Source organism: Lissotriton vulgaris, chromosome 7 (assembly GCF_964263255.1).
Source record: "Lissotriton vulgaris chromosome 7, aLisVul1.2, whole genome shotgun sequence".
Taxonomy (NCBI): Eukaryota; Metazoa; Chordata; class Amphibia; order Caudata; family Salamandridae; genus Lissotriton; species Lissotriton vulgaris.
The window spans coordinates 900367311-900626710 of NC_141695.1; the positions used below are offsets into that span (position 1 = coordinate 900367311).

The 259400-nt window shown below is 47.5% G+C and overlaps 1 protein-coding gene across 2 annotated transcripts; it reads left to right on the forward strand.

Moving 5' to 3' along the window:
• The first annotated feature begins 4616 nt into the window (after positions 1-4616).
• On the forward strand, positions 4617-234333 carry MRNIP (MRN complex interacting protein). 2 transcript variants are annotated; one of them, XM_086931337.1, is made up of 7 exons: positions 4617-4755; positions 22974-23033; positions 28847-28944; positions 83837-83903; positions 108323-108477; positions 158163-158268; positions 229841-234333. In XM_086931337.1, exons 1-7 carry the CDS (start codon positions 4696-4698, stop codon positions 230471-230473), a joined length of 1179 nt encoding a protein of 392 aa, XP_086787463.1. In that variant the 5' UTR covers positions 4617-4695; the 3' UTR covers positions 230474-234333. The 2 variants fall into 2 exon arrangements, with proteins under 2 accessions (XP_086787463.1, XP_086787464.1); XM_086931338.1 differs by lacking the exons at positions 28847-28944; positions 83837-83903 and having other exon boundaries at positions 229841-232000.
• The last annotated feature ends 25067 nt before the right edge of the window (positions 234334-259400 follow it).

Genomic DNA, 259400 nt, shown 5'->3' on the forward strand with positions numbered 1-259400 from the left:
CACGGACCCCCTCCCTGCTAACGCTGTCAAAGGCTTCACCCCGTTGCTCCTTCCACTTTGGACTAAAATTATCAACAGCTCACTCCAACAAGGAACCATCCCTGACTCCCTCAAAGTCGGACAAGTCACACCTTTACTAAAGAAACCTACAGCCGACCCATCTGATCTAAACAATTACCGTCCCATTACCAATACTCCCACTCTCGCCAAACTCCTGGAAAAATGCGCACAACTACAATTGACCAAACACATTGACCAGTTTGATCTCCTCAACTCTCATCAATCAGGCTTCCGAGCAGGACACAGTACAGAAACTGCCATGACTCACATAATTGACGACGCACTTCAAATCCTAGATCAAAATGATACCTGCCTCCTCATCCTTCTTGATCTCTCCTCAGCATTCGACACCGTTAAACATGAGAATTTACTCAAACTATTAAACACAAGAATGGGTCTATCTGGGACTGTCCTCAAGTGGTTCACTTCCTTTCTACACAACTGGTCGCAGAAATTCAAGTGCAACAACCTTATGTCCTCGCCAATACCTGTATCGTTAGGCGTCCCCCAAGGATCCTCCCTATCCCCAACTTTGTTCAACCTAGTTATGGAACCTCTCACCACCTTGTTACAGGCATCCAATGTACTCTTTCACATGTACGCCGATGACACCCAACTATATCTCAAATTACAATCCCCCAAAGACATTGTACTCCTGAACTCAACGATCAGAAGCACCCAATCCAGGCTTGCCGATAATCATCTCAAACTCAATGCTCTGCAAACAGAGTTCCTTCTGATCTCACCTCCCGTGAAGATCTCTACCACTCAAGCTTGGCTTAAACACCTAACTGCACTCAATGTCCAACCAACCATCGTGGACTCAGCAAAATCTTTGGGCATAACACTCGACACCAATCTCAACATGCAGCAACACATCAGCAAGGCAACTAAAGGTGCGAACTACCAAATCAATACCCTGAAGAAACTTAAACCCTTCCTCCCAGCCAAAGACTTCCAAACTGCAGTACAAGCACTAGTCATCCCTTGAATAGAATACAGCAGCATCGCCCTCTGCGGTCTCCCGCTAACTACTACTGCACCCCTAAGAGCTTCTCTAAACGCTGCAGCGAGACTCATCACTGGGTCAAAAAAACACTTGCATATCTCCCCTGACTTGAAATCCCTGAACTGGCTGCCTTTTGAAGCCAGAATACATCTGAAAATCGCCTGCATGACACACAAGGCTGTACACCTGAGCTCACCCGGTTACCTCACCCAGAAGCTGACAATCTCTGGCGGCTCTAGAAACACTAGAGGCACAAACAATCTTCTGCTAAAACCTCGAAGATTCCGGAAGGAAAAAACTTATAAACACTCCTTCTCAGGAATGGCACCCAGGATCTGGAACTCACTCCCTCCTGAAACCAGACTCATCTCCTCCATCACACTTTTTAAGAAAGAAGTAAAAGCTATCCTCATGGCTAAATACACTTGATCTATTAACGTGGATTTTTAAAGTCTCTGCACCGATCTGTATTATTTGTACGATCCCTTCGATTATTCGTATTACTTGTATTATTGACTTACCAGACTGTCTATGCTCACACCTATTTGTACTATCTGCATTATTGATGTACCTGTTTTACTATGCTCCCTCATGTACATACCCCACCCCACTTTTGCCTACAACTACGCTGTACCAAATGGCCTGCTATTCACTCTCCTGGTGTTATTCTATGCTTTGTAAAGCGCTCTGATATCTGCAAAGATCTTGTTCGCGCTATATAAAACTTTCAAAATAAATAAAAATTGTCATCCCAGGGAAGAAAGGACAGGGCCCACTCCTCGACCTATGTGCTCTTAGACATCTGCATGGCATCCACTGGGAGAGCCAATATAAGTAACAGGCATAACCGTTGATGTGGTATTGGGGGAGACCGGAGGCCTTCAATATATGGTGGGTTTAAGGCCCCGGAGCACTACACCCAAAAGGATTTTGGTGGGTCTGCCTGAGACAGTGTCCCTTGTAAGTCCTGCACAACCGGTATGTCATCTGGAGTAAATACAGACCCCGCAGGGTGTGGCTAACTCACCAGCAGTATAACCTTAAGGGAGCCAAAGTGGGCCTGCATAGTCAAATTCGCTTGACACAGAGCCCTTAGGGAGTGGAATATTTATTTAGAATGATAAGGCCCCGTTAAGGGTGCAGTAATGTACTAAGATACGCACCCTGCACTGGGGCGTTTGTCTCCAGGCTGAGAGGAAAGTCTTTGTGTGACTCCCGCACAACGCCCCTCTCAATCCCTAAGGGAAAACAAGAGACGTGCGTTGCCTAGCTGAAGGGGGCTGCTTGTGTCACCTAATAGTTGGGAGACTGCACCACAGCCGCGTAAGGAGGACAGGAGAGCTCCCACGGCTGAAAATACAATGAAATGAGAACCTGCAAGGCAAAATTTAATTATAGAGCGAAAGAGCTACAACTGCAGGCAAAACACATGCCGCACATAGAGGCAAACATAAGAATATATTTAGTAAACACCCAAAAGTAAAGGATAAGGGAGTAACACTTATCCGTGGCAGTTGAGCAGCGAAGAAAAGAGGCAGAAAGAACATTGAGAATGGACTATATTGCGACTGCCTTGATAGGATTGGTTGTGATATCCCAAGGACTTTTGGGAATGGTAGTTTTTTTTATATAAGCTAATGTTAAGTTGGCTGCTGTTCCAATTTATAATCAGCAAAGTAAAGATTATAAACAGAATCCTCGCCTCTGGTCCTTAATAGAATTAAGGACAAATCCTAACTTTTGATGTCAGAGGTAATTATTGGCAGGAGATTGCAGTGTGTGACATGCATCAACAAATTAATTTTGACAGTTTTACTAACTCTGAATGGGGTTTCTGCATGCAGGAATCTGGAGGCGGGAGACTATAGCCTTGAAATTGGTAGTAGTGGGGATGCTTGAGCACTCTGAATACAACTAACCATTACACAGATCGCAGTAGTGCTTAATTTAGTCTAATATTTTCACTATTGAAACATTTTCAATTCTAATTATTCACAAAAAAAATCATTATTACTCCTTCAGCTGATACTGTTAATACACATTGGCAATGACAATAGGTCTGGATCGTTTTAGGTTTATGTTTACTGTTGTGATATATGTCCGGACACAATAACAGAAAGTAACAGAGAGGCACCAAGGTCATTGCTTTGATTTACTCACATGAAAGTGTCACACGTTTGGTTGTAGAATGTCACTCATAAACACATTGAAACCATAGACATGTCACAGATAGGCATTCTGAAAACTTGGCAGCTATTACCATGCATACATGCCAATAGACCCGATTTAGGTGGGAAACTCCCCATTTCGGAAGCCAAAAATGATTTTATTGTGGTTGTCTTCCGCCTGAAATTGCCCTTGCTTTAATAATAGTCAATGGGAGAAATGCATTCTCTTGATTCTTTTATTTCCACTCTCCAACTTTCCTGTTCTAAAATGCTGGGATTTGTGTACGGTGTACCTATGTGTATATATGCATATAGAGATAACTCTAATCACTAGTATATGCAGTAGACCTTTGTACTCTCTACCATTCCTATGTGACTCTTAGAGCATATCCATTTGTATCCCTTCCTAATGTATATAGAGATAATTCTAATCACTAGTATATGCAGTAGACTTTTGTACTCTCTACCATTCCTATGTGACTGTTAAGAGTATATCCATTCGTATCCCTTCCTTGTGTATATAGAGATAACTCTAATCACTAGTATATGCAGTAGACCTTTGTACTCATTACCATTCTTTGTGACTCCTAAAGAGTATATCCATTTGTATCTCTTCCTTGAGTGACTTTACTATTTGTACGTTTGCAATTTTTCTTTCTGTTTGTATATCTTCCTTGTGTGACTTTACATCTGCAATTTTTTCTGTGTGTATCTTTTATGTAACGCATGTAATCCTAAATCCTTATGTTTTGCAGCTGTTTCTTATGTAAAGCGCTCTGACACCTTCGGGTGAAGTTCGCGCTATATAAAATCGCATTACATAAATAAAAAAATACAAAAAATATATAATGACCACTTCAGGTAGTGAGCAACAAGTCCCCTAGCTGCCAGTATTTGTTCAATTATTTTACGCTGCATTTGGCATAAACAGCCTTTGGAGGCTTCCTCTATCCGCTTCCCTACCCACCAACTTCAAACGCAACACGTTGACAGGCTGCCTTGTGTTTTCACATTCTCGCCGGTTGACCTAAGGCGTTGCATTCCAGGGTCTTTTATATGAGAAATTCGGACAGTATTTCCCTCTTCAAGATGGCACCCATTATAACCTGTGTTGTCGGGGCGCTTCAAGCGACACTTCAGCTTTAACATGTCTTCGTGTGTACTAGCGGACCATCAGCCCTTCAAGATCACTCCCTACGTCTAAAGAGCGAGTGAGAAACGAACACCATATCGCTTTCAGGAGAAACTTTCAGATTCTAAGATGTCCCGACGTTGGTATCTCTATCCTGTTCCATGATGGCAGCTGAGCAACTAGAACTAAACGTCGTTGGCGCCTGCGTACATCACACGTAGGCGGGCATAAATAAAAGAGCGGGAAATCGGAATTGAAAGCAAAGCAGCGGTACGAGCAGTTGCTAATTTGGACTAGCATTAGTTTTACTAATTTATGTTCACAGAATGCCTCAAACTTTCCAAGTACTGCGCTGCGTGTCTTGTCGGAGCTTCCAGGTACAGCAGGTGAGGTATAGATGGCTGAGGTGAATCGTGTCACTGCAGAGCTGATAGAGCCTCACGCTTATTCTGAGCACGCGCGATACACCGCTGTAGGAATACCACTGAACAGTCTTTTCACGCATGGTTCCTAGTCGATTGACTCAGAAAACTTAGAGTGTTAAACTTTTGTATGGTTTATTTGCCCACAGATAATGAGAATAGTCTTCAGATGCCTGTATTTATCATTAATGCAAATGTCTTTATCTACCTAAAATGAGCAAGCGAAAGAACCATTGTAACAGTTGCAGTTTTGTCAAATGATTTGAAATTTTAGTAAGAGTAATTTGAGTAAGATGCCTAATGACTCATGGTACAAGTGGCTAGAAAAGTTTTTTTAAAAAGAGAAAGGACTGACAATGTCCACCCAGATCTGACCTGCTGATTGCGTCAACTTATAACTTGTAGCTCCGAATAAGAGAAACACATCTTTCAACTTTACAATTAAGTAAAAAAGCATAAGATACTTGATATATTTTTGTAACTAGCGCATGCATATTAATTCTCCAGTTCTTGCAAGGTAATTAACATTGAATGTTAAGGTTAGGGAGGGCTAAGGATGCGGGTACTTCTGGGAAACACCGTCTTGGCACTGTTTAGATTATGCTATAGGCTGACAATTATCTGATTCCCTTTAGGTATTCTTAGAGATTTCCAGTTTATTAACTAATAATTATGAAGTCATTTATAAGACAATTCTGGAATGTTAACTTGTTATAGTCTCTTCAAGTCTGGCACTGAAGAGGCCCTCTGCCAACCTTGAACGCAAGCCACGCTATGATCTTGTTCCTCACTCCATCTTTGCTGACATTTTTGCTTAATCACAGTGTTACTCTTCAAACTTTTTACCTTTAAGAGCTGGAAAGAATGGTAAAATATTTGGAATGGTCTCCCATAAGGGCTGATGGAGGCCAAAATGTAATAGTATTGTCCTAGTCCTATAACAGACAGATGGGATAATTTTAATGTGAGGGCAAAAGAAGAGCAGGGTTCTATTAATATCTTCTAGAGTGCTTCCCAAACTTTTTAGAAACACACCCAATTTTTAGAACAACACATTTTCGCGACCCATCTATTTTTAATATACATGAGGTGGGCCATTATTTAATGTAACTAAAGCATTATGTGGTTGTTGGAATTAGGTAGCCTGGCCTAGGGCAAGACTAGAATAACAGAGGCACAGTGTAAAGGTTGCAGACCACCCAAAAGTAATTCCACGCAATAGCACACAAAAACAACACTACACCAACTTGTTAGAAAAATATGAGCTGTTTTATAAAAATAATATCTTTGCTCTTTGTTTCAGAATTCTCAATTGAAAGCACTGCAGAATATCAGATCATAAATCACAGTACTGTTGAAGTTGTTAAATCAAATCAATACTCAGCATTAACTGTATTTTACATTAATTCATCACTTTGAAGATGTGGTCTTCTCTGTCACACCTAAACCTTAACCCTCTCCACACCTTAGGTCATGGAAGGATGCACTAGCCTCCTTCTGCTTTAACTTCTTGCAGTAGAACAATGCATTAAAGACATGTGAATTAAAATGATAGTTTACATTTGAATAACCATTACACTTTTAATGTCATAACTTTCACTGTATGTTGCCAGGACCAAAGGGTCGCTCCCTAGCACCAGCCTGGTCCTAGTTCAGTCAACCGGCAGTCTCTGCCCTTAAGAGGGACCCCTCCTAGCCTCTCCTTCCCCTGCTTAATCCTCCTTACTTGTATTTCACCTCACTTGAGGCAGGGCAAAGGAGCTGAACGTTGAGGAGACCCACCGCTCTTCAGAGCCCCTCAGCTTCCCCCTTCCGATTTAAACCAGCTCTCTCTCAGGGGCGCGGGAGCAGAACAGAGGAGACTCCACACTCGCTCTTCCCCGCCGAGGGGATTCAGACGCTTCTCCTCCGCTCCACCGCCGAGGGGATTCAGAGGCTTCCCCTCACTCGGGGCTTACGCGCGCACACTTCTGGGCATGCGCGGGGAGTTCAGACGCTACTCCTCTCTTCCAGACCCGCCTCCGCTCCCGCCTACCTCCGCGCTGGCTCCGCTGGCGAGACGCTACACCTTCCGGCCTTCCCGGCCCTCGACCCCTCCTACATCAAGGAAGTGGGAACGCCTGGGGCATGCGCGGTAGCGCTGACGGCCTTGCAACCTTGAGTCACTGCACAATGCCGCGACCGGTGCCCCCGGGGGCCCCGCAGACGGCGATTTCCGTGCCGCTTCAGGGAACCGGTACCCTTCAACTTCCAAGCGCCTCCTCAGTCACGATGCGGCGCCGATCTCTCCCGGCCACTGCTCCCTCAGCGCCCACTTCACGGCAGGTGAGAGATGACTCACTTGGGGGAGATTGGACGAGGAGACAGTCGCTGAGACCAGGGCAGGATGATTTGAAGAGTTAAATAAAAGGATGGGGCCACAAGAATTAACCCTTCACTGCTAGAGGGAATCACAGCAGAATTCCTTTCACTGGGCAGAGGACTGCGCACCACAGCGCCGCAGTCTCTTTCTCCTGAAGCTGTCCCTGTATGATTTTAGACAAGGGGTCAGCTAGGCGCCCAGGGTCTCCAGGAACTTCCCACAGCGGGGCCAAGACAAGTAACCAACAGGGGATTAGTGGGTTGGACTTATAAGGTAGCTTCCCAGTCCAGGAGGTCAATCCTAAATCCAACCTCCTCCCACCCTCAGCTACAGCCTGTCCTCCAGCTGACTCTCACAGGTAGACAAAATGGCTGCCCCGCATTCCGCCTTTTATAGGCTGCCCTTCAGTGGTCCAGAATGGACCAGAAGGTTCTGGAATGCCCTATGTTGTGCTATGGCCAGGTTCTGTTGGTGACAGTTGGGGCAGTTGGTGGCCACCATTTTAGGTGGTGCCAACTTTCCTGTCAGAACAGGCCTCTGGGCCTAAGGTAAAAGATTATGAGGGGGGGAGAAAACACCTATCCCCCTGACCAACTCCTACAAAAAGTCAGTAGACACAAAAATTAACAAGGGTATGAGGGGCCAAAAAGGGGACAAAATAAATAAAAATTAGGAGGGACTTCGCCAAAAAGTCAGACAGGTCTAACACGCGTCCCCCCCAGCTGAAAGTGGGGAGAACTACCCAACCCCTTGGGAGTCCTCATCACTAAGGCGGAAATACCTGGAGAGACCGTCTGCATTGGCGTGGTCCACTCCAGGCCGATGTTCCACCCGGAAGTCCATTCCCTGTAGGGAGATGGACCACCTCAACAACTTGGGATTTTCCCCCTTCATTTGCATCAGCCAACGAAGGGGTCGGTGGTCGGTCTGAACCAGGAAGTGCGAGCCAAAGAGGTATGGCCGCAGCTTCTTCAGAGCCCACACCACCGCAAAAGCTTCCCTCTCAATGGCACTCCACTTCTGTTCCCGGGGAAGCAGCCTCCTGGATAAGAAGACTACAGGTTGATCCAGGCCCTCTTCATTGAGTTGCGATAGCACCGCCCCAATGCCATGCTCCGATGCATCCGTTTGGACAATGAACTCCTTGGAGAAGTCTGGGGCCCTCAGGACCGGTGCCGCACACATTGCCTGTTTCAATTTTTCAAAGGCTTGCTGACAAGCCTTTGTCCAAACTACCCGTCGAGGTTGTTTCTTGGAGGTGAGCTCTGTGAGGGGCGCTACAATAGTGCCATACCCCTTCACAAAGCGACGGTAGTATCCTGTGAGGCCCAGGAAAGCTCGGACCTCAGTCTGTGTCTTGGGGGGTTCCCAGGCCATGATTGCCTCAATCTTCGCCTGCAGGGGCTGCACAGTCCCCCTACCCACCAAGTGTCCAAGGTACACAACCGTCCCCTGCCCAATCTGGCATTTGCTGGCTTTGATGGTCAATCCAGCTTGTCTCAGGGCCTGGAGAACGGCCTGCAAATGCTGCAGATGGTCCTCCCAGCTGCTACTGAAGACAGCAATGTCATCCAAGTAGGCAGCAGAGAAACTCTCCAATCCAGAGAGGACCTGGTTCACCAGCCGCTGAAATGTGGCAGGGGCGTTCTTGAGCCCAAAGGGCATCACACAGAACTGGTAGTGTCCCTCAGGCGTGGAGAAGGCTGACCTTTCCCTTGCTCCATCTGTCAAGGAGATCTGCCAGTACCCTGAAGTGAGGTCAAAGGTACTTAGATATTGGGCAGCTCCTAGCCGGTCAATCAATTCATCCGCCCTAGGGATCGGATGAGCATCAGTCCTTGTCACTGAATTCAGTCCTCGGTAATCCACACAGAACCTCAGTTCAGGTGTGGTGCCTGGTGGTGCGGCTTTTGGCACGAGCACCACCGGACTGGACCAAGGGCTGTTGGAAGGTTCAATTACTCCCAGCTCTAGCATCTTGGCAACTTCTCCATGTATGCTAGCCTTCACCTTGTCAGACAGCCGGTAGGTCTTGGACTTCACTGGTGGGCTGTCTCCTGTGTCCACATCATGGGTACACAGGTGGGTCCTTCCCGGGACAAGGGAGAACAAAGAAGAGTACTGCTCCAGTATCTGGCGGCAGTCCTCCCGTTGCTCAGGAGTGAGAGTAGGAGAGAGATTCACTCCCTCCACTGACCCATCCTTCTCTTGGGATGAAAAGAGATCTGGGAGAGGTTCACTTTCCGCTTCCTCTCCCCCGTCAGTCACCATCATCAGCATGACTTCGGGCCTCTCATGGTGGGGCTTGAGTCTGTTGGCGTGTAGCACCCGTAGGGGCTGTCGAGGGGTCTTAAGGTCCACCAGGTATGTGGCCTTACCCTTCTTTTCCAACACCTCAAAGGGGCCTGTCCAGCGATCCTGGAGGGCGCTAAGCTCTCCAGGTTCCATCACCCACACTTTCTGTCCAGGCTCCAGTTCCACCGGGTGAGCGTTGTGGTCGTACCACTCTTTCATGACTGCCTGGCTGGCCTCCAAGTTGTCAGAAGCTTGCTTCCACAACTTCGCCATTTGGCTCCTGAAGGCCAGCATGTAGCTCACCACATCCTGGGGGGGTTTCCTGGGAGATTTCTCCCAACCATCCTTCACCAGGCTGAGAGGACCGCGTACAGGGTGCCCATACAGAAGCTCAAAGGGGCTGAAGCCCACTCCCTTCTGGGGCACTTCCCTGTAGGAAAAAAGTAAACAGGGTAGGAGGACATCCCATTTCCTCCGCAGGCTCTCGGGCAGACTTCTGATCATGCCCTTCAAGGTCTTATTGAACCTCTCAACCAGTCCATTCGACTGGGGGTGGTAAGGAGTGGTGAACCGGTAGGTCACTCCACACTCCTTCCACATTGCCCGCATGTAAGCTGACAGGAAGTTGGTCCCCCTGTCGGACACAACTTCCTTGGGAAATCCCACTCGGGTAAAGATTCCCATTAGGGCTCTTGCCACTACAGGTGCAGTGACTGTCCTCAGAGGTATTGCCTCTGGGTACCGTGTGGCATGATCCACCAGTACCAGGATAAACCTGTGACCAGCTGCTGTCGGTGGATCCAAAGGCCCTACAATGTCGATGCCCACCCTCTCAAAGGGTGTGCTAACGACTGGAAGTGGTTCCAGGGGAGCCTTTAGCTTCACCCCTGTTTTCCCACTGGCCTGGCAGGTTACACATGTCCTACAGTATGTGTCGGACGCCACTTTCATTCGAGGCCAGTAAAAGTGGAGGACAAGCCGGGCAAAGGTCTTGTCCTGACCTAAGTGTCCTGCCAGGGGTATGGCATGAGCCAGTTCCAAAAGAAAGGCTCGGTACTGTTGCGGGACTACCAAGGCCCTCGATGAACCAGGCGAGGGTACCTTGGGTTCACTGTAGAGGAGTCCATCCTCCCAGTAAATATGGTAATGTCCCGTAACATCACCTGCTGCTTGGGCTTCAGCCTGTCGCCTCAGTCCCTCAAGGGTGGGGCACTCCCTCTGCCCCTTACAGAATTCCTCTCTGGTAGGACCTCCCTCCACATGCCACTCCGCAGGGATGGGCAAATCCTCCAGAGAGTCTACTTCCCCCTCCACGGACTCCTGGTCCACCACCGCAGGTGGCCGATCTGTCTCATGGGGTGTGGAAGCCGGAGCAGGCTTTCTCTGTCTCCGGGTCTGTCCCTTCTTAGCAGCGGGTTGGGCCATTGTTCCAGGCTCCAACCCAGGCGAACTCCCTCTCCGGGCAGTCGCAGACCGTGTGCTGACACAGGCCCAGTCAGGTGTACCCAGCATCGCAGAATGCGTCCGGTATTCCACCTCTCTCCAAGTATTGTGTTCCATGTCATTCCCCAACAGACAATCGACTGGCACGGCAGGGCTTACGGCAACTCGAAGTGAACCTGCAACCCCCTCCCACTCAAAGGGAACCTCAGCCACTGGATAGTGGCCCATTCTGCCGTCAGCCATCGCGGCGGGGTGGAGTACATTAGGAACAACCTGCTCTGGGGACACCAGCTGACTTCTCACCATAGTCATGCTGGCTCCTGTATCCCTCAGAGCCTCCCCTCTCTGGCCATTGATGGTAACCCATTGCCCATACTTTGTAGTATTTGGGGGCACCTGGATCTTTGGCACCATCTCCCGCTCTCCCAGGGACACTAAGGTGACACCCGCCCACTCACCCCCCTTATCTAAGGGCAACTCCTCCCCGAGCGCTACACTAGCTACTCCCGGTGACTTTCCTCCGGTGGGAGGGGGTGGTCTCTTTGGGCATCTGACATCTCCCTTATAATGTCCAACGCCACCGCATTCAAAACAGTGGAGAACCCTGGGCTGCTGGCTCTGGCCAGGATGAGGGTTCCGGGGCGGGTTTGCCCTAGGGGTGAAACCTGCTCCCTTCCCTTGGAAGTTATTTTGGGGACCTTTAGAGAACTCTTTCTTTTTCTCCCCCCCCTCTTTCTTCTGGGGGGCGCCCTGTCCGGCTTTTTGAGATTCCCCTCCAGTCCCCTTGGTGGACACCCGGGTACTTGTCCAGATGTCCGCCTCCTCTGCAAGCTTCCGGGGATTGGTCAGCTTGCTGTCTACCAGGTGTTGGCGCAGCTCGGGAAAACATTTCTCGAGGAGGTGTTCTCTCAAAAACAGATCATACAGCCCCTCATAATCTTCTACCTCACTGCCCTTGACCCAACCCTCTAAAGCCTTTCTGGCGTAATCAAGGAAGTCCACCCAGTTCTGAGTTCCCATCTTGTGGCTCCCCCTAAACTTCTGTCGGTACCTTTCTGGGGTGAGCCCGAACTTCCTCAATAACGCCAGCTTCATGGTGGGGTAGTTTGTCTGTTCCTCTGGCTCCAGGGCCAACAAGGTGTCCCGCCCAGCAGGAGGCATGTACTTGTACAAACTACCCCCCCAGTGCTTCTCCTGCACTCCATGAACCTTCAAAGAAACCTCATAAGCGGCCAGCCACTTAGCAACATCATCCCCCTGACTGAAGCTCGCTATCAGGTCCTTTGGGATATAGGGTTTGGTCTCCCTGGCTGACTCTTTCGGTTCGCTGCCACCATTCCTAACAGGAGAGGACCCCCGCTGTAGACTTTGGAGCTCCAGTTCCTTCAGCCTAAACTCGTGGACCATCCTCCTCTCCTCTTTCTCCTGTTCCAACTTAGCCAGCTCCCACTTTAGCTGTCTTTTCTCCCTCCTGTCGGTGAGCTCAGCTTCTGTTAGGCTTCTCCCAGAAATGCTACTGCCCTTTCTGGAATAGGACACTGGTCCGGTGAGCAAGTTTTCCCCCTCATGGTGGAATAACTCCTCCACCCCCCCTTCTGTGCCCTGGTCAACCTCTTCAACCTCCTCCTTTGTCTCTTGGTGTGCCTCCACCCAGGCCCTAAGGCTAGTCTGGAGCTCCCCCTTCCTTGCACCATGTTTGAAGAAGACCCCCATCTGCTGGCAGAACATTCTCAATTGGGGCACAGAATAGGCTTCCAGGTTTTCCACCGCAAACTCCATGGTGAATCTGGCAAACCTGGATACACACCAGAAATTTCAGAAGGGTGAGGGTAACCTAAAACCAACTCCACCCACCACCAGGAATAAATTTAGAAAAAACAAAAAGACTAATTGGGAGGGCCGCAAGGAGAAAACTCCTGGTGTAGGTTGGGTGTATTACGCCAAATTACTAGTAAGTAGCTGCAACCAAGTCCGCAATCCCACCGCTAGGCACCAATATGTTGGAATTAGGTAGCCTGGCCTAGGGCAAGACTAGAATAACAGAGGCACAGTGTAAAGGTTGCAGACCACCCAAAAGTAATTCCACGCAATAGCACACAAAAACAACACTACACCAACTTGTTAGAAAAATATGAGCTGTTTTATAAAAATAATATCTTTGCTCTTTGTTTCAGAATTCTCAATTGAAAGCACTGCAGAATATCAGATCATAAATCACAGTACTGTTGAAGTTGTTAAATCAAATCAATACTCAGCATTAACTGTATTTTACATTAATTCATCACTTTGAAGATGTGGTCTTCTCTGTCACACCTAAACCTTAACCCTCTCCACACCTTAGGTCATGGAAGGATGCACTAGCCTCCTTCTGCTTTAACTTCTTGCAGTAGAACAATGCATTAAAGACATGTGAATTAAAATGATAGTTTACATTTGAATAACCATTACACTTTTAATGTCATAACTTTCACTGTATGTTGCCAGGACCAAAGGGTCGCTCCCTAGCACCAGCCTGGTCCTAGTTCAGTCAACCGGCAGTCTCTGCCCTTAAGAGGGACCCCTCCTAGCCTCTCCTTCCCCTGCTTAATCCTCCTTACTTGTATTTCACCTCACTTGAGGCAGGGCAAAGGAGCTGAACGTTGAGGAGACCCACCGCTCTTCAGAGCCCCTCAGCTTCCCCCTTCCGATTTAAACCAGCTCTCTCTCAGGGGCGCGGGAGCAGAACAGAGGAGACTCCACACTCGCTCTTCCCCGCCGAGGGGATTCAGACGCTTCTCCTCCGCTCCACCGCCGAGGGGATTCAGAGGCTTCCCCTCACTCGGGGCTTACGCGCGCACACTTCTGGGCATGCGCGGGGAGTTCAGACGCTACTCCTCTCTTCCAGACCCGCCTCCGCTCCCGCCTACCTCCGCGCTGGCTCCGCTGGCGAGACGCTACACCTTCCGGCCTTCCCGGCCCTCGACCCCTCCTACATCAAGGAAGTGGGAACGCCTGGGGCATGCGCGGTAGCGCTGACGGCCTTGCAACCTTGAGTCACTGCACAATGCCGCGACCGGTGCCCCCGGGGGCCCCGCAGACGGCGATTTCCGTGCCGCTTCAGGGAACCGGTACCCTTCAACTTCCAAGCGCCTCCTCAGTCACGATGCGGCGCCGATCTCTCCCGGCCACTGCTCCCTCAGCGCCCACTTCACGGCAGGTGAGAGATGACTCACTTGGGGGAGATTGGACGAGGAGACAGTCGCTGAGACCAGGGCAGGATGATTTGAAGAGTTAAATAAAAGGATGGGGCCACAAGAATTAACCCTTCACTGCTAGAGGGAATCACAGCAGAATTCCTTTCACTGGGCAGAGGACTGCGCACCACAGCGCCGCAGTCTCCTTCTCCTGAAGCTGTCCCTGTATGATTTTAGACAAGGGGTCAGCTAGGCGCCCAGGGTCTCCAGGAACTTCCCACAGCGGGGCCAAGACAAGTAACCAACAGGGGATTAGTGGGTTGGACTTATAAGGTAGCTTCCCAGTCCAGGAGGTCAATCCTAAATCCAACCTCCTCCCACCCTCAGCTACAGCCTGTCCTCCAGCTGACTCTCACAGGTAGACAAAATGGCTGCCCCGCATTCCGCCTTTTATAGGCTGCCCTTCAGTGGTCCAGAATGGACCAGAAGGTTCTGGAATGCCCTATGTTGTGCTATGGCCAGGTTCTGTTGGTGACAGTTGGGGCAGTTGGTGGCCACCATTTTAGGTGGTGCCAACTTTCCTGTCAGAACAGGCCTCTGGGCCTAAGGTAAAAGATTATGAGGGGGGGAGAAAACACCTATCCCCCTGACCAACTCCTACAAAAAGTCAGTAGACACAAAAATTAACAAGGGTATGAGGGGCCAAAAAGGGGACAAAATAAATAAAAATTAGGAGGGACTTCGCCAAAAAGTCAGACAGGTCTAACAGTGGTAGAGCAGTGTCATTTACAGACAATACATTTTCCATTGGAATGGCCACTGGTTTTGCACAGGTGTACAGTTTTACTGATAAAACCATATTGCACACAAATCATAATGTTTGGAAATTGGGTTTTAGTGAATATTTGTTATTTGTGCATCACCAAGTAAAGTGTTGTGATCCTATTTAATCTTTGTGTCCATCAACACTTTAGTATTACAAAAAAATATTTCAGTTTTGCTTTCCTAACTACTGAATGTGTACATTTCATTAACGGGCATTTTCATTTTGTTGTGTGTGGAAAAGAAATGACTTCTACAGCCTTTCGTTTCACACACCCAGTACCCCAGCAAGATTGTTACATAATTCACTTTGCTATTCTTTCTCTGACTGCACAGTGACACCGGTTTCTAAACACCAATTCCCATGTTTAAACAAGCCTTGGCAAAGCAAATAGGTCTTACTTATGCCAAGGCTATTGTCTTTTAGCCATGTGGTACAGCAGCATGTCTAAAAGTTGGAAAATTAAAGTGCTATGACTTGACAAGCACTTTATTTTCCTGTGTACACATAACCCAACTACACAAATGAATCCAGTGTGGTGATAAGATACCATTAGCAGCACTAAAATACTTTTTTTTAAAATATTTATTTTTATTGAAAAAACAAAGCAAGGCATGTACAAAACATAGGAATGTAAGGACTCTACGAGGGTTGAGCATCATATCACCAAACATTACAATAAACAATGTATTGACGGGGGCGGAGGAGAAGAGAACACAGAAATCCTACGAAAATTATCAGTAACAATAAGGGGTCAGGGGGAAAGCGGGACATCAAGGACCGCAGCCATCAGTGGTACACAGATGTCCCCTCTATATCGATTCCAAGGACCCCACACTCTATGCCATTTCCGTGGGCGACCCCGAGTCAACGTACACCGTTTTCTCCCGGAACATGCACCAATCCATGCTTTCTACCCACAGCTCAAGAGTGGGAGGCCTCGGGGACCCCCACAACTGTGCGCTGTTATGTTTGGCAATCATGGCCCCTAAAGTCACCCATTGAGTCTGTGCCACATTATGATCAGTGGGCTCCCAAACATTCAACAGACAGCGTCTGGCCTCCGGTAAGAGAGCTGCACCCGTAACCTCCTGCATCACCTCATGGACCCTACTCCAATAGTCAAACACTTTCCGACATTCCCAGATAATATGGAAGAACGTCCCCAACTGACTGCAACCCCGCGAACACAGACCCTCCTCCGAAAAACCCATCCTGACCAGACGGGGACCCGTGACATAGACCCTATGTAGTATTTTGAGCTGGACTAGTCCCAGTCGTGCTGGTATCGTGACCTCCTTCGGTGAGGAGATCGCGGACTGCTAGTCTTCATCGTCAAGCTCAAGGCCGTCACGGGTCCACTGATCACGCAGTTGCGGTAGAAGGTCCACCCTGTGATTGATCAGTTTCTTGTACACCAGGGAAATGGTACTATCAGGCATATGGCCATCCAAGATACAATCATCTAACGGGGTAGATTCCGGTATCAGCTCCCCTTCCGGGAAAACGGACATTTGTGCATGCCGGACCTGAGCATGACGGAAGTATTCCGTCCCTCCCAATTCAAACTCGGTCTGCAAGGCCGCAAACAATTTCACCTGTCCCTTCACCCATAGGTCTCCCACCTTGGAGATGCCAATGAGATCCCACTTGTCGAACCCTTTAGTGTTCCACAGTTTACCAAACTTATCAGAGCCGAAAAGCGGGGTAGCCAAAGTCAGACGGCCCTTCCACCCTAATAAACTGGTAGCGTCGCGCCAAATCCACACAGCTGTCTTGCTTGGCCCCGTCAAAGTCTTCTCCACAGATTTAGTGTACAACGCTCTATAATAATTGCCCCCAGGAAGTAGCCACCTATCCTTGGCGAAACCAGGGTTTAACTCCGGGCCGTACATACCGTGATTGATGGCTCCCAACTGCGAAGCCCAATAATATCTCTTAATATCAGGGAGAGCAATGCCCCATCATACCAAGGGAGCGTTAATTTAGCCAGCGCAATCCGCGGTCTTCCATCCCACAACAGTTTCCTTTGTAGACCCTCCACCACACGAAAATAACTAGCTGGGACGATATCAAGCGTGTTCTGAAGGGCATACAGAAAACGAGGAAGTGACATCATTTTGAAAAGGGCCGCCAGCCCAAGCATCGACAACGGGAGTTTCCGCCAGCCCGCAACATCTCGCTTTAGCCGAGTCAAAGGAGGGAGAAGATTCCTTTCGTATCGAACCATGGGGGTCCATCGAAACATCAATTCCGAGATACTTGAACCCCTCTTGTGCTATTTGGATAGGACAGTTACGTGGTAGGATCGGTATCTCGCCACTAAGAACGTACAGATAGGATTTCTCCCAGCTAATGACCAAGCCAGAGTTTCTACCGAAGGAGGTCAGAACATCACAGAGTACTATCAAAGATTTCCTGGGGGAGGTCAAATACAGCAAGATGTCGTCTGCATATAATGAAATACGATCTTCAAATTGTGGAGACCAATTAATACCCTTCATCGAGGGCTCCCAACGGATCCAAGCCGTGAGAGGCTCGAGGGCCAACGCGAATAAAAGCGGAGACGGCGGGCAACCCTGGCGAGTGCCCCGCCCAAGACAAAATGGCTCCGAGCCGTGACCATTAACCAGTATCTGGGCAAGAGGGTCTGCATAAAGAAGACGGACCCAGCTAATGAAATCCGAACCAAAACCAAATTTAGCTAGCACTGCCCACAGATACGGCCATTCAATAGTATCAAACGTCATTGTGGCATCTAATGACGACAAAATGGCCGACTCACGCAGCGTCGAGGCCCTCACAAGAGCCCCTTGCAGTCGTCTAAGGTTCAACGCCGTATTTCATGTGTGGGATAAAGCGAGATTGATCCGGGTGAACCAGATCACTAATAACCTTGGTTAGTCTATTAGCCAACAACTTAGCAAGAATCTTAGGTTCAGAGTTTAACAATGAGATCGGCCGATACGAAGCACACCTATTCCTCAGTTTCCCTTCCTTATGAATTACCACAATCGACGCCAATCTCTGATCACGGGGGAGGAGACCACGATCCCGGGATTCCAGGAACATCTCTCTCAAATACGGAGCAATCCTATCCGGGCGAAGCTTGTAAAGCTCAATCGGGAGATCGTTGGGACCCATCGCCTTACCAGAGTTCAGGGAGCGCATTGCTAACGCTACCTCATCTGCAGTGATCTTACCGTCCATAAGGTTCCGGTCAGCCTCAGACAGGCACTGGAGCGCAATATCTCGTAACAACAAGCATGAGGCCTCCTCGGGTCTATCCGACACGTAAGAGTACACAGAGCGAAAGTGATCCGCGAAGCATGCCCTATCTCCTGCGGGTCACTGACCAGAACCCCACTCTCTGTCTCAATTTCCGGTACAACACGACCAGCTCTGTCTTTTCTGTCCAACCATGCTATTAATTTGCCGGCCTTGTCTCCAACGTCATAGAGACGCCCCTGTTGTTCCAGACTAAGGGCCTTCGCACCATCTGTTACCAAAGTTCTATATTCCAGCTGCTTCAATTGCAGGACATGCAATCTAGAGTGGGTAATCTCTTGCTTCAATTCCAATTCCAAATCTGCTATCTCCGTCTCTATCCTCACCACGTCCTCTTGCTTCTGTTTTTTAACACCAGCAATTAAAGAGAGAGCTTGACCCCTTAGTACTGTCTTGAAAGCCTCCCACAGCGATATCGAGGAAGAAACAGAACCCTCATTTTCCCAGAATTAATGTTCCAATGCCTTTACAAGTGCACTGCGAGTCTTGGGAATACGAAGATACCAAGGGTTAATAGGAGCTATCCTTCCCTCAGAGCCCGGCGCCAGTTCAAACCGAATCCAAAGCGGAGAGTGATCGGAAATACCCCGAGCCATATGTCTGACCTCCACAACATAGGATGCCTGTGCAGCCAGCCTTAACACATAATCTATCCTGGAGAGACTACAGTGGGCGCCCAAAAGAAAGGTATACTGTTGCTGAGTAGTGTGGAGCAACCTCCAGCAGTCCACCATTCCCATCGTGTCAATGAAATCAGGCAGCCAGCCATGAGCCCCCCGAGATCTCTAGGTGGATGCCTATCCAACACACCAGATACCACTGCATTAAAATCGCCACCCAGTATCAGAAACCTCCCAGGGAGATAGAGTAGAACCCGTCCCAGGTCAGCAAAGGTAGTAGACTGCAGGCCAGGAGGAACATAAACAGACACCAGTGAAAGCGTGCGACCCTCCCACCGTCCCGATACAGCCACATAGCGCCCTCTCTCATCGAGGACCGTTGACTCCACCTCGAACGGAAGAGAATTCTTAATGAGGATTCCAACCCCCCGGGACCCACATGAGAACCCAGCATGAGCCACCAAACGATATCCCTTTCTATTCATGGCATGGCATGTATTACCAACTAAGTGGGTTTCTTGAAGTAAAACCACGTCCTGAGAGTGCCGTTTCAGGAGTTGCAACACCACCCCACGTTTAATCTTGTCCCCCAACCCATTAACAATCCAGCGCTCATCAACCTCAACCCCCTACCCCCATCATAAAACAGAAAGAAGACCCACCCCCCCATCCGAGTCCAGCACACCAATACAAGTGTCTTGCAATATAAGGCCTTGCTGAAAAAACGAAACTGAAACCCAACACCCCCCCACCCAAACAGCCCGTTACAATACCCCCCACCCTGCACCCCTGCTTCCGACTATAGGGCCACCCCAACTCGCAGTGTGCCTGTCGCCCCCACATCTAAAATAAACTACAAAAAGTTAGGCTGAGGAGGAGAGAGACCCCCCGATAGCCCAGTAACCCCCCATACCATCTGCGTGAAAATGCACATATAGACTAGAACCACCACAATATGAAATACCCTAGCGTCTCCAGGAACCAGACAAATTATGCTCATTCCTGCTCCATTGTTCCTCCCTCAGTCTCATCAGGATGACTCTCCGGATCTTGCTGGGCCCGCAAAGTATCCAACCAATCGGTCACCACTTCGGGCTTGTCAAAGAAATAGGTCCGCTCGTCATGCTTAATCCTCAACTTGGCCGGGAAAAGCATGGCATATTTGAGACCCAGGTCACGAAGTCTCCTCTTCACCCCCAGAAAACTGAGTCTTTGTTTTTGGACCGCTTGAGTGAAGTCCGGATAAAAGCTGATAGTTGAGTTCTCGAACTTCAAGGGCCCACCCGCTCGAGAGGCCTGGAGGATAGCGTCCCTGTCTCGAAAGTTAAAGATCCGCACTATAATAGGCCTCAGAGGGGCGCCCACTTTCGGTCTTCCACCAGGGACCCTGTGGGGGCGCTCTACAGTAAAGAACTTGCTCAGTCCCTTGGGCTTTAGCTGGTTGATAATAAGGTCTTCCACAAAAAGGTCGGCCGCCTGACCCTTTGTCTTTTCCGGAACTCCAATTATACGGACATTATTCCTTCGGGCCCTCCCTTCAAAGTCCTCAAGGCGACGGATAACAATGTCATTCGAGGCCCTCAGGTTTCGGACCTCGGTCTGCAACTCGACAACGTCATCCGTTAAACTCGATGTCTTTATATCTAACGATTTGACCTTCTCATTTGTCTTTGTAAGGTCCGTGCGAATCAGATTCACATCAATAGCCACGGTGTCTAACTTGTGTGCCAAGGTCTCCATTTGCTTCCCGAGGGATGACCTAATGCCGTCAATGGCGGTCATAACGTCCTGCAATGTCAGTTCGGTTGCTGGGGCCGAGGAATCTTTCGCCTCCTCCAGCAACCTACCCGGTCCAGTGGGCGACCCTTTAACTTGGGCATATCGATCCATGACATTGGATTGGGTATATCCACCCCTTCTGGTGGTTTTCAACGTCTCGCCATTTCCGGACAATCTCAAGTCGATGCCCAGCTCAGGAAAAGGGGGAACAAGTCTCCGGTCTAGCAAGCCATGGATAGGATCAATCTTCCAGGATATTCGCCCAGTGTCTCGTTTCCGCTCCGAAGTAGAAAAGCGAAAGCACAAAACGGCCCTACGCACTTGAATTAGCCCAAACAAAGGACGGCGTGCCCCAAGGCTAAAGTCCGACACCTTGTTTATTGTCTGAAACGCTCAGGCACCAACAGGAATACGAGCCACCGCAATGAGGCATCTCCCGAGTCAAAACCACTCCAAGTGCCAAAACCAAAAGTGAAACTGAGACTGCACCGGTCGCCTCCGCGAACCTGTGCCGATGTTGTTCAATTACACCTCGGGCACCATGCCAACTCAAGCGCCGGGCATCCAGGAGGTGCAGGCCGCAGACTTCTCCACACCTCAACTCCGGCCCCCAGGGTCCGATCGGGACGCAGTTTTCAGCTTTCACTTCTCCCGTGGTTCATCTACTCGGACACTCAACCGCAAACAGGATCAGTGACAGGATATATGCGGGAGGGTACGAGGGTCTCGGGAGCCCTTAGCTCACGCGGCCATCTTGGATGTGTGCGAAGCTCCTCCTCAGCAGCACTAACATTTGTGACATTTTAATCTCCAGAGTTTGCAAATCATTAGTCTTCTGACCATGTTGACTAAGAGGTGATTTTTATTCACAGGTTCAGTGCTGCATAATTACACAGGGAAAAAAACGTTCTGGCATGTTTGGGATTATATATAATTTGCATATTCATCTCGTTTGACCCTAGTGAAGGAATTCTTTGGGATGGCGTTATTTAAGAAATTTAAAATTTCTGTCTGCCTTCAACAGGCTAAATCCATTAAACATTAGAACTTTCTGCGTAGAGATGGATATTAATTCCAGCCCAAACATCTGGTGCCACCACAATGCAAAGGTTTCAAAAAATTAATCTGAAGATTTTTTTATATAGTTGTGACAGAATTTGTTACACCGGGCAACTGCATCTAGCTTTCCTCTGCTTAGCAAAACAATGTATAGTTTGTTACAATATTTTCTCACTAAAACAATAGAAACCATAAGGAAAGTTTGAAGTTAAATGGACAAAAGCTGAAACTGTACTAAGAATAGCATGCATACATCATTTATTTGTATTTTGAAGTAAATAAAAAAAGTACATTTCAAAATAACAAGAGGTTTTCTCTCTCTGGGTCATTTACTTTCCTTCCAGGTATGTGAATGTCTGCAAATGAGGTTGGCTGAAGGAACGGCCATCACAAAACCAGGTTATGTAGGTCAATTTGGAGAGCTGTCGAACTGCCACAATATGGTCTCTGGCTAAACATGCAGTCACTCTGATGTGGTCAAACAATGAAAAACAATTTTAGCTAGCCCGTCACTCGAAGAGAAAAATAAACAGGCCGATGGGATACAGTCAGCAGTGCCATGGTTTCTACAGATGCAGCATCGTAAGGGGCTGCTGTCATAAGTACAATGTACGACTTGTTTCAAAGCCTTATGTTCAGAGCATTGTGTTGGTGTCGCAGATTAATGGCTCTATGCGTGCTTGTCTGGATAACAATATGCTTTAATATACACAATTTACAAATGTCTTTTAGCCATGTTGCACAGAAGCATGGCTGTACAGCTTGGCTACAAATAATAAAACAAGAATAAAGCGCAATCGCTATGTAGGGAGCAGGGTGAGTGGAGGGAGTTAGACATAGTACCACAATTATGTCAGGAGCAGCGGACAGGCACGGATTTACTTGAATCAAAATGTGCTTAGTCCCTGCTCCACAGAAATTATCGGAAATTACGTTTCACATGCACGAGCCCATTGAAGAGGCTGCAAAGAACAGTGACATGAAGCCATCGTGAAGGAATAGGATGCTTCCAAGCCCTTTTTGCATACAATAGTGTTTCATGAGCAAGATGCATGCTCTCATAGTCTTGCCCTAAAAATAAGCAGCAGTTTGGAGACATAGCCTGACAATTGACCTCTGTCTTTGAAACTCAGTAAAAGTGAAAAGATAAATGCTGAATTTCTAGGCAGCCTTTTTTTTTGTTGCTTAAACTTTTGTGATCCACATAAAAATCTGCTGGCAACCAACCATTAGGTTCCGACCCATGGTTTGGGAAACACTGGTGTTGTAGTTCCGCAAGCAGAGAAATTAAATAAGAGCAAAGTTACATGCCAATAAAAGCCCATTTCTTGTTCCTTTAGGTAAAGAAGAGTAACAAATGGATGTGCAAAATGTGTGGAGAAAAGCAGTCGCTCCTGAAGGTGAGGGGTATTGTGTGCATTTATGCATTCTTTCTCAGACTTGAAGTACGATTTACTTACCTTCGGAAACAATGTATCTGTTAGAGACATAGTCTAGCCACAGACTCCTTAACGTCTAGCCGCAGATTCCTTAACTTAGAATATCACCAGGCGTCAGACTGGATCCGGGGATTTTCTAAGTTAAGGAATCTGCGGCTAGATGTCTCTATCAGATGTGGGTATTACTTCCATTGTGGTTCCTCTACATGTGCTTACTTATGTGGGGTCATGGCCATTTGGTAAAGGAGCCCTCCAGAGGGTGGGGAGGGCGTGGATCTGGCCCAGTCTTGTGCAGCAAAGATTGTGCTTCCAGAGTTCAAGATCATGCCCTCTGTTGCCTAGATGGCTTTCCTGGTGATGTGCTCTTGACTTCGCAGATGCTTGAGAAAGCATTTCAGACATAAGGAGGATACAGGCCACAGATTCATGCTTATTTGGGGGCCGGGATTTTCAAATACTTAAGCAGTAGCATGAAAACGATTTTATATAGCCTGCATCTGACGACTAGTGAGTTGGTGATATGTTTGTGGGAGAGACTGTGAGAAATGTTGCTCTTGCGAAACATACCTCCATCACAAAAATATTTACACACACAGGGCTGCTTAACTATGATTCATTCCCCATCATTAGGTCTCGCCTGTCGATGCGCATGCGCATCGAGCAAGCGAGACTATAGGGGCTCATCGACTCTTTATCTAACTTGCAAGGAATCGTGGCGATTCCTTGCAGTGCCCGTGACTTTTAAGGTCAATGCGCATGCGCATTAAGCTCATGCGCATTGACCTTAAAAGTCACGGGCGCGTGCATGTGTCTTTGTTTACCCGCTCCCCAGCTCCGCCCCCTCACTACTTGATTGCACGGCCGCTAGGCCGTGCCTCCCCTACTCTCCTCCCCCCTCCTCCTCTCCTCCCCTGCCTGCCTGCCGCTAGTTTCCATTCGCTGCTCCTTTCTCGTCTCCCTGGCCCCACCGCCCTTCGATGTGAAAGTCCCCGCCCCCCGTCCCTCGCTGCTCCTTTCTCGTCTCCCTGGCCCCACCGCCCTTCGATGTGAAAGTCCCCGCCCCCCGTCCCCTCCTCGCTCACCCTCATCTCCACCTTGGTGCTTACTTTCCCTTTTCTTCCAATCCTTCTCTCATTCACTTGCAGTCTCCCCTCCTCCTCTCCTAGCACCCCCAGCCCGAGGCAGCTTCCCCTGCACAGACCCGCTCCGCCCCCTCCCCTTCCCGCCGTCTCGCATTTCCCCTGTCGCACTTCTCCTCCCCCCTCCTCCTCTCCTCCCCTGCCTGCCTGGATCGCCTCGCCCCCGGACATCATGGGCCAGCCTTGCTCTGCACAAATGTTTCCCAGCACCAGTCCCAGCATCTCTCAGCAGCTCCGCTCTTCCTGCACTGCTAGAACGCCGTGCCTCCCCTACTCTCCTCCCCCCTCCTCCTCTCCTAGCACCCCCAGCCCGAGGCAGCTTCCCCTGCACAGACCCGCTCCGCCCCCTCCCCTTCCCGCCGTCTCGCATTTCCCCTGTCGCACTTCTCCTCCCCCCTCCTCCTCTCCTCCCCTGCCTGCCTGGATCGCCTCGCCCCCGGACATCATGGGCCAGCCTTGCTCTGCACAAATGTTTCCCAGCACCAGTCCCAGCATCTCTCAGCAGCTCCGCTCTTCCTGCACTGCTAGAACGCCGTGCCTCCCCTACTCTCCTCCCCCCTCCTCCTCTCCTAGCACCCCCAGCCCGAGGCAGCTTCCCCTGCACAGACCCGCTCCGCCCCCTCCCCTTCCCGCCGTCTCGCATTTCCCCTGTCGCACTTCTCCTCTCCCCTCTCCGCCCCCTCCCCTGCCCGCCGTGTTACGGTGAAAGGCTTGTTTTTTATTTTACCCGCCGTGTCTCTGCTGCTTCCCCCTGTCCTGTCTCTCCTCCTCTCCCTCTCTATACCCTCCCCCTCCCCCCCACCACTCCCAGAGGGGGCTGAGGTTAATTTGCTTTCTCAGGCGTCATGCATCACCCAGCTCGGTGACACTTTAGCGGGGGACGGGGTCTCCTGGAGGGGTCGGCCTCCTCACAGCTGTTCAAGCCCGCCAGACAGAGCTCAGTGTTGGGAATGGAGGAAAGGAGGGGGCTTTAAACCCGAACACGTGTTCTTGCAAGTGGGTTCCATGACATGTGACGTCAGTTTATTTTCTTTTTGTAATTTATTTCATCGTACATGTTGTAGTTCTTTTTCCCTGGCCATTTCGGCTCCTTGCTTTCCCCCTCCCCCATCTGCAGCGCTGCCTTCTCAGCCCCGTTTCCTTCTTCTATTCCCTCCCGTGTCTCTCTCCAGTTTCATCCTGTCCCCATATAGTCGCTTCCATCCCTATCTATATATCTCTAGTCTTTCCAGTGTTCTCATTTCATCCACTCCACCCTATATCGCTCTCCTCGTCATCCCGTGTATCCAATGTTTACATCTCCTGCTTTGCCCCCCGTTTTCAACGTCACCCCGTGTTCTCTCCATCCACCTCTTTACCTCCCTCGTCCTTCCTCTCTGTTCATGCTCACCCTTCTCTCGCTCTCTTTCGCTTGTCCACTCTCCTATCTCAACTACTATCTCTTTCTTTTCGTCTCTGTGCCCTCCACAGCTCATACCCTCTTGATGTTCCCATCTTTCATTCACAAACCGGCTTAGCTGACGCCTACACACTCATTTATATGTGCACGAAAATTGCGCGCACCCAGTGGCTTAGCCCGTGTGCCCTGGTGTCTAGTTCAGGGACGGACACTGGCCCCTAGCTGCTGTTTTAACTGTGAATTAACAGCAATAACCAGGGTTCAGTGGAGCCTTCCGGGCCCCGGTGCCACTGCACCTGCTGCACCAACGGAAGCTGCGCCCCTGCACGCACCCGAGAACCTGCAGCTCAGTAACATTCCTAGCTATTCTTGCTCTGCAGCTCAGCTCCCACCTATGCGTTATCGTGGCGCCGCAGAGCCCATCGCTCTACTGCGTATAGAAGCCTGGCTCAGGGCCAGTAAAACCACCAGCACACGAGTGCCCCCCTCCTCCTCCGGGCCGTGCAAACAGGCTCGGCCACAAATTACAAGTGTATCAGTACAGGCCTTGCCAGTCCGGGTCTAAACTATTAATATACATAGGCCTAGCCCTATAGAACCCGTCATGACTGGCCTCAAGGGCGTGACGCAGACCACCGAGGCGGGAAGGACTTTGAAGACTTTGAAGACTTTTAGGAACCAATTCTATTTTGAATGCACACCGCATAAAAATTATTGGCACATAAGAAATGTGATACTGCATTTAATCACTGTATACCGACACAAAATGCAACATTTAAGTATTCCTCTCGATGACAGGTGGTCAGGCACCCTCAACCCCTCACCCTCACTCACCCTCAACCCCTCACCCACACTCACCCACACTCACCCACACTCACCCTCACTCACACTCACTCACCCTCACTCACTCTCACTCACCCTCACTCACCCTCACCCCCTCACTCACCCTCACCCCCTCACTCACCCTCAACCCCTCACTCACCCTCAACCCCTCACCCTCACTCACCCTGAACCCCTCACCCTCAACCCCTCAGCCTCACCCTCACTCACCCTCAACCCCTCAGCCTCACCCTCACTCACCCTCAACCCCTCAGCCTCACCCTCACTCACCCTCAACCCCTCAGCCTCACCCTCACTCACCCTCAACCCCTCACCCTCACTCACCCTCAACCTCATGCTAAAGATTTACAAAAAATACCATTAACAATTCTAAAAGCACTAACTCTAATGCTGCGAGACCTATTGCATTTCTAATGCTTGTTCAGCTTGGATCTCATACCTTCTATTAGGACATCTTGATGTCTTTGGTGGTAGAACATTCTCCTAGGTCTGCATCATTGGGCAGTCTCTTGAGCTTTGAACCCTTAGTGCATTGGCAAAAACAGGAATTTGTGTAGAATGAATAATTGGTGTCCTGCCCAAAAAACTGTGGTGGGGACTTTGAGGCGGATGGGAGTCGAGCTGGAAGTGATGGCTGAGTTAGGCCCCTCAGGATATTGTGGCTTGGATTAGGAAACTTAGTGGCCCCAAAATGGAAAGTTTGTGGCACACATTTGTATTTTCTAGTAATAATTTTTTTTTAGCATGTTATTGTAATGATTTTTTCAACAGCGGCTCCTTTGCCATGGCGGAAGAGCTTTGCGCCCTGATCCCAATCCCCCCGCCAGCACCCTCAAAAACGTGAAATATATAACTAGTTTGATTTTTCTATTGACTGTATGCCGAGTTTTGGGGGTGGGACCAGGGGTGACAGTATGGGAGGGGGATTGGTGGGCACAGTGTACTATTATTAGTGTGCGTGACTGTAGACAGACATCTCAGGCCGGCCAAACCGTCATGTGCAGTTGAACTCTCTCCTACCCGAACTGTGTTGCCGGTTTGGAGAGAGCAGTTACAGGCTCCCAGTCTATCTGGGGGTGCAAATTCATTCTCTGGCCAATCCTGAAGCTGCTGTCATGGAGGAGAGCAGCTTCAGGATTCGCATGTTCTGTCAGCTGGAGATTCTCGCCAGACGAGCCAGTAGTACCCAAAAATAGGTCGCCCTGATAACATCTGACTCGCCATTGCAAGTGGGCGATTCTGAGGCATGTCCTAAAGTTAAAGCTTTCCAAGGTGTACAGCTTCCCCTTTGCAAATGGGTTAACACCTCATTTGAGGAGACTGTAATTCTTCAATTGTGTGCATTTGCAGTTACAAACCGCTGATACATTTCATTGTGAATTCTAAATTAAATTGGATGCTAATTTCATGTCCCCTCCTATTTATGATTTGGAATGAGTCGGTAAACCCATTTTGTGTTACAAAAGAACCTTATTGAATCGCAAAATGGGTGTAGTACATGACTGATCACTATTTTCCAGTGCAAAACCTCTGACTTTGTGACACGTATGGTTTGCTACTGCAAACTTGGAAAACCTCTGGCCCTAGAGGTTCTCCGAGTTAGTATTCCTTAACTTGGTACTTAAGGAACTGTGTAATATAAGTGCATTACGTAATACTTCTAAATCCTAGAGATACAAGTAGAATCATTGTAGTTTAAGGGTGCTCTGTGCGGGCATGGTGGTAGCCAAATGTAATGTAGTGCCACTTTGGGGGGCGATATCCGCCCCTACCCTAGGGGTTGGAAGAGCGATTTGGATCAATGCATGGAAGCCGAAAGAGCAGTATACCCAAGTAGAGGATGCCCTCAAAAGTGGGAGAAGGTCTGGGGAAAATGGAACCTATATACAGGAAGCTTGTGTACTCTTCCCCCTCCCACCCCATCCCCCCCGAGATACTCCTCAAAACTCAGTATCGAGAGAGAATACATTGTGATTCAAGCACTTGGTAATACAAGTTGCTATTCCATCCACCTGTTTATGTAAGGAGAGTGACACAGATCGTTGAATTCCAGACTAATACCCACCAACTGTAATACAATGTAATATCTGTAATGTGATGACTGATTTGTTGTTAATAAAACAGAAAAATAAGTGCTCTGTGCATTGAGCTTCACAGTGTGCCTCTCGCTTTCACACCAGTCTTTAAAGTGGCAGGTCGAGTCCCTGCATGCAGTCCAGTGCGTATAATCACAAATCACAGAGCTTCGCAAACCAAAGTCTGCTTTTTTTTTTTTTAAATGATGGCCTTGACACCAGTTTGAAAAGTAGGTTAGTCTAGCCTGAGTAAAAATATTGTGATGTTGTGGATCTTGACTGCTCTACAAGTTCCTGTTCCTTTGTTTTATTTCCCTGTAGACTTACGGTCAGGGCTCTGGAGCAGATTGCAGATGCCATGTGCAAAGATTAAATATGCTGCAGGGTGAGATGGCACTAGCTTCTGAGATGATGGCTGAGTGAGTATCCTTCAGATTAGTGTTCTGGATAATTCATAACTTTGAAAATGGACCACATATATATATATTCCCACCTAACAGTCTTGTACGACCTCAATTCCTGTAACCCAATCATGGTATACTTATAATATCATTGATGTCTTATTATTATATAGCAAAGATTTGAAATTTTATAGTAGTTTCTTTTATTGCTGTTGAATTCACTGGTACATATAAGAAGTCCAAGCATTTGAAGAAATGCTTGAAATGTTCTGTGATGACCAGATGGTTTGTGTCACAGTGAAACAACACTCAGGACCTTCACTTTCCTTTATCTACCTGGGAGTTAGTCTTGATTCACATACAATGACCTGTTTTACCATATTATAGAAATTACAAACCCTAAATGCAGCTATTCCCTCTTATTGCTAGCATTGCCACTCCAGCAATGTGAGTAGCGTGCTAACCTGGCTATAGAACTCGAGCAATTGTGTGCTTCCTTTAGCAGTATGTTGTCTTTGCTATAGGAATCCAGCAGTGTGAGCTTACTATTGGAGAGCTCCACGCCCTATATAGGACTCTTAACAGTGCCCTGTCCAAGCTCAATTGCTCCTCCTTTGTGAAAGTCCTCCAGTAGTGTAAGCAGACTTACTGTCTATACATAAAACAGTGGGGACTTAAAAAAATAACAGAAACTTGCCACTGCTCTAGCACTCCAGTTCTCTTCCAGGGGATTCTCATCAATAGTCATAAGCACTGAAAATACCGGCTCATGCACAGGATCTTAGAGTACTTCACAAAATCTATAATTGTTTTATGTATGTACAACTGAGCAGTATTCTGTAGGAAGGAGTTTCATATTAATGAAAATAATTATGTTTGTAGCCTATAAAAGGCTAAGAAAATGGCAACATTTCATTTTCATATTAAAGCATCTAGTGTAATAAAATAGTCGCCTATTATATCAAAGTGAGTACAGAAAATCCTTCACAAACCTGTTTTTTTGTTGAGGAAATGGAATGAAGGGCAATGTTAGTTGATATACTGCAATGTAAAAGCATACAACAGCTATCACTGTGCCTTTTAGGACCGGACTGTTCGCTCTGTGTCCCATCATGCCCCACAGGTAGGTCAGATAAGTTTTCATGGTTCCTTGTAATAGGATCCTGTGGCAATGAGCTCTGCCTTTTTGGCGTGGTTTCGATTGGAGATCTTTCTAAACCATGTCCTTTTTTTTATTACCTCAATGTCTTTTTTTAAAATCTTTATTATAACAAAAGACAAGCAATACAATCGACCAAAAGAAGGGAAGGCACAGTATTTCTCCAATAACATTGCAGTATCTATCAATAAAATGTCCACCATATTCTATAGGCCTTACAGCATGTCACATATATCCAGCGTGATTTGAACCCCCCCCCCCCAACAAAATAGCTATAAGACAAAACAAAATATGAAAATTAAATAAAAAGAATAACAACAATCATCTTTTGTATGGCACAATCCAGGACTGTACAGTCATGTCTCAATAATGAGTAATGTTCTGCTCATTATGCGTCTCGCCCCATCGAACCCTCTCCGAATATCATATCAATCACTCTTAGTCAGTAAAGAATTTCGCAATGGTTCCCAAATGTCTCTGGGCCTCAAAATCATCTGTAGCTCTTCCGCATAGTTTTCCAAGTTATCTCTGCAGTACACCAGATCTTTTATCCATAGATCAATTTTCGGTTGACGCCTGCCCCCCATGAAATCGCCACTCTTCTTGCCGCTAACAATAAAGCCAGGCGCAAAAACTTGCCTCTTAATCCCTTGATCTGAGGCACACAGCAGAGCAGGCATATAAGAGGGGTACACTGAAGCTCCACACCCACCATTACTTTTAAATGATCCACCACCGCTTTCCAAAACTCAGACACGCTCCAACATCCCCACGACAAGTGTATAAAATCTGCATTCCCTTGCCCACAACGCACACAATGATCAGATGCACACAAGCCATATCTATGCAACCGTGTGGGAGTGTAATACACTTGGTGTATGTATTTAAAATGTATAATGCGCAAGTTCCCATTCATATTGAGAGTCCCTGTTAATCCACATATGTATTTCCAATCCGCTTCCGAGATCGGATCGGGCAAACACTCATTCCATCTTTCCCAGCTCTCATCGAACGCACCCACACTTTCGTCTTTAATCATCCTATATAGTTTGGAAATTAGCTGCTTGTTAGTAGGAGTGGTGAGTGCAAACTGCAGTGATAAAAGAGCGGGGTGTTCGTTTGGATAGGTGGTATAATGCACCTTGGCCGCCTGTCGCAAGCGATGCATTTAAAACACTGCATTGTATTGCGTTTTAATCCACTGGCCACTCACCCCTGGGCACTTTTCTCCTGAAAACTTTGCTGGAATTTCCACCGTACAGCGGATCTTAGCGCTGCTACGGGTAGGGCAAACATCGCCGCCATCGCGCGCCAAACCCCCTGGACACGCCCACTTCTTGAAGCCATGCCCACTCTACCCCAGGCTTCTTAAGTCGCGCTGAGTTACTAGTCGCGCCATAGATACCTAATCTCTCCTGAGGCGGAAGCGGGGAGAACTTGCTCGTATTTACTTTTAAAACACTGCATTGTATTGCGTTTTAATCCACTGGCCACTCACCCCTGGGCACCTTTCTCCTGAAAACTTTGCTGGAATTTCCACCGTACAGCGGATCTTAGCTCTGCTACGGGTAGGGACAAACATCGCCGCCATCGCGCGCCAAACCCCCTGGCCACGCCCACTTGAGGCCACGCCCACTCTACCCCAGGCTTCTTAAGTCGCGCTGAGTAACTAGTCGCGCCATAGATACCTAATCTCTCCTGAGGCGGAAGCCGGGAGAACTTGCTCGTATTTACTTTTAAAACACTGCATTGTATTGCTTTTTAATCCACTGGCCACTAACCCCTGGGCACTTTTCTCCTGGAAACTTTGCTGGAATTTCCACCGTACAGCGGACCTTAGAGCTGCTACGGGTAGGGACAAACATCGCCGCCATCGCGCGCCAAACCCCCTGGCCACGCCCAAATCGTGAGGCCACGCCCACTCTACCCCAGGCTTCTTAAGTCGCGCTGAGTTACTAGTCGCGCCATAGATACCTAATCTCTCCTGAGGCGGAAGCCGGGAGAACTTGCTCGTATTTACTTTTAAAACACTGCATTGTATTGCGTTTTAATCCACTGGCCACTCACCCCAGGGCACTTTTCTCCTGAAAACTTTGCTGGAATTTCCACTGTACAGCGGATCTTAGCGCTGCTACGGGTAGGGACAAACATCGCCGCCATTGCGCGCCAAACCCCCTGGCCACGCCCACTTCTTTAGGCCACGCCTCCCACCTCCCTATATCAATGTGCATTCCCTGGACGCGCAGTGGGCGCGCCGCCAGCGCGCCAAAGGTAAGCCCGTCTGGGCCCGTCCGCGCCAGGCCGGGCCCTGGGCCCCACACCCCTGGAGAAAACGCTCCACCATTGCGGGTCTACTCATCTGACATGCTACGCTCCTTGCGACTCCCCGCCAAACACAACTGTAAGATCCTACAGAATGACAGGCTGAGTTCCATCTCGTGTCCCTCCTGCAACTTCCAGCTTGAGGTCCCCCAGCTTTGCCGACACCTTTCCACAGGTTGCCAGCCGATATACAGGCGGCTTCTTGGTAGCCTAAATTGCCGGTCTCTCAGCAAACACAAAAGAAACATCTACGACCTTCTGTCTGAAGACACACTGGACGCGTTGTTTCTCACAGAGATGTGGTTACATGACAGTGCGGGCCCTGATATTGCAGAAGCCTTACCGTCTAACTATGCGATTATCAGAAAAGATCTAGCAACAGGAGTGGGGGGAGGCATAGCAGTCATTCTAAAAAAAATCATTTCAATGTACCTTGGAACCGGTCTTCTAAATGCCTGCGAGATGGCCCTTTTTAAACTCCAACTACACCCGAATTTCACCTTCACTGGTCTTTTGATCTACAGACCACCAGGTCCCGCTCAATCCTGGGCGACCCAATTTGTGGACTGGACTGCTTCGGTTCGGATTAACTATAGCAACCTGTCCATCATAGGAGACCTGAATATACACCTTGATGACCTACTGAATAAACTAGGCAGTAATTTAATCCATGACCTTGCTGCCATGAACCTTACGCTGTGGAACTCGGGAGCAAAACACAAAGGTGGTCATCTCTTGGACCCTATTTTTTCCAGCATTTCCCTGTCACACTGCCCTCCAGCCCTGCCCCTACACTGGTCAGACCACTTCCTAATCAAATTTAGCGTGCCCAATCCAATGGCTATTAGGCCTTCCAGCTCGCCACTACAGCCCCGTAACAGGAATTGGAAGAAGCTGGATATAAATCACTTCATCTCTGTCTTAGACTCTGCACCCCTGGGCGAGATATTTGACACGGAGGACATGGAGGTAGTAGCCACTAAGATTAACAATTGGCTTTTAGGAGCCTTAGACACATGTCTGCCTCTGGCTCACGAAAAAAAATATAAATCCCACAATCCTCCAGTGCCATGGTACAATGAATCACTGAAGGCTGTAAAATCCAAGTGTAAACGCCTGGAAAGTCTCTGGAGGAAAGACTATTCCCCTGCAGCTGGCTCGACTTACAGAAATGAACTCAAGCTTTATCACAAAGACTGCACCACAGCCAGAGCCAGTTACGTGGCAAAGACTATTGCTGAGGCCACAAACAAATCTAAAGTACTGTTCAATCTAGTAAAGGATTTCGCGAGCTCTAACAACACAGCCAAACCTCTTCCGTTGAATGATGTTCAATGTGAAGAACTGGCACAGTTTTTCACAAACCAGATTGAGACCATCTATCAGGATATCGTCAGACAACATCAGACACATGCCGCAATGAACCCAGATCTCAACCCGAGGGAGGAGAACACCTCCTGTTCGCCAGACCTGTCCTATGAGCCACTGACATCCTGGCCTGAGCTAAACGTTCAGGGCCTTCAAGTTATCTTAGGGAAACTGAAATCGGGCTCTCAAATCGACCCCCTCCCAATCTCTGTACTAAGACTTTTGGACACTCCACAACTTTCTGTAATTTGCCAGACTCTGAATCTATCCCTCTCCACCGCAAAGGTTCCATCTATGTGGAAACATGCCATGGTCTCACCACTGCTAAAGAAACCATTGGCAGACCCCAAAATCCTGTCCAACTTTCGTCCTATATCCCTACTACCTGCGTTCTCCAAAGTTTTGGAGAAACACGTCCGCGGTCACCTTGCTAGGTACACGGAGGTAAATGACATACTTCACCCTTCCCAATCGGGCTTTCGCCCTAGCTTTTCGACAGAGACGACATTGCTCGGGGTGATGGAAAATCTTCGCCTCCTGGTCGACAGAGGGGATTCTGCTGCGCTGATTCTTCTTGACCTCAGCGCAGCATTTGACACCATCTCCCATAACATTCTGTTAAAATCACTCTCTGCCATGGGCATCAGGGGCAATGCATTGGACTGGATTTCATCATTCCTGAGACTTGGGACATTTCAGATCGCTTCCAACACCTCGGCCTCAAAGTCCATCTATCCTCCTCTGGGGTCCCCCAGGGCTCAGTGTTGAGTCCTCTGCTTTTTAACCTATATGTAACCCCTCTCGCCCAGATCGCCGAAGCAGAAGGTTTAAACATGTTCACCTATGCGGATGATTCTCAGATTGTTTTTTCACTCTCCAATGGTGATCAGGACTCCTCCTCTGGCCTGCAGATAGGCCTTAGGAAAATTGCAACTTGGATGAGTGATAATTTACTCAAACTGAATGGTAATAAAACGGATGTTTTAATACTGGGCCCAAATCACAATCTTTGGAACCCAAGACACTGGCCCTCAGAAATGGGTTCATTATCCACCCCATCGCACCAAGTACGCAATCTGGGCATTATCATTGATAATGGCCTAACCATGGAGCCCCAAGTTACCAACTTAACATCTACCTGTTTCACCATTCTGAGGTGGCTCAGGAAAATCATCTGGATGCTGCCTGACGACACAAAGAAGTCTGTGGTCAACGCACTGATCACCTCCCGTTTAGATTACGGAAATGTCCTCTACTTGGGGTCATCACAGGCAGTCATGAGACGCCTTCAACTTGTTCAAAATGCCGCTGCAAGACTACTCTGCAAGTGTCACAGAATGGAACGAATGTCTGGACATCTTAAGGCACTCCACTGGCTGAGAATCGACAACAGAGTCAAATTTAGGACATTGAGCCTCATGCACTGAATTAAATGGGGAAATGCCCCCAGATACCTACAAACCCTCGTGCAGTCCTACACGCCGGCTCGCTGCCTGAGATCTTCATCTCAAGGCCTCTTTTGTGTGCCCAAAGTGCGCCGAGCGAGGATTGGAGGACGATCATTCTTCCTGTTGGGCCCCAAACTCTGGAATGCTCTCCCACTGAACTTAGGTTTGGAAACCCGCTACATCTACTTCCGCAGAGCCATAAAAACATGGCTTTTTAATCAGTAAGTTGCTCCAGCCCCTCCTCAGAGCTTTATAATCTGCTCACTGATATAGTACCTTTTTAGCGCCGGGAAACCCTTCTTGGGTAGCTGTCGCGCTTTAGAAGCCAAATAAATAAATAAATCAATTGCAAATCTAAAGAGCAGTGACTGGTTACTGACATATTGGAGATCGGTTTGTGTAAGGAAAGAGCCATCTTGATAAATATCAAGCTTGCGTTGAAGGCCGGTCTCGTGAAGCAACCCCATGAATGGCGCCTCTATTGTGACAGACATGGCTGCATGGTGCTCTAGGTACATATTTGGCTCTTATAATGGTAATTTCCGCGCCAGCTGTCCTATCTTTTGCCAGTCGGAAATAGTAACATCCACGAGTTTATTTCTGTTCACTGGGTGCCTCGCGCCTGATGGGTGAGAATGCTATGTAACGAAACCGGCGCCGCGTCTCCCTCCTCCACCGCAACATGAGAAGTGTACTCATGCGGCCTGTACCAATAAAACACATACTGGGCCTGAGCGCTCAAATAATACTCATAAATGTCCGGTGCCCCGAACCCACCACTTTCGTACCTCCTAGTAAGGACCGACCATTTAACACAGGCGTGTTTGCCCCCCTTCCCCCCCCTCTCTGCCCCCCCCCCCCCCCCCAAACCAACCTGAGCAGCTGTCTGCGGAGGTTTCTGAAGAACCCCATCGTTAGTGCTACTGGGATATTAAGAAAAAGGTACAGGAACCGCTGTAATACTACCATCTTGAGAAGCGCAATGCGATCTGCAAGAGATAGCGGCAATGAAATTCATACATCCACCTGACTCTCCAACTTCGTATACGCCCTCCCAAAATTCTCCCTGATCACCGTACTCGGATCCCGATGAATCCAGACACCCAGGTATTTCACTGGGTCCATGGACCACACAAGTGGGAATTCCAAATCTGGCTGTACCGTGGCAGTCGTTAGCGGGATAATAATAGATTTGTCCCAATTAATACAAAGGACAGACAGGTGGCCGAAACGAACATATTCACGAAGTAGCAGTGTCAGATACCTGGAGGGTTCCTGCACAAACAGCACCATGTCGTCAGCATAAAGCGAAACGGCGACTGTTCGATAATTGAAATTAAGCACAGTCTCCCGGGGCCGCTGGTAAATGATGCAAGCCAAGGGTTCCAATACCATCGCGAACAGTAGTGGTGAGATAGGGCACCCCTGACGCGTGCCCCTCTCTATGGAAAATGGTTCAGTGGCCAGCCCCCAAACTCATACTCTAGCTGTTGGATCTGCATAAAGTACAGCTATCCACTGTAAAAAATAACGGCGGGAACCCCATACGACGCAGAGTATAATACATATACAACCATTCCACTGAATCAAACGCTTTGGCAGCGTCTAATAATACTGCCACCGCTGACATAGTTGGTTCAAGAACATGAAACATGGAGAAAACAGTTCGTAAGTTGTGTGAGGTTGATCTTTTGGGTATGAAACCCGACTGATCGGTCAAAACTAGACACTGCATCAGGGGTTGTAGTCTGATCGCCAAGATCTTACCCAGTATCTTGGCGTCAATGTTAATCCGCGACAATGGACGATAAGAGTCACACCTGTCCGGGGGCTTGTCTTTTTTAAGCAACGTGATGATCAATGCCTGCCTGAGGGACGGTGGTAACTTCCCTGAGTCATGCGCTTCCACGTACATCTCAAAAAAATGCGGCGCAAGGAGATCAACATATTTCTTATAGATCTCTACCGTTAGGCCATCAGGACCAGGTGCCTTACCATTTGTTAACGCCGAAATTGCTGTTTTAATATCCTGCTCGTCTATTGGTACACATAAATACTTTCTATGCACATCAGAAAGCCATGCACATTCTCATTCTCAAGATACGACTCCAATTCAGCATCCGAGGCAGCTCCCCTCGACTTATATAAATCGGTATAAAAATCCCAAAACTGCTCCGCAATGGTATCAGGGCGAGTATGTTCCCTACCATGTTTGTCTACAATCCTATCAATGTGCGTCTGCTCAAGTCGCTCTTTAATTTTAAACGCCAGCGTGCGTCCAGGTCATCCTCTCTCCCCATAGCGCTTGGCGGTGTGTCTACGCGTCAAATATTTGATCTCAGTTTCGGCCAACTCATCCTAATCCTTAAGTAATTCCTGTATGTGTGCTAATTTTCCCACCGCAGGTGCCTCCGGGTACTCTCGTTCCATTTCTCATAGTTTGTCTTCAGTGTTTTGCAATTGTATCCTCAAATCCCTCAGTATGCCCGCCAAAGTGCTGATACATAGCCCTCGGATCGTGACCTTATTGGCCTCCCAGAGTGTCGAGTCCTTATCTACAGTACCCTTATTAAGAGTAAAATATTGTTCTATGGCTGCTCGTACTGTTGTGTCATAAATTGGGTCAAGTAGAGCCTCGGACCTCAGCCGCCATGTAAAGGGGCGTCGGATAGCTGCCGGGATCACTATATCCATTTGTCCTGGCCAAGTTCCTTATGTCCTCCACCCAATCCATAATCTCTACCCCAATCAGCCAGTAGTCCAATCGCGACCAGCTCCCATGCGATGGTATCGCGTGCATGCCCTCTCTCACCAGCGAATTCCGCACTCGCCAAGCATCACACAGTCCAAACTCTTCCATAGCACCACCAATATTTCTAGCGACCTTAGGAGTGCGTTGAGAAATGGGGCTAGATTTGTCCAGCTCGGTGTTCAGGTATGTGTTTAGATTCCCCCCCCCCACCCCCCCCCCCCCATATGATAGGGGCCTCCGGCCAGTCTCTTATCATACCATACATTCTTCCGTGTCCTCCAATCCAGACACTCCAGTCGTGTCATCTTGTGCCTTACGCCGAGGCCCGCCCTTGCAAATGTGTTTCGTAAATTTCAAAGCAGATTTCGCATCAGTGAAAAAGTGTGCTTGTTCCTCATTTTTTGATTTTTAATTTGGCCGGATGTATCATGGCGTAAGGTACCAATGCGGCCCTCAGCAGTTTCTTTACTGGCACAAACTCCCTTCTCGCCGCTTGGACCGTCGGAGTGTAATCCGGAAAAAAGGACAGCGTGTCGCCTTTATATACAACTGGGTCCTTGGCTCTAGCCTCTCTCAGCACTGCATCTCTGTCAGCATAGTTCAATAGGCGTGCAATAATCAGGCGGGCGGTGCACTGGGCTTAGGCCTAGGTCCCAGCGAGCGATGTGCACGTTCCATAATCATCACCGCGGAGAGTGCAGGTCCGAATAGCTCACGCAGCAATCCATCTATGAACGTCTCCATCTTTGAGACTGGTGTGGACTCTGATAATCCAATAATACGTATGTTGTTACGCCTTGATCGCGCTTCTAAATCTTTGTTCTTTGTGCTAATCACTTCCAGTATCTTTTCCATCCGTAAGAGCTGCGTACGAGATTCAGCTTGTGCATCCTGCGCGTCCGACATGCGATTTTCTAAAACATCCAGTCTGTTCTCATGTTTCTCGACTTCTTTACCATGTCCAGCCCAGTTGCCAGTGCATCAATTTTGCTGTTTATCTTTCTCATGCCGGCCCTTACATCAAGCAAAATGGTCCTGGTGTCATCCCCCGCACTCTCCGCAAGTCCCGACGCCTCACGCATCTCCACCTGGTCTCCCATCCCATCAGTGGCACGAGTGCTGTGTTTGTTCTTAAACTGTAATTTAGCCTGTTTGGGGTCCGTTTTGCCCATATTGAGGATGTTTCTCTGGATGTCGCACGCCACCTAGTTCCACAGCCCCGCCGGTGTTGTGCCACGACCGCCTCAGCGTGTGAGGAGGTATGTCCTCACTTCAGCGCCACCCGCACCCTGCACACACAGCAAAGTCCAGATTGGCAATTCCCTTATGTGATAGTTAACTGTAGCCGCTAGTGTTCATCAGGGATTTTCAGAGCTGGTCAACTGACCAAAGGTGCCACGCTAGCCAGCGACCAAGCTCCAGTGTCAATCAGACCGTGGTCCGTTTTAGGGCACCTGTACGAACCAGAATCCACAGCAGTCTCTCTTGCAGGTTGTAGAGCTCAGGTGGCTCTGCCGTGCCCCCCCAAGCAGCCGTCCCCCCATGCAGCCAAGTAGCTCCCCGCAAGGCCCTGGTCCCTCCAGCCCACTAAGTCAGCCAGCAGAAGTCCGGTAGCGTCCCCAGCCACAGAGGAGCAGGCAGCACGCACCCAGGGCACACAGCAAGCAGCGCCGCGACCCTGCACCCACAGCGGCCCAGGCCCCCACCGGCCCCACCCCGTGTATGCGGCAGCGCCCATAGAGGACCGCCCAGCCGGCCCAGGCCCAGCCCGCACCAGCGCCGCACTCACAGTACCGCTCTACTCCCACTCTGTCCTTCAGCTTCCTCTGGCCAGTCCCCTTCTGCCGTTCGTCGCAACATCCACAGGTCTCTGCACCGGGCGTCTCTCGGCCCAGGCCACCTCTCCACGCAGAACAGTCCGCTCGCCTCGGGGAAAGCTGCTCGCCGCAGCCCTTCCGCAAATTCCACTGGTGCAGTCCGCCCCAGCAGTCCACGCAGTCTTCCATGTTAGGAGCCCAGAGCGGCTGCCATCAATCTCAGACCTGGTAGCATATGGTCCGGCACCCCTCGACTGCAAGCAACCTCGGCACAGCAACCTCGGCACAGCAGCCTCCACCTATCGGGACCAAAGACTTCCTTCAGAGCGGCACCATTTTCTCGCCCGGCCCGCCTGGAGATCGGCAGTTCCGTGGTGGGCACGCCGACACCTACCACACCAATTTGTGCCTCGTACCCCAGGCGACGTCCCAGGGGGGTTTGCAGCACATAGAGGGGGCATTAAAGGATGGGATTTATCAAGTGGAATGTCCGGCGCGCGGAGCTCCCTCACCAGGCAGCCATTCCGGTCCTCGCCGAAACCACGCCCCGCCCCCCCAACTCAATGTCTTATAAGAGTATGATTAAATATTTTTCTGACTGTGGAGTGCCTTGCTTGGGTTAAGCGGGTGGGAGTTGGCTTAGTTAGACTCTCATAGAGTATGTATTGTATGCTTGCCAGAATCTCATTGTTCCAAAAAGTGCGACCACTGTCATTATTTCTCTTGGAGATCCCTGAAGGATATGCAGAAAATCCAGCTGTAAGCCTACATGAAAGGCATCCAAATGCAGCTGTTGGAACATATGAGGGCTATGGAAAGGTCCCCCTTCACTCGGAGTTTCTCTTCCTGCTCCAGGGACTATTCTAGGGTTAGATCCAAGGATACTCCTCTTCAAAGGAAGAGGAGCCACTCCCACTCAATGTCAAGTGGGGCATCATTCCAACACGCTCGCTGTCGACAGGTATGCTGTTGAGGCAACGCATGACGTCAATTTAGTCTGGGTGGTCGAAGCCTCCATCAACGATAATACAACCTGTGGCATGGGCACCCAGTACTTGCATGATGTTAAAGCCATGTTCGACATCAAGGCCACTATCCGCATTAGGGGCAAGTCACATTAATGTGCAAAAAACATCCTCTAAACAATTGCTTTTATCTGCTGATTGGCTTTGAGAACTAAGGTAAAGAAAGTACCTCTAATTTTGAGAATTCTCAAACCTATTACCTATCTAGAAAAGTCACTGGAGTTTTTCTTTCCTGCACACCTTTGCCAAGGGGTTCAAAATCTCCACACTTCTCTCCAAGCACTCCTACTTCTCCTATGCCTTTGTTTGCCTCCAGCGCTTCCACAGCTGATTCCTCCCTCTGCTCAAAAAAGACCTGCAAGTAAAAGGAATCCCCACACGTTCACATTCCAGTCTTGTAAGGCATCTGAAGAAGTCTGGGGTCTTGGTCTACAATATCTTCCAGAGAGAGGGCCAAAATAACTTCTATAGAGATCAACCTCACACCCCAGGCATTCGGGACATTCTGGAAAATTCCTTACTTGCGAGCGTAAATGTTTTCTATCCTGTTCTTATTCCTCATGTTGCTCTTGTATCAAAGACTAATCCCCAACACTGATTAAACTCTTGCAAGAGTATCGCCTTTAGATTACCTGACTACTTTCAGTGAAGTACTAGTTAGAGAGGCAGCAAAGCTAAATATATCTATGCCAACTCCAGCTACTAATACTACTACTTCTGTGCTATTGGAGAGACATTAGCGAACAGCACCTAAGCTTCTTCTAATGTTGGCTCCTGGATTGCCTGACCCTGCTATGCAGTTAATCCTCTCCCGGGCTCCGTGATAGTATATGCTGCAAAGAAGGCTCATACAGTCACTCCTTCTTCTGTTCCACATAACAAGTAACAAGTAGATGGATTAGGTGTGAAGAAAAATGATCGGAACTTCAGAAACCGCAATGAAGTCTGCAAGTGCCACTGATCTTTTGGATAGATACAATAGATTACTTTGGGACGCTCTCGAAATGGTTGCAGAAAAATTGTAAACTGAAGACAGGCAAGATTTTTAAGAAATCCTTAATCGGGATATACTTGTCTCAACCAAATAATTTGTGTGGCAGCAGACACATTAGCTCAACAATGTATATTCAATCTGCCATTTTCAGGAAACTCCTTTGACACCCATGCAGATGATGAGATGAAAACCGAGTTGGAGACATTAAAAGCAATTGATCTTGAGGGGGAAAAAAGGATTTAGGAAGTGCAATAGGTAAAGTGGCAGATTTTTCTTTCTGCAGAGGTTTCAAGCCCTTTAACAGTCACACCAACCCCATCAGAAAAAGTCAAATCAACCTTGAAAGCCTTTCAGGGGAAGAGGAGGACAACAACCATCTCCGGCCGCCCCTACCAAACGATGACTTCTCCATTCCCTCCTCCAGTTAGTCACTTCTTGGTTGGGGATGGGTATAGTCGGGCATCTTCAAGAGTGGCTCTTGTTAGCAACAGACAGATTGGTCTTAAATATTGTTCAGAATTGATATTCCCCTCTATTTAAACCCATCCTCCCATCAAAAAAAACTTCTAATTGTAATCTGGTTCAAAAGAAAGGGCACAAAAGAAGAATTCAGACCTATTCTCAGAATAACACAAATGTACATACTGAGAGAGAAATTCAGAATGCTGGCATTACACCAAAATTACCATCAATTACACCAAGCTGACTGTATGTGTGCAATAGACAGGATGCCTACTTCCACATCCCCAGAATAAGGAAGCCTTGTTGTAAGCAGCAACCCTTTCCAGTATAAAGTTCTACAACTTGGATTAAAGTCAGTTCCTCTAACATTCTCAAAGTGTAAGGCTGTCATTGCAGCACATCTCAAGAGATAATATTTGTCTAAGCTAATAACGGCAGCATCATCAGAAGAAAGTCTAAAACGTTTTCAAGTCACTTCGGAACATAGGAAGGAATATGCAATCTGGATGCAGTATTGGATTCTATCCTATATCTCTCTAGAATCTCAATCTATTACAAACTCCTCAAATGCTGGCAAGACAGAGTTCATTCCTCATAGGATACATCGCTTCCTGCATTTTTCTGGTTGCTCATTCAAGACTTTATATGAGTGTACTGAAGAGACAGTGGTTCATGTGGACAATGTACAGGATACTTAATATTATTGATGCGCAATTGCAGTTACCATTGCTATAGCGATGCTGAAAAAGACCAATCACACAGAATGCAATACACAGGACAATAATTGTGCAAATAATATATAGGGAAAAATTGGTAAAATGCCATAAAATACATAGTTAGAAACTAGAATGTCATTCAATACAGCAAAATCATTTAAAAAATGGCTAAGGAAAATCAAAGTCCCTAAGGCAAATGGGAAAATTCTTTCTAAATTCTAATAGTAACACAAACATCTCTAGAGGAAAAGGAAAAGTCTCATAGCTCACTCCCATAATGAGGGGATTTATGCACATTTTTACTTAGCTAATGAGAAGTTTCTTGACATGGTCCAAGACAATGTGACATTAACCAATTACAAACATGTCATAAAATGAAATGAAATACATTTCACCCTTTTCTTCTTGTGAGGCTCTTGTTGCTGTCTGGAAATGTACCATACATTATGTTTAATTTACTAGCCAATAAGCATTTTCAACTATGCAGCTTCAACAAACCATAGCCAGAAGAACCAACCACCAGAAATGACTATTTGACAATACTCAGAGAAGTTTTTTTCCCAGTACATTAGCTTGAGGAAAGTTATCAATTTGTCACAGTGACCTGTCTGCAGAAACCAGGAGTAGAGAAGACATTCAGGGAGGCCTGGTTGGCAGGGGAAATGAGCAGAATCAGTTGTGCGCAGTACATCAGAAACAACATCCATTTAGCTAAAATAGTGTTGAAATAAAAAAAAGTTTCACAACTAAAACATTAAATACACTTCTATATAATTAAGAAATATCATTCAAAGTGCACAAGTGCAAAATATATTCTTTGGTTAGTATTATAATTCAGCATAAAAATCATTAGCGTCAAAAATAATTTCTCAGAAAATTGCACATGGAAACCTTTTACACCCCCCTCCCCCTCGATTTCCTCATAATCACAAAACCACATTAATAAATCTTTATTAATCAGCCATTAGCTTGAAGTCATCATCTTAGCTATTTTCGAGATGTTATTCTGCCATTTTCATCTCCATCAAACATTCTAGCTCCATTCCCATGGAATCTTTTCTCTTCTTCAACCTACTACCTTAACTTCATTTAATTACACACTTAATAAAATTATTCGAAAGAAATAGAATTAGGTCACAAATCATTATTTTTGTAGGGATTAATATAATTTTAAGTGTTACCTCCCACATCACTCAACCATTCACCCACTAGATTTTTCAGAGCGTTAATAAATTATTGAATCAAGAACCTACACTTTCCCATAAACCAGGTTCCACAAGTGAGTTTATCACATTAGAAATAGTCATATAAAACTCAATTACTCCCGTGTTATGTGGCACATATACACAATTCTTCACCAGGATAATATCTAATGCTAAATGATTCTGCATATTTATTGGCCTCTTTGCACGCATTTCTTCATTAACGTTTCTAAAAGCTCCTGATGTATATCTGCTGCCTTTCTATCTACTAAAGTTGGAAGATGGCTAATTTTGAAATCGTTTATAGCAACTCCTACTTAAGGAATAATAGCTCCTGATGAATCTAAAACTACTGAACCAAAACTCATTTATTGTTCTACTAAAGCAAATTGCATCATCAGTCTCTTCCACATGATTAATCCTGGAAACACTAAAGCTATATAGAAAGCATCATTCCAATTTTTATGTTTAAAGTATTTTATTCGGCACAACATGCTGGGACAAACACACATCTTCAAAAAGCGATATGACAGGGCGAAAAAGCCCAAATCTCAGGGGCACCATCAGCAAATATCGTCTTTATGGGCTACGCCCTCACAGTGATATATGGCATGCGTTGTCGCAGCATGAAATGACATTTCCCGTGCAGCCCTCCCCCCCCCCCCCCCCAAACCCCAACAACCCAACTCCCCATACCCAAACCCCTCCCCCCACCCCCACCCCACGTCCAGTGCACAGTCCCTAACCAAAATATACATCAAAGCCACGTTCCTCAGGGAGAAGAAGTCTAGTAACAGTTCACTGGGCAGACTCTACTGGGTTCGGAAGCCGCAGGAGGCGGAGGTACTTGGGGCAGGTGAGTTCCCTAAATTCCGTGAGCAATAAGGAATGAAACGGTTGCCAGAGCTCCCTAAACTGCCCTACATCCCCCGCCACCGTAAGGGACATTCTCTCCATACCCAACACATGCCACAGCCTATGGAGCCAACCTGTGATGGAAGGTATCGTAGCGGTGTGCCAACGTATTAAAATGTTTTGGACTGCGGAGCCTAGAGCTATCGCTATCTGTCTGCCCCTACGGGATCTGAGGGGGTACATCAGTCCGTTCGGAAGCCCCAACAAGATATAAGCAGGAAAGCGTGGCAGTTCAATGCTGAAGTGAGAGTCAATTTCATCCAATACTTCCTTCCAGTAAGGCTCCAGGAACGGGCAATCCCATAGAATATGTGTGAGTGTACCCCGGTGTCCGCACCCCCGCCAACATGTAAATGTAAATGTATTGCGATTTATATAGCGCACGTATCACCCGAAGGCATCAAGGCGCTTGCCTTGGGAACCCGTCCTGGTATTCCCCCGTGAGATAACCCCAGCAGGGTATCCACAAGGTGAAAGCCAGGCATCCCGCCGCGAGGGGCTGTAGTGGAGATTAAGCAAGCTATTGCCCAGAGTCGCAGAGTGTGAACCCGTGAGTCAAGTAGGCACCGGAACGAGAATTATCGAGTCCATGGAATTTTGAGCCCAAGACCCGCCGAGGCGGGGAATTGAACCCTGGTCCAGGACCGATCTCAGCTTCCGGGTCTGCCGCCTCTAACCCCTGAGCCACACTGTGTCCTCCTTGCTGTGATCAAACTCGTGGACTCGTTCAGGTGTGCAGTACCAATAGGTGGAAACCTTGGTCAGTGTATCAGTGAGCCCCATGTGGTATGCTGAGTGCCTTGCCCTATAAGATATGTGCTCCCATTCCTTAGGACTCAGTGTCCTCCCCAACTCCCTTTCCCAGCGCTCCCTCCCGGGATGATAAATGTGTGTCGCAGGTGGTTGCAGCAGCTTGTAAAGATCTGTAATCAATTTGGAATCCGATGTCCGCGACAGGAGCCACTTTTCGTAAGGAAGAAAAAGCCGGTCGGCTGTCTCCCTCACTTGCGGCTGAAGGGCCCAATGGCGAGCCTGCATATAGCGGTGTCGTTCGATCTCCGGGAGAGAAAACTCCTGACGGAGTTGTAGGAAGGGGATCACCCCCTCAGGGCCATATAAGTGACACAGGGCTCGACACCCCGCCTGCCTCCACTGTGTTAACGGTCCTCTCTCCATCCCCGGAGTAAAGTCTGGATTGTCCACCAGCGGTGTGAGCGGTGACGGGAACGTGGTGAGGCCGTATGGGATGTTAATAGCATCCCACACCCGTAGGGGCACCCTCGTAATAAAGGAGGCGTAGAGGTTCTTGGGCCAATGAGGACGACGCAGGAAAGGGATCTCCTGCAAAGGTCTCCCTGCCAACGCCTGGTCTTGGAAGAGCCAATGCTTATCGGACTCCCAGCTACTCCATTCCACAAGATAACGTAACTGCGCCGCCTGGAAGTACTTGCGGAAATCGGGTATTCCTAAACCGCCCGCTTCAGGGGCCAGTAGCGAGAGGGCTCTGCGCATTCTAGGTTTCTTACCCTGCCAGACAAAGCGCGAAACGTCTGCCTGTAGTTGTGATACCCACCCGACCGGCGGTTGGAGCGGCAGGGCCCGAAAGAGATAAAGCACTTGGGGCAAGACCGTCATTTTGATAGCAGCTATCCTGCCCAGCCAGGAGAGGGTTCCACGGCTCCACCGTCCCAGTTCCTCTCTAATCTTTGCACTTAGGGCTTGATAGTTGGCCGACACCATAGCTGACAAAGTGGGAGCAATCTGGATCCCCAGGTAAGGTACCGCACCCGATGACCAAAGCCTGGGAAACCTGTGTTGCAAATAGGTCCTAGTAGCCGGCTCGAGGGAGATATCTAAAGCCACAGACTTCCCCATATTCATTTTGAACAGCGCGACCGCGCCAAAGGAGTCTAGCTCCTCTATACACGCCGGGAGAGCCGTCCGGGATCCGTCAATGGACAGGATGACATCGTCAGCGTAAAGGCTGATAGTGTGCGTAAAACCTCCCATCCGAATTCCGGTTACTGCTGGATTGTCACGCACCCGTTGGGCGAACGGCTCCATATAAAGAGCAAAGAGCAGGGGCGAGAGCGGGCAACCCTGCCTGGTGCCGCGTTCGATGTCAAAGGTCGCAGAGGCAAACCCGTTAACACGGACCACTGCTGATGGCTGTTTGTAACAGTTAAGAATCATGGATCGGAACTTTTCCCCTATCCCCGCTTTCACTAGAACCTGCTCAAGATAAGGCCAGTGCACTCGGTCAAATGCCTTCTCCGCGTCCACCGCCAGCATCATTCACTCTCCCGGGATCCGGGAAGCCTTCTCCAAAAGGTGGACAATCCGTTTCGTATTGTCCACTGTCTGTCTCCCTGGGACAAAACCCGCTTGGCCAGGATCGATGAGACCGGGCGGCTAAAATCCCCGTATACAACTTCAAATCAATATTTAAAAGAGAGATTGGCCTGTAAGACCCACAGTGCTTCGGGTCCTTACCAGGCTTAGGGATAACCGTGATAGAGGCCCGGAGAAGATCAGGTGGGATGGCTCCGGGGTCAGCAAAGGAATTGAAGAGGTGCGTAAGCATAGGGGCTAATGTCGTGCAAAATGTTTTATAATAGAGTGCAGTGAATCCATCCGGGCCAGGCGCTTTGCCATGTTTAAGTCTGGCAATAGCAGAAACCACCTCTTCTATCCAAATGTCTCTATCTAAATGTTCCGCCTGCAAAGGATCCAGTGAAGGCAGGGCAACCGAATCCAAGTAAGCAGCCAGAGCCACCCCGTCCGGGGGCTCCCCCGTTTAAAGGTCCTTGTAAAAGCCACGGAAGACGGCCGCTATATGAGCGTCCTCCGTCTCCACTGTCCCCGCCTGGTCGGAGATTTCCTTAACTAGTTGGTTCTGACGTGTCACCCGGAGTCTGTGGGCTAGCAGTTTGCCGCAGTGCAGCATACTCTGCCCGGTCGAGATCTAGGGCTGCCAGGAGCTTCCTCGCTTCCTTGAGCTGCCTCCAAATCCTAGGAGCCCCCGTCCTACGATGTATCTGCTCAAGTTCTCTAACCCGATCCGTAAGTTCATCTCTCTTGGCCTGCCGCTCCTTATTGTCAGCCGAGGAGATCGCTAAAAATTCCCCTCGAATAACCGCCTTCAGTGCTGCCCACTGCATGGCCCGGCTAGTGTCAGCGTTATCATTATGGGATTGATATTCCCGAATCGCCTTCTCGATGCGGACCACTCCCTCTTTCCTATGTAACAGCGTGTCGCGGAGGCGCCACGTCCTGGGCCGAGGAACCGCCGGAGGCATACACAACGTGGCCTCACCTGGGGCATGGTCCGAAAGGGAGATCACACCTATCTCCGACCCTGAGGTCAGCGCCCTAACCGGGGAGGTAACTAAAAGGTGGTCCAGCCTCGCATATGTCTTGTGCGCGTGGGAATAGTACGAGTAGTCCTTGTCCGCGGGGTGCATATGTCGCCACAGATCAAGGAGGTCTACCTCCTCCAACTGAGCCCTACGGTCAGCGGAGAATTCCCCGACCTGCGGGGAGCGTTGCGCCGACCTATCCAGTGCGGAATTAAAGACCATGTTGAAGTCACCCCCGAGTATGATGTGTCTGTCCTGGGAAGAATTAATGTCCTCAATAGCAGCCTGCAAGAAACGATCTTGCCGTTCATTAGGGCTATATAGGGACCCGATCATAAATAGAAGACCCCCTATCTTGAACCGATATGATAGCAGCCTGCCTTTCTGTTCGGTGAATTTGTGGAGGATTTCTACCCTAAAGTGTTGGGCCACCAGTATCGCCACCCCGGCTGTTTTAGTAGTACAGGAGGAGAAGAACTGTGACGGGAACTTATGAGAACGGAGTCTATGCGTGTCCTGCGACAGTAAATGCGTTTCCTGGAGAAGACAGATGTCTGCCTGGGTGTTCTCCAGAAGTGAGAGCACAGCCGTCTCTTGACCGGATTATTTAGACCCCGGACATTCAGGGTCACGACTTTGCAAGTTTCAGGGGGCATGTGAAAAGGTGTAGCAGAAAGCATCGGGCCCCACAACAATAGGGCGAAAAGGGCAGACATGCTGCATTGTAGTAGAGGCAACAAAGCAATGAACAAAGCGCAATCATGTGTGGGGCAAATATGTCCAGGCAAACTAAGAAGCCTGCCCAGTGTCTGGAAAGCTAGGGACCACAATGCGTACTGGACAACCCTTCCCTCCAGCAAATCAAAGAGAAACTCAAAGCTGTAATTGCAGCAGTCAAGTCCGAGCAAGCCAAAAAGCACATACATTGCCTGAATAACTAGGAACCCCATTGTGCACTGGACGACCTTCCCCCTTCCCCACCAACTCCCGGATCCCCCCCCCCCTGCCCATCCCACCCCCTTCCCGGTCCCCCAAAAACTGCCCCCTACCCCCCCAACTGCCCAACTGACCCCAGTCCCCACCCACAACTGGGACTGGCTCAACAACACCCCCCCCCCCCCCTTGGTCCCCCAACAAACCCCCAGAACCCATTGTCCCAGCCCAGTCCGCAACGGAAAAGTCTGTGGAAAGTCAGAAAAGTGGACGTCCAGCCACCGCGCACTTCCCCGGACCCTCAAACCTGCATTACAGTTATGGCGATGTCGATCTCCCGCCGGAGTTCATTCAAGCTGTCAGCGCCACTTCACTCGCTGCTGTGACATTGGCCCCATCTCGCGCTGCATCGTCCAAGTCCGCAGTTACAGTAGGCGAATCTGGCCGCGTTGAGGAAGCAGAAGACTGCCGGCCAGGGATTGTCTGCCAACCATCTCTAGTGATGCGGCGCCGGCGAGGCGTGTGTGTCCTGTCGTCTGTAGCAGTGATCCCCAGCACCCCACACGTATCCTGAAGGGAACGCAGCTGATGTAGAGTCCCATTCCACCGGAAAATGAGACGGAAAGGATGTTCCCAGGAGTATTGAGTGCCATAATCCCGAAGAAAGTCAGTTGCGATTTTAAAGGCCTTGCGTTTCTGCAGGGTGGATGCTGCCAGATCCTGGTAAAGAGCCACCCGGTGACCCCGAAATTCCAAGGATGTCCTCCGTGCCTCGCGAAGTATTCGCTCCTTCAGGGGATAGTCCGGCAAGAAGGCCAGAATGTCGGGAGGAGGCTCCGAGGACCGGCGCTGCAGGCCCACTCTGTGTGCTCTATCGATCTGGATGGGGAATTCGGCAGATTCACCCAGGACCTCTCTGAATAAATCCCCTAGGTACGCAGCCACGTCTTCCCCTGACACGGATGTTGTTCCTCCGGGAGCGGTTTTCAAGGTCCTCGGCGTGCGACTGAAGATCAAGATGCTGGTCCCGGAGCCGGATAACTTCCTGCTGTAATTGAGTGATCTCTTCGTCCCTGGCATGGCCAGCGTTCTCCACCGTGGTCACTCTATCGCCCAGGCCATTAACCTCCCTTCGTATCTCTCGGACCTCACCTGCAACTTCCTGCTTGAGCGTTTGGAAATCTTCCCGCAATGAACTGAAGAGGGATTCAAGGAAGGATCTCGTGACCGGTGGCTCCCCTCCACTCGCTCCCTGGGAGCCACCCGAGTGGCTTGGAGATGGCTGTCCCTTATCCTGTCTCGCGTTGCTCCTGCCTAACATGTCTGGCAAGGTGCGCTCCCCTTTCTTAGACCCTTTGTTGTTCACCATTGTGTCTGCTAGGGTGCCGTCTCGAACGTTCGATGGGGCTCCGTTCCAGCCACTGGTATACGCCTCAAGCCAAGCCGCCGCTTGCCTGCACCTCACCACCAATAAACCAGTGGGGTAGCCCGCACTACCAGCAAGCCTCCTCCGATGAGCTATGGAGCGGGCTGTGAACTGTTCACTCCGGGGACTGGCTTCCGACCCGGGTCTCCAGGCCCGACCGGCCTAGCCCTGCTCCCTCTTCTACCACGGCCGGCACCACAGGCGCGATCTCCAGGTCTCCCGCTCCTTAGGGGGGGCCCTCCTCGAACCGGCCCGGTATAGCCTTCCCCGGTATATCAGCGGGGGGGACCGTGCCTACCGTCCAGCGTGCCACCGCACCACCGCCAAGTCTGTGTGGGCTGCACCACACCAAGCGCCTCGCTCCCGGCCTCTCCGAGGCGATGCTGGCCAAGGGGTCGGTGCCGGAGGAAGGGCCGGCCTCAGGATTACACAGGCAGCCGAGCCCCTCCGCAGCCAGCAGCTAGATCACCCAACCTCTGCTCCTCTGGGACTCCAGGAGAGGTAGGCCGCAGCCCCGGCTTCACGTGGGGATCTCCCTGAGCGGCGACGCCGAGCTCCTCGACCCCCCGCTGGGCACCCGCAGATCTGGGGGTGCAGCCTCGCACCCAGGGGGCCCCGCCGACGGGCCGTCGGGTAATCCCCACTCTTTGCGACTTCTAGTGTCTCCAAGGTCCGGGGGCACAGGCCCAAGCCACGGCCTTGCAAAGTGTCCGGCCCCGAGGCTCGCTCCTCCGATGCCCCGCCTCCGGGGACCAAGCGACTCAGGCCCTCGGGGCTCGCTGCCGGGTGAGGTGAGGTGAGAATGTCCGGGGTCGGGGGTCAAAAACGGCAGCCCCGCTGTGGTCATCAATGCGGACGGCCGGCTCCACCTCCGTTCCGAGCCCCGGGCCTCCCCTGTTCCCAGCGATGGGTCCGGGACCGTTCAGCCTCCGATTCAGGCGGTCGCTTCCCCCTTAGCAGCCACACCGGCGTCCTGCTCCGTTGTCTCGCAGAGTGCAGCGTCCCGGGGGGGGAAGATCAGTGCGATACTGGTAGGTTAAGGGCCCAGGGCCGGCGGAGCTCACAGCGAGTGCGACCACTCAGCCCGCCATCTTGGCCACGCCCCCCTCATTCCAATTTTTAGTCAAATTAAAATAAGCATTCTTCTCACACACAATAAATTGCCCTCAAAATTTGCTCTCCACCTAATAAAATATCACCCTTCATTTTATAATTTAGTGGACGATTATGATGACGTTGGGACCGCTACCGAAAGCCCGTCGTGCAGGGATAAGTCAGGTGTCCCCTTCTTGCATGGAGGTGTGTGCTGCACCCAGCAACACCCACCACAATGCAAAGGATAGGCATTGCCACTGCCAGGGTGGCAGTTGCATCCTCATGGCTTTTGCGGGGGCCACCGACTCTGTCGGGCGGTTCCGTTTCCGATAGGGTGCGTCTGCCTGCCATCCTTATCAGCCCCTTAGTTCACACACACTCCTACTTATTCTACTTTAGCTCTACTTTCCCCTCTTCGTATCAAACACTCCTCACCTCTTCTATCTAGTTCATTCTCAATTAGAATGTAAATTTGACTATCTAAATTCTTCCTCTTCCCTCATTTGTTTATCTACAATTTTCCCTTCCTCGCCATTTCTCTCAATGAAAATGTTTCATTATATTAACTAATGACTTCAATCCATCCATGTTAAGTCTACACACATACTCCCCATTATTCTTGATAGTTGCTTGCTTAATTTGTACCATCCTTCTAATGTACTTACCTTGTAGAACACCAGGTCTCTCAATCAATTGGAACGAATTCAATAGAAACATTAAAATCAGTCAGGTAAGGAAAGTTAATCATATTAGTTAAATATAGCTTTAAACACCCTACAGGACAGATAATAAGATAAAGGCTGTTACACCTTCCCCATACCCTTCCCTGCACCTTTCTCTGTTTCGCCTAAATGTTTCGTAATTTGTTTTTGTTTTGACCTATGTGTTTAAATTGTCACCTTTTCACCATTGTCACACCTTCTATGTATTGTTTTGGATACAGGACTGTATCCTACTGGATATTACGACTGTCTCTAGACAGGAAATATAATCATTTATAATAAAAAATGTTACCCGGCTGGGTAGCCTATATAGATTCCATTATGTTCTATATGCATTACTTAGATTTAATCCTTTCTTTTACAAGGACCACTGTTCAATATAATGCGTATCACTACCAGCATGCCCTGAACCAGGAATAAACAAAGCAATGCGTCACGCTACAATCCTGTACGGTGCAATGAAGAAATAATGCACTGCGCCACATTATAATCCGATACTGTGCACTGAAGAAATAATGTAATGCACCATGTTACAATCCGTTGCTCTGCAAGGGAAAAACGCAATTCGTAGCGCACCAAGCATGTAGTTCGTCAAGCACAAATGAGGTCAGGCGTCATAGGACAGTTCGATAGTTCGTTAGCAGCAATAATGCTAAGTGCAATACAACAGTTTTATGTGCTCCATTAACAGTGTCCCCTTTGTGAATCAAATGACACAAAAGTACTGCTTCCCACTAGTGCCCCTCCTTGGGTCAGCAAGGGCCAAGATCTGAGCCGAAGCAACAGGCTTATGCAGCTGACGGAAGCGAGAGGCCGAGAGAGTGTCCCTCCGGGCCCCCACCCCACCCCAGGTGGTGATCCACGTTACCTGGGGGGGTGGGGAGGGGGTGGGGGGGGGGAGCGCAACCCCATTCTCCTCTCCGACTTCAGCGACTTGGGCCTTGATAAAGAACTCCGTCACGAGGTGCGGCAAACTCGGCCCGGCAGTTCTGCTCCTCCAGGGCTGCCGGTACGGGCCGCTGCTGGTCTACTCCAAGGGCCCAATGACTTGGCCTTCCTTCCGGCGGTCTCAACACTGAGATCCGCCCTCAGCACTGTGGAGGCTTTATTTCCAATTCAGTGCACACTCTCCCCAGGCACTCCTCACCAGCGCCTCAGGTAGCACCTCGACACAAACACTGCGCGTCCGAGACTCTCCTCTCTGGTGCTCATGATGACCTGGCGCTCTTCACCAACGCCTTGCTTGCACCTCGACACGCACCCTGCGCATCCACGTCTCTCCTCTTCTCCCGGTGCACACGATGTCCAGGCGCTCCTCACCAGGGCCCTGGCTGCACCACGACATGCATGCTGCGTGTCTGAGACTCACTGCTTCTTTGGCTGCACACAACGACCAGGTGCTCCTCACCAACGCCTTGGCCTGCAACACAAGCACCCAGCGCCTCGGACTCTGCTCACTCCTGGTGCCCACGTTTACAAGGCACAACTTCTGAGGGTCTCACTCTGCAAAAGCATGTGCACACTGCGTTGCTTGGGATTTCTCCAGAAACTTTTATGATCCTGTACTTCCAAACAGGGAGCCGACTCACCGCCGGCTCTTGGGGTTACAAGACACAACACAAAGCACAGTCTTCTTCAAGCAGGGGACCCAGCACCTCCAAACACAGTCCCAGCAGGCTCTCCCTTAGTTAGAACAGCCCCGGATCACGAAGCAAGGATTGGTCTGTCCACACCGATCTCTTCAGTTGCTCCTTCTTTAGCAGAGGGGGTCCAAGCCTTTTCAGTCTCAATCCATATCGGTTTCATTCCAATGTTCAGGGGTTTCAGCTCTCATAGTTATACCCCTTACTGTCTTTGAAGTTTGTTTGAACTCAGGGGTCCTTGACCCCTCCCTAAATCAGTTCTGGGTGTCTCCCTCCCAGTGTCACCTCTCTCCCTTTGATACTGCGGGTCTGGATCCTTAATCACTCAGCAGGAGATGGGTCAATTGGTTTATAGCACCAGCCCGGGCCTTTTCACCTCCCGTGCTTCTCCTCCCCCTACTCCCCAGAAGCAGGGCAACCTGGTGGCATCTCAACCCCTCCCTGGGTCAAGACTTCTACCATCTCCTCTCACCTTCCAGATCCAGACAGACAATCCACGTTTCAGCAGAGACACACAGAAATGCTTAGAGCACAAAACTCAGTCACTTTCTAAAATAGTGGTTTCTGAACACACTGTGACAAAACCACCTTCACAGAAAGATGTGTTTTGACACTATGAGTTATACATTCTAAACTTCACCTCTCCACCATAAACGGACAGGAAACGAGGCTAACCAACATAACACGCAGCCTCCCCATTCTGTCCCGTGGGCAGGATGGCCTTTCAGCAGTGAAAAACGAAATGGAATGTTTTTTACTGTCAGGAAGGACATCACACCTTAGTATATTTCCTGCCTTTTACCTACACTGCACTCTGCCCAGGGATTACCAGGGACCTACCACAGGCATGCCCTGTGTATATGTAAAAGGGAGTCACACCTGACAAATGGTTGTACTTAGCAAAACCAAAGGGGATAATGGACGGAGTGTTGAACATTGCAAGCACTCACCCCCAGTCAACTGATCTGGGTTTAATCCATCATCATTCTTTAGCTCACTCCGCCACCCCAGTTCAGACATGGCCATATGCAAATCAGTCTGACCCTGTGCCTCATGGGAACAGTCCAGCCCTAACTGCCAAGCCATGTCTTTCCTAGACCGGAAACCAGCATCCTGGGACCGGTTTCTGGCTAATCAGCCGTCATCAGCCAGGCTAGCTTGAATCCAGTGGCAAAGTGAGCAAGGGACCCACGTCTGGTCATACCCTGCCAACTTAGGGCGAACAAAGCAAAACCAAAGGGGAGGATGGACGGAGTGTTGAACATTGCAAGCACTCACCCCAAGTTGGCAGGGTATGCCAAAACGTAGGTCCCTTGCTCACTTTGCCACTGGATTCAAGCTATCCTGGCTGATTAGCCATAAACCGGTCCCAGGATGCTTGTTTCCGGTCCAGGGAAGACATGGCTTGGCAGTTAGGGCTTATATTTAGAAGGTACACATGCAGCAACATCCAATTGGTAATACAAATGCTCAACTATTATATGCTCCCACATGTCCTCTTTTAAAAATGGTATCACACTTGTGTAGGTAGGCGTCCTGCCTGTGCCAGGAAATGGGACAAAACGCAGCTTGTATGCATCACATTGTTTCACAGAAAATTGACCCTTGTTGTTTTTGCAATGTGGTTAGCTGTAGATTCATCGGGCAACCTAGGGAAACCCAGAAAACCTGCACATTTTTTAAAACTAGACAATCGGTATGTTACAGGCTTGGCTGTCACTAAGTAATTTTGCACACACGCCCTTGCAAACCTCAAAGTTCAGCTAAAAGCACACATTTTCCTAATATTTGTGATGGAAAGTTCTGGAATGAGATTTCCTACCACCCCGAGTTTCCATGCATCTCCCGATAAGAACAGTAATGTACTTGTGTGGGTGGACCAAGAGACCACAACACAAAAGGCTGTAAAGTTATAAGTTCAGAGATATGCAATAGTGATAGCTGTGGTATTTGGGGCTGTGCTGCAGCGCTACCCATGCAAACCTCCAAACCACAGAGCTTGTCTGAAAACTAGACACATAGGGGATTCCAGGATGGTGTGCCTTGTGTGGATCTCACAAGGTTTTCTTACTGAATCCACAGTGCCCTGCAAACCTTAAACTTTGCCTGAAATCACAAATTTTCCTAACATTTCTGGGATGGAAACTTCCAGAATCTATAGGAATCCACAAAATTCCTAGCACCCTGCATTAACCTACCTGTGCCAATAAAAACGCTGCCCCATTTGTGTGGCTGGGCCTAGTGCCTACTGCAGGAAATGGTCAAACCAAGGTCATGGGGAACCAGGGGACTTTCATTGACCTCCGTTTGATCCATTCCCGTTACGGGGACTAGGCCTAGTCACACAAGTGGGGCATCATTGATCATTTGGGCCGTGGGAGGGATGTAACCATGCCAGATTTACATGCCATGGTTATACTAGTGGTTTGTCCTCCTATAAATAGGGTTGGCAGACTATTGCCCTTACTGCCACAGATAAACATCTGGTACTAATTTGTTAAATGAATCCACCAGTTACACTGGCTGGTTTTAGAACCTCCAGAAATACCAGCTTCAGTGCTTAATTTGTAAAATATGAAGTGCAGGTGCTCAAATGTTTGTCGGAGGCCACACCCACTTTTCTCTGGCTCCACCCACTTACTCCACTGGCTCCACCCACTTATGATATTAGCTCCACCCACATCTACCACTGGCAATGCTGAAAGTCTGAAAAAGCACAAATTCAGAATTTAAAATATAACTGCATTGTTAGGGGCTCTCTCAAATAAAAATTGATTTGTATCCAAATGAACCCTTTTTGCAAGATTAGGATAATGAAAGATTGGGCAAAAAAAACATATAGCTCTAATATCTAAGTTGTAGTTTCCTTGCAGGTCTTTGATAACCGCACCTAGTTAATAGGTTGCGGTTTTATGTTAAGATTTTAATTTACAAACTGCAAGTAACAAAAGGATCTCTCTGACAGGAGCAGTAACACACTGACCTATTTTACATTATATGCACTTTTCGATCTGCATGGTAAACGTTCTTTGCTGCAGGCACATTAACCCTCTGTACTACCTTACAAGCAGTCAAAACTTCCCCTAGACAAAACTCCTGTCTCTCTCCAGGAAGACGATTAATCACCAGAGTTATATTGGCATTTTAATTGATGCCTGATATTACTGGAGGCCAGGAACTCGTCAGCAGGTGCATTTACAACAAGAATATACTGGCAAACTGAGGTCCCCACAGTGTTACATGGAAGAATGAAACCGAGATTGAAAGAGTGAAACAGAGCTTGGGTGAGGGATCTGTATTACAAGGAAGAGTAAAACAAAGGTTAAGCATGGGATCTTTGTTACAAGGAAGACTGAAACAGAACTTGGGTGAGGGATTTGTCTTACATGGAAGATTGAAAAGAGATTGGGTGAGAGAGGTCTGTGTTACGTGGAGTAAAGCAAAATTGACAGATTTGTAAATAATTTAATAGAGAAAAAGCATGGCTCTGGAATAAAGGCTTTTGGAAATACATAATGGTGCAAAAAGAAAGGCGAGGACTTGGGGACCTGGACACACGTTGTATGATGAACCAATAGCCATCTGTAGTAAAAAAGAAGTTGTGTGCACTTGTTGGCCCAGAAGCAGTGGAGGCAGAGTGTACCCTTGTTCGAACCTGGAACATGGTATTATGAATGGAAGCACTGGTGTCTTATTCATGGACAGAACAAGTAATCCGGTATCACTGCAAAGGGTCAGAGGTGCAGGTGGAACATTGCACAGATTCCTGAATAAATATTGGTATATATGACCATGAGAATATTGGCATGTACAGAACATTATGAGAAAGTGCTCAGTGTGTGCACCCAACAAAGAGCCACGTTAGTTGGTTTGGCAAGCAATTGGCATGGGCCATGTCACTGCCACCCACGGGCAGCAACGGCATGATCATGGTGGCAACGCTACAGTACTGTACTGCAGCTGCTACTGTTACAGTAACAGAGTGATCAGTGCAATCACAAGTTACCTTTCGGGCTGGGCGGCCGGCCCGGGACACACACTGACTAAGTACACAGTCTGCAGCCTTAGTTACTTGCGCAGTAATTTATTTCTGCCACTTTGTGCACCCTTGGCCAACAGCTGCTGGCCTTATTAGCCCTAATTCCTGCCCATGACAAAGAAAAATCTTCGTGAATGAACTCAGTGCCGTGAAAGCAGTGTCCTTCCCCGGCCTAGAACCTCACCCCAAAGCAGCCTGCGCAGCTTTATTTCAACTGATTAGGCCTGCTGCCAGGCCCTGCCTCACCTGGTGGCTGGTGCTGTTACTGGCAGCACTGGCCATAACTTACTGCTGGCATCGGCTATGGGCTACTCCTCAGAGCCGATCAACCACGCTAAACAACCAATGCACACTAGTTGCACCGCAACAACTTTGTCCGACTGGTTGGTGACGATCGCGCTTTCCGACTTTCACACCTAATTACTTTCACTTACATAGTGAACGCTGCCTGCCTGCTGATCGGTTTTGAACTACTACTGAACGGCCGTTGATGACTCAGTTTTGGGGCCGTGCAGGTATGCTGGGGTGGCAATGCAGCGAATGCGCTCGCATTGCAATCTAAAAAGTCTGGTGGTCACGCTGCCTACCGCGCACAGCCCTAACCTCCCCAGATTTGTACAGGCTGGAACCAAAATCCAGCCTGGGTCGGCCCGCAACATCAAACTAAGGGCACCCGCGCGCGGCCGCCATGCAATCATCATCAATCAGCATATCAACTGGTAATCATAATGTCAGACAGATATTGAGATTTAATCATTCATTCTTTTAATCTCTCCAACACACTGTTTCTCTTCTTGACTGTGGGACCAGGGACCCGGAACACGGGACCAGTAGGTTGAGTGGGATTGTAGGAGTCTGACTCTCTCGGACACTGCTCTGTGCACTGCCCTAGGCTGCTGCGCAGATTCATTAACTGATTAGGCCGCGGCGCCTGACAGGCCCTGCCTCACCTGGTACTGCTTAGGTTGCTGCGCAGGCGCTTTATTTTTTTTAACCGATGTTGATTAGGCCTAGTGCCATGTTTTACCTCACCTGTTTACTCCTCAAGACTCGCCTCAATGCGGCCAATGTCGTCCAGATCGCCGCCACGCTGTCAGAGACTCTGAACGGCGGCGGCCATAATTGAAATTTGGGGTAATGAAATTTGGGTTTTCTATAGCGCATGGCTGCCCGTGAGCGTCCCAGCGCTTGAAGATTGCAGAACCTCTGGGGGGGAAGGCCGGTGGTAGGGAGGAAAGTTATAGAGGAAACAGATGCGTTTTAAGAAGCTTCCTGAATTTCATGAGATTAGTTTCAGAACGAAGATAAGATGGCAGAGCATTCCAGATGGTAGCCGCTGTGACCGAGAAGCGGCGTCCTCCCGTTCTGGCTTTTTTGATTCTGTGGACCGTGGCCAAATGGTGTTGGGCTGAGCGTAGGGGCCTGTTGGGTGTATATGGGAAGATCATTGCTTTCAGCATTGAAGGCCCTTGGTTTTGCATAGCTTTGTGAGTGGTACACAGGGCCTTAAACTTGACCCTTTCGCGGATCGGCAGCCAATGTAGTGCTTTGAGGGCAGGTTTGGCTGAAGCTCTACGGGAGGTCCCCGTGAGAATTCTGGCCGCAGCATTCTGTGTTCTTTGAAGGATGTTAATCGTAGATTCTGGGGCCGCCAAAAAGAGGGCATTGCAATAGTCCAGTCTTGATAAGACCAGACCTTGTATTAGCAATTTCTGTGAGGGACCTGGAAGTAATGGGAGGATCTTTCTGGTGGAACGCAGTAATCCCACACATGTGCCAGCTGTCTTTTTTGCTTGTGTTTTCAGGGATAGGTCTTGTTCAAGCCAAAAACCCAGACTTTTTAATTCAGTCTTGGGTTGTGGGATAGGGCCCAAACAGGCTGGCCACATGGCAGAGGGAAGGGATGAAATTTTGTTTCCCAGCAACATGAGCTCAGTTTTCGAGCCGTTGAGTTTGAGCCTTGAGGTGGTCATCCAAGCGTGAATTCCTTCTAGACAGTCATGTAGATTTTTGAGCTTATCCTCTTCAAGTGAGAATGATACGATCATTTGGGTGTCGTCAGCATATGTGACGGCTTTTATCCCAAAAGGGGAGACCACATCTTCCAGGGGGGCCATGTATGTGTTGAAAAGTGTAGGGCTCAATGAAGAGCCCTGGGGTACCCCACACTGGAGAGGGAGAGTGTCGGATCGCACATTCCCTTCGCAAACCTGGAATGTTCTGTCTTGTAAGAACGATGAAAGCCAGTTAAGGGCTGTGCCCCTCACTCCTAGACTGGAGAGGCGCTTGATCAGAGTTTTGTGATCAACCGTGTCAAATGCAGCGCTTAGATCCAGGAGGATCAGTAACACCGATCCCCCTGAATCCAAGATGCATCTGGCCTCCTCAACCACTTTAAGAAGGGCTGTCTCGGTTCCTTGACCAGGACGGAAGCCTGTCTGTGTGGGTCGGAGAAGGTTGTTGGTTTCAAGGAAGGCAGACAGTTGTTGGTTGACTACCTTCTCCGCAATCTTACTTAAGCCTGGTAGGAGGGAAATTGGGCGGAGGTTAGTGAGGTCTGAAGGGTCCATACCTGGTTTTTTTTGTAAAGCCTTTACAATGGCATGTTTCCATTTTGGGGGGACTACTCCTTGGTTAAGGGAGGCATTGATAAGGTTGGTAGCCAGATGCGAGATTGTAGGTCCGACTTGTTTAAGAATGCGAATGGGAGCTGGGTCGTTGGGGGAGCCACTTTTCAAGTTGGAGAGAGCTTTCAAAAAGTCGTCATTAGACAGTTGGGTGAAGCTGTCTAGAATTGGGCTAGTGATGAGAACTGGTGGAACGGCTTGGGGGGTGTGATCAATTAAAGGAGGAAGTGACTGTAGGATATTGGTAATTTTGTTTTGAAAAAAACAAGCTACTAGATTGCATCTGGCAACTGTGGGTTGTTGATTTGAGGGGGGATTGGGTATTTTGAGGAGGTCTTTAACTATTTTATAAGTCTCGCGAGACGAGCTGGAGGCAGCTCTGATTTTTTTCTCAAAGAAAGAGGCTTGTGCTGCTTTTCGCGCAGCTTTGTATGTCCTCATTGCTAATTTATATTCTGCCTTGATGGTAGGGTCCCATTTTTTTCTCCATTTGCGTTCGTGAGTTTTGCAGATTCGCCTAAGGTTCTTGAGTTCTTGTGTGTACCAAGGTGATTTGAAGGTGGTACTCTTGTTCTTAAGGTCTGTCTTGGGGGCTACTATGTCCAGGGAGGAAGTGAGCCAATTGGTAAAGTTGTCGTTGGCTCTCACTGGGTCAGGGTCTGGTAAAGGAGTGGAGCGTATTAACTCCTGAGTCCAGCTTTCCAAGGATATTCTGGACCATAGTCTGTCACGTTCTTTTGGAATTGGCTTGTGGCTAGTGTTTGTGGTGGTTTGCCATATAAAAGGGATGAGAAAGTGATCAGTCCAAGGGAGGGGGAGTGATTGAATCACGATAGGTGCCGGTACTGGGTGAGGTGCGGCCGTGCAGGTATGCTGGGGCGTGACAAGGCAGAAAATGCGCGCGCAATCTGAAAAACTCTGCGCCTGCTGCCTCGCACAGCCCCAACCCCCAGAGAAGTACAAAACACAGCTCTGCCCCGCCCAACTCAGCGTCCCGCCCACTGGGTCGGCAACCCTGAGCCGCGGCCGCTGCGCCGCCAGTGCCACTGCACTGAACAACAAGATTCACTCACTGAGAAAGTAAGAACTTGAACCAAATCGGAGTGAGAAACAACTAACAACACAACAGTACGTAAACACTGCTCTGTAACAGTAACCACAGCACTTAATGGTAGGGCAGAACTCACTCTGTTCCTCTAATTACTATCCAATCAATTAGGTCCACTAAATACTTGTAGACCCGGCCCTGATAACTAAGTGCCGGTGCTAAGCACCGGCACAAATTAAGCACTGACTAGCTTCAAAGAACAAATACTTATCACAGTATCTGAATACTGAAACCAAAACTACTTCTAAAGCCACGTCAAGGAACCAAACACTTTATGGTCTATTGACGCACCGCAAAATACTTTCATAGCGCCATCAACAGGCCCAATCCAACAGATCAGTGCACTCACATCAACATGCCGCCGCCATTCAAGGGCGCATCACATTCATACGCCACAGGACAAAATCCCCAATCCAAACAACCTCTGAACCAAACACCAAGCAACTCATGTCCGGACATGTTGAGGCTGGGTGCCCCCACAATCTTCTCAAAGAAATAACATTTTGGCTACATTTTCACTACCTGTAAAGTATCCGCCTCCATCGACATTCAGAACATTACCAAACGTGTGTCTAGTGAACCTTTACTAACGGCTCCCATGACAGCCACGTGAGCTTCAGGAAAACGTGTCTGTTTGCCTTTATTGCACTCATTGTGCTAAATCCAACTCCTTCCAGTTTGTGGATGCAAATTAGCGGTGTCCGGGACTGCCTTGCAAGGCATGCTTTCCTCAAAGTGAATGAGCATATCTACTTTTGAAACTAAGTTAAACATGCTGGGGAAGACTGCCTAATTTCTCTAAAGATCACTTCAAAAAGTATTAAATACTTTACATTTTTGCCACACAGGTGACAACAACGTGGCTTATGTTCCATCCACCGTGATGTGCAGTGTGGTGACTATATGCCCTTTTCATTCTGCAAATAGAACAACGTGGCTTATGTTCCGTCCAACGTGATGTGCAGTGTGGTGACTATATGCACTTTTCATTCTGCAAACAGAACACCTACAATGTTCTGATGGCATCCAGGAAGAGGCACAGACTCTGCCCTCCTTCCCATCTGGGATGACCTGAAGAACACAGTTAACCGCATCTGGGTTGCTGCGCTACTTCTGTTGGACTTCTTGGATGCATTTGACCCAGTTGACCATGACACGCTGATACAAAGACTATGAAGCTGGCATAGAGGGGACAGCTCTACACTAGATAATATCCTACCTTCACAACAGAACTAATGTCATCCATAACTCCCCATTCTCGTCCAAACCGTACTTCACAAAAGCAGTGGACAAATTACTGTCATATTTTACTATACTTGTTCACCACTAATATATCATGGGTTGAGGAGTAGAGTGTGTCTAGATTTCTAGATTTAGGGATAATAGTACCTAAAAGGCTTCTAACTAAGCTGTGGAATGCGGCGGATGCACGAGCCTGGCGCCACTCGTTGTTGGCATGGGCCAAAACTGAAAGCGTCTTCATCAGGCCTGAGGAAACGTTAGGACTGCGTCGGGAGAACCCATAGCACCATGTTGGGACAGCCTCTTAAAAGAAGTACACCAGCTAGACGGCGGCGAGGGGTAGAGAACCGGGCACATCGCTAAAAGGAGCACCACTGTATTCCACAGACACATATCGATTATATAGCAATGTGAACAAGCTTGGACACCACACATGCGAGATGTTGAGTAATGCGGCAGCAAGGAAGGGGGAACATTACACCGATACACGCAAAGAAGGAGAGGGGAAGACAACATGGGCAGGTCATTGTTTTTGTTGAAATTGTTGTTTTGTTCATACTTGATTCATCTGTGCATAAGATCACTGTGTTGAAACAGAAAGAACGTTTGTAGAGCACTACATCTGTACTATTTATCATCCGTTACAACCTGCCATAGCTCTATACAACACATGGAGATAACTGAAAACCTGGCAATATGTGTCTCTTTTCTGTTGAAAGAACAGCATGGTAGGACTCAATGGATAGTCTGTCATGCACTGTGTAAATGCCATCTGATATGTTGCAGAGATAAGTAATACACTCACATGTGCTGATATGGCTATATTGAATGTATGTAAGAACCATAAATAACTGTTTCCGTGTACATTCTTACATCAAAATCAATAAAACAGATTTAAACACAAAAAATGGGTTCAGAAGTAGCGTGCTACTCGCTGAAAAAGCGCTTTTGCGCCTCGTCGGGGGTAGTGAGCGCTATATAAATGCAATTACAATACAATTATGCAGCACATGTTTTTGATAATATTACTTGATTATTTTATGATTTTTACCCGCTAAATCTGTATGGGCAAATATATCACCTCATTAGTACCTGGTTAGCAACCAAAGGCAGAAATAAGCAACTGAAAGATGACAAGTTAACATTTGCTCAGGGCCTTCCACTACCTGCAAACACATGTCGCCATAGTTTTAGTAACTTTTTATCCATTTTCTCAAAAAACAAACTCTTTACCATCTGCAGATTATGCAGCAGATGATAGATTGAGGCATATGCAGTGTACTTTAAAAAAAATAAATGCATGTTTTCCCCGAGTAGAGGGTCAATCTGGCCCCCAGGAGAAAAAGCCCATTTGAAAAAAAAAATATTTGTGGGCCCCAAAGGGGTTCGACCTCCCTGCCTGCATTTCTTTACATAGTTTTTTTGCAAATGTGTGGTTTTTGACCTGTGGTCTGTAGCTAATGGCAAAATGTATATGGCGAATGTGAGAAAAGGCACAGGAGACCACAATACATCCGCCCGGAAATATTGTGAAAGGCCTTTTAGATATGTGGCCACTGTCCTCTATGGAACATAGCTACTCAACCCCTGCAGAGCTCTTTTTACAAATGCCAAAGCCTGGTGATGGCCTGTTGAATCTAAACTGTACCCATGCTTCGGTTCAAAAAAGGCATTGCTTGCAACCAAAATTCAGGCTTATGCTACCAAATTAGGTCGATATTGTCAGTTCAAAAACCTGTGTCAATAAATAGTTTTAGCCTTTTAGACTCCATAACTAATTTGAATGTTCAGATAAGTGCCCTTTGCCTTCTAGTCTTTAAGCATAGCTGGTGCATTGCTAATATTACTTCTTTAAAGTCTAATGCTTATGCACACAAATCTCTATCCATTTAAATCGCCTAATGCATTTTGTTTTAAGTTTATGTATTCTAATGAAAGCCCCACTTGTAGGGCTGAAACATGTTGACGGTCTTGGAAAATGGTTTAAATGATTATTAGAAACCTGCTTATAGACTTTTTTTTTAATATAATAACATTTTAGTTTGCAAAGTTTTCTCAGGCACCTTCTCACTCAATTATCCCTGCCACCCTGCAAGAAATCCAGTTCACTCTCATCCAAGCATTTTTGCAGAACGTCTAGTATTTTCTCATTTATCTTTGGGTGCAGGAAAGTAGCTACTCCGTCCCTATGAGTGCAGGTAAGTGGAGCCTTCCTTATTGCTGGATTCTCCAAGAATCCTATTTGAGGAAGCAGGATTAAGAGACCCAGCGCCCTTGAGCACACATGCAGACGCCTACCCACATGATCGCAACACCTCCAGTATGGTAGCCAGGCACGTCCTACATCACAGGATCTCAGCTGCCTTTGTCGTGCACACTCAAACCCCTTCTTAACTGAAGTACTACGGTGATAACCTATGTACAAATGACCCATAGAACTGTCCAACCCCTGTCCTGTAAATGGTCTCGTTGTAGTCATGCTAGCACTATATAATAAACCAGGATAGTTACATTGAGGGAGAAAGATATGCTTTGTGTTGCCCAGTTCAACCCAATACCTGACTCTGTTGGTAAATGGTAATTGTCTATGTCTCTCTGTGGTTGACTTAGGGTCTGGTAGGCTATGAGAAAAAGGAACGGATTCCCTGTGTTTGCAGCTCTCCGAAATGTCACATAACCATCACCTTGTCCATATGTTGTAATGGTTTTGGTCATGGAAAAGAGAAATTGGATGAACAGAGTGGGCAATGATACCTTCTAGAAGTAGCACCAATAAATGGGGTTATTTTCAAGCTCAATCGGCTCCATTCTGATCATATACTTAACAAGCATTTACAATGCAATGGTTTTGCCTTTGTTAAAGTTAGATATGAATGAATAAGGGTGTTGCACTCAGGTTCTCCAGTATTGGGGTGTCTTTCATAGATTCACATGCTTGAATATTCCCCGTCGTCGGAGTGGGAGTCCCACGGTAAATAAAATAGCAATAAATGCTAAATATATAATAATATACAATAAATATATATATACATAATAAGGAAAAACCCAAAAAATGCATACAATAACCATCTGGTACCTAACCAAGAGTTTCCACATAGGAATGCATGGGGAAAAAGAAGTTCCAATGCAGCCTATCCTTGTCATTATGTTAGTCCAAACTGCAGCCAATCAGGCGCCAGCAGCCCTCTAGAACCTTCTCCTCAGAGCTCAAGCCCTCAGATTTTCTACCGCACGTCGTGTGTAAGGGAGTCTCCCTGAGCTCTGCTCAGTTTCTTCTTCAAGTGTTCCAGTTTCTTCCAAAATGTCTTGAAGTAAGAAGTCTCTCTTCAGAGCTTGTTCCTCATGTGGAAAGCTGAGATTATTTCATGATGACCCACACAGTAAGTGTATTTACTGCCTTTACCCGGACCATGAAGTGGGTACCTGTAAACTCTGTAGAAAATTCTCAGAGAAAACTCAAAAGGACAGAGAAGGCCGTTTACTTGTCTGGCTTCAGAGGCTTAAAGACAAAGATAATGTAATTTCTGACGCTGAAAGTCTTGGGTCAGGCCGTTCTCAAGCAGCTTCTAAACGTGGTAGTGTGCAGGAGGTGCCTTCACCATTTCTTAAAAAGAGGAAAGTTTCCCTCACAATGACCCCTGCGGTGTCTTCACCTTTGCCTACCACGTCTGGGCCCACGAGACAAAGCTCTCAGGCTCCTTCTGCTTCAAAATCCAGTTTTTCTGTGAGGAAAACGGATTTGCCGTCGACGACGGGAGTTTCTACTCCGTCGACGAGAATGGCTGTCTCTGGTTCCAGATCGACGACAGTCACAACGACGATGGCCTCTGGATCGTCGTCGGCTTTAGCGTCGACGTCTTCATCGTCGATGAGAGTGGTTCTCAGCTCTAAGACTGTGTCTTCTGTGATTCCTATTTCATCTTCATCGACGAAAAATGCTCACTCGTCGATGACCCGGTCGTCGTCGACTAGAGGTGTGAAGGCTTTGACTCCGTCTACGCTCTTGTCGACGAGCGCACCGTCGACGGCTATCCCGTCGACGAGGGGACCTGTTCCATCTGCTCCGTCGACGACCGTTCCGTCGACGACCGTTCCGTCGACGACCGCTCCGTCGACGATGACTCCGTCGACGATGACTCCGTCGACGATGACTCCGTCGACGAAGACATTGAAGGTGAAAGTGAAGGTTCCGTCGACGATGACTCCATCGATACCGTTGAAGACTGCTCCGTCGACGGTCTCCTCGTCGACGATGGCATCCAAGTCGATCCCATCGCAGAAGTCAATTGATGTCATGCCGTCGACGCATGCGCAGGACGCTATTTCGACGCCGGCCTCTTCTTTTGCTACAATGCCTCTTTTGCCCTTACAGTCCAGCAAACCACAGTTCGAGACTCTTACAGAGCAAGAGATGATTGATCCTCCATCTCCGCTGTTTGCGACTGATTCTGATCAAGAGTCTGATGGCCAAGCTCACAGTCTTTCGGATCTAAATATTAAGTGCCAAGACTTCAGTAACGACGAGGAAGATGTTTATGGCCAACATCAAACAACTCACACTCAGATTCCAACTGCTATGTTGCCTATCTCCATGATATCAAACCTCCAAAGTATGTTGGAAGACTACAATCGGCGTTTCCCACCAACGCCACAGGTTACAACGGTCCCATCAGTAATAAATCCAGTTTCTAACCCGGTTCTGGCTCCTCCTCAACCAGCGTCGCCTGTAACTGTTCACCGAACTACATCAGTTCGTGTTCACACTACCATCTATCCAGAGGATGATGATGTCGAGAATCCTCCAGAGCGTGAAGATGGTGAAGTTTCTGAAGTAGATGAGGATGGTGAGGAACATTTGGCGGAGTGGGATGACTATCGTGCTCAAACACCATCTCCTTCTCAGGTGCCTGCAGCGGATTCTCCTCCAGTAGACATCGCGGGCTTCCACCAGTTAATGGATAGGGCAGCACAGCGATTCAAATTGCCACGTGCACACCGAGAGGAAGATTGTTTCCTATACAATTTAAAAAACCAGCCCTTGAAACAGATCCACACAGTCCCGATTATAGATTTCATCTGGTCTGAAGGGGAGAAAATAATGAAGACGCCAAACTCTTTACCAGCACAGCTGCCAAGGTTAGAAAAGAAATACAAAGCTCCTATAGGATCTCCAGCATGCCTTACAGGTCAACCTAAGCCCGACTCTGTCGTCACGCAGGCAGCTCAACGGGGTTCAAAGAATCCGGCGTCTACAATCACTGCTCCTCCGGACCGTGAGGGCCGTCGCCTGGATGCTATTGGGCGAAAATTTTCCTCCATGTCCTCTACAACAGTTCGAGTAGCTAACGCAATGGCCATTTTAGGCCGTTATGATCGTCAGGCTTGGGCTGACATGGCCGCCTACATAGCGTTACTCCCAGATGCTTCCAAGGCAGAAGCACAGAAAATTCTGCAAGAAGGAGAGAGGACGGCAGAAGAACTTATAGATTGTGCAGTGGATGTAGCCTGCACCGGTTTTCGCCAGCTCGCTGGAGCGGCCGTTCTGCGTCGCCAGGGTTGTTTACGCTCGACTTCGTTTCGGCAAGAAGTTCAGGCACGAATCCTAGATATGCCATATGACGGCGAGTCATTATTTGGAGCGCATATTGATGAAGCGCTACAATCCATTAAAAAGGACACGGACACTGCACGTGCTTTGGGTACCCTTCAGTTTAAAAAGCAGCCCTTTCGGGGTGCTCGAGGACGTGGCACTACGTCCACTTTTCGTGGAGGAAGCAGTCAATACCGGTCCTTCAACCAAGGTAACCAGCGTTACACCGGTAACCGCCAGCAGTCTTCCCGTCAGCAGCCTGCCAGAACTTACAGAGGAAAGTCTAATTTCAGAGGTCAATCCAACAAACGTCAATGACTCCTCTGTCGAACGGAGAATTGGAGGTCAAATCTCTCTGTTTGGTTCTCAATGGTCCTCCATTACTACGGACCGGTGGGCACTCGACATTGTGAAGAGAGGCCATGCATTGGAATTTGTCGAGGTACCTCCTCCAACGCCACCTTCCGGACCACCACCTCCGCACCTCAAAGAACTTTTTCATCAGGTTCGCCTTCTCCTTCAAAAGGCTGCGGTGGAAGTTGTGCCAAAGTCGCAGAGAGGGAAGGGGTTTTATTCCCGTTTTTTCCTCGTCATCAAAAAGAACGGAGAATGGAGACCAATACTGGACTTGAGAGCACTCAATCATTATCTCAAGGACCAGACCTTCCGTATGCTCACGCTTACAGAGATCTTGCGTTTGCTCTCAGTCGGAGATTTCATGACTACCATCGATCTCCGGGACGCCTACTTCCATGTCCCAATTCTAGCGGCTCATCGCAAGTTCCTGCGCTTCAAGGTGGGGCACCTTCATTTCCAATTCAGGGTCCTTCCATTTGGCCTCCGTTCAGCCCCCCGAGTCTTTACAAAAATGTTGGCTCCGGTCATGGCTTTTCTTCGTCTTCAAGGCATCCAGATATTCCCATATCTCGACGACTGCCTTCTGAAATCACAATCCCGCGCACAACTTCTACATCATACTGCAGTCTGCCAGACAGTATTCCGTTCCTTGGGTCTGTCCATCAATCTGGAAAAATCTCAATTGCAGCCAACAACTTGCAAAGATTTCCTAGGAGCAACGTTGGACACCAACCTAGCCAAAGCATTTGTCTCCCGGGAACGTCAACAGAGGATCCTCCGGCTAGTTTCGCTACTTCTCGCAAAGAAGTGCGTTTCAGTCCGCTTGTTGAAGTCTTTTTTGGGGATGGCTTCGTCATGCATCGCTCTTGTCCCTCATTGCCGACTACGAGCACGACCTATCCAACAGGCTCTGGACAAGCAGTGGCGTCAGGTCACCAGTTCCTTCAACGATCAGGTCTCCATCACCATTCCCATGAAGAAGGTGCTCAGATGGTGGACACAACCACACCAGCTAGCAGCAGGCACGTCTTTTCTGTCCAACACCCCAGATCTAACGCTGACGACGGATGCCTCCCTGGAGGGCTGGGGAGCTCACCTCCAAGACCTGTCCGTGAAAGGGAAATGGACTTTCCATCAAAAGACCTGGCACATCAACAAGTTGGAGCTAATGGCTATCTTTCTGGCCCTGAAATCATTTCAACCAGTGCTGCAGGGAGAGTCAGTTCTCATACAAACGGACAACACGACCTGCATGCATTATATAAACAAGCAGGGCGGAACGAAGTCTCCGGTGTTATCCCGCCTGGCAGAGGCGATTTGGGACTGGTCCATCAATCATCAAATCCAAATCACTGCAGTACATCTTCCGGGGTTGTCCAACCTCCTGGCGGATTCCCTAAGCAGATCCCGATCATCCAACCACGAGTGGGAACTCCACCAGCCAACACTCGATATGGTCTTCCACCGTTGGGGATTCCCTGCAATCGACCTCTTTGCGACTCCAGAGAACCGCAAATGCCCCTCTTACGCAAGCTGGCATCCCCACAAAGGGTCCCAAGGCAATGCCCTTCTGATGGATTGGTCGAATCTCTTCGCCTACGCCTTTCCTCCGATCCCTCTAGTGCCTCGCGTGCTTTGGAAGATGCGGAGAGAGCCTTGCCGCATCCTTCTGATTGCTCCCAGGTGGCCACGACAGGCGTGGTTCTCAGAGCTGCTACTCCTGTCTCAATGCAAACCCATTCTTCTTCATCCTCGAATGGATCTTCTCTCCATGAACAGGGGTCAAATCTACCATCCGGACCCCTCTTCCCTGAGCTTGTCAGCCTGGAACCTGAGCACTGTGAATTTGCACATCTAAGCATCCCTCAGGAGTGTCGTAACATCCTCGCTCAGGCCAGGGCTCCATCAACTATAAAAACCTATAAGTTGAAGTGGAAACGCTTTTGCCACTGGTGTGCAGACGCCGGAGTACATCCTTTGCGTGCCACGCCCGCTGAGCTCCTCCCTTTCTTTCTCCATCTGGCTCAGTCGGGTTTGTCACATGCAACTTTAAGAGTTTTTCTGGCGGCAATCTCACGCTTCTGCCATGATGGCTCCGCCTCCTTATGCTCATCCAGATTGATACGTCAATTCTTCAAAGGACTTCTTCGGACTTTTCCTCCAGTTCGGCGTCCTCCTCCAGAGTGGCGCCTCAACATTGTCCTGTCACAATTAATGACTGCTCCGTTTGAACCAATCCATAGCGCAGATCTCAAGTATGTCACCTGGAAGGTTGCGCTTTTACTTGCACTGACGTCCTCACGTCGAGTGAGTGATATGCATGCTTTCACGATTAAACAACCATTTCTACAGTTCAAACCGGATTCTGTGCTTTTACGCACTAACCCTACTTTCCTTCCAAAAGTGCCGTCAGACTTCCATATTAATGAACCTGTTATACTGAAGTCTTTCTTTGCCAATCCGCAATCACCTGCGGAACAACGCCTGCACTCTTTGGACATTAAAAGATGTTTAAAGTTCTACATCAACAGAACGGCCCAGTTCCGAAAATCAGATCAGCTCTTCGTGGCCTATGGCCGTTTTCAAAAAGGGCGACCAGTCACCAAACCTACAGTAGCCCGCTGGGTGGCTTCGGCGATTGCTTTCTGCCATCAGAAAGCGGGAAAGCCTTTACAGTCTACAGTGAGAGCCCACTCTACCAGGTCTGTGGCCTCTTCGACTGCACTCTTTGCCGGAGTTCCATTGCATCAGATTTGCAGAGCTGCCACGTGGTCCAGCAGGCACACGTTCACGAAGCACTACAATCTGGGTGCCATGGCCGAAGGGGATACCGCAGTGGGACAAGCTGTGCTCCGTAATCTTTTTCAATAAGGTGAGCCTCTGTTCTACCCTCCTCCTGTGGTTTCCAGTCTTATGCATGTCTTTTCTATGTATACATATAGTTTTTTAACTTCTATGACATGGTTTACACCTGTTGATTCCAACCTTTTGTGTATACATTGCATCCTGGAAACTTTATGTTCGGATACGGACTGCTTACTATTCTATATTCAAGCATGTGAATCTATGAAAGACACCCAAATACTGGAGAAGAACAATTGTTACTTACCTGTAAACAGGTGGTTCTCCAGTATTGGTGTCTTTCATAGATTCACATGCGACCCTCCCATCCTCCCCTCAGAGGCTCGCTTCTCCTCATAGACTCTGTGGTCACTCTTGTGCTACGAAAATCTGAGGGCTTGAGCTCTGAGGAGAAGGTTCTAGAGGGCTGCTGGCGCCTGATTGGCTGCAGTTTGGACTAACATAATGACAAGGATAGGCTGCATTGGAACTTCTTTTTCCCCATGCATTCCTATGTGGAAACTCTTGGTTAGGTACCAGATGGTTATTGTATGCATTTTTTGGGTTTTTCCTTATTATGTATATATATATTTATTGTATATTATTATATATTTAGCATATATTGCTATTTTATTTACCGTGGGACTCCCACTCCGACGACGGGGAATATTCAAGCATGTGAATCTATGAAAGACACCAATACTGGAGAACCACCTGTTTACAGGTAAGTAACAATTGTTCTTTTCCAATATTAACAATGTTATCACGGTATGTGTGCTGTGTCAGATCAGTGCCTGCCCACTCAATAAACAATGCATATGGCCTAGTGCGCGAAATCACTAGGACTCTGACATGCACTACAAATGAACAGTTTACCTTTTGAGCATTTACATTTATTTAAGTCAAAGTTTTTAAACAAAAGAGTTTTATGTTGCGCATTAATACATTTACATTTTTTCAAGTGAAAATCAATACCAAAGTTCACAACAAATAATTTCAGTTAGCGTCAAAAGTAACAATGTGTCATCAACCACTGTGAGAAGAGAATGAAAAAACCCAATGCATTTCGGGGCATATATTGCCCCTTCGTCAGGGGTCTAAAAGAAAAAGGAAAGATACAAACAAGGAGGGCATTATTCAGTTATTCTATATAGCTCATGATCATTATCATGTACATATTTATGTTTGTTATGGCTTACCTAAAAAAATGCAAGTTGATGTACGATTTGTGAACAGGTATATTTAACCAATATTTTCTAGGAAAACAAAACATAAAACGCCATACTTAGTTGCGTATTTATAAGAAAAACGCGGAAAAGGGGGTGAAAGGGAGGGGGGGGGGGAGGCTTGCGTATTGTCTTACTGCTGTTACCTGTTGTTTAGACACAAAATCGCATCTGCAAAGCAAAAGGATATAACAGACTTAGCTACTTTCCAAACTAATGCCTCTAATATAATGGTCCGCCGTGTATAGATAATTATGAGGGCTCACCTGTGCTTTACGGTTTCACAGATATAACAGGGACCTATCGTGAAATAAATGACTTTGATTAATATCCTGAACCCCTTCGAAACCTCATAGTTTGGGTAATATAGAAAAAACGCCCGTTTACCTGCGAGCCTAGTAGAGCCAACATCGGTCTCGCCGAAGTGTCCTTAAACGGTGCTAAAACAAAGAAACGGCGGCTGTCAAAACTGCCAGTCAGTCTCAACGGAATATTTTAACGGAAAAAACATACGTTCGGCTTACCTTAGACTAATTCGCGTTCTACATGAATCAGGGTGCTCGCCATATCCTTCGTCAAACGAGGGCCATAGTGGGTGTGATAGTCCTATGCCTATTTTCACTAGCCTGTGGTGGTAAAAGGACAGCGACGACGGACTAATCGTATGCTGTTGTTGTGGTTTTTTTTTAAAGGATTTGTTGAACTTTATTTGCCTCATATATTCAATCGAGGTAGTTATGTGTTTGCACAGAAAATATTTGTAAATCCCGAAACCTGAGCCTTTAAATGTTTCGTAACAATAAAAATGTATGTCAAAGACTGGAGTCTTTATGTATCAATTTTCAAATCTCTCAAACGAATGAGTTTAACTCAAAACATATGCCACCTGAATAACAGTGACACTAAGATATTGCTATCTGACTGCGCGTTCAGTTCCGTGCATTTTCTGAAACTGTGTATAATTATGGGGTGTCAATGAAAGGTTTTTAATAACGCTTATAGGTGTAATTCAGCCCTGAGCTTATAACAATTACTGTTTTGAAAATTCGGAAAACATTATTTTGTGAAAAAATACCTAAGTTCGAACGGGTAGAGGAATCTCTGTCTTAATTGCAAAGTTCAAAAAATCTAAATAGATTACTAGTCTGGTAGTGACTCTGTCTATATACAATCTGCAACAAATACCTTATGCAGTAATGTAACCCTGCCTATATACAATCTAAACAAATTCCAAAGCTGGTACTGTGAGTGACCCTGCCTATATACAATTTGTAGCAGACATTCCAACCAAATCATGAATGAACTAGAGTTACATCTCACTCACGTTTATGAATAGTTAGACCCAAAAGCCCTTGGTGATGTATGCACATATGGACATAATGTATGGATCCCTAGTGAGAGTCGTGAATATCTTACAAAAAACATGCCATTTCTAACTTATCATTTAATCCGAATGGAATCATCGTCTGCAATTTCCGGATCCAATAGGTTTCTCTTTGAAGTAATATTTTTGCATTATCCATTCCAAGCCTCTGTGGCACTAGTTCTATGACTTGAAAGCGAACCTGAGCTACGTTATGATTTTTCTCTATCCAGTGTTGTGCCAAAGGCGATGTTAAGCTCTTATTGCGTATACGACTCTTATGCTCGGAAAGTCTGATTTTTAATTTCCTGTCAGTCTTGCCTATATATAAAAGGCCACATGGGCACTTTATTGAGTAGACAACGTGTTCCGAATCACAGTTCGTAGTATGCCTCAATGTTATTTTTTCTCCAGTACGCGGATGCTGTACTATGTTCCCAGTAATCACATTATTGCAATTCTTGCAGTTGTAGCACTTCATAGTGCCTTTAAAAATTTGTTCTTGCTGTGATAGTGTAGATTTACAAAGCAACTCTTTGAGATTTTGAGCTCTCTTGTATGCAAACAGCGGTCGTTCATTGAAAAGTATACCAAAGTCTTTTTCTGCCAATAAAATCTCCCATCTTTTAAGTATTGTCCTTTTTATATCTCTGGATGCAGTCGAGTATTTGGACACGAAGACCATTCTAGTATTGGGAGTTTTTGGTACTTTAGTGAGGAGATCAGTTCTCGAATAGTTTTGATTTTTTCTAGATGTGCTTCTAACAATTTCTTAGGATATCCTCGATCAAGATATCTTTGTTTCTGCTCATCGAGACTTTTGTCACACTGCTCTATGTCAGACGATATACGCTTAATCCTCATGGAGGATCTGTTGAGCAACAACTCAAACAACTTGAATATCTGACTAGACGTGAACTGAACCAACGCTTACATGCAACAACTTTAATACAATATCATCGAGTTAGAAGGATTCCTAGGGGCCTTAGGCTAGCAATCAGACCCATGCTATACAGACTCAACAACAACCCGAAGTTCATGGAAAAATGGTTTGAAATTCTCAATAAGTGTTCCCTTGACTTAATCTTGCTATTGGTAGAGGAACTTGCCAAAACAATAAAGGACTTAGAGGAAGAAATATATAACATCAAACAAGAATTATCGGAGAGACTGGAAGAATCACAATGGGCAAGAAATTTAGAAGACATTAACACACGTCTTGACAGATATGGAAAAGAACTGCAAGAGACCAAGCTACGCAAGAATTGCAATAATGTGATTACTGGGAACATAGTACAGCATCCGCGTACTGGAGAAAAAATAACATTGAGGCATACTACGAACTGTGATTCGGAACACGTTGTCTACTCAATAAAGTGCCCATGTGGCCTTTTATATATAGGCAAGACTGACAGGAAATTAAAAATCAGACTTTCCGAGCATAAGAGTCGTATACGCAATAAGAGCTTAACATCGCCTTTGGCACAACACTGGATAGAGAAAAATCATAACGTAGCTCAGGTTCGCTTTCAAGTCATAGAACTAGTGCCACAGAGGCTTGGAATGGATAATGCAAAAATATTACTTCAAAGAGAAACCTATTGGATCCGGAAATTGCAGACGATGATTCCATTCGGATTAAATGATAAGTTAGAAATGGCATGTTTTTTGTAAGATATTCACGACTCTCACTAGGGATCCATACATTATGTCCATATGTGCATACATCACCAAGGGCTTTTGGGTCTAACTATTCATAAACGTGAGTGAGATGTAACTCTAGTTCATTCATGATTTGGTTGGAATGTCTGCTACAAATTGTATATAGGCAGGGTCACTCACAGTACCAGCTTTGTAATTTGTTTAGATTGTATATAGGCAGGGTTACATTACTGCATAAGGTATTTGTTGCAGATTGTATATAGACCGAGTCACTACCAGACTAGTAATCTATTTAGATTTTTTGAACTTTGCAATTAAGACAGAGATTCCTCTACCCGTTCGAACTTAGGTATTTTTTCACAAAATAATGTTTTCCGAATTTTCAAAACAGTAATTGTTATAAGCTCAGGGCTGAATTACACCTATAAGCGTTATTAAAAACCTTTCATTGACACCCCATAATTATACAGTTTCAGAAAATGCACGGAACTGAACGCGCAGTCAGATAGCAATATCTTAGTGTCACTGTTATTCAGGTGGCATATGTTTTGAGTTAAACTCATTCGTTTGAGAGATTTGAATAATGATACATAAAGACTCCAGTCTTTGACATACATTTTTATTGTTACGAAACATTTAAAGGCTCAGGTTTCGGGATTTACAAATATTATTTTCTGTGCAAACACATAACTACCTCGATTGAATATATGAGGCAAATAAAGTTCATCAAATCCTTTAAAAAAAAACCACAACAACAGCATACGATTAGTCCGTCGTCGCTGTCCTTTTACCACCACAGGCTAGTGAAAATAGGCATAGGACTATCACAACCACTATGGCCCTCGTTTGACGAAGGATATGGCGAGCACCCTGATTCATGTAGAACGCGAATTAGTCTAAGGTAAGCCGAACGTATGTTTTTTCCGTTAAAATATTCCGTTGAGACTGACTGGCAGTTTTGACAGCCGCCGTTTCTTTGTTTTAGCACCGTTTAAGGACACTTCGGCGAGACCGATGTTGGCTCTACTAGGCTCGCAGGTAAACGGGCGTTTTTTCTATATTACCCAAACTATGAGGTTTCGAAGGGGTTCAGGATATTAATCAAAGTCGTTTATTTCACGATAGGTCCCTGTTATATCTGTGAAACCGTAAAGCACAGGTGAGCCCTCATAATTATCTATACACGGCGGACCATTATATTAGAGGCATAAGTTTGGAAAGTAGCTAAGTCTGTTATATCCTTTTGCTTTGCAGATGCGATTTTGTGTCTAAACAACAGGTAACAGCAGTAAGACAATACGCAAGCCTCCCCCCCCCCCTCCCTTTCACCCCCTTTTCCGCGTTTTTCTTATAAATACGCAACTAAGTATGGCGTTTTATGTTTTGTTTTCCTAGAAAATATTGGTTAAGTATACCTGTTCACAAATCGTACATCAACTTGCATTTTTTTAGGTAAGCCATAACAAACATAAATATGTACATGATAATAATCATGAGCTATATAGAATAACTGAATAATGCCCTCCTTGTTTGTATCTTTCCTTTTTCTTTTAGACCCCTGACGAAGGGGCAATATATGCCCCGAAATGCATTGGGTTTTTTCATTCTCTTCTCACAGTGGTTGATGACACATTGTTACTTTTGACGCTAACTGAAATTATTTGTTGTGAACTTTGGTATTGATTTTCACTTGAAAAAATGTAAATGTATCAATGCGCAATATAAAACTCTTTTGTTTAAAAACTTTGACTTAAATAAATGTAAATGCTCAAAAGGTAAACTGTTCATTTGTAGTGCATGTCAGAGTCCTAGTGATTTCGCGCACTAGGCCATATGCATTTGTTAAAGTTAGAGCTATTGGCATTGCTCTTGACATTATTTTTATTTGTTTTTTTTTTAACATAAATAAATGGCATTATCATTTACAATGCCATTAGCTTGTGTGGAGAAGTGTGGCTCACTGGTTAGAGCAGGCAGACCCTGAAGCAGAGGTCAGACCCGGGACCAAGGTTCAATTCCCGACGCGGCAGGGTCTTGAGCTCAAATGTCCATGGACTCGATAATTCTCGCTTCGGTGCCTGACCTAATCATGGGTTCACACTCTGCAACTCTGGGCATTAAGCTTGCTTAATCTCCACAACGGCCCCCGCGGCGGGATGCCTGGCTTTCACCTTGGGGATGCCCTGTAGGGGCTATCTCACAGGGAAAAGCCAGGACGGGTTCCCAAGGCAAGCACGGAGATACCCCTTCGGGGGTCGATTCTGGCGCTATATAAGAAAGATAATAATAATAATAATAATCTCTCGCAAATGCCACACACAAACACTCACAGAGAGCCCCCCACACACACAGAGCCCCTCCCCACACACCCACACAGAGCCCCCACACACACAGCCACACAGAGCCCCCCACACAGAGCCCCCCTACCCACACCCACACAGAGCCCCCCACACAGAGACCCCCACACACTGCAAGCCCCACACACTGTGAGCCCCCCACACACACTGCGAGCCCCACACTGCATGTTTTATCAGCTGTAAATTCTGTCAATCTCTGCGTATTAGGTGAATGGCCACCGGTACATGATCAATGCTCTTCTTCCCTGCCCCATGATGTTTGTTGGATGGCAACAGCTGAAACAGGGAAAATAGCATCGACTCTGGATCTGCACACACAAAAAAGTGAGTCTGTGTGTGTGCATGGGCACATGGTTTGTGTATCTAGCATGGGGAGGGCATGATCTGCGGATACAGCCTGGGAAGAATATTAGCTGTGGCAGTACGGGTAGAGCAAGTCAATTGTGCTTGGGGGAGCACAACTGTGGATGTGTACACTAGACCAGGAAGGGGGGTGGCTGTGCACGTGTGTCAAATTCTCCCTGAGACTGTAGAGTTATTTGCTGAGCCAGCATAGACAGGGTAGGGCATAGAGAACAGGGTAGGGCATAAAGAACAGGGACTGTGCATATGCACGCAGCAATAGGAGATTGTGCGCTGTGTGTGTGTGCACACAGAGTCTGCAGATGCAGAGACTGTGGTTGTGAACACAAACCTGTCAGAGGACATGAACTGCAGATGTTCTCACTGAGCCCGCAGATGGCACTTACATGTGGGTGTATGTGCACACGTAGGCTGGGGAGGCACAGACTGGGTTATGCACTCATCTTTCACAGAACATACACTTTGAGCGCGCATAAAATCTGCAGTAATTACAAAAATGTGGGGGGAGGGGGGTACATATAAAGTCAAGAACATAGATTGTTACTCGGCAGTGTGCGCATCGGAGCTTCCCGGAGTTGGGCTGAGACTGCACACACACTGAGGATGGGGTCCGACTATAGAGCCAAAGAGAGTATGGGGAGAGGACGGGCATTGGAAGGCAAAGACTGTTATTAAGTAAATGATTATGGGAGAGTACATGGGCTCTGTATGTAGTTACAGAGATTTGGGTCATTGGGTGGGCTGAGCTGCTCTCTTAAGCGACTAGAGGGTTATGTGAACAGAGCCTTGTCGGGCAGGCGGCATACGGACGCGCACCTAAGAAACGCAGGGATTATTGATGTGCCCATAAAGCCGGGTGCACAGAACGTGGATAGCCAGCTATGACATACCCAGGGAAGGACATGGGATCTCAACACAGAGTCTGGAAGGCATCAGCCGTTGAACGCGCGCCTAATAAGTGCATGGAGTGCAGATGTCCCCATGGAGCCGGTTGGCACAGACTGTGGATGGGCTACTAGAACCAGTGAAGGCATGCCTAGGGAAGGACATGGGCTCTCCACACAGAGCTCAGCTGTGATTCGGAATTGGAAATAAACTGGGATCTTTTGTCCTCCGTGTTACCACATGACCATATTCCTTCTTTTGCATTCTGGGAGTTACATTCACATGCACGCCAATTAATCAAAAATGGACTAACAAACCTGAAAACAAATATGTGTAAAGGAAACGCCTAATTGCCCAGAACCCCCACACGGCCTGCATTCCCACTGTTGGCGGGTTAGTACCATCTTTCACGAGGCGGCCGGACACAGAGCCACCCACACACACACAGAGCCACCCACACACACAGAGCCACCCACACACACACAGAGCCACCCACACATAGAGCCACCTAAAAAAAAAAGCTAGCCAGACAGACACAGTGTAGGTCTCAACTTCAAGCAGCACAACATATTGATCCTCAAAAATATTTAGCAGAAACTCAAGCCAGTTTTTCCTTATTTGAAGATGTGATAGGGTACCCTGCAACATTCCAAGTGGAAGTTTCTTTGGAAGAGCAGTGTTTGCAGGTCTGTTTTGAATGAAAGTGCCTAATACGGGGGCCCTGAGCCTCAGACTAGGTCTACTCCCGGTTGGTCTTTCTAAGAGGAATGAGTGTGCTCTTGAAAGGGATCGTGAGATATATGAGGTGATCAGCTTGCTAGATAGACAGCGGAGCCCTCACGCATAGGTGCATCTGAATGCAATCTACTTTGATTAACGCATGTTCCTATGTTGTTCTTAGGGTGTTCTAATATACGCTTGTTATTACTATGTACAACAGTTCTTGGAGAAACAGTCAATCAAAATATACATACAGATACACAAATGGCAACTTATGCCTACATGGCCCCGACAGGGGCAAATGTCTGGATGGGGCAGGTCAGAATCAAGCCCCAAGGAAGCAGTGGGGGGGGGGGGGGGGGGGTAGGGTAGCGGAAGCAGTGGCTAAACAGAAGAGGGTAGCGGAAGCAGTGGCTAATTAGAAAAGGGGGCAGGTAGGGTAACGGAAGCAGTGGCTAATCAGAAGAGGGGGCAGGTAGGGTAACGGAAGCAGTGGCTAATTAGAAGAGGGGGCAGGAAGGGCAGCGGAAGCAGTGGCTAAACAAAGAGGGGTAGAGAGGGTAGCGGAAGCAGTAGCTAACAGAAGAGGGGCATGTCATGCTGGAGCACCCAGATCGTCGTATGTTAAAGCAACCAGTTCTCCAGATACTGTCATATATTGTGGGAGCACCCAGATGGGCAAACGTCTTGAAATCTTTACTTCCCCTGCCAGTCAGAGTATGTTGTCAATCGTTAGTGGCAGTGGCGTAACACAAAATGAACCCCTCCCCTTCCAAAATGCAATGAGGGGCACATGAGTCGCCCATGTCTCTTTTATTTGATTTATTTAGAGATAGCGCTGACAAGACCCGAGGGTATCAGAGTGCTGTACACAGGTAAATAAGAAAGATGTGTTCTTTGGCGTTGGGCTGAATGGGGGCACCTGGAAGCCCCCTAGTCTGCAGAGGCTTGCCCTACGCCCCTGGTCAGATGTTCTCACTTACGTCATCACGGGTGGCCTTCCTGTTCCCGAGACACCAGGCTTCTTGCATGTTTTACATGCGCCACAAACGATTTCCTGACAAATCACATGAACCCTAACATCATCTCTTGGGGTTGTGCCCTTTTGAGGGAAACGGACAAAGCAATATTTCTGAGAGGTTCAACTCCCACCATCGTTACACAAGGACAAACATTCATTTTGTTACGCACGGGGAAATTAAGTGATTTGCCCAGAATCACAGGAGGTTTGGCGACATTACCGAGACTCGAACCGGGTTTCCGAGGTCGAGCGTCCTAGCCGGTAGGCCAACTCCTCTGTCAGTTACTTCAACGATTCAACAGTAAAACCGTGGTCTACTCACTAACTTTCGTGCAAAATGCCGCTATAAATGCAGTTGTGTGCCTGTAAATTTTCTTTTTTAAGCCGCAACATTTTCAAATGAATGCCACAATATCCTGGGGGTGCCTGCCAATTATGATTGTAAGCACGCAGTAACAGAGTAAAACTGTACTACTATTGGGCCTGCCATCCAATTCAGGAGAGAGCTCTGCAGGCTATGCTTAGGCAGCCGATCGCGAGGGGGCGCCGCTCCCTTTCCGCTTCAGGGCAACCAGGTTTTCGTTGTGGGGCACAGATGACCTGCTTTGGAAGGTACCAGGTTAGGGGGGAGGGAGGGGGGGGGGTTCTTGTGGTCATTAGTTCAGTTTGGTTCCCGACGAGCGTCCTCGGTTGGCGGCCATTACAGGGCCAGGCAGCAGGGGCTCCATGAGTGCTGCTTCTCCGGGCTCCTCTCCCGTTTCGGGACAGCCACGCACACGTCGCGGGTCACAGATGACCCGCCCTGTCCTGTTCAGCCGGCCACTGGCCACCGGGAGTCCTCCGGTGGCCCGATGCTCAACGGTTCCTGCTATGCACGAACACTCGTCGGCCATCACGGGGACAGGCGATGATGCCGCGGCCGATGGCGGAGACTTCGTCAAGACCTCCCGATGAAGCACAAGACCCGGCTGCAGAGAGTCCATGGATCCGCGGGAGCTCCCCGTCTAGCCCAGCAGGTCCCGAAATGGAGGACTCCGGTGTTGGAGGAGCTCCGTGAACCGCAGGGTGCAAATGTCCGCAGAGGCACAGCACAACAGTGCAGAGGCGAAGGACCCCCGCCGCAGAATCGAGCATCCCTCCTTTCAAGTTGGTGAGCTAGTCCGGCGACCGTCGCTTCGGGGGGGGGGGGGCTGGAGGGGATTAGTCCAGTTGGGATATACACTATTTACCTATAGTGCTCCCGGCGCCCGGAGCTCACTCCTGCACGGGCCAACCTGTCACCAGGGAGAGGAGGAGGGCGGGGACAGGAGGGCCACCAGGGGAGGGGGCGAGAGAGAAGCAGCGAGAGAGGGAAGGAGGGAGAATCAGCGGGAGGGAACGGACACACAGAGAGCGGGAGGGGTGCGGGGGCGGGAACGGACACACGGAGAGCGGGAGGGGGGTTGCGGGGGCGGGAACGGACACACGGGTAGCGGGAGGGAGCCTCCCCTAGCCCCAGCACGGAGGGTAAACAAACAAACCTGGACTTCGTCGTCACAGAATGACGAAAACAAACGCACAGCTTCCTTCTTCTGTGGCCACGCCAATCCTTCTTCTGTGGCCACGCCCACGGAAGAAAACACAGGAACGCCTCCCAATCTGGTCCGCGTTGACGGACAGCACTAGTGTTAATGGATTAGCAGGAAGCAGGCAGGCGAGGCGATTCGGGGGCGTGTTTGGCCAGAATGACGTGCAACAAAGTCGATCCCACATAAGATAACCACGCCCATGGAAAAAATCTCGGGAACGCCCCCGAATCTGGTCCGGCCTTGACGGACAGATCTCTGTTCCAATGGCTAGCCTCCATTTATGGAGCTAGCCAATGGAACAGAGGGCGTATTCAAGTGTCCCTTACTAAAAACTACAGATTTCTCCTGGGGCGGAGCTAAAGCCCCGTGCCCCAGGCAAAACCTAAAAATGAAATTTGGTATGTTGTCAATAAAAACCAGCCCCATTGTCCTGTTATTTCATTTTATATATAGTTATTTGGCGTACGCTCTGATTTCGTGGGGTTTGTTTGTATCCACCACATCCCCCCCCTCCCCAGGAGCTAGTTTTGCTTATGTTCCCCCGAGATGGCAGGTTTCAAATTGAACGTCTTTATAATTACAGGACATCTGAAGGTCTCGCAGAATCCATTCATGAACAGGTTGAACAGAAGGAGAATTGGAATCTGCAGGTATGACACTACCCATGCGTGTTTTTCTTTGTGTGTGTGTTCTCAATATGGCCAACAATTTATCTTAATGTATTTTTTAAACAGACTGAAAACATAGGATCTAACTCTGCAATACTGTTTAAAACCTCTATACTTGACCACACATTAACTTTTGCTGGTAAACCGCAAAATATTACATCTGGGAAAGATCTAAAATATTTGTATTTTTTAAAAAAAGCTCTGAAGTGGATCTGGTAAATGTACAAAGAAAAGATACTTTGTAGCAACTGCGAAGGACAAGAATGCTTTTTCGGAAATAGGTCCCCTATCAGATTTGCTTTAAACCAGATCCTGCTAGCTGGAGTATGAGCTATAATTGTTAAGGAGGCAAAAAAATGATGGATGTAAATTTGTGAATCAGTGTGATCCGCTGGGATTGTTTCCGCATTTATCGAATGCATCCAAAGCAAATACCAATGGTACCAAATGATTCATGAAAACTAGATTAATCAATTTTGGCAATGGGGGTAAAGCCCTGAAATCTATACACTCGTTTCTAATGAAAAGTTATGAGACATTATTTTGGACTGTTTCAATCTGACATGTTTTCTTTTGGGTGAGAGTCCCTCACATCTTGTAATTGAGCCCAGCACTTTTAAACATTCTCATGTTGGCAGTCCCCGCCCCACCCTTGCAGGCCTAGATATATGTTTTGGTCTCAAGTTAATATACGCAGCTGTTAACCAGATTTGTCCTAACTGTTTCAGAGAATCCTTATGAGCTCAAAAGCTTCCTTTTAAAACTGCATGAAGGTTGTACCAATCTGAATGCACAATAAAGGCCTTATGCTTAACGGTGATAAGAGGACGATTTTAGTTTTTGGTAAACAACTTGACATCTGATGGTGGCTGGATAAACTGGGTTCTCTTCCAGGGGATACTCTTCAATAGTCAGAAGCACTGAATTGTCCTGCCCACGTGTGGCGACCCCGGAGCACATATCAAATACATTACATATGTATGCTCAAACCCTTAAAAAGTACGAATAACTCTAAAACATACACATACATGTATAAGCCATATATAAATACATGCAGTCTACCTAAAAATTGGGTAACATGCCAAAATTGCATCGAATGTTTCATTTAAAATAATCATACACATTTCTACTACATTGAACATGAACACCTCAGATTTCAGAAAAAAGCCTTTATTTGACAGGAAAAAGACAAGGAAATAAAAGGCATTAGTCAGTAGGCTGCATTGAAAAACATAACCGAGCAAACTGGGGCCGTGCCTTTAAGACCTCCCAAGATTTCACCAATCCCATCATGCCTCACAAGTGACAGGTTGTGTCTTATTTCCTGCTCCTTCTGTGAGGATCTGGAGCACTGAGCTCTTCATTTTGTTATTACTGTCAACGTTTCTATCCAGAAACCAAATATTTTGCTGTCACTAGATGGTTGTTAGTACCTGCTGTATGTTTAACATACTTTCTGAGTAAATGTGAAACTTTTTCAGTCAGAAAATTGCATCTTTATTCAACAAATGCACTTTGTGTGTCAAAAAGATGGCAAAATCCAATCCGCTGCTTGCCATCTTTTCATCACCGAGAGACTTGCTACTACAGAAGAACATAGCGTGACAGAGAGAAGATTTGACTGCATGCTCTGCAAGAGAAAGAAAAGGTGTGGCCTTGGAAGGTCTCAAACCCCTGGAGAATTGAGAAAAGACACCCAAAATGCCGTTCTCCATTGCCGTTGACAGGTAGAAGGTCAACGTCTCAGGAAATCCCTGTGTGCTCATCTGCATCATAGGCGACGTTGGAGCGGCCATCAAATCATCCAGCGACTTCGAGGAACCCAACGGTGGAGCGATTGCTGTCAAGGCATTCAGCGTCGGCTCCATTGACCCAGAGAAAGTTGACGTCTAGGCCACATACACCGGCGTCCAGGTCAGAGATGGAGTACACTGCATCACACCCCTCAATGGGGCATAAGAGATTGACATTGAAGCAACCCTTGGCGCATGGCTTGACGGCAAGACCCTCGCCATGCCGGTTGACAGCAGTACAACAGAGCTCTGGCTCTCTGTCAAAGGACAGGTGGTGTCACTTGACATCAAGACCCTCACCGCGCGCACACCTGGTTGATACCGATACAGTAAATGTCTGGATCGCCCACAAAGGACAGACGACGTTGGTCGAGACCTTCCTCAACCTCTAACTGTGCAACCTGTTCTGGGAGAGTCTTAAGAGGCATAGATCGACGTCGTAACCCAGACGAGCAACGTCTAGGGATCAGAATTGTACAGGTTTCAGCGGAAGGATCTCCAACCCCGGAGAAGGAGGATGCACCTGTCAACCTTTCGCCACGGTGGCTCCAGAGTGTGAAGGAATGGAGATGGCACATCAGAGTCCACGTTCGGACTACTCGCAGACCTACTCACCAACTATATATACCTTCCATGTACTTGTGTATCTATATATTTATTACTTTTCTTCTATTTCAGCATATCCAGTGCACTACCCTATTTTTCACCCTATACTGCTCTCAATATATCCTCTACCTCAACTCTGACTCATCTCAAACCTCATTCTACTACTCTTTCCAATGCACTACCCTAATTCTCACCCTATACCTCTATCAATATATCCTCTACTACACTCTCATTCATCCCAAACCCCATACTACTACTATGACCCACCCCCCCAAATATCCCTTTCTAGACTCTTCCCTCCTTACATCATCTCATACCTCCTTTACTATTCAGATCTCCCAAGCAAGCATTTCTAAACCTTTCCCTCTGGCCCTTCCTCCTCCATCTCCCCTTTACTCATCCCAAACCCCCTATTACTGCTATGAACTCTCCCAAAAAACAAAAATGTAGACCCTGCCCTCTTCTATTCATCCTTCCCTCTTCTATCCGTCCCCTATTCCTTTTCAATCCAAACAGACTAACATGTCCATCCCTAAAGTTAATTGCTTATTTCCCTGTGCTAAATTCCCACTAATCCTGTTGGGGTTCCAGAGTAGCGTGCTACTCACCAAAAAGCGCTTAAACAGCTTATCAGGGGTAGCAAGCGCTATATAAATGCAAACCTTTCCCCTCTCCGATCTAGTGTATCAGCTGGTACTCCTCAATACTATTACAAGATCTCCACGAAGGCCACAATTCTCTCCTTCAAGCAGATCACAATCTAGAACACCTCTCAGGCATACACCATCTCGATCTCGTCGCTCACACTCATCGAGATCTCACAGACGCAGGCATTGATCTCCCCATGGTCCACTGACACCTCTCGTTCCTCTGTGCAAGACTATTCTCCAAATCTCTCAGCTACGCCTCCTGCAAGGGTCTCACTGGTGGACGACCTCATCACTGAAATAAAATATTGAAATGTCTGCTTCAGTCATATTGACTTCTGTGATATTTGAAACATAGCATCAAAGGGCTCGATCCAGGCAGATGCTACCACTGGTTACTTGTCTTTTAAAACCATCTCGGCAAACTTTCCTAACACCGGCATCAATTAGTACTGCACCTTCACACATCGTGAAGAAATATAAGGCACCTATTTATTTATTTAAAGCGTTTTATATAGCGCTGGCTAGACCAGAAGGTATCAGAACGCTTTACATGAGAATCAACAATGTAACCGAAAGAGATCAACAATTACACAATACATCAAAAAATAGGGAATACATTAGGAGAAGAAGAAAAGAGAGAGAAAAGTAATGGAGGGGGCAGGGGAGGAGAGAAAGGGAGGATAAATGAAGAGACAACAAGGAGAGACGAAAGGAAGTCTGTCTAAAGACCGACCGGGTAGGTGACGACCAAGGAGCGAATCCACGGGCCATCTCTCCTATAGCTAAACCAGGTAGCTCCATCGGGCATCAGACAAAATAGTTCAGTCTCAATACATAGAGAGAGGAGAGACGGAGCGACTTAAATAGAGAGAGGGTGCGGGAAGAGACGACAGGAGAGACGAAAGGAAGTCTGTCTAAAGACCGACTAGATAGGTGACGTCCAAGGAGGGAATCCCTGACCTGTCTCCCCTATAGCTAAACCATGTAGCTCCATCGGGCATCAGACAAAATAGCTAGATCTCAATTGACTAGGGAAAGTTCACAAAAACTCGCTTGGAAAGAAAATGTGCAACACTTCCGCATTCTACATGAAGGTCGCCAGTGCCTCAGCACTGTTGGGGGGGTACGACAGAGCGCTATGGGACTCCCTGCCAGAGGAGGATAGACAAGGTTTTTAGGAAATCCTCCAAGAGGGTGGCCTGGTGGCTAAGCACAGCCGCTGATGCACCTGATCTAGCAGCCCACGACTATTCCCATGTAATCTGTGCATGATGCTCCTCTTTCCTGAGACTTCGGAGGCTTAAACCTGAGGCCCAGCATAGAATTCTAAATCTGCCATTTAATGTAAATTCATTGTTCGGCACTCATGCAAACGATGAAATGGCGAAGATGAAGTCCAAGCTAGATATCCTCAAAGCAGTTGGGCTTGAAGCACAAGGAATTCCGGTGTAGATTCGGCCCCTTCAATCGTTTCCCTTACCGGCAGAGGGTTCCAATCCTTCCCTGGGCGAAAAAGCCAGGCCATGTCACACTACCATCCATGCAGAAGGCCCGATGAAGGGGAGCCCCTCGTCCCTCAGCCTCCTCTGCCAAAACTCCCATTGAAGCAATGAACAGCCACTTCATACTACCGGAGTGAGGATCGGAGAAGGGGGAAGTATAGTCTCACACCTGGACGAGTGGCGTAAGATGACAAATGGGTGCTCAATATTCAGAATGGGTTCTCCATCCGGTTCAACTGTTCTACATCTGCTGTTCCACCTCGGAGAAATTCTTGTTACCAACAAGACCTTTTACAAGCAGAAGTAGCCAGTCTGCTCTAAAAAGAAGGCCATCAAAGGTTCCTGCCTCTCAACTAGGCCTAGTAATCTACTACTGCGATCTCCTGGTACAGAAGGAGAGTCCAAATTGGGAGTATTAACCCATTCTAGACTTAAGACTCTTCAATAAGTTCATCTGCAAGGAGTTGTTGATGATGCTTGCCCTTCACCAGATCTACCCCCAACTCAATCATGGGAATTGGTTGTGCGCCATCGATCTACAGGATGCCTACTTCAACATTCCAATTATCAGAAAACACAGGAAGTTCTTGTCGCTCAAAGTGGCATCCAAGCACTACCAATACAAGGTCCCGCCCTCCGGGCTGAAGTCAGCACCTCACATGTTCTCCAAGTGCATGGCGGTCTTAGATGCGGAGAAGGACGTTTTTTGTCTACCCGTACTTAGAAGACTGGCTAATCAAAAGCTCCTCGCCTTTCCTCACTCAGTACACCTTCAGACCTGCATACAAGTGCTGCAACAGTTGGGAATACACCTGGAAGAAATCCTAGACACCAAAAACGCAAGAATGTATCCTTCGGAGGAGAGGTTATCCTCAATCAACTAGTGTCTGACTCTCCTCCACTCTCCTTCTCGGTGAGCCAGACTGGTGGCCTCTCTGCTGGGATTCATGGCATCGTGCATCTATATTGTTCCCAATGGCAGACTTCACATGCAACCTCTCCTTTAACAAACCTCTAAATATCTGATTAACATTTCTACCATCACGTTCTGCTGACTAGGTAGGAAGGTACATCTTTCTCCTACCTTGCAGCCAAATTATGTAACTCTCCCTTTAGCCGTGCGATCTCAACATGATCATATGCTCTTCCATAAAAAATCTTTAAACATGGCTTTTCTCCCATCAGTAACTCTAGTACTAATCCTAGTGCAGGATGTCTTTAGTTAGCTTTGCGCTTTATAAATTCACATTCAGCATATATGGTTATTCCCAGTAAGCGATTCACAAAAGAGGCCTAGACTCGAGGTACCGTACTAATCATACAGTAGGGAATAATACAAGGAATGGTTTCCTGTTCAAGGGGAAACAGCCTCTTGGGTCCCCTTAGGTGGATGTAATCCACTGACTTTTACAATAAAGAGATCAGCACTCACTATCTATTATTCTTTAGACAGTATATATTTCACTCAAGATAGATTTAGTCAAGTCCACTACTGAGTTTGAGGATTATTGAGTTGTAATAGTTAGCGCTCAAAGAGCACAAGTTCATTCAAATTCGCTCAGACATGTTGCATGTTGATAATTCTTAATTTGAAATATACAAAATTTTCACACCAGTGTAGCCAACGCGTTTCTTCCCTTTCTTGAGACTTCTTCAGGGCTTAATCATGATACAGGAGCATTTTACAAGTCATCTATTCACATTGGGCTTTTGAGAAGACATATAAACCTTAGTTAATGTACTTAGAGATCTTGGTTTTTTACAGGATTGGCTGTATTCAGCAAAGTTATAATCTTAGCCCACGTCTGCAGTTAAACTGTTTCAGTTGATCCAGACATTCAAAGTACACAACCATTACCTATTATAAAATGTATCTTGAGGGAAATGTATACTGTCAAAAGAGTAAAAGATCTCTTTATTGTAACGTTTATTCTCGGTGCCTTTTGTATTTAAAGCCTCCCATTGTCATGAGGGAATGTAGTTGCACCTCCCTGATAAGGCTCAACAAGACCAAAACACGTTTGAGTTTGCATGTGTTCGATTTCAAAGTAGACATGGCCTTGGAGTTTGGGCTTGACTTGTCCCTTTCGAGGTGGTTGGTCCCAGCCTCTGTTGGTACAAATAAAGTACAAAAAAAGTGCAATCCTCCCTGAGAAGTAGTTCAGATTGATTAAAGCCTTTCATTTCAGCATTTTTATTCTGCCCAAAGTGAATTGGAAGGTGGTCTTCCAAACGTGCAGCTATTGGTGAGGTGAATGACCAGCAAATCTAAAGGAACAACATCCTGACCCACCTCCATTATAATAAGCAGGGCTTGCTCAATCCCTTTAATTAGGCACATGTTGATTGTTTGGTTTTGAAGGCTGCTACCATGCATGTTCTTCTACCGATACTGACACTACGGCTAAAGCACTGGAAAAGGAAAGGGGGTGGAGAAATAAAACCTCTTAAAGAAAATAGGTAGGGGTTTACTCATTTATCCGAAGACAAGATGGTTGAAGCAATAAGGAGATGGAGGGAATTCCAAAGCTCAGCTGTGAGCCCTGAAAAAGCTTGGGTCTAGAGCCTGTGGTTTGCAACTTTGGCTAATACAATAATATATACTTTGCTCTGATGGTGTCCTACCCAAATAGAATTACATGTTTGCAATACCTTTCAACATAATTTAGTGAAAACAATTTGTTTCCAGCTAAAATATTCTTGGTTACCAAGAAATCCCGTCGGCTGTTATAGATTGCAAGGAAGAGGCAAAGATCAAAAGTCATTGCATCTCAAACACACTCAAATGGCCATAACCTCCTTATAATAGAATAATGTTTTAGTGGCATGGTTAATTAGAAGTATTGCCAGCGCTCATTTGTGTATGGTATTTTCTTATGGAAAAAATGTTAGCAATTGAAGCATCCAGGGTGGCTAGAAAGACTCCAGAGTGGGGCACTACCAATACAGAGAGAGCATAGGGCCTGATTTAGAGCGCGGTGGAAGAATATATTCCACTGGCATGGTGGCGTACTTCACGACCATCATGCTGAGAGTGCTCCTGCCGTATTTAGAGATGTCTGCCGGTGCAACGGACATCTTATATTGAAAGTGATATATATTTTTTTTTCTCAAAAAGAAAATCCCAAACAGGATTATCTTTTTGGAAAATAAAAAAACAATGATCCCTCGCCATGGTAATTTTTTCCCCGGGCGTGGGGGGTCATTAAAGTGCTTTTACTTAACTTGGTGTTTTGGATGGCGGTTTGAACGTGAAAACATGCCGTTTGTTTGCCACTCTAAGTATGTCGGGCGAACAACTGGCAAAACCATATATGGCCCTTACTACATCCTAGGTGTATGTCAGAGATGAGTGGTCTCTGTGACTGACCTACTTAAGGTCCACCTGACTAAATGAGGCGCGCTGACCTTCAGTAGAGCAGAAAGTATAATCCGCTGCTACGGAGTAACCATTACGCTGCTCTCTAAATCTGGCTCATAGTTCTGGTATTGGATTACTACAATAAAAACTGTATCATGACTATATGTGCTACCCAGAAAACACAATATGATTTGCTAAAATGTATAGTATTTCATGTTCTATCTAGACCGAGACTTAGTAGTCCAGGTAAGACAAACCTAAGCAGTGAATGCCTTGCAAGAAAGTGGTGGACAGACAGTGGTGGACAGCTTTGCAGCCTCCTTTCACAAGATGTTTTGTCCACTGTTAGTTGACTCGCTCATCAAATTATTGAAGTTCTTTCAAAACGGTGGTGCAGTCTTCATTGATGTAATGGAATCAAGATTTACCTTGTTATTGCAGCGTAAAAGGAGCTAAAACAATGTTTTTCATCCCACTCGATTGATTTGTTAAGTGCAAGATATACCTGAAGTACTTAGTGCCCAACTTAGTATGTTCAAAACACCTCTCCCATTTTCATTTGAGCTTCATAACTTAAAAGCAAGCAGCAAATGAATCCCGATTGGCACTTAGCACAGCAAACTGGGCCAGTGTAGCAATGCTCAAATCTTGCTCTGTGCAGAGGTGACCTTAAAGAGGTTGGACTGAGGATTCCCCCAGAAGTCACTACAAAATAAACAGGCTTGGCCCCAAAATCTAACTTTCATGCAGGCCAACTTTATATCGCTGTCATTGAAAGTCAAGTTAAATTCTCATCTGTTATAGATGGTTGCATCCAGATGAGGTTGACCAACCCTCGTCTTTTATTTGCCTTCTCAAATAAGCTCCTGGTGCAGAAGTTCCACACAAATGCATATATTAAAGGTACATACATTGAGCGTCCTGGTAGAACCGAACTAATATCCCCCAGGCCTGTAGACCAGCTGAAGCACTTTAAAGATGTGTTGAGTCTCCAAATAAATTACGAAAATTCTAAAGGCATGAGCATTTTAAATTCGCCAAACAGCAGTTGATCATTTCCTATTGATTTATGTGGTATAGAGACAGGATATTCTATTTATGGATACATACGCCAGCGATCTTCAAGGACCTTTACAAGCTAGAGGTGTCTTTATTCAACAGAATGTATCTTCAGTTCTTTGTACTCTGCCAATTAGGATTCCACTGATACCCTTAAAGCTCACCAGTACAGTTTTCTTGGTCCATTGATTTCCCAGGATTCACTAGGCTAGCCCTTTCGGTATAGAATAACATGATTTATGCAAGCAGTGGTCTTGCTCTTAAAATTTCTCAAGGACTTTGTCTGCTTTGACTCCAATAAAACTGGCCATAAAAGACTATCCAGCCATTTCTGCTGGGCATCTGAGAAGAACTTTAATGTGAGGGAAGCCAAACAAGCCTGCTAGTAGTTGCTAACCAATCGATGCAGCAGATCAGGCGGAAGATCAGGAAGATTAGGAGATTACTCACTCGGGAAGCCTTAATCTAGGTGATCCTCGCCATGGTGATATGTCACCTGGATTATGCCAATTTCCTTTATTTTGGCATTCCGCTCTACCTTACAAAAAAACTGCAGATGGTTCAGAATCAGGCAGCAAGGCTGTCAACAACCTAGATGGGAACACATCACTCCCACTATGAAAGAGCTTCACTGGCTCCCCATTCTGCAAAGATGTGCGTTTAAAGTTGGCTGCCTTATATTCAAAGCTCTGCATGGTGCAAGCCCAAAATTCATTTCCAGCCATGTCCAAAAATACTCACCTGCACAGAGCGTACACTCTGCTCACAAGAATCTTCTAATCATTCCTTCCTATAAACGGAAACTAATAGGTGGTTGCAGGTTTGCAGTATTGATCCCTTGTTTCTGGGACGCTCTTCCGTCAGACATTAGAACCTGTACGGAATTTATGAGATTCCGTAGACTTCTTAAGACCTGGCTATTTATCCAAGCCTATAATTAGACTTGTTGACAACTAATTAAATGAGGCCTCAGCAAATTGCTATTTCTATGTTCAGCGCCAAGAAACTAATCGGTGAACGAGCGCTTTATAAGAAATTTTAACATAACCCAAACTGCAGTTTCCTGTGTGGTTCACGTACCTTCTTACTTCTCTCATGACCTAGGTTAGAAAGTCCCAGCGTTATCCAGCCCTAGGTCTACAGACTTGCCTACCTGATCCAAAAAAAGCATTGGAGTAGCAAGCATGATAACAGGCTGTCTACGGGGGACAAACCCTTGCATCAAATTGTCCTTTTTTCAGCTGTAAGGAAGGCAAAGCAACCTATTTCAGCTATGGTGTTGATTATTTGAACTATGCTCGTTTGTTGGATTTTCATTAATGAAGGGTGAATCTATTTGGGATTTATCCCAGTGGCAGTAGATTTGAATTATTTTAGGCAAGGGTCACTGAAAGACTAATATAGTTAACATTGAAAATAAAGTGGCTCCAAGATGTTGCTAAGCTTTAGGGAGATAAAGTGAATGGAAAACCAGTTGGATGTCCAGTGCTTGATGTATATTTTAAAAGGAAAAGGTAGAGTGAGATCGTTAAATGGCATGGGAGATTGTGTTGTAGTTGCTGTGGCACTAGATTGCATTTATTTTACAAATGGAGTACACCACCTCTCCCAGCCGCAGAAGTTTTCAATTTGGATCTCTTCTTTTTGACCCGACTCCAGTTCAGAAACTGGGTTTTCCAAGCCCTTTCATATCTTAGTCAGTTGAAGCAGGCACATTTAAAGATATTGTGTGCAGTTCCTCATTACTTATATTATAGGAGCATACCTTTTACATTACAATTGGATTTGCCATGAGATTTTTAAGATTTTCTGCCCTACTTTTGAGGGTCCAGAACATGGAAAGCCTCACCCAGGTCATATGTTACACTGCTCAGGCCTTGCATAGAATTGCCATGCCCCTTCGGATTAAGGATATCGTGATTTGCCATCTACCATCTGCACAGGAAGACGCGTCATTGATTTTCCATCATCTATCTGCAAAGGAAGTAACATCGCTGGTTTCCCATCAAAACTGTCTTTAAAAGAAGAAGCCAGGCAAGAGGACTCACTTTCATACCAAAAGCAAGCCTGGCTACTCCCCAATTGGCACCAGAACCCCTGGTCCTCTCCCTGCCTACCTCCACCCCAATTCCCTGCCAACTCCCTAGTCTTCCCTTCCTTATTGAGGCCCTCCTTGCCCTGACAGTCGCATCCCTCAGCGTTGCTGCCATACCTTGCTGCCCAACACTAAAGGTGAATTCTCCTGCCCCACCTGCCATTTTATATGCACTCCCTCCACCGCTATTTCACTCCCCCTGCACCACACACCCAACCCACTCAACACACCCAACCATACACACCAGATCCCCATTACATCGCACCCCTTCCTGTTCTGTATAATCCTCAACCCTCACTCTTTCTCTAAACAAGTCACAAAGCAGAACAGAACCAACAGACAAAGGGTGGAATTGCTGTCCTCTTCAAATAATCCATCCAATGCCTCACTACTTCAGAAAGCACCACCAGGAACTTGGAAGACTTGACCTCCTCGTTACTGCCAACCACACCCTAAGATTCACCCTCATCTACAGCCCCCGCATACTACGTGCCAACTTCGGCAGCACCATCGAGGACTTTGTTGCCCCCCCACACACACACCTTGTCCCCTCGTACCCCATCCCGAAATTATAAACCTTTTTGAAGAATTGTACAACCTGTCACCCAGTGAGTTGACTGCCCCACACGCTGCCGGGCACTTACTAGACCCCATCTTTACCAGCTTCAGTGACATCACAGTAAACACGCCCACACAAATCAACTGGTCTGATCATGCCCTCTTCAACTTCAGCATACCCACCCCACACCACCTCAGAAACCCAATCGCCATATCATGATACTGGGATTGGAACAATATCTCAGAAGCATCCTGCTCTTGCAAATTCTTACGACATCGCCCTCGATAAAACAACCACCTCCCTGAATTCATCACCAACTTCAATGCGTGGATCACTACCTGCGAAGACACCCTGGCTCCCCTCAAAGCCAAAAAAGCCACGAGATCTATACGCCAAGCAACCTGGTATATGGAAGTGGTCAGTCTCACCAAACGCTATTGCAAGCAACTTGAACGCAGATGGAGACAAAGTCAAGATGACACCGAGTGCCTACAAATCCGCACTCATATGCCATCCATCCATCCACCCATCTCAACTACCACTACCTCCTTACCCCTACTCAATCCTGATTCAAGCCCAACCACAGTACAGAGACAGCCTTCCTCGCCACCACGGACGATATCTGGACGGAGGTCACACTGCAGCCTTTATCCTACTGAACCTTTCCACAGCCTTCAACACGGTCTCCCACCCCATTCTTATCCAACAACTGCATGAAGATGGCATCCGGGTCAGACTGATTTGCATATGGCCAAGTCTCAACTGCGGTGGTGTGGAGTTCAAAAAAACTATGGATTTAGGCCCAGATCTCTGTACTGGGGTGAATGTATGACATTGTTCTGCATTCTGTCCATCAACTGTGGTTTTTGCATTTGTCACCCCGAGTGGGATGGGTATGCTCAGACGTGAGTCCCATGCTCTCCACACCACTGGATTCAAGCAAGCCGGGCTGAAGACGGCTTGAATGCCAGAAACCGGTCCTCGGAAGCTTGTTTCCGGTCCAGGGAAGGCATGGCTTGGCAGTTCGGGCTGGACTGTTCCCATGAGGCACAGGGTCAGACTGATTTGCATATGGCCATGTCTGAACTGGGCTAGTGTGGAGTGCAAAAAAACGATGGATTTAGGCCCAGATCTCTGTACTGGGGTGAATGTATGACATTGTTCTGCATTCTGTCCATCAACTGTGGTTTTTGCACACTGCAGCCTTTATCCTACTGAACCTTTCCACTGCCTTCAACACGGTCTCCCACCCCATTCTTATCCAACAACTGCATGAAGATGGCATCCAGGAAACCACACTTTGCTAGATTTGCTCTTTCCTTAATGGTCGTGCCCAGACGGTCAGCCTGCTTCCCTTCAGCTCAGACGCCGTCAATCTCATATGCGGAGTTCCACATGCATCCTCACATAGTCCCACCCTGTTCAACACCTCCTTGACCCCACTCGCCAGCCTCACCCATGCATACAAAATCCACTTCATATATCGTAAGCTGACGGCACCCAGCTCATACTTTTGCTTCTCGAGCAAGGCGCGAAACACCTGACCCAATTTCTCTGCCTGCATGACTGAAGTTGCCAGATGGATGCAAACCAATTGTCTCAAGATCAAAACAGATGCGACTGAAGTAGTAATCTTTAGCCTGCTGAACTTGGACCTAGACTCCTCCCAGCAATCCACGCAAAAACCCTTGGAATAATAACCTGCAACCAACTCACCATGACGGTTAACGCAGTCTCCATCTCCTGCTTCCACACATACACTAGATGATCAAGAAGATCTTCAAATGGATCCCCACCAACACAACCAAGCCCAGCATGTTGGACTACGGCAACTCACACAATGCCGGAATCAACCGGTAGACTTCAGACCAAACAAAACTCAGCAGCCATGCTCAACCTCCATGTGGAGTCACTTCACCTTGCCCCTCAAAGAGCTCCACTGGCACACAATTCACAAAGATCACTCTTCAAACTCTTCATGCACACAAAATTGGCCCCATGTTCTTCAACAGCTGCTTAAATTTCCACAACCCTACCAGACACCAGCTCAGCTGGCCTCCTACAAGCACCCCTCTGCAAGAAATTGAAGACCTGACTTCACCTACCCATGGCCCTGGCTCGGCGCATACAGCTGCTGCTTCAGCTCCAGGATACTCTCTCAGTTAAATTGTGCGCTGTACAAATGCACATACCAGAATGACCTAAAGCTTCTTCATTTCCTTTTTTCGACTCTGGAAGGTTTTGTTACTTCTTGAAATAACTCTGTGTAGCCTTACCCAAACTCTACCTTATTAATTTCAAGAGGGACGAGGAGCTATTGTAATTTTAGTAAACTATCTTACACCATAGCTCAGGTTCAGAGCGTACAGATGTTAGACTGGTCCTTCATCACGTGCGCACTGAAAGCTTGCAGTAGAACTTTAATTTCCCACTCTTCTATAGGTTAGGATTAAATCATTCCAGATTCACTGCTCTTGGAGCTCCCACTTTCCTGGACCTAGTGCTTCAAGTATTATACCAGTGATTAGCGTACTCCACAACGGCATGAGAAGTACCTTACTCCAGTATTGGAACTTTCATAGATTCACATGCCTGAATCATTCCCTGTCGTCGAGACGGGAGTCTCCGGTGTGAGAAGTTGGCCTGATATATAGTGCTCACTATTCTAGTGATCACTGTGTATCATACCAAACGACCCTTATTGATGATTGGTTGTAAGTCAACCTTCTAGACCAGCTATCCTAGTAGCATGGACAAGAGCAGTCTTTAGGCTAAACTCTAGAGGGCGTGTTAAGCCAGCTGTTATACCATCACATATACCCCTTGAACACCAAGTGAAAGGACACCACAAAAGTTGTTATGAAAATAAAAGGATATTTATTTATAACAAGTCTACCCTGAACTCTTTATGAGTCAGGGAGCTAAGCAAACAACAAAACTCTTACGAAAATACTTTAAGTTGCACAATTTACACAAATGCCCGAAGGGCACGAAAAACCATATACTACAAAAGTGGAATGCGAAATACTAGCAGGTAAGTAACAAGATCCAGAGGCTTCAGGATCGCTAGGACTACACTACAGAACCCTAAGGTTAGGAGCAGGAGGCCTAGGGAGATCGGGTGCAGAGTGTGCACTCTCACGCGGGATGCGGGTCAAAGTCTATGGATGCTGGTATTCGTAAAGTTACTGTTATCGGACGAATCCGACTAGCTAGACTGAAAACGTCAAAGGATCTGGACACTTGGATAGTGAACCTATGTTGGAGCACCGAAATGCTCAGGTTACCTAGCCCAGGGGCTGCGGCTGCATAGGGTTCAAAAGACATCGGGAATCCTCGTTGAAGTCTATGGAGCCTGAAAGAAGAAGTTGCTGGCAGGCGACCAGTGAAGATATTTGGAGGGATCCAAGCCTGGATCGATGATGGAGACGACCTGAAAGCAGAGGGGACTCAGTTCCTAATCACTAGCCAGTGATTAGGTGGGCACCAGGATGGCACCGGATGAAGTCACCTCGACCAGGTGAGTGGGCGACGCTGGACTCTGCTGTCCATCGGACCAGGAGGCGTTGTCGGCGACCAGGGTGGAGGTGCGAGCTGTCCCACGAAGGTGTCTGCTGTCGGCGATGCTGGACCCAGGATTGGGGCAACAAACCTTGGCAAAGGCAAGCCCACGCGGTGGACTCAAGATGGCGTCTGGAGTGGACCAGGAGGGCCCGGGGTGCTCCTCTCTTGGAAGGGAGCAAGGGCCAGTCTGGAGCAACCAGCCCAGCGGTGTAATCGTCGTGGTTCGTCGTCAGGAGGGCCACTAGCCAGCAGGCAAGTGACCGGACAACGCGGTGAGCAGCAAAGAGCAGAAGGGCCCCACGCAGATCTCGTGGATGCTGGGGGGCTGGACTTCGGTGCTGGAGCTGCTCAGGGTTAGGGCTTCTCAAACCCCAAAGCACTCACTCGAGGATCCCTCGGCGGTCGTGCTGGATAAGTGTCGTGCAGTTTTGAAGATGGCCGGTCCCTTCAGGTCTCGTCACACCCACGAATCTCAGCTGGGCTGATGATGCAGGTAGAGGTCAGAGATGCCAGGGAATTCGGGTCTCGTCGAGCTGGGCAGTCTTGATCCGTAGGATGGACTTACAGCAAACCGCAAGCGCTTAGATGGTGCCCGCAGGTGCAGGGTGGCTACTCCTTAGCCACAAGGGAGAGTCTTCAGAAATGTTCAAGAGTTCTTTCGTGGACAATAGTCCAGATTCAGAATTATCTAATTTGGGAAGGGGGCCCGCTCCTACCTTTATACTAAAGAAAGGGGTTGGCACGCGACTAGGTCCTGCCCATGGGTGGGACCAGGAGGGGGGTGGTTACACCCCTCTCCCTTGTCCGGACTTTGCCCAGCTCAGGGGCTGGTGTGCCCCTGGAACTGGTTCAAGCCGGCATATGCACAGTGAGCACCGGGGTGCCACTTGCAGTCACCTTCCTCTCAGCCCTGCCTACCTGTGATACACAAAACCCTGTCTGGGATGGTGCTAGCACCGCCCCTGACAGGAAACCCTTTGTCCAAGCTCTCCTCGCTGGAAGGACTCCCAGCAGCAGGAGGTCAGACTTGTGTCTGTGGTGGGAGCATCCATTTTGTGGAGCTGAGGCTGTGTTAAGCTTTAACCGGGGTTCACAGTTGCATACATGTCGTGTCCCTCTAGAAGGGTGGAATGCTAACCCCGTCACCAGAATTGGCGAGGGGTTAGTATTCCAATTCGTATGACACCTTACTCGACATGTTTTGATAAAGCGATACCAAAGTTGGCAAATAACCGCGAGGATTATAAGGCACTTAAGAGTATATGGTATGCGTTATCATGGAACAGCTATTAGGACTTGGTTCCGCAAGCTGCAAACTGGCTCGGCTCATGCCAGAGCACCATCTCGCATAATTCCAAGCACTCTGCCTTCAGGATTGTTAAGGCCTGCCATAGGAGTGACTGATAGGAATACATGTGTCCATTTTGGGGTTAGATATTACTATATCTAAAGCAAAGGGTGTTTACACCACCTTGCCCCACCTGTCGTGCAGCCAGTTGTGTCAGATTTAGATGGCCAGCCAGGTGTGGCATAATACATGCTGCAGCCCCTGGTAGGCCCTGGGTACACCTATGCCCTGGATACAGGGACTGATAAGGTGGCCCAGTACCAATTGGTAAATGCACCTAAGGTACACGTGTCAATTTAGAGAGAGAACAGCTAGGCTGTGGGTCTGATTAGCAGGCCCACAGCCAGGGAAAGTCGTAAACCAGTGAAGCAAAAAGCAAAAATCTGGGGTGATCATAGGATTGCAGACCCTACTCTCCTACATCCGGTATATAAAAAAGCAATGCTTAGTAGTGTAGCAAACTGAAAAGAGGCCTAGGCCCATTTCCCGTTTTGCAACCCATAGCCTTTGTTATGTAAAAAAGGCCAAACTTTTCTCTGAACCAATCAGAGCTCCTCACCCTCTAGAACACTCCTGAGAACCTTCTGCCCCTCAGATTTTTTTATATCGCACGTTGTGCTAGGGAGTCTCCTTTGAGCTCTGCTCAAACTCTTCACTTCAACAGTATTTTGACTGAGATTTGAGGTCTCATCTTCTACTTTCTTCTTATTTGAATTCCTTATTCATCTACCATGTCTGAGAAGGAAAAAAAGGGATTATTTAGAGCTTGTGCCACCTGCTCTAAGAAAAGGCTTTACACAGATGACCCTGATAAGGATTGCATATACTGCACCTATCCAGACCATAAGGCAGACGATTGTAAGGTATGTCGAACCTTTTCAAATAAAACCTTGAAGGATCGTGAGGGAAGACTGCTGATTTGACTCCAAAAGGTTAAAGCCAGAAAAAAAATCCTCTCAAGTGAGAGTGAGGAGGAGTCTGTTTAGTCTAAGAGATCTCAAAAAAGAAGTATATCTCCTCAGACACATACCTCAGGGGAGAGACCTGAGAAGGCCCCAAAAAAGACCACCCCAGGGTCTTCAGGGCGCAGTCCCTCAAAATCTCCTTCAGGCAAGCCTAAGGGGAAGAAGGGTTCTGCTTCTGAGGTAAAACAGGGAAAGTCCACCTCAGAACCTCCAAAATCGCCTCAGAGTCAGGATTACCATCAAGAAAGTTTCCTCTACGCCTTCTGAGGAGAAAGGAAAGGTTTCAGCGCTGTCGACCGAATCGTCGACGAAAAAGATGTAATCGTCGACGACAAAACCATTTACATCGTCGACGAGAAAGGAGGAGGTAAAGGCTATTGAGAAGACGCCGTCGACGGCGAAATCGTCAACGAGTGAATCGTTGACTAGCATAGCTGTACCGGCATCGTCGACGGGAGCGTTGACGAGGACAGCGTCGACAATAACTACAACGTCGACGACGATAATTTGGTCGACGACGGGCTCGTCGACGTGGGAAAAAACACCAGAAAAAAGATTGGTACTCTGGAAAAAAACGATTACGCCAGAGGTTACGTCTCCAAGCAAGATGTCTCCATTGGTCCCTTCTCACCTGCTGTAGGAGGAAGACTCTGAGGACGAGGAGGACGATGGTTCTTATGGTTTTGCGAGTAGTCCTTCGCAATTACAAGTCAAGTACCAGGATGACTAATCTGAAGAAGAATATGGGGGTTTCCAAGATGAAAGATAATGATGGTCTGATACTGTCGACTTTCCTTTTGTAACTAAACTGTATACCAATTGCTACCTCTTGTCAAAACTAATTCATACAACTATCTCACATCCTGAAACTATATAACCGCTACCTCATAGGTATGACAAAAAGGACAAATGACATAACCTCATGTTGTAAAGTTAATTCGTATTATAATCGACGAACCTGAGTGGAATGTAGTTACTTAAGCACTCACTATAGCCATATAACTATCTACCTCATATCTATCTGTTTGTTTAATGGTTATCTTCTTGTTAATATTTAAACTACTTTTATGTGAAGCGCTCTGATACCCACGGGTCTTGTTCGCGCTATATAAAACTTTAAATAAATAAATAAATAGCAGCTATATCGCCAACAGCAGCATGAGGGCATGACAAGTGTGCCAACCTCTTTATTGTGGAGAGGTGTGGCTCACTGGTTAGAGGCGGCAGACCCGAGTGCAGAGAACGGCCCGGGACCAGGGTTCGATTCCCGACGCGGCAGGGTCTTGGACCAGGATCAGCGGACTGATAATTCTCGCATCGGTGCCTACTCCGACCAGGGAGCACACTCGGCAACTCTGGGCATTAGCTTGCCTCATCTCCACAACGGCCCCACACAAACGCCGGGGATGCCTGGTTTCACCTTGGAGACCCCCAGGAGGGACTATCTCACAGGGAAAGCCAGGACGGGTTCCCCAGCGGTCTATAGCGCTACGAGGCCTCCGGGTAGCAGTGCGCTTTACAAGACACAACAATTTACAATTTACAATTTATTGACAGACCTCCAGAACATGTTGGAGGATTATAGAAAAAGGTATCCGACGACTCAACCCACTCAGAACGTTCCGGAGGCAACTCCTCGTCCACGGTCTGTACCAGGTACGCCAGTGCGTAGGAGAGACATTTTACCGGAGCCCAATAGGTCTCCACCACCAGCATCGCATCGCGATCCAGACACCTCGGACGATGATCACGAGGATGGAGAGCTTGGGGAACCCACTGGAGAATGGGACGACTATCTCATCTCCTCACTTTCAACTCCTACGCCAAAACCAGTAGATTCTCCACCTGAGGATATTGGTGGTTTTCATAATTTAATGGAAAGAGCCACTAAGAGATTTGCTCTTACCATGACGGAAGATAAAGCAGAATGCTTTCTATATGACTTCAAGGAATCCTATTGCAAGTCTGTTTGGTCCTTGCCTATCGCAAGTCATATTTGGGAGGAAGGACTTGCGGTGACGCCGGTTCTGGCCAGACTGGACAAAAAATATAAGGCACCTTCAGATGCTCCATCATGTCTTTTGGGTCATCCCAAACCGGATTCGGTGATTACTCAGGCGGTGCAGCAGAAGTCAAGGAATCCGTCTGCTCCAATCAGGGCACCTCCGGACAGGGAAGGCAGAAGACTGGATAATGCAGGAAAAAGGTTTTCCTTAATGTCGAGAAGGCAGAAGACTGGATAATGCAGGAAAAAGGTTTTCCTTAATGTCGGCGCTACTGGTTAGAGCTGCTAATGCCCTCGCTATTTTGGGAAGGTACGACAGGCAAATGTGGTGTGACCTGTCTCCATACATTAACCAGGTGCCGGAACCGGAGAAGCAGGAAGCCAAAAAGATTATCCTGAAAGGGGAAAGGACTTCGGCGGAAGTCATAGACTGCGCTATGGATATAGCGACAACGGCCTTTACATCTTTGGGAGGAGCAGCAGTTCTGCGCAGGCAAGGATGGCTAAGAGCCACAGCTTTTAGGCCGGCGGTTCAAAACAAGATCCTAGACCTCCCATTCAATGGAGAAGATCTTTTTGGGAAGCACATTGATGACTCTGCAGAGTATCAAAAAGGATACCGATACTGCGAAGGCTTTGGGAACTTTGCAGTACAGAAAGGTCCCTTTTCGTGGCTCTAGAGGAGGAGGGCAGTCATCTTATAGAGGAGGATATCAGCAAGGGAGATATTCCTCTTATTCTGCCTCATCGCAGACCTACTGCCAACAGTAAAATCCGCGTCATTCAGTAGGATATATGAAATCAACTCCAAGAGGAAGGGGAGGCCGTCGGGGGAAGGACAACACCCGACGGCAATGACAACCGTAGTCTTCTGGCTACGTCAACATTCCAGAGATCAGGTGCTCCCCTGGGTGGAAAGATTGCTCACCATCTTCTAAATTCGCGAAAAATAATGACTGACCAATGGGTCCTCAACATTATTCATTCGGCCACACCCTAGAATTTCTACAAACCCCCCCTTGTACGCCACTGATGCATCAGAGAACCAGCCATCGGCACCAACTCCAGGAGATTCAGACAATGTTCCGAAAGGGAGCAATAGAACTGGTACCGAATGCCCAAGAGAACAAGGGGTTTTACTCCTGTTTTTTTCTTGTCAAGAAAAACAAGCTCCAATGGCATCCCATTCTGGATCTCAGATCCCTAAACACCTATAAAAAGCAATCTTTCAGGATGGTGTCTCTACAGAACATCCTTTCGTTATTGAACCCAGATCATATGACTACTTTAGACCTACAGGACTCGTATTTCCACGTGCTGATCCATCCCGCAGACAGACAGTACCTTCGGTTCTTGGTAGCCGGAAGACCTTATCAATTCAAGGTACAGCCATTCGACCTAAAGTCAGCACCGCGAGTGTTCAAAAAAAATGCCTGGCTCCAGTGGCGGCTGTGTTAAGGAAGCAAAAACATCAAATACCAGTAGCGGCTGTGTTAAGGAAGCAAAAACATCAAATATTTCCTTACCTCGACGACTGGTTAGTCAAAGCACCATCGAGAGCACAAGCCAGGGTGTCAACACAGGCCTGCATAGATTTGTTTGCCAAACTGGGTTTGACTCTGCACAAAGGGAAATCAGACCTTCAACCAACAAGGGTGATCACATTCCTGGGAGCAATACTAGACACGGACTGCAACAAGGCGTTTCCCTACGAAGAAAGGCAACTGAAGATCGTGTCTCTCTTCCAAGACGTTGTAAAAAGAAGGTCTCTTTCAGTCCGCAGGTACAAATCCTTGCTGGGCATGATGTCATCTTGCATTCCCCTCGTGCCTCACTGCAGATTAAGGATGCGCCCATGGCAAGAACAGATCGATCTTCAGTGGCGTCAAGCAGAGGGATCCTTCGACGACACACTCCGAGTGACGCCAGTTATGGTTCAGGCAGCGGCATGGTGGACACAAAAAGAAAATGTATCTCAGGGTCTAACTTTTCTTTCACGAGCGGCTCCTTTAGGGGTGACAGATGCGTCCCTAGAGGGATGGGGAGCTTTCCTTCAGGACCTTCAAGTCAGCAGTCGTTGGAAGGTACACGAACAGCGTCTACACATAAATCTACTGGAACTCAGGGCGATCCGCCTAGCATTACAAGCCTTCCTACTAAGAATACGAGATTCGCTGGTGTTGGTAAGAACAGACAACACTACGGCGATGCACGATTTAAACAAGCAGGGAGGAACCAGATCTCTCTTCCTATCTCAGGAGGCCCAGGAGATGTGGGGATGGGCTCTTCGACAAGGAATGTCATTGTCAGCAGAAAATCTCCCAGGAGATCAGAATGTCAAGGTGGATACTCTCAGCAGGCTCAAATCGTCCGGCCACGAATGGGAGCTGGACCAGGAGACCCTGGACAGCATTTTTTAAAGGTGGGGGACACCAATAGTGGACCTCTTTGCCACAAGAGAGAACCGGAAATGCTGGTGCTTCCGAAGCTGGCTTCCCCAGAAGGGATCTTGGGGGAATGCGTTTTCGATAGCATGGTCCGGGGTCTTTGCTTACGGTTTTCCTACAATTCCTCTTTTCCCCCGCGTACTAGTGAAGATCAAGAGGGAGCCGTGCAGGCTGATCCTGATAGCCCCGTGGTGGCCCAGGCAACACTGGTTCACGGAACTCCTGCTGCTGTCGGAGGACCGTCCAGTTAAGCTTCAGCCACTTCCATCGCTTCTGACAATGTCCAGGGGTCAGGTACTCCATTCGGACCCGAAATCCTTGCGATTAGAGGCTTTTTTCCTGAACACTGTGAGTTTAGTCATTTAAATATCTCACACGAATGTAGGAGGATCCTGTCCAAAGCTAGAGCAGATAGTACCAACAAAGCCTACAGGATGAAATGGAAGAGGTTTTGTCTGTGGTGTAAGAGGCATAGCATTCACCCTCTTACTGCTGCGCCTCATCAAATTACCCCCTACATTCTGCTGTTAGCAAAGTCCGGATTGGCTCACGCTTCCATCAAGGTGCATTTGGCTGCGTTATCCCGCTACAGGAGGTCTTCCTCAGGCCCTTCCTCAGGCCCTTCCTCAGGCCCTTCCTCAGGCCCTTCCTCAGGCCCTTCCTTATGGTTATCATGGATCATCAAGCAGTTTATGAAGGGGTTGGTCAGGGTCTTTCCTCCAGTAAAGCCTCCACCACCACTATGGAATCTCAATGTAGTACTGTCGCAATTGATGAAACCACCGTTTGAGCCTATACACAGAGCGGACCTTAAGTTCTTGTCCTGGAAGGTGGCTCTTCTCATTGCACTAGCTAAAGCGAGAAGAGTAGGGGAACGGCAAGCGCTCCCGATTGAGGAGCCTTTTCTACAGTTTCAGGAAGACAGAATGATTCTGAGGACTAATCCAAAATTAATTCCTAAAGTGCCAACTGATTTTCATCTGAATGAGCCGTTGGTGTTGAAACTTTTCTTTCCTCGCCCATCAACCGCAGCAGAGAGAGTGTTGCACTCGCTAGTCGTTCAAAGATGTCTCAAGTTTTACCTAAGGGACACTAAGAGCTTTCGTAATTCTTCTCAGCTCTTCGTCGCTTTCAGCGCACCCAGGAAGTGTTTCCCTTTATCAAAAAGGGGAATTGCCAGATGGATTTCCAGTGCAATTGTCTACTGTCATCAAGCGGCTGGAAAACCTCTACATGTACAAGTTCGTGCTCATTCCACGAGGGCAGTGGCCACATCCACTGCACTATTTGGAGGAGTGCCAATCCAGGACATCTGCAGAGCAGCGACCTGGGCATCTGTGCACACCTTCACCAGGCACTACTGCTTGGAGGCGGCCGCAGAGTCGGATGCGGCGGTGGGAGAAGCGGTACTGCGGAATATCATCCAGTAACGGTGAGCCTTCTTTCCATCCCTCCATCCTTTATTTCTCTTGTTTTACAAAGTCACATTATATATTTATGGATGTATTGTATTATGCTTGATTTTCAAGATGTATTACATGATTATGAAATGTATCGGAGGAATGTGCTTTGTAATCTCACTTCTCGCTATTCTGATTCAGGCATGTGAATCTATGAAAGTTCCAATACTGGAGTAAGAAAACAAGTTACTTACCTGGAACTGTAGTTCTCCAGTATTGGAAGCTTTCATAGATTCACATGCACCCACCCTCCTCCCCTGAGAGGCTCACCTCGGATTTAGCACAAAAAGTGTTTTATATGCACAAGTGCGTGAAAAATCTGAGGGGCAGAAGGTTCTCTCAGGAGTGTTCTGATTGGTTCAGGGAAAAGTTTGGGCCTTTTTTACATAACAAAGGCTATGGGTTGCAAAAGGGAAATGGAACTAGGCCTCTTTTCAGTTTGCTATACTACTAAGCATTGCTTTTTTATATACCGGAGACTCCCGTCTCGACGACAAGGAATGATTCAGGGATGTGAATCTATGAAAGCTTCCAATACTGGAGAACTACAGTTACAGGTAAGTAACTTGTTTTCCTAATCCCCTAGGTTTGAAAAACGTTTCAAGAAAAACACTTTCTCCTTTATAAATGTGTTTAAAAACCCAGTGCATCTGTGTGTTTCAACCAGAAAGGAGCATGTTTAGTTTGTCTGCTTGTAGGAGTTACCAGATGGAGAACCATCAGTTCAGATGACCCCAACTGCACCTGTCGCTACTCTGTCATCTTGGGAGCCCAGTTGCTGTGAAGTATTAGTCTTAATCTTGTGCTGCAGGTAGTTAAAGATGCAATAAATGTGCAAGGGTGAATTGTCCAGCAGACATGAGTGTCAACTTGCATGCATCACTTATTGTCATTTACTAAACATCAGACCAAAGTTTCGGCTAAACAAAGTGTGCCTGAAAGTGTAACCATGAATTGACCATCCATGTATGTTTTCATGTACTTTAGGATGAGATAAATCCCTCTGTCAACCGTTGGGAGAGGTATTTGCAGGAAAGCACTGAAGGATTATATACAGCAGAGGACGAGGGAGAAGAAAGTGCATATACCACGGACCGGAAGCAATTGTGTGAATTCAGGAGGAAGGCAGTCCGAGCTCGCAGGTAGACAATAAGAAACAGACCTACTCATTCAGCATCTGGCTTGGATAAGTTCTTATTGTCTCTGGATATGTTTTTCTCGTCTTGTTTCTTCAGGTCACCTAGCACTGTTTACAGAATTTCTGGGATATCTTAGGACCAGGTGTGGTAAGCTGCAGGGGGATGTCATATTTATATAAAGGTGAGGCAATGTTTTCTTGTGAAAACCAAAGGTTAAAGAGGGTAGCAATTTGTGCTTTATCGAATGCTTTCATTAGCCTCACCTAGATACCCAGATCATCATTGTAGCAAGCACTCCAGCAGCATAGGGTCCGGATTAGAGAGCTGTCGGCTTATACTTTATGATATCCTGGAATCTGAATGAAAAACAGTTATGGGTGGAATGCTTGATTTAATTTCGGCCATTATCTGTTACTCTAGGCTGCATTCCAATTCATTATTTTAGCCTTCATTGTAGCCAGATGCTAGTCATATGCAAATAGACTTAGTCCTTCTCCTGTAGGAACAGTGAACTTGAACTGACATCCCAGGTACCCGCAAACAGGACGGGAAACCTGGCAGAGTGGAAGAAAAATGATTGATTGGATTGCGACCCAATCAATTGCCATTGGCTAAGTTTAATTTTGGTACTCCTTCCATTGCTCTGTTCGTTGAATTAAGACACACCAACTCTAATATGTGCAGATTTAGATCCACCTCTGTGTGCCGCAGGACTCAAACTGGGCTCATGGATGTGGTCCATGTATGCCAAAACCTGTGTGAGATTGCATGCTTTCCTGTGTTGGGAGGACCGGTCCTAGCAATCTGATAGAAACTTCTAGCTCCAGATTGCTTACCGTAAAATAATCCCCAGGTGTCAGACTGGATCCAGAAGATTTTCTGAAAGATATGGTTACCTAACGCGACAGTAGGTGGTGTAGTTGCGCGCCTCGTGGCATTGTCCACACCGGAAGTGATGTGCATGGTACTCATTTAGCTGCCACCTCAACGCAATGACGCCAGTTCTTTCCTTTCCGTGCCAGATAGCACTGATCCAGTATTACCTATCACTAAGTCACTTTTTGACTGGCTTTTTTTTACGTTATGTCAACCTTGTTTGAGATTTTTCAGCTGGTGTGAGGATATTGCACCCAAGAAACCGTCTGGTTTCAAACCATGTGGGGCTTGTCAGAGGCACATGTTGTTGACAGATCCCCACTTGGTGTGCTTATGGTGCGTAGAGCTAGACCACGGCTCCAAGATCTGCGAGGATTCTGCGCCATGCATAATATGGCACTAAGGAAACTGTCCCTCAAGCTCCTCGGCGTGTCTACTCCACAATGCATGGGGTCCCATTTGTGCCGAATGTCTGAGACTGTTCGTGGAGCACGTATTGCCGTTCGTCGTCGAATTCCAAGTCATTCGGGAAGTCTGGTAAGTTCCACAGGCATAAAGTCAAACAAGTTGAAGGGGTCTTTTACTTCGCTGCGTCCATCAAAGTCTTCTGATGAGACGTGGAGAACGTCGACACTCCAGGCTGACAGTTTTCCGGAACCTGAACCTAGGTCTGCTCTGCGCTGCCCTGTATTTTCGGGAGTGACCCTTGCCCAGCTCAGAGTTTTGTGGCCATGTGCCTCATATTTGGGCAGTTGTTCCTCTCTGGAGTGCCTTCGGGCCTCATGGGCTCTGGAGGAGCCCCCAATGAATCCATGCATCCGGGTTCGTCCTCTGCACCAGTGGGGCCCCACTGATCCCTTGCTGGATCCGTACCGGAGCGGTCGATGACATTGAGACCATCCTCGTCACTTTCTCCAGTGCGGACTGTTCCGGCACTGCTAACGCCCCCTAGGCGGTACTGTCTCTATCGTTATTCCCGACTACCACATGGAGCGATGGTGCTCAACTCCGGTGCCGACCGGGTCAATGTTCCCAGGGGGAGCCAGTGCCTTTATTTGACAGACCTGGAGAAGGAGACAAAAGAGAGGGGTCTATGGACTCTTATGATTACCTGCTCCCTAAAGAAGAACAGGACAACTGGCATGAGGAACTGGCAGAGGACAGAGGGTTAGATACCTCACCCGACACTGGCCAGTCGTGGCCTCCGTGGCTACGGAGGAGGGTGCCTCTTTTGCGATGGTGGTACGTAGGGCGGCTGAAGTCTTGGACCTTCAGTTGCCCACTGTGGCAGTCAAAATGAACTTCTTGATTGAGGTGCTTCAGCCAGAAGTCTCCTCTTCTGAACCCATTCTCCCCTTCATTGAAGCCCTTACAGATGTCCTACTTGGTGCCTCGTCCAAGCCCAGCACAATGGCTCCTGTAACTAGGACGATTTTCTCCCTGGGATCCCTGTTTCCACAACCAGCACCCTATCCTGGAGAGCTTGGTGGATCCGGTCTCGACCACCAGGATTAACCCTGGTGTGTTCCCTACCACTCTACTGGATAGGGAATCCAAGAGGCTGGGCAACTTGGGTTAGAGAATGTTCTCTACCACCAGCCTAACACTGCGGTTGGTGCTGTTATTCTCATGTGATACGGGGTTCTGTTGCACAAGTGTTGCCCATGGTCTCGGAGGAGGCTTGAACCATACTCTCTCACGTTATTGATGATGGGTGAGATGCAGCAGAGTACACCATACGGCGTGGACTCCACAAGAACCAACTCACTGGGCAGAGCGCTTTCTGTCGTAGGGGATCTCTGTGTATATTCATAATCTGTGAAGGGCATTTCCTGTATGCAGTTAATGCTGCGAGGTGAACCTTAATAGAATTGAAATTAAGGCCAGATTGAGCTAAATGCAGTAGATATGGAAGTATGACATCTTCCTTGCAGGAGGTAGGGTCAGTATTCTTGGACGTGCACCAAATGTAGAACAGTTTCCATTTGTAAGCATAGGAGGTCCTGGTGGATGGTCTCTTAGCCTCCTTCAGTATTTCCATGCAGTTGTCAGGCAAGTTCAAGTGTCCATATTGAACTATCTCAGGAGCCATGCCGCCAAACTCAACGGCGAATGGTTGGGGTGCACCATCTGCCCCCGAACTTCGTGAGAAGGTCCGACCGACATGGAAGCCGCAGATGGGGTTGGAGAGACAGGTGGAGCAGGTGTGTGAACCACCACTGTCGAGGCCATTCCGGAACAATGAGGATCATTCACGCTCTGGATTGAGACAGCTTGATGAGCACTGCCGGAATCAGGGGAATGGGCGGAAAAGCGTACAGAAAGCTGTCCGACCAGCTGATCCATAGTGCATTCCCCAGAGTCCCCGGTTGGTAAAACCTGGAGGTGAAGTCTTGGCATTTGCTGTTTTCGGCGGTGGCGAACAGATCTATTATCGAGTATTATGGGTGTCTTTCATAGATTCACATGCCTGAATCATTCCCCGTCGTCGAGATGGGAGTCCCGGTAAATAGGAAAGTAATGTCCTATAGACATACATAGAGAAAAGTAGGCCTAAGGGCCTTACCTTAGTAGCCTATCTATGTCCTTTTGTAAAAAGGACTAAACTCTAGAAGGTAGCCAATCAGCTACCACCTCCCTCTAGAACCTTCCTGCCAGGAGCCTCAGTCTCTCAGATTTTCTACCGCATGTTGTGCTAGGGAGTCTCCACCTGAGTTCTCCTCAGGATTTCAAGAATTACTTCTTTTCCTCACAGAAATTGAATATTTTCTTCTACTAACAACAATGTCTACTCAGCAGAAGAAAGGACTTTTCAGAGCCTGTTCATCCTGCGGTAAGAAAAGACTGCATGTTGATGACAAACATGAAACTTGCCTCTACTGTCTTTACCCTGACCATTCGGTGAAAGAATGTAGAATATTTTCTACTAAGACTCTTAAAGACAGAGAAGGAAGACTGCTACTCTGGTTAAGCAGACTTAAAAACAGAGATGAAGCAGTATCTTCAGAAGAAGGAGAAATGGCTTCGGTGTCATCCAAGCTGTCCTTGAAGAGGTCTAGGGTGAGTTCCCCTGGCCCTACGGACGTTCCTCCAAAAAAGGCTTCTGAGGTAAAATCTGTCACGTCTGAAAAGGAAGTTAACACCTTCAGAAAGCCTTCTCAATCATCGACGACGCATTCTTCACTAAAGACAACATATGTTTCCACATCGACGACCACGGTCTCAACGACGATGGCATCAGCCTCCTCATCGACGACATCTATAACTCAATCGCCGACGGCGGGCAAGCCTCTGTCGTCAATTATACTTATAAATAAGCAATCGACGTTACTTAAAGTTCCGTCGATGGCATCGACGACGACGAAACATACACTGTCGACGCCAGCACCGACGACTAAGACACCATTGACTTCAGGTGCTTCGTCGACGAAGACATCGATGACGGTAAGAGCAACGTCGTCGACGAAAGTATCGGCGTCGAGCGCGCCGTCCACAAAGGCACCGTCGACGACTACCGCGTCGTCAAAGACACTGTCGAGGACTTCATCGTCGACGACGAAGGTACCGTCGACTAGTACACACTCGACGACGAAGGAATCGTCGACGAAGGAATCGTCGACGAAGGAACAGTCGACTACCTCGTCGTCGACACATGAAAAACAATCGGCGTCTGCACCGTCGACGAAATCGACGACATCGTCCGCCGTGGAAAAAAGCTGATTTAATTCCTCAAACGGAATGAAAAGATTCAGATTACACCTGAAATAACATCACCAAGTAGAGTACAAGGATTACTTCCATCTTGCCTACTACAAAGTGATGAATCTGAGGATGACCACTATGAACAAGCTACTAGTCCTTCAGATCTTATTGTGAAGTGCCAGAGCACAGACGAAGATGATGTAATTATTACAGAAGAGACCGTTCATACACAACAGGTCACTCCTATGGTTTGCCTTCCAGTTTCAATTGTCTCAGATCTCCAATTCTTGATCGCAGACTACAAGAAACGTTTTCCGGAATCACCTGCGGAACCTCCAAAAGAGAAATCTTCATTATCTTCCAAGAAGCATTCATCTCCAAAAACAAGGCCACCACCTCTAGATCTTTCTCAAGAGAGAGAACCAGTTCATAATGTTCAGTCATCGGATGACGATGAAGAGGAACCAGAAGAAGGGGAGGTACGGGATGACCTCTCTTCTCACAGGGAGGATGAGGAGTATATAGCTCATTCTCCAGCCTCACCTGAACCTCAGACTTCAGATTTCCCCCCCAGTGGATATTGGAGGTTTCCACAACTTGGTGGAAAGAGCAGCCACAAGATTTCACATGGCTATAGAGTCACAAGAAACAGACTGTTTTCTTTATGATTTTAAAGATCTGATCAAGAAGACAACTAGATCTATTCCCATAATAGAACACATATGGGAGCAAGGTCAGCAATTGATGCAAACGCCAGCATCGGTCTCTATAGTAGTGCCCAGACTGGATAAAAAGTACAAAGCGCCATCAACAGCAGCTACCTGCCTTAATGCACACCCCAAACCAGATTCTGTAGTCACACAAGCGGCTCAAAAGAATTCTAGAAATCCATCCTCGCCACTGTCAGCACCACCAGACAAGGAGGGCAGGAAATTGGACAGCATAGGCAAACGCTTCTCAACTACGTCCGCCATGACTGTCAAAATAGCGAACGCAATTGCGCTAATAGGCAGATACAACAGACAATTATGGGAAGATATCGTCCCATACCTGAAAGAAATACCAGAAGACTTGAAGGAGGAAGTCCAATCCCTCCTGAAGGAAGGACAAATGTCAGCATCAGAAATAATCGATTGCGCAGTAGATGTCGCAATGACAGGCTTCAGGCAACTGGCAGGTGCAGCAGTATTAAGGAGGCAAGGATGGCTCAAGGCAACATCCTTCAGACAAGAAATTCAAACTAAGGTACTGGATATGCCCTATAACGGACAACATCTATTTGGGGACAAAATTGATGAAGCCCTACAGGCAATCCAAAAAAGACACGGATACTGCACAAGCTCTAGGCACCTTACAGTTCAGAAACCAGTCCTTTCGAGGACACAGAGGCAGAGGTCAGCCCTCTTACAGAGGATCATACCAGGGAAAATCCTCCTACGCATATAATCAAGGTAGATCGCAATACCAACAGTGACAGCAGCAACAAGGTCGCCAGACCTCCTACGGGAAAACAAATTTCAGAGGGAGAAACCAGAGGAAACCAACAGGCGGACGCCAATGACAGTTGCCAGTTGCTAGCCCCTCAACCATCTCATTCTTTAAAAATTGGAGGCAAAATATCACACTTCCTCCACAATTGGAAAACAATAACAACAGATCGATGGGTGATACAATTAATCCAATACGGACACTCATTGGAATTCAGTTCAATCCCTCCAACAACTCCTCCTCGCAAGATCCAACACGCACATTTGCGATTACTCCTCCAGGAGATTTTATCAATGTTGAAGAAAGGGGTACTAGAACGAGTCCCAACAGCTCAAAAAGGAAAAGGATGTTATTCCCGATTCTTTCTGATTCAATAGAAAAGAAAAAAGTGGAGGCCCATACTAGATCTAAGGGCACTCAATTCATTCCTAAAGAGCCAATCGTTCATGATGGTAACCCTTCAGGAAATATTAGGATCTCTAGAGGAAGGAGACTTTATGACGTCATTGGACCTCCAAGATGCATATTACCACATCCCAATACACAGGCGCCACAGGAAATACCTGTGATTTGCTGTAGCAGGACAACATTACCAATTCTGTGTCCTACCATTTGGCCTAAAATTGGCGCCTCGCGTTTTCACAAAGTGCCTCTCTTCAGTGTCAGCTTACCTAAGACAGCAAGGCCACCAGGTCTTCCCCTACCTGGACGACTGGCTGGTGAAAGCACCTTCTATGAAAGTCGCGCAAATGTCTTCCAACGCCTGTCTCAATATTTTCGTCAAACTGGGCCTGACTCTCAATCACGAGAAGTCAATCTTGCAACCCTCCAAAGTTATAACTTTTCTAGAGGCAACTCTAAATACGACATTGCAACAGCATTCCCATCACAGGAAAGGAAACAGAAACTAATTACTATGGCCAATGCAGTGACCTCAAAGAACACCATCCGAGTCCGTACTTTCAAATCCCTTCTAGGGATGATGTCCTCATGTATACTACTCATTCCTCACTGCCGCCTCAGGATGCGCCCACTCCAGGAGGCACTGACCAAGCAGTGGACTCAGTGTACAGACTCTTTCGAGGACCACATAGTGAATACTCCACAAATCACCAAGGCATTACGCTGGTGGAAGACTTCCACCAACCTATCACGAGGACTAACGTTCCTTCTGCCTCAAACTCCACATATTATAACTACAGACGCTTCTCTAGAAGGATGGGGAGCAGTCCTTCAAGAGTTGCAAATCAGTGGCAAGTGGACGGACCAAGAGAAGACACTCCACATCAACCTCCTAGAACTGAGGGCAGTGTTTCTGTCTCTACAAGCCTTCCTCCCCCGCATCAAAAACTCAGTAGTGCTTGTGAGAACGGACAACACAACCACAATGCACTATCTAAACAAGCAAGGAGGAACACCTTCTCTGACACTATCTCTAGAATCACAAAAAATTTGGACTGGCTAGTACTCCACAACATCAACCTCACAGCAGAGTATGTCCCGGGCAAGGACAACGTCATAGCGGACGCATTGAGTAGACAGAGGTCTCTGTCCCACGAATGGGAACTCAACCAAAATGTTCTAAACGACATTTTTGCAAAATGGGGAAAACCACAAATAGACATATTTGCCACCAGGGAGAACGCTAAATGCCGCAACTTCGCAAGTTGGCATCCCCAATCGCAGTCACTAGGAAATGCATTTTCCATCGCATGGCGCAACGTGTTTGCATACGTATTTCCGCCATTTCCCCTACTAACGAGTCATTCGGAAAATGAAGACGGAGCACTGCACACTGATTCTCATTGCCCCGTTCTGGCCGAGGCAACACTGGTTCACAGACCTTCGTCGCCTCTCAGTCCAACCTTCAATCCATCTGGGACATCATCCATCACTACTCACAATGTCCAAAGGCCAAGTACGCCACCCAAATCTGAAATCCCTCAGATTATCAGCATGGCTCCTGACTGCAGAGAATTCTCACAGCTAAACATTCCGCAGGAGTGCAAGAACGTCCTAGCAAAGGCTAGAGCTGATAGCACAAACAAAACGTATTCACTAAAATGGAAACGTTTTTGTGTTTGGTGTAGGGATAATGACCTCCATCCCTTTCAAATCACTCCGGAACAGCTCCTACCATATTTATTACAGTTGGCACAATCTGGTCTTGCCCATGCATCTATCAGAGTTCATCTGGCAGCCCTCTCCCGCTTCACGAGAACATCAAAAGGAACCTCGCTATGGTCCCACAGATTAATTAAACAATTCCTGAAAGGACTCTACAGATCCTTTCCTCGACCACGCACAGTTCCACCAACATGGCACCTTAATGTGGTACTCAACCAGTTTGAGCCCATCCATAGAGCTGAACTCAAATACTTCTCATGGAAAACAGCACTACTATTAGCCTTGACTTCAGCAAGAAGGGTCAGCGAGCTACAAGCTCTTACCATTCAAGACCCCTTCATGCAATTTAGAGAAGATAGAGTGATTTTAAGGACTAATCCACGCTTCATTCCCAAGGTACCTTCGGATTTCCACCTAAACGAGCCACTAGTCCTCCGATCATTCTTTCCGAATCCCAGTTCTCCAGCGGAACGATCACTTCATTCTTTAGACCTAAAAAGATGTCTTAAATTCTATTTAGACAAAACAAAACATATCAGGAAAATGAAACAGCTTTTCATTGCCTTCAGCAGACCAAGAAAAGGCATGCCACTTTCTAAGCAGAGCATTTCAAGATGGATATCATCTCCAATTGCATTTTGCCATGATAAAGCTGGACGACCACTACATCCACAGTTCGAGCTCACTCCACAAGAGCTGTTTCCACATCGGCGGCACTATTTGCTGGAGTGCTTATTCTGGACATTTGCAGGGCAGCGACCTGGAAGTCTCCGCATACTTTCACCAGGCACTACTGCCTGGATACAGAACTGATGCAGGATGCAGCTGTGGGCCAGGCTGTACTTCGCCATCTATTCCAGTGAGATGAGCCTTCCTTCTTCCCTCCATCCTTTATTGGTATGCACATTTTCTTCTTTTTATATTCACTTATTGATGATTACAAGTCGTATGATATGTACTATCTCAGACTGCTTATACTGTCTCATCACAAATGTGCATAATGTATTGCTCGCTACTCTGATTCAGGCATGTGAATCTATGAAAGACACCCATAATACTGGATAAGAAATGCGTTACTTACCTGTAACTGCAGTTATCCAGTATTGGTGTTTTTCATAGATTCACATGCAACCCTCCCGCCTCCCCAGGATGGTCTCCTCTCTCTCTCTTTCTATTACATATTACGCCTACCTAGCTTGGTGCGTACGAAAATCTGAGAGACTGAGGCTCCTGGCAGGAAGGTTCTAGAGGGAGGTGGTAGCTGATTGGCTACCTTCTAGAGTTTAGTCCTTTTTACAAAAGGACATAGGCTACTAAGGTAAGGCCCTTAGGCCTACTTTTCTCTATGTATGTCTATAGGACATTACTTTTCTATTTACCGGGACTCCCATCTCGACGACGGGGAATGATTCAGGCATGTGAATCTATGAAAGACACCAATACTGGATAACTGCAGTTACAGGTAAGTAACGCATTTCTTTCTAGAGTGCCCCATCTTGCGAAGATGTTGCCTAGCGCCTCATCGTTTAAGAAACACTCATGGTTCTCCTGAACGAACATGCTGAGTGCGTCCGCCTGAGCATTCTGCACACCTGGTAGATCAGTCCCCTGGCTAACAGCCAGTGCCAGATCGCTTGCGCTTCCTGAGACAGTGTGCGCGATCTCCAGCCTCCCTGCTTGTTGAGGTAGTACATTGTGGTTGTATTTTTCGTCTGCACAAGCAGGGAGTTGGTCCGGAAGGACCGATTAAAGGCTTTCAGCGCCAAATTAACAGCTCCGAGTTCCAGAAAATTGATGTGGTACGTGGACTCCGCCGGGGACCACGTTCCTTGGATCTACAGATGGTCCAAATGCGCTCCCCAGCCCTGGAGAGAAGCATCCATCACAATGGTCTGTATTGGAATGTCCTTGTGGAATGGAACCCCCTTGAGGAGATTCTCTGCTGAACACCACCACTTCCAAGAACAAACCCTCCCCAAGGACTTGTGATAATGCCTTATCTGGTAAGACTTTATCTATTCCTTAGTGACCCACCCATCCTCCATGCTCTGCGAACCGATTACTGTATAGGAAACACCCCCTTAAAGGCCTTAGTTGCCACACCAGTAGTCTGGGCTCATCCTGGCTCTGTGCTCCTGGCGTGGAAATTTGTGGAAGTAACAAAAGTCAGCACACAGAGGTATCGCCTATGTATGTAACTTGCACATAATTTCCAGCCCCGCAAAACCCTGTGGAGCATAATGATGCCACCTACTGGCGCCCACTACCAGCTCCCAGCGGGTACTGCTTCATCATTTTACCGGATGCCTGAGGACTATTCTAAGGAAAGGAATCGGCGGCTAGATAGTCTCTACCAGATAAGGTGTTAATTTTGCTGAAATCTTATCTGATATTGCCATGACCTCCCACTCGGCACCAAAGGAATTTTTCTGTTTACTCCAGTATTGGAACTTTCATAGATTCCCATAGCTTGTATCATTCCCTGTCGTCAGAATGGGAGCCTCCGTAAATAAAAAATAACATAGAAGTAGGTACAAAAGAGAAAAAGGCCTAGGCCTCATCTCATTTTGTAGCATATCTACCTCATTTTGCAAAAGAGACCAAAATAATGTAACAACCAATCAGATTAGCCTCACCCCATAGAACCTTCCTGCGAGAGCCTCGGAGCCTTAGATTTTCTACCACACGTTGTGCTAAGGGAATCTCCACTGTGCTCTGCTCAGATTTCTCTACAACTTTGGATTTCATCTCCATTCTCTTCAGGATGTCAGACAAGGAGAAGACAGCTTTATTTAAAGCCTGTGCTACTTGTTCTAAGAAAAGGCTTTACATTGAGGACAAGCATAAGGACTGCATTTATTGCTTGTACCCTGATCACAAGGCCACTGATTGTAAGATCTCCAGGACCTTCACGAGCTCGTCGACGCTACCGTCTACTATCAATCCATCGTCATCGACGATTCCTTAGACGACAACCTCGTCGACGATACAAAAAGTTCACATTTCAATAAAGAGATGTAAAATAACACCAGAAACGACATCTCCTCGTAGAGTGACACCATTACCTCCAGCATTGCTCTTGGATGAGGAATTTTCAGAGGAAGATGAGGTTCCTTATGGGGATGCATACAGTCCGTCCCAACTTCAAGTAAAATACCAAGATTCGGATTCTGAGGACTATTACATGGAACAACAGCAATACCTTCCACAAGATAGACCTCAAGAACAGCCGCAACAGGGTATGGTGGCCATGCCGTCTTCACTTATTGGTGACTTACAAATCATGTTGTTAGATTATAAGAGGAGATGTCCATCACAAACTTCTGAACAACAATCTATGCAAGTGCCTCCTCCATCACCTCCAACCTATTCTTCTGCCACGGCGGCTACTCCACTATCTCAGCCTCCGAAGACGGAGCCAACAGAAGGTCGCCAGAATGTAGTCCCTGTGCAGGATGATTCATCAGATGATGATCAGAATGTGGATCACGTCCCGAATCCAGATAGGGAATGGGACGAATATGTAATTCCGGATCCTGCTTCACCATCGCCGGATCCTATAGATTCTCATCCAGCGGACATAGGAGGTTTCCATAATCTGATGGAGAGGGCTTCCAAACGGTTTGGTCTTCCCATTCCAACTGTACAATCGGAAGGCTTTCTTTATGTTTTTAAGGAGCCTTACAGAAAATCTGTCCGTTCATCCCGATTGTGGAACATGTATGGAGTGAGGAAATAAAGGTGATGCAGCCTCCAGCTACTGTCATCCTGTTCTTTCGCAACTGGAGAAAAAATACAAGGCTTTAGAAGATGGTCCCACTTGCCTGGTTGGTCAACCGAAGCCGGACTCTGTCCTCTCCCAGACGGCTCAAAGAAAGTAAAAAAAATCCATTGGCGCCCCTGGATAAGGAGGGTAGGTGTCTAGATAATGTCCAGCCTCCTTGTTAGGGCTGCCAATGCACTAGCCGTTTTGGGACTATATGATCGCCAAATGTGGTGAGATTTATCACCATTTATTGATCAGCTGCCAGATGGTTCCAAGGCTGACGCAAAGAAGATCCTGGAGGAAGGTGAGAGGTCTTCTTCAGAGATCATCGATTGCGCTATGGACATTGCCACCACTGCTTTCCGCGCCTTGGCGGGTTCAAAATAAGATCTTAGACTTGCCATTTGATAAGGAAATGCTTTTTGGAAAGCAGGTGGACGACGCGCTGCAGGACATTAAGAAAGACTCAGAAACGGCAAGGTCCCTTGGGACTTTGCAATACCGCAAGATGCCTTTCCGTGGTGCAAGAGGAAAAGGTTTTTCTACGTATAGAGGAGGTTCTCATCCAGGGGATACTCAACAATAGTCCTAATCTATGAAAAATCCCCGCCCATGTGCGGGATCCCGCAGCATTTAGAAAATACATAAATATATATACCTATTACCCCAAAATGCCTCTGTTTAAAGGACGCCACTCCAACAGGAAGATAAGTTCAACTCTTTATTTGCAAGGAAGCTGCATTTCACGGCCGTTTTTCACCATTCCCCGACGCGTTTCAGAGGCTCAAGCTCCTTCCTCATGGGGCAGCAATTAGGCAAATGACGACGTCACTGCAGCTTTTAATTTTCCCATTTGCATGCTCTCTCCAGTGAGAACATGCTGGTCGCTGTAGTTAAATTCTTCCCCACAGGTAGGATTCGTTTCCATTTGCCAATATTTTAACCTTGCCATTACATTAATTGTTCAAAGAGCCCTCCAGTGGGCCCCAGCCGTGATGTTTAGCTCCCCCAATTCTCTGCCTTCCAGCGCCGCTTTCACGTAGGCACAGTCACCATCGTGCAGTCCTGTCACCATATTTCAGACAGGCGGTGCATCCTCCGCGGCTGAGGCCGCCGCGCACATACTACCCCAAAATGCCTCTGTTTAAAGGACGCCACTCCAACAGGAAGATAAGTTCAACTCTTTATTTGCAAGGAAGCTGCATTTCACGGCCGTTTTTCACCATTCCCCCCAGCCGTGATGTTTAGCTCCCCCAATTCTCAGCCTTCCAGCGCCGCTTTCACGTAGGCACAGTCACCATCGTGCTCTCACTGGAGAGAGCATGCAAATGGGAAAATTAAAAGCTGCAGTGACGTAGTCATTTGCCTAATTGCTGTCCCATGAGGAAGGAGCTTGAGGCTCTGAAACGCGTTGGAATGGTTAAAAACGGCCGTGAAATGCAGCTTCCTTGCAAATAAGAGTTGAACTTATCTTCCTGTTGGAGTGGCGTCCTTTAAACAGAGGCATTTGGGGGTAATATATACCTATATATGCATATGTGAAATCCTATATATGCAGCCTATATTTCCACAATGGCCAAAATGCTGAAATTACATTGGTTTGTATAGTAGCACCCATACTCTCCCAACCCCTAAGGAAGAAAGAGTAGTAAACATTTGTCATCCAACAATGCTTTATTGCCATAGAGAAACCTGTAATTGCAGGCATTTGCCAGTAGGCTGCAGTAGAGTATAAGAAAACTGACACCTTGCCTTTAAGGCATTAGAGAATCCTGTCCAGTGCCACCATTGTCAGAAGTTCTCCAGGCAAACCCTGCGCGACAGGGAACGCATAAAACTCCATGCTCTGCTGGAAAAGGACAAGAGTCATCAGGTGGGTGTCCATGGAGGCCCCAGGACATCATCTTCCAGCAAGCAACGTCAAAAGTAGCGACGTTCCACCTCTCCTGACCCTAGGAAGAGAAAGGGGACGAGGGAATCCCCGTCGACGTTTAAGAGGCCCAGACACTCTTCAGGAACACCGTCTCAACATCGAGAGTCTCTGCCGCATGCAAGTAAGTCGGCGTTGAGGCACCACACTTCGGGCTCGAAGGCTGTAGGTGCTGAGAGACCTAAGTCTCCGTCGACGTCGAGGCTTCTGTGGACGTCGAGACAATTTCCGCCACCATCGAGGGGTCAGCGTCTAGAGTAACAGTGGCTAACATCTCGCCGCTGGTGGGCGTGCCGTCGTCGGGAGGATCGTCAAGGTCCCACTACTGACATCAAGAAGATCAACGTCCACACGACGGCATGGAGGGTCGCCGTCGACATGAGGTTGTGACAGCGATCTGCCATGACGTCGCGTCAACGGCGATCTGTCTCCAAATCGACGTCACCTCGTCGCTGTAAGCGATCGACTTCAAGACCATCGAGACCTCATTCGACGCCTATGGTGACTCATCACCGTCGTAGCACTTGACGTCGAGAGAAGAGGTCACAGGAATTGCGGAGTCCCGGCGGCAGTTAGATCCCGGGTCCAGATCATCATCAGGAAACCGGTCATCGTCTCCAGGACTGCACATTGTGGAGATCTCACCAGAAGCATCCCCCAAACCTGCGGAGGGGAGGGCCCGCAGTCTGTCGCCTCGCCGTCCACAAGGTGCTGTCAGGTGGTTGCAGTAGTCCGGACACTGATTACTCCCGCACGTATTCGCCATCCGGGCCCACTGCTCGGAAAAGCACTCCGGATGGACCCTAGAAGTCTCGTTCTAGGATACCAAGATCGCCGCCTAGGCCAAGATCACCTCCCAGATCGCCTTCCAGACCAAGATCGCCTTCTTAAAGTCTGTCTAGGTCCAGGGGTCGTCACAGCCGTCCTCACAACAGGCCCCATAAGAGGAGGCGCACAAGATCACCTACATGGTCTTCCTCTACGAGATCTACGGTCCGGGACTTCTCTTCGACCTTTTCCTCAACTCTTTCATCACGGGTGTCGCCCATAGATGACATCTCGACCTTCACAGATGTTTTGGGTAGGGGTGCAAAGAAACTCAACATCACTTTGCATACCCCGGTGGTTCCCACGTCTGTCATCTTTGACACCCTGCATCACCGGACAGCTCGTAGATCGCTGCTACCACTGATGCCTGGATTCTTGGAACTGGCTATGGCCACCTTCCTCACCCCTGAGACGGTGGGTTCCGTGCCATCCAGAATCGCCAAAAAATACAAGGTTCCAGCAGAGGACCCCTTGTTTCTCAGGACTGACCCACCAGCGGACTCGGTCATTGTGGCTGCAGCCATGAAGTCTGTAGGAAGGGGGAGGCTCTAGTTGGCGCAGTGCAACACTAGCGACAAGCAGGGACTCTCTCTTCCTCGTCAGGGCTGAGGGTTACCTTCCAGACAACCTCTGCTTACCCTCTAGGTAGTGTGGCTTAAGCAGTCGTAGGCTAATCTTTGGGGCACATAGGGTTAAACACTTGCAATAGTACACCTTTACAACCAACCCACCACACAACGAGACCAGACTGTATTCTGTAAAAATATATATCTTTATATAGATTTTAAGCAGGCTTGCGAATACAGTCAATACTTTATGAAAACGGTTGCAGATTACTCAAGTCGGGTTACCACAGTTCTTATGCAGTTCTCTTGAGGCACGTAGGCCGGTGTTACTCAAAGTTCTTGTGGAGCCGGCGGCTTCCAGGGGATCTGTCCCACGTCGCGTTGCCTTCCCGGGGTCGCTGATCGTTGCGGCTCTTCAGCCGAGCAGGTCACTGGTCATCCGGGGCAGCGGTGTTCTGTGGCGGCAGGGTCCTCTCCTCGTCGTCCGCTCCGACCCTGGAGGTGGCGGCTGTGCGGCGGTGACAAGTGGCAGTACGGTCCCCAAGTGCAGGACGTACCCAGCCAAATGTCGGTGCAGCTGTGGGCTCACAGCTGGGCTGTCGGGCAGGCTACCGACTTTGCGGATGCTCGTAGGGCAACTGTCCGTCTTTGCAGGTGAGTGACTACTCGCTATGTAGTCACCTCGTGAGCTCGGACCGGACGGGTCCTCCTTCCCTTTGCTCTCGGGCTCCCGGTGCAGTTGCGGTCACGGTGTTCGGGCCAGCGGCGGCTGGTCCTTACTTTGCTCTCGTTGTTGCTTTGGGCCCCGGTCACGGTGGTCGGGATGACGTGGATGCCTTAGAGGAGATTCCTCTGTCGATACTGCGGCGATGGTCAGCACCCGCAGTCGCTTTCTTCCAAGGGGGTAGCGTCCACTGGTCCCGGGACGCTGGTCAGGGGGCAAGTTCAGTTGTAAGCCCTTGGAGATCTCTTTAGCAGAGTTTGGCACAAGTAGAGCAAAAGTCTTTTCGTAGTCTTTTTGTCTTCCTCTCCTTCAGCAGCAAGGCACCAGACACAGGCAAGAGTCAGCACCCTTCCTTGTCTCTCACGGTCCTTCTCGTAGGGTAGAGTCCTTCTGTGGCCCAAACCGGATCTAATTTTCAAGGAGCAGGGCTCCTTCTTTTATAGGCCAATTCTTTTGTTCTCGCAGGCCAGGGGGGCCTTTGCATAGCCACTCTCAGTTCTGGAGTACCCCGGCGGGTGTACTCCGGCTTCTGCTTTCAGTGTGAGGGGCAGGCGCATCAGACGCCCCACAGGAGGTGGAGCCAGCATTGTCCGGACAGGGGTGGCCAGGGTACCTTGTTGATGGGGGCTTCGCCCTTCCTGGGCCAGGTGCCGGCAGAGTCATCCGCCGCTCCCCAGGAGGGTGGAGCCAGCATTGTGGTGGCCGAGCACAGTGACAGTTCGAGTCAAGAGGCACTCCTACCTCCCACTAAGGTGTAATCTGCGCATTCACCACCTGTCATCCCTCCAGCCCTGTCACTCACACATCCCAGACAGTCAGATACACATACCAGCAGAGGCGGCTGAAATGGTTAAGCAAGCAAAGGCTAACTTTCTAAAAGTAGCATTTGCAAACCCAGGATATTAAAATAAACTTGACTACAAGAAATATCTTATCATCCTGAGTTCAGGCATACTAAACATGACTCGCTACCATGCTCCTTGAGCCTGCGGGGATTATAGGGTGTAATAATCCTCGCAGCTCAGTCTGGCCTAATGGAGCAGGTAGCCTTCAATAGTGAAATACGGTCTTCGTTGTAAGTCACTACTAGGACACGCCACGCTCATCAGGCTTGTCCTACCTTGCACCTACAACGCACCCTGCCCGCAGGCCTACCATAGGGGTGACTAATATGTAGTCAAGGGAAGGGTCGGTGCTGGCAAGTGGGGACACTTGCCCAGCTAGCGTGACAGTACGAGACCGCACGCGGGTTCTGCGGTCGCAGTTCCCAGACACATCTTTACGGCTGCTTCGGTGGGTGGCGCAACCAGCGCTGCAGGCCCACCAGCAGTATTGGCATCTACAAGCCCCGGCACTCTCTCGTGCACGTTACTAGGGACTAACAGTAAATCCAATGCACCAATCATGGATACCAATCGTATGTACAATTTACAGTAGGGAGCACTTGCACTGCGGCACGGATCAGCCGTGGCGCAGTGCCCTGAGTATCGGAAAACCAGCAAAACATCGGAGGCACATCAGCAAAAAGTGGAAGGGAGACTCACGCCAAGGTGCCAGGTCTAACATGTGTCCCCTCCAGCTGAAATGTGGGGGGAACTACCCTTCCCCAGGGAGTTCCACATCACTGAGGCGGAAGAATCTGGACAGACCGTCAGCGTTGGCGTGATCGGTGCCAGGGCGGTGTTCCACCGTAAAGTCCATACTCTGTAGAGAAATGGACCACCTCAACAGTTTCGGGTTCTCACCCCTCATTTGCATCAACCATCTGAGGGGCCTGTGGTCTGTCTGAACTCGGAAGTGAGACCCAAACAAGTAGGGTCTTAGCTTCTTCAGGGCCCAGACCACAGCAAATGCTTCACGCTCTATCGCACTCCACCTACTTTCCCGTGGAAGTAACCTCCGACTTATGAAGGCTACGGGTTGGTCAAAGCCCTCCTCAGTCATCTGTGAAAGAACAGCCCCTACACCATGCTCTGAAGCGTCTGTTTGCACAATGAACTCCTTGGAGAAATCGGGGGCCAGGAGCACGGGCGCCGTGCACATGGCAGTCTTCAGGGTGTCGAAAGCCTTCTGACAGGCGTCAGTCCAAATCACATTCCTGGGCTGCTTCTTCGAAGTCAGCTCTGTCAAGGGGGTCACGATCGTGCCATAGCCCTTGACAAACCTCCTGTAATACCCAGTGAGCCCCAGGAAGGCTCTCACTGCAGTCTGGGTCTTGGGGGGTTCCCAAGCCAGGATGGTTTCGATTTTGGGCTGCAAGGGGGCTACCTTGCCACTCCCAACTTGGTGTCCCAAGTACACCACTGAACCCTGCCCAATCTGGCACTTGCTTGCCTTGATTGTGAGGCCTGCTCTGCGCAGGGCCATCAACACTTCCCAGAGGTGTCGCAGGTGTTCGGGCCAGGTGCCGCTGAACACCGCGATGTCATCCAGGTAGGCGGCACTGAACTCGTCCAGTCCAGCCAACACCTGGTTGACCAATCTCTGAAAGGTGGCAGGGGCATTCTTCATCCCAAATGGCATAACCCGGAACTGGAAATGCCCATCTGGTGTTGAGAATGCCGACCTCTCGTTTGCCCCATCGGTCAAGGCGATCTGCCAGTACCCAGACGTTAAATCAAACGTGCTGAGAAACCGGGCAGCCCCTAGCCGATCAATGAGCTCGTCCGCTCTGGGGATGGGGTGCGCGTCAGTCTTCGTGACTGAATTGAGTCCTCTGTAGTCCACACAGAACCGGAGTTCGGGTGTGGCTCCCGGCGCAGCAGCCTTCGGAACCAAGACCACGGGGCTGGACCAAGGACTGCTGGAAGACTCAACCACCCCGAGGGCAAGCATCTTGGAGACCTCCTCCTTGATGCAGGCCCGCACCCTGTCAGTTACCCTGTAAGCCTTATGCTTCACAGGTAAGCTGTCTCCAGTGTCCACATCATGGACGCACCAATCTGTGACACTCGGAACCAGGGAGAACAGGTCTGGAAACTGCCCCAGCAACTGGCGGCAGTCCTCCTGTTGTTCGGCGGTCAGGGTGGGTGAGAGGTTAACTCCATCCACTGACCCATCCTTCTCACAGGCCACCAAGAGGTCAGGAAGAGGCTCCGACTCCTCCTCCCTTCCGTCATCGGTTGCCAACAACATGCCCACTTCGGACCTTCGCAAGTGGGGCTTGAGGCGGTTGACATGTAGGACCCGCAAAGGGTTCCTGGGCGTCTTCATGTCCACCAAGTATGTCACGGGGCTCTTGCGCTCCACAACCTCAAATGGGCCTGTCCACTTATCCTGAAGGGCACAGGGCTCCACTGGGGCCAAGACATACACCTCCTGTCCAGGCTGAAGCTCGACCAGAGTGGCATTCTGATCGTACCACCGCTTCATTTCCTCCTGGCTCGCTTCCAGATTTGCCTCGGCAAGTTGTCTGAAGCGCCTGGTTTGGTTTCTGAAGGCCAGCATGTAGCTATATACATTCTGGGGAGGTTTCCTGGGAGATTGCTCCCAGCCTTCCTTTACCAAACTCAGTGGTCCTCTCACGGGGTGGCCGTACAGCAGTTCAAAGGGGCTGAACCCTAGGGACTTCTGTGGTACCTCGCGATATGCAAAAAGCAGGCATGGCAAGAGGACGTCCCACTTACGCCTCATCGGACCTTCCAGGCCCATGATCATGCCTTTGAGGGTTCGGTTGAATCTTTCAACCAACCCGTTACCTTGGGGATGGTAGGGTGTGGTGAACTTATACGTTACGCCACACTCCTGCCAACGGGACTTCATATATTTCGATATGAAATTGGTCCCCCTGTCGCTCACCACCTCTAGAGGGAATCCTACTCGTGAGAAAATTCCCATCAGTGCACGCCCCACCACGGGAGCCGTCACTGTCCTCAGAGGGATGGCTTCAGGGTACCGGGTGGCATGGTCCACCAAGACCAGGATGAACCTGTTGCCCATGGCTGTCTTGGGGTCCAGAGGCCCAACGATGTCAATACCCACTCGCTGGAATGGCGTACCGACCACAGGGAAGGGTTGGAGGGGAGCCTTGTTCTTCCCTCCCGTCTTCCCACTTGCCTGGCAAGTCGGACAGGTTCTGCAATAAGCGTCTGAGCTTTTATGCATTTGGGGCCAGTAGAAGTGGGTGACAAGCCTGTCATAGGTCTTGTCCATCCCCAAATGTCCTGCTAAAGGCACATCATGAGCCAGACCCAGTAGGAAGGCTCTGAACTTCTGGGGTACCACCAGCACACGGGCTGACCCAGGTTCAGCAGCCTTAGGCTCCGAATACAGGAGGTCGTTCTCCCAGTATACGTAATGTGTTTTGGCCTGAACACCATTGGCCTGGTCTGCAGCCTGCTGCCGCATACCCATGAGAGAAGGGTATTCTTTCTGCTCCCTGCAGAACTCCTCCCTGGAGGGTCCTCCTTCTTGCTGCCAATGGGTCAGCTCAGGCAGGTCCCCCAGTTCGGCGATCTGTTCCCCTGTAGGCTCCAGGGCATCCCCCTCAAGGTCTGCCTCCTCCTGGACCGTAGGAACGTCAGGGGCCGGTTTCCCGCGCCTCCTGCGCCTTCTCCCTAAGGCCGGTTCCTGGGCCTCTCCTTCAGGCCCCAGGACCTCTCGATCACCCCTACTGGCTGCCATCGACCGGGTGGTCACGCACGCCCAGTCAGGCAGACCCACATCCGCAGGTGAGTCGTCTTCTCCACCTTTTCCCAAGGGGAGTGCTCCAAGTCGTTCCCTAGCAAACAGTCAACAGGCATGGTTTTTCTCACACAGACCTGCAGAGTACCAGAGACCCCCCCCCACTCGAAGGGAACTTGAGCCATCGGACACTGACTCTCAGAATTATCAGCGTTGATAACCCTACAGTAGGCATGGGGTACAACCTGCTCTTGAGACACCAGGTGCTGCCTCACTGCAGTCACACTGGCTCCTGTGTCTCTAAGAGCCTCGGCTTCCTTACCATTGATGATCACCACCTGCCCATATTTTTTAGTGTTAGAGGGCAGGTAGTTCGTAGGGATCATCTCGCTGTCTCCTAACGAGACCAGGGTCATGTGAACGGGATCTCCACCCCCCGGGACCATCATTTCTTCTCCCAGGTGAACGCTAGTCACTTGTCGGGGCGGAGCACCAGTGGGTGCAGGTTTTCCAAATAGGCGACACTTGGGGTCACTGGATATGTGCCCAGGCTCGCCACATTTGAAACAATTGAAGGGCCCCTTTGGAACAGGTTTACCTGTCGGGGCCCCATTCTGCTTCGGGGGTGGGGGAGGCTGAGAACCCTGCTGCGGATTCCCTTGGGAACTACTTTGGGGGCCTTTTTGGAACCCTTTCTGTTTTCCTCCCTTGTCCCCCCCACTCTTCTGCTGGGGACCCTGCCCACTCTTGGCGGAGTCTCCCACGGGACCCTTGTGGACCCTGGTGCTGAGCCAGCGGTCCGCCTCCTCAGCAAGCTTCCTCGGGTTGGACAGCTTGCTATCGATCAGGTGCTGGCGTAACTCAGGAAAACAGTGATCAGACAAGTGCTCCCATGCAATTAAATCAAAGAGACCTTGAAAATCATTAACTTTGTTACCTTTCACCCAACCATCCAGTGCTCTGCAAAAGTAAGTCACATACTCCACATACGTATTCCCAGGCCGCTTAGTACATCCCCTAAACTTCTGTCTATACATTTCAGGGGTAAGCCCGTACCTGTTTAATAAAGCTTCTTTCATGTGGGCATAGGATCTCTGATTCTCAACGGGCAAATCTAGCAAGGTATCTCTCCCTTCGCTAAGGAACCTTCCCCACAACCCCGCTCCCCAATCCTTGTCAGGGACCCGGTGGGAGGACATGGCTACCTCGTATGCCCTAAACCACTGTCCTATGTCATCCCCCTTAAAGAACTCCTTAACCTCTTCGCCGCTAATGACAAGGGTAACTCGTCATGGACTTTTCATTGATTTCAATGGAAATTCAATGAAAAGTAAAATATTGCCTTAGCAGCCAAGTGGTTAACTACGTCCTTCGGGATGTGCACTCTTGACTCTACCTGCACTGGCGATGTGCTGCCACCAGAGGGAGGACGATCCAAGTCTCTTTCCTTGAGACTTATCTCCCTCATTTTCACCTCATAATCCATCTGGTGCTTTCGCTCTTCCAGCGCCATTCTTTTCGTTTCAAGCTCCAGCTGGATTTTCAATTCTGCCAACTTTCTTTCGTGATTCCGGGTTTCCTTCCTGTCCGCCAGCTCCTCTGGCGACAGGCCTTCACCAAAGCTGTGCTCGCTGTCTTGCCTCTCGAGATCGATCAGATCCCCAAGCGCATTCTGCTCCTCCGTTGCATTCTGCTCGGCGAGGACGTCTTGCTCTTCCGGGGTCTTTCGGGACTCTATCCAGGCTTTCAGGGCCTTGGAGAGCTGCGTCTTGTTTTTGCAGCCAGCGTGCGGGACCTTGAGTTTCTTGCAAAAGAATTTCAGTTTGTCCCTGGAATATTTATCCACTTTGGTGGGGTCCCACTCTACCTCCAACACCTCGGAGGTCGTGGACTCTGCTCCATCCAGGCTCTTTGTGCCCGGCATGGCTTCCGCACTCGGAATCTTCTTTCGGCAAAATTCAAAAAGCAAAGTCTGTGGCTAAGTAACTGGACCGTAATCCTTGTGTAGTGGTCAGAAGCTCAGGTATAGCTATCGCAAGTGTAAATTCGAAATCCTCTCGCTGCTGCCAATGTAGGAAGGGGGAGGCTCTAGTTGGCGCAGTGCAACACTAGCGACAAGCAGGGACTCTCTCTTCCTCGTCAGGGCTGAGGGTTACCTTCCAGACAACCTCTGCTTACCCTCTAGGTAGTGTGGCTTAAGCAGTCGTAGGCTAATCTTTGGGGCACATAGGGTTAAACACTTGCAATAGTACACCTTTACAACCAACCCACCACACAACGAGACCAGACTGTATTCTGTAAAAATATATATCTTTATATAGATTTTAAGCAGGCTTGCGAATACAGTCAATACTTTATGAAAACGGTTGCAGATTACTCAAGTCGGGTTACCACAGTTCTTATGCAGTTCTCTTGAGGCCCGTAGGCCGGTGTTACTCAAAGTTCTTGTGGAGCCGGCGGCTTCCAGGGGATCTGTCCCACGTCGCGTTGCCTTCCCGGGGTCGCTGATCGTTGCGGCTCTTCAGCCGAGCAGGTCACTGGTCATCCGGGGCAGCGGTGTTCTGTGGCGGCAGGGTCCTCTCCTCGTCGTCCGCTCCGACCCTGGAGGTGGCGGCTGTGCGGCGGTGACAAGTGGCAGTACGGTCCCCAAGTGCAGGACGTACCCAGCCAAATGTCGGTGCAGCTGTGGGCTCACAGCTGGGCTGTCGGGCAGGCTACCGACTTTGCGGATGCTCGTAGGGCAACTGTCCGTCTTTGCAGGTGAGTGACTACTCGCTATGTAGTCACCTCGTGAGCTCGGACCGGACGGGTCCTCCTTCCCTTTGCTCTCGGGCTCCCGGTGCAGTTGCGGTCACGGTGTTCGGGCCAGCGGCGGCTGGTCCTTACTTTGCTCTCGTTGTTGCTTTGGGCCCCGGTCACGGTGGTCGGGATGACGTGGATGCCTTAGAGGAGATTCCTCTGTCGATACTGCGGCGATGGTCAGCACCCGCAGTCGCTTTCTTCCAAGGGGGTAGCGTCCACTGGTCCCGGGACGCTGGTCAGGGGGCAAGTTCAGTTGCAAGCCCTTGGAGATCTCTTTAGCAGAGTTTGGCACAAGTAGAGCAAAAGTCTTTTCGTAGTCTTTTTGTCTTCCTCTCCTTCAGCAGCAAGGCACCAGACACAGGCAAGAGTCAGCACCCTTCCTTGTCTCTCACGGTCCTTCTCGTAGGGCAGAGTCCGTCTGTGGCCCAAACCGGATCTAATTTTCAAGGAGCAGGGCTCCTTCTTTTATAGGCCAATTCTTTTGTTCTCGCAGGCCAGGGGGGCCTTTGCATAGCCACTCTCAGTTCTGGAGTACCCCGGCGGGTGTACTCCGGCTTCTGCTTTCAGTGTGAGGGGCAGGCGCATCAGACGCCCCACAGGAGGTGGAGCCAGCATTGTCCGGACAGGGGTGGCCAGGGTACCTTGTTGATGGGGGCTTCGCCCTTCCTGGGCCAGGTGCCGGCAGAGTCATCCGCCGCTCCCCAGGAGGGTGGAGCCAGCATTGTGGTGGCCGAGCACAGTGACAGTTCGAGTCAAGAGGCACTCCTACCTCCCACTAAGGTGTAATCTGCGCATTCACCACCTGTCATCCCTCCAGCCCTGTCACTCACACATCCCAGACAGTCAGATACACATACCAGCAGAGGCGGCTGAAATGGTTAAGCAAGCAAAGGCTAACTTTCTAAAAGTAGCATTTGCAAACCCAGGATATTAAAATAAACTTGACTACAAGAAATATCTTATCATCCTGAGTTCAGGCATACTAAACATGACTCGCTACCATGCTCCTTGAGCCTGCGGGGATTATAGGGTGTAATAATCCTCGCAGCTCAGTCTGGCCTAATGGAGCAGGTAGCCTTCAATAGTGAAATACGGTCTTCGTTGTAAGTCACTACTAGGACACGCCACGCTCATCAGGCTTGTCCTACCTTGCACCTACAACGCACCCTGCCCGCAGGCCTACCATAGGGGTGACTAATATGTAGTCAAAGGAAGGGTCGGTGCTGGCAAGTGGGGACACTTGCCCAGCTAGCGTGACAGTACGAGACCGCACGCGGGTTCTGCGGTCGCAGTTCCCAGACACATCTTTACGGCTGCTTCGGTGGGTGGCGCAACCAGCGCTGCAGGCCCACCAGCAGTATTGGCATCTACAAGCCCCGGCACTCTCTCGTGCACGTTACTAGGGACTAACAGTAAATCCAATGCACCAATCATGGATACCAATCGTATGTACAATTTACAGTAGGGAGCACTTGCACTGCGGCACGGATCAGCCGTGGCGCAGTGCCCTGAGTATCGGAAAACCAGCAAAACATCGGAGGCACATCAGCAAAAAGTGGAAGGGAGACTCGCGCCAAGGTGCCAGGTCTAACAAAGTCCCACTCTGCTTCTACATCATCCTCTGTGCCTCCTGAGAAGGATAGCAAACAGATGGACTCATATGGGAGGAAGATGTGCAACACTTAACCGTCATCAATGAAGGTTGTGAGTGCCTCTGCGCTTCTCGGGAGATACAACTGATCTCTTTGGGACTCTCTCATACGTTTCACTGAGAAGCTTCCCAAAGAAGACCGGCAGGATTTCACGGAAATTCTACAGGAAGGAGGGCTAGTAGCCAATTGGGTAATAAGTGCGGAAGCGGACGCTTCAGACCTCGCCACTCATGGCTACTCCCATGGACTCTGTTCACGACGCTCGACCTGGCTGCGCCTCACAGGCCTCAAGCCTGATGCCCAGAAGAAAATTCTGAACCTCCCTTTTAATGGCTCATCTCTGTTTGGGGCTCACTCTGATGACGAGATGAACAAAATGAAGGCTGAGATGGACACTCTCAAGGCTGTTGGTCTGCAGAAGGAGTTCAAGAAATGTTTCCGTCAAGGCGACAAACGTTCATTTCAACAGAGGGTTCAACCCCTTCAATGGTCCTCCCAGAACCAACAAAGATCCCAGTTCCAACAAAGGCGCCCTCGTAGAGGAAGAGGCAACAACAAGCAACAGTCCACCTCTAAGCAGCCTCCCAAGCCTTGAGTCATTGCTTCCTCCACAATCGTTCGCCACTCCGGTGGAAGGGAGTGTAGCTTGTCACCTTGAAGAGTGGAAAGCCATAACCAGAGACAAATGGGTGCTGAATATTGTGCAGCATGGTTACGTGCTGAGGTTCAAGTCTCCTCGTCCGCAAGTTGCCCCGCAATTCAAGCACCTTCCTAAAATCCAAAGTCCGCTTTTGAAAGACGAAGTTTCTACCCTTCTCGCAAAGAAGGCCATAGAGGAGGTCCTTCCCATACAAAGAAATCGGGGAGTATACTCCTGCTACTTTCTTGTCCAAAAGCGGGGAGTAGCCAAAGAGTACAGACCTATCCTCGACCTGCGCCTGCTGAACAGGTTTATCAGAGAGGAGACATTTTGTATGCTAGCCCTGCATCAGATCTTTCCGCACCTTCACCAGGGTGACTGGATGTGTGCCATCCACCTGCAGGACGCTTATTTTCATATACCTGTCTCAGTAAAGCATCGCAAATTTCTCAGGTTTAAGATAGCCCGTCGCCACTATCAGTATCGGGTGCTTCCGTTCGGCCTCTAATCCGCCCCACGGACATTCTCCAAGTGCATGGCGGTGGTGGCTGCCTTCCTCCGCAGGCGTGAGATCTTAGTCTATCCCTATCTAGACGACTGGCTCCTGAAAAGCTCCACACCTGTTCTGCTTCAGAGCCATCTTTCTTACTGTCTCAACATGATGCATTCTTTGTGGTCAACTACAAATAGTCGGTCCTCAACCCCACCCAACGAATACACTATCTGGGCGCCTCCCTGGACTCCGCAGAGGCAAGCGTGTGTCCTTTTGAGGAGAGATTGTCATCAATGCTTCTGAAGTGCTGCACCCTGCTCGACACCCAAAGTCCTACAGCCAGACAAGTGTCGTCACTACTGGGATCGATGGCCTCGTGCATCTACATTGTGCCCAATGCATGCCTTCATATGCGGCCTCTGCAGCAGGCACTGGAGGACCAATGGTCTCAGAGGTCAGGCCCCTGGGAAGATCGAGTCTCTCTCCATCAAGTTGCCAGAGACTCCATCAGATGGTGGATGAAACGTTCTCACCTGCTGCAGGGAGTTCCGTTTCATCAGTCGCCTCCAATGCAAACAGTGTTCATGGATGCCTCAATGCACGGCTGGGGTGCTCATATGGACTAGCTTTAGGTACAAAGTCTCTAGTCCGAGACAGAAAGAAGCTACTCTATCAACTTCTTGAAGCTATGGGCTATCTATCTGGTGCTTAAGTCCCTGTACCCGTCTCTGCACTCCAGCCACATTCAAGTTCAGACAGACAACACAACAACCATGTTCTATCTGAACAAACAAGGAGGCACCAGGTCATGAGGTCTGTCTCTGGAAGCTCAATCCATTTGGCGGTGGTTTCTGGTGAGAGGTCTTTCCATCGTCGCAATTCACCTTACAGGCATCCTGAATGTTCAGGCGGACGGCCTAAGCAGAGACATCGTAGAAACGCTCAACTGGGTGCTCAACGAAGACGTCGCTCAGGAGGAGTTTCGGCAATGGGGTGTGCCAGACATAGATCTGTTCGCAGACGCGGAAAACGCGAAAGGCCCGTCTTCGCGTCCAGATTCCCCCAGCAGGGATCACGGGGGAATGCACTTTTGATCAGCTGGTCTCAGACATTGCTGTACTATTTTCCTCCTCTACCTCTGATCCCGGCGGTGATACAGAAATTCTACAGAACCAACACCAGGATGATCCTGATAGCGCTCCCACTTGAAAGCATAAGACTTTCTGGTGAAGAGATTTTACATTTGGTGTATGGACAATTCTCTTGATCTGATTCAAGGTCAGGAGCAGGTGATTCTCCCATACTTATTGCACTTGGCAAGGTCAGGCCTGAAATACCCCTCCATCAGGGTTCACTTAGCCGCAATCACAGCCTATAGGAAGTCTCCTTCCCAGACTTTATTCTTCCTCATGCCTGTGGTCAAAGATTTCTTAGAGGGGCTTAAATTGTTTCCGCCAGTAAGGTCCCCCTCTCCTCCCTGGGAGCTTAACATCGTACTTACCAAGTTGATGGGTGCTCCTTTCGAGCCTATTCATAAGGCATCTTTGCAGCACTTGACCTGGAAAGCTGCTTTTTTGGTAGCCATCACCTCAGCCCGCATGGTGAGTGAGATCCAGGCCCTGTGTTGCAAGGAACCTTACACAGTTTTTCATGCCAATAGAGTGGTGCTGAGAATACATCCAGGCTTCCTGCCCAAGGTGGTCTCGGATTTCCATATCAATCAGATCATCACTCTGCCTGCTTTCTTCCCTCAACCAACCACTCCCCTGGAGATGTCGTTACACTCCCTAGATCTCCGGAGGGTTTTGAAATTTTACCTGGCTAGAACTCTTCCACTTAGGAAGTCTGACCGGCTCTTTGTTAATTATGGTACAACTAATACCGGTCTGTCAGCTTCAAAAAGGTCTATCTCATAAAAAGAAATGTAAAAAAAAAAATCTATCTCAAGATGGATTGTCTCCTGTATAGCTCTGTCTTACCAATTAGCTAACAAAGCTTTACAGGGTAAACCACGTGCACATTCCACTAGAGGGAAAGCTTCTACAACAGCTCTCCTTCACAACATTCTGATATCTGAGATTTGTAACACCGCTACATGGCGTTCAGTACATACCTTTACCTGCCATTACTGCCTAGATTCAGATGCACAGGCCGATGCCCACGTGGGACAGGCCTCTTTGAGGAATTTGTTTGCATAGCTGCATTATAAATGTGATATTAATTCATGTTTTTGCTGTGTACTTGATTGCTCCTCCGTGAGACTTTGGGTATGGGTTTGCTAATCTATTCATAGATTATGACTATTGAGTATTCCCTGGATAAGAAGGATTAGTTACTTACCTGTAATCCTAGTTCTCATCCAGGGGTATACTCCTCAAAGTCATAAGCGACCCACCCACCTCCTCGGACGAGCATTACTGCAAAGTTATTGTATGTTGATTGCGGATTTACTCAGGTGTTTATCAGTGGCGGACGGGGACATTTGCAAGTGGTGGGGCGTAAAATGCTTGTCTTACTTCACGGTAGCGAGCGGCCCCGAACAACCTAAGGGAGGTTCGGGGGGTTCTCCCCCCGAGAAAATTTTGAAAAAATGGTGCATTTTCAAGCAAATTTGAGAAAGCAGGAAGGTTAACAAAGCAATTGTGAAAGTGCAGTTATTACATTATTAAATAGATGTCATATAACATAGGTAGCTGCTTATTCAGTATAACCACAGAGCTTCATAACAGACTGAGATATAATGCATTTCTGAGTATCTCACAGATGTTTTTTATTAAACAAAGAACTAAACAGGTCGCAAACTATACTAGCACCATTCAACATGTTTACTTTTTGTATCGAAATTCAGCACGTCTGTTTTTAAGCGCAGTACATTTTTCAATTACTTGAATGTTAGTCAGCGATATTTTGAACAAGCTTGCTCTCTAAAGATCACATTGCCAACGCATTGAGTCTTTCCTGAAGCATGGTGTTCCTCAGGAATGTCTTTATTCTCTTTAAGGCGGAGAAAGATCGTTCTGCCTCTGAGGTTGTCATAGGAATGGTAATGACCATTTTTAGTAAAGCCACTGTCTCTGTAAATATCTCTTCCATATTAAGTTTATGAATTAAAGCCAGCCAAGACCTGGCATCTTTGGCATTCCAGTACACAGACATTGAGTACATTACTGTCAACTCAGTTTTCAGGTCCTCTTGGTTGAGCATTGGATAAGCTTCCACAGCCTCATGCAGAGCATGCTCAGGGAAGGATTCATCATATTTTGCAAAGTATTTACTTTCCAATAATGCAGCACTCCCCAAATGTTTTGTGAAAGCAAAACGCTCTTGTGCATGCACAATTACAATGTCACATATCTCTTTTGCACTTCGGACCAGAGTGGTGATGTTTTTCCTGTGGTTTGAAAAAGTTGAAGCCACTGGCAGTTGGCTGTCTAAATTGTCAACTCATCTCTCACTTTGTTTATGCTTCCGACAAAGTCAGCAGTATATCTTTTCACAGAGACAGTATCTATGTCTCGTCATTGTAACTGATTGTATAAACTCTCGACAGCTGACATTATCTTTTCAAATAAAAACTGAAAGAACTGAAACTCTCTATCCTTTAGTGTTCTAGCAAAGCCACGGGCTTCACTGTTAGTTTTGAAATCAAAGGTTTCATTGGCTTCTATGGCTTCAAAACATTTCACAAGGTCCTCCCTATATTTAAATATTAGTTGGACTGTACAAATGTTATAGTTTCAACGAGTTGAGGCTCCCCTTGGAACCCTTCTGTCCACAATCTCCTGAAGTGCTTCCATTCTTTTTGGGGAACGTGAGAAGATTGCTGCCATACCTCCTACATCCTGAAAGAAAATTCGTGTCTCGGAGATCTTTGATTCTGCCTGTTGCATAATAAGATTAAGTTGGTGGGCGTGACAGTGCACATAGTGAGCATACGGGTACACATCTCTAATTCTTTTATGTACTCTACTATGGCTTCCACTCATTACGGACGCACCATCATGGCTTTGTGCAATAACTTTTTTTTTAATGCACCTCTGGAAAAATGAAGTTCAGTTGACGTAGTATAGCTGCAGTTATTGTTTCTGCAGTTGAGTCTCTTAAATGAGTGAAACCATAGAATCTCTCCACAACATTATGCCATTGTCCAGGTACCGAAAGACTAATACGGACTGGACTGTGTTTGTGTGGCCAAATCAGTGGTGTCATCAGCCTGAATAGCCACAAAGTCTGTGTTTTGCAACTCTTGGACAATATGGCTTCTCATAATTTCTAGCATTCACTCAAGGAGTTCATTTTGTATCGTTTTAGAGGTGCCCTTAAAGACTGTAGCACTTGCTAAATGTGCTTCCATTTCCTTGTCTATGCTTGCTACTAAATCCACAAGGCCTAAGAATATTCCAGGATTTGTGGAACCTTCTGATTCATCATGGCCTTGCAATGCCAGTTCGAAAGCACCACAGAAACAAATGCAATCAATTATTTTGGATAGTATGTGTCTATTCCTATCAACTGTTTCATTGTGCTTCTGTATTGTTTGGCGATACGCATCATTTATGTGCTGCTCAATCAGTGCGTCTCCCAACATTCCCAGTCTCGTCACGTTTTCCATATGTTTTCGTGTGTATGCATGCTTCATTATTTTTCAGACAGATGCTTCATGTCTTATACTCCTTCTCTTGTCCAAGGAAAGTCACCATTAAACAGCAAGCAGGGGAAGCAGAACAGTTTGTTTCTTGAAGGGCACCCTGTAAGCCAGTCAGCTTTTGTGTACCAGGTGTTTGAGAAGTTACTTTTGTAAGATTTACCTCTGTCCTGGGTAACTTGTTGCAGTTGTAGGTCAGGCCGATCAGGTCCTAATCTCTTTATCTGTAGTTTCTCTTCTAGTGGCCATGCATGGAATGACCGTGTAATTAATTGTTCTACCCTATTCATTGTGCCGATGCTGTCCTTACCAATATGAAAGAAGCCTGTCAATAGTCCAAGTACAACGTATAAGATTTGGTGCAATAATCTCAAATTTCAGAACAAATACATATATCTTGTGCATTACCGCAATATATCTCCAACAGCTCCCCTTTGGGCAACAGGACTACTAAAAATACAGCCTTGCTGCCTGCTTCCTCTGTGTGCCATAGTGGTTGCTGAAGGCCCTGAAGCAGACACTGTTTGAGGGCCTTGAACAAGGCAAGGAATAGATAGTGCCTTTAACAACCGTTATTGCCCAAAGCACAGGGCTAAGGCTCAGTATTACTAAATTCCATTCATTGAAGGTACAATGTTCAGAATGTGCACCCACCCCAACCACCATGTAGAGTGACCACAAACATAGCCCTAACTCCAATCTAAAAGTAAATATCATCAGTTTCCTTACCTTTATCACGGTTGTTTGCTGGGTCGTAGCCGGAATGAAAGAGCAGCAAAGGAGATTTGGGCATCTTATTCTCTGTCCATAAATTGCCTAAAAATTAGGTAGTTGTTCAGGCTGTCAGGTTTTACCAGGTGCTGAAAATAAAAATATACAATTTATTTTTGAAACATTAGGGTAATCAAACAAAGACTGGGGGCAGGAAACATAACGCTACAATGTTTGCCTTGCAGTTTGCATACAGCTCTTAAATGACAGTTAATAGCTCACGGTTGTATGTTAGGATTTTTACTTACAAACTGCAAGTAACAAAAGGATCTCTCTGACAAAAGCAGTGACTCACTGACCTATTTACATCATATGCATTTTGTGATCTGCATCAGGTACATGTTCTTTGCAGCAGGCACATTAATGTTCTGCGCTACCTTTCCATGAGTCAAAACTTCCACTAGACAAAACTCTGATCTCTCTCTCTCTATGTAAAACATTAACCATCAGCGTTATTGTGACATTTTTATTGTCTCTCTTCAGGCCGCTTGCTAAAGCGCTTTGAGAAAAAGTGCAGAATAAGGGCCATCATAACTTAATGGAACGCTTGAGTGTGCAAGGATGACAAGCTGAGTGGACATTACTTAATGCCTCGAGTTACCCCAGGTTGTTTCCAGCAAATAACTTAAGTTGAAGAAGTGCTTCGAGCTGAGTACTTCCCTGCGCTCACACAGCAGGTTGGTACTTGTAAGACATGTTTTGTGAGTAGTTGATCGGGCACACGGAACAGAGCTGCATGTATTTTAAACGTTATAATTGTGCTGAGCTCTTCTGTTTATTGGCCTATCTGGCTTCTAACTTTTTATGCTGCTCATCTGCTCATTACTGCAGCCATTTAATTCAATTAGCACCTTAATTACAGGAACAGCCATGTCCAATGTTGTAGTAGGCCTTGTCAGAACGCACGACTAAGTGTCAAGAGATCAACAGGGCCAGGCTAATCATCATGTATGTACCGTTTAAAAAAACTAATTACATTTTAGCAGAACTGCATTTTAGCGCAAGACGTGTGAAGGAGACACGTTCCCACCGAGTGCACCCCTGCGCTAAATATTATCTGAAAAAGAAAAAAGAGTTGACCCCCTGGATTGAGACTAGTTGTTTTTGACCAGTTATTCAGTACATCAGACCCTTGGTGAGGAAACATTGGCCGATCTAACTGCCAACTTAGCTGAATGCTAGCAAACATATGTAGTCTTCCGATAAAAAAGACAAGTAAGAGGACATATAATTCACAAAAGGTTTGCTGAAACCGATCAGACATCAAGCAGTTTGCCAGCAGAACCGAAGCATTTACAACAATTGGATTGGTTGGGGTTTGTAAAGTCTACCAGTGAAACGTTATGCACAATAATTTGGAAACAACTGAGCAGAGTAAAAAGTATTTTAAGTTTCGAGTTTCCACCGTTTCAGACCCGAGTTCCAGGACCCAGGAAACCATGTCCTTTCCTCTGTAAAATATATGTGTGGTGTTGCTCCTTTGGTTAATTCCAATTACATTGCTTAAACCTGAGCAAGTACAGATTCATAGCGAGGTGTGCTGTCCCAGGGCAAGAAAAGATGTTTAATATTGCAAAAAAGGCACATTTCTCTATCAGATCCCTGTTCTCATCAGGATCTGGAAGGGAAAGAAATATACACAAATATGTTGCAGCAAAGCAGAATTAAAGATGAATTGCAAAATTAAAGTAATACTCTTGTTTGACAATTCGGTTTATTGGCACATAGGCAAAGAAGAACACCTCGTACACATAAAAGACTCGGCTCAGCTTCCTGTGATTCTGGGCAAATCACTTGATCTCCCCGAACCTAGCAAAAATGTATGTGCCCTTGTGAAACTTAACTGGGGCTCATGTAAAGCGTTCCAATACCTTCGGGTCGATTTCGCGCTATATAAATCTGCAACAAAATAATATTTGAATCATGTGTGCTTTGTTTTGTGTATTAAAATTATCCTAAAGCCTGAACTACCGTACAAACTGCTCTGAGCATGAAGAGCATTTCGGTGGTATTTTGCCCTAAAATTATGTATTTTCATTTTCAATAACTTCTAATAGTGAGAAACACATTTTATGTGTGTAATTTTTCCATGGAATTTCACACACATTTCCAATGACTTAATTCTGCATGACGAATACTGTGCAAAATAGCATGCTTCTTTCACCACTTGAGGACAAATCTGTAGTCTGGCTGAACTCAATTATCGCATTCAACCTTGTGGTAATTGTGCTCTGCTCGATGATTTATAATCTGGCTCTACGAGGCTTCTATGCTCACAAGAGGGCTCTATAATAGAGTCCTCTTGTGAGCATAGAAGCCTCTCCTCTATATCCTCTATATCATGCTTTTTCAGATGCTTTACAAGTATCTGAAAATGAAAAGCATTTTTGCGATCCGTAAAAATAAATTAATGTAACATCGTTACAAATTTGCGACTGTTTAAAAGTTGTCAGTAGGTGAGCCCACACTGTGAGAAGCATGGCTCCCCCTCTTTTTAAAATTCATTAATTCATTTGTAAAGAGAAATGTATGCATAAGCATGTATTTATATTAACAACCAACACTTTCTGCCTCAAACTACCAACTCAATACTTGTAGTAGTTATAATAATTGAGCATGCATACTTTTGAAAGGGGCTGCATATAAAATGGTCACTAATTTAAGGCCAGCGACATTGGCATAAAAGGGTCATCAAGGGAAACGGACCCGCTTAACACTGGCTGGGTAGTAAAATACTGAAATAAACTGTGTTCAATGGGACCCTCGGGCTTCTTGACAAGTGCACGCGCTGCACCATCGAAAGCCACACGCACTGGGGCACAGAACCTCCCGGCTACTCTGCATTCCTTGGATGGAAATAATTAAAGTACTTAAATGAGCATGGGGTTGTTTCAAGAATAAAGGTATCAAAGGGGAGACAAAAAAACAGTGTTCACAGCACTGCAGCAAGTGCCTGCCTCCTTCTGGCTTGACATTCACACACATGTAAAGTTAAAGGCATTTATTTATGATGCTTTGAAGCATGTGAGTGACATGGTGCATGTGGTTTGTCATCTGCAGAGGCCAACTGGCAACACTCGTATTTTTGGGAAATAATAAATGTTGTGCGCAGTCATACAGAAATGCAGGAAAAAAAAGCCTTTGAACTTAAGCCAATTTTAATTATAACTCACGCACATGGTTCCAACATATCAATGTGCAAGTCAGGCAAGAAATGGTTGAAAGTGACAATATTTTTAACCCAGAGGTGGAAGTTAGTAATTACATTTTTAAACTGCTTTTGCATTATGTTGACTTTACTCCTGCTATTACTGTTCTTCGCTAATCACTCTTGCGCCACGTAAAGCGAGAAATGCAGGACTAGTGCACGACCACACTAGCTGAATAAGGCCTACTACAGTATTAGGTCTTCCTTTAACAAACCATCTTAAAAGAGTTCTTCTTAGAACCAACACTGCAACCCAGAATGTAGCTGTTCTAATGCAGTCGGCGGTGCTTCAAATTAAGGCCCATATTTTTGATCATTTTTCCCCACAGCAATGATTGGGTTCAACGAGCACTCTGCTGCCAGGCTGAGGCCTGTGTAGGTAACTTACAGCCAGGCCTGGCACTGGCAGCCAGTAGCAGGAGGTGTCGAGGTCCGTTCTGGCGGCGCGTGATCGGCATAGGTGCGCAGTGCGCACTCGGATTATTCACCGCAATGAATCGCCCTGGCTGAACGTCACCACTGCAACCTCCAGAATGTAGCTGTCAGTTCTAATGCAGTCGGCGGTGCTTACAATAAAGGCCCGTGCCTCAGCCTGGCAGTAGAGCGCTCGTTGTTGAACCCAATCATTGCTGTGGGGAAAAATTATAATTCTTTTTATTTTTTATTATTTTTCCCCACAGCAATGATTGGGTTCAACGAGCGCTGTGCTACCAGGCTGAGGCCTGTGTAGGTAACTGCATAAATAGGTGCGCTGCACAGTGCGCACTCTGATTATTCACCACAATGAATCTCCCTAGGCCCTACCCTAAGCTACCAGGAAAATAATGTATAAACTTAATTAAGGAAGGGCCCACACGCCGCCCCCACCCAGCCTAGTGGCGGACTCCCACTCTGTGACTCTCAGTGACTGACTTAATCTACAGAAAAAAGAGAGAGTTTTCCCTACTTAACCCAGAAAGGACCGGGAAATATCGTAACAAGAAAAGGAACTTCCTTTCTGTGTATTACAACTTAAAACATCAGTATAATTTGTAAACAATGACACCTTCTTGAATCAATTGTATCCCCAACTAATCATATATTGCACATAAATCAAATAATAACATAAAATGTATTCAAACAATTTTATTTAAAAAAGTTTCATCAGTGGACTCAATGTAAACATTTTCTTACACATAAAAAATTCATACACATATATTCATAAGTCACAAAAAATGATTCTTAGCACATAAATATACAATCATCTGTTAAAAAACAATTTTGTCGACGCGTTTCGGTGCTTCGATGTTTAGGACACCTTCCTCAGGACTATATTAAAAACATCTTCTTTCTAAAAAAAAGTGCATAACAATTATTAGTATACATGGTGTGGGGATATAAGTTTTACTTCAAAACTCATACGATGTCAAGAACAAAATTATCTTACATTTATAGCAACTTTTATTTTGCGGTACCAGTATTGATTCCGGAGTTCAGGTGACAATAGATAATCGCCTGCAATTTTGCTTTATCGTCAATGGATCTGTATATAGAATGACATTGTATTTAGAATCTTCACAGACCATAGTTGGAGCAAGAATCTAGACAACAGAACAAGAAACTTTTGTTGCTTACTTTGTATATTCTACAAGGCCCTGCAAGTCAATAGATGGACTCCACAGGGATTTGTGTTTCTTTGTTCCGTTTGGACAATCCCAATCCTTTATTCCTAAGGGATTTGTATGATGATCTTGCCCCTTCTTTTTAATTTGAGGTACTTTATAACATCTGAATCAACAGAAAAAAGTTTCAATGAAGGTACTGTGTATATGTTGCATACATATATACATCTGACCTTTCAATTTTTTGCCTTAAAATTACATGTGGCACGGGTACTTTTATTTCTTAATTAGAGTGGGGACACATCTATTTCCTCCCATTTTTATTTTTACAAATTGTTATATTCAGATACATTCTTTATCTGCACTGAATTGTGCGTTTTTAAATAAAGCACACGCTGGTTCATTACCCCCGTGTTGAGGAGCCATACTGTTTTATACACGAACCCAATTGAAGTATAATACTGTAGTTGCAACAGGGATAAAAGTAAGCAGGATCTCAGTATTACAATTAGCTCACTAGTTCCCCATTTAAATTTGTGAGCGTGTTTAGAAACACCTCTTTCGAGCAAACTACGTTTCATTTAACGAGCCCGCTATCGTAGTTTAAACACAAGCTATTCTTGCCTCAAATACCTCACAAACTGTTTTATGCACGAACCCCATTGAGGTATATTACTGCGTTTGCACCAGGAATAGAAGTAAGCTGGGTCTCAGTATTACTATTAGCTCACTAGTTCCCCATTTAAATTTGTCCTAAACATCATCTGGTTTGGCCACAAACTAGAGTTTCAACACCTCCCACCTTCCCGAGCCCCTCGCGCCACCGAATCAAAACATCTATTCCTTCTGCGTCTCGAGGTTTATCAACTGCTCATCACAGGAGCGATAAAACCAGCGCCTCTATCTCAACGATTTTGTACAAAGGACAGGAGTGAAAAACCCTTCAACGCCATCCCAACGCCTGGACCGCGTTTCACTCGCTTCACAGGCAGCGTTTCACTTGCCATTCTATTGAGGACAGATTCATTTACCTCGATCGATCTCCCACCCTGAGACCTCCACTCTACACCACCGAGGCTCCGAGCAGTACAGACGCTTACAGAAACCCTGGGACCACGCTCCATTGCTCGTGTACAGATTCACACGACCTCTCCTTCCTTGTGATCAAATCCCTACATCAATCGGACCATTATGGCTCCGGATAACCTTGACGTCATTCTGTGTTCCTAAGCACTTGAACTACATTCCGGGCACGATCATTTACATACCGCCTGAACCCCAGCTTTGCGTCCAATCTGTTTTTCCAACGCACTGTTTACAGCCCCTCTGTCCTGATGATGATCCTTACTTACATGGATCGAAACGCCGTCGACTCTCCAGCAAGACGTTAGGCGCCCCGTACCTAGTGGTTTTTGAAAAAATTGTGTAAACTAAAACAAAATTGAATTGTTTGATAAACCACTTTGTTTTTAATCACTGTACATATTTTTCACTATACCTTGCGCCGTTCACGCTGTTCTCACTGTCACTTGTGTCGCCGTAGTGTCACTCACTTTTTGCACTTGTGCACCTTGTACACTTTTGGGCTGTCACTTGTTATTTATTAATTACAGTGCTGATATCAACTGTAACCACAATTTCCCCCCAAAAATTGCGGTTTAAATGCTGATAAAATGATGCCTCAGGCACATATGAAAATCACTGACTTTCCTTGTTCTTTGATGGATAATACTGTATAGATATCCTGTCTACTTGTCCTAAAATAATACCAGTTGGGATATTGTTTTCTGTATATATCTATCCCAGCGAGGCAAAGGGTTCTATTCCAGGTTTTACTTCGTTCACAAGACAGAAGAAAAATGGCGCCTAATCTTAGACCTGAGGGAGCTCAACACCTATCTCCTAAAAATCTAGTTTTGGATGGTATCCCTTCAGGACATCTTGCGTCTTCTGAATACAGGCGATTACATGGTAACTCTGGATCTCGAGGACATATACTTCCATGTTCCTATCCACCCAGCCCACAGGAGATTACTACGCTTCACAGGAGCCCAGCTGGACATGCAATGGCCCCAAGCGGTAGGCTCGTTCGACGACAAGATAATCATTACTACTCTGATGAGAGAGGCGGTCAGCTGGTGGGCGATCAAAGACAATATCTTAAAAGCTCACTTTCACAGTTGCTCCAGCTCCTTTAATACTGACCACGTACCCCTCTCTAGAAGGCTGGGGATCGGTCTTGGAAGACCTCCAAGTAAGCGATCACTGGAAACCCGATCAACGCACTCTCCACATCAATCTTCTGGAGCTCAAGGCGATTCGTCTGGCTTTACAGGCTTTCTTTCCGAGGATTCAGAATTCCACCGTTTTGGTCTGTACAGACAACACAATGGCCGTGCACTATGTGACAAACCAGGTGGAACGAGGTCTCAACTTCTTTCCAAGGAGTCCCGAGAGATTTGGGAATGGGCAATTCTTCACCACGTCACTCTTTCGGCGGAACACCTTCCAGGTACCCTCAAAACGACAGCAGATAGGTTGAGTCGTCTGAAGTCTGTCACGAGTGGGAACTGGACCAGGGCACTCCACAGTATTTTCAATCGTTGGGGCACTCCGTCCATAGACATGTTTGCTACCCCAGAAAACAGGAAATGCCGCAAGCAGGGATCACCATCGAGGGTCGTTGGGGAATGCTCTTTCGATGGCCTGGTCAGGCGCATTTGTTTACGCCTTTCCTCCAATTCACCTGATTCCTAGATTACTCAGGAAACTCAAGACGGAACCCTGCACGATGATTCTAATAGCACCGGCTTTACTCCGCCAGTTCTGGTTCACGGAGCTTCTCCTACTCTCTCAAGATCAGCCGGTTCACCTGCGACTCATTCCTTCTCTATTGACGATGTCCCAGGGCCAAGTGGTACATCCGGATCCGAGCTCACTGCAGTTGACAGCGTGGCTCTTGAACACCGAGAGTTTCAGAATTTAAATATCCCTCAGGAATGTAAAGAGGTTTTAGCCCGTGCACCAAGTTCAAAATGGAAACGTTTCTGTTTGTGGTGCCACTGGGAAAATATTAATCCTTTCTCTTCGGCTCCTCATCAAATATTACCTTACATTCTGTTTCTGGCCAAGTCAGGTCTTAGCCATTCTTCTATCAAGGTACACGTGGCGGCTATATCAAGATTCAGACGGACAGCCTCTGGCCCTTCCCTCTGGTCTGCAAGAATTGCCAAACAATTTCTGAAAGGACTCTTTAAGGTTTTCCCTCCAGTTCGACCTCCGCCTCCCATGTGGCATCTCAATTTGGTTCTTGCTCAACTCGTGAGACCTCCGTTTGAGCCTATTCATAGAGCGGATCTTAAGTACCTGTCATGGAAGGTGGCTCTCCTTCTCCTGTTAACGTCAGCCAGGAGAGTTGGAGAACTTCAAGCTCTCATGATTAAGGAACCCTTTTTACAGTTCAAAGAGACACTCTGATTCTAAGAACAAATCCGAAATGTATTCTAAAGGTTCCTTCGGATTTCCATTTGAATGAGCTGGTCATTCTGAAATCTTTTTTCCCACGACCTACGACTCCAGCAGAAAGGTCTCTTCATTCCTTGGAAGTCCAAAGGTGTCTCAAATTCTATCTTCAACGTACCAAGGATTTCAGGAAATCTACCCAACTCTTTGTCGCTTTTAGTGCTCCTCGAAAAGGATTTCCACTTTCAAAGCAAGGGATTTCACGTTGGATTGCCAGCGGAATTCATTACTGTCACCAAGCGGCGGGGAAGCCGCTAGAAGGACATGTCCGGGCTCACTCAACAAGATCAGTTTCATCGTCTGCTGCTCTTTACGCTGGAGTTCCTATCAAGGACATTTGTGGTTTAAAAAAAAAAAATATATATATTTTTCAAAAACCTTTGAGGAATAAAGACATGGCAGACACAATACACCATGCAGTGCTATCGCACACAGCAGCAAGATACTTTACAAGTCAGTCATTTAGTTGCAATCAGGTTACATTTACAGCAAAGTAGTAAATCAGGAATGTTTGAATCACAGTTCCACAGTACCAGGGTCTCATCCTCCGAGGGGGAAGCACACATAAAAGAGCAATATCAGTGGGGATTCAGAAGCAGCAGGGGCGCTGATGGGAAAGAGGGGGGGCAGACACTAACCAACGCCGGCGGCCGCCGCGGATCCAGGGCCGGCGGGGAGCACGGGAGAGGCAGCACCGCTGGGAGTGGGCGAGGAGATAGGTGATCAAGGGGACCCAGATGTCAACGGGGTGGGATCTGGCAGGCATTAAGTCCCAGAACTCTGATAGGAGAGTCTGGCACCGGGAGGCATCCTCCAACCAACTCTCAACCTTAGGAGCAGGCCGCCGACCCCAACTCATTGCCACCCTACGTCTGGCGAGGACCAGTAGCATCGAGATTAGGTGGCGAGAAGCATCGGGGCAAAACTTAACGAAGCCTAGAAGGCACAGGGGAGGATCAGGGTGCACAGCAGCGCCGGTGATGTCAGAAATGGTGGAGCACACCGCAAGCCAGAACTCAGAAACCTTAGGGCAAAGCCACGCCAAATGGACAAAGTCCGAGGCAGGAGCAGCGCAGCGCAAACAATTATCCCCAGGGGTAAGCCTGAGTCGGTGGAGCTGCATTGGGGTGCGGTACAGCCTGTGCAAGTACTTGAAGGGGATCAGGCGAAGCCAGTAATTTGGTGACAGCTTTTTGGTTTGGTTACAGCAGTAAAGCCAGTCGGCCTCCGAAATATCAATACCTAGGTCTACGCCCCATGCCTCTCGCGCCCGATCTGAGGAGATGGAGGCTGACGGCAGGGAAAAAGCGTACTGTTTGGTGACTAACTTGTGCGGAGAGGAGGAGGTGTATATGAAGTCCAGAACTGGAAGAGTGGACGGGGGGGGGGTTGAGTAAAAGTGGGGTGCAGTTTCCGGCAAGTGCCGCGCGACTGATAGAATAGCAGTGTGTTCTGCAACCCCGGGGAGTCAGGGAGAGAGTAAAAGGAGATCTCTGGGTAGAGATCCGCCACGGTCCTGAGTCCCAGTCGCGCCGAATGTCTGGACATGCTGGACGACTGAAGCGAGGGGAAGTTTGGATGGTTTACAATTGGCATGACGTTGGCATAAAGAAGAGGGAGTCCAGAGAGCCGGCGCAGGCAAGACCAAGCCCAACGCAGCGTCTCTACCGTGTCAACCTCCGTCCGGGACTCGCCGTGGGCGCGATCAGAGCAGTGGACAGGGGCCAGGAAGAAGCCACATCGGTCTCAACTGCGAGGTGGGGTGAATCCAAAAATGCAGAAAGATGGCCTGGGCACATAAGGTGTAGATTCGAAAGTCAGGCGCGCCCAACTCACTGGCATACAAAGGGAGAGTGAGGATATCGTAGGCTACCCTGGGTTGTTTACCTGCCCAAACAAGCGAGATGAATAGAGAGCGCATTTTGCAAAAGAAATGAGAAGTAAGGGGGATAGGTATGTTCAAGAAGAGATAAAGGAATTTAGGAAGGACCACCCTTTTGGCAATGGCGATCCGGCCTGCCAAAGACAGCGGTAGTCATCTCCAAGAAGAGATCCTGGGTTCAAGCTAATCTACCGCCCACCCGAAGTTCGCCCTCCACAATTCATTCAAATCCCTACTCAACCAGATGCCCAAGTAGCGCGTGGGGCCAGATGCCGACTCGAACGGAAAGTCAGGTGGGAAGGGGACAGTGGCGTCTGTCAGGGAAAATAGAACTTACTCCAATTCACCTGGATGCCCGAGCGCCTACCAAAGCGTATGATTTCCTGGACCAAGGGGCTACGGTTTTCCCGGGGATGGCGGACATACAGGGTGACATCGTCCACATACATTGAGACAGGGAGGGGGCTGGATGAGAAACCAATGCCTCTGTGCATATGGTGCCACCGCAGCCTGGCGGCCAGGGGCTCCATCACGATGGCGAAAAGCATGGGCGATAATGGACATCCCTGACGGGTGCCACGGGCAATGCTGATGGGGTCGGAGACCTGACCATTAAGGCGGAGACGTGCCGACAGATTAGTATAAAGGAGTCTGATCTTGCGCAAAAAGATGTTGCTGAAACCCATAAGCGGTAGGATATAAAATAGGAAGGGCCATTCCAACGTGTCGAACGCCTTAGTGGTTTCGAATAGGGCAGCTACTGCCGGCAGGTTAGTATTCATTTGATGTAAAACAGAAAAGATGGTACGAAGATTGTGAGGTTGCCCTACCAGGTATGAAGCCAGATTGAGCAGGGAATGCGATGGTAGGCATTAATAGAAGAAGACGGGAGGCGATCAATTTTCACAAAGATTTTGTTACCTATGTTTATAAGGGAAAGGGGTGGTAGGAGTCGCGATGGTCGGCAGGCTTGTCTGGTTTAAGAAGCAGGGTTATCAAAGCCTCATGCAGGGATGGCGGGAAGAGACCGGTGTCAAAAGACTCGTTATACATGGCCGCCAGAGCGGCTCCAGGATGTCGGCGAACGATTTGTTGAACGAGGCAGGCAGGCCATCCAGGCCTGGGGCCTTGTCACTAGGTAGGCTATTGATGGCTGCCAATATTTCTTCCCTGGAAAGTGGCACATCAAAAAATTTATGATGGTAAACCTCGAGCCAGACCAGAGCAATGGACTCAAAATATTGATCAAACTCCTCCCGTGGCAAAGGAGTGCCGGCAGAATAAAGTTGTGAATAGAAATCGAGAAAACAGGATTTAATATCTTCCGGGGAGGTGGTCCTATCCAGACCGCCATCTCTGAGAGCCGTAATATAGGAGACTGCACGCGGTGGATGTAGGAGATTAGCAAGGGTATGCCCGGGCAGTCCCCTTTCCCAAAGCGGCGCGCCAGTTCCTCTCTGCCAAGGAAGGACCGTTCACATCCGGCTTCATCCGAGAATTCGGTATGCTTTTGGCGTAGGAGTGCAAGCGTCTCCGATCCTTGATTTCCCCCTCCAGATTAGCCAGGGTGGAGCGAATAGAGCGAAGGACGCCCGCCTGTCTGGAGATACATTTGTCACGGATGACAGCCTTGAAACCCTCCCATAGAGTGCAGGCATAGTCGACGGAGCCAGCGTTTAGATCAAAATAATTAGTGATCGCAGTATGAATGTCTGCACCGAACACAGAGTCCCGGAGGGCATTGGGAGGAAGACTCCAAGTGAAAGCACGTCGCTGGGAATGAGGAGGCCTAAGACGAATCTGAACCGGCGCGTGATCAGAGAAGGTGTGACCCATATGCTCTGCGTCAGCGAGCCAGGACAAGACATCTGGCGAGGTCAGCCAGAGATCGATTTGCGACCAGCAGCCCTTCGCACCAGTCACGCAGGTACCCTCCGGGCACCAGGTCAGAGGTGGCGCCGGGCGTCATAAAGTGCGTCGTCAGTTAGGATAGACGTGAGAGCTGCAGCTGCACACGGATGGGATGTGTAAGAGCCAGACCGGTCCAAGGTCGCTGAAATAGTGACATGAAAATCACCAACCCAAACCGCTGCCACTGAGCCACAGGAGGAGATGAGATGCCAAACATGATTGAAGATGTCCGGGTCATCAGAGTTGGGGCCATAAACTGCGGCAATTGTGACAGGCTGGGCCAGTAATAAACCGTGGAGGATCACGTACCTACCCTCCGGATCGAGAAGTACCCAGGAGGTCTGCCAAGGAAAGCCACGGCGCAGCAAGATTGAGACAATACCCTTGCATATGACGAGTATGTTGAAGAGTGGGATTTCCCCCAGTAGCGAGATTGGAGTCTGGAGACGGTACCAGGCAACAGGTGCGTCTCCTGTAAGAGACATATATCCATCTTGTGGCGCTGTAGGTGTGAATGTATCAGACGGACCTTGTGGTAATCATTCAGGCCATGGACATTACAAGTCCATCAGACAATTTCAGCCACAAGGGGGCGGGGCATGGTGCAGCACATTACGACGCAGACAGCTCAGACCAACACAACGCAACGCACAAATGGAGCAGGGGAGTCAACTGGTTGCAAGATGAAGCTCGACTAAGGAGCAGCGCAAGTGAATAGAGACAGGACCCGGTGTGTTTCCACCAACAAAGCAGTGTGGGAAAAGCGCGCAAGCGTCTAATTGGCAGGTGCGGCTTAAAGGGAGAAGCGCTCCGACAGGCGGCGAGATCGCCCCACATTCCAGACCACAGGAAGGCGCAACCTATAGAGAGAGGAAGGTACCAGTAGAGCAGCGTATGGAACAGTAAGACAGGACTAGTAAGTGCAGTCAAGGCGAGTCGGAGAACAATATGCTGTGTAGAAGTCCATGCAATGCAGAATACGGACTGAAATAGGCTTGCAACAGTGCTGTGCAGGGAACACAATGCAGTGTCAAGAACCAAACAAGAAGGAACCCACAATCCCGACCACCCACAACCCCAGGACATCCCCCCCAACCCAAACAGAAAGAAACCCTTCCACCGCACACCCACTCCAACCCCCCAATCAGGCTGAGAAGACCACCCACTCCACCCCAGGGACCCACAACTGGGAGGGGACAACACAGTGTTAATAATGGGAATCCTCCCAGTGGGGGCATGGCAGGACTCGGCGGACACCCCTGCAAGGAAGCAGGGTGGCCAAGCTTGGGTTAGGTAGCGGCATCAAAGACATTATCAGGTCAATCAAAAAGTCACTGTCCGCACAGTCAATCATTGTCACTTAGGCGGTCAGCACTATCAAGTGGGGACTTAGGAGGGGAGGAATAAGCTTCTTTTCCCACTCTCTTAGCGAAGGCCAGGGCCTCCCTCGGGTCAGGAAAGATAAGTGTCTTGGAACCTTGCCTGACCCTCAACTTCGCCGGGTAGGCGAGGGAATATGAGACATTGTGCTTTTGGAGGATGCCCTTGGCCAGCAAAAACTCTCTCCTGGCAGCTTGAACGGTCAGGGTGTAATCCGGGTAGAAGGAGAGGGTGTTTCCCTGGTGCGTGATGGTGCCCTTATCGCGTGCCGCCCGGAGGATAGCATCGCGATCTTGGAAATTCAGGATCTTCGCCACTATTGGGCGGGGTGGCAGACCCGGACACGGGCCAAGGTAGCGGTGGGCACATTCCATGACGAAGAATCGGGATAATACATCCCCGAAGAGTTCCTTGATTAGTTGCGCTACAAAGTCTTGCGTTTTGGAGATGTTGGTGGACTCAGGAAGGCCCGTGATGCGAAGGTTTCTCCGGCGGGAGCGAGCCTACAAATCCTCATTTTTCTCCCAAATTACAGCCAGGATCTTGTCCATCTGGAGCAACTTTTGCCTGTCTTGGGTGGCCGCATCTTCGGCATCTGACACCCTGGATTCAACGTGGAGCAGTCTGTTATCGTGGGAGTCAACACGAGCCTTCACTGAGTCAAAGCGGGCCGATAGTTCATCAAGCTGGGACGCAATTCTGGTGACAGTCGACTTAACCTCCAGCATAATCGCCTTTAGGTCGTCCACTCGGCTCGGGGGGGGATCCATCGTTTCAGCAGAGTCGGCTCCGTCTGAGCTCGTGTCGTCCTGACGTGAGGATCTCCTAAGTTCGAAGGCGATCTTGGGCTGCTTAGGTCAGATTTCCCGATAGGGATAGGCACTCCAGGTGGGCACCGAACCACACAGGGTGGGAGAGGAGCCGGAGATGGGGGGAGGAGGCGGTGGTTCACAAGCACTCAGCGGGCAAGAGCACAGGGTCCAGCGGGGAACACAATCCGGGAACCAGAAGAAAGACGGATCCAGCAGGCCTGGGGACGCGTCTCAGACAGCACAGCGCAGAATGTAGCCGGCGATCAGAGATAGAGTATGGGAGCCTGCAATACAGTCCTTTGCCCTGCCACCGCCAGCAGGTAATGTGCAGGGAGGGACAGGAGCACAAATCGGTGTGGGACGTCCCAGAGGCAAACGCTGATGCTCATCGAGACCAGCCAGGCGCGTTCCTGGGCAGCCGCAGTGACATCAGGAGTGGCCCGTGAGCATTGCAGGTCGGGGAACAATATGATTCCTCCATGCCGCGTACCCAGCAGCAGTCCACAAAGCTGAAGGCCGAAAGTCCCTGGTAGGCCTTGGCTCGTAGCGGAAGCAGGAGACTGTAGGGTGGCCGGGCCGCAAGGATGGGCGGCCCTCCCAGCGCACCACAGCAGGGGTGGAGCGGGAAACAGCATCCTGCGCGTACTAAAGGGGGAGAGCAAGAGGGGTCCCCGCTCCCTCAGCCCGGCCCAGCCGCCGCAGCGCTCACGCAAGACAGGGGATTAGAGTTAGGTCGAAACAAGTCTGCGGCGCCACCTGACCGCACAACAGACGGCCCCCAACCCCGCCAGCGATTTCTTCCCCCCCCCCCCCCCCCCCCCCCCCCCCCCCCCCCCCAGCGGTAGCGCGACTCACCGCCTTCTGCAGCTTCAGGACTCAGGCGAATCCACCGCCTCAGCAGGGCTCCGCAAGCACGCACAGCTCCGCAGACAACGGGAGTGGCCTCCGGACGCAGGAGCCCAGCGCCAGCCACGAGGTATGGATCTCTGCTGGGGAGGCTCGCCGGAGTTGGGCAGGTAGGTGCACAGTGCTCCCCAGAGTCAGGAAAACACGGTTTAGTGCGGGTGAGATAGATGCCTGCAGGATGGTGGCGGCTAAAAGAGCCCACTTAGAGTGTGGCCATCTTGCAGCCGGCCAAGCCACGCCCCCCTATCAAGGACATTTGTTGGGCAGCTACATGGAGCAGTGCCCATACTTTCACAAAGCACTACTGCTTGGGCTCTTCCACACGGAGTGAGGCGGCAGTGGGACAAGCAGTCCTGAGGAACCTCTTACAGTAAGTGGTGAGTTTTCCCTTCTATCCCTCTTTCCTATTATTGCACATTTTGTATCTGGTAATGTTTACTGACTAATGTTTCAATGTCTGTTTATTTCTTGTAAAAATATGGAGACAATGTTATTCCAGTCTTTATTTCACAAAATGTGCTTTGTTGCTAACTGCTATCTACTCTGATACCAGCTATGGGAATCTATGAAAGTTCCAATACTGGAGTAAGAAAACAAGTTACTTACCTGTAACTTTAGTTCTCCAGTATTGGTAACTTTCATAGATTCCCATGCGCCCACCCTCCTTCCTTGGGAAAGCTCAGCTTCCAGCATATTTGGTTACTGTTACACAACGGCTACGAAAATCTGAGGCTCTCCCAGGAAGGTTCTATGGGGTGAGGCTAATCTGACTGGTTGTTACATTATTTTGGTCTCTTTTGCAAAAAGAGGTGGATATGCTACAAAATGGGATGAGGCCTATGCCTTTCTTTCTCTTTTGTACCTACTGCTATGTTATTTTTGTATTTACCGAGGCTCCCATTCCGACGACGGGTAAGTAACTTGTTTTCCTCACAATCGGGTACCCATGCTGTCCTGCAAGGCCTGAACTAAAACAAGAGTCTGCATCTGGCAGTCCCCCAACATTTCCTCCTGGCAAGCATTTTTCCCAATTGTGAGCTCTGCAAGTAATTGTTCTAGCTAGGGAGAGGGAACAGGAAGTTCTCTCCCTGCCCCCTGCTTCGGCAGATTAGGGAACTATTTTATTGGTTTAACTATTTATAGTTGCTTCACATTAAACAATAGTTAAATAAATGTTATATTTGAATGCGCATAGATGGTCACATACAATACTATTAGATTGTGAAGATGAATACACTGTGGGAGAGGGAGCATTGTGACGCAAATTCATTGAGTGCACTAAAAGGAGAAGACTACGAATACACTGGAATGGAGAGACTTTGAAAATTAGACAGGGATAGCGACATACAGTGGTTTGATATACAGTGACAACCCTATAGAGACTACGAACGATTCTCATATTGGCACGCTGACTGGAACACATACACCAAAGAAAGATCCACTGATCACACTTGCACTCTTTTTTGTTGGAGAATCAGAAGACCAGACTCCCCTGTAGAGTCTCCGATGTGGCGAAACCTATTACCTGCAGATGTCCCACTACAATATACAATCAGAATCCAGACAGTGCCAAGAGGCAAAGTATTTGGTGCTCCCTGTGCCACTCAATCCGCGTAAAACCTGTAACTCTTGCTCCATTGAAACTAACCAACTCTTTATTTGTGGGAGCTTGGGGAAGGATATTGGTTTAGATTTAATGTCCTGGATAATCATCAGAGAAAAAATATATAGGAGGCCCCCTGTTATAAAAGGTCTGGGACCAGGGAAAATATGTAAAATAAACTTGTGTCCCTAAAGCAAACAGGCCTACAACCTGTGTAGTACAGCCAATATGGAACAAGAGGTCACAGGTTCTATAATAGCAACCTGCCTGTCACAACAACACAACAAGGGAGATGAATTATGCTAGTGTTAACAATCTTGATAATATGCAAACAAAAATGCTTCGTACAATAGGACAAGAACTAAATTCAGAAGTTTGTTGTAAAACAGAGTATCCACATGATTTATTTTAGTTCATACAGTATTACAACAAACCTCTGAACTTAGTTCTTGTCCTATTGTGTATGAAGCATTTTTTGTTTGCAAATTATCAAGATTGTTAACACTAGCATAAATCATCTCCCTTGTTGTGTTGTTGTGACAGGCAGGTTGCTATTATAGAACCTGTGACCTCTTGTTCCATATTGGCTGTACTACACAGGTTGTAGGCCTGTTTGCTTTAGGGACAGTAGTTTATTCTGGATAATGAACACACGTGTTTCGTTAATGGGGCACAGATGCAGATTCAGACAAAGATGGTGTTTCATAGTAATTGTGAACCGTTGTTTGAAATGGTTCATTAGGCATCCAGAAAATAAAGTTAAAAGATCTGTAGCTTGCTGAGCAATTTCCATAAATCAAATTTTGGTTCATTTTAATACAGCTGGTAAAACGAGCACAACTGTTTATTGAATTTTCATATACTTTTGTGACAGGTGGTGCATTTTCCCTTCAAGTTTAACAGGTGAGGTGTGCAGACAAAGACAGTAGTACAATGAAGCAAGGGCAAAATGTGAAACTTGTCAATTTGAGCATGTTGGAAATCTGATATTGCGGAGATGCCTTCCTGCTTATGATAAGCGGTAACTGTTTTTTTTCCCCAGCATGATTTATGGATTAATCATTTTTTTTGTTCACAAAGCGTTGTTGGTGCTCAGCCCTTGCGATCAACAGTGGTAATTTGAAATGTTACCTGACGTGTTTGAGAGGTTATCGCTGTGTTCCTGCGTAGATTATGATGAGAAGCCCAGCCATGAGAATATGGGTTAAGTCGTCGCATCCTTTCTTTCAGGACAGACAGCCAGTCGAATTGTAGCAGAGGTGACCAACAGTGCCATGGCCAGGGCAGCAGTCGGGCAGTCAGTCAAGCAGTGGGCACCATTGAGGGATCATTGGAGGTGAGTGTATGATTTTTCTCTCTATTCTGTCCTCTGCAATCACTGTACTTGAGTAATCGCATCTACCAGTTGCATAAAAACTGTTTGCAATCGATAAACCACCTAAAAGCTGGCTTCAAATACAGTGCGTGAATTAGTGATTCTCCAGGATTAGGGGTGTCTTTCATAGATTCACATGCCTGAATCATTCCCTGTCGTCGGAGTGGGAGTCCCACAGTACATAAAAAAGCAATAATATGCCATAAATATATAAATGTGAATTGTAAATTGATACTTGTATAGCGCACTACTCACCCGCAAGGGTCTCAAGGCGCTTGTACGAATACCGCTGTGGAACCCATCCTGGCTTTCCCTGTGAGGCGCCACTCCTGGGCACCCCCAAGGTGGAGGCCAGGCATCCTTAGCGATGTGGCGGCCGTTGTGGAGATTAAGCAAGCTATTGCCCAGAGTTGCAGAGTGGGACTCCATGATTGGAATAGGCACCGAGGCGAGAATTATCCGGTCCGTGGAATTTTGAGCCCAAGACCCGCTGAGGCGGGGACTTGAACCCTGGTCCCGGGCTAGACCTCTGCATCAGGGTCTGCCGCTCTAACCACTGAGCCGCACTTCTCTATATAGTAAATACCAATAAAAACAAACCAGGAAGTAAAGTAGCCAAAGCTACAGTAGAAAAAACTTCCACACCTATGACTATCCTATTCATTTTGTATAGTCCAAACTACAGCCAATCAGGCGCCAGCACACACCAGAAGGTTCTCCCTAGAGGCTCAGGCCCTCAGATTTTCTACCGCACGTCGTGTGAAGGGAGTCTTCCTGAGCTCTGCTCAGTTTTCTTCTCTAACTTCCTTTTGGATCTATTCTTAAAGGATGTCTTCAAAGAAATCTCTGTTTAGAGCCTGTGAATCTTGTGGTAAGCTACGGCTTTTTAAAGAGGACCCCCACAAAAAATGTATTTATTGCCTGTATCCAGATCACCCAGTCAAGGACTGTAAGATCTGCAGAACTTTTCCTCAGAAGTCTCTCAGAGACCGAGAGGGTCGGTTGCTTTTGTGGCTACAAAAGCTTAAGGATTCTGATAATCCTGTGTCTGAGGTTGGCAGTATTGCCTCTGGTTCCACTTCAGCGTCTAGAAAGAGGCTTGCGTCTGAGGTATTGCCATCGCCTGGATCTAAGGTTGCTAAAAAACATCAACCTTCTAAGGGATCTGACAAGCCTTCCACTTCTAAGACTGCCCCCACAGGCAAGGACATGGAGGGTTCTTCTGCACCGCAAAAACGGTCCACCAAAAGATTGCCTCAGACAGTTGACAAAGTTTCACCTCAGGCAACTTCCTTCTCGTCGACGACGCCATCTTCTGTCTTATCGTCGACGAAGACCTCCGTCGACGCTACATCTATGACGACCGTGACTTTCTCATCTCCCAAACCCCAGATGATCATGTCGACGACTGCTACTTCACCAACTATGGTCTATGTATCTGTTAGACCTCTCTCGTCGACGACGGCCGTCGTCGACGCCTCGTCGTCGACTCCTCTGAAGGCTCTACCGTCGATGAAGAAGATACCGTCGGCGGGCTCGTCGGCGAGCTCCACTCCGTCGAGGAAGTTACCACCGTCGACGAAGGCATCAACGAAGATTGTACCGTCGACGACGATCCTTCCATCGACGAAGCCCGTTCCGCCGACTGCCATCCTGTCAAAGCCTGTTCCGTCGACGAAGTCTATCCCCTCGAAGCCTGTTCCGTCGACTAAGTCTATACCGTCGACGAAGCTCGATCCGTCGACGGAGCCCATTCCGTCGACGGAGCCCATTCCGTCGACGGAGCCCATTCCGTCGACGAAGCCTGTGCCGTCGACTCAGCCTATTTCGTCGACGAAGTCTATGCCGTCGACGACTGAACCATTGACGTCTGCTTCTTTGGCAGCGGTGGACACACCGTTGACGCCGCAATTGTCATCTTGCACTGCGTTGCAGGTCTGGTCACAGTCTACGGTGTTCTTTACACCAAAGCAGTCTTTAGTTCAAAGGCGTGAAACAGCTTTCCAGCTCTCACCCCTACATATTTCACCTCCGAGAACGTCGTCGCAGGTTCCTGACCAGCTTTTAGACTCTGACACTGAGGATGACGTGGTTCAAAGTACATTCGGAGCAGCCACTAGTCCTTCTGAGTTGAATATAAAATTTCAAGAAGAGGAACAGGAGGATCTACAACCACCTGTAAAAATTGCATCCCCGGTAGACAGTGTCACTGTCTAGCAGGTGCCAATTGCTTTACTTACCAACCTACAGTATATGTTGGATGATTATTATAGAAGGTTTCCGCCGTCTGAATCTACAGGCCTGTTACTCCGGCTACTGAAGCGCCTGTGCCAGTCTTTCAACCAGCAAATCCTGCTTCACCTCCACCGCTTAATCGGCCTGTGGATCCACAGTCTTCAGATGAAGAGGGACAAAGAGAAGGAGAAGTACAGGATGAGTCGGAGTGGGATGAATACCAGGTGCAAACTCCTTCTCCTTCACCTCAGACTGTCTAAATTTCACCACCGGTAGACGTGGGTAGCTTCCACCTTTTGATGGAGCGTGCAACTAAACGCTTTCATATTGATATGGAACACATGGAACAAGACTGTTTTCTATATGACTTTAAAGATCAGCCCAGGAAACAGATCAAGTCTATACCCATCATTGACTTTATTTGGCAGGAGGAAATAAAGGTCATGGCAACCCCGGCATCCATTCCTCCAGTCCTGCCACAAATGGAAAAGAAATACAGGGCACCGAACAATTCTCCTGTGTGCCTCATTGGACAGCTGAAGCTTGATTCTGTAATTGTCCAAGCAGCCCAAAAGAGGGCTAGAAACCCTTCCTTTCCTGTTACAGCCCCGCCGGACAGAGATGGCAAACGCCTAGTTTCTATTGGGAAGCGCGTCTCCACCATGGAGGCTACGACTGTTCGAGCGGCTAATTCATTGGCCATCTTAGGAAGATATGACCGACAGATGTGGTCGGACATCGCACCGTTCATTGACCTCCTTCCTGAGCCTTCCAAGGCTGAGGCGCTGAAGATCCTACAAGAAGGCCAAAGAATCTCAGAAGAGATTATTGATTCAGCAGTTGATGTAGCCTCAACGGGCTTTCGGCAACTAGCGGGCGCTGCGGTTCTGCGTAGGCAGGGGTGGCTACGTTCCACTTTCTTCAGACAAGAGGTCCAGAATAAGGTATTGGACATGCCATATGATGGCGAATATCTGTTTTGCCCACAAGTGGAGGAAGCCTTACAGACGATAAAGAAGGATACGGAAACAGAAAAATCCATGGGCTCCCTTCGATTCCGCAAGCCGCCCTTTCGAGGAGCGAGAGGACGGAGAACGTCCTCCAACAGAGGTGGATATAACCAACAATCCTCCTACAGACTAGGCAATCAGCGCTATCACACCCAGCGCTACCAATCTTACGGCCAGAGAAAGTCTACATATTCCCAGAACAAGGGAAAGACAAATTACCGCAGAAAGGATAAGCGTCAATGAGACATTTCACCTGCCACCACCACTGCCCCACTCTCGAGGAAAAATTGGAGGGCGAATATCAAAATTTTACTCAAATTGGCTGTTGATAACATCAGACAAATGGGTCCTGGAGATTGTGGCCTGGGGCCATGCACTAGAATTCCAGAAATTTCCTCCAAATGTCCCACCGAAAGGACCACCTCCAGCTCACCTGAAGGAGCAGTTTGCCCAAATCAGATTAATAATATAAAAAGGAGCGATCGAAAGCGTACCTCAGAAGATGAGGGGAATGGGGTTTTACTCCAGATTTTTCCTAATAAAGGAGAAAAACGGAGAGTGGCGCCCGATCCTAGATCTTCGCGCTCTAAACAAGTATTTAAAGAAGTTAACTTTCAGGATGTTATCGCTTCAGGAAATATTACATCTTTTGGCAGCGGGAGATTACATGGTCAACTCAGATCTCCAAGATGCATATTTCCATATCCCCATTCTACCTCGCCACAGAAAATTCCTGCGCTTCAGGGTGGCTGGCAGGGATTACCAATTCAAAGTCCTTTCTTTCGGACTACGGTCAGCGCCAAGAGTATTTACGAAAGTCTTGGCTCCAGTGGCGGCGCACCTCCGGCTGGAGCGGATCCAAATTTTCCCATACTTAGACGACTGCCTTACAAAGGCCAGTTCTCGCGAGGTTGCACAGTATCATCTACAATAGTGTCTACACCTGTTTCAGTCTCTGCGCCTGTCCGTCAACCTCGGCAAATCCCAATTAAAACCTTCTTAAAGACGGGCTTTCTTAGGAGCAACATTGGACACCCAAAAGCTCCAAGCTTTTGTCTTGGAGGAGAGGCAAATGAAGATAAAACACATGGCGCAGAATCTGCTATCAAGAAGGTCAGTTTCGGTTCGACTGTACAAGTCTTTTCTGGGGATGATATAATCTTGCATCCCATTAATACCAAACTGCCGCCTCAGGATGAGACCACCTCAGGAAGAACTGAGCCTGCAGTGGCTACAGGTCTCCTGCACTTCCGAAGATCTCATCAGGATCACACCACTCATGCGGAATTCTCTCTTCTGGTGGACACAAAAGCGACATCTCCAGCAGGGGTGCGCATTCCTTCAAGATGCACCAAGCCTCACTGTTAGAACCGGCTGTCTCTAGTTGGCAGAGGTATGCACTTCTGACAAATAGGGACACACCTTTTCTAGTCAGGGCAAGGGGATCACACCCTTCGATAACCCCTGCTCACCCCGTTGGTAGCTTGGCAGAGCAGACAGGCTTATCTCAGAGGCTGTGTGTTAAGCATTTATGACCACATACAGTAATAAAGTGAAGGCACTACAAATGGACACGACACAGTAGTACTATAAAAATAAGTATTTTTATATAAGGCTTAGCACAAGACCAAATAACGACAAAAATTTACACAATCTTAATAAATACTCTGGGAAGGGAAAAAGGATAGTTCAAAGGTAGTTTCTTCTTTAGTACAAAAGTCTTTAGTATCAAGCAAATCTTCTTCTTGGCAATACAGTTCTTAGCAACAGGGTAACCCACACGGGAGCTACACGACGTCGAGGCAAAGTTAATCCAAAGGTTCGGCGTCGACCGCGAGGAGCGCTACGTCGAGCCCGGAGTCACACGGACTCCCAACAACACAGTACCCTTGGAAAATGAAGCACACGATGATCAGCGGCGTCGAGCAATCCGGCGTCGCGTCTTCGGTGTCGATCAGGCCTCAGCAGGCGTCGTTGTCGATGATGCGGTTGCACAGAGTGAGCAGCGCTCACAGCGTCGAGAGGGCACGAGGGCGATGCGATCAGCAGCGGTGCAGACACGAGGTCCCTTGGAGCTGGAGCCGTACTCCCACTCACTGGCGATGCTGCTGGCGTCGGTCGGGCCCGGCGGCCGGTCGTCGAGGAGCGGGACACTGGGGCCGTTACCCACTACGTCGAGCTGGATTCGGCGACGTCCGTCGGCGTCGAGGTTGCCGGCTCTCTGAGGTGCTGGATTCACAGGTTCCAGCAAATAGCACTTTAAGCAGATGAAGTCCTTTAGCCCTGTGACTTCAGCAGGAGACTGGCACTCTTCCAGTCCTTGGAGATTTTCTTATCAAGCGTGAGAGTACACACACAGTTCCTCTCTCCTGGTTCCTTGGCAAAAATAAAGAAGCACTGCAGGATTCCCCCCAGCAAACAGCACACTGGCAGAAGGGGTAGGCAAGTCCTCAGATCAGCAGGCCCTCTTGTCCTTGGTTACAGGGTTCCTTGTCAGAAGTGATCTGATTTCTTAGTTCAGGGGTCCTTCTCTTATACCCCTTTTCGGCTTTGATCCCTTTGTCCATGCCGGGGACTTTCCCAACATCCTGGGTCTGTTGGGGGTGGAGCCGGGCAGAAGCACCTGGCGTATTCACTGAGCAGGGCTGGGTCCTCAGACGCCCAGCAGGAGGTGGAGCCAGCATTGACACTGGCAGGAGCAGAGCTATCGGCCTCCTGGCAGGAGGTGGGGCTAGGATCGTCCATGGCAGGCACAGAGCCATCAGCCGCTTGGCAGGAGGTGGAGCCAGCATTGTATCAGGCAGGGTAGGCTATCAACAACTACTCTTCCCCTACTCTCAACGCAAATGTCCCACTCATCCCACACTGACTCATCCAGACCTGTGGAGCCACCCAGCTCCAGTCACACACATGCAAGACCAGCAGAAACCAGATATGGTTAGACAAGAAAATAGACACTTTCTAAAAGTGCTATTTTCGAACCCAGAGTCCAAAAACCATCCACACCAACGGATGCGTAATCAAACCCCGAGTTTAGGGATACCAAACTCGACATTGCACCATGCTCCCCGAGCCAGCTAGGATCATAGCATTAATAATCCCGGCGGCCCATTCTAACTAATGGAGAGCAGGCTACCTCGCAATAGTGAAGAACGAAGATGGCTGTAATTCACTATTAGGACATGCCAACTTGGTCAGGCGTGTCCTACCTTATACTTACAACGCACCCTGCCCGCGGGCCTACCATAGGGGTGACTAGCATGAAGTCAAGGGAAGGTTCGAGGGGCTGGCAAGTAGGTATACGTGCGCAGCCTGCGTGACAGCACTAGGCTGCACGTGGGTCTCGCAATGACCGACCCGTAGACATTCTTTTACGAGGCCGCTCCTGTGGGTGGCACAACACGTGCTGCAAGCCCACGAGCAGCATTTGTATTTACAAGCCCCGGCACTCCTGGTGCACTAGACTAGGGACTGACAGTAAACCAAATAGGCCAAACATGGATACAATAGATACATCAATTTAACATAGGGAGCACTTGCGCTGTGGCACTGATCAGCAGTGGCACAGCGCCCAAAGCATATACCAGCAAAACATCGTAAAACAGTGGAGGCAAACAGAAAAAATGGAGGAGAGACTCAAGCCAATGATGTCAGGTCCAACACTCACCATCACTACGGATGCGTCTCTCGAGGACTGGGGAGCGCATCTTCAGGGTCTCACAATCAACGGCAAGTGGACTGCTTAACAAAGGCGGTGGCACATCAACCGTCTGGAACTGAGAGCCATTTTTCTTGCACTTAAGGCGTTTTGTGCAATCATTCAGGATGCCAATGTGTTGGTAAGAACAGACAACACAACAAGCATGCACTACGTCAACAAGCAGGGAGGAACACGATCACTTCTCCTGTCCCAAGAAGCCCAAGACCTATGAACATGGGCTTTAAAGCACAATATAAATCTTCAAGCAGTGCATGTTCCGGGAACAGAGAATGTCCTGGCAGACGCACTCAGCAGGACGACGGTCTCCACTCACGAGTGGGAACTGCATCAGCAGACAGTGGAACGCATCTTTCACCTGTGGGGTCGACCAGACCTAGATCTATTTGCGACAAAGACCAACAGCAAATGCCAATTCTTCGCAAGCTGGCATCCCCACAAGGGCTCTCAGGGGAATGCGTTTTCGATAAATTGGTCTCTGACATATGCGTACGCTTTTCCACCAATTCCACTAGTCCCCAAGGTCCTGCGGAAAATGAAGAAGGAACGGTGCCGATTGATTCTAATTGCTCCCAGATGGCCGCGCAAGTATTGGTTTACAGAGCTCCTTCTTTTGTCGGAGTGCGAACCGTTTCAGTTGAATCCAATCCCGAACTTACTCAGCATTCAGAACGGACAGGTTTACCATCCGGATCCAACATCACTGAGATTAGCGGCCTGGCGCCTGAATACCGTGAGTTCGCCCACTTAAACATCCTGGAAGATTGCAACGAAGTTCTGGCCAAGGCAAGGGCACCGCTACCATAAAGACATACAGTCTTAAATGGAAGCGTTTTTGCATCTGGTGTCGCTCAACCGGGGTTCACCCTTTTACAGCAAAGCCGGAAGAGATTCTGCCTTTCTTCCTGCAATTAGCAAGATCAGGCCTGTCGTGCGCAAACGTGAAGATTTTTCTGGCTGCGATCTCAAGGTATCGACAGGATGGGACCAATTCCCTTTACTCTGCGAGGATTATACAACAATTCTTTAAAGGCCTCTTTAGAATGTTCCCTCCAGTACGCCGTCCACCTCCTGCGTGGCATCTTAATGTAGTCCTGGCACAACTCATGCGTCACCCATTCAAACCCATCCACAAGGCCGACCTGAAATATCTCTCGTGGAAGGTATCACTGCTGCTGGCTTAACATCCTCCAGGGGAGTCAGTGATATCCAGGCTTTCACTGTTCACCATCCTTTCCTGCAGTTTACAAGTGACTCTGTAATGCTCCGCACTAATCCAAAGTATATCCCTAAAGTACCTTCGGATTTTCACCTCAACGAACCTATAATTCTAAAGTCATTTTTTCCTAACCCGCAAACACCGGCAGAAAGAGCGTTGCATACGCTGGACGTTAAAAGGTGTCTTAAATTCTATCTGCAGAGGACATCCGCTTTGCGCACTTCTGACCAACTATTTATCACCTACGGTGCAATTCGTAGGGGGCAGGCAGTTTCTAAACATACTTTTGCGAGATGGATATCTACTGCCATTGCCTTTTGCCATGCACAAGCAGGACGACCGTTGCAAGCAGCTCCCAAAGCCCATTCTACAAGAGCAATGTCATCATCTACAGCCTTATTTGCTAGAGTTCCTCTTCAGCAGATCTGCAGGGCGGCTACTTGGGCCAGTCGCCATACATTTACCAGACATTATTGTCTAGAGGCAACCAGCGAGGCTGATACTTCTGTGGGTCGAGAAGTTCTACGAAATCTTTTCAACTAAGGTGAGCCTCTGTTTCCCACCTCCTTTTACTGCTGTCAGACGCTTCCTATGTTTCTGTTTGTTACACATGCTTGCATGATTGCTCTCTGCTATGCTTAAAATGATATGTGTATTTTCAGTTTGCACTGTTATATGACTTATATGCTGACAAGCTTGACTACCATGGGCGTCTGCCTAGCACAGATATGTACTGCTAGCTACTCTGATTAAGGCATGTGCATCTATGAAAGACACCTCTAATACTGGAGAAGGTCAATAGTTACTTACCTGTAATCTGTGGTTCTCCAGTATTGGTGTCTTTCATAGATTCACATGCAACCCACCCACCTACCCTCAGAGGTTTTTAGGCTATTGGTTTACCTTCACTCCTTGCGTGAAAATCTGAGAGCCTGAGCCTCTGGGGAGAACCTTCTGGTGGGTACTGGCACCTGATTGGCTGTAGTTTGGACTATACAAAATGACTAAGATAGTCATAGGTGTGGAAGTTTTTTCTACTGTAGCTTTGGCTACTTTACTTCCTGGTTTGTTTTTATTGGTATTTACTATATATTTATGGCATATTATTGCTTTTTTATGTACCGTGGGACTCCCACTCTGACGACGGGGAATGATTCAGGCATGTGAATCTATGAAAGACACAATACTGGAGAACCACAGATTACAGGTAAGTAACTATTGTTCTTAGGGGTTGTGGTTTCTTGGCAGGACTGTTGGGTGTGGAACAAGGAAACCTACATTCTGATCGGTTAGGCAAAGTGACGCTATAAATTGAATGGTTTAAAAGAATTCTGCAACTGGTGGTGCGGCCAAAATGGCGGTCGGGCCTTAGTGGTGCTTCCTTCACCCATGAGTGATGTTGCCATCCTGCCTGACAGCGACATCCCTCTCAAACTACGAGGCACCAGGACTCTTCGCGGGGCTCTGGGGCTCACAATAAGCCCTTTTTTGCTCCAGTACGGGGCAATTGGACTGCCTCAGCGCTGAGGAGACCAGCTGCGCTGCAAAGCAGCTGTAGGGGCCGCAGCCTAGACGCAGAGCTGCTGCTGGCAAACTTGCCTGGAATGCTCCCACTGTACCTGATGGGTGTGCCCTTGGCACCAGAGTGACTGCGGGGACTAGCTTTGACCTAACACCAGCCCCAACCTAGTGGGCGAATGAGACTCGTAGCTCGGCGACGGCTGGGTGGCATGCAACTGCCTGTGGTGTGGATCCTGAGGCGAGGAGCTGCCCGGAGAGCCGGAGACTGCTGGGGTGGAGGCTTCCCCCTTCATCAATTCGCAGTGGGAGGCCTCACGGAGTAGTGAAGCTGATTTCCGCGGCGCCCTGTGTATTCGTATTGGAGAGCGATGGTGATGCCTTGGAGGGCACCGCGGGTGAGGGCCACGCGTCCCCGTTGCTGCTTAACGGAAGGTCCTGCGCTTCCTCCGTTTTTTTGTCTCTCTCAGCCCTACCCCTTTCTCTCCCGGTTCAAGCTGGGACCTGTGCGTGGTCACCAGGACATTATCCTGCTCCCCCATCCCTCCCTCCCTGGTGGAATGAAGAGGAGGAATCCAGTTCAGAGGATCATGCGGCTTTGAGGAGGGAGCAGTGCTATCGGCCTACTGAATTTGGTTGTGAGGCCTCAACTTACTCTTGGTGAGTGGAAGCTAGATCTTGCAAGACGTGTGTGCCGCGATTGAGGTGGCAGGCGGCGGTACTAGTAACTGCTTGGCATCGGCAGGGTAAATGGCTCCTCACTATCTGGGACACCCCCTCCTCCCCTCCCCCCCCCTAACATCTCCCAAGTCCTGAAAGGTCCTGCCTGGGCCCTGTCACAGTGGTCTGCCAGCTGGCCCCCGGTATCTGCAGTGACGGTGAGGATTGGTGGTCCCTCGTCTGCGGTCTGCATTGGGAGCCCAGATGTGCACCTTGGGGTGGAAGTAGACTGCAACTGGACAGCTGCCCTTGGTGCGGTGGGGGAGCGCTGCAGAGCTCTGGTGATTGGTCCCGGACTGACAACGTGATCTGAGGCCTACTGGTATACCGCCACCATCTGTGGACTACAGGTGCCCATTTCTTGCCCTGCTGCGCTACACCCCTTGTGACCCTGATAGTTGATCTCTGGAGACCTGCTGTCTGGGGCCCGAGTGGTTGCTGGGTCCTGTTGTGAGAAGTTAGCCTGGCATATGATGTCCCCTATTCTAGTGGGCACCTTGCACCAGTCGAAACAATCCTTATTGATGGTGGTTGTAAAGTCAACCTTATGAAATAACGGTTCAACTGTACTGTCCTCTTCTTTTCTTCCTTCTTGTTCGTTTTCTCTCTCTCTTCTTTTCCACTCTTTTCTTTTTCCCTCTTCTCCTCATCTCCTTTTGAAACATTATTGTATAGCCTTTTTTTTATACCTCATGTTTTATCTCATTCAGGTCCCATGTACTATTTTATTACTTTGTATTGTGTTTTCTTAAAACAAAATAAAAACTTTCTTAAACTGTAAAGTCAGCCTTCTAGACAACCTTATATCCTAGTGGTAGCATAGACCGGCAGTCATAGGCTCAGACTTCAGAGAGCATGTGAAGCAAGCTGTTTTATCAATTATAATCCCTTGAATAACAAATGAAAGGACACCACACAAGGTATATATCAAATATATATGTATTTATTTCTAACAGAGCCCCTCTGCACTCTTTATGAGGTTAGAGGTATAAGTACATCACCAGTTACTCAATTAGTATACGATAAGTTGCAAATACAGTTTTGCCCTAGGGGCCTCACAAACCATATACTAAGTAAGTGGTATAAGAACCACGACAGAAACAGTGAGTAGGCCTAGGGAATCGCTGGGGCTACACTGAACAACCAAAGGATAGGAAGTAGGAGGCCCACAGGAGACGCGTGCCGTTTCTAAACACAGTCGCGAGTTACCTTTGTCTTATAATGGAGAACATAAGAGTTACAAAGTTGCTGTTTAAGGGCACTTCCGAATGGACTATGACAAAACCCCTTTAGACTAAGACACTTCGAGAGTCAAGACCCACGGAAGAACCGGAGTACTCGTGTTGCCTCACCCAGGGAAGCCGGGTGCATAGGTGCCTTTTGGTGTCGGGTTTCGTCGATGCTTTCAATGGAGATCTGCAAAGAAGTGCTGCAGTCGACCAGAGGAAGAGTGTCCGGGTGGTTCCAAGGGTGGATCGAAGATCTGCAGAACCTGAAAGCAGAGGGGACAGAGTCTGGATCACCAGCCAGTGACCAGGAAGGAACCAGGCAATGTTGCGATCTCAGGTGAGGAGCTGAAGCTTGTCTCTCCAGCCAGGAGGCATCGATGACGACCAGGAGCTGGATTCGAGCTGTCCCAAGAAGGATCTAGTTGACTGAGGCGTCGGTATCCGGATTGGACCCAACAAGCCTTGGCAAACTCAATCCACGCACGAAGTGAAGATTGGCTTTGGGTCAGACCAGCAAGGTCTGAGGAGCTTCTCCTTTGCAGGGAAGCTGGAGCAACGAGGAAAGCAGTTTGGTTTCAAAGGTTTGTCTTCAGGGGGCTTACAAGCCAACAGGCTTGCAACCGGGAAGACACGTCGAGCTGAAAAGCAAGAGCGTGCCCCATGCGGCAACCGTCGAGTGGGCTGAGCTTCGGTGCAAATGGTGCTCGGGACTGGGGCTTCTCGTACCCTAATGCACAACTTCGAGTTACCTCAGGAGTCGATGCAGTTAGCAAAATGCAGGATGTCCAGGGTGTCCAGTCCCACGTCTTGTGTCCGCCACGGGTCTCAGCTTTGCTGTGGATGTGGATCGGAGTCGGGGAAGTCTGGAAGTCCAGTTCCTGTGTCGGTAAGTCTTCGGGTTCTGGCGGGAGCGTCGACAAAGTAGACCGGTAAGTTACTGATGGTGCCTGTTTGCACAGGATGGTCACTCCGTGACCACAAGGGAGATGTCTTTAGTCTTCTAGTCGAAATAGAACGTCGAAGGTCCAAGAGTTCTGTATCAAAGTTTTGTTCTAGGATAATCTAAAGTCACGGGGACACAGCACCTATACTTATACTAAGCTAAGGGGCTGGATTATCTGCCTAGGTCCCTCCTATGGGTGGACCTGGGAAGGGGGTGGTTACACCCCTTTCCCTTTGTCCAGTTTCGCACCACTGCGGGGCTGGAGTGCCCCAGCAACTGGTTTGAACCGGGCTATGCATGGAGCACCTTGTGTGCCCCAAGCAGTGTCTCAAAAAGCATCTGCTGATGCAGCCCTTCCTGTCCCAATACACATCTGCCTATCTGGGGAGGTGCTGGCACCTCCCTGGACAGGAAACCTATTGTCCAGGCCACCCCTGCCGGAGTTTCGTCCAGCAGCAGGAGGCCAGACTTGTGTCTGTGGCAGTAGCATCCATTTTTTGATGCTGGGGCTCTGTTTAACTTTAACCGGGTAAAGCAGTAACATACATGTCTTTACCCCCTAGAAGGGTGGAATGCTACCCCCGCCACCAGAATTGGCGAGGGGGGTAGTATTCCAAAGTGTTTGACACCTTACACAACATTTTTTGATAAAGCCAAACCAAAGTTAGCATTAACTGCGAGGATTATAATGCACTTAAGAGTATATGGTATGGCTATATCATAGAACAGCTATAAGAGATGGTTCCGAAAGCTGCAGAATGGGCTTAGCTCATGCTAGTCAAGTCAAGATTTATATAGCGCGCTACATACCCAGAGGGTCTCAAGGCGCTTGGAGAGGGGTGGGGAATTACTTGTCGAATATCCACGTTTTAAGTTGCTTTCTGAATGCTAGGTGGTTCTGAGTAAGGCGAAGGTGAGTGGGAAGTGAGTTCCAGGTTTTAGCTGCCAGGTAGGAGAAGGATCTACCTCCCATGGTGGTTTTGTTGATGCGAGGTACAGTGGCAAGGGCTTGGTTGGCGGATCGTAGCTGGCGGGCGGGGGTGTAGAAGGACAGTCTTGTGTTGAGGCATTCGGGTCCGATTTCGTAGAGTGCTTTGTGTGCGTGGGTTAGGAGCCGGAAAGTAATCCTCTTATTGACGGGGAGCCAGTGGAGGTTTTTCAGGTGACCAGAGATGTGATCTTTACGCGGGATGTCTAATATGAGCCTGGCCGAAGCGTTCTGGATGCGTTGGAGTTTTTTCTGGAGTTTTGCGGTGGTACCGGCGTAGAGGGTGTTTCCGTAGTCCAGACGGCTCGTGACAAAAGCGTGGGTGACTGTTTTTCTAGTTTCGGTGGGGATCCAGCGAAATGTTTTTTTGAGCATGCGAAGAATGTTGAAGCAGGATGAAGAAACGGCGTTGACTTGTCTGTTCATCGAGAGGGAGGAATCCAGGATGACGCCCAGGTTCCGTGCGTGGTCCGTCGGGATGGGTGCTTTTCCAAGGGCCTCTGGCCACCAAGAGTCGTCCCAGGCGGAGGGGGAGGTGCCTAGGATGAGGACTTCTGTTTTGTCTGAGTTCAGTTTCAGACGGCTGTGCTTCATCCATTCGGCTACTTCTTTCATTCCTTCATGCAGGTTGGTTTTGGCAGTGTTAGGGTCTCTGGTGAGTGGAAGGATTAGTTGAGTGTCGTCGGCGTAGGAGATGATGTTGAGGTTGTGTTGGCGTGCGATGACTGCGAGGGGGCTCATGTATACGTTGAAGAGGGTGGGGCTGAGTGAAGATCCTTGTGGTACGCCGCAGATGACTTCAGTGGCCTCTGAGTGGAATGGTGGGAGGCGGACTCTCTGGGTTCTTCCGGTAAGGAACGAGGTGATCCATTCCAGTGCTTTTCCTTGGATTCCGACGTTTCTGAGACGTTGTAAAAGGGTGCTATGACAGACCGTGTCGAAGGCTGCGGAGAGGTCGAGGAGGATGAGGGCGACTGTGTCTCCATTGTCCAGTAGAGTTTGAATGTCGTCTGTTGCTGCGATGAGGGCGGTTTCAGTGCTGTGCTTGGCTCGGAAGCCGGATTGTGAGGAGTCGAGGGATTTGTTGGTTTCGAGGAATGCGGCGAGCTGGTTGTTGACCGCTTTCTCAATGACTTTGGCCGGGAATGGAAGGAGTGAGATAGGGCGGTAGTTTTTGAGTTCGGTGGGGTCAGCTGTGGGTTTCTTCAGGAGGGCGCTGAGTTCGGCATGTTTCCAGCTTTCCGGGAAGGTTGCGGAGTTGAGGGAGCAATTGATGACGTCTCGGAGGTGCGGTGCTATGATGGAGTCTGCTTTGTTGAAGATGTGGTGAGGGCATGGGTCTGTGGGGGATCCTGAGTGGATAGAGTTCATCAGACGGATGGTGTCCTCAGTGGAGTTGGCTTCCAGTCATTGAGGATGTTCAGGGGGGGTGGGGTCCTGCTGGGGGTTGGGTGGGTTGGTCTTCGGGTTGGTTGTCGAAGCTGTTGTGGATGTCTGCAATTTTGTTGTGGAAGAATGAGGCTAGGGAGTCGCAGAGGGCTTGAGAAGGGGTGATGTCGTTGGAGTTGGCTGAGGGGTTGGTGAATTCCTTGACGATGTTGAATAATTCCTTGCTGTTGTGGGCGTTGTTATCTAGTCGGGCCTTGAAGGCGGCTTTCTTGGCATTCCGGATCAGTCGGTGGTGTGTGCGGGTGGCGTTTTTGAAGGCGTCCTTGGTGCTGGTGGTTGGGTCTTTTTTCCAGGCCTTCTCAAGGGAGCGACAGAGTTTCTTGGATTTCTTAAGATCATCGTTGAACCAGGAGGCCTTCTTGCTGCCTAGTTTGATTTGTCGTTTTTTCAGTGGTGCTAGGATGTCGGCGCTGTTGGATAGCCATTGGGTGAGGTTGGTGGCTGCTTGGTCTGGGTTTGAGGAGTGGGTTGGGGGGTTTTGAAGAAGCGATGAGGAGATCTGGTCGATGGTGATTTTGTTCCAGTTTCTTTGCAGAGTGGGTTGGGGGTGGTTGTTGGGTGTGGGCTTGTTGTAGGTAAAGTGAACGCAGCTGTGGTCCGTCCAAAGGAGAGCTATGGTGTGGCTGAAGGAGACATGTTTGCTGGAGGTGAAGATAGGGTCGAGTGTGTGACCTGCGATGTGGGTGGGGGTAGTGACAAGTTGTTTAAGTCCGAGGTTGGCGAGATTGTCCAAAAGGGTGGTGGTGTTGCGGTCGTTGTTCTTTTCAAGGTGAAAGTTGAGGTCTCCCAGAAGGATGTAATCCTCGGAGGGGAGCGCGTGTGGGGTGATGAAGTCCGTGATATCATCACTGAATTGTGCGCGGGGTCCTGGTGGTCTGTAAAGGAGGGTGCCTCTGAGTGTGGTCTTGGGGTCGGTGTGGATCTGGAAGTGAAGGTGTTCAGAGTTGGCGAGATTGACGTCTGAGCTGGTTGAGATGCGGATGGATTTCTTGTGGACGATAGCGATGCCTCCTCCTGTTTGCTTGATGCGGTCCTTACGGATGATCTTATAGCCTTCCGGGATGGCAATGGTGATGTCTGGGGCTGATGAGGCGTTCATCCATGTTTCTGTTAGGAAGGCGACGTCCGGAGAGATGGTGTCTAGTAGATTCCAGAGGTCAATGGCATGCCTGTGGACCGAGCGGGTGTTGAGCAGGATGCATTGTAAGTGGTTGGGGTCGGATATCTGTTGTGTGTGCGTAGATGAGGAGTTGTTCTTGGTGCCGTCGAACTTGCAGGAGTTGCAGGAAAAGGGGCCATGGGTGTGTCCAGGGGCGGCTAGGACGCAGTTGGGGGAACGGCCGGTGTTAAGGGCTAGGAGGGTGGTGGCATCGTAAGTAATGCGGGAGGGTTGGACATTACGAGGACCAGGGGCTCTGGCGCTGGGCGCGGTCCAGGCGTAGACGGGCTTACCTTTGGCGCACCTTCGGCGCGGCCGTAGCGCGTGGACGCTGCGCGTATGGACATCTGGCATAAATGGAGAGTGGAGGGGGCGGAGCGTGGGAGGGGCTGCTGGGAGGCGGGAGCTAGGTGGAGGAAGGGCCAGGGACCATACACAAAATGGCAGCAACAACAACAAACGCTGCTTGGGGCACAGGCAGTGGGAGTAATGGGGCGCTAATAGGGCTATGCCTAGTCAGGGTAGTGCAGCAATTGAGGAGGAATACAAGCGCAGGGTCAGAGCGCTGTGACAATATGCAGGTATGACACAACACGCACGTAGTCAAAGAAATGCCCACAACACGCACTTAGTCAAATAAATGCCCAGTAATGCGCGCTAGCGCTACAAGTTGATAATCAGAGGTCAAGCGCTTGCAACAATAGTAATAATTAATGTTAATAAAGCGCTACTATGTATCAATCCGGTGCCGAGACGAGCGCTGCAACACCACGGGTATAAGGGGAGGAGCTAAACAAATGTCTGCAAGTTCGCGCTAGTGAAAGAAAATGCAAATCCGAGTTGGGCGCTATGAAGTTAGAAGGCAGTGTGCAGGCAAGCGCTACGATTTAATAGTAAAGCAGAGTAAAGTGAGCGCTACAATACCATCCGTTTCAAGAGAGGAGGAAGCGAGCCTCTCACATAAAACCAAGCACTCTGCCTCCAGGATTGTCAAGGCCTACCATAGGAGTGACTTATAGGTGCATATGTGTCTATATATAAAGTAGATATAGGTGTACTATATCGAAGTAAGGGGTGATTACACCACCTTACTCAAGCTGAGTGATCGGCCTGTGGTGTCAGTTTAGATGGCCAGCCAGTGGTGGCAAAATACATGCTGCAGCCCCTGGTAGGCCTTGGATGCACCTATGCCCTGGGTACCTATGGTACACTATACAGGGGCTCACAAAGGTGACCCAATACCCAATCAGGTATGTACCTAAAGTACATGGTATCAATTTAGAGAGAACAGCTGGGCTGTGGGTCTGATTAGCAGGCCCACAGCCACACTAAATACGAAAAACCAGAAAATCACATCAAAAAGTGGGGGCGTTCATAGGAAGCAGACCCTACTCTCCTACACAACCCGCCCCCCAAACGTAGGGACATTAAACTAACCTTGGCCAGTTGAGTCTTCATGTTCTGAGTAGAAATATCTGGAGAGTCCATCTGCAATGGCATGGTCAGTCCCAGGTCTATGTTCCACTGTAAAGTCCATCCCCTGTAGGGAAATGGACCACCTAAGCAGTTTGGGATTTTCACCCTTCATCTGATTTAGCCACAAGAGGGGCTTATGGTCTGTCTGAATCTTGAAGTGAGTGCCAAACAAGTATGGACTCAGCTTCTTCAGGGCCAAAACCACAGCAAAGGCCTACCTCTCAATAGCTGACCAACGTTTCTCTCTAGGGGTCAGCCTGCTAATAAAAGCTATTGGCTGGTCTTGACCATCTTTATTCAGTTGTGAAAGAACAGCACCCACACCCAATTCAGAAGCATCTGTAAGTAAGTATGTAAGTAAAAAGCTTTATTCGATTTTAGAACTGGATAAAATCATAAAAGCAATCAACATGTTATACAGTTTCATCATACTTAACATAAAAACAAGCAAAAATTGATATTAAACAGTTGAGATTACGATTACCGAATAGAGTCTATTATAACCACAGATAAAGAAATAAAAAGTTTGGGTACCGCCAGTTAATGGTATATTTTCAACACCAGAAGCCATTAGACAGTTGAAGATTCCAGGGAAAAATATTATAATACAACATTGAGACTATGGTTGGTCATAAGTAAATCGTATTTTAAAACAATTTTTAAGAAACATAGCAATACTTTTGGCATTTGATGCAGTTTCTAGATGTTGTAACACCAGAAACGCGGGTCGGCATCTCCTTAGTCCCTGAGTCAGCAATATTGGCAGTAACCAGCGTTTGCGTGGTAAATCATAGAACTTACAGAACAGTACTACATGGATGTTAGATTGTTCCGAGATACCATCGCATGGACACCTAGTAATTGCGGAAGTCTAATCTTGTCTCCTCGGAAATGTAAGCAGGCGAAAAAAAGTATTAAATCTAAACCGTGTCAACATATATTTTTCATAGTTGGTCAAACTATACGTTAGATACTGTTGAATACCCTGGTTACATTGAATGCTTAACAAGTGTCGATTTGAAGCTTTATTGGATTCTTGGGCTAAGCGTAGCTCTCTTAAGTGTGACAGACAGGTTATTTTCAGGGTCTTTCTTGTGATTTCAGATAAAAGTAACCGTTCGTTAAAATATATGGAAAGATTCAAATCCCTGAAGGTATCATGTACAAAAGACAGCCACGGAATGTTTGACCAGTTGTGTAAGCCCAAGCAGTCTAAAATTAAAGCTCGAGTTAAGCAACACTGTTCTTTTGTCCAAATGCGGTGACACAATAGTATTGGCTGAAGTTTTATATAATCAGCTATATAGTCCATTCCCAGTTCAATATGACAAGCGTATGTTGAACGCTGTGAAACGGCCAACAAATAACAGATCAAGGTATTCTCTACCCTCTGTAAAATATCGACTGGTACATAGCCCCATACCCCAGCGCCATAGACAGCTACGCTATGGCACTTTGCATAGTATATTTGTAAAAGTTCTTTTGGGGGGGCTTCCCTAGTTTGCGTGCAAACATAATTAGGGCGGATCTAGCTCTTAAAAATAGGAGATGCCTACTAACAATTGCAGGTTTCCAAGATGAAGCACTGTCAAATAAAATACCCAAGTAAGGGTATGTTTTAGTGCACTCCAACCTAGATTCTACAATAAATATCGATTTATTTTTGGTTGTCTTTTTCCCAAAGTGCATAACAAAAGTTTTTTTAATATTAACCTTGAGGTCCAATGAGGCCATAAAATTACAGTAGGAGTTTAACTGTTTTTGGAGTTGCACTGGAGTTCGCGCCATAATCACTGCATCATCCGCATAGAGTAACGCGGGAATAGGGCGACTAACAATGGCAGGTAGGTCCTGGCTCCCTTCTAACATGGCTTTCTCAAGCCCGTTTGTATAGAGGTTAAATATGACGACCAGCCGCCTGAAACTGAACTCAGACAAGACGGAAGTCCTCATCCTGGGTTCCTCGCCCTCCGCCTGGGACGACTCCTGGTGGCCCCCCGCCCTGGGCAGCGCACCCAAACCGACAGACCACGCTCGCAACCTGGGCTTCATCCCGGACTCCTCCCTCACCATGACCAGACAAGTCAACGCCGTCTCCTCGTCATGCTTCAACATCCTGCGCATGCTACGGAAGATCTTCCGGTGGATCCCCACCGAGACAAGGAAGACGGTCACCCAAGCCCTCGTCACCAGCCGACTGGACTACGGCAGCGCCCTCTACGCCGGAACCACCGCCAAGCTCCAGAAGAGACTCCAGCGAATCCAGAACGCCTCAGCCAGACTCATCCTCGACATCCGACGACACAGCCACATCTCCGGACATCTGAGAGACCTGCACTGGCTCCCCGTCAACAAAAGAATCACCTTCCGCCTCCTCACCCACGCACACAAAGCCCTACACGATCAAGGCCCCAGCTACCTCAACAACCGCATCAACTTCCACGTTCCCAAACGACGTCTCCGATCAGCCAGCCACGCCCTCGCCGCCGTCCCCCGCGTCCGGAGAACGACAGCAGGAGGAAGGTCCTTCTCCTACCTGGCCGCCAAGACTTGGAACTCCCTTCCGACCGACCTGCGCCTGACCCAAGACCACCTCTCCTTCAGGAAGAAGCTCAAGACCTGGCTGTTCGAGCAGTAGCAGCACTCCCCCCCCCCCCCCCCCCCCCCCCCCCCTAGCGCCTTGAGACCCTCCAGGTAAGTAGTGCGCTATATAAATGTCTGTGATTGATTGATTGATTGAAATAAGAAGGGAGCCAGTACACATCCCTGTCTAACCTCCTTTGTAACAGGGAAGTGATGACTAAGCTCCCCATTCACTCCGAATCTGACCCTGGCCGTTGCTCCCTGGTTCAGCTCACGTAAAAAGCATATTATCGGGAGGTCAACACCCAGTTCTATTAGGATTGACCACTGCTTTGAATGTGAAACAGTCAAACGTTGCAGTCAAATTCACATAGACAAGGTGAAGATTACCTTTCTTGGCCTGAACATACGTCCCCATTAGGAGAGAGAGATTTAAAGCCTGTTCCACTGTGCCCAGTCCCTCTCAGAAACCATATTGCAGGTCGGTCAGAATGTGATTATCTCATGATCAGATCCGAAGTCTGTCTAGAATCAACCGACCTGCAACTTTACCAAAGGAGTCCAGGAGGGAAATGGGCCTATAGCAAGCCGGGTTATTACGATCGCCCTTCTTAAAAATGGGGAGCAGGATAGAAGTTGACCAAGATTTTACGAGACCCCCTTTCAGGGCTGCTTCAAGTACTCTGGTTAATACCGGAGCCCAGAGTTCCTAAGTATGGGTGTAGATATCTAGCGGTACGCCATCCGGCCCCGGGGCTTTACCAGATTTCGAGGATGTCAGGGCCTCAATTACTTCCTCTAGGTTAAAGGTTAAATCGATTGGATATGGAGAGGTATTTGTACTTGGAGTTGATTCACCAACGACTACTGAGAATATTTTTGAGAAATTTGATACCCATCCGTCTGCGTTGATTGCTACTTCTAGACTTGATCCAGTGTTCCTATCCTTCAAGAAGGGTGAGTTAACCCCTCTCCAGAACATTTTACCGTCCTTTCTGTTACAGCTCTCGTGGAGCTTTTCCCATAAATCTTTTTTTCTTTCCTTTCTACATTCTTTTTTCGCCAGGTTATAAGTCCGTCTCAGCTTCCTGATTTCTTGCTGATCCCTCTCGGTTTTGTGCAGTGCCTCCTTTAATTTAGCAAGGGCTCTGCGCCATTCCGAGTTAAACTACCCATTATCTTGAGAACCAGTCTGCTTTTGTTTGCGGAGCAGCTCCTTACTAATTACTTTAGTAATATTAGTAAAATTAGTTAGAATGTCATCAACGGTGGTGTGGAGATTTAGACATGTTTCCATCATGGGAAGTGATTTGAGAACGACATTTGATGTAATGACATCTGGGTCTACTCTAGCCCACTTTACAGAGTAACCATTGATTTTATCTAAAGACAAGGCTTTTTGGGTTAGCAATCCTGGGTTACCTGTATGATCACGCCCTGTAGAAACTGAAATGGTAACACTGTTAGAAAAATGGTCACTACTAATGTCGTTACCCGTATTAAATGTAATCACTTCCTCCTTCATGTGTAGGGATATCAAAATAAAATCAATTGTAGTATTACAACTCCTGCCATGAAAGGTGGGGTAAAATCAATTGGGGGTTCAACAAGTTCGTTCGCAAACCCCAGTCCTAGGGCAAAAGGGTTTTCACTTAAAATACTCCCAACACTGGAGTGTGCGAAATGCGTTATGGGAGCCCCCTCCTCATCTGTAACTCCACAGTTTGAGTTGGAATAGTCATTACACAAAGCGATATTGAAATCGCCGCCCCAAATTAATTTAAAAGACTGGGCAGGACATTTCATCTGTTGCTCATTTAAGACCAAAAATATCCTATTTAGGACTTTCTCAAAGTCAGGAGGTGAAAGATTATTATAAAAGTTTAACAAGAAATATGTATCCCCTCGATTTACTGAGAATTTAATTAGCTGGTAATTCTCATCGGTGGAAATTTCTACCATTTTTTCAAATGTAAGGATATTTGATACATACCGTATTTTCCGGCGTATAAGACGACCCCCTACTTTGCCTGAAAAATTTTAGGTTTTTTGCTATACTCGCCGTATAAGACGACCCCCACTTCCAGCGCAGTCCAACGCAGTCCTGCATAGCCATTCCGAGAATGTACCGGTATTTTGAACTTACCGTATTAGTCTAGTCCTCCTCCCTGTGGGTGAGCAGTAAGGCTTTATCAGTGGACAGTGTTACCTAAGCGTTTATTTTACAAACTCAAAGACTGAACTCAAACAAATTGGTTGTATAAACAATCTTGCTTTACTCGCAATATTTTTATTTAGAACCATATGAAAAACTGTCACTTCTGAATATACCGGTACGGTACGGTAAACATAAATTAGTGCATGAAACAGTGCAAGTGGATTAAACTTCCCATAACTTTCCATAAATCCAAGGGATTTCTACAGGATTTACAACGTTCCCTTTAAAAGCCTTCAAAATCCTCCTCTTCGTCATCTGATCTCATAAGTAAGTCAATGAGATCTTGTGGTACATCTGTAAGGCAGTCATCGTATGGATCTGGTACCAATTCCGTATCGGATGATGTGGTCTCTTCTTCGGCATCCTCTTCACCTTCCCACAAATAGTCGTCCTCCATACCATCTAATGAATTTGATATGCCACACTTCTTGAAAGACTTTATTACAGTTTCTGCATCAATGTCGTTCCAGGCCTTTATAACAAAGGTGCACAAAACATCCAACTGTGGAGCACGCATGTTTCCTCCTTTTGTGAATGTTTTTTCACCGCTAACCATCCACTCATTCCACTGTTCTCGGATGCGATCTTTAAATGGCTTGTTTAGGCACACATCCAGTGGCTGCACCAACGATGTCAATCCTCCAGGTATAACTGCAGCATCTGTTTTTATTCTTGCCAGCCTTTGCTTGGTGCTTGGAGTTAAATGAGCCCTGAACATATCCCACACCAGTAGACTACGTCTTTGTAGAAGTCCACCTGGTCGCCTGCTCCATACATTATCAAGCCATAGCTTTACCCCTTCTTCATCCATCCATCCTTTCTCATTCACATGCACAAAACAACCAACAGGGAACTTGAGTTTCGGCATTGTTTTTCTTTTGAAAATAACCATTGGTCTCAGCTTTGCGCCATCAGCTGTGCATGCTAGTACCACTGTGAAACTGGACTTCTCATGTCCTGTTGTTTTTATTAAAATTGTCTTTTCGCCTTTTTGATGGACAGTTTTGTTGGCAATCATATCGAAATTCATTGGAGTTTCATCCATATTTCCGATGCTACTTAGCGCATAGCCATGTTCATTGCGCAGCCTAATAACGTAGCGATGGAAGCTATGCATTTTGGCATCAAGATCCGCAGGTAATTTCTGGGCAATTTTTGTCTTTTGCCGCAATACCAGATTATGCCTTCCCATGAATCTGGTACACCAGGATACAGTGGCCTTAAATCTGTGGCTGAGATCTGGATTAGATTTGGCCCACTGAAGTGCAACCAATCGGATTTTATTTCGGGTCACGACATAACCGCTTTGCCGATGCTCGGCCACCATGTCTGCTACATGCTTTTCGAGTTCTGGCCAATGTGGGGTGCCTCTTCTTAATGCACACTTGCCCCTTGGCATACTCCGTAATGCTTTCTCATTTGCTCTCCAGGCCCGAACCATCTTTTCTGTCACTCCATATTGTCTTGCAGCAGCACAGTTATTATGTTCCGTGGCAAAATCCACAACTTTAAGTTTGTAACTGGCTTCATATTTCCTTCTTCTTGCCACTCCTGGAGCCTTGCTGGGTTCTTGACTGCCAGCCATTTGCACTGGATGTGCTGCTAGAGCCTTGCCGGGTTCTTGACTGTCAGCCATTTGCACTGGATGTACTGGTGCTGTACAGTATGAACAGGTGCAGAGACTGTCTTCAACACCACACGTACGGTACGGCAAATACGGTATCTGCTCACCAGACTGCCTTTCCTCTTCGCAACAACCAGCCAATCACGGCAAGTGCTCTACTGCCTTCGGTAACATTCGGGAACATTCTACAGTCCCCTTTCTATGTCCACGCCCATGTCAAGGAGAGAGGGGCGCGTGCCAAAACGTGCCAAACGTGTCAACACACCGGGCGCTGCCATCTTCGGCGCTGGCTGCCCGTTACCATATACCGTATTTCGGACGTCCTGCTGCCTCGTCCTGCTGCCTCGTCTGCCTGGGGATGTGCAAGCGGTTGGAGGCGCGTGTACAGCGGCAGCGGCAGTCGAGGTAAGACTCATGGCGCCATTTGCTCGCTTGTGAAGCGGTTTGACACCTTCGAGTGAAGTCCTTGCTATGAAAAAAACGCTCGCTTTCGATACTTCATGGCGCGGGGCCTGGGTGTGGACGTTGCCAGGGCCGGTGGCTGTATTTTTTAACATAAGGTGTGTTGTTTCTTGTTATTTCCTATTGTGAAGCGGTCTGACACCTTCGAGTGAAGTCCTCGCTATGAAAAAGCGCATGAAAACATACCATAACATTTTGTACCCGGCGTATAAGTCGACCCCCGACTTTCCAGAAAATTTTAAGGGGTTAAAAAGTCGTCTTATACGCCGGAAAATACGGTAAATTGATAAACCTCCCTTGGGTCTACCGGCAGGTGAAGGACGTGCGCTTGACTGAAACAATCTATAGCCCTGGAGGTGAATTGAAGTAACTGACCAGGTTTCCTGGCAGCATACTATGTTATGTTGACGGATTGTTTCTAGCCAATTCGGTTGGTCAACTTTAGTGCGGAGACCCGCCACATTCCAAAAAAGGATAGAGCGTCAAGGTAGTTGTTAAGGTTGATGTTACCATATTGTGTCCCTGTAATAATAGGGAGTCATCCTGTATTGGAATCCTTGAACATTCTACAGGAGCAATAATATCTATATCGTTCATTGGACTAACGCCAGTAAAAGAAAAACTACCACAACGATCGGTCAATTGGCATACCTTTTGGGGTGTTCCTAGGTTAACTGGCGAGGGCGGAACAGAGTTATCCTCAAGATTTGGAGTAAGTAGTGGTCATTCTATGTCATCTAAACCTGACAGAATGTTAAAACGATTTTGTATGGGAATACAAAAAGGTCTAAGTATCGGGTGGTAATAATCCTGAGGCCTGGAATTTGGATAGGTTAACTTATTTCTGGGATAAAAATAAGTCAAATTGCGAGGGATAATCAGGTTACTGTCAGTGAGGGAGGTCCAATCTAAGATGTAACTAACTGCCTTCGTGTCTCTAAAGTTTATTACAATGACGTCCCCCGTAATATTCTTTTTGCTAGGCCCTAACCAAGGAAGGCGTCTAAAGTGGAGAATCTCACCATTCACATTAGGGGGAAGAGGACGATTTTTCTTAAGCCAAAATATAACTTTATTTTTTAATTGAATTTGATTTTCATTTATACTAGCATTTCCTTCCTTCAGTTCCGGCACTCCGGTGAGCACCACCACTAGTGGGACTGCTTCTGGAGGTAGTTCCACGTTTGGCCTGTTAGAGGCACTAGGCTTCGCAGGGGTATCCTTACTAGAGGATTTGGATGGATTGCTCAAAATGTTTGTCTTTAGGACCTCCTGTGCCAACTTATCACTATTTTTTTCCCTTTGGTCTCACTGCTTTAGAAAGTGGTGATTTTAAATTTCGGGGGATTGTCTGATTGGTAGTTTTGTTCGCCTTTTGATCGGGAATATTTGGGGGCAATGTGATAGTTTTAGTTAATGATGGAGCAACTAGAACAGTCCTAGTTCCTTCTTTAAGTTCTTTAATTACTTGTTCTAAATTTCCCAGTTGTTGCCCTAATAGTCGTAATCTCTCTACCAAAGGTAATATGAGAGACCTTACTAATTTCTTGATACTTTTCAACAAGGCGGTATCAGTAGGATCCGATAAAACTGAGGGGGATTTTATAGGTGATATAGGAGTATTTGGAATCGCTAGCACAGGGGTCGTAGTATTACCACGATCTAATTGGCTAATTTTCTTCTTCTGGGCAAAATTGCCCCCTCTTTTCCTTCTTTTCGAGGGAGGACAATACGAACGTGCCTTTTTTTTCGGGGGTTTATTAATAGGCTCAACCGCTGGTGATGATAAAATTACCAAAGCTTCCGCCTCTGGGGACTTAATACCTGAGACTACAGAGAGATTTATAAGCGAGTCATTAGTTGTGTCAGGATGGGGAGAAGTAATATCTTGTAGCAATAGAGGAATACTATCTTCAGGGAAGTCTTCTACGTCATTACTATCACTGTTAGTACTAGGGAGGGGAGTCAAGGCAAGCTGGGACGGGCCCAACGAGAAGCGTTTGTTCTTAATTAGCTCTATCGAGCGACGTCGCTCAGCCCGTCGTTCTGCCAGGGCACTATCCCTGTCTGTTCTTCCTATGGCCCTAATAAAATAATTGTCTAAAGTCCCTTGCTTTACCCCCCCCCCCTCCCCCCCCCCCCCCTGCTGGGGACGTTGTAATTGGCACTGGTGAAGACATTATGTCGACTTAGGGCTATATGTTAAAGTTACTCAATACCAAGTATATGAATGAAGTCCTAACAGAAGATACACAATCCACCACAATCAGATGATAAACAATATCTTAACTACAGGTGACAACACAGACCGCAAGCTCTTCCTTCCTCCCCTGAGAATGAACAGCTCAGAGGGGGGGGGCCTGGTCCGGGCTCTTCCGGCCTCTGAGGGCCTAGGAGGGCCCGCCATTTGCCTGGGCTTCGCCCGGCGTCGACCCGCGCGCGGCCCGCTGCGCGGTAAAGGCGTGGTCTTATAAGGGAGAGGTTAGGGGCGGGAAGAGTCACATGTGCGCCTGGTGTTCTTCGCGCACTGCGCTCTGGGACTCGCAGTCCCGCACCCTCACAGTCCATCTCCACCCCAGCGCGATTTCCAAAATGTCCAAGCAGGTCGGGACTTCGGTAAGCCTCCAGGCGGGCAGGGAACAAAGGAACTCCAACCTCCGGCTGCGAGCGGCCCCCGCAGAGTGGGCGCCGCGAGCCGTAGATGAGCACAGGAGAGGCTGGGGACGGGAAGAGTCAAAGGTGCGCCTGGTGTTCTTCGCGCACTGAGCTCTGGGACTCGCAGTCCCGCACCCTCACAGTCAATCTCCACCCCAGCGCGATTTCCAAAATGTCCAAGCAGGTCGGGGCTTCAGTAAGCCTCCAGGCGGGCAGGGAACAAAGGAACTCCAACCTCTGTTTGAACAATGAATTCTTTGTAGTAGTCCGGACTTTGCTGAATAGGTGCAGTGCACATGGCCTGCTTCAGGTCATCAAATGCCTTTTGACAGATTACTGTCCACTGAACTTTCTTTGTCATTTTCTTTGAAGTTAAGTCATTGAGAGGTATCACAATGGACCCATAACTTTTGACAAACTTCCTGTAGTACCCAGTCAGGCCCAAGAAAGCTCTGACCTGTGTCTGGGTATTGGGAGCAGTCCAGTCCTTCATGGTCTGGATCTTGCTCTCCAGTGGTTGAACCTGACCTCCACCTACCAGGTGGCCCAGGTATACAACCTTGCTCTGCCCTATCTGACACTTGGTAGCCTTGATAGTTAGGCCTGCCTTTTGCAGGGCCTCTAAAAAATTCTTTAGGTGGATCAGGTGATCTTCCCAAGTGGAGCTAAAGACAGCAATGTCATCAAGATAAGCTGCACAGTAGTCATCCAGACCTGAGAGGACTTGGTTCACCAACCTTTGGAATGTGGCAGGTGCATTCTTCGGACCAAAGGGCATTACCACAAATTGATAATGACCTCCGGGGGTTGAAAATGCTGTTTTGGCTTTTGTACCATCAGCTAGTCCGATCTGCCAGTAGCCAGCTGTCAAGTCAAATGTACTCAAAAACTTGGCAGAAGCCAATCTGTCAATGAGCTTTTCTGCTCTTGGTATTGGGTGGGCATCTGTCCTCGTGACAGCATTGAGACCCCTGTAATCCACGCAAAACCTCATCTCTCTCTTACCATCTTGGGTGTGAGGTTTAGGCACTAGGACTACAGGACTGGCCCAAGGACTCTCTGAGGGCTCAATAACTCCCAACTCCAACATCTTTTGGACCTCTGTCCTGATACAGTCCCTGACATGATCAGGTTGCCTGTAAATTTTACTTTTAACAGGCAGACTGTCCCCAGTGTCCACTTCATGAGTGCACCAGGTAGTCTGACTTGGAGGCAGAGAAAACATATGTCAGTAGGACTGTAGAATTTGTCTGCAGTCCTGTTGCTGTTGGTCAGTGAGACAGCTTGCAAGGCTACACCATCAACTGAACCATCATCCGGGTTCTGAGAAAGCAGGTCTGGGAGAGGGTCACTCTCCTCCTCCTGTCCCTCATCTGTAGCCATGAGCAAACCCATGTCTGCCCTGTCAACATATGGTTTCAATCTGTTAACATGAAGTTCCATGAAGCTCCTGGAAGGTCCAAGATCAACCAAATAGGTTACCTCTCCCTTTTGCTTAACAATAGTGTGGGGTCCAGACCATTTGTCTTGGAGATCTGCTGAAGCCACTGGCTCCAACACCCACACTTTCTGCCCTGGCTGGTAAACAGCCAGCACAGCCTTATGGTCATGCCAGGCCTTTTGCAATTCCTGACTAGCCTCAAGATTTTTGGATGCCTTTTTCATGTACTCAGCCATCCTGGAGCGGAGACCAAGTACATAGTCCACAATGTCTTGTTTGGGAGGTTTGAGAGGTAACTCCACTCCCTCCTTCACCAGACAAAGGGGTCCTCTTACAGGGTGCCCAAACAGAAGTTCAAAAAGGCTGTAGCCAACCCCCTTCTGTGGGACCTCTCTGTAAGCAAACAAAAGGCAGGCCAGTAGAATGTCCCATCTTCGCCTAAGCTTTTCAGGTAAACCCTTAATCATGCCCTTTAAGGTCTTGTTGAATCTCTCAATTAGACCATTGCACTGTGGATGGTAGGGTGTGGTGAACTTGTAGTTCACTCCACACTCTCTCCACATAGCAGTCAAATATCCAGACATAAAGATTGCACCTCTGTCTGAGACAACCTCCTTTTGAAAACCCATTCATGAGAAAACTCCCAGGAGGGCTCTTGCCACAACAGGTGCTGTTGTGGTCCTTAGGGGAATAGCTTCTGGGTATCTGGTGGCATGATCCACTACCACCAGAATAAACCTGTGCCCAGAGGCTTTTTGGGGATCCATTGGTCCAACAATGTCAATCCCTACTCTTTCAAAGGGAACCCCCACCACAGGCAGTGGTATTAGGGGTGCCTTTGTGGTGCCACCTGATTTGCCACTGGCTTGGCAGGTGATACAGGAGCGACAAAACTCCTTGGTGTCTTCTGACATGTGGGGCCAGTGAAAGTGAGGGACAAGCCCAAGTCTTGTTCTGGCCAAGATGTCCTGCAAGGGGAATATCATGGGCTAATGTAAGAAGGAAGCCCCTGAATGTCAAAGGTATGACCAACCTCCTGGAAGCTACCAGGCTACCTAAAGTTACAGTCCCCGGAAGATATCAAACAGCTGAATTCCACGCTTATTAACACCCAATCCTGGCTGGCCGATAATCACCTCAAACTGAATGCTCTAAAAACTGAGTTCCTACTCATCTCACCTCCGGCGAAAATCTCCACCACCCAAACCTGGCTCAACAACCTAACAGCACTCAATGTCCAACCTACCATCGTGGACTCGGCGAAATCCCTAGGCATCACACTCGACGCCAAGCTCGACATGCAGCAGCACGTCAGCAAAGCCACAAAAGCAGCTAATTTCCAAATTAACACGCTGAGGAAAATTAAACCCTTCCTCCCGGCCAAAGACTTCCAAACTGCTGTACAAGCTCTAGTCATCCCTCGAATAGACTACGGAATTGCGACCCTCAGCGGTCTCCCACAATCCACAACAGCACCCTTAAGAGCCTCCCTGAACGCTGCCGCGAGACTCATTACTGGCTCTAGAAAGCACTCGCACATATCCCCAGACCTAAAGTCTCTAAAATGGCTGCCTTTTGAAGCCAGAATACAGCTAAAAATTGCAACTATGACACACGCGGCCGTGCACCACAAGGCACCCAACTACCTCGCTCAAAAGCTGTCTATATCAGGAGGTTCGAGATCCAATAGGAGTACTAAAAATCTACTCCTGAAACCTCGTAGATTTCGGAAAGCGAAAACTTACAAACGCTCCTTCTCTGGAATGGCACCCAGGATCTGGAATGCGCTCCCTCCTGAAACAAGGCTAATCACCTCCACTGCACTCTTCAAGAAAGAGGTGAAAACAATGCTTCTGGCCAAGATCTCCTGATCGCTACAGATGTTGGGTCAGAGACTCTGCATTGCTTGTACCGCTGCTCTGCCTATCCCCTGGCACTATACTTGACTTGTTGGGGGCACTATTACGCTACTCTCTTACTACCGACCAAGATATGATACACGTTGGTTTACTGATCCACCTGTACGCCATTGTAGTCGGATCAATGACCTGTGCTGCTCTATACTACTCCCTTACCTTATCATATATGGATTGGTTTTATGTTTGTTTTTATCATCCATGTTATTACCATGTTACTTACCATGTTATTACCATGTTATTACCATGTTACCATGTTATTTACCTGATCATATATGGATTGGTTTTATGTTTGTTTTTATCATCCATGTTATTACCATGTCACTGACTATTATACTGTTCCCATTATCTCTGTTTACTCCTATTGCCCCTCCCTGTCTTTGTGAAGCGCTCTGATATCTGTAAGGATCCTGTTCGCGCTATATAAAACTTTGAATAAATAAATAAAATAAATAAAATTAGCATTCCCAGCCACCTCAGCAGCAGCTTGCTGTCTGAGGGGTTCAAGAGAAGGGCAGTCCAACTGCGCCTGCCTCAGATCTGCCCTTGAAGGTCCCCCTGTCCCAAGGAACTCAACCTGATCAGGCTCAAGCTCTTCTAGGACAGTTCCTTCTTGGGTCTCACAAACAGCTTCGTTGGAAGGCTGATCCTCACTCTGAGGCAAGGGGGAAGGCACTGCCTTAACCCTACTGCTTCTCCTCCTTGTAGGCAACTGGTCCATTATTCCAGGATCCAGGGCCTGTCGGTGTTGCAATTTCTGACCTGTGACCTGGTCACAGCAAGGACAAGTGCTGATATACCTAACATCTCTGCATGAGTCCTATACTCCACTTCAGACCAGACAGAAGATTCTAGGTCATTGCCAAGCAAACATTCTACAGAGAGGTCTGAACTAACAACAACTCTTTTTAGGCCAGTTATCCCTCCCCAGGAGAAATTAACAATTGCCATACTATGGGTGGTAGTGACAATGCTTGCATTGGTCACTAGATAATTGTCACCTAGTATGATCTGTCCAGGGTCCACAAAGCTGGGTGTCACCATTGTGACAATAGCACATGTGTCCCTGCAGGCCTGAGCCACTTTGTTATTAATTAAAGTAGTCTGTCTGTACTTGCCCAAGTTACTGGGGCTCACAGTAGAGGGCATAGCCATGTCCACATCACAGACAAGAACTGCTTGAGTTTGTATTCTGACTAGGCCAGAATCCACCTCAGTTCCCAGGGTTATCCCTACGAAAACCTTTGGTTGAGAACCACCACTATTAGCTGCACTAGGGGGAACAGTTGACTTAGGGGCAATGGTGGCTGGAGCTGCCTCCTTGTTGGTGCAATCACTGGTCCAGTGAGTATTAACCTTACAAAAGTTGCACCATGGTTTCTTTGGACCTTCTTTCTTTTTGGATTTCTTAGAACCCTCCTCATTAGAAGCTTTTTGGGGACCTGGCGAAGACTTCTGGTCTTTTGCTTTCTCCCCACCCTTTTGGTCTTGCTTCTTCTGATCATCACCTTGGTTCTGTACCTTCTGCTTCACCCTGGTTCTGACCCATTTGTCTGCCTTCTTGCCCAATTCTTGGGGAGAGGTCAGATCAGAGTCAATCAGGCGTTGATGCAATAACTGGTTCTGACAATTATTCAGAATCTGTTCTCTCATAATCAAATTATACAATCCTGTACAGTCATTGACCTTACTGCCCAGTAACCAGCCTTCCAGAGCCTTAGTAGCTCAATCTACAAAGTCAGTCCAGTCCTGAGTCTGTGTCTTTTGGGTGTCTCTGAACAGCAACCTATACTGCTCAGTGGTTAAGCCAACCCCATCTATCAGAGCACTCTTCAGGACATAGTAGTTGTCAGCATCCTGTTCATTAACTGTCAGGAGCTTGTCTCTTCCTTTATCTGAAAAGGAGAGCCATAGGATTGCTGCCCCCTGACTCTGGGGTACCTGCTGTACTCTGCAGGCCCTCTCCAAAGCAGTTATCTACTTATGGATGTCATCCCCACACTTGTAGGGAGGGACAATCTTACTTAGGTTTTTATGGTTATAAGACCTTTTCCTATCTCTAGGTACTGTGCTGCCACCGGTGGGCTCTAGCCCACACAATCTTCTCTCTCAAGAGCCTGGGTCTCTTTTGCAAGGGCAACTTCTTGCCTCTTGATTCTAAGCTTGGATTCCCTCATCCTAGCCTTATGCTCTCTTCTCTGGGGTGAAGACATTTTTGCCAGAGCTGAGGCATAGGACCCTACTGAGTCATCAGAGTGGTTGGACTCACTGGAGAGTGACCTTCCTCTTCTGTGCCCAGGGTTAGGCCTACCTGGGTGTCTGGATTGGATTCTTCCTCCTCCAGTCCCAAATAGTGCTAGGTTAACCTGGTTCAGTTCCCTGACTTCTACCTGGTTAGCATCCACATCATCCTTGGTTCTCACCAGTGGGTTCTTTTGTTGCGGGAGGGCCCCCCTCTGTACCACATGTTTAATCTGGGGTAGATGCCGTTTCTACATCATACTCCACTAAAATATCTACCAGGTGGTTAAAGGTTGGACTCTGTCCTTGTCTCAGCCTTCTGGCTGTACACAGACTTCTCAGCTCATGAAATGTGAATGTGGCATATTTAGAAGGGATCCTGGGAGGGCCCACTTCTTGCAGAGGCACACTAGACCCTGCTTGCAAGGACATTTTCTAGTGAGGTGTGGTGTGTGCACCTACCTACACTAAATGTTTTCTACTAGAACCTCTCTAGGAGCTGTAGTCCGGGTGTGCTAAGCCCTTATCACCTTCAACTGCTAAGTTCAGTAGAACTTAAAGGATTATAAGAACTTGATTTATATGTACCTACAGGTACCTTAATGTGATCTTTCAAATCATATATTAAGATTAGATGGTAAAACAGCAAGCTCTTATCACATCCGCTGCACACCAATGTGAGAAGTTAGCCTGGCATATGATGTCCACTACTCTAGTGGGCACCTTGCACCAGTCTAAACGACCCTTATTTATGGTGGTTGTAAAGTCAACCTTATAGACAAGCTATCCTAGTGGTAGCATGGGCCAGCAGTCCTAGGCTAAGATTTGAGAGAGCATGTAAAGCAAGCTGTTTTACCAATTATAATCCCTTAAATACCAAATGAAAGGACACCACACAAGGTATATATCAAATATATATGTATTTATTTCTAACGCAACCCCTCTGCACTCTTTATGAGATCGGAGGTAAAAGTACATCACAAGTTACTCAATTAGCATACGATAAGTTGCACAAATACAGTTTTGCCCTAGGGGCCTCACAAACCATATACTAAGTAAGTGGTATAAGAACCACGACAAACGGTGAGTAGGCCTAGGGAATCGCTGGGGCTACACTAAACAACCAAAGGTTAGGAAGTATGAGGCCCACGGGAGACGCGTGCAGTGTCTAAACACAGTCGCGAGTTACCATTGACTTATAATGGAGAACGTAAGAGTAACAAAGTTACTGTTTGAGGGCATTTCCGGATGGACTACGACAAAACCCCTTTAGACTAGGACACTTCGAGAGTCAAGACCCACGGGAGCACCGGAGTACTCGTGTTACCTCACCCAGAGAAGACTGGTGCATAGGTGCCTTTTGGTGTCGGGTTTCGTCGATGCTTTCAATGGAGATCTGCAAAGAAGTGCTGCAGGCGACCAGAGGAAGAGTGTCCGGGTGGATCCAAGGGTGGATCGAAGATGTGAAGAACCTGAAAGCAGAGGGGACAGAGTCTGGGTCACTAGCCAGTGACCAGGAAGGAACCAGGCGATGTCGCGATGATCTCAGGTGAGAAGGTGAAGCTTGTCGCTGCAGCCACGAGGACCAGGAGGCGTCGGCCACAACCAGGAGCTGGATTCGAGCTGTCCCACGAAGGATCTAGTTGACTGCGGCGTCGGTATCGGGATTGGACCCAACAAGCCTTGGCAAATGCAATCCACGCAGGAAGTGAAGATTGGCTTCGGGTCAGACCAGCAAGGTCTAAGGAGCTTCTCCTTTGCAGGGAAGCTGGAGCAAGCCTGGAGCAACCAGGAAAGCAGTTTGGTTTCAAAGGTTTGTCTTCAGGGGGCTTACTAGCCAACGGGCTAGCAACCGGAAAGATGCGTTGAGCTGAAATGCAAGAGCGGGCCCCACACGGCACCCGTGGAATGTGGAGGGCTGAGCTTCAGTGCAAAGGGTGCTCGGGTCCGGGGCTTCTCGTACCCCAATGCACAACTTCGAGTTACCTCAGGAGTCGATGCAGTTAGCAAAATGCAGGATGTCTAGGGTGTCCGGTCCCAAGTCTCTCGTGTCCGCCACGGGTCTTAGCTTTGCTGTGGATGTGGGTCGGAGTCAGAGAAGTCTGGAAGTCCAGTTCCTGTGTCGCTAAGTCTTCGGGTTCCGGCGGTAGCGTCGACAAAGCAGACCGGCAGGTTACTGATGGTGCCTGTTTGCACAGGGTGGTCACTCCTTCAGTCTTCTAGTCGAAATAGAACGTCGAAGGTCCAAGAGTTCTGTATCAAAGTTTCGTTCCAGGATAATCTAAAGTCCTGGGGACACAGCTCCTATAATTATACTAAGCTATGGGGCTGGATTACCTGCCTAGGTCCCTCCTATGGGTGGACCCAGGAAGGGGGTGGTTACACCCCTTTCCCTTTATCCAGTTTCGCGCCAGAGCGGGACTGGAGTGCCCCATCAACTGGTTTTAACCGGGCTATAAATGGAGCACCTTGTGTGCCCCAGGCAGTTTCTCAAAAGCATCTGCTGATGCAGCCCTCCCTGTCCCAATACACATCTGCCTGAGCACCTCCCTGGACAGGAAACCTATTGTCCAGGCCTACCCTGCCGGAGTTTCGTCCAGCAGCAGGAGGCCAGACTTGTGTCTGTGGCAGCAGCATCCATCTTGTGATGCTGGGGCTCTGTTTAACTTTAACCGGGTAAAGCAGTAACATACATGTCTTTTCCCTCTAGAAGGGTGGAATGCTACCCCCGCCGCCAGAATTGGCGGGTGGGGGTAGTATTCCAAAGTGTTTGACACCTTACACTACATGTTTTGATAAAGCCAAACCAAAGTTAGCATTAACCGCAAGGGTTATAATGCACTTAAGAGTATATGGTATGGCTATATCATAGACCAGCTATAAGGAGATGGTTCCGAAAGCTTCAGAGGAGCTTAGCGCATGCTAGGGCACCCTCTCACATTTATTTTATTTATTTATTTGGCATACTTGTATAGCGCTAATCTGTCACCCAAAGGGCATCCTGGCGCTTTGACTAGATAAGCCACAACTATCGATGCGGGATTAAGCTGCTCTAAGAAACAGATACCAAGTTAGGCTATTCTAGGAAACAGATGGGTTTTCAGCCCTTTTTTAAAGGCTAGAAATTCATCCTGACTTCTTAACGAGAGCGGAAGGGAGTTCCAGAGTCTGGCGGCCGCAAAACTAAACGACCGTCCGCCCATCCTTACTCTCTGCACTTTAGGAACCGACACCAAGTACGCCGACGAGGATCGCAGGCTCCGGGATGTGGTATACCATGAGAAAAGGTTCTGTAGCATCACTGGGCCCTGTCTATGCAAAGCTCTAAAAACAAGACAGGATGCTTTGAAGAGGATCCGCTGGTGAACCGGCAGCCAATGTAGATCTTGTAGTGCCAGAGTGGAAGAGGCAGCGCGTGGTCGAGATAGTGCCAGCTTGGCTGCCATGTTCTGGACCCGCTGCAGCCTGCCCACCATCGTTTTAGGCGCCTCCAGAAGTAGTGCGTTGCAGTAGTCCAATCTGCTTGGGATCAGACCCCGCACCACCTCTCGCCTAGCCTGGGCCGGAAGAAATGGTAGTACCTTCCGAAGTAGCATCATGCAGGTGGCCACGGACTTATTTACAAACAAATCCAGTTGAAGGTTGGGGCCAAACATGACCCCCAGATTGCGAGCAGACTCTGCGGCCGTCACCGTCCCTGAGAAGGAAGGAGGCCAGAACTCAACCGGTAGAGCACGTGGTACACGATCATTGGAGCAGTAGAGAACCTCCGTTTTAGATCCGTTGAACTGGAGGGAGTTGGACCGCAACCAGTTCGAAGTGGCCGTCAGGCAGCGGTGGAAAGTCTCTAGGGAGACGGCATCTTTGCCCTCCAGTGAAAAGACCAACTGAGTGTCGTCGGCGTAATTAACCACCGATATGCTGAAAGATTTTATCAGTTGGATCAAAGGGCGGAGGTACAAGTTGAAAAGTATAGGGCTGATGGCCGAGCCCTGTGGTACCCCCTGCCCAACTTTCCGCACATCCGAATTGAAAGGCGGCAGAGCCACTACCTGCTGTCTGTTGTCCAGATAAGAGACTAACCAGTCCCTGGCCAACCCCGTAACCCTGCTCTCCTCCAGTCTCCTGATAAGGGTGGAGTGGCACACCGTGTCGAACGCGGCCGACCTGTCAAGCAGCACTAAAAAGGCTGCCCGACCTGTGTCGACCCGCGCCCGAAGATTGTCTAACACGGCTACCAGCGCTGATTCTGTCCCATGCGCTGGCCGAAACCCAAACTGGGCCACATCCAACCATTTGTTATCCTGAAGAAAGCTAGATAGAGAGCGGGTGACCCACTTCTCCAGGATTTTAGCCGGAAAAGGGAGCAGGGAGATAGGTCTATAATTAGACAGACAGGTGGGATCAAGTGGGGGTTTCTTCAGGAGGGGAGAAACTACCGCTAATTTCCAACTCTCTGGGACGATTGCAGTAGCCAGCGACTGCTGACAGACGGAATACAGAGGGTGGAAAAGTTCATCCTGGAGTGCTTTCCAGATTTTATGTGGAAGAGGATCTAGCGGCGAGCCTGAGGATACCGTCTGTGCCAATTTACAAAACTCCTCAAAAGAGGGCAAAGGAAAACGGCTTAACTGAGGATGATTAAGAGGGTCAGACAGAGATCCCCGACAGAGATGGCTAGAGCTAGGAGGTTCCTCCGGAGCTCCCTGACTGAGATACCGGTAACTCTCCCGAGGTCGACTGGAAGACTCTTCCGGAGCTCCCACAGTGAGAAAAGAGTCTCTCGGGGGGGGGGGGGTTGACTGGAAGACTCATCCGGAGCTCCCGGGCCAGAAAAAGGGTAGCTCATCTGGGGTCGACTGAAGGTCACCTCCGGAGCTTCCAGGTCAAGAGTCAGACGACTTGACCGAGGCCGGCTGGAGGATTCTTCCGGAGCTCCCAAGTTGAGACGAACAACTCTGCTGGGGTCGACTGGAAGATTCTGTCATATTTTCCATGGTAGAATTACTAGATAGACAGTCAACAGGAGTCGATGGAGATAAAGGCTCCTCCGCAAGTCCATTCAAAATCGTAGAGATCTTATCCTCGAAGAAAGCTGCCAAAGAATCACATAAAGTCTGTGAGACTGGGATAGTATTCCTGGCACCAACCGGATGGGAAAGATCATTCACAATCTTAAATAGAGATTGAGATTTATTGTTTGACTGATTTAGCGTATTCTCCAGATAAAGTGCCTTAGCACACTTAATCTGTGCTTTATATTCCTGAAGTGCCGATTTGAAAACAGTTTTATCCGCTTCTAGATAGTGCCTCCTCCACACCCTCTCTGCCTGCCTGCATCTCAACCTTAGCTGCAAAAGATCGGGGGTGTACCAGGGCATCGCGCGATTCTGTCTGTTCTCTGATCGACGCAATGGAGCTACCTTATCCAGGGAGTCAGACATCTGTCGACATAGACTAGCATAGCTTTCGTCGACATTGTTTCCCAATGCAAAACCTTCAGGAAGAAGGATGGGCAAGGTCGAGGATCTAAAAAGTCGGGACCAAGGTCTACCTATTTTAGTATTGCTCTTCCCTGTGTCACCCGTGGCTGCAGGAAGGCAAAGATGAAATAGGACCAGCGCATGATCCGTCCAGCATTTGGGCAAGATGTCATTCACCACTACATGTTGGGCGTCAGCAAACACCAAGTCCAAAACATGGCCTTTCTGATGGGTCGCAGATCCAACCAGCTGCTGCAGCTGGATGTTCGTACAGGCCTGACAGAGGACATGGTAGGCAGAATCCAGAGGCCCATTTGGCCACAGATTAAAATCTCCCAGAACGATCAGTCTATTATGAGAGTTGGAAAGATCATAAATGAGATCGATAACATTCGGAAGAGTAGGGGGGGCCTTGCCCGGTGGTCTATAGCACAACACCCCTGAGTATAGAGTTTTCTCCTGTCCTTTAAGGGAAAAACCCATGAGCTCAAAGCCCTGCACCTCCTTAATATGCAGCTGAGATAGAGCCACGGTTTCCCTAAAAATAAAACCTATACCACCACCTCTGTTATTCACACGAGGGGTGTGCCTGATTTTATAGCCCTGGGGACATGCCAGACCCAGTTCTACCTCACAATCCGCCAGAGTCCATGTTTCCGTAAGGAAGAGCACGTCGAGCCCACAGGACTCAATAAGGATGGCAATCTCCATATGGTGCTTACATAGAGAGCGGACGTTCAGTAGACCACATAGCAGTTGCTCTGATTTAGCCACAGGAGCCACCTGCTGGGTTCTGAGCTGCAGAAGGTCATACCTGGAGAATACTATACGAGGGCTGGGCGACAGCACAGAGTGAGCGGTCCTAGGCGTGTCCGTTGCGCGAACGGGCGCAAACGGGCTTACCTCTGGCGAACCTCCGGCGCGCCTACGTCGCGCCCGCTGCGCGCTAAGGAGGTGGCCATTTTATACACCGAGGTATCGCGAGAATCCTGTGAGGGCAAGCCACATGGCCCCTCACGCAAGATGGCGCCTAAAAATAGTAATGAGCTTTCGTGGTCCCAACCCAATATGGCAGCCAAAAGCGGCGAGAAACTGAAGAGCCCCCTGCTAACCCTCTTTCCCAGCAAATGGGGGTGCCAGCCAATTAATATGCGGGTAAGTCCTGACTGAAAGAGTCCCCCACACAAGGAGAGAGCAATGGCGTTCTAACGCTGACCAGCGCGAGCACGAACAATAAATGCCAAAGGTACAAAGTAAAACTAATATAGCAAGTAATTTAAAAAAGCTAAAACAGCAGGTAGTAACAGCATGCGTCGCCAAGCACTCTGCCTCCAGGATTGTCGAGGCCTACCATAGGAGTGACTTATAGGTGCATATGTGTCTATATATAAGGTAGATTTAGGTATACTATATCTAAGTAAGGGGTGATTACACCACCTTACCCAAGCTGAGTGATCAGCCTGTGGTGTCAGTTTGGATGGCTAGCCAGGGGTGGCATTATACATGCTGCAGCCCCTGGTAGGCCTTGGATGCACCTATGCCCTGGGTACATATGGTGCACTATACAGGGGCTCACAAAGGTGACCCAATACCCAATCAGGTATGTACCTAAAGTACATGGTATCAATTTAGAGAGAGAACAGATGGGCTTTGGGTCTGATTAGCAGGCCCACAGCCACACTAAAGTCGAAAAAACAGAAAATCACAGCAAAAAGTGGGGGTGACCATAGGAAGCAGACCCTACTCTCCTACACCTGTCCCATCCCCTGGGCTGCCCCGAGCCCTGCCTCCAGAGGTGTTTTTTTGGCTTCCTGCTTCCCTGCAACGTGGACTTCTGACTGTGGAAAATGGAATGGGGGAAGGTATTGCTGCAAACTCCATCCCAAATGAAGATGGACCATTATACAGGCCCGCTCACCTCCCCCCCACAAGCATGGAGAGGGCTCAACTGACCAGATGCCAGCATCAAGGCAGCAGGGAGCTGCAGACTTTGATGTGACCCATAAGGCCATACAGGACCCCTGGAACGCCACGCTAAAGTAGATGGCCTACCTGTCGATCTCTCCCTGCTGCACCAGGATCTGCGCATTATGGTGGACAGAACTACAGAGATCGAAAACCTTGTCTCCTCTGCAGAGGATGACATTTCGTCATTCAAGAACCAGATGTCCAAGCTGTCCGGCTCGGTATCATCTCTGACGTAGATGGCAGAAGATGCTGACAATAGGTCTTGTGTATTAATCTCTGACTCATTGGCTTTCTGGAATCCGTTGAGCAGAGGGGAATTGCCAGAGTGCTGGAGGAATGGTTTGAAACGTGGGTCCCTAAAAATAATCGGTCCCCCTTTGTTGTCATCGAAAGAGCACTCCGCTTCTTGGTGCCAAGTACCCAGCCTGGGGCTCCCCGCAGTCTGTGAGCCTGAGGCTGCTTAAGACTGGGACTCAGTACTACAAGAGGCCCGCACCCATTCTTATCTGCGGTTTGACAACGCAAAGATTCTCTTATTTCTGGACTACACAACAGCGGTGCACCAGCAGCGACCCTCCTTAGCCGAAGTGAAGTAGATGCGCGAGTCCCCCCCTCCCCACTCCCCACTCCCTTCCCTCCCCTCTCATTGTGGGGGTCTTGGCTCATGTGGCTCTAGTCATTCTGGGTATTCTTTTTGCTGGATAATGGGGGCAAAATTAATTCCAATGTGGGATATTTTGTTAGGCGTTGGATCCTGTTTGGATCACTGAGGTTTATCACTCCCCCTCCTCCACCCCTCCTGGTAGAGGTTTTGGGCTAATTAGTTAGGGCAACAGATGCTTCCTTGGGTGATGTTGGGGAGGGGGTGTTTAGTTGGGCCTAGTTTCTTTCTCTGACTGTTTTTTTTTTTTAACCAGTTTTTCGCTTTTCCAAGTTAACCGCGGCAACACAGCAGATAACAATGGTTTGCTCGCAACGGCATAGATAGGTCCTTGGGGTTACCCGTCCAATCGTGTTGGGTGTGGACTAGGCTTGGCCTCTTTGGCTGCGTCATGGCTGCTCCCAGGTTAACAGTACTCTCTTGGAATGTGTATGGCCTCCTGGACCACATTAAGCGTTCTGCTGATCTGAAAGAGACATGTTAGTGATAGATTTCTTACCTTAGAATATCCCCAGGCGTCAGACTGGATCCTGAAAGTTTTCGCTAGCAGTACCTCTGCACGTCAGTAGGTGGCGTTGTGCGGCTCCACGTTCGACGCTGGCGTCGTATACGCCGAGATGACGTCACGGAGACTACTTAGGCGCCACCCATGCGCGCTGACCTCAGTTCTTTCTTTTTCCGCGCCAGTAAGCACAGATAGGGTTAGAGCACGTACCGAAGTCACTTTTTTACTATCTTTTTGAGACTTTTGTCTCCTGTAAGTTTGAATCTCCTCAGGTGCACGTAGGGATGCCTGGTTTTAAGTCTTGCGGGACCTGCCATCGCAATATGTCAGTGGTGGATCCCCACAATGTCTGTCTCTACTGTCTGGAGAACGAACATGACTCCTGGTCCTGTTTGGACTGTCGGCCAATGGCCCCGAAGGCCTTGAGGGAGTGGCGCCGGAAGCTGCTTGAAGTCCGGCACTCGTCCCAGTGCCGTTCACAGACCAGGGGCCGCTCCAGAGAACGCTCGCTGGGACACCGTCATTGCTCCTCTGGCTCCAAGTCTTCACCCTCGGATTCGGGTAAGGGACAACACAAAAAGAAGTCGAAGAAGCATTGTCTCCAGATGTGGACGAGGGGGACAGGGGTTCTGCCCCAGCGGCTCCTTCGCGGTCTACTCACCTTATCCGGGTCCGTTGACGACTCCTGCTCAGGTGCAAGAGTTTCTTACTACCATGGACTGCCTGTTTATGCCACGGGGCTCCCGCCCGCACACCCTCGGGCCCCGCAGTCCTGTGTCGGGATCCTGTTGGCGTCTCCGGCGGCTCTGGTGCCGCAGGATCCTGCCCCACTGGCTCCGGCCACGGCGCCACAAGGTCCCACGCTGCCTGCGCCGGCCTCGGCACTGCCTCCGGCGCCGCAGTGGATGCCATTGGTTCCGCCCCTGCCCAGGTTCCAGGACAATTTTGTTCCTACCTGGGATCCGGGAGGGGTCTGAGGACCCTCTTGCTCATCAGTGTGACTCTGAGTGGGACTGGGAGGACGAGTTACAGGAGGCCGGCGGGCTTAATATCTCCTCTGACCCGGGGTTTGCCTCTCCTCCGCCTACCATGGAGGAGGGCGCTTCTTACACGGTGGTGCTCTGTTGGGCAGCGGAGGTCCTCAACCTTGACCTCCCTACGGTGACCCTAAAAACTAATCTCCTCACTGAGGTGCTCCAGTCGTCAACCACTTTGTTGGAGCCCCTACTGCCATTTAATGACGCCCTCACTGACGTCTTACTGGGCACTTGGTCGCGACCAGCCATAGGGACCCCTGTGGATAAGAACGTCGGCCAGGTTGTTCTATTCGGCCAGCTTAGGGCTGCGGTCGGTGAACACCGCATGCCTATTGGGCCACTATTCCCACGCGGTGTGGGATACAGTTGCACAGGTGTTGCCTCAGTGTCCTGAAGAGAATTAGGCTGTGCTGTCCCAAGCTGTTGCAGAGCGTAAGGATGCGGCTAAGTTCGCCATTCAGTGTGGTTTGGACTCCGCGGACTCACTAGGTAGAGCAATTTCTACTACTGTGGCGCTTCGTCGCAACGCCTGGTTGAGATCTACCAGTTTCTCACCAGATATCCAGAGCTCACTCATCGACATGCCCTTTGATGGCACTCGCCTGTTTGGCGATAAAGCCGACAGTGCGCATGAGCGTTCTAAGGACTCGTGTGCCACGGCCAAGTCCTTAAGTCTTTCTACGAAAAGCCCAGCCATTCCTGGTTTTCGTTCCTTTCGTTGCAACGGAAGAGGCACCCAGGCACGTTCCTTCAGCAAGCCTGTGCAGACCAAGCCTCTGCGCGGACGCGGTTTCCACAGGGGCGGTCTGGGAATCCGCATGGGGGTCAGTTCAACTCCGCCCCCGCTGCTTCTGCCTCCAAACCTTCCTAATTCAAGCTTTGGGGGGCACCCCATGCCCTTGGGTGGCAGGATCCGCCATCACTTACCCCACTGGCATGCTATCACATCGGACAAGTTAGTATTGCAGATCATCTGCAAGGGTTACTCCCTTCCCTTTCAGTCCACCCCTCCAGCCATGCCATCTCAGTACCACCGCATGTCGGGGGAACACTTTGCACTTCTGCAGCAGGAAGTCATGACTCTCTTGGCCAAGGGGGCCATCGAGTGCCGTCCAGGGCCAGAAGTAGGGAGTGATTGTTATTCCCACTACTTTCTGGTCCCCAAGAAGGACAAAGGGGGTCTGAGTCCCATCTTGGACCTCCGGAACGTCAATCGCTTCCTCCGGAAGGAGAAGTTCAAGATGCTCACTCTGGCTCAAGTCTTGGCTGCCCTGGAGACTGGACGGTAACGGACTTGCAGGACGCATATTTTCAAATCCCCGTCCTGCCGGCCCACCGGTACACGGTAGGCCAGGAGCATTTTCAGTTTGCCGTGCTCCCCTTCGGCCTTACCAGCGCCCCTCGGGTGTTCATGAAAGTGGTGGTCGCAGCTCATCTGCGCAGGTCAGGGGTGTCAGTCTGCCCCTACCTCGACGACTGGTTGTTGAAGGCGGGCTCGCCCCTTGTAGTCGTCTCCCACCTTCAGACTACGGCCCACCTCCTGCATTTGCTGGGGTTCTCCGTCAATGTGCCGAAGTCGCACCTCAGTCCCTCTCAAACTCCCTTTCACCGGAGCGGTTCTGGATTCGACGTGGTTTCGGGTCTATCCTCCCGAGCAGCGAGTCTGGGATATTCAGGCTATGATTCCGATCTTTCAGCCTCTATCCCGGGTTTCAGTCAGGATGATCCTCCGGCTCCTGGGCCTGATGGCCTCCTGCATCCTGCTAGTGCAACATGCCAGATGGCATATGCAGGCTCTGCTGTGGGACCTGAAGTTCCATTGGGTGCAGCATCAGGGCAACCTGTCCGATCATGTCCAGATCTCTGAGGGCACTGCACGAAAATTGTAGTGGTGGCTCACAAATCGTGATTGGGTCCATGGCAGATCCCTCTCCTTCCCCAACCGGAGCACACAGGGGTGACAGATGTGTCCCTCCTGGGACGGGGAGGCCACTTGGGAGAGGCAGAGATCAGAGGCCTTTGGTCTCCGGCGGAGTCCCGGCTCGATATCAACCTTTTGGAGCTTTGGGCGATCCGACTTGCACTGAAGGCATTCCTTCCCTCTGTCCAGGGAAGTGTAGTGCAGGTGTTCAACAGCAACACCACTGCCATGTAGTATTACAACAAACAGCGTGGTGGGGTCCTGGACCCTATGTTAGGAGGCTCTGCACCTCTGGACATGGCTGGAACATCAAGGCATTACCTTGGTGGTTCAACACCTTGCACGTTCTCTGAACGCCAGAGCGGACGAACTCAGCTGCCGGTGCTTGATGGATCACGAATGGCGTCTGAACTCGGACGTGGCGCAAGGTCTCTTTCAGCAGTGGGGAGAGCCTTGGTTAGATCTATTCGCCACCGAAGTGAACGTGCAATGTCATCAGTTCTGCGCGTTGGAATTTCCAAGGCGGCACTCGCTGGGCAATGCTTTTCGTCGCGAGTGGAGTTGCAGTCTATTCTACTCCTTTCCGCCTATACCACTTCTGCCCAGAGTGCTGAGGAAGATTCAGCGCGACCGGGCCCAAGTCATCCTTGTGGCTCCGGATTGGGCACAAAGATACTGGTATCCCGGAATAGTCAGCATGGCGATCGATCCGACTGCCTCTTTGCGGGGGATCTTCTGTCGCAGCAGCAGGGGACGGTCCTCCACCCGAACCTCTCCAGCCTCCATCTCCATGCGTGGAGATTGAGCGGCGACAGTTGACAGCTTTCGATCTTCCTCCTGAAATCTGTAATGTCATTCTGGCAGCCAGGCGTCCCTCCACTAAATGGTATACACCTGCAGGTGGAACAAATTTGTGGCATGGTGCACAGCAAAAGCTGTGGATCCCCTCTCTCCCCCTCTTTCTGAGTTCCTTATGTCCTTGGCCCAGCTGGGCTCTACTCTGGGCACTATCAAAGGTGATCTTTTGGACATCTATGCCTTTCTACGGCTTCTAGATCAGCCATCTCTTTTTAAGTCCCCGGTTGTTAACCGTTTCCTGAAAGGCATTATGCACACTTTTCCTCTGGTGCCGTCCATAATGCCTCAATGGGACTTAAATCTTGTCTTGACATATCTGATGTGCACTCCCTTCGAGCCCCTTCATAACTTTCCTTTGCGTCTTCTCACTCTAAAGACGGCTTTCCTGGTAGCTATCACCTCTGCCAGAAGAGTGAGTGAGCTCCAGGCTCTTTCTTCTAAACCTTCTTTCCTTTCTGTTCATCCAGACAAGATGGTTCTAAGGACCCGTCCTTCTTTCTTGCCAACGGTTGTCACGTCCTTCCACATCGGGCAGAACATCACTTTGAATTTTGAATTTTGAATTTTGAATTTGAATTTTAAAATATTTATACAGCGCACGTACACCCAAAGGTTTCATGGCGCTACAGTAAGCAGAGTCTCTGAGGTCATGGAGCGGGGAGAGGGAAAAGAGGAGAATTTATGAGGGGAATGCTTTGGAGAAAAGAAAGGTTTTTAAGGCCTTTCGAAAGGGCTGGTATTGAGTAGATGTTCTGAGTTGCATCGGAAGGGAGTTCCAGAACACCGGGGCGAGGGTGGAGAATTTAGACCCTCCCCATTTTTTACGACGAAAGCGAGGAACAGTGAGTAGGTGGTGAGAGGAGGAGCGGAGTTCCCTGGGGGGGACATAAGGTATGATCTCCGAGGAAATAAAAGCAGGAGACCTGCCAAACTGGGCCTGGAAGGCGAGACAGCCCACCTTGAAGAGGGAGCGTTCGCGCACAGGGAGCCAGTGTAGGGATTTCAAGAGGGGAGTGGCGTGATGGGATTTCGAGAGGTTGTATACCAAGCGAGCCGCTTGGTTCTGGACCAGCTGGAGACGACGTACGCTGTAGGCTGGCATGCCATGGTAGAGAGCGTTGGCATAGTCCAAGCGGGAAATGACCATGGCCAGTACACCTTCTTTCCGCCTCCGAATCCTTCAAAAGAGGAACAGAGTCTTCACCGGCGGGACCCAAAACGTGCACTCTCGTTCTATCTGAAACGCACACAACTGTTCCGGGTGGATGAACAACTCTAGTGTTGGCTACGTGGGCGCCAAAAAAAGTCGAGCCAAGCACAAACGGACCATCTCTTGGTGGGTCGTTCTGTGCATCAAAGCATGTTACTCGTTGGCTAAGAAGGAGTCTCCGGTGGGGCTGCGTGCCCATTCTACCAGGGCGACGGCAGCTGCTACTGCCTTGGGACGCGGCGTTCCCTTGCAGGACATTTGTCAGGCAGCTACGTGGGCCTTGCTGCACACGTTTACCAGGCATTTCTGCCTTAATAGTCCAGTCCGGAGGGACAGCTAGTTTGGCCGTTCTGTTCTCCTTGACTTTCTGGTGTAATCTTGTTCGCAGACCCACCTCCGGGGTAGGTATTGCTGGGGTATCTATTCTAAGGTAAAGAATCTATCACTAACGTGTTTCTTTCAGATGCACAAGTTACTACTTGTATAACGCTATATCTAAGCGACATTAGTTAGTGATAGATTCCTTACCTCCCCGTTCTGCAAACTGATTTCTAGGGTTAAGGTCATCCCTTTCATGGCCCTAGTTTCATGGCACCAGTGGTCAGTTTCTTGCATGGCTCTGCGTTCCTGGCGCAGAATGTTGTGTACAGAACTGACGTCAGCGCGCATGGGTGGCGCCTAAGTAGTCTCCGTGATGTCATCTCGGTGCATACGACGCCAGCGGCGCTGCACACCGCCACCTACTGACGTACAGGGGTACTGCTAGCGAAAACTTTCCAGATCCAGTCTGACGCCTGGGGATATTCAAAGGTAAAGAATCTATCACTAACTAATGTCTCTTACAGATATATCGTTACACAAGTAGTAGCTTGTGCTTTTGAGCTATATCAAACGCTACAGGCCACCGGCCGTCCTGCTGCAGCAGCCCCATCTATTGGGTACAAACTGCCTCTTGTTGGGCCAGTTCGGCTACAACAGGGTTTATCACTCCGGTTTTACACCTGGCTCTAAAGGAGTCACTATACTGCTGCACAAATCTCTTCCCTTGGCTGTTACAGCGCACTACACAGGCACTCTGGGTGCTATGTGGGTATTGAGGGCCATAGTAGTCCTGCCCATGGAAAGTGTCCCGAGGGACCTATGCGCCCTCTTTCCCCCAATTTCACTGATCAACACTGACATCGAGATCTATGCAAAAGTGTTAGCTGAGGGACTGTGGCGGGCCTTACCTCACCTTGTCCACCCAGATCAATGTGGATTCATGTTGGGGCGAGGCACGTGTCACTGTGAATGGATGGTCCATGTAGCTCTGTCCCAGGCATCAGAGCTCGAAAGTACTCTGGCCCTTTTGCTAGTCGATTTAATGAAAGCATTCAATACAGTGTTGAGGGCTTTTATGGATGGAGTTCTTCGTCTGGCTGGCATGGGAGAGTGGTTCTGTTGTATAGTTCGGCTTCTCTATCATTCTCCATTTGGGGGACCGCTGCTTGACACTCATTTGGTTGTATGGTGAGGCGTGTGGGCTCCAGGTTACTGAAGGCAAATCTTGTCTGGTGCAGGTAAAGAGGGATGCTTTAGGGCTGGTCTGGTGCCCCAGTATTCCTAATCGGCATAAATTCTTTAAATATTTTGGGATGCACGTGTCTTCCATGTTGGATCTGGCCTGGGCCCTCAATTTCCGGGAACTGGACCGGCCGGCTTGATCAGGAACTTGGCAGCTGGGCTACGCTGCCTTTGAATCTTATGGGGTGCACAGCCCGTGTTATTTGTACGTGTTGGGCAATTATCCTTATTTCATTCCCTGCAAATGGTTTCACTCTGTGACCACTAAAATGAATAACTTTGTGTTGACTGGGGGTCTGCACAAGGTGATATTTCAGCCACTGCGTATATTTCCTTTCGACAGCCGCCTGGGTTTATCAGATCTATATCTATACTGCAGCACACATGGTGCCTGTTAATGACTGGGTCACTGGTGGGTGGGATAACCAGGCATTTCGGTTGGAGATATACTCACTTGGTATAAATGGGATTGCTCGATCTCTATTATGGGTTTTGTTTATCGGGTACACTGCCTTCCTGCACCTGGGTATCCTTCCTCTTGTTGGAGGGCCGTCCTTCACTTTATTGGTTGGGACTGTTGCTAAACTGAGATGAGCCCTCTATGGCGCGGAACATGGCTTAACTAGCTTTCGTTGCCGGAAGGTTTTCTGCCATGGGCTCACATTGGGATCTTGTACCTAGGAGATCTCTATAAGTGGCGGAACATTCTGTCCTGTCAGGACTAAAAGCTAAGTACTTACTGTCTTACTCTCAGTTCTTTTGGTATCTCCAACTGCACGGTGGTGAAGTGTGGCTCAATGCTTAGAGCGGCAGACCTGGATGCAGAATGCTGGCCAGGGACCAGGGTTCGATTCCCGCCTCGGCGGGTTTCGGGCTTAAATTCCTCTGACCGGATATTCTCGCCTCAGTGCCGATTCTAAGCATGGGTCCCACGCTGCAACTCTGGGCAATAGCTTGCTTAGTCTCCACAAAGGCCCCCTGATACACAAGGGATGCCTGGTTTCACCATGGGATGCCCAGGAGTGGACACCCCACAAGGAAAAGCCAGGAGGGGTTCCCTTGTGGTAGGAGTACAAGCGCCGGGATGCCTCCGGGTCACTGTTCGCGCTATACAAATACGCCACATTTACATTTACATTTACACCATGCCTTGCTGGCTCACAAGCTCCCAGGCGAATCCCTCCATGGTATACAATTTGTTGGAGGGAAAATCTTAGGGCGGCTAAGTGAATGGGCCACACCCGTACTCTATCGCTCCTCAGTAATACATACCCCATGTGGTCTCGAAGGTCAGGCAGAGATGGTCGTCCTGAGTGGGGGACCTAGATAGGGACAACTGGAAGGAGGCTTGCATGGCGCCCAGGGAGCTGTAATTTCGGTGTGGCTGTATATGATACAGTTCAACCACCTAGACTTGATGTTCCTCACCCCGAGACGCTTAAAACATGTACTTTCCAATGCACAAGCGGTATGCTCGCAGCACACTTCCCGCTGCAGATCATTTCCATGGTCCTTGGAAGTACCCGGCACCGAGGCCCTTTCGGGGAGAGGTGGTTCAAATACTGTCCACTGTCTGGGGCCGCTCCCTGGAGTTGACGCCCCATGTTGTGTTACTGGGCTCATGGAGGGAGGTGATGGGGGGGGGGGGGGGGGTCCTAGGGCTGAACGTGCTTTTCTGGAGACCGCTTGTTTGGTTGCCAAGCAGGATGTGGTCAAAGCCTGGAAACAACAAAAGCCTCTGACTATTAGAGGTTGCATTGCAGGGCTGGACTAGTGTGCACACCAGGAGAAGCAGAGTTTTGAGGCCCGTTGCTGTCCGCAAAAAAATGAACGTATATGGGGGGAATAGTGCGACTATTATAGCTTATCAATATGACAAATCAATGTTATACATTATTGATGTCTGAGCTTGCTACCGCGACATGTTTGTATACTTGTATAGTGGAGGAGTGTGGCTCAATGGTTAGAGCAGCAGACCTTGATGCAGAGTTCTGGCCAGGGACCAGGTTTCGATTCCTGCCTCAGCGGGTCTCGGGCTCATAAATTCCTCTGACCAGATTTTCTCGCCTCAGTGCCTTTTCTAATCATGGGTCCCACGCTGAACTCTGGGCAATAGCTTGCCTAATCTCCACAACGGCCCCAACAGCGCGAGGGATGCCTGGTTTCACCATGGAGGTGCCCAGGAGTGGACACTTCACAAGGAAAGCCAGGAAGGGTTCCTGAGCGGTATGAGTACAAGCGCCGGGAAACCCCGGTCCGGGGTAGCTGTGCGCTATACAAGTACAACACATTTACATTTACTGATCCACTATCGTACTGTATTATGCTGTGGTTTGCCGCAAAACTTTATGCAACTGCATTAAAAGCCTTACCTATTTTAGCCGTACCCTGAGACTTGCCGGATTCACATTGATCTTTGCAGCAGGCACCCTAACTCTATTAAGATGTCTGTTTGTGAGTGGTGAAATAAGTTAGAACAGCTATTGCATTTTTCCTTGTCAATTTATTTTGGGGCAGTCAGTAGAAAAAGTAATGTGTGATGTACAGGCAGATGTATGCTTGCAAACACTGACTACCTCCCTTTAGGGGGGGTCCCTCCCAGCCCCCCAAAATGTGGTTTTCCAGAGTAAATACAGGCTGGGAAGCAGATATGTAAGTGTCACTCAGAAAAGGTTTGAATGTGATAATTATTGCTTCAATTTGTGTTGCTGGGAATAACGGACTTATATTCCTACATGACTGAAGCATAGGTTTGTGCGAACATAATCAAAGAGGTCCAGAGGGAGCACGGGCACAGTTGCACAAAGCAGAGAAGACCATCTTGTACAGAAATGCCAAAGGTGGGATTTGGTGAAGATGCAGGACAACGAAAAGGCAAGGGAGGAGAGCGGACTGTGAGTGAGTGCCAGATGGACAAGAGCAAAGAAAGGACCGGGACGAGGAAAGCATGGGACAATGGTGGTATGAAGGCATAGGGCTCCAAACTGCAAATCCTGGGGCATTGAGTGGCCATGGAGGATGAGGAGAGAAAGATGATTAGTTGAACCAGCGAGAGGGACAGAAATCACAAAATGCTTATGGGAGTAAAGGCACGGTGTGAGAAAGTGGCTCTATATATACTGGACCAAAGTAAGGTACAGTGTGTATAGAGACCACAACCCCCAGATGTATAACAGAGGTTAAAGTCAGGGCTGACCTTACTCTCCAAAGTGGTAGCTTGGTCGAGCAGTAAGGCAGTACCAGAGGACTGTGTAAAGCATTTGTTGTATACACTCAGTCAGCAAAAGGTTTCAAACACTGAAGAACTGAACTCTAGGCCAATTGTTTTTATATCAAAAGATAAAGTTGTTTTATTTTATTTTTAGAACCAACAGGTATCAAAATATCTTTTCTCAATATGAGGGTTCCCAGATAATTACTTTGCAGAAATGTAATAAACTTTGTAAACACAATAGGTTTAGGGGTTGCAGTAGGCAACACAATTCTGAACCCAATTTAAGATTGAGCTCAATGGGTTTTCTACATAAATGCAGTTGATTACTGTGACCGTGTGGGTGGTCGTAGGGTATGAAAGGATTGTCCAGACGTGACAAAGTGGGGTATTGAGTATTTATTATTGTTTTATAAGGGAGATATGGTTAAGGGACTTCATAAACTAGAAACAAATAGCGTAGTCATTTAAGAGTGGGGAAGAATCAGTCCATATAAAATAGTAATTTCTCCTCTGGTCTGAGTTGTAGCCGTTAGGTCTTCTGGATCTTTCCTTGGTTCTTGAGACCGGTGGGCATAGAAGGAGAGAAAGAAAGAAAAAATATAGTTGGGTCAAATCCTATTCTATTCCTTTTACTATTTTTATGCTACCGTCGCCAAGGATTGTGCAATAGGGGGGCAGGGTAGGTGTTGGAATAACGGCTCAAAAAAAACCATGTGCCCGGCCTCCCAAAACCTCCCACCACCCCCACCAGAACGATCCCCCGAGGGGTACTTGCCTGAGAACACGACCCTGCTCCAGGGCCGTGGCGTAGGGACCCGGGGCGTCTTCTCCCTTTTCTGGCCCACTGGGTATGCGTGTTGTATAGAGTACTCCTCTGGCGTCCCGCTGCGCTAGTAACCTTGTGTCTCCTCCGTCTCTCTTCTCACTCCGTTCAGCGTCCATCACCCGTTCCTCCTCTCCTTCCTTTCCGTCTCCGGTCACCTTGTTCCGCTCTTCGCTCGTCTCCCGTTCCTCCTCTCCTTTGATGCTGTCGCGCGCTGTCTCCTCTGCTGGCGTTCTACTTGGGCCGCTCGATTCTGTATACGTCATTGGCCCCTCCTCCTTGACTCGTCGCACCACTAGACCGCTGTCTATTTCCGGCGGGAAGGGTTCTGGCACCTTCTCCTTCTCCCACTTCCGGTTCGCCTCAGACACGTCCTCACTACAATTACTTTATAGATTACTTTTGTAACTCCAGGACTGGATCCTAGATTCAGCCCTGGGGTCTAAGCTGAAAACAGTTTAGTAAAAACATTTTAGTTATTGCAATGATTTTTAAAGAATACAAAAGGTATTTTAAAAGTTGACAGAAACTTTTCAGTGAAAAACTAGCAATGTTATCCTATGGAAGGAAGAGACTCCAGGTTCTCCTAGGTCGGGAAGGTACAGTTGCACCCTCAGCGGCACAGAGGCAGCCGGGTCCAGAGAGAGTAGGCCCAATGCAATCCAATGGAGGGTAGGGGGCCTTCGGTTGATGGCTGCAAGCAAGCAGGCCACGCGGCTGTGGGAGCTGAGCTCCTGGTCACTTAGGGCAAGTGGGGAAGTAGAGTAGGGTACTAGTTGCACTTCCAGCGGCACTCAGGCGGCTGGGTGCAGAGTGCTTTTGAGCCGTCGGGCGCTCAATGTTAGCCAATGGGAAAGTTAAATAGTGAACAAAGGCTGCAGGCTCGGGGACGGAGATTCCTCAGGTGCGACCACCACTTCGGGAGGTAAGTGGGGATCTTGGAGAAGAGGTAGGTACCCCAAAGGAAGGCACAGGGGACCGTGGGGCGCCGGGTCCAGGGGTGTCTTTTGGCATCGGGCCGGACTTTGCAGGTGCAGAGTGGGCTGGATTTGCGGTTCCTGGTTGGCACCAGGGGTATTGCTGCTCAGGGGTGTCCCAGTCTGTTAGAGGGTCAAGGCAGGCAGGTCCTCCGGGTTGTCCAAGGTTGCTGTCCGCAGGAGTCGCCGGGATTAAGAAGGAGCAGGTTCCAGGATCAACAGGCCGGTAGGGCTCGGGCCAAGTCAGTTGGTGTCGTCCTGTTGTTAGTAGCTGCACAGCGGGTGGTCTTCTTAATCTTCTTTCTTCTTTTCTTATCGGGATCTGAGGAAGGAAGGTTCAGGGTGCCCCTAAATACTGAATTTAGGGGCGTTACATGTAGGGCAAGGGCAGGGACCAATAGGTCCCTGTCCTGGGGTGGGTACACCCCCTAGACTGCTCCTCTCCTGTGGGAGGGGGGTAGGAACCTAACTGTGATTGGGCAGGGCTCCCCATCTTCAAGATGGCCGGAGCCCGGGGTCGTGCCTCACCTCGCCTCCCACCTGAGGGGTGGGGTTGGTACAGGCTGGCATACCCCCCTTCCTGACGTAGGGTTTACCGCCAGTCTTCCCGCCAAAGTGGGGGTCAGAACTGGTGGGAGCCAGTTGCTGAGTACAGCAAGTGGTCTGGAAAAGCTCACAAGGGCGGCAGGCCTTTGAAGCTTCCCCCTGCCCATCCTGGGGGAGGAGACCTAGCACCTGGCCCAGGATGTGCATTGTTGCAGGCCCAGGAGAGCGGGGGGCTCTCCACCCAGGTGTCCAGCAACATTTCTGCTGTGTGGCAGCCTAGGCAGCCTCAGACCAGACGTGGATTGTAGGTTAGGATTTCAGGGGTCATCTCTAAGATGCCCTCTGGTGCATTTTACATTAAATCCTCCACTGGCATCAGTGTGGGTTTAATGTGCTGAGAAATTTGATATCAAACTTGTCAGTCTTCAGTGGAGCCATTATGGTGCTGTGGAGTTCGTAATGACAACCTCCCAGCACCATATACTCTTAATTGCATGACTGCACTTACAGTGCCCAGGAATGGCCCTGGGTACTGTAGGGGCAGAGGGATCATGCACCTGTGCACACACCACTGGCATAGGATACCCAGCTAGAGGGGTGACTGAGGTATGCCAGGGCTGTGTGTCTTGTGGGCATCGCACACATGGATGTGTGCCATGTCGACTCTTTGTTTAGTTCTGTACCTAGACACTCAGCCTGCAAAGGCAGTGTGTGGGTGTCAGGGTACAGGGCCCCTAAGGGTGGCACAATAAGTGCTGCAGCCCTTAGGGGTCTTCTCTGGTCACCATGCCCTGGGTACCTAGGGTACCATTTACTAGGGGCTGATAGTTGGCCAGAGATGCCAATTGGGGTTTAGTTTTAACACAGTTTTAGGGAAGAAACACAGGCCCTAGGTACCTGGTTGGCAGGAGCCCAGGGCACACTCAGTCAAAGCACATCAACAGTTCAGCAAAAAGTGAGGGCATACCAATGCAAGAAAGATGGCACTTTCTCACACACGGGTACATGAATGGTCCAGAATGTAAACGAGCATTAGCAAAGCCAATGAGTTTCACCTTTCAGTGACATTACTCTGCACTTTGGTTTGCTTTTGCTTTTTGGTAATGTGACACCCTATCAGTTGCCACAGTGCAGATGATGTATACATGTGGTTCTCTTCCAGGGGATCCTCATCAATAGTCATAAGCATTAGAATATTCCCGCCCATGCGCGGGACCCCGGAAATAATATATTATATGTGCCCCACATAAATATCTACATATATATAAAAATAAGCAATTGCAGCCAAATAAACAGTAGAGCTGAATTATGCTGTAAAGAATTTCCACCATACAGGAGCATCTGCATTAGAAACATGAGAAACAACACCAAAGATTGTTTAGAAACTGTTTTAATGCTTAGAAAGCAGTAGAAATTCTTATAACTCACTGAAAGCATAGAAAGCTCACAGGCTGCATTGCAAACACACAGTCTAAAAAGACTGAAAAGCTAACCTGTAGCTGCATGTAATACAAAACTGACACCGTGCCTTTAAGGCACTCATGACCCCCAGTATCCCATCATGCCTCAGGGGTGAAAGTTGGGTCAGTTGTTCTTTCTGGCTCCTTCAGGATGGACCCTGGTAACACAGCTCCACTCATTTCTGGCTTTTCTGACAGAAATTTGCTTCAATTTTCTAACTTTTGGACTTACTTTGACTTTTAACACCTTGTCAAGTAAGATTTCGGTCTTTTAGACAGTTTTTGTGTGGCATTTTATTTTAAAATGCCTTCTCTTTTTGACAACTGTCTTTCTTGTGGCAACAAGAAGGCAAAATCAGACAGTCATGATGTCTGTATACTTTGCTTGCCTGATCATCATGAATCTAAGGACTGTCCTCACTGCGAACGCCTGTCTGAGAGAACTCTCAAGGACAGAGAAAGAAACCGCATTTATGGACTGGCTCAAAGGTCCACCAGAGGAAGATCTCCAGTGAAGAAGGGCAGCAAGAGGGCCAGAAGTCCTGCTAAAGGCAAGTCTTCACGTCCTTCAACTTTAACGTCGGGCTCGATGCTGAAGAAACATCTACCTGTGAGTTTTCCAGCTGAAAAAACGCCCAGCGACGGCGGGCTCGCCGTCGAAAAGAAGATCAGGTTTGTCACCGATGTCGAAGATGCCAGCTCCGTCGGCGAAATCCCCTCCGCCATCGTCAACCAGGTGACGATCGGCGTCGAGGGAGGTCACGCCTCCGCCGTCGTCAACAGGGCGGCGATCGCCGTCGAGGCCAGTGACTCCTCCGCCGTCGTCAACCGGGTGGCGATCGGCGTCTAGGACCAAGGCCCCTCCGCCGTCGTCAACCAGGCGACGTTCGGCGTTGAGGACAAGGATCCCTCCGTCGTCGTCCTCTCGACGATGTTCGGAGTCGAGGACCAGGACACCTCTGCCATCGTCAACTCTGCGAGGATCGGCGTCGAGGACCAACACCCCTCCGCCGTCGGTCAACCCGGCGACGATCGGCGTCGAGGGCCGGCACACCTCCACCGTTGCCATCTCGACGACGATCGGTGTCGAGAAGTGTGACTCCCCCGCCGACGTCAACAAGGAGACGTCCGGTGTCGAGGACCAAGACCCCTCCGCCGTCGACAACTAGGTGTCGATCGGCGTCGAGGAGGCGATCTCCGTCGATGTCTCGTCGACGTTCGGAGTCGAGGACGTCCAGGGTTCCTCCGCCGTCGTCACGTAAACACTCGACGTCGAGGGAGAAAGCTCCGTCGTCAGCAAGTCATTGCCGTTCGACGTCGAGAGACCATCGTTCTTCGCATCACTCATCGTCAAGACATCCAACGTCGGAAGTAATTGCTCCGTTGACGCCCCGGAGGCGGTCGGGTTCGAGGGAAAGAGTTCCATCGTCGATGCATGGCGATTCGACGATGAGGCGTTATTCTTCACCATCGAGAGCTGGTTCGATGTCATGGCACTCTGCGATTCTGGTTACGGAATCAGCTTTGCGTCACTCATCTTCCCAGTCTTCTGGTTCCTCCAGATCATCTGCAAACACCAGAAGTCCTTTCCGGAAGTCTCCTCCACGTCGGTCAGAGGTTTCTGCTCCTGGGGTGAGGCTGTCCCCTAGATGGAATGCGCCACTGCAAAATTGGCAGGACTCAGGGGCTACGGAACGCCTTCGGCAGTACGTCAGCCCAGAACAAAGATCTCCGCTGCAAAGGCTGGTTGCTGAAGTAGACAGTCAGTCCTCCCAGACAACAGGCAGCAGCACGTTCACCTGAAAGGAGGCCAGATAGATCTCCTTCTTGGACGTTCCTCCCTTCTTGGAGAACTAGATCTTCTTGGACGTTCCTCCCTTCTTGGAGAACATCTCGTTCTCCAAGAAGAGAGGAATGTCCAAGAAGATCTCGTTCTCCAAGGAGAGAAGAACGTCCCAGAAGGTCTTGTTTTCCAAGAAGGGAAGAGCGTTCCAGAAGATCGGGCGAGAGGCGACACAGTTCCCATCGCAGGAGTAGAAGAACTCCTTCCACCTCTTCTACTTCCTCTACCCAATCTTCCACTAGGGATTACTCCCCTAGTCTCACAGACAGCCCTATCTCCAGAGTCTCTCCAGTGGACGACATCAATACCTATCTGGATGTCCTGCAGAGAGGGGCTCAGAAATTAAATATTGAGATGGCTGTCCCACAAGTGACTACCACAGTAATTTTTGAGACATTGCACCAAAAATCTTCTTCCCGTCCGTTACTTCATTTATTCCCAGAAATCATGGAACCAGTCAAGAACATTTTCCTCACCCCTGCAACCATCAGAGCAGTGCCGGCTCGTATACAAAAGAAATACAAGCCTGCTAATTCAGACCCAGTCTGTCAAATCTGATCCACCAGCAGATTCAGTGATTGTGGCAGCGGCTCGAAAGACCCATGCAGTCGCTCCTTCATCTTCTGTCCCGCCAGATAAGGACAGTAAGACACAGGACTCATGGGGTCGCAAAGTTTGTAATGCTGCCGCTTCTGCCCTGAAGGTATCCAGTGCGTCCGCCCTGCTGGGAAGGTATGACGGAGCCTTATGGGACTCGATGGAGCACTTCAAAGCCAAGCTCCCGAAGAAAGACCAAAAGGACTTTGAAGAAACACTAACGGAAGGCAGTCTGGTGGCAAACCAAATGATAAGCACCGCGGCGGACGGTGCAGTGTTGGCGGCGCACTCTTATTCACATGGAGTATGCGCCAGAAGGTCTTCTTGGTTGCGCTAACAGGCCTTACACCGGATGCTCAACAACGCATCTTGAATCTTCCTTTCTCTGGGTCCTCTCTCTTCGTGGAACACGCAGATGAGGAGATGACCCGGATGAAGACCGAACTGGACACGGTAAAAGCGGTCGGTTTGGAGAAGAAGAAAGAATTCAAACGACGCTTCAAATCCAACAAGGGCAGAGGGGCTCAACAGAGGGTTCAAACCCCTCAGTGGTCCCAGAACAAAAATCAGGGAAAACCCCACTTTCGAGGAGGCAAATCCAACAGGGGTAGAGGAGGTCATCAGCAGTCCTCGTCCACGACGAGAGGAGGGAAAGCTTGAGCAGTGGCTTCCTCTGGCGCCGTTACCCACTCCAGTGGGAGGAAGTGCTTCGCAACATCTGGCAGAGTGGGTCAGCATCACAAAAAATCGTTGGGTGCTGAATATACTGCGCAATGGATATGCACTACGTTTCCGTGCGATCCCAAAGTCCATACCTCCGAAAAAGTCTCGCCCTTACCAACTAAACCTTCTCCAAAGAGAGGTCAAGTCTCTTCTTCTAAAAAGATCATCGAGGAGGTGCCTCCCTCACAAAAGGGAAAAGGAGTCTACTCCAGATACTTTCTTGTCCCCAAAAAAGATCAGGAGGACAAGTTCAGACCCATCTTGGAACTTCGCCTTCTGAACAAGGAGGTGGTCAAAGAAAAATTCCGCATGTTGGCTCTTCACCAAATATGTCCACATCTTCAATTAGGGGATTGGATGTGTTCGGTGGATTTGCAAGATGCGTACTTTCATATTCCAATCGCCGTTTGCCATCGAAAGTACTTGAGATTCGTGGTAGGAAGCAAGCACTACCAGTACAAAGTGCTGCCCTTCGGACTCAAGTCAGCACCCCGAGTCTTCACCAAATGCTTGGCAGTGGTTGCGGCTTATCTACACAAGAAGGGGCTCTTCGTCTATCCATACCTGGACGACTGTCTCCTAAAAGGCTCATCTCCCCGGCAGGTACTCAGCGACTTTCAACTGTGCCTACAGCAGATACACAAGCTAGGCCTCCATGTGAACATGGAGAAGTCTGTCCAACAACCAACCCAGAGCATCCACTAACTGGGGGCAGTTCTGGACACAAGTTTGGGAAAAGCGTTTCCTTCGGAGGAGAGACTATCATCTATGAAGCAGAAGTGCAGGTCTCTCCTCCAGTCTCGGAATCCAACAGTCAGACAGGTAGCTTCCCTCCTAGGCTCCATGGCGTCCTCCATTTTTCTGATACCAAACGCCAGACTGAGAATGCGGCCTCTGCAGCAGGCTCTAGAGGACCAGTGGGACCAAGCGACAGGGAATTGGGAGGATCAGATCAGTCTGTCCGAGGCAGCGAGGACTTCTATCCTGTGGTGGACTCGCCCGCAGAATGTGTTGTTGGGTGTGCCGTTTCATCAACCTCTTCCGACACTGTCCGTGGTCACAGACGCTTCTCTAGAGGGCTAGGGGGCACACATGGGGTGCCTTCAAATTCAAGGTCGGTGGTCAACTCAGCACCAAGCCTACCACATCAACATGCTGGAGCTTCGGGCAGTTCATCTGGCTCTCAAGGCTTTTCTTCCAGCTATAAACACCGACTCAGTACTAGTTCAGACAGACAATACCACCACCATGTTCTATCTGAACAAACAAGGAGGCACACGATCTCGCCCTCTCTCCCTGGAGGCTCAGGCGATCTGGCACTGGCTTCTGGCTCTGGGCCTATCAGTAGTGGCAGTGCACCTTCCAGGTGAATTAAACACCAAGGCAGACTCACTCAGCAGGCACTTCGAAGATCAGCCAGACTGGGTGCTAAACGATGAAGTGGTAGAAGAGCCTTTTCGTTGTTGGGGTCGTCCAACTTGTTTGCAGATGACGAAAACGCAAAATGCCACGCCTTCGCGTCCAGATTCCACCGACCAGGGATGCAGGGGAATGCTCTCCTGATGGATTGGTCAGGAACATTTGCTTACCCGTTTCCACCCCTGGCTCTGATTCCGAAGGTAGTGTCCAAGCTCCTCAGGTCGGACATGGAGATGATCTTGATAGCTCCAGATTGGCCACGGCAGTGGTGGTACCCGGGCCTTCTGCATCTGTCTGTGTGTCCACACAGACAACTCCCTTGCAGACCGGACCTGTTGAGCAAGATGAACGGGAGGATACTGCATCCCAACCTCCCATCACTGAACCTGACAGCATGGCTCCTGAGGTCCTGCAATATGGGCACCTGAACCTGCCTCCCGAATGTATGCACATTTTAAAAGGGGCTAAAAGACCTTCCACAAGAGCGTCTTATGCGTTCAAGTGGAAAAGGTTTTACATATAGTGTAGGGATCGTCACCTAGATCCTACTGAACGGCAGGAGGAAGTAATCCTTCTATACCTCCTTTCCTTGGCAACTTCTGGGTTGAAATATGCTTCCATTAGAGTGCATCTGTCAGCCATAGTAGCGTACAGAAAATCCCCTAACCAGATTTCTTTCTATCAGGTTCCGGTGGTCAAGGACTTCCTACAGGGGTTGAAAAAAGTCTATCCCCCTGTGCGAAATCCTTTTCCTCCTTGGGAATTGAACCTGGTTCTATCCAGGTTAATGTCACCTCCTTTCGGAGTAAGTAAGATACAAGCGCTCTGTACAAAGGAACCATATACTGTTTTCCACCACAATAGAGTAGTCCTGAGAGCTCATCCATCCTTCTTGCCTAAGGTGGTTTCTGATTTTCATATAAATCAGTCCATTTCCCTCCCTTCGTTTTTTCCAAATCCTACGACCCCAGCCGAGCGGTCACTGCACTCCTTGGATCTTAAGAGAGTGCTCAAGTTCTATTTGGAAAAGACCAAGGGGATCAGGAAGACGGATCAACTGTTTGTGAACTATGGTTCAATGAGAACGGGCTTTCCAGCGGCCAAGAGATCCATCTCCAGATGGATTATCTCCTGCATTAAATTGGCCTATCAGCTTGCAGGCAAACCTTTATTGATGTCACCCAAAGCGCATTCTACTAGAGGGAAAGCGGCCACAGTAGCTTTCTTACATGACATTTCTATGTCAGAGATATGCAAGGCTGCAACCTGGAAATCAGTTCATACCTTTACGAGGCATTACTGTCTAGAATCTGATTCCAGGGCCGGTACTCAAGTAGGGCAAGCCTCCTTGAGGAATCTGCGGCGGTGACTTTAACGGAGGCAATAACGAGGGGTGGGCACCCTCGAAGTTCAAAATAAACATAGAAGCGAGGTGGGCATTCGCTAAATAATTAAATAAATGTGGGCAAAGTCGCAGGGTAGGCACCTGCCAATCCTCACGCAAAATGCGTGACGGAGACATGCTCGCACTACAGCAAAAAGCCCTCTCAAGCGCTATGGGACCAAATAAAGCGCTTCCATCGCGCTGGGGTTACTGACAGCCCCACAAGCCCCCAGAGATGACCCCTACATCAAGAAGGGTCCCAGTAATCCTGAGGCATCAAGGAGGCAGCACAGCAGCTCCTAATAAGAGAAATCCTCCAGCAAAGTTCTTTAGGAGTCCAGGACCTCAATAGTCCAGGACATAAGGTGGAGCACAGCAGCTCCCAGAAAGGGAAAGTCCATCAGGTATCCAGGGGCTGGGCAGGGCTCAGGGAGGCAAGCCTTCCCCATAGCCCATGCAGCAGCACACCCCTGGCAGGATTCAAGTCAGAAACAAGAACATTTTGGAAGGGGACACAGCCCCTTTTTATACTATAAAATCCTTTGTCTAGCAGGGTGCAGGCAGTGTGAGAACCAGCTAGAACTGGTTATAGGGAATTCCTTTCACTGGCCTGGCTAGGGACATCAGACGCACCCCAGGGGGTGGAGCCAGCATTGTGTGGGGAAAACCCAGCCTCATTCAGGACCCTCAAACCAGACGGTCAATCCACAAGCAGGCCCAGGCTCACTCCTCCCCTCACATCAGCATGCTAAACACTCCATTCACCACCGGGGCAGACCCTCCCAGACTCTTGTGGCCAGGCTCACTAGTCAGCCTCAGCCAATCACATGCCAGACACAAATTACACAAATATGCCAACTTCTAGAAGTGGCACTTCTACACTAGACACAATCATACCGCATATACCATTGCGCAGCATTCAATCTCACGAGTTTGCACATACCAAACTCGACCCTGCACTCCCCACACATCAGGAACTACCATGGGCATACATATTCCCCATTGATTCCTATGGGAGGGCAGGTCACTCACCACACATACACAGAGAGCTCACACACTTTACACTGTACCACAGTGAAAAAGTGCGCAGAGGCCTAAAATCACCACCACCAGGTTCCAGAAACAGGCTAGGAAAAAGCAAAAAGTCTCGGGGTGAACCTGCCAAAAGGGCTGGGTCCAACACAAATCATAAGCCAGCCTTTACAAAGGACAATGACACAAGCCAATGACTAATATGGGCGGAGAGTGGGTGGGGCTTCTATTCCATTCACCAATACAGCATGCCGCAGAGCAGCATATGCGCTGCCTAGCCTCAACCTAAAAATATGAGACTTGTTACTACCTAAAATGATATGGCTTATAGTTAAATTATAAATTTTCAGATATCTGGCGCTACAAGTGTCCACAGTGGTGACGCTTACGAAATGGAATCAAATGGTAATGTTTTAAAAAAGCAACTGTGAATGTTCATGTATGCGCAGTACTTCAGTTACAGTTCAACTGTGAAGTGCCAAAAGAACCACTGGGTTCTGCAGCCAATGTCTGAATTGTAAGACCAGTAAAATTATTTTTGGGAGAGTTTCATTTGGCACCTTAAGTCACCTTTGTCACTTGAAAGGACTACGATAAAAATATACAGAATAAACAGAATGGTAAAGTTAAAGAGTCCAGCTAGTCCTAATAAAAACACTCCAAGTTTAGGTAGGGAGCTCCCAATTTCCTCCCCTAAAAATTATGATATTTTTGCCTTCTCTGCCTTAAAACCTCCTAAATATAGCAAAAATGGTCTCCCATTTTTCCCTCTTATCTCGCTTGGAGCCAAATTGACACGCATATTGGTGATAGATGGCATTCTTCTATCGCCGTCCTTGATTGATGAAAGGCTCTGCTGAATAATCAGTTTAAAGTTCAGAAACGTCAACAGACCAGATTTCAAAGACATATCCTTGGAAGTGTTCATCTGTTCTTTTGTTGCTTTCAATGTTAATCATGTTGTTAAATACATTGCATGAAATAAAATGAATAATTGCCTCTTTCTCCATTAAACGAGAAACTTCTCATAAAAAGTTCTCACTTAACCTAGTTCACTTTGCTACCCCCTTTAAACAGAACTCCCACACCGCTATTTGTTTGTAAGTCCGCTCTTGTAAACCTGTTTGCAGCTGAGGGTCGCTGGCGAGTGGTTACCCCCACCGCATACACAGTCCTAAGCTTGAACAACACTTTACTGGCCTGTGAATTGAGGATTCACCTTTGATTGGATGAGATGTTACTAGGTTGTGGTCCAGCCTAAGGTGCCCAGCCATTCAGAGCACAGAAACAATAAAAGGACGAGCGTGGGAGCAAACGCTTTTCCGTCAACTGTATGCAAACAAAGCGGACATCTTCACATTTTTTAGATATAAATTAAACCAGCTACGAATGTTGCATCTATTCAGCACTAAATGGACTCAACACCTCAAAACCACAAGTTTGGCTAAAAAAATAGTGATAAAACAAGTACGTCCTGGCTTAATTAAGGAATACAAATAATAAACCACTGTTCAGGTAAAATAGAGTAAATTTATTTCAAAATAATGTTTAGTATAATATGTTGAAAAATATACCAGTGATAATAGAAACCCATGTTTTGATTTAGACATTATAATTATTAAGCGAGCACAGTGTTAGACTTACACAATTCCAAGGTGGCAATAAACGGATTGCGTGATAAAAGACCTGTTTAAAAAAAATTATTTGCAATTCAATGGGTCTTGCATTTAAATGCGCAACCTAATGCATTGGAAAGAAGCGGCCGCCATTGTCCCCGCTGCTTAGTGCAGGCAAGACTTAGTTTGCTTACATTCAAACACGTTGTGCCTGCAATAAGGGAAACTCAATAAAGAAAATAGACTAAATAAAGCATCCAGTGTAACAACTGAAGTAAAAGGGCCAGTTGCCATGAGAGGTGACAAATGAAGATGAGGCGGTACTAAGGAGGAACTAGGAAGGACAGTGACACAAGCCAATGGCAACAATGGGTGGAGAGTGGGCGGGGCTTCTATTCACTACTCCACTTCATAAAGTCTCGCAGAGTAGCGCATGCGCGTTGACGCTAGGCTCGACCTAATAAAAAATAAGTGGTGTAGCTGCTAACGTCTGATATGGCAGAATGTAGGTTAAGCACAGGTCAGGCCTGCAAACAAAGCCACACAAAAAAAAATGCTGAAACATACACACCAAGTTATGCACACACTCTGATACACACATTCTCCACTCTCCCGCTCCCCTTACATACCTTTTCACAATCAGTATGTACAAATAACTACACTTGTGCAAGCAAATTGTTCTTATTATGCCGTTCAGTGGTGCTCCCCTCATCAACCTCTGAAGCATATATAATGAATTTGCCATAACAGGATTTGAGTAGGGAGCTTTCAGGTTGCCCTCAGCTAATAGTCTAGGGGACACTAACCAGCCTAACTACCTTATATGTGTTAGACACAATATATGTGGCAAAACAGCTTGGAAAATTAGGGCATCCATTACAGAGATTTTATGTGTCCAAAGGGGCAGGTGCTTAATGTATCTGCCGGAGAAATACATTTGTAATCTGTTAGTCACAGGTGGTTAGATTCATCATAAAATAAATTGAAGGGTTAATGTGACTCCTGCAGAGCACTGCATGTAAACTGTACCCCATCGGTTTGAATCGTATAGTAAGAAAGTTCAGTATATTCCAGTTGTTTGCTGTAGAGCTCTACCTATAACCTGCATGCCACATATTCCAATCCAAATACAACTTCTCAGTTGTTTATGTGCCAGCTGCAAAGATGAGCATCAGTTTGAATACCTGCAGCACTAACTATATAATTCATTTTCTTGAGGTTCCTTAAATGACTAACATTGATTTGGTTAGCAATAAATATCTCAAATACCAAAATAATTCTGTTTTATTGGCGATTAATATAAATGGTCATAATTAATAAAACTACACATCCACACATAAAATAAAATTGTGAATGCTTTGGTGCCTCTGGATTCTGGGCTTCTCTAAAGACCGGTGGTGGCTTAAGAGGATGGAGGCTTGTGTTGCCACTCAACTAAGCACAAGTGGAGAAATGAGAGAATAATCACTGCCTCTAGCCCCCATAGGTCGAGTGGCGCTCGCCAAGATGATCATGGTCCCCCGAATTCTATATCACTTTGTTAACCTCCCAGTTATACCGACTCGGACATTCTTTAAGGAACTGGATACCTTACTGGCTGAGCTGATTTGGGGAGGTGGCAGACACAGGATAGCTCTGTCTACACTATACCTACCCACGACGAGTGGGGGACTGGGCGCCCCTTCCTTCGAGGCATACTTCCTTGTAGCCCAGCTGCAATGGCTGTCATACTGGACGGCGGAACGTCACGTAGGGGAAACTACTACCGCAGAGGGCCGCATTCCATTGCCAGCAATCCACAGGATGCTGTTACCGGGCACTATACCTACTCGACCCTTACAGTTGTCCATAGCTCGCACCTGCATGATGCGAATTCACTGCATGTCCATGGGAAGGCCCCCATACTCACCCCTCCTTCCACTGGTAGGATTCCCCAGGGAAGACACATAGTACACTGCCGGCACCCTTCAAATCTGGACTGACCTCTCAGTCACCGAAAAAGACTCCCTGTTCGAGGACGGCCAACTTAAAACATACGCCCAGATGATCGAACAATATGATCTCCCACCAGGACAATTCTTAACACATTAGACAAATTATTGATAGCAGCCGTCGGTACTGGGACCCGACCGCAGGGGAGCCCCCTACACACTCAGTGATACACACTATTTTACACATGGGGATAGGACGCCACCTCGTTACACGGCTCTATAAAGCTGTCCGGGAGCTGATTCTCCCCTCACTGACGCCGCTACGTCAGAAGTGGGAAACAGAATTGGGAAGGGCGTTTAACGACAAAGAATGGGAAGTGGCCCTGGAATATCCTAAAAAAGTTTCCAGGAATGCTCGCTTTCGAAACATACAGTTCAATATCCTTCATAAGAGCGTACCTCACGCCCCACCGGCTCCATAGATTCTACCCTGACACGCATTTTGCCTGCCCCCGATGTCAAGTCCCTGAGGCGAGCTTTAAACACATGTTTTGGGATTGCCCCCACATACAGGAATACTGGGATCGAGTTCACCGGACATCGGGCAGTAACCAATATCACGACCATTTCCACTTGGGAGGCGTGCGCACTCGGGATATTCCGTAGACGGACGACTGAGAAAGTGTAGTATCGCTTTATGTCCCTCGCCATCCTTTTAGCAAAAAGAGGAATAGCTATGCACTGGCAGGCCCCAGGGTGCCCCCTAATAGCAGCCTGGATAGGAGCTCTGAAAAAATGGGGGAAGGTGGAGGAGGAGGTGTTGGCAGACGAGGAAGTAAAGGGTACCCGCAAACATATCATCTCTTTGGAATGGGCACAATTATTGCACGCTTTTACACACAAAACCACCCTTGAGGGAACACCAGCAAACTCCCAGCCCCAGGCCTCACCCACACCCCCCACAGGATCCTAATGCCCTTTAGTTCACCACAGCGCTTATGTCACACCCGAAAGTCCAATAGTCGATGTAAACATACCCAACTAGGATATCTACACATTCCGACCCCCCCCCCTCCCCCCCCTCCCACGAAGGTAAAAATGTCATTACAAGATTACATTTCAAGGAAACGATGCTACCACCCTTCATGTTGACTACCCCAAACGCATACCCACAAACTCCAGTGCCTCTGTACCACCCCACCCACAGTTCACCCCAAAAGTTACAGGTTCGAGGTTCGGCATCAGCAGTTAGAGCTCTGGTGATAGTCTGTTGGGAACGTACTCAGTCAAGCAAGGACGCATTAAATACTAGAAAAGGCACATGATTGAAGTGGGTTTCCACAGGTCCATAGGGGCAGATTTACAAGCCCCTTGCGCCACTTTTGCGTCACTTTTAACATCGGGAAAACTGACGTGAAAGTGGCGCAAGGGGCTTGTACATCTTCCCCTTAGTCAGCAACCACACCTGTACTCCATAACGCTATCGCTGTGGACACATAATAATGGGAGGACCCACCTTCCATGAGACACTCCCTATTGTTTAGCGGTTATAGTGGATGTGAACTGGCGATAACGAAAGTGTGTTAACACATAACTGTGCCATACTTAAATACTAATGTAAACCTCTGTTATGTATATGATGCGATGTAGAAATTGTAAAACCTCAAACAAATTTAAACAAAAAAAGTGGAGAAATTATAGAATTGTGAAAATGAATGGGGACACCTACAAAATTGGGTGCTTATTTTTAAATCTCTGGCATGTTTTGCCCAGCTGAGTACTTGTGAAAGCAACGCGTCCATAATCAGTGTTGAATCATTGATTAAGTGTGGGTCTTCTAGTTAAGTGCCTCACCTGAAATATATGCTGCACCTATATTGTGTGTAAAATGTTCCACACTGGAGCTACAAACCTTGATCAATAATTTTGTATTGATTATCTAATCCTGATCATGAAGAGCAAAATGTGTGTCTGATGTTCAAGTACAAAGGAATTTTTTTTTTTAAGTATTTTGTATCAAGTTTTCATTACTAGATGTAACATTATTTTCCTTTCCTACTTTGAAGACAGGATGCAACAATTTCGGCTGGCTTTCGTTGGTCTTATATCAATAAGAATATTTTTCTTTCAATCTTTACTGACTTTCTTAAAGCTTGCAAGAGTAGATGGCGTTCTCATTATGTATGTTTTTAGGTTTCGCCTACCAGTTAGCGCAAACTGTCTGGTCGTTAAAGACCTATTGTGAGTTTGCAGTGGGCTTGCAGCCCACCTTTGTTTTACATTGGTTGGCTTTATTGTCACTCTCATGTAGCTGCTCTTATTCAGGAGCTTGCCATTCATTTCTTGTTTTTGTCCCTCCCTTGCAGCATAGCCTCTACTATACTTTTGATATGCTGACCTGTAACGTTCCACTGCTCACATCTAGGGATCTACTTGTTTATTTTTCATTCACCACTCCATAAGAGTGCATTTGTTTTCTAGCTCTCTCTCTCTCTTGTGTTGCTTCCTCCTCTCAAATATGCACCCACGCTGTGTTGTTCCCCACCCCACCCATCTTGTCTATAAAATTACCACAATAGGGATATTTTTGCTGGGGTATAGCTGAGGAGCAGACTCTGAGGATTTTGTTTGTTATATCTCCTGCATTCCACATATTGCATGAAAGCAAAAGCTTTGAGAAAGGCTTTTAAGGTGCATGGGGTAGAACCATTTGCTGCACGCACTTTGCTGGTGTCTGTTGCAGAAAATGTACTTAGCATCACACTTCTTTTAGAGTAGCATCAATCTATCTACTGGCTGCTGTTGAAGACCAAATGACTGAATCCTGCCAATAGCAAAGTAAGACTAGTTAAGCATTTCCATGTATATTCTGACACTACCTTATTCTTTTCACCATCTGCTACTTTTATAGGTGAATCAATATGTTGGCCATTGTCCTATATTGAAGGTTCTAGTCAGGATTGTGAGGTTTACCAACAATTGCTGTTATTTCATAAAAATAAAAAAAATCATCCTGGCCTGGTATTCATTAAACCCTTGGCAGTTAAGCATTTTCTGACTACAATACCAAGCCATTTGCTTTCTATTTAGTATACTTGACACTTAAGCCTCTGTAGCTGTTTCCTTTTTTTGTCCCTAACATCCAGGGGACTCTAAAGGTACACAGGGTTTGTGTATTCCCCGGAATGGGGACAAGAAAATAGTCAAAATCTACCGACATTTGATTTGTTTGTGGGGTGGGTGTGTATGGGCGGCGCTGCATAAGAAAGTGTGTTTTTTGTGCTGAAAATGATATCAGTTAATGGTTCGCTGTGCTTGGATCACCATGCTCCTAGCTTTCAGGAACAAGCCAGTTATTCCTGAAATTTTTGTACCACAGATTCTGTTTTTCCTAAGAGGTAGTCCTTTTGTCCTAATTTTTGTGGTTTTAGCCTTCTTGTAGTTTGTTGTAGAAGCAAGTGCAAATCCCATGGGTGATCCCAGACAGCTATACATTTTTGAAAAGTAGACTCAATTTTAAATTCAGCAAGGAGTCATTTTTGCAGATCCTCAAGGTCTTCCCAAAGAAACTAACTGTTGAGAAAAATTAAAAATAATAGTACATTTATGACTATTTTCATCTGAAACATCTGGTCCCACTGGCCGATTTATATAAGCAATACACTGTTTTGTCTGACAGACCCTTCTGGTCGCAGTGACGTATAGGGTTTGTAGGTTTCCCCCAAGAACAAGTGATACCGAGAGCCAACAGCTGAGCTGCACATTACAATTATTGTTCATTGTGTACCAACATACACAGCAATTCAAATATTAAATAAAAACCTTTGAATTTCTGGAATGTACACAAGTAACGGAGTTTAGGAGCAGAGGTTATATGAACTCTTTGCATTTGGAATTATCAATACTATTGTGATTTAGAGGGTATTTTGTAAAATGCTTTCTTTCTTGTGCACTGGCTTACATTTGGAAGCTACAAATGCAGATAAATCCAGTTAGTAATAACAAGTTTTCTACCACCCAGCATTCCTCCACGTCTCCTGATAAAAATAGTACCTCACTTGTGTAGGTAGGCCTAGCGCCCGCGACAGGGAAGTGCCCAAAATAAACCATGGACATTTCATATTTTTGTACTCAAAACTGACCCTTGTGTTTGCAATTTGGATAGCTGTGAATTTTGGACCCTAGCTCAGCCGGTACCCAGAGAAACCTACCAAACCAGCTATTTCTGAACAGTAGACACGTGGGGGGAGTTCATGGTGGCAAGACTTGAGTGGCATGTCTTCTTCACCAGTAGCCACTGCAAACCTTAATTTGTTTTTCACATTTATTTGGGGGAAATCTCTGGAATCTGCTGGGAGCCAGACATTTTCTACCTCTTCGCTTTCCCCTACGTCTCCCGATAAAAGCAGTACCTCACTTGTGTGGGTGGGCATAGCGCACGCAATAGAAAAGGGCCCAAAAGTCAATGTGGCGACATCAACATTTCCTATCAAAATATCACTTGATTTGGTAATGCTAGTAACTATGGTATTTGTGCCCAGGCATCACTCGGGGACACCTACCAAGTCCAGATATTTCTGAAAGCTAGACAACTGCAGAAGTCCAGGGTGGTGTGCCTGCCATGGATCTCTCAATGTTTTTTTTACCCACAATGTTTTGCAAAGCTCAAACATTGTCTACATTCTCACAATTCTGTATGGAAAAGTTCCGGAAACTGAGAAATCCTGAAATGTCCTATCACCCAGCATTCTCGCACGTCTCCCAATATAATGGTACCTCACTTGCGTGGGTGGGTCTAGCACCTACTACAGGAAAGGTGCCAAAATGCAATGTGGCAACATCAATAAAAGGGGTAGCTATGCTTTTTGGACCCAGGCTTGGTGATTACCTAGGGATGCCCACCAAACCCAGACATATCTGAAAATTAGATACCGAGGATGGTGTGTATTCTGTGGATCCCATGAGGTTTTCTTACCCACAATGCCCCGTAAACCTCAATCTTTGCCTAAAATCACATATTTTCCTTACATTTACCCAGCGAGAGAACTCCCCAAATCAGTCCTCCTCTGACAACTCACTGTAAGCAAATGGCATCGTCAAATCAGTCCTCCTCTCCTGAGATACAAATGGCTTCCAGTGCGCCTCTGGCAAGTAACGATGACTTCAGTGCGGTGGATGCTAACATATTAGTCAGTGGTGCAAGCGGACGTGCTTTCGCTACCATCGCTGGAGAAGGCATGTGGTGAGGGGAGACCCAGTGCTTCCCTCACAGGTGAGGGCTTGGATGTGCTGGACCCTTCCTTTAGTACCTACAAAGCAAGCTAAGTGGGTCAGATAAGCTGGTCTTCCTAAAAATTGGGTTGTGCTTCTAAAATGTTGGGGCAGCAATGCTCTGAAGTCATCTGATGCACTGTTGCAATACATTTTGCCCTACTGATGCTAAAACAAACTCATAACCGTCCTAAATTTCTACCTTTTCCCAAGACTGCAATAGATTCTTAAAACACGCACTCTAACTGGGTAAAAAAGATGCCCAACTCTTCAATTTTGCATTTCTTTATTTATGAATTATGTGATGTTGTAATTAACTAATTTGAAATTTAGCAAGGGGGCTTGAATTATATCTACTACTTTCTTTTTAAGTCATTTGAAATGTTTTTCCCCCAGAGAAGTATTCATGTAACATGATTTATTCACCGCTCCCCAAACCATATGCCATTCCCATGAGTATTGGGACTGGTACGAGTGCTGTGATAGAACAAAGTGCTGAATCAGGGAGTGATTGTTATCTGGAATAGCAAGCTTGTGAGTACCTGTCACGTCAACATACTTACTAAAGATCTACCTATTCATGAACTGAACCACTAAAAAGCATTTTTAACATACGGTTTGGTAGTGTTTGTATATTCGGTTTACTCTTGTGTGAAAACTTTTTCTTTTTTTCCCCCTTTGGATCAGACTTGGAAAGGTTCCACAGAACGGCCCAGAAAGATTAAATGTGATGTCAGAATGGAAAATTCAAGGTCACCAGAACTGCTTCCAAAACCTGAAGTGCATGAGACTCTTCTTTTTGAGCAACCCTGCTCTTCCTCTTCCAAGTGGGGCAGATTTCTCTCCTCTGTTGAGAGTTGTGAGAATGTGAGTTACCAGTCATATTCAGAAGGTTTCCAGAATCCAAACACCCTTCTAGGTACCTCTGACTCGACTGGTTTTCTGCAGGATAGAACTCAGCAAATCAATGAAGACTGTATGAAACCAGACAAAGGTGATTGGAATGGAACATGTATTGGAAGCTTGAGAAAAGGGAGTTTCCTCCCGCTACATAAATTGTTTCTCTGCACAAAGGGCCCACCCAGCGTGAACAATATCAACATCCCAGCTACGACAGACATTTGTCAAGATTCCCAGTTTGTCTGTAAAACTTTGTCTGCAACAGATATAAAGAAACAAGCCCCACCAACTGGAAGCTCCCAGTCACCCAAGTGGTTAAGTCATGGGACAACAACTCCTTTACAGTCAGTGCCTCATGCAGGTACTGCTGCCCAAAGAGGTCTGTTTCAGACAGATGAAGACTTTGATGATGATATTTGAAATGCAAACTGTTTAACACCTTTCAAGGTGTGCCTTCACTTATATTTGAGAAGATGAATTTGTTTACAGCATAATAAGTTTGGGATGGTTTCTTATTCTCTATTGTACTGGCACACACCCAAAATATTTTGTTTGCTCCAGCTTAATGTATATGTATGTTTGCTTAACCTATATGTATTTGTAAGATCGCTAAGTTACTTGAAGGTGGCAGATTTAGAGCAATTATGAGTGGCTGGGATTAATTCAGGAGCTCTATTTAACAGTTGTTTTTCTCAGTGAGATTTAGATCAGTGAACATTGAAGTCCTCTTTGTCTTCACAGATCCGGTGTAGCACTAAAATGGAAACAATTTACAAAGCAGTAGAGCAAAGACATTACAACACAATCAAATCTGTGCGCAATTCCATATAGGTGCAACCAAGTAGAGTATCCACTGCTTACAATAATGCTGCCAAAGCAGAACATAGACCTAGAGACCTATCAGGGACGACTCTTTTTAAGACTAACACTTATTAAGTCCATTACGTTCATTAAATAAAAGTGAAGTCTCTTGATGTCATAATTAAGTCTTCTTCGTTTCAATTCCAAAAAGCTCATACAGCCAACTTGTTTCGTTCAGATGAACTTCTTCAGGGCTACAGGTGATAACTCAAGCATAAGAATATGTCATCCAATATGTATGTATTCAGGCATGGCCATATGGTCTGCCTGAATACAAACATATGGGATGACATATTCTTATGCTTGTTTAATTATCTGTAACCCTGAAGAAGTTTGTTTGAACAAAACGTGTTGGCTGTATGGACGTTTGGGACTGAAATAAAGAGGACTGATTTATGATATCAAACGTCTTCACTTTCGTTTACTGAACCTAGTGGATTTGATGACGGTTATCCTTTAACAGAGTGTTCCCTGATGGGTCTCATGCTTCAACCATGCAGTGAAAGGATTGCCTCTCATGGAGATGAGAAAGGCTTTATTGTGCTTGACATGGCATTTTAGGAAATGTGCTTTTCAATTAGTCCTTTATTGCCATTTTGGCAATAGTTTTGTGTTGTGGCCATCTATCTGCAATACAGTTTGACATCTTTACAATCCAGACTGCTAAGATATTGCAGCAATCGGACAAAAAACTAATTTCAAATATATGCTTGAAACTGGATGAGAACTCTTATTTGGGATAGAAAGGACATATTGTAAATAGTTAATAGAAGTTTTCAAGATTTTACTACAAAGAAGAAAAAGAGGCTTTAGATTATTTAGGAGAAAATCATACCATGTTAAATTCTTTTTTTAATGCAATGACATGCTAATGTTCTATATTGTAAAGTTGACTCGCTCATTGTATAAAGTATAATGCACATGTCATGGTTACTTGGGTATTAGTTAATGCCTGGCAGTCACTAAGGAATGCAAGGTGTCGCACATCTTGTGAAGACAAATTTTTCAGGGGGGGTGTCTGCGTGAGCAGAACCTCTTTAGTAATTCTACTTTTTCTTTACAAATTTATTCTAATAAATTGTATTCCAGTAAGCCACATGTTTTGATTGTGCCACAACTTTTAACTTTAGCTTCTTCAGATAGACTGCACCTTTCTCCTATCTAATAATTCTTGAAAAAATACTAACGCCTACCTTAGGGGGCAGAGCCCACTCCATTTCAGGATTCTTTGGCTGTGAATTTATCTGTAGAGAACCTCACTTTTTTTTTTTACTTGTCATACATATATTTCCTATCTTCCCAGTACCTTTCCTCCAATCCCTGCAGTAGCAGTACTATATTTTGTTGTGTGCGAGTAGTGTACATAATTCATTACTGGCATTGACCGGATGTTTTTATACATGTAACTAATGTGAAACATGGGGGTAGCGCCAGAGTGCGGACTGTCAAGATGGTCGTACTGTAGTGGGCCTTTGAGTGCCAAAATTACTATCTGGCAATATTCATACCCTCTAGGCAAAATACGTACGAATAACCCACAATTCAAGCTGTCCTACCCTATATGGCTCTTTGGGGGTACAGCATGAGGAGCCTGGACAGACAGCCGATAGTAAAGCCTGACCAGTCTGAGTGTGATGCAGCCCAAATAGCGGCCGGCCCAAGGGTTTTGAGTGGCAGTCCGTACAGCACGCTAAGCCCCAGTCCCTCAGTGATCAGAAAATGGCCTCAAGATCTGTTGAATCTACTCTAGGAGAGGTGGCCAGACAGAAACAGCAGTGAGTCTGAGCGACAGCAACCCTCGATGTGCTGGACTGGTGGGCTCAGCGGCTCGTCTCCTGTCAGGCAGGTGCGGTTGGTGGCACCACACGGCCAGAAGCTTTGATGCTTAGCCAGATGGACACTGATTGGGGGCAGAAATAGTGTTATGATGTGACCTCTCTTGCGCATATTGGGACTCTGGAAAGGGCCTGAGATGTGCAGGGACTTTAAGGTGCATTTTCAATAACTGCTTAGGCCTGCCATAGATTGTGGTGCTACTGTGGATATTGGTGTCCTGACTGGTTTTCCGCTTCAGCAGTGAGACACTAAAGCAGTAATGCATCACCACTTCTGTGAAACTACCAGAACGGTCTACTTGTGTCCCCACATTGTTGGGTGTCAGGGAGTATCCTAATAATCTCATTCTGGCTGATGGGCTCCATCATTTGTAAATAAACAGGATAGGAAACCATGCTGACTGTGATGGGGCAATGGATTCAGTGATCGCACCACTTATGCCTTCCCCATCATGTACCATACCTCTGCGCACTAAGTGGGGGCAAACTGTAATTATTATTATTTATTAATGCCAAAAGGCAAGCTAGGTGACTGATCTGCTACCAGTTTAATTGGCTATCCTGTTTCCAGTGGTGTGCCCACACGGAAGTCTCAGTGGCTACTTTGATACCTGTGGTGTGATTGAGCAAGCTGAGGGCACTGAGACATACGTCCCGCATTGGCACCATTCCTTTAAGCTAACACACCAATCATGGGAAAAGCTGCTCAGCAACAGGCCAGGATACCTTTTGAACCAAAAAGCACAAATAAGATGGCGGCATCGAACAGCGAGCACAACCCATTTGAGAGAGCCAATCAAGGGGTGCCAATTTGAACGTAAAGACCCTTCTCAACGATATGCAACAAAGCTTCATTTCTATTGATAGTAAAATGTGTCCCTAAATCGCAGGATGGGCAACATGATCTTAAAACTAGACAAGGAAACAGAAGGAGAAAACCTGCATAACTCTAGCAGAACATGGGCATTACGCAACATAATAGTAAGGGTTCTCTGCGGGGATCAATTTATGTATTACTTGGTCAACAATAATATAGTCTTCTTGACGTACCATATTCTTTGGCACCAACTATCTGATAGAGATATCTAGGCGTCCGACTGGATCTGGAAGATTTTTATTTTAGCAATATCCCTGCGCACCGGTAGGTGCGTCGATCGACTCCGCATGATGGCGGTGTCCACACTGGAAGTGACGTCTGAATCACCTATACAGTCGCCACCTTGGTGCACTGAGATTTGTTCAAGTCATGTCAAATACGCTTTATTTGGTGCATAATATACATCCATAAAAGCATTCTAATAAAAAAAATAGTTAACATTCCTAATAATCGTTAAAATATGCAAAAAAGGAGTCTTACTTTCATGCAGTCATGCCATATACAATTGATAATACAAGAAAAATAATCATTACTAAATTAAAAAACAACATATTTCATTGTCATTTAACTCATTTAGATAAGGTACGTTTTCATAAAGGGCCCCATTAGGATGTCGGGCGGATTGCCACCGCCCGCCTGGGGGTGGCGATCCGTCCCGCGCTACCCATTACTATGGCGGGGGGGACCACGGCAGACGGAAAGACCTTCCGCCGCTTTTTCGCCCGGTCGACAAGTCGACCAGGCGGAAAAAAGTTTAATATGGTGGGCTAGACACCGCCATCCATATTATGATGGGGGCGGACACATGCCTTTCCGTGGCGGTGTTGCCGCCACGGAAAGGCATGCAGGAATCTCTTGCGGGGGCCTGTTGCGGGGCCCCCAGGGATTCTGGGGGGTATTCATGGGGGGTGTACCTATGGTACCCCCCTGCATTTCAATGTACAATGTGGCAGGCACTGCGCGGTGCCTGTCACATTGTGCATTGAAATACATGACATGCATTTTTAGCATTGCGGCGGATGTTAAAAATGCAGGTTGCGCCCGCCAGTGTGGCGGGCGCATCCTAATGGCCCCCACGGGACCACCGCCCTTAGGGCGGGCGGTCCCTTTTTTTACGTCGCAGACATTAGTTAGACGGGGTAAGTTTTCCTATAGCGAATAAAGTGCACAATAACAACTTATGTCAGGATAAAATAATAGTACTTCTGAGATTCAGACGTCAGGTTTTTCATACATTAGTACCTCTAAATGAGAGTTATCCTTTCGTCTCCTGATTGCCATTTGTATAAAAACAGTAACTGCATTCATGATTTTTTACTTTTCCAGACTACAAATGTATTAACATCAGATCATGACCCAGCCCAAAGGCAGGAAGGGGAAAAGTTGGCAGAATAGAAAGATAGAAGGTGACAAAGAGAAAACACGGACAAGTATAAAAAACAAGTGCAATCAAGTGAAAGGAAATAAGGGGGCAGGAAGGGGAAAAGTTGGCAGAATAGAAAGATAGTTAGAAGGCAGAGAAAACACGGACAAGTATAAAAAAAAACAAGTGAAATCAAGTAAAAGGAAACAGGGAGTTAGGGCCCTCTAGTGTTTAATGGACGTATGGTAGACTGCTTAAAATAAAAGTCTGCGTATTAGACTCACTCAGACTTCACCACATGCACACACATCTTAGTACCTCACAGCAATGCTGTCTGCTTGACAAGACTATTAACGGATTAAGTAAGTGTTATATTCAAATGTTCTTTAATAAACAAATTCCTGGACACATTTGGGGGTCATTCCCCTACTCCTTCCTGAATATTAAGACACTGCGGAGGTGGTCGACCTTCACAAAAGCATAGTACTTTGAAGGACGTTTAAAATACCAGATTTATTAATAGCTCTGTGTTCAAAAACACCTGAAATGTATTGTTTTAGCATGCTTGCCATTGCTTTTCTGTACTCTAAGCCGACATGAAAATGATGCTGATGTTTTTGCATGGACGTTCAGAGCTGTCAAGTGTCTAACTTCAAATCTGTGCTGACTTTTTCACTGACATCACGTTATATTCTCAGACTTCACTTTTTGATGGAATTTTTGTAAGGTACTGCAGGTAGACATTCAGAGACCATCGGTGTGTGGAATCGTACCTGCTAGCATGCTACCAGGTAACTCTGCCATCCAACTGTACAGGAGGAAGCAGGTGCCCGAGATTCAATCATTTAGAGCAATTTTACTTACAAAAAAAGTTATGAAGCCTTAAGAGCTGCATTTGTCCGAGAGTGGATACATCTCACTTGTTTGGGCTGCTAGGCTCATCCAGGTTCTACAATGGGGAGTCCTACCAATGTTCAAAACTCACAACCCATTAAAAATTCTTCACATGAAATACCTCATTATGCTCAAGGACCAATAAAATACACTCCCTTAGTGATTGCTGTTATAATGTTCCTCTAATTTATTCCGGACTAATTTGATTGGCAGCGCCGAGGTTCTTTCAGTGCCGAATCTCTTCTGACTGCTATTTAAAAACACAACAGCGGTAGCTCTGGTCATTCCCCATATAAATCAGACACCGTCGTGGGGGTGGAGGGAGGGAGCCGGAGCAAGGGTACTCCACTCAGCGTATCGGATCAGTCAGCTCAGCTCAGCCTCGTTTGACGAAATGTAAACGCAAGTTGTCGAAACTGACTCACCTCTGCAGGCCATATCGGCCTGCACTCTGTACCGAGTCCCGACTCCACTGAGGAGAGCGCGTGGTGGCATGCCACGTCATTGCTGCACTTTAAGCAGCACAGCGCGGGGGCAGGCCAGGGCTGTCATTGGTAGCACTTTTGCGCGCTACAAGTTTGACGGCCCTGGCACCCAAACAATAGGCAGCGCACCACAACACCACCACCACTAAGTTAGGTGGTGCGTGCATGCTGCCCCCTAGACCCTTTCACCGCGCACCGCACCACCTGCACTCGTATCATGCTGCCCCCTAGAGCCTTCACATGCTACTGCACCACTGCCAGATAGCACTCGCCAGGCTGGTCAAGTAGGCCTTGAAACTGACTCGACCTTCACAAAATTCACTCACATTTGCGAGCGGGCGAGTACATTTTTCGACCCCTGTCAGAGGCTCATCCTGACGTGAAGAGAGACTGCCCGCCATAAGGGCGGGGGTCCTGTGGGGGCAATAAGATGCACCCGCCACAGTTGTGGGCGCATCCTGCATATTTAACATTGCTGAAAGCACCGCCCACCGCAATGCTAAAAATGCATGTCGCTCATTCCAATGCACAATGTGACAGGTACCGGAAGGTGCCTGCCACTTTGTCTATTGAAATGCAGTACCCCCCATGTGCACACCCCCAGAGTTCTCTTCCAGGGGATCCTCATCATCGACTTGTTGACCGGGCGGAAAAGCGGCAGACGGTCTTTCCGTCTGCCGCGATCCCCCAGCCATAGTAATATGGCAGGGGGGAAATGGGTGGCGGGCGGGGGCGGATCGTCACCGCCATGCGGGCGGTGGTGAGCCGCACGAGACCCTAATGACCCCCATAGTTTTAAGCTAACTTCATCATCTCTTGGGCGTTCCCTAGCGGTAACAAGCCTTGTCTTTAACTCACTTTTACTATAATACTGAATCACTGACACAATATCGACCTACATTTTTATCGACAACAATGATATCGACCCTATATACTTATTAAAACAGCAATAATATTGAAACCATATTGTTCTTCAAAACTATCGACATCAAAAATATCGTACACATTATCATCGTGTTAAAAAATATCGAACATTAATAAAATACATACACTATATCTACAATATCGACCACTAGAATATCAACAGCAAAAATAGTTATTTTCTTATTTTCAACTTGAGTAAACATACAAAATTAAGCATCATAAATACAAATAAATACCTAAACATACATTACATATTAAATTAAACACATATTTTTTACAATAATAAATAAATAACAAAACTAAAACTATAAAAAACACTCTATTTAAAACAATACATATACACTTTCAGCATATAAAATCATTTACTTGCTCTTCATATGTATTATAAAACACAAACAAATATTTGTAAACAGAAAAAAGCACTCTTAATTAGTGTTCTCCATATAAGGAAATCAACTTACAAAACAATTAGGAAAATATAAATGAACCAATGAAAACACAATATTAAAACCAACCAATAAAATCAACTAATAATTTACATAACACTATAAAAAGCAACAAATATTACTCATTTTACACCTCAAACCAAGAACACTAAGGAAGGAGAAACTCTGCTAGTTTTCTACAACATTGGAGAACATCAGACAAAAACCTCTATAAATCTACTAAATGTAAGTAAAATAAAATATAGTAAATAAAACTTAAGCTAATGTTCTGAAAAAATTTACTTCCATCTTCAAATAAATAATTTAGATCTTTATTCTACTTTGAGACTGATTCCGATTTCAGTCAATAGGGCTCCAAATGATGGTCGGAGCGCTTCCGACTGAACCGGAACGTGTCGGCCGGATTCCTTTCCGACCGAGCCATTCTGATGGGCTCGGTCGGAAAGGAATCCGACTCGGATTTCCGGATTGCGGACGACCGATTCGGAGAGCCCGTCCGCTGCCCGGAAATCCCTCAGTGCTCCCCTGTCCGCCTCTTTGCGACCAAGGGAGTACAATGGCAGTTTTTCACTGCCTTTACGTGCCGGTTTTTCTGGCACAAAAAGGCAGTCGGATACTGTCTTTGCGGGCCCCCAGTAGGGCCCCCATGGGTGCGAGGCTGTCGAATCAGGGCACCTATGGTGCCCCTCTGTGGATCCCTGCACCCGGTGGCAGGCACCTTGGGATGCTGGCCACATGGTGCAGGGATGAACTGCACCCCTGCTTTTCACAATGCAGGCGTGCATTCCGCTCGGAATGCATGCTTGCATTGTGAAGTATACGAATGCGAACAAACTCTGTTCGGTCGCATCGTACAAGCAGGGCCATAACCGACGACAGCAGGTCGGTCGGTAACGACTCCTGACCGATGTCAGACGGACCTGAGTCCGTCCGACAGCGGAATAGGCCCCTTTATGTTTCCCCTACAGACAACTAAAACACAACGACAAAATTACTGAGAATACCCTAAAACAATCAACCAAATAAAGAAAGTATTATTCAAAACGCATTAAGTAAATCTGTAAAACACCCACCCAAACCAAAAATCCATCACAAAAACACACCCCACCCCATTCTAAAATGTGTATAAAATAGTAATATCTACTTTTTTCCCCCAGAATAAAAAAACAAATTTTGAATATTTAACACAGAAAGAATGGGTGTGCTACTACCAGAGAAGCAACTGTGCTATACACCAGGGGACATAATCACCCTCCTAATGTTACTGAGATTGAAGTTAGGGGTGCACTAGAAACTATTAAAGAGGCTAACACGAGCTCTCAAAGACCAGCAAGTGCAATTCTAAAAGAATAGCTACCTACCATCCCCATAGAAGCAACTGGCAAATGCCATCAATTGCTTCATTAAAAAAGACCATAGCACGTACAAAAGGGCCAACAACTCCCACACCAAGTCCTAAAACGTTTGTTGGAGTAATAATAACCCCAGAACTGTCTATTACTTTCAATAAGGAACCATTTATTATCTACAATAATAAAAGTAATGAAAAGAGATTAATAATGTTGGGCACAGCACTCAATTTAGTAAAGCTTCAGCAAGCTGAAGTATGGATGATGGATGGTGCTTTCTCAATATGTCCCAAACCCTTCTTCCAACTCTATACTATCCATGGACTACATCAAAATTGCAACATTTTCTTTATTTACACCTTGCTGCCTAACAAACACAATGCCACCTATATAGAAATCCTAAATAAAATTAAACAGGAGACCAATGATTATTTCCCACAAAAAATTATTATAGATTTCGAACAATCTATGATAAAAACTCAAAACATACCCACATACCTCAATTCAAGGGTGTTATTACCATTTTAATCAATGCTTATGGAGGCACCGCCAAAAATCTACCCTCCGTATAGAGTATGCAAATAACTCAACTTTTCAATTTCAAATAAAAAAACTAATTGCATTAGCCTATGTTCCAGTAACAGATGTTGCTGAACGTTACAATTTACTACTAGAAAGCCATTTTTATCAGCAGCATGAGCAACAATTAAGTCCACTAATGGACTACTTTGAAGACACCTGGGTTGGCAGATTACATAGATCTGGCCATAGGAAACAACCCAAATTTCAAATTCCCTGGTGGAATGTGTTCACTAGCACACTTAACCAACAAGCTAAAACTAATAACGCTGTTGAAGGATGGCATAATGCCTTCCAAGAAACCACAGAAAGAGTCAGACCAACACTTCACAAACTAATACCCTCCCTACAAAGCTACCAGGAAATCCGAATGCAGCAATCTATCACGCAACTAAAACCAAAAACCTCTAAACAAACAAAACAAATGTACCAATACCTTTAAGAGCAAGTTAAACTATATCTTAGTACAAAAGGCCTAGAGTACCTAGAAATGATTGCAAAAAGTCTACTATAAAATATCCATAAAAATCAAATTATTAACACATTTCTTTTACTTCATAGCAATATATAAAAATTATTAGTTATCTCACATTTTTAATTAGTGTGTAATATATTTGTAATAGTAAAATTAAATCTTTACACATTCATTATTTATGTGAGAAAATAAAACAACATTATTTACCTCCCAATAATTTTCTTAAACTTACTGTGTTTGTGTTTGTTGATTCAAAATTCCACATCTTGTAAAATAATCCAGAGAGGTTTGAATAAAATATCCTTAACCCCTTCCGTGCTCCCGTTGGCCAAACTCCCTCCCCAGTGCTGCCAATAGCCGACGCAACCCCGCCCACTCTTCAGAACGCCCGCACCGTGCGGTTAAGGTGTTAAAATGTTTTCCCAAAAAAATTGACAAAATATAGCTGTAGTAAAAATTGAATCCTCTGTCGATAAATTTACAATCTTGAATCCATCAAAAACCCGAAAATATATATTTTTTTAAAGAAACGCTCCAGGAACACCAACAAATTATTTAAGTGTATATAAAATATTAGCTTGTAAAACGAATATACACTTCCATAATTAAAAAAAGTGATCTTCCGGTAGCCAAAACTTCTTTACATTAAAACCTAGGAAATAAACATACAAATATTTCCACCCACACAAAACCACACATAATTCACTTAATAACATTACTACTAACATTGTACTATAAAAATAAACACATTAAACACTCTAATTTAAACCTTTCTAACCAGGCCTCTATTACGTAAATCGCGATAAACAGTCTATACCTTACTATCGCGTATAAAACATCATAACATCAGTAACAAATCTCTAAACACTCAAAATAAACTCGAACTACCTTCAAAATAAATATCAAATATAGTTAGATTAAAGAAAATAAATCTTACCTTGCTCGACATGAAGCAGCTTTCAACCGCGGGCTTCCAAATGACCCAAAACAACAGCGTGCAGTTGCAAAATAGAAGACCCAAACCAATATGGCAGCTTTAAACATAGAAAAGTAATACACTTTGGGTCCGATTCCGATTCGGTAAACTAATCCGTACGACCGAATCAAATCCATAGCCCTTTCCGTACGACTCGTCCAATTACCCTCCGAATCCCGTAGTACGATTCGTAGGAAAAATATACGACCGAATCGTTGCGAACCGTACGAATAGCAAGGAAAAATCCATACGACACGGACCCTCAAAGTGAACCGTAGAAATTGTAAACATGCTGTACGACCTGACAAGTACGATCCAGACCGGGGAATCAGAATGCGATTGGTACGGAAAACGCCGCGTATGAGCGAGTCGTTTCACTATTGTAATGGAGCCATACGCGAGCGTGTGTAACACACCGTACCCCGGCATTCATGGCGTGTGAACGCACCGTACCCTGGCATTCATGCGTATTTACGCACCGTACCCCGGCATTCATGGCGTGTGTACGCACCGTACCCCGTGTATGCACCATATCCTGGCATTCATGGCATGTGTACGCACTGTACCCCGGCATTCATGGCGTGTGTACGCACAGTACCCCGTATACGCACTGTACCCCGGCATTCATGGCATGTGTACGCACCGTACCCCGGCATTCATGGCGTGTACGTCGCGTACCGGGGATGCTGTTCGGGTCGGACTCTGCTTTTCCGGACGTTTTGAGCTCTCATAGAAATAGAGTTGTACGAAGTGTCGCAGAGACGAATCGTACTTGCTGGGCCAGAAACTGCTGCCTAATTACGTACGGTCGCGTACTGCGTGTTTCGGATACAAATCGCACGTATTTTTTAGTCGTACCGTTTCAATACGATTCTTACAGAGATCTGCTTTGGATCCGAATCGTACTTTAACTTTTACTCAAATCCTTTAATACTTCACTAGATGTCAATAGTACACTTCTGCCCTCCCCCGTATATACGGAAACCACCGATTTTGATTCCCTGCCAAATTTCTTCAGCTTTCCTCATATATCACTTGAGGAACTAAACCACCTTCTCAATGCCACCAAATCTTGCTCTCCTCTTGATCCCTGCCCCCTAAAAATCTTGAAGGCCTGTAAAGAGTCCGTCCTCCCTCCTCTCCTGCAAGTTATAAATATGGCCATTGATGAGGGATCGTTTCCAATCCCTTGGAAAGCGGCAGTTGTAAAGCCCCTTTTAAGAAACCTTCGCTCAACCCAGAAGTCTTAAAAAACTTCCGGCCAATATCTCTGCTCCCAGCCCCTGCAAAGATGCTTGAGGCCCACCTCAACTCTCATCTGACCTCATATCTAGAAAAAACGGGTCATCTTGACATCTCCCAGCATGGGTTCCGTGCTGCTCACAGCACCGAGTCCGCCCTCACGGTCATGGCTAATAACATCCGCACTGAGGTTGACAGAGGTCGGACAACTATGCTGGTGCTCCTCGATCTCACGGCAGCTTTTGATACCCTATCCCCTCCTATCCTGGTCGACCGGTTGAAGGGGATAGGGGTGAGGGGAAGTGCCCTGAACCTTCTGTCTTCTTTTCTCTCCCTCCCGAGATGTGCAATGTGGGGTTCCTCAGGGCTCTGCCCTGAGTCCCCTGTTATTCAACATCTTTGTAACCTCACTTGCCGAGGTTATAAGATCTTTTGGGTACCAAATATTGTCTTATGCAGACAATACCCAAATTATCATCTATGCTACCTCACCGACCACTGAGGCCGCTTTCAAATTTCAAACCTTTATGGAAGCGGTCTCCAAGTGGATGGTGCGTAATTACTTGAAGCTCAACGGTGAGAAGACGGAGGTCCTAGTCTTTGGAGGAAATCCCGACATCTGGTCCATGGACTGGTGGCCTCCCTCTCTAGGAGACTGTCCCCAACCCACTAATTTGGCAAGGAACCTTGGTGTTCTCTTTGACTCAGCCCTCTCCTTTGAACTTCAGGTAAACAGAACTGTATCCACCTGCTGCAATACCATCCCCATGCTCAAAAAGATTGCTCCCTATTTGTCATCTAACGCTCGCAAGCAGTCAACTGTTGCCCTGGTATCTTCCAGGCTTGACTATTGTAACGCGCTGTATGGGGGCATAAACAAGAAAGCCCTCCACCGTCTTCAAATGGTCCAAAACTCTGCAGCTAGGATGGTCCTAAACCTCCCAAAGCTATCATCCGCTACTCAGGCCAGAAAGGATCTCCACTGGCTGCCCATAAATGCCAGGATTTCCTTTAAAATTATATGTCTGGCACACAGAGCCGTGTTCGGCTCTGGCTCCGATGGCATAAAGGCTCTGGTCAGCCCCTACTCCCCCAAGAGAACCCTCTGATCATCCTCAAGAAATCTGCTGGCGGTCCCCAGATTCAAAAAGACGAAATGGGGAGGAAGAGCCTTTTCCACCCTGGCCCCTAAATTGTGGAATAAACTCCCCCCGAGCTTTCCAACCAACCTTCCCTGATCATGTTTCGGAAGCTCTTGAAGACTTGGCTCTTCTCCCAGGCATATCACTGAATTTTTAAATTTGCTGTTTGTTTTCTGTAATTGTAAATTGTATATATATACTTTATGTTTTTAGTCTGCGCCTTGATGCCCTCTGGGCTAAGTTTGCGCATTATAAATAACCCTTCATTCATTCATTCATTACTTCACTTCATCGTACGTACGGGGACGTTTACGGGTACGATTCGTACGGGAAATATGCTCCGTAAGGCTATTTGTAAAGGGATTTTACCGAATCGGAATCGGCCCCTTAATGTAATAAAAATGTGTTTTCACATATAAATGTTAATATATTTAATTTAACTACAAATAATGTTCTTTTTATAAATGCATTTCATTATTTTGAATCTTTGTAAAATTATAATAAGTTTTATAACATAATATTTAATATTATAATTCCATAAACCGCAAAATATGTATACTTTTTTTATGCTGTACAACTTTTTATGTTATTATGAAAATATACATTGTTGAAAAAAATTACAATGTAAAACAACAATTATTATTAATCTTTAATATATTAATAATTAAAATGTATTATATGATTGTAAAAATAATAAAAGATTGTTTACTTCTATCAATTACATTAGAAATGTTCAAAATGTATTTTCCTAAAATATTACCAATATATGTGATATGAAAACATATTAATTATTCAAAACGATTATTGACAATATTTTCTAAAACTGTTATATTTCGAAATGTATAAAAACTTTTGTAAATAATTAATTTGTATCAATTAATTTACAAATATATTAAAATGAGGTAATGTACTGAAATATGTATAATTTATTTTTGTTGTATAATTATTTTAAAAATACTTTATTTCTGCCATAAAGTACAACTATTATTTTGTTGTTTATTGTTTTTATAAGTAATAAAACATGATACATTTACATACTATCTTTTCTTTCTAATAAATATTTTACAAAATGATTATCTCTATTTTATTATGTACCATTTAATATTTTATAAAGCAATATTTTTTTAACATATATTTTTATAAATGTCAATATATTAAACAATGTATCCTACTATATATTTTATCTTTATTATTTTCATACACTTTTTATGTAAATATTTATACTAATTTAAAATTCACTTTACATAAATAAAATGTCATCCTAACCACTAAACCTAATAAAATAACTATTTTCACTCCAGTCTGACTTAATTTAATGTAGGTGCTGGACACTAAACTAAATTAATTTACTACTCCCACTCCAGTCAGAATTAAATTGAGGTAGGTGCTGGAAACTAAACTTAATTCATTTACTATTTCCTTTCGGTTAGGATTAAATTAGGGTAGGTGCTGGACACTAAACTAAATTAATGTACTATTCCCACTCCAGTCAGAATTAAATTGGGGTAGGTGCTGGACAACAAAATAATTAATTTACTATTCCCACTCCAGTCAGGAATAAATAGAGATAGGTGCTGGACACTAAACTTTCATAATTTACTATTCCCAATACAGTCAGGATTAAATTGGGGTAGGTCCTGGAAACTAAACTTTATTAATTTACTATTCCCACTCCAGTCAGGATTAAATTGGGGTAGGTGCTAGACATTAAACTTGATTAATTTACTATTTCCACTCCAGTCAGGATTAAATTGGGGTAGGTGCTGGACACTAAACTTAATTAATGTACTATTCACACTCCTGTCAGGATTAGATTGGGGTAGGTACTGGACACTAAACTTAATTAATTTACTATTCCCACTCCACTAACTAATACATTTAAGTAAGTGCTGGATATTAAAATTCATTCATTTACTATTTCCACTCAAGTTACTATCAAATTAAGTAGTTCTAGTTAACTTAAATGTACTTAACTTACAATTCACATCACATTAAAATAATAAATTATAAAAATGGAATACTTATCGGGGCAACATTTGTGATCCCCCACGAGGGGAATCGCTGTCAGAAGAAAGTGACTAACTAATGAGAATGTAAACATATACTATTCTAATACATACGAACATGAACAATGTTGAGGGTGCAAAAGAAAACCCAAAGAATGTACAAGTTAAACTACTAAAAAACATGGTTCACCTATTGTCCCACCCTATAATGTATACAAACTGAATACAAATGGTAATGCAGAAATGTTTATAACAGCAAATGTTGATAAAAAGTGTACATTTTTTTTATAAATTATATGAATAAAAACTATACACTAGATTATTTTAAAAACACAACAAACAATATAAGATTTCAAAACTTGAATGAAAAAAAAAATTATTGTAATGAAGTTTGTACTGGTTTAATTACTTTTATTCCCACTCAAAGAAATAATTTTTTCAATTTCAAATTTTCTTTTCAAAATTAATTTTTTTCTTTTTTCTTTTTTAAATATATTTGTAAACATTATTTTAAAAAACTTGGCAACCGTATGCCCTATAAACCCAACATCCCGCTCATTTAAATATATTTCAAAATTTTAAATTTAATTATAATAAATATTTTAAATTTAAATTATTAATGTATGTTAAACCATATTTTTAAAACTCACCACCCTTATCCCCTATAAACACAACATCCCACTCCTAAAACGATATTTCAAAAATTAATATTTAAATTTAAAAACAAATTAAATTACTAATATATATTTACACATATTTTTAAAACACTTCCCACACATCCCCTAAAAACCCAACATCCCGCTCCTATTTTTTTTTCTAAATTTAAAATTCTAAAATAAATTATTAATTTTTAAATTATTAATATATATTTACCCATATTTTTAAAACACTCCCACCCTTATCCCCTATAAACTCAACTTCCCGCTTCTAAAAAATGTTTCGAAATTTAAATTAAAAAAATTAATTTTAAGTTATTAATATGTATTTACCCATATTTTTAAAACACTCCCCACCCTTATCCCCTATAAACCCAACATGCCGCTCCTAAAACAATATTTCTAAATTTAAATATCCCAATTTTTTTTTACATTTTAAATTATTAAAATATATTTACCCATATTTTTAAAATACTCCCAACCCAACATCCCGCACCTAAAAAAATATTCTACACATTAATTTTTTTTAAACATTAGTTAAATATACTTTTACAAACACTTATAAAAATAACAATATATCATACTTTGATGATATTTTCACATAACGATTTGTCATTCGATATTAAATACGTCGATATTTTTTATTACACCTACAAACTAAATTTTTTACATAGAGATTTTATACCATCGATATATAAATATTGATATTTTTGTAAGTCGATATGTTAATTTCGATATTTTGACTACTCACCGAATAGACAATGGCTCCTTTTGTTCATAATCTACCGTACAATATTTTAAAAGGTTATAAATATACTCTAACCAGGGAATATTCCTACTATGGTCAAGGGCGAGGCAATCCATAATCCATAGCTTGGTCTCATCTTTCGTCCTAATCCCATGCCAAAAGGTAAGTCCTGCTGTACTTATAAAGTCGCTGATGTATGGTACGGGCAACTCTTTATGAACTATCTAAATGTCAATGGAGCTTGGGACTGCCAAAAGTATTTTTTTTAACGTATTTTCTTGTTTTTGTAAAGAAGTTGTGTTAGCCTGCCCCTATATATCTGCCCCATAACATGCACCTGTAATGCATTTACTCCAGTACACGGCGAGAATTTCTCGTATTGGTTTATTGCCTATTTTTGTAGAGAATCTGAAGATACCCTCGGTTGAACGCAAAAGTTTCAAGTTACATAATTCAATATGTGTGCCCCAAGTACCATTCCTGTTAAAAAGTAATCCCAGATAAGTAAAACATGTAACTCTGTTAATTTCGGCTCCTCCCACGTAGTGTTGTTTATTCTTCACTCTGCTTTTCCCGCATGTCATCACAAAGGTTTTACTAAGATTTAACTGTAAATCTTTTTCGGTCATGTTTTGCGTGAATTTTTCTATTAAACATTGCAGACCGTGCGCAGTCCTCGACAGTAAAACCGCGTCTCCTGCATATAGAAGTACTGGAGTGGGCCGTGGGCCAACTCTAGGGGCATCTACATTGAAATTTTGTAAAAAGGGGTCAACATTATTACGCCTGGTAGGATTTGCAAATATTTCAAGGTTGCAGAGGCGGCATGTCCTAGGTGTATGCGAACCGGAGTGGAATTGGAGCACATGCTGTGGTCTTCACACTTATAGGATCCTACTGGGTAGAAGTGGGCAACACTTTAAACGTGATAACGGAGAGACAGCTAACATTTGATATGGCCACTAGTGTCCTGCACTGGTTCCCCCATACATCCATGACCAAAATAACCAGTAAATTCATAGACATGGGGCTCATTCTAGCGAAAAGGGAACTCACCAGGCATTGGAAAGCGACAGTAGGACCTAACAGTAAGAGGTGGAGGAATGAATTTGTAAAGTGGGCGGCTAGTGAGAGCGCGTTGCGATTCCAGCGGGCGCGTAGGCGCAACAATGAAAAAGAGCTAGAAGCAGCGACGGCGTGGGATGCAGGCATTACGGGAAGGGGAGACGCAGGATGACTAGCGGGAGTGCTAAAGTGGACAGATTAACCTCATGGCATGCCCGGTGCATCGAGGAGGCTAGGACAACACGAATTAATGAACACAACTGCTTTGAGAGATCATTATGGTAGAGGCACCAGTGACGAGGAGGGAGGGGTGCAGACATTTTGTTGAGAAGGGGAGTTGCGGGGAGATCTTAACCGGTTTTATTGGTATTAGTTGGGGAATTGCCCTAATGTGTGATGACTTGTGAATGCGATTAAGCGAAGTGCCCTGGATGGGATGTACTATCAGAGGGGTAATAGCATAGAGACAATTGGGTCATTTCAGTGTATGTTTGTATTGTGCAAAACCAATAAACTACGTTTTCAAAAAAAAAAAAAAAAGGGGTCAACATTATTAATATATAAGGAGAAAAAAAGGGGCGCTAAAACGCATCCTTGTCGTATCCTCAGAGTGACCCTGAAATCAAAGATGCATTCGCCTCTTTGTACCAAACCGTACTCTAGAGGTTAAAAGAGAATAAATCTGCGATAAATAAGTAATAATATCATCTGGCGCACCTAGCCCTTTCAATGTTTGCAAAGTTTGGCATGGTTAACTAGGTCATAGGCGGGGGGCGTGGCTAGCCAGCCCCGGTGGCGGTCGGGTGTTGTTAGAGCTCCGGGCCCGCCTGGGGGATTGCTCCTGGTTATTCGCGACTGGACGGCTACTATCTGCAGCTGTGGGGTGATAACGACAGCGAGACCCCCGAAAGACCCTGTGTGCCGCCGACGGGCGCTACAAGCCTCGGAGGCCTGTTGCGGGGACTCAGGCCTGCTGAGGCCTTTACCAAGTAAAAGCCGGGGACTGTAGTGGGAATGAGGCCTGACCCGGCCCGGACAAGAGGCACTGGAAGTGCTCGACCCCCCCGGGCCTGGAGGCCCTGATAGAATCCGGCTCGTCGGGACCCGGAGCGAGGACATCTCCTGCTGGCTACAGCCTGACCCACTGAGGGGCGCATGCACTGCCCCTGGCAGTGCAGACACTCGGCATTGCTGAACTGGCCACCCCAAGTGAGCGGGCCGATCCTGAACTGCCTGATCTTGGAGGACGGCGGAGCACTGGAGCGCTTTTGGGGTGATCCGAAGGTAGGCGACCTCAGGCCCTGGGGGGGGTGGTGACGCCGGCTGCATCAAGGGGTAATTCCTCTTCTCTCCCTCCCCCCCCCCCCTGTCGCCTGGTTCACGGTGCCCGGCTGAGGCGGTACGGGGCTGCCGGCTGGAGCCCCCCCCCCCCCCCCCCCCGACGTCCCCTCTCCTACCGCTGCGGAGCCCTGAGAGCCGGCCTGGTACGAGGGTGTGTGGATGCTGTGACTTTGCCCGGGAGAGGGACGGACACTGGTGGAAAGGATGGAGGTGCCCTGGCGATTTTCCTTTGCCTCACACCCTGCTGCACAATTTATTCGTCCGGGAGAGGCAGGGGCAGGAGCCACTGTGACGTCCTGCTGAGGTGTGGTGCCCGTACCGGCCCGGGCTTTGGGTGTGAAGTACCCAGAGTGGCCGTGAGACGCTTTGTGGAGCGCCTGATGGTGGCGCGATACCACGGGCCATTTAACGATTCTGTCTGCATTCTCTCCCCTCCCCTCCCCCCCCCCCCCATCCCCCCGGTTTGCCGGATTACTACTCTTTTGGCCCTGGTGGGCTGTGTCATGCAGCCTGGGACTAGGATCGGAGGACCCCAAAGGAACGACGCAGTGAGGTGACTAAAAACAAAAGAAATTGACCCTAAAAACACCTTCTCGACCATAGTGCCTTCCTGGGGTAGTGCCTGCGCATCTAGGAGCAGATTCACCCTGTTCCTACTTACAATGGTCCGAAAAGGAGCGAAGGCGCCAGAAGGTCAAGGATGACCTGCGGCCATGCATCCAGCGTTGGGCGCTGAACTGGGACGGACCCCACTGGAGGCCTCTGACTCGAGCCCTGCTGGTGAACAGCAGGTGGACAAGTTAGATTTCATTTTGAAGGAGATCAGAGACTCTCGATCCGCGATGGAGATGCAGATGGGGGCCCTGACCACGAACCTCTCATTGCTTAAGGCAGATCACAATAAATTGTCCGACAGAGTGAAATATCAGGGCCTCGCTATTGCAGACCTCACCCCAGCGGTGACGGATCATACCACCTCTATTCAGCAACTACAGCAGCAGGTTGCCTCCCTTATAGACCGAGTGGAGGAGGCAGAAGGTCGCAAGCGCCACGATAACATCCGCGTCATTGGCCTTCCGGAGCGCAGTGAGGGGTCCCATGCAGCAGACTTTATGGAACAATGGTTCCAAGACCACGTCGCAGCGGAGGGACTATCACCACATTTTTGTGTGGAGAGGGCGCACTGAATTCCCACTGGTAGGCCTAGACCGGGCCGCCCACCTCGCCCCCTGATTGTACGGATACTAAATTACAGAGACAGGGATGTTCTCCTACAGAAGGCTCGAGAGAGAGGTCCCTTATACAATTTGAGAACTAACGGATATCCCTCTACCCGGATTATACTAATGTAGTCCAGAAGCAACGGTCTTCATATCTGGAGGTGAAAAAGAAATTGCAAAAGGCCAAGTTGAAATATGCCCTCCTGTTCCCTGCCCGCTTAAAGATTGTGTATGACAAGAAAACACACTTCTTTGAGAGCCCCACTGATGTGGAGGAATGGCTGGAAGTGATGGGAATAGACGGTAGTCAAGAAGTCACCCAGAACCCGGAGACCGGCGGCTTGGGAGGGGAATCAGGACGAGAGAACGGAGACTCCCTGAGCACGGGGAGGAGGTCGGGACGACGCGGTCCATCGCGAGAGCAGCAGAAGGAAGACCAGATGGGAGCGCTGGCTAAGGTGGGCACCTTTTGGGAGGACCAGGAGAAGATTGTCACAGACTCGGATGACAGCACAGTCCACTCTGACTCAGACCACAGCGTGATTCTGTTCCTAACCATCACACCCAGAGCGGCAGACGACATGCTGGACAATTGAACAGATAGATGGCTCTGCTTGGAGTGGACAGCATACACAATGACTACTGGTATCCTTTTCTAAACAATGATTGGTGACTGTGTTATGGTTTTGGCATGCAGTGAGGTTTCCGGGGGGCTGGGGAACTGTATTTATTTCGTTGCATCCCCACAGAACTATTGGTCCCCCCTATGGGGATAGCTCCAGTCGGTTACACAAGAGTAAGTGCTCCTAATAATTATGCCCTTGGGTCGGTACAACGTTGAGTCGGCGGCACCCGATATGACAGCTCAGATGATAGACATGGTGTTTGGCCACCCCCCTAATGGCGAATGCACTTGTGTTTGGATTTCTTTGTTTATGATGTTTCTGTTCTGCTCAGCACTGTTGGTTTGCTGCGCCAAGTTAGTTCAGTTCAGGGTGGGGAATTTAGAAAATGACGTCTCCTGGTTGATAATTATACAACACACTATGAAGGCCATATACACTCCAAGGTCCGATAGAAGGGGAGTATGGCTAAAGCTGTAGGATCCTATAAATTTCTTACTTTGAAAGTGCGTGGGCTTGGGGCAATTCAGAACAGACACCGAATTCATGCGTTTCTATTACAACACCACTCACAGATTGCATTTCTGCAGGAGTCCCACCTCACGCTATCAGAAGCTCTGACACAGAGGAAGAAATGGAGGGGTACAGTTTATTCCATGTCTTGTTCTGCCTTTTCCCGAGGGGCGACCATCTGGGTCAGACATGGGACACCATTTGTTGAAATAGAGAGGAAGGTAGACGACCAGGGCAGATATATAATAGTGAAAGGCACACTGGATGGTACATTGGTAGTGATTGGCAGTATATATGCCCCGAACTTTGATCAGGATAAATTCCTCCGCACTGTGGGGCTGGCATTGCCGGATTGGGTAGATATTCCTTGGATGTTGGGTGGAGACTGGAACATGGTATTAGATCTAGATCTGGACAGATTGCATCCCCCTCTCCAGATGGTTGGGGTAACAAAATTGGCTGAGAAGTTTGCGGCTTGGGCTGAGGGCTGGGGACTGATTGATACCTCGCGGGAATTGAACCTGAATCACAAAGAGTATTCCTATTATTCCCCCGTACACAACTTACACACCAGGATTGTTAGGTTCCTGTGTTCAAGGTCATTACTGACGAAGAGTGGTAGTTCGGAGTACTTAGCTAAAACCTTCTCCGATCATAGACCTCTGACACTCAGCCTCCTCTGGGGTGGGGTACCTACCCCGGTGCCCACCTGGAGACTTAACCCACTCCTTTTAGAGGATGGTCCCTTTTGTGCGTCCCTGTCTGCCACCTTGAATAATTACTTTACAGAAAACTGGGACTCCGCTACGTCTAGCCTGGTGGTATGGGACGCCATGAAGGTCGTGCTGCGGGGCGCTGCCATTGGTCAGTTAGTGGGGGCTAAGCAAGAAATCCATAAGAAACTGCGAGGTTGAGGACCGATTGAAGACGCTAGAGAGAGAGGCGAGTACGGACCCAGGAAAGAGGGGAGAATTGCAGGCAGGGAATATTGATCACGCGGAAGTGCTAGAAACACTGAGAAATATAGATCACAATGAATATTTACGGCGTCAGCATGCTGAGGCCGACAGATCGGGCACTTTACTGGCCCGCATTGTACGAAACCGCCCGGATCCTCCAGTGATCACCCAGATCCGTGATATGTCGGGCGTTATAGTCCATACACAGACTGAGATTAATAAGACGTTCCATGATCATCTGAGAAAGTTATATGCTCCCTTTCCCCTGGAAGACCCAGACCGAGTGGCTGAGTTCCTCCATGGTCTGCCCATCCCGGTTCTGTCGGATGCTATGCAGAAGGAAATAGACGGTCCCATAACGCAACACGAGATCCGTGCTGCCAACCGGTCCCTTAATCGGAATAAGACACCGGGCATGGATGGGCTTTCAGTAGAGTTTTACTCGACATACTCTGACATCCTAGTGCCTATCCTGGATAAGATATATAAGGCGGCATTTGAGGAGGGTCATTTACCTGCATCAACGATGCAGGCCCTGGTTACATCCATACCCAAGCCAGGAAGAGACACACTCGAACTGACAAATTATAGGCCCCTGTCCATGCTCTCTACAGAGTACAAGATCCTTAGTAAGGCTATTGCCCTACGGATACAATCTCTACTCCCCACTCTTGTACACCCAGATCAATGTGGGTTCCTTCCGGGACGGAGTACATCACAGAGCACACGGAGACTGCATGCCCTAATGACGGCCACACCGCAGGAATACTTTCAGGCAGGCTGTATAGCACTAAATTTAAAACAGGCGTTTGACTCTTTGTCGTGGACGTTTATGTTTGAATCCCTGAAGCGCTTTGGCTTCCCAGACTCCTTAGTGAAATGGATTAGAATATTATATAGAGATCCGACAGCCCGGGCACGCACGCGCCGAAACATATCGGAGAGCTACCCAGTTTACAGAGGCACACAACAAGGTTGCCCCCTATCACCGATTCTGTTCGTATTGGTCTTGGAGCCCCTTGCCATAGCCCTCCGGACTCATGGGGACCGGATGGGTATTCCGATTGGGGGGACACACTACCTGATATCCATCTACGCAGATGATATTTTATTGTATTTCCGTGACTTGGAGGCAGACCACTCAACTTTATTCGACATTTTTAGCTGATTTGAGGAAGTATCTGGTCTGGCTATCAACCCTGATAAGTCCACTGGCTTTGATTTTAGACAGTCGGCTCACCCCTCTTTCATTCACGTTGGGGGGCATTTGATCCCGGTAGCACAGACCACGTTCAAATACCTGGGCATACAGGTATACAGATCAACTGAGGACCAGATAGAGGGCAATATCAGAAGATCTATTACTCGCCTCCAGTGTAGGGTAGGGTTTGGACCTCCTTGCCCCTTTCTTTTATGGGTAGGATTGCTGTCTTAAAGATGGTCATGCTCCCTCGCCTGTTATATTATTTTGTTAATCTGCCTGTCATCATTCCTACACAGATATTTAATGCATTAAACACGATCTTGATAAACCTCATTTGGGGCTCCGGACGGCGACGTATCAGTCACCGTAAGCTCCAACTTGGGACCAGATTGGGAGGCCTGGGGGCGCCGGACTTCCGTGGGTACTACTATGCCAGCCAACTTCAGTGGCTGGCACACTGGATAGAGGGCAAGAATCTACACAAGATTGATTACTCAGCAGACCGACTGGCGCGGGGAGAACTACATTCCCTGTTATTACCCAGAAGCAAGCTCCCTTTAGATTACCACCCCCTCCTGCGCACGGCCCTATTGTGCTGGAAAAAGGCACTAGCCTATACTTCAGTGGCAGTACCCTTCGCGGGGAATATCCCCCTGCTGGGCATCCCGACACCGCAGGGCAGACTCACACAGCATAAAATATGTCCCTGGGTGGAAGCGGGGGTAGATGAGGTGGGAGCCTTCTTCGGAGACAATACATTGATGGATCATGATTCCTTCCAACAGATCACGGGTGCACCCCAGAGGTTATATTTACTGCATGCCACAGTGTCCCATTACATATGTCATACATGGGATCCAGAGCGACTTCGACCCACACAACACAAACTGGTTCACTTTCTCTATCATATGGGAGCGGGAGGACATTTGGTGAGATGGCTCTACACCGGGATCAGGGAACATGCAGCCATCCCACTTACTGCACTTAGAGAAACCTGGGTTCAGGACACGGGCGAAGTACTACTGGATAGGGCGTGGCGGACTGTTCTTGAGCATCCCAAGAGAGTGTCGAGGAATGTGAAGTTTAAATTTATACAAGTAATGGTGCTTCACAGGGCATACCTAACTCCCCAGAGGTTACATAGAATGTTCCCGGATTCCCCCCCCCCCGTCCCCCCCCCCCCACTGTTGCCCACGTTGTAGGGAAGATGAGGCTGTATTTCTCCACATGTTATGGAAATGTCCACACTTACGAAGTTACTGGGCGGCGATTTGTCAGGCACTGCGTACCGTTACTAACCTGCCAGTGCCGGAGGAAGCTTTGTATTGGTTAGTGGGGTCCCGTAAACGTCCCAAAACACAAAAAGCTAAACTGAAATTTCTAGATTTGGCCCTGTTACTTGCAGTAAGAGCGTTGAAGATGAGGTGGAAGTCCCCCAGACCACCCAGAATAACTTTGTGGCAGACAGACCTAGTGAAGTGGGGCAGGGCGGAGGGGGTGGTGCTTCGACGAGAAGAGATGAGGGGCCAGCGGAAGTATCCCATAGCGCAGGCCTGGGAGGTTATGCTGTTGGGCCTGGAAGGGATGGACATGACACTGTTGCAGGCGGATAGACCATAAAGATGACCACGTGGTGTGGCGAAAGTGTAATTGAAGTGAACAGGAGCCCACAGACGCGCAGGCTATTCTGAACCCTTGTAATGAAAGGTGATTGATCGTGTTACTGTTGAGGAGTGACACATATTGGGTTTTTATCACGACCAGGAGACGAGTGGGTAGGGGGTGGGAGTTATGGGGAGGAGGGAGGATTAGGAGTTATGGTTACTTTCTGTTTCATTGGTTCTTAAATGACGTATTGCACTGAATAATGACGCTCCTGCTAATGGTGCTCAGGTTTTAAACACTTCAGAGAATTGTCTTGGAAGTTCTGCTAACTTTTGCTACGTGAGGTGCCATGATATATATGCAAATTGTCATTGTGTTCAGTTGAGAGAAAAAGAGAAAATGACTATGCTGTACAAAATGTAAGTTCGTTTTACTGCAATGATTATTGCACATTCGAGAATAAAGAGTTAAAAAAAAAAACTAGGTCGGAGGCGCTGGTGAGGTCAACGAAACAAAGGTGTAAAAGACCTTCCTTTGCTAGGGTATATTTCCCTATTAGTAGCTCCAAGTTTACACATTGTTCCACCGTCCCAATACCCCTTCTAAATCCATACTGAACCTCTGTTAGGATGTTCTTCTCAATGACCCAGTTTTCTAGTCTTCCTAACATGATTCTGCCCATCAATTTAGATGTAGAATCAAGAAGGGATATGGGACGGTATAATTTGGCTTTTCCTCTGTCCCCCTTTTTTTTAAAGAAAATATGTACTATTATGCTTTCTGCCCATAATACTGGTAGCGCACCTCCTTAAGGAGCATTGAAAACATTTAATAAATTAGGGGACCAAAAATCAATGTTGTGTTTAAAAAACGTCAATAGATACCCCTTCTGGTCCTGCGGCTTTGTCATTTGCACTTTTATTTAAGGCAATTTTAATTTTGTCGAGTTATTAGGGGTGTCTTAACGGTTTCCACTAGAATAGAGTTATTGTTATCACTTTTCATAACAGCAGCTTCTGGATTAAAAATACTCTCAAAGTGCATAAGTCCAATCGTCCAGTGAAACTATGGTATCTATTTTCACCGCTGTATTATCCTTAAAAAAGGGTGATCTATGGTTTCCTAAAATAAAGCTACGTAGCATGTCTCTGCAGCTTGAATCCGATTTTCCCATGCCTTCTCACGTAACTCTATTTTCCTTAGGTTCAGGGTATTTTTATTGTTTCTCCTTGAACTACTAATCTTTACACTATCTCTGGGTCTTAAATGTAGGGCTATTTTTAATTCCCTATTTAGCCTTGAACACTCCTGATTAAACCATCTGGGATTGTGATCCCAATTCTTTTTTTTTCAATTTCAAATCGCCGGCAATTTCAGACGTAATGTTACAAAAAGCACTTATAATGTCAGAATTTGAGGAGGAACTATCTAAATAGTTATTGATGTCTTTTTGTTTTTTCCCTATAAGTTTATCCATAAAAATAGTTGGGTTCACACCCGACCATTTAATGAATCTCCATTATTACCTTGTGTTTCAATATTTATATCAGCTGCCTTTTTTCTTGCCGTGACAAGCTAAGCTTCAGAGCCATAATTAGTGGGTGATGGTCACTAAACAAGGTAGCATGAATAAAATACTTTTCCACTAAACCCTTGCAATACTCTGATACGATAAAGTGATAAATATTCGAGGAAGATCTTGCTCCTACATATGTTTGGGTGGTTATCTCTCCATCATGTTTGCCTGGTTCCATGACTACTAGATTGTATTTATGAATTGCAGAATTAATTGCTTCCCGTATTTGTCATGTGGGAAATGGGGAATTCGGTCCCAAAATGGTCTCAATGTCCACATTGTTTTTCCGCTAAATTTTTACATTTGTTGCAATTAAAATGACCTGCCCAAATGAGTGTATAGACACCCCCCACCCCCTTTAAAAAGTCATCCAATTCTTCTTCTAGTGTCTTAATTACTCTAAAATATTATTATAGAAGGTTATTACAATAATAGACTGTTTCCCCTCAAGATAAAAATGTATGAACTGATAGAACTGCGACGAGGTATGGGCTTGTCTTAATATAAAAGGTGTAGTTTCTGTGATTAGGGCACTAAGCAGCTTTTAGCTCTCCCCTCTCTAGGGGTGTGCAAATAGTTTGGAAACCGTTAATAAAAAAGGGCTCAGTGGGCCAGGTTTCCTGCATCAAAATTAAAGCACAATCATCTAACATTTTTAGCCATTCTCCGTCATTTAGTTTATTTTTTACCACAGCCACATTCCCGGACATAATGGTTAGAGAACCATATATTGATACACTGGGAACAACTTTTTGTATTACAAGTAGAAGTATCATCCTTGTTACTAATGTCCCACCGGCATCCTCCCTCAGTCAATCAGTTTCGCTACAACTTCTTAGGTGAGCGTACTTATTGTATTTGGGAGCAATCGCAGCTGCATTATTCCTGTGGGGTATATTCACGTTACCATATATAGGCTAATTTCTAGGTTTATAAAAAAAAAAGTGGTACGGCAATTATGTGATCATCCTGTTGGAAAAAAGGCTCAAAGTATTTCCATCAGATTCCCTACCAAATACCTACTACGGAAATGTACCACCACACAGTCTTCCTGGCATAATTTACTAGTTACCAGTTCTCTTTTCTTATCATTATTATATTCTGTTGTAATAAGTTAACCCCAAAATTAGTCTTTACGGAAAACCAATTCACAACCTGGTTTTTAAAGTCTCATGTGATTCCAAGTCATTATCAATTAGTTTTGGGTTATTTTTCAGGACAATGACGTATGGGGTCGCCTGGGGGGGGGGGGGGGGGGGGGGGGGTAGATGAAGTGAGTCTTCAGTAATGTTCATATATTGCAGGGGCCTGCTCACCTTAATAACTTGGTTAGTATTCGGAGTCCTAAGAGAGTTCATGGTGCTAGGTTTATTGGCCAATAGTTATTGTACAGATTGTATATTTGAGCCATCCTTTGATGGTGGTAATGGAGGTGTTGGTTGCTGATTGATTTTGCCGATTGTAATTGGGTCACCCAATCCTTCTTTTGGTCTCTCAACTAGTTTACTTGTAGTGGATGCCTTATTCAGTGATTATAGTGGAAGTAGTTCTGTGACCAAATCTTTCCAAATCTACAGGTAACGTCCTTTTGCACAAGTTTAATTCCTGACATTAGGCGTCTGTCTATGTTATCTATTTTGCCATGCAATTTTTTAAAGAGCGTTTGAAAATGTTGCTGGTTTTGCATATGATTTGTAATATTGCTCGGCACCGCACCTTTTACCACCCCTGAGTTTTTTTCCACCTTTTTTTGGACCAGCTTTATCTTTTTCTATCTGTTTTTCTGATGGTGCGTTAATCTTTTGGGATGGTTGTTCGATTTTTTGGCTGGTGGGGAGACCATTACTCTGGAAAACGCACGGGCCCCCTGTAAGAAAGGATATTACCCTAACAGGGAAAACAACTTTTTTGGAAAAAAACTTTGCACCGGGCACAGTGCTCAATAGTAAAATTGTGAAGCAATTAAACCTTAGACCCAAAGATCACATTATACAGACAAGACTACTGTTATTAAAAAAAAATTATATATATTTTTCTTTTTTATTTCAATTCTTTTTTTTCCTTTTCTTTCTTTTAGTTTATTTTAGGTTTTGAAAAACATACAAAAATACATTCACAGTTAATTATTCTTTTTCATAAAATGCACATTCTAGATTCTCTTGTACATATTTAAACCACAGAATATTACAATGTATGATATATCCTGAAATATATGTGTGTCTTCAGCTAGTACAAACAGAGCAGCCGAAGCCGATCTAGCAGGTAATTATCTGAATTCTGTCAAACAAGACACAATATATATATGCCAATTAAAAAAAAACAGGTTACAGTTGTTAACTACCAAACACTACATATGCATTGATTTTCATAAAAATACTGGCTA

Coding starts and splice junctions, on each gene's coding strand:
- MRNIP (XM_086931337.1), top strand. CDS start 4,696: ATGCCTCAAACTTTCCAAGTACTGCGCTGCGTGTCTTGTCGGAGCTTC. Junction 23,034..28,846: donor AAAAGCAGTCGCTCCTGAAG/GTGAGGGGTATT, acceptor ATTTCCCTGTAG/ACTTACGGTCAGGGCTCTGG. Junction 108,478..158,162: donor AAGGCAGTCCGAGCTCGCAG/GTAGACAATAAG, acceptor CCTTTCTTTCAG/GACAGACAGCCAGTCGAATT.